Here is a 288,358-nt window from a genome sequence, read left to right on the forward strand (position 1 = left end):
TTCCATATGTGATACCTATTTGCTTCGCCAGTGCTTGTTGGTTGATATATTGTGCAGCACTAGTGGAAGTAATATTACAGGATGTTTCAGTGCTATATTACAGTGCCCCTTAAGTATATTGTAGGCATCTAAATCTTCCCTTCAAAATAACCAAGTGTTTGCTCACCTGCAGAGCATGTTCTTTTGTGAGCATTAGTATATCTTCACTCACTGCGGGTGTTTGGATTTAAAAAAGTGTCAAAATCCAAGATCTTAAATCAAAAGCACGGTTAGCTATAAAAAAAGGTTTGTGTAAGAAATAGGTTTATTATTTCAGGTGGACAACTACTCACATCAAGGAACAATCACATTCCTTGTCAGGGTGAACCCTCAAAGTCACCAATCTTTATCTGATTACAGCACCCAGGTAGCTATGGCATCGAGCAGACAGGCTTAACTTAGGCAATATGTATTTATGTAGTACCAAAATAGTAATAAGATCAAAATACAAAAGAAAAAATATCCAAACCTGAATTAGAAAAATAGAGTAAAATGTAATAAATAAAATGATACCAAAATGTCAAACATCTAATACGGGAATTAAAGATATGACATTTTAAAGTAACTTTAGCACCAAAACTGACATATGGCCATTCGCTGATGGCCCTTATTTCGTCAGACAAGGTTGACCACAGCAGAAACGGAGTAATCACCTCTGTCACCAAACTTAAGGTCTGCCTGCATCAAAATCAGGCGGGTGGACCATTCTGTTCACAGGGAGGGAACTTTGTCGACATTGCAATAGAGTTCCCCCTTTGCCAACATATATATCAAATCCAAATCCACAGCAGGAGTATACTTCAAGATCCCCCAGGACCCCGGGGAAGCCACTTAGAGACTCACGGGGAGTCCGGCAGAGGCTAACAGCAGGGTCCAGTCCAACGTTCAGTTCACACAGGTCAGCTGGGCAGTCAGCAGAAAAACACCTCTTGTAGTTTGTATTCTTATAGTTTTAACTGAAGGTCAGCTTATGACCACTAGAGTTCACCTCCTTGTCTTAGCTACCAGAGTGAGCACGCCATGCCCTTCAGGGCTCCCCTCAGGTCAAGACAGCAGGCTCTGTCTTGTTCTAATTCTTCCACAGATGCAGTAGTGTTCTGAGGTTCTCCATTGAATTGGATTTTTAAAAAGTATAAAATAGCTATTTAATTATTTCTTAGGCGGTCCCATTCTCGAGATGCAACATTAGTATCTCAATCTGCAGTCTCTGTTTCTACATAGGACAGCCAGGTTTGCTCAGACAAAAAACTAAGTTCAGAAACCATACTTTCTCTCTCAATAGTTTTCTGCTACCTCAGTGCCTAGGTGGTTTTCACAACCAATATTAACTGTTTGTTACCATAAAACCTTTTGCAATACAATTTTGCTTCCTCTTAGCAGTAATCCATTTGCAGATACTATTATCTCTCATTGTATTCGTTTAAATGTTAGCATTCTGTCATTTTTACACCTTTTTGTATTTCGTTGCAGGGTTAACAAGCTTCAACTTAATGGTTTGAATTGTTTTTATTACCTTTTACATTGTTATGGCCTCTTTGTGGTTTTCACAACCAATATTACCTGTTTGTTACCACAAAACGTTTTGTAATACATTTTTGCTTTCTCTTAGCAGTAATCCATTTGCAAATACTATTAGCTCTCATTGTATTTGTTTAAATGTTAGAATTCTATCATTTTTTACACAGTTTTGCATTTTGCTACAAGGTTTACAAGCTTCCACTTGATGCTTTGAATTGTTTTGATTACCTTTTACATTGATGTGGCCTCTTTAGTGTTTTTTTTGTATCTTCTTTTTGCTAACTTTTCTGGCTCTGAGTTTCTTTTGATCAAGTTGATATTTTCCTCTGCCAACAAATTGCTGTGCTCAACGTTCAGTAATTGATGACATGAGATGTAATTGGCTTTTTTCCTTTGCTTGCCAGGTCTATGCACTAAAATCATAATTCATAAACTTGAATCCTCATCCTTCAACCCTTGATGACATTTTTCTCTTTTAGATTGCCATATATATATAACAACTTTTCCCTGCACCTCAGGATGGCCACATTGCTGTGGAAATTAGGAAAAGGACTAAAGGCATTGTTGTTTGAATGAACAGAGCACCACAAACCAGCTAGGGACTGCAGCGCCTTGAGACCCTCACGGGTGATTTGACATGCTTCATAAATCCTAATTAATTATTAAATCAAAACCAGTGATTAATAATCCTAACAGCTGCAAAGGTTTTTCTAAATAAAATCAAATGATGATACTCACAAGTACACAAAACAGTTAGACTTTCTGCAGATATTTTTTTTTATGTCTGCTAAACTCTGACTTTTATATGAAACTATTTATTGTGGCAAATCTTTGCCAGGCTTATGTTGTGCAAGTATTGCTCCTACACCAACCAGTCTGACATCTATAGTCAGCTCTGTGCACAACTGCGTGTCAAAATGGGCCAGGTTTACAGCAGAAGATACTTCTTCCCTTTTCACTTAATCTACTCATCACAATTTTGGGGCTATTTGAATATGTAAACCTTCTCAGTTAATTTAGGCGATCACACACAGATTGTTGCAAATTGAGGTACATAACAACTGAAAAGAGAATACTTATGATAACTCTTGTGGAATCCTTGCTTTGTGAATATCTTAAAACTTCCAAGGGTCTAGCTTCATGCCTTCACCCGAAAACACGTCAAAAATATATTAGTTCTTTTTTGTTAAGTTCACATTTTTCGGCATTCAAAGTCAATCCTTCTTCCAGGACTTTTATGCATACTTTTAATGATGCTTTGTCAAGCTCTGCATATGTCTTTCTGAATACCAAGATGTCATCACTGTAGTTCAGGCAATTCTTCAAAGGCCTTATGTGGAGAGGTGTGGTGTAGCTGCCAGGGCAGCTGACTTCGGAGCACAGGGAGCACAGTTTGATCCCCGGCGGCAGCTCAGCACCATGTGACTCTGGGCAATAGCTCACTTAATTTCCATGAGGGCCCCCAGCCCCTTGCGACCCGCAAGGGTGAGTAGTTTGTGCTTTACAAATACGTAGTTACATTTTTTTTTTTATCACTTTCATGATAATTTCACGGAATTCTTTAGTTTCCCAAGAAATTCCAAATTGAGCCCTTTACATTTTAATAGTCATGGATATGAGAAGTTTGTGATATAGTACAACAGTTTATCCAAATCAAGCTGTTGGTATTCCTTGCACAAATCTAATTTTATGAAAACTAAAGCGCTATTCAAGAAACTTATCATGTGTGTCAAGAGGGCTCCAGGATGTTCCTGTTGCTTGATGGCAGTATTCGGTATGCACATAGCTACACAAATACAAATCATGTCAGTTCCTATATGAGACATGCCCATAATTGGGGAGACCCAAGGAGTTAGTCCTGAAACTGGTTCTATGATATCTTGCTCCAAGAAAACGTTTGATTTCTTCATTAATCTTTTGTTGACAATGTCCTGCCACTGTTCTATGATTTTGTGCTGTAGGTTTCACTGCTTCAATTATATGAGGAGTTATTTGGGAATAATTTAATTTTCTAAAATCTTAAAATACCTGAATGGCTGCATTGTTTGATGATAATCATTGATTCTATATATCATGGTAACACCCTTAGAGGTCCTGTACCTTAACACACACACACTGCCATTGCAGGATGTGTGTTTTAGTACAGGGAAAAGTGAAGAGTCGACATGGCACACATACTTGTGTGCCATGCCTGCAACCCACTATCTATGGTATAGGTAAGACACTCCTCTAGCTGGGTGCACTGCACCACTGGTGAGGGTTCATTTGCATGAGCACTGTACCCCCTACAGTGTCTAGGTCCATTATTAGACATGGTATGTGCAGTAAAGCCAAAAAAGAGTATATGGTCTTGGAGTTTGTCACTACGAACCCCACAGCACCATAATGGCTTTACTGAATTCTGGGAAGTTGGGTATCAAACTTCTCAGCTCTCAGCATAATAAACCCACACTGATGTCAGTGTGGGATTTATTATCCATTGTACTCAGAGGGCATCTTAGAAATGCTCCCTGAAAAACAATCAGCCTCTGGTGGGTTCCCTGACTGGTAAATACCAGTTTGCCACAATGTACATGTTTCTGGACCCCTGGGGTAGGAGCCTTCGCTCCCTGAGCCCAGAAACAAAGCCTTTCCTGGTTGGAGGTGGTCACACCTCCCTTAGGCCAGGAAGAGCCATCTGTGCCAGGGGAGGTTCAAAGGCCTAGCGGCCTTTGTAACATGACCCCCAGCCTCTCCTGCTATCAGGAGCAGGCCCCTTCCTGTCTCCCCTCCATTTCGGCAGGAAGACAGACAGGAAAAATTAGAACAGCCCAGAAGGTGTGCCCACTTCTGTCAACCCCACCCATCAGGTGGGGTAGGGGAGGTGAAGTCCACTCTTCAATGCCTGCCATCTTGCAGATGGCAGGTACTCGCCAATCAGGGTTAGGGATTGTGCCCACTCCCAAACGTGGGGTGAACACACCAAGGGTGTAGTCACCCAAAGGCCAGTAGCTCATTGGATACTGACCTCAAGACCACTAAAACACCCCCTAAATACAGTATTTAGGGGCAGCCCTGAACCAAGAGGACAGATTCCTGCAAACTCCGAAGAAGGACGAAAGAAGATGCCCTGCAGAGGAGACTGTGCAGAAGAACAGACTTGGCCCCAGCCTTACCAGCTCGTCTGCAGTTTCCAAAGATCCTGCACCAAAAGTCACCTTGTCCTTGAGCCAGCGACCTCCAGAACCCCTGGGAAGACTGATTGCCTTCAACAAAGACTGGATCTCCTGTGAACAGCAGCTCTGTTAAAAAGAATCTCACAAGACAGACTCTAAGTCTGCTGAGGACGAAGAAACCCAATGCCTGAAACCACTACTGCATCCGACGCCTTTGGCCCGAGTCTGAGTGGCCCACTGGTCCCAGCGAGGTCCACATAGCACTCCAGAATCCAAGTACACTGTGGGTTGAGCCCTCCAGCACTACCGACATTGCCTGCAGCCTCTACACGGAGAGCCCCCCCAACTGTGAGTGGCCCAGTAAGGTGAAATCTGAACTCAAAAGACATTCCTGCATCCAGGCACCCTGCGTCCTGAAGAAGAAGACCTGAGGTGCACCCACGTCTCTCAGCCGTCCAGCTTACCTGCCCAGCTGTTAGTTCCTCCCAGAAGACTTTCTGGACAGAACCTGCAGCCAAAATCCCAAACCGACAAATCCCATTAAAAACAACAGGTCACCCAACACCAAAACAGCACTCTGCTCCCGGCTGCCCCTGCGCCGCTGTGGGTGCTCCTTGTGTGCTAAATCGGATCCCCCTTTGCCCTAAGGGGCCTCCGGTTGGACCACCAACTGGAGGCCCCTTATTCCCCATTGAAAAACATTAGGTCTCAGCACTCTGCACCAGGCCGCCCTAATGCCGCTGAGGGTGGTTTGAGAGTGTATCCTGGACCCTGAGGGAACCCAGGTTCTAACCCAAGAAATCCAACCCCCAAACATAAGTACTTACCCTTAACTCGATAACATTGTTTTCTCCCATAGGACTGCATTGACTGCTTTCTTGTGAGAATTGCTTTGTGTGGAGTTGGTGTGTATGAAACCTTAAGAAACTTAATATGTACAAAAATGTATTCACTTACCTTTCTTCTAAGAAATGTCCCAGTGTGATATCTAGGCATATCACGATGAGTAGAAAACGTAACTTAAAAAGTAATCTGAAAAGTAACTTGAAAAGTAACTGAAAAGTCATTCCAATTGTTTTACATACAAATTACTTACCTGTAACCAATCCAATTGCATTCAACTGCATTCAAACTGTATTTAACTGCATTATTCTTGCAAAGTACAATTACACTTACCTGTCCCGGGCCTGGCTTGGTTCTAGAAAATGAAATGCAACTAAATAATATTTTTTTATACAAACAAATTGATCTGAGTTCAGTCTTTGAGTGTGTGACATCATTTCTTGGCTGAGTGTGTACATTAAATGCTTAACACTACCCTCTAATAAAGCCTTACTGCTCGCCCACACTACCACAAATAGTAAGGTATTATCTACTTTTACCTCTGCCTACCTTTGGTGTTCCACTGGACTCGGTGCACACTATACATTACTTTGGTATAGTATATACAGAGCCAGCTTCCTTCACTAGGATCAAGGCATAATTTAAGGATGACTGCAATGGAGAGCGGGTCGATTACACCAACCAGGTTTGAGTATTCAGAAATTTAACCTTGGGACTTTTTTCTGCAAATCACAGTACTTCGGTGGAGCAAGGTAGCAGACCTTATCCGGGATGGGCTGCATGACATTGGATAGGAGTTGGATGAGGTCCCACTGAAATGATTGGTTTAGGTGGGAAAAGCTCAGAGTGGGCAAATTTTAAATTCTATGTCAGGACTGGAGGCAAGGATTATGCCTTCTATTCCTCACTTTATTACACAGCAGCCAATAGTAAAACAATAGACTACATTTCCCATGAAACCCTGGGGAAACTGTAGTCAAACAAAAGAACCAATCGGCACTGTCCACAGTCCACCAATAGGGGTCCTCCAGCACCCAGATAGTCTGCCCTCACTGGTCCTTCCCCCTCTTTCTTCGCTGCTCAGCAGCCGAGCTAAGTGTTTTCTCTACTTATGCATTCCTTTGTGGTATAACGATGTGCTGTACTACAGATGATCAGAACGTTATGGAGCTATGTGCCTATGAATGATGTTATGGAATTTGTGGGTTTTATACGAGTGTCTGCGTTTACCTGACTGAAATTTATTGACGACATTTCGGCTCGTGTGGAGCCTGTTTCGGTGTGAGCTGTGCGGGTGGTCTCCGCGCGGACTTCGGTGTTTGTTATATATTTGCGGGCGGGTGTCGCCCGCTTCTTGAGACTCGCGGGAGCCGATCTCCTACGCGGCCTGTCTAGTATCCCTGGTTCCTCCGCCCGTCAGGGGGCGCGGTGGACGTTGCTGCGGCACGCACATTTTAAACCCCGAAGGGTCTGTGTGACGCGCCGTAGAGGGAATCTGGCCTGAGGCGTGACGCGAGCGCGAAGTCTCTATCGATTATCTCGAGACTTCCGCTCGTTGTATGTTTCTTACGCTCCATCCAGGGACTACATCGGTGGAGTCTGTATCTTCAATTTCAATTATACGCCCAGTTGGGTCTGTAAGGCAGTGCGTGTTTCACGCTTTGGCACCTGCCCAGGCCAGTATTGTCCACGTTACTTTTGTATCTTGTATTGCCAGACTTGGTGCTAGGGGCCCCCACCCCCACCTTTGTTAATTGCGAGTTTCCTCGCCCATCTGCTGGCTGACTCCCAGCCTTATTTTGTGGTGGGATTTCTTGGCGTCTGAAACCCAGACCTTTTTGTATACGTGCCTCCTGACCATCATCATGGAATTTGAATATGATGATGATTCCCATGGAGGGGATGATGCCCTGACCGACCTCCAGTGGGATGAGGAGTTCTATGAGGCGGTGGACACCTCAATTTACCGCGCTGTGGGGGAAGCTATGGCACCCTTAGAGGACCGCCTTACCCAGCGCATTGATCAGGCGCTAGTGCGCTTTGCGAATCTTCCGGGGGTCCCCCCCCCTGCAAACCCTCCTCCTGCGCCCTTGGGGGTTTCCCCCCCCCAGCTAAATGTTCACGCGACGCAGGTATGGACCCTTCCGCCTTTGACAGACTTAAGCAGGCTTTCCTGGCATCACAACCACTTCTGCCTCAGGGGCCATCCCCACCGGTTCCCCAACCCTCTGGTTCGACTGATCCTGGGCTAGGTCCTTCCAGCCCTCATGACCCCTCTTCCGTCCCGACCATCTCGGATATGTTTGATCCTGATGACATCGTTCATCCTCGTTCCTCTGACTGGGCTCCAGCTGACAAGGTAGCTGAGTACGTGGCTATGCGTATTCGAAGACCCCTTGAGAGGGAGGCTCGTAGTTGTTTAAGGGCGGAGTGCCCTCGCCCCTCCTTGGAGGGTAAAGTAGCATTGACCCCTGAAATTGACTCCCGCATGGCGACTTTCTTACAAAAGTTCATGCACGATCCCAAAAAGGGGATCGATAGGTCCTGGCGGTCCTGTCAGGACAAACTCCTAGATATCCTGGGCCCGTTAACTAAGATCCTTGATATGGCAGAGGAGGCGAAAACATCTGGTTCCCTCATTTCCCCGGAATCCTTGTCGGGCTGGGCCCAGAGGGCCATTGTGTTCCTGGGCAACGCAAATTGTGCGATTTCAACTGAACGACGGCGCTCTCTTCTGATTAAGGTGGACCCCAAGCTGGGGGACCTTGCGGATACTGAAGCCGGTGCAGTGGCCCAGGGAGGCTTGTTTGGAGAGCCCTTCGTGAAGGAATTGGGGAAGTTTGTCAACACGTTTACTTCCTTGGATAGGGCCCAGTCGACTCTTCGGAAAGTCTTCCCTCGGGTTTTCCGGGGGGCCGGTCGAGGCAGGGGCCGCTCATCCGGCCGTGGTTCCAAAAACCAGCCACGTGGGCAAGGCCCCGCTAAAGGACAGTACCAGGATCAAAGCCGCTTCGGCAATTTCTACCCCACGAGAGGCAAACGTGGCAAAGGCTGAGGCTACCGAGGAGCTGCTACCTCTTCCAACGGTGAGTTTACTCCCTTCTTCCCTTCTAAAAATAGGGGGGCGGCTGGGGAATTTTTTCCAGGCGTGGCTTTCTGTCACAAGAGATCCTTGGGTTCTCCAGACCATTCAAGGTTTTCGAATAGAGTTTCAGGGGACTCCTACCCAACGCACCAGGCCGCGTCCACTCTTGTTCTCCCTCCACGATTCCGCTCTGGTAGACGAGGAAGTTTCCTCTCTTCTATCCAAGGGGGCGATCGTTCCCGCCGTCCTTCACCCGCGGGGTTTCTTAAGCAATATTTTTCTTGTCGACAAAACAGACGGCGGCAAGCGTCCAGTGATCAATCTGAGCAGTTTCAACGAGTGGTTGGTATACCGCCACTTCAAGATGGAGGGTATCCATCTTCTTCGCGACATGCTGCGCCCTAACGATTGGATGGTCCGCCTCGACTTGAAGGACGCCTATCTGGTGATCCCGATTTTTCCCCCCCATCGCCGTTTCCTGCAGTTCCTTTGGCGCAATCAGGTTTTCGAGTTCACCTCCCTCCCGTTCGGCCTCTCGTTGGCCCCTTGGTGCTTCACAAAGGTGCTGCACCCTGTGGTGGAGTGGTTGAGGGCTCGAGGTATCCGAATGATTGTCTACCTCGAGGACATCCTAATCATGGACGTCTGCCCGCGTCACCTTCTTCATCATCTTCAGGTAGCGGTAGATCTCTTGCAAGGGCTGGCGTTTGTCATCAACGAGACAAAGTCCACGCTTTCTCCTTCACAGTCTCTGACGTTTCTCGGGTTCGTGATCGACTCAAGGTCTTCTTCTCTCAGCCTTCCCGCTCGGAAAATTACGAAGATCCGTCACGAGCTGCGTCGTACCCTGGCCAGAGCTCAGGTGTCCCTTCGGGACCTGGCCCGTGTGGTGGGCTTGCTTTCCGCCTCTATTCAGGCGATCTTCCCGGGGCCCCTGCATTACCGCACGCTCCAACACCTCAAGGCGTCTTTCCTACGCAGAGGGCTCCCTTACTCACACAAGGTTGTCCTGTCGGGGGAAGCCAGGGACGAGATTCATTGGTGGCTGCAACACATGGAGGCTTGGAACGGTCGTGCCATTTTTGGTTCCGCTCCAGATTTAGTTATCGAGTCCGACGCCAGCATGCAGGGCTGGGGTGCCAGGTGCAGCGAGTTTTCCACAGGAGGTTTGTGGTCTCAAGAAGAACGCAGTTTACACATCAACTGCTTGGAGCTCCTTGCGGGCTCCTTCGCCGTTCGTTGTTGGACCAGGGATCGCATTCAGTCTTCTGTCCTTCTCAAGATGGACAATATCTCAGCGGTCCGCTATATCAACCATTTGGGAGGCACCAGATCCAAAGCTCTCTCCGACTTGGCGGCCAGCTTTTGGCAGTTCTGCCTAGAGCATCATGTCGCGGTGACAGCGGAGTATCTCCCGGGTCGGGAGAATTTGGTGGCGGACTTTCAATCACGGAATTTCAAGGATTCCAGTCTTTGGAAGCTAGACGCCGGAGTGTTTCACCGATTAAACGAACTTTGGGGCCCGCTGTCGATCGACCTGTTTGCCTCGAGGCTCGACCATCAGTTACCTCGTTACTTCAGTTGGCGGCCGGACCCTCTGGAGGTGTCCACGGACGCTTTTCTCCAGGATTGGAGCCTGGAAATTGGGTATGCGTTTCCCCCATTTGCCATGTTGGCTCGGGTAACGGCTCAGGTCCGGCGCCAGGGAGCAGACCTGCTAGTCCTCTCTCCTTTGTGGAGATCTCAAGTTTGGTTTCCAGTTCTTCTGGAACTTTCCTGGGATTCTCCAATCCTACTCCCCCTGTTACCTCATCTTCTTCTCAGTCCCGACGGGGTCCCTCATCCTCTGGTTCTGCAGAACTCGTTACGACTTGTCGCGTGGAGGATTACCGGCGACGCTGGGAAGTCCCGGGCCTTTCGGCAGCAGCTGGGGACCTCATGGCCAAGGCATGGGCTAACAGTACCGTCAAGCGTTATAAATCCGCATGGAGCCGATGGTCCCATTGGTGTCTGCGAAGGGGTTGCAATCCCATGGACACGGATTTAGTTCAAATCCTGAATTTTTTAGCTCAGCTAGCGTCCGAAGGCCTTGCTTACCGATCAGTTAACACCTTTCGTTCTGCTATCTCGGCTGGTCATGTGCCTGTGAACAATTCTCCGGTTGGCGAGCATCCCCTAGTCTGTAGACTCCTCCGGGGCATTCGCCTTTCGTTACCTCCGGAACCCCGTTACTCTGCTTTATGGGACGTCAACCAGGTCCTCAATTTGTTCCTTTCCTGGCAGCCCAACAGGTTTCTGTCCAGGAAGGAGCTGTCAGCCAAATTGGCTATGTTGCTCTGTCTCGTATCTTGCAGACGGGTTTCTGATGTGAGAGCATTGGATATCTCGGCTAGGATGTTCACTCCTTCGGGGGTGACCTTCACTCTCTCAAGGAGGACAAAGTGTCACACAAGGGTGATTTCCTACCCGGAATTCCCTGATTGCCCCAAGCTGTGCGTGGTCCGTTGCTTGAAAGCTTATGAGGAAATGACCGAAGAGTTTCGCCCTCCGGGGGAGCGCCAACTCCTTATTGCTCTCCGCAGACCTTTTCAGGCGGTTTCTTCCCCCACCATTGCCAGATGGGTTCGGTGGGTTATGCAGGAAGCAGGAATCAACCTTAGGGAGTTTGGCGCCCACTCGGTTAGAGGGGCTATGGCTTCCAAAGCATTCGGTTTGGGTGCCCGTTTGGAGGATATCCTCAATGCAGCGGACTGGTCTTCGGACTCAACCTTTAAGAGGTTTTACTTCAAGCATGTGCTAGATATGGCTCACCTCGTGGTGAGCAGGCTTTGAACTAGCATAATCCTCGCCTCCAGACCTGACATAGAATGAAAAATTTCCTAGCTAACGTAACGGAAAGTTTCAATTCTATTAAGGACTCGGAGGCGAGGATTATCCCGCCCTAGGGATCATCTCAGGATTCCTGCCCCGTATTTCAGTAAGTAACACATTTTGGGGTTTAAGAATGCTTTATTGTCTGCTTTGTTCTTTGCAGTATCATGTTGATATTCTGCCGACATCCGTTTCTCTTCTTCGATTGATGGTTCCTTTTGCCTCCGTATGGTCTGACTCCAGCAAACAGGATGGCTGAGGGGTTCGACTGGAGGACTTCGCGCTCAGAAAGAGGAGGAAGGACCAGTGAGGACAGACTATCTGGGTGCTGGAGGACCCCTATTGGTGGACTGTGGACAGTGCCGATTGGTTCTTTTGTTTGACTACAGTTTCCCCAGGGTTTCATGGGAAATGTAGTCTATTGTTTTACTATTGGCTGCTGTGTAATAAAGTGAGGAATGGAAGGCATAATCCTCGCCTCCGAGTCCTTAATAGAATTGAAACTTTCCGTTACGTTAGCTAGGAAATTTTTCATTCATACCCAGGGAAGTCCTGTCATCAGGCTGATATTTGTTATGCCTTCACATGGTCAAGTTTTCTTTGTTCGGGTTTAGACACATTTTTGGAGCTCACATTCTTCCCACAAATCAAGGCTACAAGCTGTAGGTGAAGAAGGCTCCACAAGGCTGGATAACGTCTCTGCAAGGTTCCCCTCAAACAGATTTGTTACTGTAGAAAAGCTCCAAACAGGAGAAATCTGAATCTTCAGCCCATCTGCTACTCTCCTTGGTCAGATCGACTTCACAGACTTGTTCCAGTCCTCCGAGGGTCTTTGGAGCAAAACCTTCTTAATTCCCAGGTTTTTTTAGAATGTTAGAACGGGTACACTTTGACACAGTCAGGGGCATCAGGATCTTAGGAACAGCACTTTGGAGTCAAGACTCTCTCCAGCAGAAGCTACCAGCAGGCTCCAGGGCAGGTCCAGTTGGAACTGATTTGCTGGGCTCTTCCGAAATAGGGCTTCTTGCAGCTTGCTGTTTTTCTGTAACTTAAGCCAACTGACCCTTGGAGTCCATTTCTTTGTCTTGTATACAAGTGAAAACAGGTCTCCAGGTTTCCTCACAGGTCTCAAACAGCAGGTGCAGTCTTCTTCCGTTCTTTTACTGGTCATGAGAATCCTGAAGATCCTCAGTGGTGCCACATTTATGCCTGGCACTAACCTGTGAGTGGGTGTGACTCCTCGCCCTCCCTAACCAATAAGGAAAAGGTTTATAAAGGTAACACAACTCACTTTTGTAGCAGTTTCTGTATGTCTTACTAAAAAAAAATTCCACTGTGCCCCTCTCTGCCTAGATCCAAGCTGGTAAAAACTAACCCTGGGCGTAGTTCGCGTAGTAGCGCTACACGTAGCTACGCAAATTGTACTTCGCACTACGCGAGATACGTGTAGCACTACGCAAACTGTGTAGTGCGCTGTTCGCGATGATTGCACAGTGCCGGATGCTTGTCCGCACTGTGTAATCATTGAAAACGGCATCTTTCACAGTGCGAGCTGTCGTTTTCTGCCGCTCGAGTAGATTTTTACTCGAGCATCAGAGTTCTCAACGCGGACTGGTAGTTTCTCATCGCGAGCAGTTGCGAGCATATGCGACCAACGCAATGAGAAACCTGACCTCCCTGCATTGACAATCTCGCCGGGAGGTTTATTTTCCATACTCGCGATCGGCAACTTGATGTTGCTGATCGCGAACGAGGAAAAAGTCTCGCCGGATGTCATTTTGCTCACTCGCGGTCACCAACTTGACGTTGAGGACCGCGAGCGAGCAAAAAATGCCAACTACGCTACGCTACGCGTTTTTGCACTGTACTACGTGCAACTTGCGTAGCGCGAAGTAGCACAAACAACACAAACTACGCGAGTGTAGCGTAGTCGTCCGCCCAGGGTTAGTAAAAACCCATCTCCCCTTGTCGGGTATTCATGGCTGCCACCGAGCTGTGGCCAGGAAAATTAGCAACCCCCCGCTGATGTTAACAGGGCCTGGCAGGTGTCAGCTAAACTTTTCACCTGACAAGGGATGCCTCTTTGAAGATAATTATGTTCTTGGACACTGCCCAAATGACCAGCCTGATAGAGGCTCCACATCCACCAAGCATTTGTCCTGTGTTCTGGGAGCAGTATTCAGACCTTATTCAGATGAATTGGGCTTTTAATAGATATATATCTATATATATATATTACAAAGTGTCCATGATGGAATTTCTAGTTGTTTCCCAATCAGAGATCACATTATTAAATATAATTCTGCATCCCAGTGTTTTCCAATGGAACAGCCAGCCTTGCTACAGTGAAAAAAGGTTTGGATCTTTTCCACTATAAGGGCATGTGCAACATTAAATGTGTGTATGTTCTAGTTTAAAATACCGCCCTGCCATTATGGGCAGTAATGCGTACCTAGAGGTGAATTGTTGACATGTAAAATTAGGGTTTAAGCCTGTCTGAAGGGTTTATTTTGACAGTTCAACTTGAGGTTTTTTACAGGTCCTCAGTCAGGCCACAATGATAGACACGTTTCCACTGCCAATGTAGTGGAGGGCTATATAAGTGCGACAATCGACTATTGACATTTAACTTACAGGCCATGGGTATACTTTGTACTATACAAAATACTACTATGGGTAAATTACATAAGGAGAATAACCCATTTTGTCAGGTTTTCAGTGTCCGAAAACGACCCAAAGCCTGGTTAGCTGAGTCCCAGTGCCCAGAGTCAAAAGCATCAGTCTACAGAAAATAGAATGACCATAGAAAAAGAGGCATTGCCTACAATCACTCAGTAGATAAGGAGAAGGAATTGCACTCTTCAGCACATGCATATCCTCTTGTGATGTCACATTGCCTTATGTTATTATTTCCTCAAAGTCTCTTAGATTTCCCACAGTATTACATGCTCCCCATTGGAATATATTTAAATCAAATGGTTTGAGTGTTTTTTTTGTCGAGTTTGTTATATTCAATCTAGCAATAGAAAAGATAGGCGAGGCGTAGATGGAGATTTATACTCGTAGGTTTGTGAATTATTTTGTGGTATCTAAGTAGTACTACTGTTGTACTGCTTTACATACCACAAAAATGCAGTTTGTGATGCAGCCTGACCCACTATCCAATACAAAATGTTGCCTTCCATCATATATAAATGTTCTGTGAGTTTCTCTCAGGGAATGTTTTTTCAATATTTATTTACTACTTCTAGATTATCTATTTGTCTGACATTTTGCTTATTTCACTTGCAATCCCTTTAATACATCACAGCATTCCTAGATTTGATGTAACTTCCTTTAGTTTTAAAAGGAAAATCGAGTATATTTCCTTACTAACAACATTTTTGTCCTTGAGCTGGATATACTCTTGGATTCAGAAATGTCTATTCATTTATAACCTGTCTTAGTCTTAAGTCTATTTTCGTCTTAAACTTGCAATGATGCCTACGGACTTTTCTAGTCTATTATTGACATCTGTCACATTTGCTCTACAATTTTGTTTCGTCCTGACTCCATACCTATTGCATGTTCTTCTTTCTAAGTTGTGTTTTTGATGGCTGGAAACTTTCGGTTAGATTGATTGGCTCTTTTAGTAAATTAAGTCTAAATCAGTTGAATAACATCCATCTGTAACCCGCAGCCTTATGGCCTCTTCATTATTAATTTTTTTTAAATCAGAGTAGATAATGCGTTTAACAGAATCATCCTTTGTTTCAGCTTCCCTTTAGCATGTAATGTTAAATACACATCTTCCATTGTCAATTTTCTGTGGGGGGTCAAACCCTTCCTTTAGATTTTTTGCTATTTCTCCATATGTTTCTCTTCGTTCAGCAGCCTATGTTATTACAATTACAATTTATTTTACATAATCTCCCCCAAAATTAAAACAAAAATCTCATGCTTGTTCGTCGGTATGCCTTTTATATATCGCTTACAAATAGTGCTGAAGCCTGCACATCCACTTATCCCACCATGGTCCCAAAGTTTGTGCATCCCACATATCAAATAGCGGTGGGCTTCTAAATATAGCACGTGCTATGCTTTCCTCATCACTTCTCTACCGGGAGCATGCATGGTGCAATGTCTTCACAAGACTCTGGTGTGCGTGTCATTTCAGTGTTTATGATTTCTCCTGACATTCTGTAACTTTTTTGAATATTGTTAATTCTTTCCTTTTAACAGAATAACTTATGTGAGCTCTTTTTAGGTCGAGGACCGTCCGGTCTGCCGAAGGCAGAACCGGACGTCGGAGATTTAATGTTTCCTAGAGTGGCTCTGTAGCCCGCCTCTCTTTTTGCTTCTCCTCCACATGCTCAGATAACACTCCATGTGCTGTTTTAAAAACACAAAGGACTAATCTGGTTTACTGGCTTAAACCTGCTCGTTTCAGTCCCCCATTGTTACAACACATATTTTTCTATGAAAGTCGCACACTGAATACTTCTATCAGTTAGGGGTTCTGAACAGGTTCTTTCACTTCCTTCTTGCCTCGCTCTCTCTCAATCTCTAACTCACTCATGTTCACTCTACCTTTCCCTTATCTTTCTGTCTCATCACTTTCTTTATCTCTTTCTTGCACATTATGTCACTCTTTCTCTCAAAATCTCACTGTTTTCCTCCTTTTTAGGTCGAGGACCGTCCGGTCTGCCGAAGGCAGAACCGGAAGTCGGAGATTTAATGTTTCCTAGAGTGGCTATTTAGCCCGCCTCTCTTTTTGCTTCTCCTCTATTGGCTGGCTTCCTAAACGGAGGCCAGCCATTGGAGGAGAGAGCCGTCCCTCCAAATAGGCTCCGTCTTTTTCAGATTCGGGGGCGTGTTCCGTGCTCTTCTTTCCACTTTTTAGCCACGCCCTTTTTAGGCGTGTTTTTCTCTCCTCCAGCCAATGGCAAGAGGAGAGAAAAAGTAACACGCCCCCGAATCCGAAAAAGCCACTGCGTTTCTCCGAGGCATTTCTGCTTCGCCTCGGAGAAAGGCGGTGGTGTCTCCTACCAGCTCCATCTGACCACATCCAGGCTTACTCAGGCCCCGGGGGCTGCAGAAATCAGCTTAATTGGCTTCGGAGTTTGGATCGGCTTAGTGTGCTGGTGAGTAGCTGGTTTTCATGGCTCCTTCCCAGCACTTTCCTTGCCGTGGCAGAGGAGCTGTTGTCGATTACGTCTGGCTGGCCACACCCCCCCCCCTCACGTTGTTTTGAACAGAATTTGCATTCTGAATGGCGCCGGGGGCCGAATCGCACACCATTGCCACTGTGCCACATTGTGATGTAAAAAAGTTGAATGTGGCATGTAGCCGTGAGTTTCCGCCTGCCCCCTGGTGCTCCTAACGCTGAGAATCATTATCGGTAGGTAGCTGCAGACAGCCTGCAAATGTTTACTTTTAATTTCTCTCAGCGTTGCGGGCCATTTTGTTTTCTCTGTAAGCACTATCTCCGAGAGGCATTTCAGGAAGGCTCAACCAAATCCAGGCAGCCATGCCTCCCTGCCTGCTGAGCGTGTGCGCCCCCGCCCAGCTCAGGGCTGAGCTTCCACTCTAGCTGCCGCTGCCGCCACCTCCAGCACTTTTCAGTGTTATTGTGGGAGAGTCATGCAAGGCCGACTTGACTGTGGGCGCAGTGGAGCCGCGCGCTCACAGTGCGTGAGGGGGTGGGAACTTGCTCCGGAACCCCAGCCTCTTCTGTCCTTCCCTACTGGCGCGGATGAGCCACCCCACCCTCAGAACTCAGCTTCACGGAACATGCAAACCCGCCAGTGATGACGAATCCGTGCCACCCACCCCGAGGGCACGCACAGCTGCCAGCATGTTTTAAGGTGCGAGGTACACTTTTTTACGTTAACTGGTTTCTAACGCATAATCTTGTAAATAGTTTGTTTTGTAAAATTCAAAGCAGAGTTTTGTTTAATAACTTCTTTAGGACCTTCTTGATCCACACACTTTTTGTTTGTGTTTTTCAACGTATCGTTTGCTACCAAAGTTTAGTGACCATGTTAGTTTAAGTTAGCACCCTACTTAGTGATGCTTATTTGATTCAACTTGCATCCGGCTCCCTTCACTCCATTTATCCCACTGTCACTGGTAACCTGGACCCCTATCCTGCACAAGACTCCAGTGACTCCAGCAGGTTCAGCCCTGCAGCTGCCTCCCCTCCACCCTCCATCAGGCTCATCTCCTTTGGAGCCAAACCCTATTACCTCTCTGGCCCCTTAAGCAGCTCCACCAGTACATCATTTGACTTCTCTGGCACCACAACTGACGTCGCTATAGGTAGGTAATAGGTATCACATATGCAAAAAAAAAACTAATGCCAATAGAAATGACAATGCCATTTATTTAGGGATACGAAAATCATAAAAAAATAATGAGCAATACCAATAGCTCTACCTAGAATGTTGCCGAGACCATTGCATTATAAATGCTTGTTTACTGTATGTGTCTCTGTTTTTTTTACTTTGATGCACTAATGCGAGTGCATTTGCTGCTTGTTTCCTGCATTTGCTTTATGTGCTGGCACGACACTTACTTTTTTCAGTTATTACTTGTGCTGCTACATCATGTAGTTTCGAAAATGTATGTAATCAGTAAGTGCTTGCTTGCTTGTTCTGCTGCTGCCTTTCTTCTTGCGAGTACTTCTTTTGCTCATACGCGCTTGGCCACAGAAGGCAGTGAGATGCATGCACTTGTTTATTTCTGACACACTCACGTCTGTTGTGGCTATTTCATTCTATTGTTTCTCACCTACATAGGGTCGCAGGTTTTCTAATGTATTTATTTATTTATTTGCTTATTTATTTATTTATTTTTATTACTCATGCTTCTCTTGCTTTTGTCATCTGCCTTATCTCCAAGAACACCACAGATCATCGTGGGCTCTGTCCCTGTGGCCCAAGCATTTACCATTTGAGAAGGCAGAAAGGTATTTTCTGATTGTTTAACTGCTTGTTTGGCCCGTAGGTCACCAATGTCGAGTAGTGGACACAGAAAGGTTTATTTAAGTGATACCTCATATAGAGCATTAAACAGGAACAGTGCAGCTTCTTCCAGGTATCTCTATAGCTGCACTGTTAGTAAATTAAAACACTCTGAACTGTGACTGTATGGAATTATGCCACCAATATACTTATATTTAAAGAGCCATGGAGAATACCATATATAAGTAAGACTTTGTGACAGCCATTCATGGGTTTATAACATTTTTTAGCATTGAAATGCCATTTAAATGGGGAACAGGCTAAATGAGCCAAAACAATCATGCCACATTTTATCTTATCATGTGTAGCGCGGCACAGCCTGTAGGATTGAGGCCCTGCGCAGCGCTTGAAAGAATATACACCACTACGTAGTTCAGTGGCGGTGGGAAGACCCCGAGTGGTCTCCTGTTGTTTATTTATCTCCTCGGGACGAGCCCGCCCTGAGGAGTGCATGCAAGAGCAACAATGCATGGTAGAGCCAGGACGGCTCACTACATCCCTCCTTTTCTTTAGTGCTGGTGCATCATGGTCTGCATGCTCATGGGGATGTGCAGACAAGTCCTTGAACTTCTGGCTTGGCACAGGGTTTGGCCGGATACCATACTTCTGTCTCCGGGAGTTGGAACGCTGAACACTCGGTGATGGCACATTCACGAGGCCCTGGCTGGACCTCTCAGAGATGGGGACAGTCACACCATCTCCAGCTCCACTGGATTCCTGCTGGGAAGCTGTTGGGCATGGTGGATTGACATCGGTGTGACTCGCTATCCCGCCTAACTCATTGAACTCTTCAAAGTTGGTATTTGACCCATGCACTTTCTTATAACAGGCAACGTTCCGGGAAACCACCTGTTGTCCTCTTTGCGCGGATATCATTGTTCCTTGAATGTTGACCACAGTCCCCACTTCTGATTCGTATGGCGTCCGGAACTTCTAGCCAGGGTGTCTGTCTTTGACCACCACACGATCTCCTACTTCCAACTGTGGCGCTTTAGCTCCTCTGGCCACACTTGCCTTTTGATTTTTCTCTGTTCTCCTGGCTTGTATGGCCATGCTGTCCCTCTCCGGAGACTTCCACGCCGGATCTGTTGGGATTCTGTCCCACGGGCTCTCTTGAAGAGCAGGTGAGGCGGTGCGCAGCGGGTAGTGCTGTGAGGGGTCTGTAGGTAAGCATCCAAGCATCCAAGAACTGTTTTAGTGCGGAGTCGGCATCTTTCTCTTGATCCACTTCGATGCGCAGGGTCCGGGTGAGGGTCCTCAGGAAACGTTCTTCCTCTCCGTTTGCCTGTGGCCACAGTGAAGTGATCCTCCGGTGTCAAATTGCCTTCTTCTCAAGGTACTCCTGGAACTCCCGGCCTTGAAATGGGGGCCTGTTGTTGGACCAGACTTCTTCTGGTAGGCCTAGAAGTGCAAATATTTTGTCCAGGGTCTTTTTCACGTGCGTGAACGATGTAGATGCAATCACTTCTACTATTGGGAACTTTGAAAATGAGTCCACTAACAACAGCGTGTTGCGGCCATCCAGGAAACTTCCAACATCGATGCTAATTTTGGACCAGGGTATTTCACTTGGCTCTTCGGTGATAACTGTTGAAGGTGCTGGGTAACTGCCGGTGATTGTGCATGAGTGACAATGCCTTATCTTGTCCTCCACCATAGTATCCATGCCTGGGAACCATACCTTGTTTCGCAGGCATGCTTTGGTTTTCGCCATCCCCTGATGCCCGACATGTGCTATCCTTACGATTCTCTCTTGCAGCACTTTTGGGATGACAATGACATGGCCTCTCAGCACAACACCATGTTCTCGTTCACTCAGCTCGCTGCGGATCATCCATAATTGCTGTCGGGCATGGCTGTCTTCACCGATGAGCGCCTGTGCACCACCCAGGAAGCGTGCCCACCCGTTGTTCATCGGTGTGCTTTTGCTAGAGTATCATCGTTGGCAGTTGCCAGCCCAATTTCTTCCAGTTTCACTGCTCTAGGACATGCTTCATGGGTGACAATTTTGATGAAGGCTTCCGAGTATGCTTCATCTGGGGGTGGGTATTGGGTGTCCGTTGCCTCTGGATGTCTGGAGAGATAGTCTGCCGGGTTGTGTGCTCCTGGGCGGAATATGACCTTAAAGTTGTATGCTTGCAGCTGTACTGCCCACCTTTCAAGCCACTCTTGATGTCCCTGCAAATAGTGGAAGCAATGGCTTGTGGTCCGTTACCACGTGGAACTCTTCTCCGTAGAGGTACAGATGAAAATGCTGGCAATCCCACTTGATTGCAATTGCCTCTCTTTCTATTTGGGCATACCTTTTTCCAGTGTACGATAAGGCCTGACTGGCGTGGGCAACCGGCGCCCATGTCTCTCGGTTGTGTTCCTGGAGGAGGACCACCCCCAGGCCAACAAGGCTGGCATCTACGTCCAATTCTGTATGCCGCCCCGGGTGAAAGTACACCATTACTGTTTTTTCCATTAGTGCCGACTTGATGGTGTTGAATGCAGTGTTTGCCACCGCGGTCCCCTCCCAAGGGTTGTTACTACGCATGAGGGCGTGAAGTGGTTCGGACATGGAGGCCAGATTTGGTATGAATCTGCCACAGTAGGTGGCCATTTCATGGAAGCTGCGGACTTGCGTAGATGTTTTCGGGCTACTGGCTGAACGTATGTCCATCACTTTCTTGGGATCCACCCTCTGCCTTTCCTGTGTGAAGATGTATCCGAAAAAGACTATGGTCTCCTGGTAGAAGGAGCACTTTACCTTGTGGTGAGTTAGGCCACAGTCTTCTGGATATTGAAGGGTGGCTCGGAGGTGAGTGTGGTGGTCCTCCAGGGTATTCAAGAACAGTAGGATGTCGTCACTTAGATTGATAATGCCCTGCAGGCCAGACAAGGCTTCTTTGATAGCGTTTTGGAAAACCTCCGCAGCTGATGACACCCGAAGCTCAGTCTCTTATATCTCCGGAGGCCCACGTAGGTCGAGAACATGGTAATATGTCTACTCTCCGGCTCTAGTTCGAGATGGTGGTACCCAGCGTTCAAGTCTACTTTTGAAAACCACATGGCATCATTTAGATCCACCACTATGTCATCCATGGTGGGCGTGAGATGATGTTCTCTCTTGACCGCTTGATTCGGACGTCTCATGTCTACGCATCGTCGGATGGCTCCCGGCTGTTTTGGTTTCGGTGCAACGAATGGCGGAGATACCCAATGGAGTCGGGTCAGATACCTTCTCTATGACATCGAGGTTCTCCAGCTTCTTTAGCTCCACTTCCACCTGAGGGCGGAGATGGAACAGCACTCTTCTGTGTCTCAGGGCATTCGTCTGACCGTGGTGTAGATGGGGAGTTTGAACTGCTTCCCTCTCGAACAGTTTCGGGAACTCTTGCAGGATGGCTTCGGCGTGAGAGTCATGCACTTGATTGGCAAAGAAAACCAGGCCCAGGTCTTCCGCTGTGTGGCAGCGGAGGGTCCCTTTATTCCCCTCCCTGATGTGAAAATGGGTCGTCGTGGTGTGTTTGTCACTAGTGACTATTGCCTTGATCACCCCTCAGAGGCGGAGTGGATGAGTCCCTCCATACGTGTATATCCTGGCTTTCGTAGGGGCGAGCGGGGGTCATGGAGACAAGCGCTCATATTGATCTGAATCCATAACATTTATGGAGGCACCCGTGTTGATAAAAGCCTGGACAGTGGACCCTTCTACTTTGATGGAGCACATCGGTGGAGGTCTTCTGTGCTTTTCCGACCGGCTGACAAACGATATGACGAACAAATCATCGTCCTCGTCTTCCAGGGCAAAGCTGCGCCCCTGTGGCGGGCCATCCTCTTGTGCTTGTGGGTCCCTGAGTGACAGCTGTTGCAATTGTTGCATTGCTCCCTGAGGTCTGGTATAGGCCTGCCGAGACCTGCTGCTCCTACACACCTTGGCAAATAGTTTAGGCTTTCCACATCAGGAGCAGGTCTTCCCCTTTGCTCCGCACACTCCTGCTGGTGGGTGTTCTGTGCCACAGTTGCTGAACATTCCACTCGGTGGTGGTCGCGAAGTGGTGCGGAAGGTGTTCAGGCGCCATTGGATGGCTTCAACCCTCTCTTCCTTGACTGGTGTGAATCTGGGAGCATGGGATGTGGTGGCGCTTCTGTTCAGGGCAGCCTCCATTTTGTCTGCCCGAGCATCTGGGAGCTTGTGAGATCTGGCTAAGACGAGAATTTCGTCCAAGGATATTCTGGGTTGTCAGAGGATCGATTTCCGCAGGAGTACCGAGCGGCATCCCGGGATCACTTGAGCGTGTATCTCTTCTCTCTGATCGGCGAAGGTACATGTGCTCACCAGCATTCACACCCATTCGTAAAACATATCCACTGATTCAGTGTCCGACTGCTTCAGCTGTCGTAGTTTGAATCGCTAAAAATCGGGGTTGAGCTGGTGATTGAATTGCCTATTGAGCGCGGCGACAGCTGCTTCGTAGTCATCATCGTCCCCAGTGTCGGGAAGCGTTTCATAAAGGTCATAGATCTCAGCACCGCCATAGTATATGAGCAGCGACCTTTTCACTGTCCCATTTGTTTCCCGCGCACCTTTAAAGTAGTGGTTCAGCCGGCCTGTCCATGCCTTCCAGCGTGGGGCCGCCTTGGAGTCAGCGGTTTCGCTGAAGGGTGGCAGTGGGGAGATGGCCGCGTGGATGTGCACTTGAGGTGGGGCATTGACACCCCTCCGTGGTTCTCCCGCGTCAGCCTGCGGGCCTGCTGCACCTGCTTGAAGTGGTGCACTCATGGTTGCACGGGCACCGTGATTCTATTGCACGTGGTTGCGATTCCAATGTCATTGTTCCCCTTATGAACTGGGCAGGCAGGTCACACTCACTGTGCTTTGAGTTTAGGATCCGAGAGCCCTTAGCTCAGTGTCCGATGTGGCTCAGTGTACGGGCAAATGCCTGATGAGGCTTGGGATGTGATTTGCTAATGGGGCCTTTCCCTGGAACTGCTGGCACTCTGAGGGTCCTGGTAGTGAGAAGAGGCAGTTCTATTCCCCGTGACTGGTGACCCACTCGTTCACACGGCCAGGCTCTGTAGCAGCAGCAAGCAGATAACTATAGCGCGCTCAACTCGTGGCATCAAAGAGCACGTTCGTGCGTGCCATGGAGTGCAGAGAGGACTTCGGGTGTCACAGCCAAGCAGGGCGTGGTCACGCGGCAGCTCGATCCTCCTCGCTGTTCACAGCTTCCAGGAGACAGCAGCGATGGCAGCCTCGCCTCTTCTCTGCGCCAGCGTGAGGGCATGCGGGAACAGCATTGGGGTCAAGGAAAGGAAGCCCCAGAGCTCTGATGACAGGCTCGTTAGGGGCGTCGCTGCCTAATCGGGTGTCAGAGTGGCATGGGACAGTGCCGTCTGCACAGCAGGTGCGTCCTGGAGGCACCAGAGTTCGACCGGCCTCGTCGCCAATGTAGCGCGATGCAGCCTGTAGGATTGAGGCCCTGCGCAGTGCTTGAAAGAATACACATAGTTCAGTGGCGGCGGGAAGACCCCCAGTGGTCTCCCGTTGTTTATTTATCTCCTCAGGACGAGCCCACCCCAAGGAGTGCATGCAAGAGAAACAATGTATGGTAGAGCCCGGACGGCTCCCTACACCATGTAAGGAACAGGTGCGTTAAATTTCAACACATTTTAACAAGTTCAATTATAAAATGTTTGTTCAAACCCGCAATGGTTTAGCCGCTGGCCTGCATCTCGCTCTAAAACTTGTTCCAGCACCACTGACTGGAGCCAACCTATTTTGTGTAATTGGTCTGATTTTCCTTTACTCGTTTTGCAATCTATTGGTTTGCCCTGTTTGAAATTGGTCCCTGCCAGTGTCAGGTCCCATACAAGAAATATACATCAAATCGAAACATTTTGTGAGAGGAGTGAGAATTGAAATGCACAGAACAAGCGTGTGTTAATTGGTTTTCCACGAGGCACTGAGTTTAAGATGCTGACATTGTCTCCAAATACTGTTTGAGAAAGATTATTAGCATATTACACAAATGGAAGGTCCAAAATTTGCATGAACTGAATTATTTCGTTGAACTCTGTTGCAGATGGAGTTACCAGTACATTATTTTGGCAGTGACTTCATTTTACTTGTCACTCTGCCAGTAAAATGTTACAGTGATTGAATGGCTTTAATAATTGTAATATTGAAACTGGAAAACGCACATATTTGTAATGCAAAACACATTCTGCGTGCTCCCCTGCTGCAGTCTATTTCGAATTAATATAATATGAACAGAGGAGGCTGGATGTGGTTACTATTAAATGGTTCCTATATTTTTCTATCAGATTGGCCAGCTTTCTGTTGTAACTGAAGTTGTCTCCTCTTTAAGAGTATGCCGTCATCCACCTCCCACATGAGACAGGCACCGATGGTGAATTGTGAAATAAAAATAAATCGTAAAAGGGGATATATAGGAATGCCCGACTCAATCTTTACCGCCGTAAACAGTCCTCTGTGACTTTGCATTCAAGAGTTTCTTAACTTGCCAGTTTCATTACAGAAAGTGACCAATCGTATGCAGTTCAGTTTCCACGTTAAATCAAGCTTTCAAGCCTGTATTAAAGGAACAAAAGAAAGGTGAAGTAAATTTACGACGTGTGTGCATTTATATTTATTTGGGCATACACCGCAAACCAGACTTAATTGGGCAGCACAGCGCCAAACAAAGGTGGAAATAAAAGAAACACAAGTTCACAGAAGTGAAACATAAAATAGAGAACAAAATATAAAACTTTAGTATAGTAAAATGAAATGGAATTTGAAAATACATTTTATATGCGCTAATTCAAACTAAATACAAAAAAATAAAAGAATATCAGCATCTCTAAAAGTTAGGTTCACTACAGCTTTTTCCTTAAAAAATGATCTCATTAGGCGGCCGAATTTAAAAGTAGCATGATAAAAAATATGTGCAAGAGTAGAATAAAAGTAATTTAACTGTGGTATATTCAAAGTCCACAGAAAAGGATTTCTATTAATTCCATTAAGTTGTGGGACAATGCCACTGCTTATATTGCCATGTTGTCGTCATTAAATTAAAGTTGACAACCATCCTAAAACAGTAATGAGATTTTATCATACAGCAATTCTCACATACACAAGACCAATGCCCTCATTATGGGTTCATCGCATTTTGGTGTCAAGATTCTTGAGGGACGAAATTACCTTTTTTTGGCTGGTATTCTCATAACAAAATGCACTGATCATAATTTTCCTCCCCAGAATGGGCCTTAATAAAACATAACTGGTGGTACTGGTGGACATTACAGCGAATGCCTTTGCAACCCATACTTTAACACACAATTACTTTACCACGCAAGTCTTTGCCAAGCATTTGCCTTTACTATATATATATATGATTATGACACTGCAATTTGCTGTGATGGAGTGTTATACTTACAGTATATATTGCATTGATGCTTTCTCTTTCTCCTTCTTTCCCTTTTCTTCTTCTCTGTTCAAGCTATTTGAACTATATGGCTGAGTTAAGCCTGTACATGAGTATATCAGAATGAGCTGTACATAGTTGGCGAGCTCGCTGCAATAACATTTGAAGATGGCAACTTGGCCCCCTAGGGCATAAGCCTGAAGATGAAATTAAATTAAATGAAACTTAATTAAGTTTAATTATCCCAAGCACAGAGAATACGATGTTCTGCATTAGCAAACAATATATGTTTGGTATTGTTTTGTACACTCCAATATGGCTGCCAACAATGCATGTAATTGTTAGTCCTTTTTAGGTCTCGCCTACGCAGTGCGCATGCGCTGCATAGGCAAAAAGACCTTTTGGAATGGCTTCGGCATTTCAGCTAAAAACGTGCACGCTTTCCATCGCCTTCAATGGCAACGCGTGCACGTCTGGAGATTCACTTGGGGAGCGAGCGGCGCCATATGGTAGCAATTATCGCTCCTGGCGCCGCTCGCTCCCGCAAGTGAAATGCTTTCACTTTTGCCGACAAAAGTGCCGCCCCCAAAAACGTGTGCCAGCCCTTATAGTTAATACACACTAAAATAGCTGCCAGGCGTGCTATCACAAGCAGCGCATATCCGTCGACACCCGCTGCACACCAGCTCCAACCAAACCATTTTGTCACCTTTTTACCATCTTTCTCTACCTCCCTTTGGTGCTTTTCTCTCCCTTGCTCTGAATTAAAGTTGATTGCGGGGGAAACAAAGTGCTGCCCCCAAAAGCGAGTGCCAGCCCTTATCGCTAATACACACTAAAATAGCTGCCAGGCGTGCCCTCACAAGCAGCGCATATCCGTTGACACCCGCTGCACACCAGCTCCAATCAAACCCTGCCTGTATGCATTCTTGATAGTTCTAGAGAAAATACATCTGCTCCAGGGATTTTCTGCGAGAAGGAAAGCACCAAACTGATATGTACAGAACCTATAACATAACCATCAACTCTAATGGCAATCTTCCCCCCGCAATTTCTAATACAAATGGTGTGTTTTTTACACTACCGATGTGATCGTCTGAGTGCCAAAAGCAACCAAGTGAGCTATGTTTATCCTTAATTCCACCACTGAGTATGTTTCCAATTAGCACACTTTATTCTTTACAGTCAAGTATGATTTTTCACCTGGTATTTCATCGGCAGGATGAAGCCTGCTGCAGCATGACATGCAGTGCGTGTGGCAAAGACCCCTGCAGGTGGCTCCAAAGCGCCTCCTTTACAGCTGCCAACATCCCAGATTCTTGGCTCCCTTCCAGCAACTGCGCAAGGATAATTACAGGCAATGCTTGTCGGATTAATGTCACCGGAATAATGTTATACATTTTAGGCAAAGGGAGTTTGAGGGATTTGACAAAAATTAAATAAGCGAGGCACCCAGGTTCCTAAATTACATCTTAGCCGCTAGACCATAGCCACCCTCAATAGCATTAACCTTAAACTAGTCAAATTCAGAAACTATCTTGGATACAGTGACTTGTCTCCCCAATTACAGTATTATTTTTTCCCCTGACCAGGGCCACTGGAATTATGTGGCAGGGGCGCACCAAGTTATGTGGCAATAAAAGCCAAATTATTTGGCATTACGCAGCACATTTTTTGATAGTATTACTTCATTATTTTTTAATTCTGTGAAAAAAGCCACGGCTGCATAATTATAGCGGCCCTGCTCATGACCTAAAGTGAGGGTGTTCTCTTCCAGACTAAAACAATCTTATGGAGCAATTCAGCCCGCACTGTAAATTGCAGAAGCAAAAACTCCCCCGTGCAAATTTCTATGCCATCCACCAAATTTAGGGATGTTCGCCAGGACCGTGGACATCTCTTAACATTGTAAGGAAACACTGTCACAGCAGTGCCTGTCAACATTGTAAAAGTTTGACGGACGCCGCTATCAGGCATGACGGGTGTCCCTTAAACTTTTACAAAGTTTTACATTATTCAAAAACAAACTCCCAAAGCAGGAGTTTGTTTTGAATAATGTAAAACTAATCGCTCCCACCGCATGGGAGTTTTCATTTTTATTTTTCACTGCCCTGTTCCACCAGGATTTGCCTGGCACTGACGGGCGGAAAGTAAAAGAAGTCATCGGAATGCCCGCTCCAGTCTGCACGTGATATAATAAGCGTGATGTATCAATAGCTTCAAAAAGGCTTTGGGACACCCATTGTGATCCGCAATACCTACACCTGATTGTGGCACTCACAGCTGTGACCTCACACATTCCAACCCATATGATCATTCCCTGTTGAGCTGGAGAACATGGACACACACTCACACATTCATCAAGGGAATGATAGGGCACTACGGAGCTCCTGTAAGAGGCCAAACTCTTTTGTCCAACCTGTGTGCGGTATCTTACATTCCTTTTTCTTCTGTCACATTCTCCTCCTTCCTCCTGAGGTAATTGCTTCTAGAATTGTTTACTACAGTGCTGATTTATTCCCCAGAGCTTTTAGCTGTCAACTGCTGTTTTCTTTGGATGTTGTTGGGTCGCATAATAAAGCACTCCACTCGCTTCTCATGACTGTTTGCAGCACCTTATTTACACTGGTGATGACAGCATGCAAAGGCCCAGCACGTCAGCAGAACCTGAACGCTGTTAGAAGGATGAAAAAAAACCAGGAGCACATTTGTGAAGAAGCAACCTGTTCATCGAAGGCCATGTGGTGATTATGAACAACAGCGACAACCGCAGTCCGCTCAGAGGGATCGCTTGCGTGTGGTCATCACTGGGGCATTTTGAATTTGGAGAAATTCTACTTAGAGGATCATTTGAGAAAGTGGTCACTGAGCATGCTATAAATCAGCATAGGAAGGTCAGGCACTTCTTTACTGCTATGTGGTGGGGTACCACCTTTCCAAGTAAAACAATGATTGGCGATATGACACCTCACTACCGTTCTCCATTCTGTTTTATAATATAATAATGTAGTATCCTCGGAGCATGAGAAATAGCCACAAATCGGTAAACTCTGCAAACATTTGCGGGTTTTATATTCGAACCATTGTCACAATGAAAATTGAGCTTTAGAGTACTCGCCCTAACTGCAAATGCCTTGCATTAATGGCTGACTCACTCTCACTGACTATCGCACTCTCACTGACACTCTCACAGACTCTCACTCTCTCACACTCTCACTGACACTCTCACAGACTCTCACTCTCTTACACTATCACTGACACTGACACTCTCACTGACAATGACACTCTCACTCCCACTCTCTCACTTACACTGACTCACTCACACTGACTCACTCACTCACTCACTCACACTCACTCTCTCACTCTCACTGACTGACTCTCCCACTCACTCACTCACTCATGCTCTCTCACTGACAGACTCTCACTCACAGACTCTCACTCACACTGACTCTCTCACTCTCACTGACAGACTCTCCCACTCTCACTTTCTCACTGACTGACTCTCCCACTCTCTCTCTCTCTTCACTCACACTCTCTCACTGACAGACTCTCACTGACAGACTCTCATTCACAGACTCTCACTCACAGACTGACTCACTCACTCTCACTCACAGACTCTCACTGACTCAGTCTCACTGACAAACTCTCACTGACTGACTCTTCCACTCTCTCTCACTGACTGACTGACTCACTCACCCTCACTGACAGACTCTCACTGATAGGCTCTCATTTACAGACTCTCCCACTCTCTCTCACTCACTGACTCTCCCACTCTCTCACACTCACTCACTGACTTACTCATTCACTCTCACTCACTGACTGACTCACTTTCACTCACTGACTGACTCACACTCACTGACTCACTCTCACTGACAGACTCTCACTGACTTGCCCCCTCTCTCACTGACTGACTCTCCCACTTTCTCTCACTGACTGACAGACTGACTCACTCAGTCTCACTGACTCACTGACTCACTCTCACTGACTCACTATCACTGACTCACTATCACTGACTCACTCTCACTGACTCACTATCACTGACAGACTCTGAAGTACTGGGTATTTTAGACCCAGCGGTGCAGGGGCACACACCCTATGACTTCTGGGTTCACCCTGTTCCGGGCCTACAGAAACACAGAGTCTTCTGGGTGAAGTCAAAGATTCGTTTATTGGCTGCAGACCAATGACAGGTATCCTAGAAGTACAACAGCGTGTATGTTCTCAGGAGACTGCTGAAAATCATAGGAACGGACTTCTCCTTAAGTACAAAATATCATGCTCCAGGCACACATTCCTTGGTTTACGATATGGCCATTATAAGTATACATTACAAACGAAAAAGCAGAGTCATGATGACCATCCCACATTCCAGTTCGGCCAGCCCACAATGATTTACACAGTAAGACTCAGATCCCACGTTTGATGTAAAGAGACCCCCCAATAAACATGAGCATCTCCTGTTTTGGGAAACAAGTCATAAAGCAGGAACAAGCAGGTGTGGAAGAGATTAGCCGGGGGATTGTATAGAATGAAAGGGTTTTATGACGGGTCAAGCCCTGATGCTAATCACAGGTGGACGGAGGAAGGGGAGCTCGTGAGACTGGTTTGACCCGGGGCAGCAGGGCCAGCTGCCCAGGTCACAGAGAAGTCAGAGGGAAAGCCCATGTACTGTGAGGCCCGTATTAACTCCATCATAGCCTATGTGAGGGCAATGACAAGATGGCCACTGCTTCCAAAATGGAACCCGCGTAATGGAGCAGAATAACGTGTACACAGTGCATTCACAGCTAGAACGATATATAAAGCACTCGTACGTGCCGCATTTACCATTTGCGGTTCGCTAATACGAAGGTAGACAGGGGTAGGGCCCTGTCCCCTACGCGGTCCCGAATATTAAAGTACGACAGACCCTCCTTTTGCCCTTACATAGGCAATCACTATACTCATCTTAATCCGAGTCTAGGTCAATGTTCACGAAGTCATGGAGATGTTGCTGTAGCATCATCCTATTACTTAGTTCGTCCCTCGATACAGGTTTCCTTACACATAAGGTAGTACAGAGACCACATATCGCAGGAGCACACTGTATGCACAGACAGAACAGGAAAAGAATGGCTAAGATCATTCCAATGACCATTAGAACTTTCCAACCCCAGGCAGATATCAATTCCCAGAACCACCCCACCAGTGACCAATCTCCCTTATCCACGTGTATGGCTTCAGATATTTTATGGAGTTTGGAGATGGCTTGATACACTGTTGGAGCATTATCTGGTATGAAAATGCAGCAACTGGATTGGATGACCTTGCATACCCCACCGCGGTCTGCAAGAATAACGTCTAGAACCATGCGGTTCTGCAAAGTCATAAGGCGATCCGCTTGGAGCTCAGCTGTCAGATTACTAAGGGCACCAGCCGTTACATTGACAGTGGATTCAACCACACGCGTCAGCTGTCTCAGGTTCCTACTATTGACCATAGGTCGCCAAAACGGCAGGAAACCCAAGAAGAAGTCTCCCGCTTCCTGACCGGCAGTATCCTCCTTACTAATCACACCTCTCACAACTCTGGTCTTGTGATAGTCAGAGGCAGCAGTAAATGTCGGCGGTAGCAAGTTCGCAATATAACATGTGCCCGAGAAATCAGGGGGCAGCCATGTATATGCTCGGTCATGACAGATGAAATATGTGCCCTTAGCAGCCAAAAACGCAGGGGAAAACTGTGACGGGAAGGTGTACGTTTCAGTACAGTCACTTCTTCCCAGTTGAGCTCTAGGATTCTGACCATTACCCTGTAAGCAGAACCGACCCATGTGGGGTACGACCCAGATTGGAGATGAGATTTTTCGCTGTCTTTCACCCAGACTAATACTATACCCCGTCGCGTTCCATCCTACATAAGGTCTCAACTCTTCTTTGGGAATGGATGAGTATGCATCGATATCCCTACTCATATCGGCAACTCCTTTCATCAAAGCCTTATTATTGGTGATAGGTCTGATGGAACGCGGTTGGCGAGGGGAGTATGTATCTAGAGCATAGAGAAACATGGTTTGGAATGCCCATGACGATCCATTGTAACTGTACGGTAGCACCAGGTAGGGAATACCCTTGTTAATGGTATGTGGCATTAACCCACACACCCAGCAATTGGTCGTATTCATTACCAGTTGGTGCTGGTGCAAGAGCTGGATAAACGAGTTATTTACGAACTCTGATCGTCTGGTCTGTTCGTGCTCAGGCAAAGGGTGAAAAGAGTGAGAGGAGGTAGTAGAAAGAGATATAGGCTGTTGAGTGGGTGCAATGGGCTTTTGAGCGGAGAAAAACACAAATCCTACAATAAACATTATTATGCTACACAGTGTAAAAAGGCACAAAAAGACAAAACATTTACTTTTCACAATTCTACACATCCTTGCGTTAGAGTTCATTTCCTCAATCGGTCTCTCCATCTTAAAAAACTCCATCCTCTACTCGGGCCGCTCGCGGTGGATGAGTTTCTTCTGCTAAGGAGTACGCCTGTCAGTCCAGGGAAACGCCTTAGACCAACCAGAACCGTCGACCTAGCGTCTTCGGCCTGTACCCCAAAGTCTTGGCACCGCGACCCTGCGGCAGAACCCGGATGGTGGTTCGAAAAACAAAAATCAAGAAAGTCCTTCAGATGGGAGAGCAAAAATGTCAAAAGGAAAATAGTGAGGAAATCTTTATTTGTCCATGGGCCTAGGTCTCAAATTATAGCGGAGACGGCCAGGTGCTGTTTGGTCTCGGAACAAAAGTTCAGGCTCAGTGGTGTCCAGTCGACTTGATGGTGGCACAGCTTCTTGCAGAATATTGTCACTCTCTTGGTCTGAAACTGTGCCTTTTAGGCGTGCGTCACTGAATGGTACAAAGCGAGGTACAATGTCTGTCTCTGAGTCGGCGATACCCTCCTTGACCCACTGGTCATATGGCAGAGGCAAGGGGACTACCTTGCAGTGGGTACCATGAATCCAGTGCTTCTTCCCTTTCACTCGCACTGCTGATCTTGTCGAAAGAAGAACAAGATGAGGGCCGATCCAGCGAGGCTCGTCGTTGCTCTTGCGCTGGAAATTTCGGACCAGCACCCACGTACCAGGGTTGATAGGGTGTCCAGGAGGTTCAGAAGCTTGGGGAAGAGTATCATGTACCTGTTGGTGCAAAACACGCAGTTTAACAGTCAAATCATACAGGTAATCGAGCAGTACTGGATGCTCTATTTCGCTAAATTTCGCCGGTCTTGGCACGCCCCATACATTAGCCGGGCGGCCAAAGACGACCTCATAAGGACTAAGTCCCACTCGTGAGTGTATGGTCATTCTGGTGGACAGGAGTGCTAGAGGTAGAGCGTCAGGCCATTTAAGACCGGTGCTCGCTTGAATTTTGGCCAGCTTGAGCTTTAAGGCTCCATTGTAGCGTTCTACTAATCCAGCTGATTGGGGGTGATTTGCAGCGTGGAACTTCTGCTTTATCCCTAGCCCTTCACATACATTCTTCATCACTTTACCTACAAACTCACTTCCGTTATCACACCACACCATTCTTGGCATCCCAAACCTAGGAAAAAATTCCTTCACAAGGGCTTTGGCTGTGGATAGGGCAGTGTTATCTTTCAGAGGATAAGCCTCAATCCATTTTGAGAAAGCACAAACAACCACCAATACATATTTCAGGTTGTTGCATCTTTCCATGTGCATAAAGTCCAGCTGCAAAACTTCAAATGGACATGATGGGGGTGCAAAGTGACCAGCCGGAGTTGGGGTTCCCCTACCAGGGTTGTACTTCAAGCATACTATGCAATTCTTGACCACATTCTCTGCACACTTGGAAATCCCAGCATTCTGCCATACTGGAGCCAACAACTTGCATATACCTTTCGTACTGATATGTGCCATTCCATGTGCCATAGTAACCACTGGAAGCACATATGCATCAGGCAACAACCATCGCCTATGTTCTGTCAGATCAATCCAACAACCATTCTCATCCAACTTACCCATACTTTCTCTCCACTTGCTTAACTCTTCCTCTGTGGCTTCAGCTTGAAGCGACTTCACACTCTCTATTGTGTTCTCACACATTCCCACATCATTAACCCATCTTGCGGGACCTGCAACATACATTCTAGTCTTCACATTCTGTGCTGTTTCTCTCGCGGTCTCATCAGCAAACGCATTCCCACGTCCAACATCATCTGTGACTTTCCTGTGCGCACTGCATTTCATGATCGCAACTTGCAACGGTAGGGTCAGTGACTCAAGGAGATCATTCACCAACTTGCCATTCTGAATTTTAGCTCCATGCGACGTCAGGAACCCACGCTCCTTCCACAAACGCCCAAAATTATGAGCCACGCCAAAGGCGTACTGGCTATCTGTGTATATGTTCACTCTCATTCCTTCAGACAACACACATGCTCTCGTGAGGGCGATTAATTCTGCTGCTTGGGCCGAATTATGTGGCACTCGTGCAGTTTCCACGACCGTGTGCAAAGTCGTGATAGCATAGGCAGCAGTCGTGTCACCATTAGGGAGCTTAAAACATGAACCATCTACCCATAAAGTGCCATCACACTCAGTCAGGGGAGTATCCTTTAAATCTACTCTCCCTTTCGTCTCTTCTTCTGTTCTGAACAGACAGTCATGTTGCTCAATCTCATCTGAGTCTGCTGGAATTGGCAACAATGTAGCGGGATTCAGCGTATTGCATCTTTTTATGTGTATGTGATTAGCTAACAGTGTAAGTTCATAACCTGATAGCCGCGCACTAGTCAAGTGTTGTGTCTTGGTCCTATTTAATAATGTGTCTACAGCATGTGGAACCATAACAATCAATGTGTTGTCCATTACCAAACCAGCAGATTGTCGGATAGACATCGCTGCAGCAGCTGTCGCTCTCAGACAGCTTGGCAATGCCCTCGCTACAGGGTCCAAGGTTGATGAAAAATATGCGCATGGGCGCGGTCTGTCGCCAAAAGGCTGTGTTAACACTGACAACGCACATCCATCTTTCTCGTGAACATACAATGTAAAAGGCTTACTGTAGTCGGGAGTACCCAACACAGGTGCTGAACATAATGCATTACGCAATTCCATAAAACTTTTCTGGCACTCTTCAGACCATGGGATAGGATTCGGCGTGTCTTTGCATGTTAAGGCTAACAAAGGTTTTGCCAATAAGGAAAAACTAGGGATCCAATGCCTACAGTATGAAGTGATGCCCAAGAAAGCACGCACTTCTCTCTGTGTCTTTGGCACACTCAACTGTGCAATGGCTTGAATTCTTTCTGGGGTCAGTTTCCTTCCCTCCTTCGATAAGAGATGACCTAAATAGGTCACTTCTTGTCGACAATATTGCAGCTTAGAGAGAGACACTTTGTGATGGAAAGCGGATAAATGGCGCAACAGTGATAATGTGGCTTCTTTACAGATCTTTTCAGTATCCGCAGCGATTAGTAAATCGTCCACGTACTGAATCAGGATAGCGCCACTAGGTAAAACAAGTGCATCAAGCTGCGCTTTCAAAGCTTGACTGTATATTGATGGACTCTCACAGTAGCCCTGGGGAGCGCGTTTGAAGCGGAAGCTTCGGCCTCCCAGACTAAAACCAAAAATATCTCTGCTCTCTTCTGCAATTGGGATACTAAAGAAAGCATTCTTTAAATCGATCACTGAAAGCCATGCAGCAGAGGCTGGAATCATCGTTAACAAGGCAGTTATATCAGGGACAACCGGAAACTGTGGCACAACAATCTTATTAACTTCTCTAAGATCAATCACAAATCTGTAAACAGGTGGCTGTGAAGGGTCCGTTCGTTTTAAGACAGGTAAAATCGGACTATTGCAAACGTTGCCTCTTGTCTCCTCAATCACACCCTTATTAATCAAGTCGCTGACGATGTCTAACAATGCTTTCTGTCCTTCATTAGAGATCTTGTACTGGGGAATACGTGGCAGTCTGACATTAGCCTTTAAAGTCACCACATATGGCGGTATCTCCAAGAGGCCCACATCATTGGGACCAGTAGCCCAAAGGGCTACCGGAAGGGATGACAATTCAGGTGGCATCGTGTTTTTAGACAAATACATTGGGGAAACCACTTTCTTGCCTAATGTAAGTTGTACTCCTGAAGGAGAACAATACAGTGTAGCGTGCAATCTTTTCAACAAATCTAATCCCAGCAAATTCTCACCACAACCCGTTGTCAGGATCAGGGGTGCTTTCAGTTCACAAGGTCCAACAGAAAGTGACATGGGACTAGAAATCGGATTCCTTACTGGGGCGCCAGAAAAACCTACTGAAACATTTATATCGCCAGACAAAGGTGCGCCAGGGAGTTTTGAATGCATGATTGAACTCTTTGCAGCACCAGTGTCTAGCAGAAAAGGCTCCGTTACATTTGCTGTAGTCACCTCAACATACGGTCCACTCTGATCCACTGGCACTGAAACAACTCCCTCTCTCTGTCTATGGCTGTCCTAGTAATCATTACTTTCTGCATCACCGTCCTCTGCATAATAATCATTATTATAATACTGGGCCGTATTACTAGTCGCGTTAGCTTGCTGATCAAAGCTATTGATGGTACTTTGAGGCGGCAGAGGACGCGCGTTCTGGGGAGCACTTCCACGCCCTCTGCCTCTAGGAGCTTGCTGACCACCCCTACCTCTTGCGCCATACGCATTACCGTTCCGCTGCATTAATTTAGGGCAACTGTATTTATAATGACCTTCCTCTTTACAATATGAACATTGGTTGGGACCTACAGGGACACGTGGTTGATAATACCCATTCAGTTGCTGATTGTTCTGAAACTGTTGGGGTTGGTGATAGACACCTTGGGGTTGCCTATAATTATTCTGACCTCCACGTGGTGGGTAAGCCTGCTGTAAAAGGACCTTCGTCTTTAGTTCCTTCATTTTCTTTTCTGTTCTATCTTTCTCGTCCTTATCTCTATTTTCATAATACTGTGCAGTAGCCAGTATTTGCGCTGAAGAAGAAACAGCCCAAGAACTTTCTGAATCTTTCAACTTTTTACACAGGTCAGGAAGTAAATTCTGCACAAACTTTTCCACAAACAGCCGTTGGCCACCCTCAGTACTCATATCTTGCCCACTGTGATCAATAAACGTTTCTTCAAACCTAGTAAAGAAGTCTGACACTGTCTCGTCTTTCTTCTGCTTGCATGCGGATAACTTGTCCCAATTTACGCGCATCGCAGGCATTATTGTCTTCATATACGTGATGATTCTACCAGGCAATTCAGCTACTAAAGGTTCGGGTTTCGCACCACCAGTTTGTCTAGCATCAGCAGCAACAATGTTAGTCCATGTATCCCCTAGTTCTGCATTGTGATCTACATTACGAATTGATCCCCATAGAGGCTGTGGAACAACATTGCCAAACAACATGTCTATATCGGCCAGATTCATAATGCATGACCCTGCCGTCTGTGACAACTCTTTATAATAACCTGCTGGGTTCTTACGGGGATCAGGTAAGGACTGCTTAAGCGCTAAAACCTCAGAGCGCTTCCATGGAACATGCACCCAAACACGCTGGAAATGCGCTGCCACAGCGGGGTTACCACCGACAGCTGCAACCGCTTCCTTCCATACCGGGGGAACTTCTCTCATAGGGTATTGTCGCGCTTTTGCCTTTTTCCCCACAAGGACCTCTTGTTCAAACAATGACTGTTGGCAATCGTCATTCCTAAAGGACAATACAACCGCAACTGCTTTATCTACTTCGCGGTCCACAATTATACCAGTTCCAAAATCGAACCTCACTCTACACAATTCCTGCGGGTTCGGATTTTTACCACTATCCTCCAATTCTTCACAGAGAATTTCGCACATTTTCTCGAACACATATCTCTGTTTCGGGGCATCCCATTGATGGAAAGTGTTAACAACTGATTCCACATTATACAGTGAAGGAAAAACGATCCATCTACGCGCCATGTGATCTATTACCTTCTTCTCATCGGGGTTAGGCAATTGGCTGCGCAACTGCTTACGCTGTACACCAGGAGTTGCACCAGATGACTCAAAGAGAGGAGACATTAATGTAGTAACCACATTAGCTAAGCGCTGTCGCGCTGAAGGAGAAGTTGAGGCGAGAACAGGGGGAAAAACAGAGGGAAGAAAAGAGGATGTAGAGACAGGTACTGGAGTGGTGGAAGGAAGAGTGTTAGGGGAGGCAGTTATTGGATTAGGCAAAGTCGCAGGAAGTGCGGGGGCAGTTGGAAACACAACTGGCAGCCCTTGAGAGGGCTGCGCTATAGGAATAAGAGCCGGCTGCAAAGCAGCTCGCGGTTGTGGCAAAGCTTGCAGTATATGTACTGGAGGCGGCATATTTACAAGCTGGGGAGGCGCCGTGGCATTTTGAGCATACGGGGGTGGCGAACTCAACAAATGTGACATCAGGGGATCTTTCTCCTTTTCTTCGGACTCATCCTGCTTAGAATGTGGCAAAGCCGGGTAACATTTGTCAATTCCTAACTTGCGCTGCCTGTGCAATTGCTCATTCATCTGCTCCTCTTCGTTGTCTTTAAGTTGTACAGCTGCTTGCATTACTGTCATACCTTTCTCCCTCTTATTCTTTTTCGCTAGCTTAATTTCCTTTTGTTTGGCTTCCTTTCGCCATAAGCGGAAAGAGTCAAACATCGCCGGCCGGGCTTTCTTCTTAAACAATTTAATTTCCAAATTATCTAAAATATCGGTATCAAAACTACCATTTTGGGGCCATTTTAAAACACCATCTTTCCTGGTGTAGTGGATCCACACTTCGTTATATGCAATGGGGCCTACGCCATGTTTCACATAGAGCTCATAAGTTGGAGTTCCAACCGGAGGAACCGGACATGATTCCTCTAGCTGGAAATCTTTTCCACAACCCAAACAGAATAATCTACCAAATAGTCCAGAACCAGGCATCTTCGCTCACTAGTCTAGATCCAAACGTCAAAGGATTATCGAATACGATATTCTCGTGAATACACGAGTCCTCTGGTTTTGGCGTTTGCAAACTCCAAAGTACCAATTCAAATGATCCCGAAGGATACCAAAACAAATGGGAGACGCTCCACTTATACTTAACTGAATATTGCTGATCGATGGCGTCACCAGAAGACTCTCTCGATTGTTTCGCTCTCTCAAAACTCGTCAAGGGTCCAAAACAGGTCGATTAATCAGGGCAGCAGTCCTTCATAGCCGTCGGGACGCGGAGAACCTCGCAGAAAAGACTTTCGGACCACGTCGACATGCAGGGGTCGATGAAGTGGCGGCCTTTCTCCGGAATTTCCACACGAAGCTCCTCACGAACCTCTGGCTTGGACTGGTACCGCTGAAATCGCCCCACGTTGGGCGCCAAACTGAAGTACTGGGTATTTTAGACCCAGCGGTGCAGGGGCACACACCCTATGACTTCTGGGTTCACCCTGTTCCGGACCTACAGAAACACAGAGTCTTCTGGGTGAAGTCAAAGATTCGTTTATTGGCTGCAGACCAATGACAGGTATCCTAGAAGTACAACAGCGTGTATGTTCTCAGGAGACTGCTGAAAATCATAGGAACGGACTTCTCCTTAAGTACAAAATATCATGCTCCAGGCACACATTCCTTGGTTTACGATATGGCCATTATAAGTATACATTACAAACGAAAAAGCAGAGTCATGATGACCATCCCACATTCCAGTTCGGCCAGCCCACAATGATTTACACAGTAAGACTCAGATCCCACGTTTGATGTAAAGAGACCCCCCAATAAACATGAGCATCTCCTGTTTTGGGAAACAAGTCATAAAGCAGGAACAAGCAGGTGTGGAAGAGATTAGCCGGGGGATTGTATAGAATGAAAGGGTTTTATGACGGGTCAAGCCCTGATGCTAATCACAGGTGGACGGAGGAAGGGGAGCTCGTGAGACTGGTTTGACCCGGGGCAGCAGGGCCAGCTGCCCAGGTCACAGAGAAGTCAGAGGGAAAGCCCATGTACTGTGAGGCCCGTATTAACTCCATCATAGCCTATGTGAGGGCAATGACAAGATGGCCACTGCTTCCAAAATGGAACCCGCGTAATGGAGCAGAATAACGTGTACACAGTGCATTCACAGCTAGAACGATATATAAAGCACTCGTACGTGCCGCATTTACCATTTGCGGTTCGCTAATACGAAGGTAGACAGGGGTAGGGCCCTGTCCCCTACGCGGTCCCGAATATTAAAGTACGACAACTCTCACTGACAGACTCTCACTGACACTCTCTCACTCTCTCACTGACTGACTCTCCCACTCTATTACTGACTGACTGACTGACTCACTCTCACTGAATGACTGACTCACTCTCTCTGACAGACTCTCACTGAGTGACTCACTCACAGATTCTCTCACTGACTCTCCCACTGACTGACTCTCTCTCTCACTCACTCTCACTAACTGACTAACTGACTGACTGACTGACCTTCACCCTCCTGTTATTTATGCCCCCCCCCCATAACAAACAAAAAAAACACAACAAGCAACCATTGGGGCAGGCAGATACAAGTTGCCAGCATTGAAAGGACAAAAAAAAATCAAGAGATTATTTTTAATACTTTTTTAATATGGTCGTTCAGTTGTACATAATGCATTTCTGGTCATATCTAAGGTAACAAAAATGCTCATGACACTTCTTTATTATAACTTTTCAGCATACTGCAGACTTCTGTACAGCACAGCTTAAAGACATAGGTAAAGTCAATATCTCTGGCTAAACACTTATAAGTTCCCAAAGGCGAGACCTATTGGCTATGCCAATGCTTGTTTTGTATTAAAGTGCTTGTTGAAATAGGAAGTGCTCCAGTGCACTGTAGTACTAGAGGCACTCTTATGGTCTGACACCCTGTGATGACCTTTGGCTACCATTTTAATTGACTTTGGTGTGTATTTGTTTTTTATCCTAGCTTGAATGTACGACGTCCTGCATATGCCTTGTTTCTATTCTCGTATTTTTGAAGTGAAAGCTGTCACAGTAGAACAGCCGTGCCAAGAACAGAACGTGTGGGATGTGCATTCGAAAACATGAGAGAGAGAGAGGTGTGGAATTTACTTTTTGGTCTCAAAGTGCAGTGTTATGAACAGTGGAGTGATCACCAGATGACGAAAACCAACATTGTTGCTGAAATCCTTTGGCTGAACAAACCAGACGAACCTACCAAGCCAGAGATCATTAACTGATGTTATGAACATGAAGAAAAATGTTTAAAAATTTCAAAGAGAAAGAGTGTTGACTTACTTTTCGCACAGGAGGATATTTTCATACAATCTAAAAAGTTACCCAAAATGCTGTTCAGTTTGAAAAAGAACAAAAATATATATATATATTGTGAAATTGAAATCGAAGAAGATGCTTTTCCGTTTGACGATTTTGATGGTGCCTTTATTTTTAAGCACAAAATATATTAGTTTGGCTGCTTCAATACTAGAAGTTCAAGAATTAACCATTTGTGACATTAGGATCTTTAAGAGTGCATATGCTTGACTATATTTGTGCATTCATTTTGTGTATTCATCATACATTTATTCTTGATGCTGAGTATTTAGATATGCATGAGCTATTTTAAATGCATTTATATTTGTACTCTCAGTTAAGCACATGTGTATATAATGTCACTGTTTTAACATGTGCTTCATTTATATTTGTGCTTTCAGTTCAGCACATGCGTTTATAATGTCACTGTTCTGATGTGTGCTTCTATTATATTTGTGCTTTCAGTTAAGAAGTTCAGTTTTTTTTATATATGTATGCTATGATAGTCAAAGGTCATGGGGTGGAATGTAGTGCTGGAGGTGCTCTTATGGTCTGATTCTCTGTGATGACCTTTGACTACCAACATTTTAATTGACTTTGGTTTGGTTTTACCCTAGCCTGAATGTACGATGTCCTGCATATGCCTTGTTTCTCTTCTCATAGATTTGAAGTGGGAGCTGTCACAGTAGAACAGCCTTGCCAAGAACAGAATGTGTGGGATGTGCATTTGAAAGCATGAGAGAGAGAGAGGTGTGGAATGTACTTTTTGGTCTCGAAGTGCAGTGTTATGAGCAGTAGTGCACAAATGTGCACTGTGTTGTACATTGAGAAATGAAGCATGTGATGCTATAAGTAGTGGTGCACAAATCTGCATTCTGTTGTACATTGAGAAGAATTATGAAGTTCTTACTATTGGCTTTGACATGGCCTCATGTCATCCTGAATTCTGACTGTGCATTGCTTGAGCTTTTCTGCGCGCACAGACAGGCTTGCAAGTTGTTTAGGTTAATCACGTTCAAGGATTATTTTGTGAGAGATTGTTTAATGTACCCTGGAAGGCTTTCGTAAGCTTCGTCAAGATAAAAGCTGGAACATGTGAGAATGTAGAGGGAACGTGGGAACTCCTTACTGCTGTGGAATGCTTGCCAGGAAGCTGGCCAGTTCCAGTAAGTTTCCTTGGCGCAGAGGGGAAGACACTTGAAACTTCTAGTGTGTATTTTGAGATTATAAAGCTGAGGGTTGTTGACTTAGAAACCGGTATTTTGGAACGCGAATGGGGACGGACATATCTACTTCGGAATAGCAGAACCCTGGTTGCTGAGGTTCCTATCCCCGGCTGTAAATCCCGCGGTCTGGAGTGGGCTAAGATGCATATGCAGTGTTTGCACCAGGAGAAGTGTTGAGTTTTGATTATTGCCATTGTGATGTGTGGCCAGTAGCTTTGATCATTTGAGGTGTTTTCTTTGTGATGTGTGAGTGAGTCAAGGTGCACATACAAAGTAATCATTTGATGTATTTAGTGTATATACCTTTCTGCAGGACTTCCAGTACCATTTGCTGCTTGTTTATTTATCAGCATTATTCATGCATTTAACTGTTGCATTTACCAAGTGGGCTATTATTGCTTGCATATAAATATATATCTCTATATACATTTGAATGCTATTCATTTGACATCTAGGAAAGCCTTTCTGTTAGAGAGCACTGCATAGATAAAACACCAAGCTTTATTTTAAAAAGAGAGTCTTTGCATTTTGTGAAATAAAACCCTTTTTTGAGGTGTTGTGTTTTATGTTTTGCTTTGCCATCTATGAGCCACTGTGTGGAAGTGGAATTTGTAGAATTCTGTCTTATCTGAAAGGCGGAGCAGTACATGCGCAGGCATCGTGATAAAGGCTTTGGAAGACGAAGCGCGTCTGATGATATACACGTTTTCTCTCTGTCTCGCTGAATAAACTACCGTAACACTACTTGGAGTGCTATTTGCCATTCTGTTACTGGAATGTTTGCAGACGTTTTTTGGATATATATATACAATTATTTTCCCTCAGCATTGCCCCTCGAAATACCCCCCCACCCGACCCCTCAGCCCCACCACTGGTACCTGCATGGACCACGGCTGATATATATACACATACATACATACATTATCTACTGGCGGTCGCCAGTAGATAGGTATAGTTAGGACCGAGTTCCCATAGGAAATCTGAAAATTCTATTTTGAATAACTTTGGCGCCGGTTGCCGAATCATCGCGCAATTTTCAAAACTAATGGGGCGCTCCGCTCAGCTCCTACCCTGAAAGTCTCGGGGTGATTCATCAAGCGGGGGCTGAGAAAAAAGGGGGATCCCTAAACGCGTTTTCCCCATGCATTTTCCCATAGGACCTTTAGTCGAAGGTACAGCCCGAACGGCTGAACAGAATTACTTGAAATTTGGCAAAGAGGTAGTCCTCAGGTCAGGCATGTGCCTTTTCCATATATGGTGTCAATCTGTTCAATAGTTCCTGAGAAAATTGCAGTTAGTACATAAATATCTATATGCGCGCACCGTGTGCGCACCAAATGTGCGCGAGCGTAATTCTGATTGGTGGTTAGATGTCAGTCAACATTCGAATTGATCGAAATCAGGAAGTGTCGGACGCCATTTTGTGTGTCTCAGTGAAAAAGAAAGGTGGAGAACGTGAAAAGGGGGTAGGGTAGAGAGTTCCTGACCCCTAGCCTTTGTCAGGGGGTCCCTGAAGGACCCTGAAGGGTGAAAAAAACATATATATTTTTTTAAATCGCGGGGTTCGCGCACGGTGAAAAACCCTTAAAAAAAAAAACATTTTAAACTGTTTATAAGTTTATAGAAGATATTAACTATGCTGTTCAACTTTATCCAAATTTTAAAAAAAAGAGCTGAGCCATTCCATATTACAGGATACAGTCAATCTATAACTATATACATAGGTAGTTTATTGTAAAATAAATATATAAAAAATATAATAATACATACATAAATTAGCATTTAAAAAACCTTACAAATTCACTAAAAAACCATAGGTTTCACACAAGTTATAGTTAGAAATTAGCATTTAAAAAACCTTGCAAATTCACTTAAAAAACCATAGGTTTCACACACGTTATAGTTAGGAATTAGCATTTAAAAAACCTTGCAAATTCACTGAAAAAACCATAGGTTTCACACATGTTTTAGTTAGCTGGACATTTCACTCGTAAAAAACCATTGAAATTCCCCCCTTATAGTTAGTTCAGCTAACTGTAACTCGCGCGACCGCAATCCACTGCTGATGACGTCACATATTACATCACTCATGACATGGTCAGTGACATCACTCATGACATCACTGATGACATCTCAAATGACATCACTGATGACATCACTGATGACATCATCCAATGAAAATGTGTCTTTCTGAAAAATAAATATTTTTTATATATGTATATCTAAAGGTTAATGGAAGAATAAATGGGTAAATAAGTGTCTAAATGGATGTTTTTTTTTTGTAAAATTAATTGTATAACTGACTTATTAACAGTATCTTAGTGAATACAGTAATGTAATATGTGACGTCATCAGCAGTGGATTGCGGTCGCGCGAGTTATAGTTAGCTGAACTAACTATAACGGGGGAATTTCAATGGTTTTTTACGAGTGAAATGTCCAGTTAACTATAACATGTGTGAAACCTATGGTTTTTTCAGTGAATATATACATATATATGTATATGTATATATGAATACATATATAGTCACTGGAAAAAACAGAGATTGTTAGAGGGGCGTTATAGTCAGGCTGACATTTCACTCAGAGAAATTCAGGAGTTATAGTTTGCTGAGCTAACTATAACACGCAGCCCACAATTCAGTGCTTATGACTTCACATAATACATCACTCATGACATGGTCAGTGACATCACTGATGACATCTCAAATAGCACCACATATGACATCATTGCATTACTGTGAGTGTTTCTAAAACGTTTAGGAGTGTTAAATATATATACACCAAGGTGTATTGATGAATCAGTGGGTGTATGAGTGCCTCTATGGATGATTGATTTAGTGGCTGTGTGACTGATTGTGTAAGTGAGTGATTATAAATGTCTCAGTGAATGTATGGGTGAGTGACTAATCTGTATGAATGTCTGTATCAGTCTGTCGGTTGGTGTGTAAGTGACTGTATGGGTTGGTGAGTAGGTACATGAGTGGCTGTATGGGTTATTGATTGGTTCTCTGAGTAGCTGTATGGGTATATGAGTGCCTGTGTGGATGGGTGAGGGAGAGTGTGACTGCCTGCATGGATGAGTGAGCTGGTGAGTCAGTAGCGGTTTGGGTTAGTGAGTAAGTCTGTGAAAGGCTGTATTGATGAGTGAGTGTGCGTATGGCTGTTTTGATGAGTGAACGAGATGTGTCAGTGTTATATGGGTGAGTAACTGCATATGTGAAAGGCAGTATAGGTGAGTGTTTGAGTATATAAGTGAATGTATGTGGGAGTGAGTGATTGTGACAGTGACTGTATAGGTGAGTAAGTATGTGTTAGTGAGTTGGTTTGTGTACAACTGCATAGGTGAGTAAGTGGCTGTGTGATTGACTCTATGGATGAGTGAGTAGGTGTGTGAGTAGCTCTATAGGTGACTGAGAGTGTGTGAGTAGCTGTATGGGTGATGAGTGGATATATCAGAGACTGGATTAGTGAGTGAGTTGGTGTATGAGTGGCTGTATGGGTGACTGAGTGAATGTGTGTGTAGACCTATGAATCAGAGAGTGGGTGTGTAAGTACTGGTATGGGTGTGTCAATGGTTTTGAAAATGGTAGTGTGGAAGTTGGAGTCGCCTGGACTACCCACTTCATCGCCTCCCACTCCATCGCCCTGGAGGACTGGGTCCCAATTTGTTTAGAAATAGCTAGAATGAATGAATGAATCAGCATTTCTAAAACATGTGGTTACCCGAAAGCATCCCAGCACTGATAGCAGTGCAGTCAGAAACTCCAAGCAGTGTTTAGGGAAACAAAAAGGTTTTCATTTGTTTTCGAAAGATTAAGTAATTTGGCTCAAGACGGATCTGGAGGGGAAGGCAGTTCCATAGTTTGACAACATTATATGAGAAAAGACGCCCTCCACTATGTGATCTTCTGATTTTAGGAACTGCAGCTAGATGTTTATTATCCTACTGCAAGGCCCTGTTTGGACAGTAGGTCAGGATGATGGAACGAATGATGGGCGATTGCTTGCCTGACAGTGCCTTGTGTGCAATGCACAGTGCGTTATGGGAAGCCAATGAAGAGTGGCAAGGGCAGGCTTTGCGGATAGGCAATTGGAGATGATCAGGAGCAAGCGTGCATCACAATTTTGCACAATCTGTAGTTTTTGGTGGTGAAGCATGAGGCTCCTAGATAAAGGGCATTGGCACAATGAAGCCTGCAAAGGATCAATGCTTGAACCATCAGTCTTCTAGCAGGAAAAGGTAACAGAGGGAGGATTTTTTGTATCATTCTCAGAATCCCATAATAGCTGGCTGCAACCTTCCGTGCTTGCTCCTTGAAATCAAGATTGCGGTCAAGCCAGACACCCAAGCTCTTAATCTGTTCTTTGGGGGGGGGGGAGGGGGGGAACAGGACCAAGACAGCTGGGCCAGAACGGTCCTACGTTCAAAGTAGCAGATTTCCCAAGGAGCATCAGCTCCATCTTCGCCCCATTGAGTGTCAAGTATTAGCATTCCATCCAGATTGATACCTTTTCCAGACACAAAGCTAGACCAGGCCCAGTATTGTCCCGCTGATTAAAAGAGACAACCAGCTGAGTGTCATCAGCGTAGGTAACAATCTGGACTCCCAAAAGGTTGCACTACTTCTGCCAGGGAACTCATACAAACATTAAATAGAGCGGGGCTCAGGGAGGATCCATGAGGAACTCCACATCTAAGGGGCATCAATTCAGAGGTGATTTCATCATCTAGAGAGCTCTTCTTCCAGCTTATTAACAAAGGGTGGGTCAGTGAGTCCCTCAGTCTGAAGCCTCCATGTCGGAATCGCAGACCTAGGTCTCCCAGTGCCCAGGGATAGCAGCATGGGATTCGAGATGGGTCTCAGAAGGTACATTATTTCTTCTACCCTGGACCACAGTGTCGCGGATATAAATAATTGGTCCAGTCTGCTAAACGTGTTTGTCGCAACAGGGGTATGACAGGAGAAGACTCTACTGTCTGGGCGTCTCATTCTCCACACATCCACCTGTCCCAGCTTCCTCATGACGTCCACCAGAGCCTCAGTCGTAACTGGTTTAGTATTAGCCGGGGGGGGGGGGAGTCCCGGTCCAGTGTCCCATCTACCACTCAGTTGACATCTCCCATCATAATTACTTTCCCACCCAAGTAGGGGGATACTGCAGTCATCACCTAATAAAAAAAACTGTGGGCATCTGAATTTATTCATTAATAAAGCATACCTCCTATCCATCAAGTCTGCCATAAAAGATCACATATCATCCCTCAGGATCAAGCACATGGTGCAGGTGTTGGGAAAGGGGTCACTGGGGCCACCCAAATAGAAACCCCCGGACAAAACCAGAATATGAAGTGGCATATAGCTGTCCCCTCCATCTATGTCTAATATATGGCAGCATGTCGCCCCATAGGTGTGTTTCCTGTAGGCCCACTATAACTATTCTATATCTTCATAAATAGGAGCACACCCTTCTGCGCTTTTCAAGCATTGCCATTCCACATATGTTCCAGGTAAGTAGTTTCATCATGGAGGAATCCATAGTATCTTGTGGTTGGCATTGCTCTCAGATTCCCACCCCACCTCCTCGTGCCTAGACTGGGTGCACAGCGAAAAGTTACAACCCTGACATAGAACCCCTGAACCTTTCTTGAAACATTGAATAATAAACAAAACAGATTGGCTCCGCCTTGCCCCCCACACCCAGTGGGCAGCAAAACGGATCCATCCCTCCCAACATCATAGGGAGCGAATAATCCCATCTCCCGCCCTAAACCACCCCCATTTCTTCGACAGTATAACTATCCACTGCAACAATAGCCATAGTTGTATTTCGCATATTATAACCTCCATAAATGTACAGTGGCCATGTCCCATTAAATAGGTGCAACTTAATTGGCTAGAAACTCAATGGAGTGCGAGGGCATGGCATCTGGCTCCCCAGACCGGTCCCAGCCTTTACTAAAGGGCGTGTTCCTTCTCAGACACTAAATATACAGGAACTGTTAATCCCCACGATATAAAAGAAAAAATAAACATTTATATCCTCTCATGCCCACTTATCTGGTTGTTCTGAACAATGAGCCTGCTTCTCCTTCACAGCTCGTAAGTTCAGGACATTTTAGTGTCAGGGACAACATCCGATGAGGTCAAGTCAGAGTCCGATAATCCCTCCACCACCTGTAAAGTGCCATCCTCATACACTCTGACCCTTCCAGAACTGCCTGTGTCTTTTTGTTGTTTCTCCCCAGAAAGTCGGCGTTGTCTCAATGCAGTATCCATTGACTCCATGAGTGTCTTCGGATTAGACTGCGAATTCCGCTGGACGTCCTGGTTCCCCATAGTGTCCATACATTCCACAGAGCCCTGCCTTTGTGTTCAATCCGAAATTTGGCCGGAAAGAGGAGACTGTATTTCATCCCGGCTTCTCTCATTCACCTCTTCACTGCCATGAAAGTGTGCCGCTGGTCCTGCATCCGTTGTGTGTAATCTGGGAAAACTGCAAAAGGGGGGCCCACAAATTGCATGACAGCCTTTGCAAGGATGGATTGCAGGATCACGTCTCAGTCCCGATATTTAAAGAACCGGGCTATGATGGCCCTCAGTGGGGCCCTGGGTCACGGGGGAGGGACCAGCACCCTGTGTGCCCATTCAATGTTAAAGAACCTGGACGTTCTTCCTGGTGCCAGAACTTTCGTGATCCACTTCTCCAAAAACAACTCAGCTGAGGGGCCCTATGCACGCTCCGGAAAACCTACAAGCCTAGGGTTATTTTTCCTTGAGCGTCCCTCCAGGTCTTCAATGCGCTCATCAACTTTAATTGTCTTGCTCTGAAGCTCCATGACCATCTCCCATAGGGATTTGACCTCCTTCTGGAGTGTGTCCACATGCTGTTTCGTCATGGTGACCCTATCAGAAACCTTGCACAGGTCACATCGAAGGAGATTGACATCAATTGACACTGCCTCAATCCTGGTCACCATTTCGTCCCTCATAGTTTGAATGGCCGCCAGGATATAATTCAATGAAGGGACCTACTGATCCTCCCCCCGGCGCCACCTCCATTGCATCTTCTCCTCATCAGTCCTGCTGGTCAGGGCCATGAGGTAGGGGCTGCGCATAATTTATTATTTTATTGGATTGAGTTTGGTTGCCTTTGTCTTTAACCATGGTGGGCCCCTTCTTCTCCGGGGCCTTGGGGCCCCAACCAGCATGAACAGAGCTCAGGCCTGTAATCGGCTCCGTCCTTTGCATGTCTCTACCCAGGTGTAGCTTCAGGCTCATTGTCTCATTGTCCCTTGAGGCCCGCTCATCCGGCTGCCACCCACATGATCTCTCACCTGAAAACAAGCTCTAACGGAGCCAGTCAAGGTAAACATACTGTTAGTGCGAGGCTAGTCCATCGCCTCCCCTGGGCAGCCAGAAACCAGCAGCTCCCACAAAACCAGAAGGAGGGGTAGGGGGCGCCTCACCGGTCCCCTAAGCGTCAACAGTATTCACCTCTCTGGCACCTAGTTATTATCGAGCTCCTGGGGCCCACTTAGTCCACTGCTCTTGCGGCCCAGTGAGGTGAACCCCCTCTTCCTCGGTCTCCCTCACACTAGGTTATCCCCTTCCAGGTGTGTGGGACAGAAGTCCTATTCCCCAACAGAGTCCAACTGGCCTTGGTCCATCCCGCAGTACCTTACATAAGTGGGGGGACCGCCAGCCCCGTCCAGGCCGCAGCTCATCAATTGCCTCCTGCCGGCTCCACGTGTTACGGGTACTGCCTCATCAGTGACTCACCTCCTGCAGTCAATGACGGGTCCCATCAAATTCAGCATCGCAATCTGCCCAGCTCCACTTGACCTGGGGCACTGCATGGGCCACCGCCATCCTCCCCTCTGCGGTTTCATCTCCCAATCCTACGGAACAAACATTTCAGCCCTGGCAGCCCGCATTGCAGCTTTTCACTGACTGTGCCGGAGTCACTGCTGAGGGATTAGGCCACCAATAACCAGACCTCGATGCATGCCACAGTAGCGTCCATGGTGCCCCAAGATGGCTGCTTATTCCCAGGGACTCTAGGCTCCCAGAGCCCGATCCGCCAGATTACTGGGACCCAGAAGTTGCTTCCTGTGCCAGACGATGTTCCTGGCCGGGCCGGTGTTATTAGTAGGGTCGGTGCTAGTGAAGCACCGCAGGATTCTGTCAAATGCCTTCACGCTGATTACAAGCACCACAAAGCACATCCTATGCGCCCATCTTGTGGCCACGCCCCTATCTTTTATGCTTTGTATAAACCAGGAGCTCTTTGCGACTACCGACATCATCAAGGTGACGTTGGTAGACACAAATACAATTTTCTTTTTGTAATGGTGGCTTTATTCTAAATTGATCACAGAAAGAAAACTTAAAACAGTAGTTTGCTAAATATTTAGAGTTAAAATTTATTTGAAAAATGTCTTTAACCGCATTTTTCAGTATGTGAAATACATTTACTGAAGACAGAACCTCCACAGAAATGCAACAATGTTCTGCGAACTTGCAAAATTGATAAAAAGAAAACCAGTTATTAATGTATTTTCTGATAAACACATATGAAATCAAAAAATGAGTGGTGTACAATGTAAATATAAAACACAATATCCAATTATAGAAAGAAAGTAAAAAAATCTTAGAGGTTCACTTACAAAAATGGATATTACAATTAAGAAATAGAATTTTAAAAAAAAACTTCAAAACTGAAAAAACCAAAGGTTATTGGGGTGTTACAGTTAACAATCCGCATTAAAAAACCTTAGACATTCACTGAAAAAGCAAAAGGCTACAGGAAAGTAATAGTTATGAAATAGAATTTTTTAAAAAACCTTAGAAATGCACTACACATTATAGTGTGCCTGATATTTCACTTGTACAAAACCAGAGAAATTCAGCAGTTATATTTAGCTGAGCTAACTATGACTCATACACCCGCAATGCATTGCTTTTTACCCCCAGGGAGCTGCTGACATACAGCTCCCTGGGGGTAAAAAGCAAAGTGCTCCACTTTGAGCAAGTGAGAGCAAAATGCTCTCACTTGTTCAAAGTAGAGCTCTTGTTTGCTCTGGGATGGCAAGAGCAGTGCTCCCACCATCCCATAGCAAACTGCAATGTCCCACGGGTGGGCCCCCTGGGACATTGATGTTGCTGGCTCTGGGGGTGGCTGTCCCCAGGGCCATTTGCGGCTTCACAAGGAGGGCAGTGCGGCGCCCCACCAACAGTATTGAATCCACCGGGAGGTGGTGGTTCCAGGGACTCCCACACATCTTTTCAATGAAGCCCCGGGGAGGTGGCAGTCACCAGACCCCCCACACACTATTTTGTAGTATAGCCCCGGGGAGGTGGTGGTTCCCGGGCCTGCATGACGGGGCAAGAGTCCACGCATTTTTGAAAAAATAAAGCCGCAGGATGGTGGCTGTCTCCAGGGCTGTGGGGGGCCTGCGTGGCCCCCGCAATTAATGAACATAGCCCCAGGGAGGTGGCGATCCCCGCATATATTTAGCACACTTCCCCCGGGACCTGGCTCACCAGGGAGCCTAATTAAACATGCTTCATTTAAAAAAAAAATGTTCGTCCGGTTTCTTGAATCCAAAGCAAATTCCGCCAATGTACTTGAACAAATGCTTTTTTTGGCCCTCGGAGTTGGCAGGCTTAGGGGTTCAGGGAGTTTCTACTCTGCCCCCTTTTCTTAATTTTTAACATTTTTAACCTTTTTTCTTGTGAATCGGTTCAACCGAGTCACAAGATGGCTGCCAACACTTCCTGGTTGGATCTGTTGGCAGCCAATCAGATCGCTTGCTCGAGATCGGGAGGGTTTGTGGATCCTCCGCTGCCATATTTGTATATCTGAGAAATGTTTACATTTCTCAGGAACTACTGAACGGATTTACACCATCTAACAAAAACAGTGCTTTCTGAACCAAGAGCTACATTTTTGACATATTTGCTGAAATTCCGCTCAGCAGTTCAGGCTGTAGCCACGTCTAAAGTTTTTTATAGAAATTAACATGGAGAAAAAGCATTTTGGTACACACCCTTTTACTCAGTCTCTGCTTGACAAATCACCCCGAAACTGTCAATACAAGAGCTGAAGTGAGCGGGCCATTAGTTTTGAAATTTTGATGAATATTTGTCAAACGGCGCCAAAGAAATTGGCAAAAGACAAAAGCTTTCAGAATAGAAACAAGCTCCTCACTATAACTACCTACTGGCGACCGGCATATACATATATACATATTAGGCCTGGGCTAAATTTCCGTTCCGCTCGCGGAGAGTGCGAAAATGTCAAAATTTCCGCATTCCGCAGTTTAGCGATAATTTGGTTCTTGCTCGCGCTGTAAAATAATACATTCTCACGCACGCGATCGCCTTACCTGAATCCCCGCATTCGCTGACAAGTTTTCCCGATCTGGTAGCGTTCTCCACGAGATGTTGGATTGTTGGTAGCCATTTGCGCTGTCTCGCGACAGTTCGCGCCCGCAGTAACGTCATGCGTCTCGCGATCACGTCTTTCTTCTCGCGATCATGCACCGTGAGAAGAGTGAAAACAAGATGCCCGCGCCCGCAAGCAACCGCATGGGTAAGTTGGCAAGCCGCGAACACGCAGAAAATACCGCGAACGGGCGGGAAAAAAACTTCTGCATCTTCGCGATATGTTTGCGGAGATTTGTAACATTTTCGCGATAATTTGCGAAAGTCGCTTTCGCAAATTCCGCCCACCCCTAATACATATGCATTACCTCCTGGAAGTCACCTGTAGGTATTTATGGTTAGAACCTAGTTTCTATAAAAAAAGGGATGTTCAGTTGCCTATATCTTTGGCGCAGGTTGCTGAATCTTCATGAAATGTGCCTCTTACTTCAGTTGATGTTTGAAAAGCTAGCTTTTGGTCCACTGATCATGCTTGTGGTGTAAATCCATTCAGTAGTTGTTAAAATATTAAGGGAAATCCAGATTTGTACATATTGGGATAGTGATCCTATGCGGATCCAGCAGTCTCGGTTTAGAAATCTGATTATCTGCCAAAACTTGGACCAGGAAGTTTTGGCAGCTATCCTGGGACTCGTCTTGATCGGTGTCCCACAAAAAAGTAAAAAAGAAAGAAAGGGGGGCCGGGTAGCATTACCCTGACCCCCCACAAGTTGTGGAGGAGTCCCGCGGGGTTAAAACATTTTTATGATCAATTTTGCCACAAAATTGTGAGTGAATTTGTACATCTTTGTAAGGAAGCCCCCAGGTGGGCCAAAACCAGGCTGCATGCAAGCATTATAAACATAAAGGAGGTGGGCGCGTCGGACCACCCTCCAAGTCATTATAAAAGTCCCAGGGAGCGCCAACTCCCCGTGGCACTTCTTTTTAATTATGCAGGAGGTGCTCGCACCCCTGGGATCACAACGTCCCCGCAGCTTTTTAAAATTAGGAGCTGGGGGGGGTTGCGCAGACTCCCTGAGCCCTGCAGACCACCACCTCCTCAGGGATTTTTTAAATTATGATGGGGGGCTGCCTGGACACCCCGAGCCCGAGGGACCACCTCCGCCCCATGGCTATTTTTAGGTTTCACCAGCACAGTGGAGAGATCCATTGTTTTTAATATAAACTTAAAAGGGACTTTCATCCCGCCTCCTCTCTTTCCTGGCTTCTCATTTACCAATGCTTATTCCTCATTTGCTTCTCTTATCACTTTCCTGTAGTCAAAATACTGTTAACATGTGCTCTGGTAGAACTCTTTTTTCATAAAGTTTTGCCTCCTATTGCTTTTTACTCTTGCAGCATATTTATATAACATTTATCACCCAGAGAGATTAAGTAATTTGCATAGAATTGCAAGATGTTGCGCTGCCAAGACTCAAACCGGGATCCCCGGCTCTCGAGTCAGCAGCTGTGGCCACTGCTTCACATCCTCTTCACTCCTGTGTTATTTGTCAGGGAGCTTTTTTGTTCTCTGGACGATGATTGATAAAAACAGCTATTTATTTATCACATAGGCGAAACCGATGCATTACCACTGCTTGTTTAATTATGATGCAGAGATGCTCAAACCATCTAGAACCCCGGGGGCCACCACCTCCCAGGTGCAAATAGAAGAAAGGAGGGTGTCAATGAGGGACACCCTCCTGGAGCCAATAATGGGCCCTGTGACATAGCAGTTTGTGGTGACTTGACGGGAGCTTTGACCGCTCCTACCAAGTCAGAATAAACACTCTGCTGTCAGCAAGCGGGAACTGCAAACCGTTCCCACTTGCTGAGACCTAATGTTTTGCTTGTCTCCCTATCCACAGAGATCAGGGCAGGGAAACAGCAGACAATTGCATTGATGCACAGGGAGCTTCATGTTTGGCAGCTCCCTGTGTGGCAAGGCAATACAGGCTCCTGCAGGAGGTGGGTAACTGACAGGGACCGCAGGGGCCTTGAGGCTCCACTTGCAGTCTCCAACGGAGGCACTTGGTGCCCTGGGTGGGACCAGGGTACCCAGAATAAAGAGTCAGGGCCATAGGAGATGGTGTACACGGGGCTGAAATCAGCCTCAGGAGGGGAGGCATGCGGGCCTCCTTCCCGATTTGCATATGGCCGAGACCTGGGGCATAGGGTCACCAGGGCCAAAATGGACCCAGGGTGGAGGGCCACGTGGCCCACCTCCCCTAATAAAATGTAAAACATAAAAGGTCAGGACCGGGCGGTGGGGGTCTCCATGGACAAAATTGACCAGGGAAGAGGGGCCACGTGGCCGTTTTTCCCCATTTCTATATGGCTGATCCCCAGGGATGGGGTCTCTGGGGCCAACATTGGTTCAGGAAGGGGCGGTACCCTCCACTTATAAAAATATTTGGTTTAAAAGACGGCCTCTTGGGGAAGTTGCCGGAGGCCTTGTCCCCATTCTCAACCACACTGCAAATAGGCCTCCTGGCTTATACCTTGTTGGGTGATGAAGTCCCCTTGGCTGGTTAGGTCCCTTGAGGGCCAACAACTACTCCTGTTACCTCCAGTAAGTTCCACACAGAGGGTTACTGATAGGTCATCTGAGACTTCACCCCCTTTCACCACCACTCTGCAAACGTGCCTCCTGGTACACTACTGGTTGGATGATGAAGTCCCAGAGGATGTTGGGGGGTGAAGAGGCCCTCCTGTTACCAGCAGTAAGTCCCACACCGCTAGATTCCTGGGAGTTGGTCAGAGGACGTGTCTCTTTTCTCCACCACTCTGAAAATGTTCCTAGTATTAAAAAAATTGAAATTCACTTAAAAAATAAAAGGTTACAGGTACCTTATAGTTAGGAAATAATTTTCTTTTAAAAATGCAGAAATTCACTGAAAAAAACAAAGGTATAAGGGATGTTATAGCTAGAAAATAGAACTTTAGAACCATAGAAATTCACTGAAAAAAACAAAGATTGCAGAGATATTATAGTTATGCTCACATTTCACTCTTACAAAACCACAGAAATTCAGCAGTCCTAGTTAACTGAGCTAACTACAACTTAGGCCCCGCAATGCATGCTTATGACCTCACTTATTACATCACTCATGGCATGGTCAGTGACATCACTGATGACATCACTGATGACATCTCAAATGACATCACTGATGACATTATACAGTGAGTGTAATTGTGTTTACGAGTTTATGGTTGTTAAACATATATACTAACCTAGTGCATGTCATGGAGGGGTCAGAGCCCATGAAAATTCTCATTAACTGAATAACATTCACTAGTTGATATCAGGCCAATCAATTTTGCAACAGTTTCAAACAACATCTTTGCCAACAGTATAAGAGATGAGTGCTGCTGATTCTTTTAGATTTGTCTTGACTTTTCATACCAGTTCCTATTACTGAGGTTAGTCAATTGCCAAACTGCCTGTTCATTTTTTGCTTTCTTTCTGAGAGATGATAAAGGGCTCCCTCATGAAACCATTCAGCTTTATCTAACACATCTTGTGAGACTTTAGGAGAAGATCAGTTAACTTAATACTAAACTTCAGTCTATACAAAGAACATTGCCACAAGCAGCAAACTGAACCTCTGCATTTACTTGAGTTTTCTCTGCCAAATATTTAGTCCAGATAGCAGAGGCCATAACCTTATAGCTATATATAGGTACAGAAAAATATGAATGAAAAAAAGAACAGGCAGATATTTATTTAAATCCGTGCCTGAACATACTGACACGTTTTCTTTCAGTTCACAAGCATTCCCAGAACCAAGCCTCATAATCCTAAAACTCATAATGCGAAAATGGCATTTCACAAGGAACAGTTAATGTCCCTGATTCCGAATATGATCTGTTTGTCTAGCTCTGCCTTTTGAATGTGAGACTTTGTTACCTCCCCAAGTTGTTGCTGTCATGAAGTGTTTGTGGACAATTTGCTGGCCAGTGCTTTCAGTGGGGACAAACCACATCTTGAATACACACTGCCCATGCCTTGTATGGGATTTAATACTGTGGTTTCACCCCAACTGTGGTAGAGAAATTCACAGAAATAAATGAATTTACACCTACCGGGAATTACTTGTAAATTTCTGGCAGGCATAAATGAGGCATTTTTGGCCATAAAGTTATCTTGACGGTCAAAAATATTCCTATGGATAGGGCCTATAGAGAGAACAAAGTAACTATAGAGCCAAATGTTCGTTTTTGTCCAGAGTTTGGAGACCCTACCTCTGACCAACTGAGAAGAGAGAGGAAAAGGAATTGAGAAGGGCAAAAAGACACAGAGAGTATCACCTCCTTTGGTTGTGCAGTGCCAGAAGACATTTTCCTGGCTGGTTCTTTCAGCAGTGCATATATTGAACTGAAGTATCAGCTTCACTTTGTTTTGTACATTTCTTTATTGAAATTTTCATTTTACAAGAAAAACAACTGTAATAAAAAACAAAGTACTCCAACATACATACTATACTGAGCAAACCCCCCAAAAAGGGCATAAAATAACTTTGATAAGAATGAAAGAAAAATATTAAAAAATATTAGTCCAATAAGGAACAACAGAGCCATCTCACTTCACAAATACAGTTTAAACAATGCCTACGATCACCTATCCCCACATATAACATACACTCAACAAACAAAGGAATTAAGCCACCAACCTCAAACATTTGATCCCAGATCAGATCATAGATGAAAGCACTGCATTTGACATCACAGTTGAGAGGATAAAAGAAGTATACAACACATGAGAGGAAGAGAGTTAAAATTCACATAGGCTAAAAAATGGACCCAAAATCTCTTCGATTTGATCTTGAATCATAGAAATTTGGCATTTATACAGAGCTAACTAGTAAAGTTCTGCTAGTTCTGTATGCCAGCGCTGTAATATGCAGATCCTAGCCATGGTAAGGGCCGTCGACATCCATCTTCGGCAATGAGATGTCGCACTTTGTGAAGCAATAAAAATATAGAAAAAAAGCCAGCTTGTCCCACTCTTTGAAAGGATTAAAACTAGTTGAGCATAGGGTCTCTCATACATAGCATCAATATATATCCAATACTGGGCATGACCAGATGAGCCTTATATAATTTGAAAGGAGACCTGTACTAGTTATGGAGGATTTTGAAATAGGCATACTTTAAGCATACTTCTGTGAGCGAGCTATCATGATACTCTACGATTTCTTTCCAGTCACCCTCCGAGTACTCTACATCCAGCTGATCCTGCCAATATGATTTAGCTGCAAAGCAAGTATCATGTGAGTAGAGATTGCCAATGAGTATTTGGTACATATTTGAGACCCTACCCTTGGAAAATCCCCACAACTTGAGGTAATTCAGAATCCGTGAAGCTGAGAGATGAATCAGATCCCACCGAGCTTACCACTAAAGCAATGCCGTACTTGTAAATACCTCGAGAGCTGTGACTGGGGAAGCAAAAATGTTGACTTTATTATCTCAAAGGAACTAAACTTATCTCCATCAAGAAACTCTCCAATTGTTTTAATTACCCGCTTCTCCCAAAAAGCCCATTTTATCAGCTTTCGGTCCACAGTGATTCCCTCATTGTGTCAAAGTGGCTCATCTTTAGGAACTCTTCTATCAACTCTCAAGACTCGTGTGAATCTTTCCATGTGGACCACATAGCCCTTAAGGTGGGAAGGCAGAGCGGAGCTGTCAAAGCACGAGTATTGTACAAAGTGCCTAAACCCACAGAAGCCTGTACAATGTTCCGCTCCCACAATACCCAATGAGGCTGATCAGCTACAGGAACCAATAGATGTGCCAGTTGTGATAATTGTTGAGCCAGATAGTAAAGCCACATGTCAGGAAACTGGGAACCACCTGACCTGGTATCCGCATGTAACTTTCATGATTTAGGGCGTGGTTTCTTGCCTGCCCAGAAAAACCTCTTTATATTCTGATCTATGTTATGAAGGTTATGCGCATTAATCATCAACGGCAGCATGCCGAAAAACGTAGTTAAATCTGGGAGTCGTCACCATCTTTATCATCTGTACTCTACCCCAAACAGAGAACTGCAGGGAAAACCATCTTGAGAAGTCCTGTTCTATTCAATTCATCAATGGTTGGAAATTATCAGCCACCATGTTATTCAACCCCTTATTTATCAGCTAGCCCAGGTACTTCAAACCTGAGCTCTTCCACAAGAAGCCAAAAACATCTTGCAGAGTTCTGCAATCTTTATATGAGAGTGGCAATGCTTCACACTTAGACCAATTTATCTTATATCCAAAAAAGACCAAAAAAGCCTTGATTAAAGACATGAGTTGGAGAACAGAAGAGTCTGGTTCACTGAGTGTTAATTAGATATCAGCTGCATATAACTTATTTATTTGTATTTATTGATTGTGTTTTATATAGCTTGAACATGACCATCATAGTATTAGAGCATTGTACAACAAGAGAGCTGGAGAGCAATGTGGTACATCAAAACAACTGTCACATACGATGATCTGTACAAAGAATTCTTGGAGCAAGGTATAAAACAATATGATACAATATAAAATAAGGAACGCTGTATGTAGGATTTACAGCGCAAGATAGAGAGCGATAATGTCTGAGTGAGATAAGTGCTCTCATTGAGGGTGATACGAAGTTCATGTTTGTAGAGCACATCCAGCGAAAGTGCATCCATGTGTGTTTCTTTTTTTTAATCCGGCTGATTCTAGAATTAGGGATTTAGCACTTCTCTAATCCCTTCCGCCTCCTAATTGCTTGATCTTATGCACCATGTATTGAGTACCAGAGTTGTGAAGAGCTTTGTGTGTTATGTAAGTCATCTTCAATTGGATCCTAGCTTCAAATGGGAGCCAGGTGAGAGTTCTGAGTGATGGGGAGATGTGGTCAAACCAATGTGTGCCTGCTAACAGTCTTGCTGTTACATTTATTGTTGCTTTCATTGTGGCTAGGCTGGCTTTCGATAGACATATGAGTGTGGCATTCTTATATTCCAGCCTTGAGAGCAATAGCAATTAAACTGCATTTTGAGGTCACCTAGTGATATGAAGGGTTTTAGTTTTCTTAGCAGGTGCAGATGTAGGTTAGCGCTTTTGGTTGCAGCTTGTATCTGAGCTTGCGTGTTTAAATTAGAGTGTAGTGTTATGCCTCATGATTTTACCAAGTCGCAAATGATTGGGGTGCAGTTTAGTGATTTGAGGTTAAGAGATCAGAGTTGCGGTTGAGTGGATTAACAAGATTTTGCAATCACCAACAGGCGTTTCCATTACCCGCATAACGGGGAGACTCACAAATAGCTGCTACCAAAGGTTCGATTGCTAAAAGGAACAGCAATGGTGACAGCGGACAACCTTGTGCAGTGCCCTGTGTGACATGAAAGGGAGTGGACAGATGGCCTCCACAGTCAATCTGTGCCGAAGTGGCAGAATATAGCCATTGGAGTTTGGACAGAAAGTGTGTCCCTATCCCTGCCCTGATTAAAGTATGGAAAAGATACCCCCACTCAACATGATTGAAAAGCTTTTCTGTATTCCAAGAGAGCAACAGCTTATCATCTAAGTAATTTCTTACCTTACATATCACATTGGACAGAAAACGCATATGATTACGTAAAGAACATCCCCGTACACATTCAACCTGGGAGTTATGAATCAAACTGGAGAGGACTTTCTTGAGCCAGATTGCATGGACCTTTGTAAGAATATTCATGTTCACATTGATGAGCGAAATGGTATGGTAGCTTGTGCTTGTAGTAGGATTCTTATCAGGCTTCAAATAAGGCCGATGAGCACTCTGCTAAACTCCGGTCTACTGACTGCACCGTCCTCTAGCTCCTTAACAGGCCTATAAAAAAGCAAAATCATCAAATCTCTGTTGATCTTATAAAAATCAATCAGGAAAGCAACGTCACCCAGGTTTTTGTTGTTGGGCATGCTCTTAATAGCCTCTGAAATCTCCTCCCCCATGGTCTCCCCCTCAAGGAGATACCTACGATTCTCAGACAAGGAGGGAAGATGAAGATTCCTCAGGAAATCCAACCAAGAGCTGGTATTTTATCAACAGGAGCTTTTGAGCTATAAAGTGCTGAGAAGAAATGTGCAAATGTTTCTGTAATCTCTACCAGGTGTTTGAGCAATCCTTGATTACTGGAATGGCAGAATGTGCCTCACACTGGCAGAACTGTGCTGCAAGAAGCCTACCTACCTGTGCTGCAAGAAGCCTACCTGCCTTTTCACCTTGCTTATAATGGCTTCATTTCTGGTGAAGCAGAGCATATTCTGCATGCATTGGAAGATGTGTTTAAAGATTATATTTTGCCCGCTTAAACTGACACAAGGAAGCCACTGTAGGATACCATAAATAAATCTTGGATTAGATCTCGTACCATCCTTTTATGTGTTTGCGTATTATGTGTTTCCCACTTTCGGATCACTGAATCACGCATCAGCATACCTCTGAAGGTGGTCTTCCCTGTTGCCCATAACATCTGTGCAGAAATTGTAGAGGATACATTATCGAATAAGAATTGATGTAAATGACCAAGACATTTATGTTTGCACTCCGGAGTATGACATTATGAGAGATTTAGCCTCGAATACTAGAAACACTTGCCATAGATCCAATTCCAGCGGTGTCAGGGCATGATCAAGGTTTCCTCCTAGATCAATAGTATAAACAGTCAGGTAGACCTGTGAGGCATGAGACATTAAAAAGAAGTCTACCCGGGAGCAAGTCCCATGAACACAGGAAATAAATGTATAATCCCAATCTCTTGGGTGTGTTAAAAGCCATGGATCTTTCAATCCATGAACACTCAGGACATCATGCAAGATTGCTCTATTGATTGCATTAGCCCTGTCCACCAGGGAGAGCCAAAAGGACTTCAAGCGCTATATTCAAGTCCACTCCAATTATTGTCTTGGTGTGACCAGACTCAGTCAACAGTCTGAGTAATGCTTAGGAAAAAGATGCTTGACCATGGTAAGGGGCGTACACTTCCCCCACAGTCAGATCTGATCCATGGTTTGAAATGTTCTAAACATTTAAAAGTCTAACAGATCTATTCACATCTTCAGAACAGTGACTGGTACAGATTTGTTGAACAGGCTGGCAACTCCACATCTTTTTGAAGATGTCCTAGTATCAGAAAGGGTGGTGGGCAATAAAGTACTACTAACAAAATGACCCACCCAATCCCTCCTGAATTTGCTTGATGCTAGAGCTAAAAGATGCATCTCCTGCAATAAGGCAATGTTTGAGGATTTTGACGCAATGTAATATAGTACCTTCTTCTTAATGTTGAGTATGAGGCCATTAACATTAAGGGATGGTACGCACAATCTTTTGAGCTGTGATAGCAATGACATGAATAAAGGAAAGAATAAAACTATTCACAGGGTGGAGGATATCGACAAGTATTACATTTAGAGAGAGCACAGCAATGACTAGTATAGGCCTTATTAAATTATATGCAATTGTGTCTGAAACAGTAGATGTGCAAAGTTGCAAGGCACCAAATATAAGTTAATATTCTTTAATAAATGCAAGAATGTAAAAGTACATAAATTAGGAAGGCAAAGAAAAAGAAGTGAACAAGGCTAAAAAAAAAATCTTTAAACAGGAAAGTGAACCTCCCAACTCACAGTCACCTCAACACCCCCCAACAAAACATATCTTATTACATAACAGGACCGCTCCAGAAGCCAAAGCTAATTGCTCCTGTGCACATCAAGGACATAAATAACAGTCATCATCGACAAGTGGATAAGAAGAATGAGGCAAGAAGACACACCATCAATTCATACAGCTCTGGAAGAGTAATATGCAAACACAACTAGCTCCCCTTTGTTCACAAAAAGGGTGCACATCCATCTATCAAAACTCACATAGTATCATACAAACAACACATAATAGGTTCTCCAAGACAGTAACCGAAGTGCAACATTAAATCTAAAGGTCAAAAAACAGTCATATCAGCATATTTAATGGGAGAGCAAGACTTGTCACGTCCCCTTGCAGCAGCGTGAGATCCTTCTTTAGGGCTCTCCTTTCCTCTGACACTCTGGAACATCATCACTTTAACCCTCTCACTGGGCCAATACAAAGCTCAAACCTGACTGCAATGCACTGTCACTGTCAGGTCATGACACATCCATGTCTACTCAAGGTAGATGTGACAAAACAACTTATCAAAAAATAATTAAGATCATATGGATCTTCGAAGTCTTTATGCATGCAATCATTGCTAAGAAGCATAGTGTCTGCTTCTAAAAGGCCGTAGTGAATACCAAGTTTCCTTAAGGTCTAGAATGGCAAGAATTTCTTTAGACGTACGACAGTGTCATGTAAGAAATTAGTAGCAACATAGGTATTGAAATCAAGTGGGCAACAGGAATATGATTCTTTTTAGATAGACCAAATAGCAATTAAACATTAACAAAAAACTGTGTGCCATATTAACCTCTCAGTGCACATGAATCTGAGCATATGGCATGTTCCTCATTATTGCGCAACCCAATAGGAATCTTTGTATTCAATTCTCCAATGTAGCATGACTCCAGTTGCCTGAGTGTTGTTATACGATCATCAACACACATAAAAAGAACCTGTGGTCTTTTCATCAAAGGACAAAAAAGAACTAGTAGTCTTAAAGCAATGATTGTTTTAAGGATGAGAACCCTCATCCACCCTAGCGTGGCATGCTTAGCATAATGTGAGGTACAAATCCACCGCAGGGGAGGAGCTCTTGAGAATGGTTATCTTATGTGTGCAGTGTGTGAAAATCAAAACGTGAAAAGAGCTAAAACTACCTCTTGGTCTAACACCCTGTCTCTATTTTCTGTCCCCAGGGAAGAGGATTACAAATCAAGGTGAAACTTTTGCAACCCTAATGTTAGTGATGTATCAATATATGTGATGAGTCAACATGTTCCTGTCAATATTTTACCCGAACTGGGTGACCTAGTCTTTCATCAGGACCATAATTGCTACTCAATCTGCAAACTTCTATATAGAAAAATAATTAAAATAGTATATTACAACCATTGGTCCCTGTGATTGGAAAGGATCTGTCGTGATTGGCACCCCAAATAGTGGGATTAACATCCTCTGTGTTATCAATCCTGCATCCCTCCAAGTCCTCGACCTTTGTTTATAATATTCCGCCTGTGAACTGTAGGTTCAAAGCATTGAAATGTAATTGTGTTATGTACTCTAAAGCCTTTCACTATAATGAAATGGCTGTCAATAAATCCGACCCATAACACTAGATGTTGCAACTAAATATAATTTCTCCCTGCCGAGGCCACCTGCTTCTCCCACCAGACTACCACTAGATTGGCATAGCTGGTGGTGAACCAGGTGCCCATGATCGCACCTCTCTTTCATCGTACAGCTGTCCCCTAAAGAGAAAAACATTTCCATTGAGGCAATGTGTCAACATATGTTGGTTATACTTGAGTGATCTCCCATTTAGGAAGTAATAGCATGCATTAGTTCCTTACTGGTGTTCAAATTAATAATGTCTAACATAATCTCACATAATCATTAAGAAATTCTGTTCAAACCTGATGCCATGTATTATTTTTAGGAAACCTTTGGAATCTCTTATGTATGTGTTTAAGCCCATCACAAAAGGAAATAGGTAATTGTCTATGTAAATAGATACATTTTACAATAGACTAATTTCAGAGAGGAAGGCATGCGTGGTAAAGGCCTTCGTTGTAATATCATACCTCCATGACAATATATCTAGCATACTACAAATTCTAAAATTGCCTGATTCCAAATCCATTGGCTATTTTGTACAACTATGAATCTGCTGAATGTGCCACATAAAGTACCATTTGCTTAGGAATTAAGATATTTTACCCAAATTGATGTTTTGAACTAAAACAGATTATAGTTACTAAAATGTTTTTTAGTGGACACGAAATATCACCGGACACTTTACAATTATTATTAGGCAATATCTTGTTCACTGCTGCATCCATGGTGGCAGGTTAGCAGAGCATTCATTCATATCTCTAATATTGTGATAAATAGTGACAATGTTTGATCCAAATAGGTTTGCAGGGTTGTCACATAGTGATTGAAAGGCTGAAAATTAAGACTATTGGTGGTTTGTACTGATAAATTCAAAGGGCAGATTAGAAGGTCGAGGGCCATCTGAATCCGACAGGATGAGGGTCAAAGGCATATGAAGAAAACCTACACAGTACAAGCACAACAAAGGTTTGTTTAAAATTAAGAATCATTACGGAATGCAAAACATTTAACTAGTCAGATATTAAATAATTCATAATAAGCAAGAGTGTTGCAGAAGGACAACCTCTAAAAATATTGGAAGTATACAAAAAATGGCAATGAGATGTAGGAATGCTCAATAAGAATAGGGAAAAAGCTCTGACACACAGCCCAAAAGATGCACTTTTAATATTTTCTGAAGAGTAGAAAATCATGCCCTTCTGACTGTAACATGGACTTAACTAATAAAGTTATATGAAACAAACCAATCAGCATAGCAGAAAATATGTTCCATAAAACAGGTTACTATAAAGACCACCCAAATTCTTGATAATAAATTGTCCTCTTTACTAACCCTGGGCGTAGTTTGCGTAGTAGCACTACGCGTAGCTACGCGAAGTGCACTTCACACTACGCATGCTACGCGTAGCTACGCGATCTGCGTAGTGCGGTAGGGAAATGCTGTTCGCACTGATTGCACAGTGACGGATGCTTGTCCTCACTGTGCAATCATTGCAAATGGCATCTTGCACAGTGCAAGTGGTTGTTTTCTGCCGCTCGAGTAGATTTGTACTCGAGCGGCAGCATTCTCAACGCGGACTGGTAGTTTCTCCTCGCGACCGGTCGCGAGCATACGTGACCACTTGCAATGAGAAACCTGACCTCCCCACGTTGAGAATCTCGCCGGGAGGTTTATTTTCCACGCTCGCGATCGGCAACTTGATGTTGCCGATCACTAACGAGGAAAAAGTCTCACCGGGATGTTGATTCTGCTCGCTCGCGGTCGCCAACTTGACGTTGAGGACCGCGAGCAAGCAAAAAATGTCCGTTACATGTTTTTGCACTGTGCTACGTTCAATTCACGTAGTGCGTAGTAGCGCAAACTACGCACGCTCTGAGAGCGTAGCGTAGTACTACGCCCAGGGTTACTCTTTACCCTACATACAAAGAGAAATGTCATTGTGTGATTTAGTGATACATCATTACAACAGTTATAACTGCATGCAGCATGAACCTTCAATTTGACACAAAGAAAGACATCTCTGGCAGGCTTCCTCCATGCACATAATTTTTTACAGCGGAAAAAACACAGCAGTACAGAACATATCACATTTTTCTATATTTTAAGAAAAAGGATAACACAGAATGAGAGAGAAATCATGCACGCAGCACAACTTTTAAAAGCCACATTTTCTAGTTGGCAGTGCAGCCAGACCAGAAGCCCAGTAAATTAGTTTTGTTGTCTACTTGCGAAAATCCAAACACAGGAAATGAAGATGAATCTTATTAATAAATCTGCTTTATCATACTCCATTGAACAGGGAGAGCAAACCGCTGTACTTATCTTGAAAGCATTCTATGATGGATGTAGCTGGGAAGCCCTACGTTTATCTCAGCTGCTAAGAGCAGTGATTTAGAATTCTATCTGACGTCATCTAGTTGAACCGCTCTCTGTGACAGCATGACAATCTAACATCAAATTCCATTTAAGACATGCATTGGCATGGCTACAGAGGAGTAAGGTAAGTTTGAAATGGTGTGTCACATCTTTGGCGGATCTATACAGGACTTTTAGAAAAGTGAATTGAATAAATGTGGTATTTGTAATGCGGCCGATGTAATTGTTTTCATTAACTCTGGCAAGAATAACAGTGTGCATTGTTGGGATGATAAAATGTATTAAATCTTTGGTAGTGGACTCACTAAGGGGCAGACTTACCTAGAATTCGCGCAAAGCAGTGCAGCAAGGCACTACTAAGACATGGCACTCTTCAGCTCTCTCCCTGTGCTGGCGCACTTGAGGCAGCCTCATTCCAACGCAGGCACCCTTGCACCAGGGTACCTGAATTATGGGCGGGTCTAATTTACTCAGAGGTATATTTTTCTTTCTATGCACATGCAACACACATATAATGAGGAACGAACAAGGAGAAATAAACATATTTCTCTTCGATACAACTCACTGGGAAAGGTGCAACATTTTGACACATTCCCAGGTTAACTACTTTTATTAAATCTGGGAATGTGCCAAAATCCATAAGTGGATGCATGGGAACAACCATCCTCCATCCATGGAGTGCCTTTCCAATGCAAGGTTAGCAAGGCAGCACTAAGCGCTGCGTTGCATTAATTTATATTTACTAAACCACACAAAGACATGCAAAGTGGCTTTACGTGGCTTAATAAATGGCAAATAGGATTTTGTGTCTGGGCCGCACCTCAAAAGTAGCACAACTGAGACAAAACCCTAGTAAATTGGCCCCTTAGTGTGAAAAATGTAGTCAGTAGGATTACAAATACGCCATGAAGACTGTTTTTATATGGTTTACTTTGAGAATTAGAAGAATTAATCCCAGCCTTGTGGCATAATCCAGATAAGGCCTGTAGGGAGGTTTCAGGCAAGACATTAACGGAGCGCTATAGGTCACGTTGCAGCAGTAAATGGCTGCACGACTCTCGAAATGGCACCATGGTAAAATCATTTTTAGAAGTTAAATCTGTATTTGCCTTTGAAGATTTTTTGAATGTTATCCACCCTGTTGTGGCCAGGAAGCTGTATATACAATGGAGGCTTGGCTCACTCCCAATAGGGTGTCTCACAAGCAAATGGTCATCTTCTAGGGACACCCAATGCCCAGGCTGTGGAGCTGAAAAAGAGAATGAATGCCATATTTTATTCTTTTGCCCTGCTTATAGTAGAGCTCGGAAGTTCTGGATTGTACCAATCTGCAAAAATCTGGGCTTCCAGAAATGCTCAGCTGCATTAAAAAAATTTAAATCAGACACTGTAGGATATATTGTGTTTGCCCTATCGAAGTTTCTGCTCGCTATGTGGTCTAAAATAAGTTTTTTAATAGCAAATAGCGGCTAGCGTCTAGAGTTTTATACTGGATTTTGAACCTGTATGTATTGTTTTAATGTCCTATTATCTTATTGTAATGATGGTTTTAATTGTATCTTTTATGGCTGGAATATTGCCGAAATAAAGATCAAATGAGAATGAGAAGAATTATCACATATTAATACTGTATTTTAACATGTTTTAGTGGTCTAACCAGTGAGATCTGTTCAGTTTTAGTATAGGTTTATGAACATTGTCACACAGATATCTAAGATATCTAACCTGAAGCACAACACAGCAGATTCTTTGTTTATACAATGTGAACAACAAATATGTGCAAGCAACTTGTCAGCACTGAACCTTTTAAAGTAAAGTATGCAAAACAAGTTTTTGGAATTGTATAACTTTACTGACGGCCTACACACCCTTATTGCTCTAAATGTATTGTTACACATGAAATGCCGTTATCTGATGCTGTGCATTGCTGAGACCAGGGAAATTTCTCTTGTAATTAAGTGTGAGGAAGTTGAAAACATCGCTGTGCCAAAGTAAACGCTTCACTCATGGAGATAACATTTATAAGTTGTTTTGAAGCCCCTTATGCCCAACACTGGAAGACCTTTCCAAGATGGTGGACTAGTCAGTATGTCTAATTCTCTTCATTCTTCGTGTCTCTGGATGGTGTGCATGACATTGCCAATTGAACACATGTTTAGGGTAAAGTATGTGCTATGTATGTGCCCTGGTTTAGTGTCGGACTCAGTAAGAATGTAATCGTGCTGGACATTTTCATTGTTTCCCCATTTATTTCTGCTTCCAATTATAGTTTTCAGAGAGCTCGCACCCTGAGAATCACTGTAGCTGCTTTCAAAGCCAAGATCTTTTCCCAAAATCACAAAAAACTCACATTCTTTATTTACAGTCAAAATTGTTCAATAACTGTAAGCACATCGGAAAGAAATCAAGCAGAATTGTTAATAATTAATGTCAGAGTGCAAAGATAAATGATAAATCAGAATGCAGAGGTATAGATTACCTGAAAAAGCTGAGACCAAACTAATAGTGTCAGATTAAATACAGCCAGGATGAGTTTTGCAAATAGGTGTTCAAACTAAAAACTTAGAGACAGATTACGATGTCATTCGGCAAGGCTCTGAACTGCATTTGGTACGTCCGAATCCGTGTTGGAAGTCTTGTTTCTGTCCAACTCGGAAACATTTCCGACCGACCGATTAGGATGGTTGGAAACCGTCGGACTGTCCGACTTGGTCCAGACTCATGTCCGAATGGCAAGTCAGTCGGAGCCAACTCGTACATCTCTACGGACCACGATTACGACCGAACGATTACGATGTCGGATTCCGACAGCCTTTCCGTATTGGTCTGTCTGGCAAGGATCGGCTGTCAGAATCTGAATTTGGGGGCCCATAGCAGGCCCCCCTTCACAGAGAGGCCTCCGGTTGGGGCCCCTCGGCGTACCCAAGGGACTCTCCATTCCAGCCATGCACAGTGTGGCAGGCACCATGGGGTGCCCGCCACAGGGTGCAAGGTTCTCCGCAACCTTTCCTTTCTTCAATGGTGTTCGGAAACATCATAATCGATCCGTCAGACTCCTCGAACCCAAGTCGGTCGGAAACCATTCCGAAACCGAGTAGGTCAGAATGTTTTTCGACCAACATCGTAGTGAGGCCGGAATTGGGAATTAGGCAAAAATGAAATCAATGCACAAATAAAATAGTTACAGATATGCAATGCACCATGCCACACTGTCTACAGACATAGTGAAATAGGTTGAAGGCAGGCACAAATGAGTCATATTAAATTAAAGCAGCATAAAGTTCACAAAGTCTTTCCAGAAGGCAAGATGTTTTTCTGTGTTTTCATTTGACTTATGGAGGGATGCAGTTAAGTTCCAAGAAAGTACAGACAAATGTGTTGCTTTGAATTTGAGGAATATTAACAAGAAAGAGAAGGTCCAGCCTGAGTGGCAAACAAGTATGCTCTTAGAAAATTAGACCAGATGTGCACACGGCCTTTCTGATATGAAACCTCATCATGTGAAATCTTTCACCATGTTCCCACTGCTATCAGACTAGTGACAGCTATCCATCAAGGGGTTTGACCTGTTTATTACTGTTTTATGGTGCTCACCTAAGGCTTTATCACATTTGTATTCTTTGGTAGAATGCTCGTCCTATAGAGTCACAAATCATGCCATGGAATTCTACCTGAACGTGTCCGACCATCAAAATCACCAACACTTCTTGCTCCACCTTCAGGCCATGGCAGAGATACACATGCCTTCATTTGAGAAACCTAGATATGCAACGTATTTACATGTAGATAGTGTGCTGCCTCTCGCAAATCACACTGAGACAGCCACTAGATGAATGTAGGGCTTTACGAAAATATATGTACAGTGTTTCATTTTATATTGGTCCAGAAACAGCCTCCCTGTTTTATCAGAGTCGGTGCAGTGCCCTTAGAACCTTGTCATTGTATTTTATACTGCTCTTTCTTTCAATCTTAATCTGGCTGCATAGAAGGGCTTATTAGTGTGTAAACAAATTGTCATCAATTGACAAGATCCAGTTTATAACCAAACCCAGCAGGTGTCACCATGGATTTGTCTTAGAGAGGAATTGAAGGCTTTTATTTACTTTTCATAGTGTGCTATTTGTTTGATGTAATATTTGTGCAACTACCTTGCAGTGTAGTAGACTGAGTTTTTGCGGACCGATACCAACTTTCCACTTTGTTTTAGGCTTCGTAGAAAGTCCAATCTTACAATATAACCCTGTTCTTTGTTATGGTATTTGTTAGACCTGGCACCTTGGCGTGGGTCTCCCTTCCATTTTTGCTGTGCCTCATGTGTTTTTGCTGGTGTTAGATGCTTTGGGCACTGTGCCACTTCTGTCCAGTGCCACAGTGTAAGTGCTCCCTATTGTAAATTAATGTATGAATTAGTGATTCCATGATTGGTTGGTATGGTTTACCTGTCAGAACCTAGTACAGTGCACCAGGAGGGCCCAGGGCTGGTAATCCAAATACTGCTGGTGGGCTTGCAGCACTGGTTGTGCCACCCACAGAAGCAACATGTAAAAGTGTGTCTAAGGCATGCCATTGCAGAGTTTGCGTGCAGTCTGGTACTGTCATGCTGACTGGGCAAATGCACCCACTTGCCAGTCCCTAAACCTTCCCTTTTCTTCATGTCAGACACCCCTATGGTAGGCCCAAGGGCAGGGTGCATTGTAAGTATAAGGTAGGACATGCCCTGGTGTGTGTGGCATGTTCTAATAGTGAATTACAGCCATTTTCGTTTTTCACTATTGCAAGTCTACCTGTTCTCCATAGGCCATAATGGGCAGTTTGATTATTACATCTTATGATCCTAACTGATCTCAGGGAACATGGTAGAAATTCGAATTTAGTATACCTGAACTAAGAATGATAAAATACATCTTTTAGTGAAGTTGGTTTTAATATTCTGCGTTTGAAAATACCACTTTTAGAAAGTAGGTATTTTCTTGTGTAACCATCCAAACCTGCCTCTGCTAGGCTGTGTATTCCTTGTCTGGAGTTTGAGTGACAGGGGCTGGGGGATCCCAGGAGACAGGGTGAGTCAGCACAGGGCTGAATAGAAAGATCTGCATCTAGATGGGTGGGAGGAGTTGCACCTGGGTCCTAAATAGGGCTGTGCCTTCCCTCCACAATGCTGGCTCCACCTCCTGTGGTGCGTCTGATGTCTCTGCACTGCACTCTGAAAGGAAAGAAGGAGTCATGTAAACAAAGTGCTCCAGGACTGACCAGAACTGGTTTGGACTAGGCAAAGGCCTCTCTGCCTTCAGAGAACAAAGAGAAACTTGGTATAAATATTGGGACCCAAACCCAAGAACCTTAGATCACTTTAGGAAACAAGAAGAAACCTTTGCTGAGGAGTGGAACCAGATGAAACTGAGGAGAGACTATCCTTAAGCTGAAGTGCTGCTTGGGGGATTGGCCTGCAGTGGTTGCCTGACTGCCAAAGAAAGGAGAAAGGACTTTGTGTGCATTTTCATTCAACTTGTGAAGGATCTCCAAGGGCTTGGAAAAGAGCTTGCCTCCTGCTGAAGTCTCAGGGACAACAGACCTCACCCACCAGCTCCCCAAGAGTTCTCTGGAAGTGCCTGCAGTTGTGCTGGACTTTTTGAGGACTTGCGTGTCGCAAGGGGCTGGAAGCGCGACTCAAGAACAAGAAGCGTGTCGCCGAACTGCCGCTGCCGCTTCACAACACGAAGCGCCTCGCTGGAGAAGATGATCGACGTAGCAGCAGACGCCACCGCATCTCCGGGAAGTGTGTCGCAAAAGAATTGTTGGGTCAACGCCGAAGCGCCTCGCATCGCCAGGAGAAGAGGATCGACGTCGCCGCAGACGCCGCCGCATCACTGGTAAGTGTGTTGCAGGACCTGTCACGGCTCATCGCAGGAGACGAGGATCGACGTCGCCGCAGACGCCGCCGCATCTCCGAGAAGCGTGTCGCAGGGTCTGTCACGGCTCATTGCCAGAGAAGAGGATCGACATCACCGCATATGCCACCGCATCACCGGGAAGAGTGTCGCAGGGCCTCTTGCGGCTCGCATCGTTGTGGAAGCAACTCACATCGCCAGGGGAGAGGATCGACGTTGCAGCAGACGCCGCCGCATGACTGGGAAGCATGTCGCAGGGCCTGTCACGGCTCGCATCGTGAAGAAATATCTCGCATCACCGGAGAAGAGGATCGACGTCGTATCAGGCGCCGCCACATCACCGGGAAGCGTGTCACATCAAGAAGAAAGCACCATCTTTGTTTATTTGCACCGGATCTTCAACGCATCACCGTCTTTGCAACACTTTTGTTGCCCTGCGTGTTGCATCTAAGGTACATTGAACTCTGAGTGTCGCTTTTACCATCTTAAGAGAACTAAGCTAAATTCTACCATTTTAAAGTAACAGTATTGTGGATTTTTGTTGTTTATGGTCTTGTGTTAAACCTATATAAAGAATACTTATTTTTTATATAAAACTTGTGTGGTGTCCATCTGTAGTGTTGTCTCTTGATTACTGTATGTGTTCACAAATGCTTTACACACGGCTTCTGAAATTAGCCGGTCTGCTCGTGACAAGCTACCAAGGGGGAGAGGAGGGGTTATTTTAGGAGTGTGCCCCCTTACCCTGACTAGACGCAAGGGTCCCTATTTATCACAGGTACCTACCTATGCCAACTAGAGACCCCAAAATCTATCAGTATTACATTGATGTTTTTGATCTTAAGCAGGGATGAACTGTGGGTATTCTCTCTGAATGGTTTGTTGAAGTCTAGGAGGGAGGGAAGCTGAGTAGCTTCATTGTTGCAGTATTTGAGACAAGGTTGAGCAACAAACCTGTGCTCCAGTTGAGCTTCAGGACCATTTCTCCATGAAATGAAATATTTGTGGTTAGAGGTAAAGATTGGGAACACACTCTTTTACAAAGACAGTTGAAATGATGGTTAACTCAACCTTTGTGAATTTCTCTTTTATATAAGTGATTTGATCTTTGGTATACTCTGCTACCAAAGAGATAGAACTGCAAAATGAAGCTGACATGGAGCAAACTAACAGTTGGAGTAATGATTTTACAAGGTATTTGAATTTGAAAGATATAGCAAATTTAATGGGCTATGAAAAATAAGCATCAGGCAAATTCAAAAGATGCATTTAATCCATAAGAGCAAATCCTTTTGGATTTCTACTGTCCATTTTTAGAACTTGAAGATTGCTTCAGAAATGTATAAAAGGTGTTGTATCCAGTGACTCAATTGCCTATATTTAGATGTAAAGGATGTGCAATAGAATGTGATAAACAATTACCAGTCTGCATTTTCAAACATAACATAGAAAGAATTACTTCCCAGCAGTTAGTAAGCAGCAGCAGTAAGAGTTTTGGTGCTGCATGAATATGATGGCATTTGAGTTTTCTTCTGAAGGTCGACATCTTGCCTTTGTTGTGGCAGGTGATTCGGAGTGTGTTCCATATGTCAACGTCCTTCTCATGATGCAATTAGATTGTAGGGAACTGATAAATATTTTTACCTGAGGAATGCGAAGTCATCCTTCAATGTAAGATTTTAGATAGTTCTTGTAGGCCTGCCATGGTACCATTTCTTTAGTAGGCAGATGTTTAAATTGATACCAGCGCTAACTAGGAAAAAGAGCATATACGGCATGTCATGTGTGGAACAGATGGTTCCTCTTAGTAGCTGTGGTGGGGTATGGCTATAAGGTTGTGAGCATCTAAATGACTAGAGACAGTAATGGTTTGTGCTGCCAATGTAAATGATTTCAACAAGAATGGTATTTTAGTCAAGAATACCTGAACATAGGTTTGCCGAACCGAGGTGTACCATTGCCTGACCAATAATGAGTATAAGTGTTTGAGTGAAAGAGAGGTGATGGTAAATTCCGTATTTATGTTTTCATTTCATGTTTGTGCACTGAAAAATATTATCCAATGGATGGTGTATAATATTTGGTTTGGAATTAATTTATGATTTTTACCAAGAAAAGATTGAGAAGTAGCTAGAGTTTGACTAGCTGCAACACAAATGACGTTCTCTTGTGTTAATTATTCACTGCCACTGTTTTTGCAGGACTTCAGCCAAATCCCAACTTGAAGAGTTCAGCATTCAAGAATGTTCTGATGATGAGGTGGTACTGTTCTACACACCAGTGTTTGGCTCACACTACGTACTGCTCTGCATCCTTGTTTATGTCATCTGATGACACATTACTCGGTCAGGTGTCGGGTGAAAAAAACTTAGGGGTTGATTACAAGTACGGTTGTCTTGAGACCGCCGTACCCATGGTGGTGATCCAACTGCCACTATCTAGGCAGTCTAGGATCCTGACGGTGCTGCAGAGGTGAAAAGGGAAGGAAAAGGCTTTAAACAGGGCCTCTGGGTGGTTTTGCTGAGGGAGGGGAAGTGCATGGGGGCATATGTTGTAACCCCCTCTTCATGCACTGCCATGCGTGCAGTGTCTGTGCAATGCACGACATGGTGCATGGCACACACTACACATATATGTAGAAGGCACTGCACCACAGCAGCATCTGCTGCATGCCTTCTCAATGGCTGAGCCATGCCACCGTGGTGGGACTACCAACTATGGACCACCGGCGATCCAATCAGAGTACGGCAGTCTGAACACCACAGACTTTGCTGTGTTCTCCCGACCGCTGCATCGGCATTCTGGCGGATGGACCACCAATGTCGCAAACAGGTCCTTAGATTTCAGGTAGTTTTGGCTTTGCTTTCCCCACAGTGTGGGAATCAATCAAAGAATTATAATTTTGATAGTGTATAGTAGAAGTTCTGCCGTTACAAACAATGCTTGTATAACTACATTTCTTTAATGATCGCAACTAATAATGATGCTGCAAGTGTAAGGCCATTGATGATTTGTTCATGGAAAATCAATGGCCTGCATAGGACAAATATTACCATACTTTCAAAAACAACCAATCTGCCATTTAATTCTATTGGAATTGTCTGCTGCATACAACATCATACACTACCATATTCTTTTTTTTTTTTTTTTTTTTTTTTTTTTGAAACCGTTTATTGCAGTTCGTAAAAGTTACAGGTATGGGCCTACAACCATCCGGCCGGCCGCTAGAATGACAAAAACATATTGCACACTTACAGTAAAAGTCTCTAGGCAGTGCAGAGCAGTGAAACAGGAGTAATCAATGGTGCAGGCCACACAGCTCCAAGCCCACAGTACGGTTCCCTTTTCTTGAAACAAAATAACACCAAAAAACCACACCCGCAAGGCAACCCGTGATCCAAAATAACAGCACGTGCTCCATAAGTGGGGGATCCAAACCAGCAGCAGAACTCTGGAGAGGGGAATGGGAATAGATCAGGGACTGGGGGACCGCGCGCCCGCGGCTGAGGGAGGGGGGCCGTCTACGGAGACGGAGCAGGCGAGGCAGCCGGTAGCAGTGGTGGCTCACAAATACCCCCGCGGTAGCCGTTCCAGGGGCCCCAGAGTTTCACCCACGCCCCAGTCTTACCTCTCGCCACATACACCACCTTTTCACGAAACATACACCAATCCATATGCTCTTTCCAGGCCGACACCGCAGGGGGCCTCTGGGATCCCCACAATTGAGCAATGTCGCGCTTGGCTATCATGTATCCCAGAGTCACCCACCGCGTCTGCGGGACCGAATAGTCATTCGGTTCCCATACATTCAGCAAGCATCTCCTCGCTTCAGGCAGCAGCGCAACACGCGTCACCACACGCAGGACCTCAAGCACACCACGCCAGAATCGCTCCACCTTCGGGCACTCCCACAGTATATGCATGAAAGTCGCCAACGCACCACAGCCACGCTTACACATTCCGTCACCAGCGAAACCCATACGCAGAAGCCTTGGCCCCGTCACGTAAACCCGGTGAAGGATCTTGAGCTGGACGAAACGAAGGCGAGCCGGGATGGCCACCTCTTTCGGAGAGGCCATCGCGGAAATCCAATCCTCATCGTCCAGCTCCAGCCCGTCGGCAACCCAAGCCTCGCGGAGATTAGTCAGCAGGCACGATCTATCGTTGATCAGTTTTTTGTATATGAGGGAGATCGTACTGTCCGGGACATGGCCATCTAGGACTCTGTCCTCCAGGGGGGAAGATTCCGGAATGGATGCGACATCCGGGAAGACGGAGCCCAGCGCATGCCGGACCTGTAGGTACCGAAAGTACTCACTGCCCTGCAGCTGGAACTCCGCCTGCAGCGTCTCAAAAGTTTTGAATCCCCCCCTCGTCCAGAGATCTCCCACTGTGCTGATTCCGATCGTGTCCCACTTCTCGAAGCCCTTCGATGTCCACAGGGAGCCCAACCTCTCAGACGCATATAGCGGTGACGCCCGGGTCAAACGGTCCTTCCACCCCATAGCTGCATTAGCCGCGTGCCAGACACGCACCATGACACGCGTCGGCCCCGTCAGACGGGAGTCGGGCGCGCCAGAGTAGAGCGCTCGATTGTAATCGCCACCGGGCAGGAGCATCTTATCCATCTCAAATGCCGGGTTCAAGGCGGGCCCGTAAAGGCCATGATTAATTGCAGCTAGTTGGGAGGCCCAGTAATACCGTTTAATGTCAGGGAGGGCGACCCCCCCATCGTACCACGGGAGCGTCAATTTAGCCAGAGCAATGCGCGGCCTCCCGTCCCAGAACAGGCGCCGCTGGAGGCCCTCCACCTCACGGAAATAGCGTGCCGGGACCAAGTCCATAGTATTCTGGAGGGCGTAGAGGAAGCGTGGCAGGGACATCATTTTAAACAAGGCCGCTCGGCCGAGCGGCGAGAGCGGCAGACGCCGCCAGCGCACCACGTCCTCCCTCAAACGCCGGAGGGGGGGTAACAAATTCCGCTCATAGCGGGCCTCCGGGTCAAGAGTGATATAGATACCCAGGTACCGAAAACCTTGGGAGGCAATCCGGATCGGACAGTCCCGTGGTAAGGCCGGCGCCTCCCCGGAAAGCACATATACACAGGATTTCGCCCAGTTGATGACCAGGCCTGAGTTGCGACCGAATGAACGCAAAACATCAACCAGTACGATCAGTGATTTACGCGGGGAGGCGAGATACAGAAGGATATCGTCAGCATAGAGGGACACACGGTCCTCATGCTCGGGAGTCCAGCGGAGACCACGGATAGAAGGGTGCCACCGCAGCCACTCCGCCAGGGGCTCCAGGGCCAGAGCAAACAGGAGAGGCGACAGGGGGCAGCCCTGTCGCGTACCCCTCCCCAGCGCGAATGGGGCCGAGACTCGCCCATTCACTACCACCTGCGCCAATGGGCCCGAATATAGCAATTTGACCCAGCTAATGAAACCCGGGCCAAACCCGAATTTTGCCAGCATCGCCCAGATGTATGGCCATTCAAGCGTATCAAACGCCATGGTGGCGTCCAAGGACGCCAAGATGGCCGGCTCCCGCACAAATGGGACACGCGCGAGCACCCCGTGCAAGCGCCGCAGGTTGAGCGCCGTGTTACGGTGCGGTATAAAGCCAGATTGGTCTTGGTGGACCAAATCGCCCATCACGCCAACCAACCTGTTGGCCAACACCTTGGCGAGGATTTTGGGCTCCGCGTTCAAAAGCGAAATCGGCCTATAGGATGTGACCCGTTCACGGGGCCTCCCCTCCTTGTGGATCACCACAATTGTGGCTAGACGCTGGTCCGGCGGGAGGGAACCCCGCGAGTGGGCCGCCAGGAACATCGCGCGCAGGTGGGGCGCCAACACATCCGGGCGTAGCTTGTAGAGCTCGATGGGAATACCATTGGGGCCCATGGCCTTGCCGGATGCAACCGAGCGAATAGCCAAGGCAATTTCGTCCGAGGTGGGAGGGGCGTCCAGCGAATCCCTGTCCTCCACCGTTAGGGAGGGCAGTGCGATGTCCCGAAGCAGGGCATGGGAGTCTGCCTCCGAGCAGGGGGAAACCGGGGAGTAGACTTCGCGGAAATAATCCGCGAAGCAGGAGACAATGGCTTCCGGCTCAGTGACACACGCACCATCAACACTCTCAATCAAAGGCACCACACGGCTCGCTCTCTCCCTCTTATCCAACCACGCAATCAATTTGCCAGCCTTATCACCCACATCATACAATCGCCCCTGCTGCTCTCTACTGAGGCCCCTGGCCGCCTCCGTGACGAGGGCCCGATAGGCCGCCTGCTTTAGGTGTAGAACATGCAACTTGTCGTCTGTTACCCCGCTTCCCAGGGCACCCTCCAGTTCTGCAATCTCGGCCTCTACCCGGGTCACCTCCTCCCGCTCGCGCCGCCGGGCATGGGAGATAAAGGAGAGGGCCTCCCCTCTAAGGACTACCTTGAAAGCCTCCCACAGGGAGATGGCCGAGGAGACCGACCCCACATTCTCATCGAAATATCGCTGTAGGGATTTAATCAAATCGGCACGAATGGTGGGGTCGCGCAAATACCATGCATTGATTGGGGCCACCCTGCCATCCCCCCTCGGGAAGACATCGAGATGCAACAACAATGGGGAGTGGTCTGAGATACCCCGCGCCAGATGGCGCACCTCCCCCACCCTCCCTGCGTGGGCCGCCGGGACAAGGATGTAATCAAGCCGCGAGAGGCTACCATGGGCACCCGAGTGGAAGGTGTACTGTCGCAATGCAGGATGCTTTAATCGCCAGCAATCCACCAGGCCCAGCGTGTCCAGAAGGCCGGGCAGCCACGCCTGTGCCCGGGGGAGGTCCCTAGGGGGATGGCGATCCATAGACCCAGAGGCTACCGCATTAAAATCCCCTCCAACCACCAGCAGGCCACTCGGAAGGTCCAGAAGGAGGCGCCCCAGGTCCGCAAATGTGGTGGCTTGTAACCCAGGCGGGACGTACACTGATATAAAGATAAACACTCTACCCTCCATTCTTCCCACCAGAACCGTGTAGCGTCCCCTCTCATCATGGCGCACCTCATCAATCTCCAACGGGAGCGAGTTCTTGATCATAATACCCACCCCCCGCGAGCCCGAGGTGAAGCCAGAATGGGCCGCCAAACGATATCCCCGCCGGTTCATTGCATGAAAGGAGTTACCTATAAGGTGCGTCTCCTGCAGGAAGACAACATCTGGTGAAATACGTTTTAAGTACTGCAGGACCACACCACGCTTAATCCTATCCCCCAGGCCGTTAACATTCCATGACAACACAGCCAAATCCCTACCCCCCATCATACGTCGAGACAATCGGTCGTCCCCCATGGAGCATCCTAAAGACAACAACATAGTAGCGGGTTTGCCCTGCGGTGCTAACAAACAACACACCCCCCCCACCCCCCGGTCCCAACAAAACTCCCCCCTCCCTGCACCCCTGCATGAGCCCAGACAGCCCCCCCAAAGTGCAGTGTGCCTGTCGCCCCATAGCTAAAATACTAACTAGTCCCCCAGAGGAGGAGGGAAGCCCCCAACAGACCCCGCACGACCTCCATAGGAGGGGAAAATACGCAATCAATAAATGGTGAAGGAACAACGTCCAGAGCAAGGCCTATGCAGTCACCCCTCAATTCTACTCCGGCGGGCCCTCCTCGCCAGCCGCGCCCCCCCCGCCCCCCCGGCCCCGATCTCCAGGCAGAGTGTCCAGCCAGTCCCCAGCCGCCTCGGGCCGGTCGAAGAAGTGCGTGCGACCATCCACCTCTACCCTCAGCTTAGCTGGAAAGAGCATTGAGTACTTGAGGTTCAGGTCCCTCAGGCGACGTTTAACACCAAGAAAGCTCTGCCGCTGCTTCTGGACCGCCGGGGTAAAGTCTGGGTAGAAATGTACCTCCATGTTGTCAAGCTTGACCGGTCCCTGTTGTCTGGAGGTCTGGAGGATAGCATCTCTGTCCCGGAAATTAAAAATCCGGGCAATGAGAGGCCGCGGCAAGGCACCAGTCTTAGGTCTGCCCCCGGGGACCCGGTGAGCACGCTCCACCGCAAAAAACTTACTCAGCCCCCGGGGCTGGAGATGGGTCAGGATCAACTCTTCCACGAAAAGATCCGCCGCCTCCGCCTCTCGTCCCTCCGGCACCCCCACAATACGGACATTATTCCTCCGGGCCCGACCCTCGGAGTCCTCCAGTCGCCGGTCCATCAGGGCGCTCGCCTGGCCAAGCCGGCGCACCTCCTTCTGGAGGGTCACCACGTCTGTCGTGAGGCTCGTCGTGGTGTGGGCCAGGGAGTCGACTCGGCCGTTTGTTTTGGACAAGTCTGCCCTCACAAGGCTCACATCCACCAGGACCGAGTCTATTTTTTGCGCTAAGGTGTCGAAACGCTGGTCCACCGAGGCCTTCATCTCTGCGATGGCGCCCATGACGTCCCGGAGGGTCAGATCCACCGGATGAGCGGATGCCTCCGTCGGGCCCACCGGGGATGCACGCGATGTCTCCGGAGAACCCTTCTGGAGCGTGTAGCGGTCCATACTGTTGGCCTGGTGCGCCGTGCCACGGCGGGTCGTCTTCACCTTCGCCCGGTCGCCATCTTGTTTGGTGGACATGCTGGCTCTTCCACCGTCGTGCCAAGCACCCCAAACGGGCCGCTATACCAAGTCACGGGTGCCAGGGGGGGGGCAGGGGCGACCACCGAGCCGCGGGTCAACCCACCGCCGGCGGGTCAGCCGGGCTCCTGGACAAGGCCACACCACCACACCCCGCTCCGCAGTCCGACCCCGCTTGAGAGCTAGGAGGGCGCAAAAGCGAAAGTGAAAGTGCGGGGTACGCCAGTCGCCCAGCCCCGTTCGCCGCTGTTGTTCACTTTGTCCCCGGATCGCCCCACTACTCCAATCCGGGGGGCCGGCGAGGAGAAGGCCACAACCTTCGATCGATGCTCCCACCGGCGTCCGGGGTCCGATTCGAGCCCAAAAAACGGGTGGCGCCTCAGCTCCGGTTCCCCAACACAGTCCTCTCAACAAGGACAGGATATCGCCAGGATTAATTCAGGAGGTCGCGGAGGTCCTCGGGAGCCTCGCACCTACGCGGCCATCTTGGTTGCGCGCTAGGCTCCTCCCACTACCATATTCTTGTGCACATCCTTGAAAATGACATGGGAGTAAATGGCTCAGCACTTACCTGAATTAAAACAAATATTCATAATCACACAGAACAGATCATCCTCTGAAGTTGACATTGAATACCCATCGCATTAATTTTTGGGTCCTCCAGTGTCCGTCTTTTTGTCCATGGCCACTCAATAGTTATGTCCGTCCTATGTCAGATATCATTGATAAATGTGGGAGTCTGTTCTAGAGTAATGCTGGCAACACTCAGAACTGGGTTAGACTCTGAGAAAACAGCCTCAACAGATTGTATATCACCACACACATGAGTAAAAAATCTAATTTTAACAGAATTCACCCTGATGACTCAAGGAAGGCTTACAGCCCAGAACAAGCAAAGAACAACGAGTAGTCAGAGGCGGCGCAAGAGAGAATGTGAAATCAGGAGACGGTTCGGAAAGCCCTGTGGGAAGCAGAACAAGGGGACAGAAGAAAACGAAATAATGGATCCAATGACAGTGATCAACCTGAATTTGGCTGAAGTCGAAGTGTTGTCCTTAGGGTTGTCTTTTTGTCGTACAACCTATTTTAACTATACTCAAACTTGAATTGATCTCTTCCACTTCACTAGAAAACTAAAACAACTTAAGAAATGGTTTGCCTTGCGAGTGTCTGAGAGACCTGAAAATATAAGGGAGGTACCTAGCAATATCAACTTTGGTGATTTTGAACTGTCACATTTAATGAATGAAGTGCAGGGTGGTCCAGGGTTCATCAATGAACCATATATCAATTTGATCAATGAGGACATTAAGTTAGACCTGAGTTATGAAAGTGGTTTCAGACCTAAGTCTATCTTCTTGCCACAGATAACAAATGACGCAATTGATGTGTTTGAAAAAGGTATGACGCAAGAACTAAAGAGCTTATAAAAGAAGAAATGATTTGGTAAGAATAATATCATTAAAGAACAGACAGAGGCCATTGAGAATTTAAGAAATTACAATTCTATAGTGGTTAAAAAATCAGATAAAGATGGTAATGTTATGTCTTTCTAGTGAAATGTATCTCAGTTAAGGCAACAGACAATTAAATAATGTTTCCAGATATAAAGAATGAGATGTTCAATAAGGCATACCAGGATCAACTAGGGGACTGGAGAAAGAGAGGTTTTCTTGACTGGGAGGAACATGATTTATTGACCTGCAAATTCCCTAAATTTTTTGCCCAAAATTCATAAGGACAGTTCAAATCCCCCGGGAGACCAATTGCCTCTTCAAGAGGCAGTAGCCTAGAAAACATGTCTAGATACGTAGATTTATTTCTGCAACCGCTTGTACAGAGAGGATACAGGTGACTTCCTGAGATGAATACATGATGCAATTTGGAATGATGAGTATCTTTTCATGTGCTTAGTGAAAAGCCTCTATACCTGTATTCCACATGATTTAAGTCTGAGAGCTTGTCACCATTTTTTATGTAACCTATCATTGTCTTACCTGCTCCATACTGAGATGCTTATCGATACGATGCACACCTGTTTAACTCAGGCTTTTTTCACGTTTGCTGAAAAAATCTATAGGCAAACACTTGGTACCGCAATGGGGACATGCTTTGCCCCCAGTTTTGCAGGGCTGTACATCGGCTGGTGGGAGGAGCAGGTGGTCAGCTAACTGGATCAATTCAAAGAACAATTTATTGTATGGGTACACTACATAGACAATATTTTCTGCATTTAGAAAGGGGACACGAAAGAAGCAAACCATTTTGTAAATGTTCTGATCAACAAAACATTAAACTTAAAATTCACTAACCAAATGGATAGGAGTAAAATTGAATTTTTAGATCTCAAACTCACTGCAAATGGTGATAGGCTTGACAGCTACTTATTTCGCAAAGAATCAGCAGGCAATAGCCTGTTTCATGCACGTAGCTGCCACCCTGAGAACTTGATACGGAGTATCCCCCTTGGTAAACTACTACGAGCAAAACGTAATTGTAGTTCAGCTGAAGGTTTCAGGGCTGAAAAAAGAATAATGATAGAAAGATTTCAGAAAAGAGAATACACTCATACCATGATAGATAAAGCAGTCACTGAGGTTGAGAAGAGACCACATTAGATTCGCTGACATCTAAAAAACCCAATCTTGAAGATTCAGAACAGAAGATTAGATTTATTACAACATTCCATGGCCAATCGAAGCAGGTTAGGAAGGGCCTTAACACATTTTGGCATGTCCTTAAAACTGACAATGATTTGGCTAAACACATCGAGGATTACCCACAAATCACTTTCAGGAACGCAAGATCGCTGAAAGACATAATCTGTCGAACACTTACCACACAAGATCCTAGAGGAACAGGTATCCATGGTTTTTACATCTGTGGGTATTGCAAGGCGTACAAGTTTAGCCGGAATTGCAAAGAGGTTGAATTGTCAGCTGAATGTAAACCATTTAAAATCATCAAACAATTGTCGTGCACCACTGATCATGTGGTATATGCCTTGAAATGTCTGTGCAACAAATATTATATTAGTAGCACGATACACAATGCAAAAAAAAGCCTTCTGGAACATCTTTGTGCCATTAAGAATGGCGACAAGCAATACCCTATAGCACGACATTTTAAAAGGCACCATAATCAAAACAGTAATCTTCTTTTCTTCTGTGTGCTTGACACTATCCAAGAACGGGGGGAGATAGAGTCCAGGAATTAAGACACCTTGAATCTAAGTTCATTATACAATACCACACAATGATCCCCACTCGTCATAACAGGGATGAGGAGCTATTGATACATTTAGGATAAGTCTTCACTGCCAATCAATATAAGAATATGAGAATAATATGCTAATTACCATGGTTTTAATGCAATTAATACTGTCACTGTCAATTGAGTTTGACTTTTAACCTCACTAAGCATTTGTATTATGATTTGGGTTGTAGAAATGTTATATTTTTGGGATGTGACTAATAATCCATGCTATTTTTTTTTTTTAGAGATTTCCTGTGGATATGTAAACAAGTGGAAGGCAATGGAGCTAAATATATCTATACTTCATGAAGGAAGCATTAAGACTAATCAAGAGTAGACATACTGTGCAAACGGTTTTGGACTGGTTATAGATGTTTATCTTCTAAATAGTAAGAGTAATAATAGCGGTGTTGGCCCACTGGGGCGAAATTGCAGTAAGGGGTTGTTCTAAGGAAGGTTGCAGCCACAGTAACTTGGCACTATATATCCCAAGTGACAGCCCACTTGGGCAATTTACTCTTTGTTTTATTTATTTTTTCACATGACCATCATGCAGTGAGTATCGCCCTCATCATTAGTGCCTATCTCCTAGGGTTTCCAGGGAAGGCTGAGTAATTAGAATGCCCACTTGGGCAAAATATGGCAACATAAAATACAATGCCCACTGGGGCAACAATTTGTGGAGATGGGAGACGGTCTGCACATTAGATGTGTTGAATTCAGGCCCATCTCAGAGGTTTACCCCTTCCGCTGCGAACATTATTATTATTTTTCCCATGTATAATGTACTGATGCATGACTTCATATTTGCAGGGTGAATAAAGTTGATGGAAAACTCTATTGACATGCACAGGTTTAGTTAAACACTAGCCATCTTAATCAATGTGCTCATACTGGAATTCACGTGCCCCCACTTGTATATTCATTTGTCAAATTATCAGATGATAATTTAAATGACTATTTTGGTTAAAAAAAGCGATCGCATTTGTGGAATGTGGAAGTCTGTTTTCAGTATCTATGATGTCACATGGTGTGTTATTTATTGAGTTTTTATCTGCAGCAAAGTTAGTGGTGAACAAGGAGCACTAGTTCTGAAACGCGTTGAGTTGTTGTGCTACAAATAAAGCACAATTTTGCAAACGTCTAAGAGTCCACGGTATGTTGTCTTATCAAGGTTGGAAGCAGCAGTTGTTTTTGGATTAGTAGGGGCCTGCGACCCCGCTGCGAGACCGCCATCGAGAAGAGGCTCGGTTAAGAGCGACTGATTTATGTTTGGATATCATATTATTCAAAAGTATCAAACTACATATTAAACATAATAAATCAAATATAAATTACTATTTGCCAGGACATGACTGATTTAAAAAAATTCAAACCAGAACTAAACTAACCTATAAATTAAGCTATAAACAAACTTAACAAATAAAATCACAGAGACAATTAAATTAACAATATAAAAGGCAGACAAATGTTATCAACTTAATACTGCAAACACAAAACAAGCTGCAAGATTAGGAAACTCTGCCAGATTCTCTGACCAGATCCTGAAAAAAGAAATAAATACATCTCGACAACTACTTTGCAAAGTTAGTAAAATGTATATTCAAATAAAAACGTTCTTTTAATTAGCATTTAAATTGTAAATTAACATATAATTAACAAAATATTCTCCAACTTTTATATCTTTACCTGTGCATACTAAAAGAATTAAGTATAACTTCGAGAAAGTTTTAATCTGCTGATAAAAACAAGCACAAACCAACAAAAAACCATAAAGAAGTAATTATGTGTTTATTATTATAAATGTGAAACTAACCCAAAACTGAATAAAATAAAAACCTAACAACCTCAACCACTACAATCAACCAACAAATAAACATTTAAAACTAAACTGATGCTCTATTTTCCTTCCAACAGAAAAGAAAGCTCTTGCTCCACATTACGGCTCCCCCAACTGAAAAGCTGCAAAAAAGTGTGAACCATCTAAGAAGAACATAGATGTACATATAAATAAGAAAAGTAGTTGTATAATTTTATATGTAAGTAGAAGATCGCTGCACACAGGGTCATAATCCTAGGGGTGAAGATCCTGCTGTGAAGGGGGGACCTGGAGATAGGGATCCACGTTGGACTCTGCCTGAAAGAAGAAGGAGGGGGGAGTACACACCCCAAATCCTTCATCACCTCCACTGTGAAGTGGGCGGTCGGACCACCATGGTCCGCTCGTGGAACAGGCAACTTGTAGTATGCACAGTGGTGCTGCTCCCCTGTACTTCCCTATGGCGTCTGCCTTTCACCTATTGTGAACCCAGTTTGCTGGTGGACTCGGAGGTCCAGAGGCAGTCTTCTCAAAGCCGATCTGCCTAACTAATATTATAGCAGTCAGGCAGCTGAGGTCACTGTGCTCGGACCACCACTGCCGATATGATGGCCCACTGGACCGTCAAACTTGTAATAAGGCCCTAAGTCACATAGGCAACACCTACAATGAAGAAAGTAAATCAATGGAAAATGTGAATTGGAAGTGTACTAAATATTATTTTACTGCATGTTATGAGAAGGCCACCACAAAAGAAGATGTTGTAATTAACGTAAGGGGACACAACTACACCCCTTATGTTAGAGAAATAGAAGTAAGGGAGGTATTGCAGGGTATAAGTGAGGCAAGCACTAGTTCCCAGGAGCCCACAACAAAAATCCTAATAGATAAACTCCCTAAAGTCCCTGAACTCATCACGGGCAACTACCACCTACACCTACTTTAAAACATTTAATTTAATGAGCTAAAAAAAAACACCAGCAATACCCCTTCTTCCCCTAGAAGATATCAAGATCTCAAAATACCTGAACACTTAAAAATGACACGAGGAACCCTTCCTGTTTTATGACAACTTAAACAATGATACACAAATCCTACAGCAGACAAGTTACTAAAACTAAGCCATTGTCAAACTTGGATGATGAATGGGACCTTCAAAATGTGTCCCAAGCGATTTACTCAGATACACACCATACATGGTGAATAAATATCCGTTTTACTTATGCTCTAGTACAAATAAACAAAGTAGCACTTACTACGAACTCCTGATCAACATAAGCATCAAACAAATAATTACAATCCACAAAAAGTAATTATAAACTTTGCACAAGCTATGATTAAAACAATTTTAAACGTTTACCCACATACAGCCAGGCAATGCTGCTACTACCATTTCAATCAAAGCATTCACATGACACCTACATAAATCTGCACTATAGGCCTAATTAGGATGGCTGGCGTACACCCTATCGGGGATGGAGACTACCCGACTTAGTGGCAGATTAGGATGGCGGGTGGACCCAGAGGTGCTGGGACCGACCGCCAGTGGTGCGGCGGTCCCGCACCTGCAATTAGGAGGCTACTGCCACGGTGGTGGTGGCGTCCCGCATACATTGCATTGTGGTGGGTGGTGCTGGAAGCAGCACCCTCCACAATGCAAAATATGCATGTCGCGCATTTGCATGCACATCGTAAGCAGGCATCATGCGGTGCCTGCCACCTTGTGCATGCAAATACGGGGGGATACCATAGGTACCCCCCATGTGCACCCCCCCAACACCCTGGGGGACCGCAACTGGCCCCCAAAGAAAAAAACGCATCCCTTTCCATGGCAGAGTCTCCTCCATGGAAAGGCACTTCTCCGCCATTATTGTAATATGGATGGCGGTGCAGGCACCGCCACCATATTCCTGTGCTTTTCTGCCTGGTAGGCAATCGGGCGGATTGCCTACCGGCAGAAAACCGGCGAACGGTCTTCCCATCCGCCGGGGTCCCCCCCGCCATCGTAATGTGGCGGGGGGGAAAGTGATGCGGGCGGTGACTTTTGGCAGGCAGATCGCCGCCGCCATACGGGCGGTGGCGATCTGACCGCTATACTAATCACCCCCATAGTGTCAGGGGTCCCACATGCCATATTGCAAAGTGACCGCAACCATGGCAGTCGCATTGTACATGTTTTCCATTGCGGAGGGTGCTGCTGCCACAATGAAAAAAAGGGTTGTTTTACATATCCCTGTACTACTTAACAAGCACCATGCAATGCCTGTCACTTGGTACAGGGATATGTAGGAGCCCACCAACACCTAAAGGAATGGGCCAGCCTTTCCATGGCGGGTGACCCTCCATGGAAAGCCTCGCGGGGAGGGACCATCCTAATCCCTATGGCGATGCCTGGCAGACACTGCCACCATTGTAGGGATCGCAGTGCCCTCTGATGGTCCGACTGGCTCCTTGAACCCGCCGGATCCATGGTGGTCAGTCTCTCTGACCACCATCCCTCCGCCCGCCAACAAAATGTGGCGCGCGGTAAAGCTTATAGAATGGACCTATGTGTGGAATATGCTACAAATAGTCACCTTGACTTTAAAATTAAAATAAATTGCACTGGCCTATGCCCCTGTCACTGAGGTAGCAAACCACTATAATTTACTAATAGAAAGCCATTACCACCAACAAAACAAACCAAATCGAGCCTCTAATGGATTCTTTCGAAGATACTTGGGTTAGTAGACTACATTGCTCCAGACTCAAACCCAAATTCCAAACGCCATAGTGGAATGTTTTTTACAGCACCTTGGCACAGTAAGCCAAAACAAACAATGAAGTGGAAGGATGGCAAAATGACTCCCAATCAACACTAGGCAAAATCCAACCTATATGCTGAACATTTAAAGAAGCATTACAAAAATAATAAAGCTGCCAACCACTGTGAATGCAGCAATCTGTACCCAAATTGCACCTAAACACAGGAAACAAAAGAATGCGGGACATGCTACAATTTACAATAAAACTCTTCATAAGCAACAAAGGAGTAAATTACTTAGCAGTAGTAGCCAAAAGCATATTATAGAAATGATAATAGAAATTATACAAATAAATGAAGTATGACTTAGGGCCTTATTATGAATTTTGGCGGTCCTACAGAGGCGGAAGTCCTTCACCGTCTGCTGCAGGACCTCCAAACCCGTGGTGTGACTACCAGCCAGATCAGGAGTTAAAGCTGGTCTGGCAAGCAGTGTTGCAGAAGAGCCTGTAATGCAGACTGCTGCAGTCAGACTGCCAACTACACCTTCCTGCACGGTGTGGCATGCACGCTACACCGTGCATGAAGTGGGGGTGCAAATACAGGGGGCACTAAATGTGCCCCACCTAGAATGTGGCCCCCGGCCCAAATCTGGAAGGAGGCCCTATTAGGGCCCATTTAGTTGTCTCACTGCCACTCTTTTCATAGCGGGCTCACCGCCATGGAAGGGGTGGTGGTGAGGCAACTCAAAATATGGTTGGTGGTGATGCTGCAGCACCACCAGCATGTTTCTGCCTCTGACCCCTCGTGAATGCCGTACAATTCTGTATCCTTGACAGTTGCAGTGGCCTAGTTACAGTCTAATCGTCACAGTCGTAATACTATGGGCAGTCCTGCAGTTAGGCAATGGTCAGACGGGCACCATGGGTTTGGCGGTCCTATGGACTGCCAAATTTGTAATCAAGCCCTTACTGTTCTGTAGCTGCAGATCATCCCCTGTATCCACGTAGTCAAAAAGAATAATCCACAAAAAAGAGGAAAAATGATTTCCAAAAAGCAAAAATAAAATCAATCCAGTAGAGATACATACAAGCAATCCAAAGTATCTAGACCCATAAAACAAACCTAAAAACGTCTTTACAAAAAGTAACAGTCCTGAAAACATTAAAAAAATGAAATCAAAGTAAACAAATATGAGTTTATTATAATCTGAAAGAGCTCTCCTTTAAAACAATCCCACAGGACATGTTCATAGAGAAAAACCTGGAAATTAAAACAGAAAACCCTCCCGGAAAAAACATTACATTCCCAAAAGTACACTTACATTACACTCAATCATCAAAAAGCAAGCAACATAACACATTATCAGATGACATATTGAAACAATATTAAAACAGTATATGAAAAACATAAACCAACGCACTAGTGAAAAGCATTATCAATAATCCGATGAAATGCACAAAACACCCACAAGTCTATCTCCCCTAGACTTGAATAGCAAAATAAGTAAAAAATGTTGAATACATATTTTCAAAAATGTAAAAATCTATTAAACATGTAAAAGATGTCAAAAATATTGTAAAGTGTTTTTTAAAAAAAGATAAAGCATGAATTAAATGATAGTTTAAAATAGGCAATTGTATAATATGTACTGTAAAAATTTATGGTAAAATTATTTTAAGAAAATAGATATGAAACAATGTAATAAATGGTAAAAAAATTAACAATAGAAAAAAACCTGGAAAATGTATGCCATACAATACTATTTAAATGTATGATTTACATTGTTTAGTGAATAATAAAAATGTATTAATAATTGTTTTCTTTATCTATATATATATGTTTTAAGTTGGAATGCATAAGTTTAAAAATGTAAAAACATACATTACATAAACTTTGAAAAAATAAATAAAAATGGAAAAATGTGTTACTTATATTTACTCTATGAAAATATGTAGATAATAATGTTATACAAACCTCTACTTCTTAAATTATCTTTCTAAACACCAACAATACTTAGGCACAGATTACGCAGTGGTGGCAGTTGGGAGAACTCTGATAAACCGGTGACATACTGAACACCCCATTACGAAATTACCGACTTGCTGGCGAGGGGACTGCGGCGGTTCCACAGCGGCGGCATGCCGGGGCTCATAGAGAGAGCCTGGAGCAAATGCCACTGCAGTGCAGCGCACTTGCATGTCAGGTGCACTGTGTACCTTGCACCATGTTGTGCATGGCACACATGCACAACAGTGAAAACAGAGGGGGGCGCAACATGTGCCCTCTTGCACAGTCCTCAATGGGCAAAATCACCCTGGGGCCCTGTTTGTGGCCACTTACTTGCTTTTTCGCCAACCTTTTCATTGCGGGGTCTGTGCCATGAAAAGGTCGGTGGAAAGGAGGGTCATTATCAGCACTGTGGTACTGGCATTGACACCTCCTCCATGGCCTGCCAATTTCCCAACCTAGGCCAAAGATCCTGGCAGTGGCTGCAGTCTCGTGTTGGCCCAACCCCCGAGGAGGAAGCTGTCAGACTTCCACCGACGGTACAGCAGTCTTGCGGCCACCGTACTCGTAATCCACCTCTCAGTAAATATCATAAACTACTTCTACTATATAGAAATACAATTAAAATTTTTTATTTCACACTATAATAGTAAATTAAATATTCACACTCCAACATAACCATTTTGAAGAACGTGTTGCAAGCTACAGGGGTGACATTGAATATGACCACTGCGATCTAAACCAATATGAGGAAGGTGATATTTATGATTTCCACTACAATCAAACCAAATTTGGGGAAGGTGCTGGACACTAAAAGGGTGACATTTACCATTTCCACTCCAATTTGAACCAATTCGTGAAAGGTGCTAGACCCTAAAGGAGATGACATTCACTATTCTCACTACATTCTAAACCAATTTGGGGAGGTTGTGGGACACTAAAGGGTGACATTTACCATTCCTACTCCAGTCTAAACAAATTTGGAGAAGGTTTTGGACACTTAAAGGGTGACATTTGCTATTCCCACTCCAATATAAACCAGTTTGGTGAAGGTGTTAGACACTAAAGGAGTGGCATTTACTATTTCCACTACAATGTAAAGCATTTTAAGCATGGTGTTGGACACAAACAAATGTATATACACATTCAATATTCTATACCCACTCATAATTTTAGATGTATAAAATAGAATAAAAAGTACTTAACCCAAATAAAAACCTATATATTCAGAATTAAACATAGGATATGAATAAATGTATTCTTCACTATTGATAATTAATGACTTTCTGTAAATATATATTATTAAACCTAAGCTTTGAAAGTTACTCTAAAACAAATAATCAAAAATTGGAAACCACATTTAATAAGAAAATTCAACTACATTTTATATTATAAATTAAAAATATGTTTTATTACATTTAAATTCACTTATTTTAACATATATATTCCCAGCAAGAAAATGTATTTCAATAATAAAAATAGTATAAATGTCATAATTAAACTGTTGTTTAATAATTCATAAATAAATAATGCTAAAAGCTATCGATATATACCAAAATCGTAATTAATATATCAAGAGTAATACATATTTATTCTATTGCCATAATTTAACTATACTATTTTTTAATAAATGCAAAAAGCTTTCTCAACAATTGATTGATGACTCCATTATTATTTTCAACATTATAAAATCCATAAAAAATTGACATTTTCAAAATAATTAAAATTAAAATAAATATTACATTTCAAAGGTTTAATATAACTACATTTTCAAAAACAATATACATTATTAAATTTAAATTTGATTATTAAACAATTAATTTAATATATTTTATCAATACATTCAAAATAATTTGGAAATATTATTTAGGCAAATTAATAATGCAACAAAATGTATGTATGTATTTTTATAATATTAATTAGCATACCACAAACATATTTAACATTAAATTAAAATATTAACTTTTTTAAAATCTCCCCACTCAATGAGGACATTTTTGGCAAATGTTGCTGAATTGTTCTTCCTGTGCTTTACCATTTGGTTAACCCCTTGAGTGCCCATGACGAGATGGTCTCGTCATGGGCCGCGGTTGCGCTGTGCCCATGACGAGACTATCTCGTCATGAGCCCCGCCCGCTAATGAAACGCTCGGCACAGGGCATGGAAAGGGCGGGGCACTCAAGGGGTTAATGATTGAGTGAGGGGTGCATCAGCTATTGTTCATTGTTAATGGTGAGGAAGTTTCTTTAGTCATTCCCTGATTACTTCTTCATGAAGGCTGATGGTTGCCTGGAGCAGTGATCTAACATTTTATTATGCCATTGTTTAGGATACTCCTGTTTGGAGCAAGCCTCCTTTACAACATGTGGGAGCCATGTGGGCAATACAGACAGAAAAGAACATTTGAAAAAGAACTACTCAAACTGGTGCCAGAACGTTAGACAGTAAATCCATTAGAACAAAGTGGGATGTTTGGGTTCCACATTTACACTGATGAGGGTAAATGTGGAACCCAAACATCCCCACTTTGTTCTCGTTGCAAGTTATTTCGGACGAAAGAAAAGGCTTCTCCACAGAGTACTTGAAGAGCTGCTGTGTAAATGCCCTGGTCTTTGTATCACAGCTAGGTTCCTAGAAGGAAGGGAAAATCACATAAAGTTTGCTCAACTTACTGAAGAAGCTGAGGTTCTGCCTAGAACCTTGAAGGCTCCCTGCCTGCAAAAAGGGGAAGGACAGTGCCTAGCCCTGCTGGAGGAGAGACTGTCAGGGACGAGAAGCACTGATGTGTTCCCGGTGTGAGGATCTGACCTGTGCCTTGAAGATTCTTTTGCCCCCATGCTATTCCTGTCATGCATCAAATACAGTATTGTGTTGTCTGGCATGCAAACAGGGTGTCCATATGACTGGTGCTACTACTGCCCACAGGTGCTCCTTGTGAGGGAACTGTTATTGCTGCTGAAGCAGATGACCTGTTTTCTGCCAAGAGGTCACAACTGTTAATACAAGCACCCATCTGAAACAAGCCTGGAGATCGTTCCTGCTGAAAATGAGCTCCTCCCTGATCCTGACCCAGAATTCTCATTTGTCAAAGGAGAACACCCACTGAGTGAGCCTGCTGAACGGCTCAACTCCCAGCGTTCCAAGTTCAAATTGAGGCTACCACTGCTATACAAAGTCAAAATAGCCAACATTGAAGGTGCTGCGCCAATGAGTGCAATCACAGATACCACACAAGCCGCATCTCCTTGAGCAGGTCAAGCATGACCTAAATGTGAAAGACTGAACTGATTGCACAGAGGTAAAGCTGGTGTGAGAACACTAAGGTGCCGATTCGGATCCTGGAAAAATTTCCCCCGTCCGAATTGAATCTGGACTTTTTTCCGTCCGAATCGTACAAGAAGCGTACAAACTGCCAAGTACGATTCGCATGGGAAAAACTCCATACGAATCACATCCGGAAAACTTCCCCACACATCCTCGGGTCGGAAATTGTGTCCGACACATCCACGGACGATTTACCGTACTAATCGGAAAAATAAAGTCCGACCGCGCAAGTACGATCACACCCGTCCTTTCGATTTCACAACTGTATGGAAAAAACACCGTACGGACTGAACTCCCATAGCAACCATGGAGACATGTGCCCACATACGCGCCGAACACCCCACCACAGACCCCGTATGTACGCGCAAAACGCCCCCCGGCCGCGGATGTACGCGCCGAACCCCCACAGTGTATGCATGGAGCGTACCCCCACCCATGTATGCATGGAGCGTACCAACTCCCCACCCGTGTATGTACGGACCATACCCCCACCCCACCAGTGTATGTACGGACCGTACCCCCACCCGTGTATGAATGGAGCGTACCTCCACCCCACCAGTGTATGTACGGACCATACCCCCACCTGTGTATACATGGAGCGTACCAACTCCCCACCCGTGTATGTACGGACCGTACCCCCACCCCACCAGTGTATGTACGGACCGTACCCCCACCCCACCAGTGTATGTACGGACCGTACCCCCACCCCACCCGTGTATGTACGGACCGTACCCCCACCCGTGTATGTACGGACCGTACCCCCACCCGTGTATGCATGGAGCGTACCAACTCCCCACCCGTGTATGTACGGACCGTACCCCCACCCCACCAGTGTATGTATGGACCGTACCCCCACCCCACCAGTGTATGTACGGACCGTACCCCCACCCGTGCATGTACAGACCGTACCCCCACCTGTGTATGTACGGACCGTACCCCCACCCGTGTATGCATGGAGCGTACCAACTCCCCACCCATGTATGTACGGACCGTACCCCCACCCGTGTATGCATGGAGCGTACCAACTCCCCACCCGTGTATGTACGGACTGTACCCCCACCCCACCAGTGTATGTACGGACCGTACCCCCACCCCACCAGTGTATGTACAGACCGTACCCCCACCCCACCAATGTATGTACGGACCGTACCCCCACCCATGTATGTACGGACCGTACCCCCACCCGTGTATGCATGGAGCATACCAACTCCCCACCCGTGTATGTACGGACCGTACCCCCACCCCACCAGTGTATGTACGGACCATACCCCCACCCGTGTATGTACGGACCGTACCCCCACCCGTGTATGTACGGACCATACCCCCACCCCACCCGTGTATGTACGGACTGTACCCCCACCCTTGTATACATGGAGCATACCAACTCCCCACCCATGTATGTACGGACCCTACACCCAGCCCCCCTTGTATGTACCGTGCAAAACACCACCACCGATGGACGGTGCGGACCAACACCCTGCCTGTGTACGTACGCACCCTACCCCAGGCCCACACACCACCACCCTCACCCAACATCGGGCATGTACGAGTCGTACTAAGCCATAGCAAAGGACAGCACTGTACAACAACATGGCCCATGTACGCACCGTACAGAGGCTAAAAACACTCCTACTGAACCAGAACTAACCAAAAAAACACAAGGACAGTCAATCCGAGGCACACAACACCACAAAACATATCCAACAAGGCCAAATACATCCTATACACTAACCTGCAACTGACAAACAGAGAAACAGAGGCCCAAACCACTACCACTCCTTATAACCCACCCACCCAAAGTTCAAAAACAGCCACACCCACAAATGGACCAATAAAAAGGCACAACACACACAAACCATGATCCTTTGCAACAGATCCACTGCTGCCAGACCCCAGAGACAATGCACTGCACCATACCTCAACCATCAACACACCTTACACTTGCACTCCTTCACACAACCACCATCACAAACACACCCTCATCACATTCACACACACACACCTGCACACCCACAACCATCCACACCCACACCCATCCACACCACCACCCCCACAACCATCCACACCCACACCCCACACCATGCCCACCAACAAGAATCCAAAGTTCACATAGGACGAGCTGGAGTCCCTTGTCGACGAAATCATCAGTCGACCCACAGCTCTTCGGAACATTGGTCAGACGGACCAGCATATCAGAAAAAACTGCCATGTGCGAGAGGATAGTCAATTCTGTGAATGCTGTTGGGGCCACCAGAAGGACCAGGCATGAGTGCCAAGCCAGGTGGTACGATCTGCGGAGGACGGTCCACCGCAAAATGACGGACAAGCACAACCAGGCCAACATCACTGGAGGAGGGCCGGCCCGCAGACCGGTACACTACCATCCCTGGGAGGAGAAGGTGATGGCCACGCTGCCGCCGTTGGGAGTAGATGGACTAGAAGGAGTCCGAGAGCCTGGTGAGTACACAAACAACTCAACTCACATGGGGGGAACGCCATATACAACCCAAATACCAATCATGCACGCAACCCCCCCAAAGCCAGCACCAGACACAACCACACTCCAAAAACACACACATGCCACTAGCGCCTCCATGCCCCATGCCCCAAACAAGGCCATGCCAAGTCACAGGCCACACAAAACACCAACACAAGACAGGATGTCCCCGATGCCGGGAGGGTGGGCCTCAAAACCAACATAGAGCAAGTCTGAAGCACACAACAATGCCCTCAGCCCATATGGCTAAGGGCACAGCCATACAAACAGTGTGTCCCCACACAGTACTGTTCTGCCTACTAATGGTGGCCGCGTTGCAGGACGACATGGGTATGAAGGCACAATTTGCACATAACAGCAGCCAATGAAGACGCAGCACACTGAAAGAGTGTCAGCACACACCGCCACAGCAGCAGCGCAGACTCAGACACTCCGCCAAATGGGTGCCCGCAGAGAAGAAACAAACCCACATGAACAAGCCAATGGCCTTTGCAAGACCTGCAAACTGTGTGTGCCCAGGAAGCTGGGCTGAGGTGACAGAGGGTGACACACAGAGGGAGGGAGAGGGGCAGAGAGAGAGGGACAGAGACAGAGGTGGACACAGGGAGACAGACAGAGGGAGGGAGGAGGCTGACAGAGGGAGGGAGAAGGGGAGACGGACAGAGGGAGGAGGCTGACAGAGGGAGGGAGAAAGGGAGACGGACAGAGGGAGGAGGCTGATAGAGGGAGGGAGAAAGGGAGATAGAGGGAGACGGACAGAGGGAGGAGGCTGATAGAGGGAGGGAGAAAGGGAGACAGAGGGAGACGGACAGTGGGAGGAGGCTGACAGAGGGAGGGAGAAAGGGAGACGGACAGAGGGAGGAGGCTGATAGAGGGAGGGAGAAAGGGAGATAGAGGGAGACGGACAGAGGGAGGAGGCTGATAGAGGGAGGGAGAAAGGGAGATAGAGGGAGATGGACAGAGGGAGGAGGCTGATAGAGGGAGGGAGAAAGGGAGACAGAGGGAGACCAAATCACCCTTGGGTGGTGTGGCCATGTCCGCTCGTCAGCAGGTGGACTGTGTGCATGTAGACAAGGTTTGGCAGTACCTTAACCCCCCCTTCAACCTTTGATAAACACTAGGCCATGTTTCAATCTGTGCACGAGTACATCCGTGCTGCAGGCACAAACAGAACCTTACACCCAGTATACCTACCCACTGTGTTCGTCAGAACCCTGTCACAAATTGTTAAGTTACCTACCTGCATTCTCAAATAGCATGGAATAAACACCATTTGGCCACGTACAGTGCAACACGTAAGGAGGCTCTGCATGGCTTGCTACGCCCGCTCACTACACTGCTGACTGCGTTCACAAAATATGCATCAACTAAGATTGTGTCACACATAGGTAAAGTGTCGAAAGCTGTGGCCAAGGGACATACCCATGCACAAGTGCACAGTGTGAGGAATGCTAGCCAAATCCAACCACCCAGAGGAACTGTGCCAAATCAAAAAAGAACGAAACATGGATGTCGCATGTAACACAATTAACACTGTCTCTCTCACACACAGGTCAACGTCATCAATCTCCCCCCAACACTGGGGGGGAAGACTCACAGGACCAGGCTCTGCGTGAAGAGGACCCCACCGGCAGCGACGACTCTCACCACTCCATGGATGACCCAGACCAACCTGGCCCCTCTGGTGTCCAACCACCTGCAGCACCTGCGTCAGGTACAACTGTGCCAACCACCACCCCCATTCCTGCCACATCACAGGAGACACCCAGGAGCCCTGCCCGCACACAACAACGCAGCCAGTCTGTCCAGGAGGGACAAGGTTCTCCAGGCACCCAGGAGGAGGCAGGCGACACCGCAAATGCCATCCCTCAGGGGTCCCGGAGACCCGATGTGCCCACAACGGCAGGCCAGGCACAAGTGGGCAGGGGTGGTGGGAGTGGAGGACGGTGGAGGCGCGAACCTGACCAGTTGGCTCAGGACCCGGCTATGGCACACGTCAGAACCATCCTGGACGCATACCGGCGTGACTCCAGAGGCATCCCCAGGTAGTGGGGACCCTCAATGAGATGAAGGCCCTGCAGGTTGAGCATCATGCCAGGATGGAGGCAAGACTTGCAGAGCTCTTGGCGGTGCACAGGGACATGAGCCAATCCCTCCATCAGATCGCCCAAAGCCTGGCAAACCCTCCCTGTGCCAACAGGCGTAGAGCAGCACCAGAGACAGAGAGGGAGGAGGAGGAGGATACATCTGATGGAGCGTCCCTTGCATCGTCAAGGCAGGCGTCTGAGGGTCCCCGCAGGAAGGTGGGTCGTCCACGCAAAAGACCGTGAGAGTCAGCGGAACATCACCATCTCCCAGGTCACCTGGCCTGGCACCTGACCCTCTGGCCCAACAGCAGCACAGCAGCAAAGGACATTCTCTGCCACATGGCCGTGCTGGTCACTGTCTGACCAATGTTGACAAAGACTGTGGCACAGACTCTGATGACTGTCAATGGCAAGGACACCAACTCCCCCTGTGAACTTTGGACTCTACACTCCCGCCAAGCACCTCTTGTCACCCCCCCAAACACGTACCCCAGCACTAATAAAATTCATCACAATCACAAGATGATGCCGTCATTTAGCATTATTCCACTACATGTCCGTGTTGTTAAGTCAAACCATGCCTGATTACTGAATTAACTGCAAACATCCATACCCTGGGGTCTGAGTGTGGCAAAGTACACACATGGGTCACAACGTACCATCCAAGACGGACATGGAGCACCACACTCACCTGTGATGGGCCCAACCAGCTGAGGGGGTGCCCGCACAACTGTGCCCACAGACCTATTTAGAAGAGCAACAGTCATGCGCAGAGGTCAGGGATCATGTGGAGTGTCCTGGGGTGGGAGTCCCAGGTATGTGTAGACACGTGGCAGAACCATGTCCTGCATGCTTGAGTCAGGTGGATGTGGAGAATGGTGGGCCAGCCAAGGTTGGATGCATGTAGATGGCACAATTGGGTGTTGGATCACAGTGCCACAAGGTTGTGTTGTGGGTGTGGGCTGCATCCTGAGTGTGTGCGTGGATTGAGAAGGTCATCCTGCAGCTGGCAGTGATCCACTCCCCCCATCTCTGTTGGACGTTGATGTGGCCTGGTTGCTGGATGTAGTAGCAGAGCTGTGCAGATGCACCCTGGATGTGGACAAGTATCATGGGATTTCAAACGCACATGTCCGTAGAGTGCAGGGTAGGAGTAGACACGGATTTCATAGTTGACCTGGGGGATGGTCTCCCTCTTGCCTTGAGGTGGATGGAACTGGGGATCTTGTGCATAATGCAGAGTGTGCTGCCGCATGAGGCACAGATGCTGCTGATCAGCATAGCACATGTCAGCAAGCAATCCATGATGAACACCAGCTCGTGTGCGTGGACACTGGGTGCCCTTGCAGCAGGGCCTGCAGCAGCATGCGCCATGTCAAGGAAACAATGCCACAAGTAGCACACAAAGACAAGGATCTCAGGAAGGAACCATGCAAAAGGTGTATGTCAAGGAAGGAATGTCTGGTTCAACATGGCCCACACACACACAATGGATTCACATGCGGCACAGTGGCCGTCGTGGAGACTGACATGCCACAAAACCTACACAGCCATGGACATCATGCACAATACAGAATCTAATCCCTGACAAACAGCTTGCATCTTGCTACTCTACACATAGACTCATATGCACCATCTCTGAGAACAATGCCAGACATGCCGCATGCACAGTGGCAACAGACCACCATTGACAGAGATGAGGCACCTTGGAGGCAGAGGGACACCTTTATTACTCATGTGTGTCGGAATGCTAATGCAACTCTGTCAACACATACACATGTGGATGAACACGTGGGACCAACACTGGCACCCCCCTTATCACCACAGATGCTGGAAATCCATGGCACTGGCACACAAGTGATGGATTACAGCTAAACACCCCCTGCTGCTCACGGAGAGCCTGCTATACACCATTCAGCCCCTAATGGGGAATTCACACACCATGTCAACCCGGGGCAACCCGTATTTTTCCGAGGCCAGTGTTACACACATTGATGGCTCCATCACAATCCCATTACAGATGACTGTCACCAAGTCTGACCATCAATTCAGGTGAATTCTGCTCCAGGTCATGTGCCCCATGGTGAATCTACATGTATGTGAAGTATCCAAACATGAACAGGAGCAGTGCACACACATTCAAAACAAATACCACTCCCAAAAAGCCGTGCTGCATCCCTTACCCGAAGGAGATTTTCGAACTTGTCCGTGCATGTCACGCTGATTCAGCACATGTTGCTGTGTTCATGAGGAATAGCAGGAGCACAACAATGCCACCAGCAGACAGCATGCACTAGTACCTGTGGATGGGAGACACACCAGAAGTCAGCCAAAAGAAGCACATCCGCATGCATGTGCATGTACTCGACACGTATTAGGTTGTCAACATGCGAGGTGTCAATGATGACTCTGGAACAAAATTATTCTATTGCACCATCACTCGAGTGACACATCCAAACACCTCAGACTCACTTGGAAGATATGCAGATGGACACACACATTGCAACACATGCCACACACAGCCAAATGCGTGCACACTCAGACACTGGAACCCACTAAGCAAAGTAGTCGCGTATGAGCCGACTCCGCATGTCCTCTACCGCCTCCTCCTTCTCCACATCACTTGCCTCGTGCCCAAGCCCTTCATCCTCCACGGGTGGATGGTCCTGCTCATCTGGATCCAGGATGAGTGGCACAGCTTTCTCCACTGCCATGTTGTGCAGCATGCAGCACACAAGGAATATCTTGCAGACCTTCACCGGTGCATATGGGAGTGCGCCACCAGTCTTGTGGAGGCAACGGAATCGGCTCTTCAGGAGGCCAAACGTCCTCTCTATCACTCGCCTGGTCCGCCCATGGGCGTTGTTGTAGCGGTGATCGGCAGCCGTGCTGGGGTTGCGGAGAGGCGTGATCAGCCATGGCATGTTGGGATAGCCAGCGTCCCCTACATGGAAACATCATGGACAAGAGTGGGTCAGGAGAAGCAGTAAGACAGGAAGATGATGTTGAATACAGGACTGGCAGAGTATACCCACCAACAATACATGCCCGTTCGTTGCGCAGCTGCAGCATCATTTCAGGCACCCTGCTACGCCTCATGATGTACGCATCGTGTGCTGATCCTGGGAAACGAGCACAGACATGTGAAATCACCATGTTGGCAAGACACACCGCAAGGGCATTAATGGAGTGGTAATGCTTGCGGTAACGGAAGGCTACCTCCTGTGCCTGTGGTGGTACCAAAGCCACATGTGTTCCATCTATGGACCCAATGACATGGGGCATCCCTCCCAGGGCATAGAACTCACGCTTGACAGCTGTCAACTGCTCATATAAGTTGGCAATTTTATGAACTCATCAAGGTGCTCCAACATGGCCTCTAAAAAATCATGCAGAACACGGCTTAACATGGTTTGGGACATCCCACCAACATGGGCAATGGTATGTTGAAAGGTACCCGTGGCCAAGAAATGTAGGGTTGCCATCACCTTCATCTTGGGTGTCAGTGCACCAGGATACCTGTGTAGCGGTTGGAGGTGTGCTGCCAGCCGTGTCGTCAAGTCCACAATCAAATGTTTGGGGAAGCGGTAGTGGCGTATACAGTCATTTTCCCGCATGTCAGCCAAGTCCGGAATCGCTCGAGGGAGAGGCGGAGCCCTGCAGTGAATTTGAAGGGACAACAAAGAGTGAGTACAGTACACCACCAATGTCAATGTACTGAGCACATGGTCAACAGGCAATACACATATGCTACATACAGAGTCAGGTCTGTGCAATATGCCCTGGACATGTATGCCAGCCATGTGACACTCCTACCAAGAGACAGCTCAAAACGTTTATTCTCAACCTCATCATGCCATGCCATGAAACTAGCTGTGGGCCAGTGTAAGTGAGCAGGCAGACACATTATAGAGTTACAGACAACCAAATATGTGCAGAGGAAGGATGTTCATTGTTCAGACAGGTTGCGGAACACTAGAGGCACAGGTCACATGCAATAGAAAAAGGACAGACCCATGAAGGATTACATTTCAAGAATGATCACACATACATTGAGAGTATGCAGATATGTCCTTGTTTTGAAACTCATGTCGATGCATACATACACACCTTACGTCGGATTCCACATGTGGCCTGGTATGCGTAACACTGTGCCATGGCCATCTACACACAGACACATGTTGGTTGCAGCAACTGCAGATGCATTTGACCAAACACCTACAGCAAGCCAATGGGAACACACGACACATACATGACATAGTCACATCGTGCAACGCGGGTAGTCACATGTCAGGTGTGAAAACCCCTGTAGCTGGCATCAGGGGACAGTTGCGTGTGTTGTTAACTGTGCCATGGCAGTGACGCTTTTCACAAGTGTTCTGTACTACATGCACACATGTCAAAGGAGTGAAGGGGATGTCGGGCACATAGTCCACCATCACACATGACATCTGTACACATCTCATCATACATCTATTGCCTTCACAACTCAGGAGTAATGTGCCACATTACAGCCTGATACACCTGTGCGCCACACATGTAGTACTGCACAGACAATGGCTTGATGTCTAGCCTTGGACAAGTATGTCAGCTCTATTCCTTTCTGTGTGCTGCCTGTCACCACTGTCAGGTGTGAAATGCACCGTACATGCGCTCTGAGGGCGTGTGTACGTTCCCCATCACTATGGGAGTGCTGCCGTAGGCCTACCCATAGTGATACGGAGCGTACACGCGTGTGTACGGGGCGTATCACTATGGGTACGCATACGCGAGCAAACCCATAGTGAAACGGGCCGTACACGCGTGTGTACGGGGCATATCACTATGCGTACGCATATGCGAGCAAACCCATAGTGAAACGGCCCGTACATGCGTGTGTACGGGGCGTATCACTATGGGTATGCATACGCGAGCAAACCCATAGTGAAACGGGCTGTACACGCGTGTGTACGGGGCGTATCACTATGCGTACCCATACGCGAGCAAACCCATAGTGAAACGGCCCGTACACGCGTGTGTACGGGGCGTATCACTATGCGTACGCATACGCGAGCAAACCCATAGTGAAACGGCCCGTACACGCGTGTGTACGGGGCGTGTCACTATGGGTACGCATACGCAAGCAAACCCATAGTGAAACGGCTCGTACACGCGCGTGTACGGCCCGTTTCACTATGGGTTTGCTCGCGTATGCGTACGCATAGTGATACGCCCCGTACACACGTGTGTACGGGCCGTTTCTATGCATTTGGGGTGCCCTAGGGCCCTGGAACTCACCGTACCTGTGTGTGAATGTCCAAATTACATAGGGGACACATGAGGGACAAGTATAAAGCCCTACATGCATGCTGGTTGTCATGGAGACCGAGTTTAAAGTTTGAATTTTTTTCATCAGGTGGCCAGCTAAAGTCGGTTTGGAAGAATCTACTTTGTTGCAAAGTGGTTGTTGAGTTGACATCATGCTCAGTAAAAAAAAAAGCAAAGCCACTGACTGTGGTAGGTTTAAAGGGATTGGAGGAAACATAGGATGCAAATGTGAGTGACCAATCACTCTGTACTCCTGTGAATGAAACAGGGCAGCAAGGCAGATATAAGGCAGCCAGGTCCCATGAGAGAGCACTTGCCTGCACGTCCTTTGATTCAACAACACTGCTGCTGCTCGTGAATCCTCTGGCACCATGTCCAGGTCTGTGGAGAGGGCCCAGCCTTTCTCCCACGAGGAGAACCAAGCCCTGCTGGATGTGATCCTCCCACAGTACACCATGCTGTATGGTCGACCAGGGGTTCAGGTGAGTGCTGAGTCCACTAGCAAAGACTGTGCCCCTTTTTTGTGACTGTGACTTCTGCCATTGTGTCCAGGTGTAACACACATGCAATGTACTGTAGGGTGGGTCCCGGGTGGGGGAATGCCTAATGTCTCCCAGCCAGAGCATGCTGTGGTGCATGTCTGCTCTCCTCACTTGCATTGTGTGTACTGTGACAATCACTGCATGTGGCATTACACATTCTGCCTGTCTAATCCTCCTGGGAATGTTGTTACTACAGTCCTTATGTGAATCTGTGGTCCCCCCAGTGTGACAGGTGGCAGTACCCACAGATGTGTGTTTGTTTAGTGTACCTGTGCTGAGAGTGTACCAATGATGTGTTTGTCCCCTGGACATTGGTGTGTGTGTGTTAGTCCCCTGTCATGTGGGTGAGTGCATATGTGGAGTGTAGCACCCCAGCTGCATGAGGGATGGATATACCCTGCCCATCTGATGTGAGCAGGCAACAGTGCTGTGTGTCTGTGGTGATGGGCCAGCCCCACACCTGTGACACCCCCCAGTCTAGTGGCACATGTGCAGAGTGAGGTGTGTAGCTGCAGTTGGCAATGGCAGGTGATTGTCCTGTGGCTGTGTGTGTCTGTGTACTCTGCTGAGGGCGCCTCAGTGGCCTGTGGCATGTGACTGCTTTGAGGTGCTGCACATAATCCTGGTGTCGCTTGTGATGCACAGTGTGAGCCTGGATGATTGATTGTGTCGTATCCCTCATGCCACCTGTGTACTCTACAATGCCACCTAGTGCATTTTGCCTTCCACAGAGGAAAATGTCCCTATGACACAGGTGTAATGAGTTTGATGCATTCTATGCCCTGTTAAAACCAGCCAAATTGTTCTAATGTGTGTCTCTGTGACATGTTGCAGGTGTATTGATGTTGTCTCACTTTTTCATCCTCACAGGTAGGCGCCTGTGCCAAGGAGCAGATCTGGAAGGACGCCGTCAGTGCCGTGAGGAAGACGGATGGTCGGAAGCGGCGCCTAGCCCAGGTGAGGAAACGCTGGCAGGATATCCGGTGCTGGACGCGGAGGATCGCACGGGTCCTGCTGGGGGACTCACCTGTGAGCCAAAAGAACCATGGGCGCCGCCGTCTGACCCACATCCACAAGCGTGTGCTGGCGGTCGTCTTCCCCGACTTGGACAGGCGCTTACTGGAGAAGCAGCAGCAGGAAGGGGGTAGGTACATGTGTGTTTGTTGTGTGTGACCAGCTTTTGGAAGTGCGCAGTTGCATGGATACACTGCCAGGGTTTACATGTGCAGTGCATATCCTGTTCCCCAAAGTGTAGCGGTGCTGTCCTTCCTCCCTTCCCCTCCTTGCCATGTGTACCCTGGTCTGTGTGTAGTCACACTTGCACAAGGTTATCTAGGCTGCCAGTTTATCGATGTGCCCAATGCTTGCAGCTTCATGTGTGGGGGTGGTGTGTAACAGGTTTTGGGACCTTGCCTGTGCCCTGTCCAGTTCAGTACTTGTGGGGTCCATGTCAGTTGTCACTGATGCTGAGTCCAGACATAGGAGTGTGTCTCTAAAGTGTATTGCTTTACAGCATGCATGTCCTATTTTGTGGCCTATGACATGATGTGCATGAGTGTGAGATATGCAGAGTGCAGGGATGGTGGCTTGTGTTGCAGTCATTACCATTCAGGACCATGGAGTAGTGTGGCCACTACTGTCCCCTGGGGCATCTATTCCTAGGTATCATGTGTGTAATCCAAAAGTGTCGACAATCTCTGTGTCTACAGCAGAGTTTGTGCTCTGTGCCATTGTACCCTGGCACCATTTGTATTTACGTAAACTCTGCTACATGTGTCCACTGTACAGGCTGACCAAATGTCCCTTGTTCATACTCACGGGGGCCAGTGCCTGTGTGTCTTGGTAAAATGATCTGATGATGGCCATTTGTAGATGATGTATTTGTACCAGCGCACCAGGGGTATTTTGTGTCCAATCAGGATTTCTTGCAGGCCATGTGTTTTCATTCCAGACTAAGAGATGTAAGTGCTTCCTGTGTCTCAATAAATTGTCTCATGTAGGGGGTGGTTGGTGCGGGCAAGGCCTACATGTCTAAACCTGAAGTCTCCTTGCTAGGTCTGGCCAGTGTGTGATGTTTGTCTGGACATACACTCAAGGTGCAGTGAACCATTCATGTTGGGCATGTTTTTAAGTATGACCTTTGCAGCATGTGCCTACAGTTAATAGACATGGTTCCTGCTCATCCCTTTTTACGCCAACGCTGTGTGCTGCAGATGCTGTGCTGGATTGTCCCCAGTGCCTGGCTCCTCTGTCCAAATCCATTTCATGTTATTTGCTTTTGTGTCATGCTCTCCATAGTTGGTCAGTGGCATGGTGGGTGAACCAACTGTGTGTCGCAGGGCCTACAAATGTACCTTGTATTGTAGATGTTACTCATGTTGCTTTTCAGGCTATGCACCGTGACCTATGTGGATTTGACTCATGTGACATATCTATACAGGTGTCTGATTATTTCCTGTCTCTTCACCTTGCCCACAGCATCGTCGGGGGACACCGAGGGAGACACTGGCACGGACCGTGAGGAGGGAGCGAGCATCAGTGCCATCAGTGCAGAGTTGTCTGGCACATCGAGTGGCACGGAGGCCGACGGGAGTGCAGCGGAGGACCTGTCCAGTCAAACCACCACCGACTATGACGCAGACGGGTCCGAGGCTGAGCACTCCGAGGGGGCGGAGGCTGGTCCCACAGCTGACACCAGCACTCCATCACTACCCGCCCCCTCCATTCCGATCACCGGCCTCCCACTTGCTCGTGTCCCTTCCAGCCGTGCTCGGTCACCACGTGTCTCCTTCTTGCCAGGCACCGCACCCCCTGCCCCTGTCTCCACTGCTGCCACCAATTCCGAGTCTGTGGACATCCTGCGGCAGTTGCGGGTTGGTCAGACTGTGACGCTTAATGTCCTCCATGGCCACAGCCGAGTGCTCAACCAGATGGAGGCATACTTGGAGGGCATTTCAGCCGCGCAGTCTGACCAACGCAACTTGCTGAGGTCCATAGACTCGACACTGACTGCAGCAGTGGGTCTCCTGCAGCGCTACGTCCCACCCCCTACCCCTGCCCCATCCACACTTCCCACTCCCATGCCTGTCCCATGTACACCCAGACGTCAGCATGCACGCACCCCACCAGACACAGGCACCACACCAGCAGGGCAGGGCAAGCGCACACCTCCTGGCACGCACACACAGGGTGAGGAAGGCACACCCACTGGGTCGGGGGGCAAACGTAAGTCACGCAGCCAGAGTAGGAGTCCGCATTCCGCAAAATCCACTCCCTCCAAATCCACTCCCCTCAGCTCTCAGTCTCCGGGCAACGAATCCAGCAAAGATTCCTTCATGGCCGCTCTGTCCCTGAGCCCAACAGTGACACCACCCCGCAAGCGGGCAAAGGAGTCCCCGGTCAGGGTAGTTGAGTGCCCCCCCTGTCCACACCCTCCCCCAGTGGCGCTGCGACCCATTCCTCCGCCCCCCCCCTCCTTGGGGCCTGTGGTTCCTTCGGGTGCAGGGGAGATGCTGGGGGACCTTGCTGACGTGTGCAGCGCCATCCTCACCACCTCCTTTGGTGCTGCCCCACCCCCTGTGGTGGAGTCCTCCGTCCCTGCACCCACAACGCCTGCCCTTGCCCCTCCTGTCCCTGCGGTGCCTGGTCCTTCCCCCCCACATGATGCCCCCCCCCTGTGGAAGACAGGGTGGTCTGAACTGTGCAGGCAAGCTAGGGGACACGCGTCCCACTGTGTCCCCCATCCAGCTGTGACTTATGGACTGCCCTATGGGCTTTGTAAATATTGAACTTTATCCAAACAAACATTTTTTGATCATGCTGAATAAAGCCATTTCTTTTTCCTTAGAACACTACTGCTTTTCTGGTATTGCTGTTGGTGTGGCTGCTACATGATTTTGGGTGGTGATCATGTGTTGGGTGTGTGGGAAATGTAGTAGTGTGCTGGTCATAGGGGGAACCCTGGTACCTGTGTGCCATCATAAGGTGTTAGCTAAGTTTCTCTGTTCATGTAAGCAGTTACTGCATGGTGAAATTGTCCCAAGGTGTGTTCCTTCCTCTGTGTACCCTGACATCTTCCCTGCAGGGTGTTTCCAATATGTTGTGCTGAGCTGTGTCTACATTAGCTGGGTGTGTGACTGACCCCTTCAACTTTGGCCATGCATGCAGAGCGATGTCTCCACCTGCATCATTCGTGGCATCCTTGGTGATCACTGTACTTGTGTATGTAGTCTGTTGACATGACTTCATGTGGGCATGTTCCCTTTTAGGCAGTATGCATGTGTGTACTCCCAGCCTCGCACACATGTGTTACATGTACTGCAGGGTCTTTGTGCACCTGACTGACAATTGTGGCCATTGGATCTGTGGGTACTCCACCCTTTTTCTTTCCATGGGCACTGCTGGGGGGACTCTGCACACACCCCTCCTCTGTCTGGGCACTGCTGGGAGTGATAGGCACCCACCCACCCTGTGTCTGGGCACTGCTGGGGGGACTCTGCACCCACCCCTCCTATGTCTGGGCACTGCTGGGAGGACTCTGCACACACCCCTCCTGCTTCTGGACACTGCTGGGGGGACTCTGCACCCACCCCTGCTGTGTCTGGGCACTGCTGGGAGGACTCTGCACCCACCCCTCCTGTGTCTGGGCACTGCTGGGAGGACTCTGCACCCACCCCTCCTGTGTCTGGGCACTGCTGGGAGTGATAGGCACCCACCCACCCTGTGTCTGGGCACTGCTGGGGGGACTCTGCAGACACCCCTCCTGCGTCTGGGCACTGCTGGGAGTGATAGGCACCCACCCCTCCTGTGTCTGGGCACTGCTGGGGGGACTCTGCACCCACCCCTCCTGTGTCTGGGCACTGCTGGGGGGACTCTGCACACACCCCTCCTGCATCTGGGCACTGCAGGGGGGACTCTGCACCCACCACTCCTGTGTCTGGGCACTGCTGGGAGGACTCTGCACCCACCCCTCCTATGTCTGGGCACTGCTGGGAGGACTCTGCACACACCCCTCCTGCGTCTGGGCACTGCTGGGGGGACTCTGCACCCACCCCTCCTGTGTCTGGGCACTGCTGGGAGGACTCTGCACCCACCCCTCCTATGTCTGGGCACTGCTGGGGGGACTCTGCACCCACCCCTCCTGTGTCTGGGCACTGCTGGGAGGACTCTGCACCCACCCCTCCAGTGTCTGGGCACTGCTGGGAGTGATAGGCACCCACCCACCCTGTGTCTGGGCACTGCTGGGGGGACTCTGCTCCCACCCCTCCTGCGTCTGGGCACTGCTGGGAGTGATAGGCACCCACCCCTCCTGTGTCTGGGCACTGCTGGGGGGACTCTGCACCCACCCCTCCTGTGTATGGGCACTGCTGGGGGACTCTGCACACACCCCTCCTGCGTCTGGGCACTGCTGGGGGGACTCTGCACCCACCACTCCTGTGTCTGGGCACTGCTGGGAGGACTCTGCACCCACCCCTCCTATGTCTGGGCACTGTTGGGAGGACTCTGCACACACCCCTCCTGCGTCTGGGCACTGCTGGGGGGACTCTGCACCCACCCCTCCTGTGTCTGGGCACTGCTGGGAGGACTCTGCACCCACCCCTCCTATGTCTGGGCACTGCTGGGGGGACTCTGCACCCACCCCTCCTGTGTCTGGGCACTGCTGGGAGGACTCTGCACCCACCCCTCCTGTGTCTGGGCACTGCTGGGAGTGATAGGCACCCACCCACCCTGTGTCTGGGCACTGCTGGGGGGACTCTGCACCCACCCCTCCTGTGTCTGGGCACTGCTGGGGGACTCTGCACACACCCCTCCTGCGTCTGGGCACTGCTGGGGGGACTCTTGACCCACCCCTCCTGTGTCTGGGCACTGCTGGGAGTGATAGGCAACCACCCCTCCTGTGTCTGGGCACTGCTGGGAGGACACTGCACACACCCCTCCTGCGTCTGGGCACTGCTGGGAGGACTCTGCACCCACCCCTCCTGTGTCTGGGCACTGCTGGGAGTGATACGCACCCACCCCTCCTGTGTCTGGGCACTGCTGGGAGGACTCTGCACACACCCCTCCTGCGTCTGGGCACTGCTGGGGGGACTCTGCACCCACCCCTCCTGTGTCTGGGCACTGCTGGGAGGACTCTGCACCCACCCCTCCTGTGTCTGGGCACTGCTGGGAGTGATAGGCACCCACCCACCCTGTGTCTGGGCACTGCTGGGGGGACTCTGCACCCACCCCTCCTGCATCTGGGCACTGCTGGGAGTGAAAGGCACCCACCCCTCCTGTGTCTGGGCACTGCTGGGGGGACTCTGCACCCACCCCTCCTGTGTCTGGGCACTGCTGGGGGGACTCTGCACACACCCCTCCTGTGTCTAGGCACTGCTGGGGGGACTCTGCACACACCCCTCCTGCGTCTGGGCACTGCTGGGAGTGATAGGCACCCACCCCTCCTGTGTCTGGGCACTGCTGGGGGGACTCTGCACACACCCCTCCTGCATCTGGGCACTGCAGGGGGGACTCTGCACCTTCCACTCCTGTGTCTGGGCACTGCTGGGAGGACTCTGCACCCACCCCTCCTATGACTGGGCACTGCTGGGAGGACTCTGCACACACCCCTCCAGTGTCTGGGCACTGCTGGGAGAGATAGGCACCCACTCACCCTGTGTCTGGGCACTGCTGGGGGGACTCTGCTCCTACCCCTCCTGCGTCTGGGCACTGCTGGGAGTGATAGGCACCCACCCCTCCTGTGTCTGGGCACTGCTGGGGGGACTCTGCACCCACCCCTCCTGTGTCTGGGCACTGCTGGGGGACTCTGCACACACCCCTCCTGCGTCTGGGCACTGCTGGGGGGACTCTGCACCCACCACTCCTGTGTCTGGGCACTGCTGGGAGGACTCTGCACCCACCCCTCCTATGTCTGGGCACTGTTGGGAGGACTCTGCACACACCCCTCCTGCGTTTTGGCACTGCTGGGGGGACTCTGCACCCACCCCTCCTGTGTCTGGGCACTGCTGGGAGGACTCTGCACCCACCCCTCCTATGTCTGGGCACTGCTGGGGGGACTCTGCACCCACCCCTCCTGTGTCTGGGCACTGCTGGGAGGACTCTGCACCCACCCCTCCTGTGTCTGGGCACTGCTGGGAGTGATAGGCACCCACCCACCCTGTGTCTGGGCACTGCTGGGGGGACTCTGCACCCACCCCTCCTGTGTCTGGGCACTGCTGGGGGACTCTGCACACACCCCTCCTGCGTCTGGGCACTGCTGGGGGGACTCTTGACCCACCCCTCCTGTGTCTGGGCACTGCTGGGAGTGATAGGCAACCACCCCTCCTGTGTCTGGGCACTGCTGGGAGGACTCTGCACACACCCCTCCTGCGTCTGGGCACTGCTGGGAGGACTCTGCACCCACCCCTCCTGTGTCTGGGCACTGCTGGGAGTGATACGCACCCACCCCTCCTGTGTCTGGGCACTGCTGGGAGGACTCTGCACACACCCCTCCTGCATCTGGGCACTGCTGGGGGGACTCTGCACCCACCCCTCCTGTGTCTGGGCACTGCTGGGAGGACTCTGCACCCACCCCTCCTGTGTCTGGGCACTGCTGGGAGTGATAGGCACCCACCCACCCTGTGTCTGGGCACTGCTGGGGGGACTCTGCACCCACCCCTCCTGCATCTGGGCACTGCTGGGAGTGATAGGCACCCACCCCTCCTGTGTCTGGGCACTGCTGGGGGGACTCTGCACCCACCCCTCCTGTGTCTGGGCACTGCTGGGGGGACTCTGCACACACCCCTCCTGTGTCTGGGCACTGCTGGGGGGACTCTGCACCCACCACTCCTGTGTCTGGGTACTGCTGGGAGGACTCTGCACCCACCCCTCCTATGTCTGGGCACTGCTGGGAGGACTCTGCACACACCCCTCCTACGTCTGGGCACTGCTGGGGGGACTCTGCACCCACCCCTCCTGTGTCTGGGCACTGCTGGGAGGACTCTGCACACACCCCTCCTGCGTCTGGGCACTGCTGGGGGACTCTGCACCCACCCCTCCTGTGTCTGGGCACTGCTGGGAGGACTCTGCACACACCCCTCCTATGTCTGGGCACTGCTGGGGGGACTCTGCACCCACCCCTCCTGTGTCTGGGCACTGCTGGGAGGACTCTGCACCCACCCCTCCTGTGTCTGGGCACTTCTGGGAGGACTCTGCACCCACCCCTCCTGTGTCTAGGCACTGCTGGGAGTGATAGGCACCCACCCACCCTGTGTCTGGGCACTGCTCGGGGGACTCTGCACCCACCCCTCCTGCATCTGGGCACTGCTGGGAGTGATAGGCACCCACCCCTCCTGTGTGTGGGCACTGCTGGGGGGACTCTGCACCCACCCCTCCTGTGTCTGGGCACTGCTGGGGGGACTCTGCACACACCCCTCCTGCGTCTGGGCACTGCTGGGGGGACTCTGCACCCACCCCTCCTGTGTCTGGCCATGTACGCTCCATACGTACGCAGGTGTGGGTACGGGCCATACATACACTGTTGGGGTGGGGGTACGGTCCATACATACACTGTTGGGGTGGGGGTACGCGCCATACTTACACTGTTGGGGTGGGGGTACGCTCATACGTACGCGGGTGTGGGTACGGTCCGTACATACACTGTTGGGGTGGGGGTACGCTCCATACATACACTGTTGGGGTGGGGGTACGCTCCATACTTACACTGTTGGGGTGGGGGTACGCTCCATACATACGCGGGTGTGGGTACGGTCCGTACATACACTGTTGGGGTGGGGGTACGCTCCATACATACACTGTTGGGGTGGGGGTACGCTCCATACTTACACTGTTGGGGTGGGGGTATGCTCCATACGTACGCGGGTGTGGGTACGGTCCGTACATGCACTGTTGGGGTGGGGGTACGCTCCATACATACACTGTTGGGGTGGGGGAACGCTCCATACTTACACTGTTGGGGTGGGGGTACGCTCCATACGTACGCGGGTGTGGGTACGGTCCATACATACACTGTTGGGGTGGGGGTACGCTCCATACATACACTGTTGGGGTGGGGGTACGCTCCATACTTACACTGTTGGGGTGGGGGTACGCTCCATACGTACGCGGGTGTTGGTACGGTCCGTACATACACTGGTGGGGTGGGGGTACGCTCCATACATACACTGTTGGGGTGGGGGTACACTCCATATATACACTGTTGGGGTGGAGGTACGCTCCATACGTACGCGGGTGTGGGTACGGTCCGTACATACACGGGTGGGGGTACACTCCGAACATACGCGGGTCTGGGTACGCTCCATGCATACACGGGTGTGGGTACGGTCCTTACATACACTGTTGGGGTGGGGGTATGCTCCATACGTACGCGGATGTGGGTACGGTCCATACATCCACAGGTGGGGTGTTGGTACACGCCGTACATACACGGGTGGGGGTACGGCCCATACCCAGGCATTTGGAACGTGGGTACGGGCCGTACCGCCATTATTGGGGTGACGTAGGGGTGGGCGTGGTACGACTTGTACCCACGCTCTTAAGGCGTGGGTACGGTACGTACCGGACTTGTTGTGTTGCCGGTTCGCGTCTACATCCACTTCTGTTGCTGGACACGCCCCCACCCCCTCGAAGTGACCAGGCCCTGAAGGTCAGGTATGTCCAGGGCATGTATGAATTGTGACTTGGGTGGGGGTTTTGTGTCCTGCCCCCCCTTTGCCCCTGGGTGTTGTTCTGACCTTCTGCGGTGTCTGCGTCGGTTCCTGTAGAGCAGGTGGACTGCTATGAGGGCTGGGATGACACGTAGGTTCAGGTCCATGGCTGTCCGTCGCGTACAGGTGCTCCTTGTGCACGTCGTCCTGATTTCCCGGCAGTTTTTGGCAGCCGGAAAATATAATCCGTGCGGGGTGACGTTGGTGCGGATCGTACTTCCTGGTTCGTGAAACGCAGCCTGAAGGCGTCCCAACGTCACGTCGGAGCATTCCCGGATCACATTCGTATGTTTTTTTTCGTCGGTCGGTGTTTTGTACGATTCGTACGGAAATGGTGCTTCCATACGAATCGTACTTGCATTTTTGTAATGTTTTTTCACCGGGTACGAGTCGGACGGAGAAAATGCTCCGTCCGACAGTTCGTTCCCGGCTTCTCCAGGATCGGAATCGATCCCTATCTAGTGTGAGCCCCATCTCTTTGTTTATATCACCGGTGACATTAAAAGAGCTTCCTAGCACATGGATAGAGCATCATAGTAGGTGTAATGCATTACTATGAATGGTAGGTGAGATTCCACCTGAGTCCATGTTGAAAGGTATAGTATTTCATTTAGTTGTTAAGTTAAATTAAATTATTTCCTTTGACTAAGATCAGCACTGGGCTGGACAGTACGTTATTGAGTCTAGTATTTGACTGTTGATTTCTGAGATCCTACTCCCAACACTGCATGAGTAGAAAATGTTTAATGGTTGTACTTGGCCCCGGTTTCAGAGTCATAGTAGGCCAAACCCCAGAATGCCAGAGACAAATACCCCCAAATACCATGGTTGTAGCCCATTAGTTCTGCCTGCCTTGTAGTCACCAACATGGAGTCTGATACAGGGTATAAAAATAACCAGAGCATCATCAAGGGCCAGATTTTGAGTTTCAAGGAAGTGTTGCTCTGTCACAAATGTGACTTATATCTCTTCCGCCTTATTAAAAATGCATTATGTCCCAGGGCACATGCGATAAGGTGGACTGGATATCGCTCACATTTGTGATGAAGTACCCATCAGCCAAACTTAAAAGCAGGGTACTATCTGTAGCCTGTTCAATTAAACTGTGTATTTTGCAAACTCGCTGAATAGATCACTGTAGATACTTGTGAACTAGTTTCCCTTAGGAATCCAAAATAATAAAGCAGGGCTTTCTGAACTTCTTCTGAAATCAGCAGAATATTGTATGGTGAGGTGGAAACTTTAGAACCTGTCTCTTTGAAGCAAATGACACGCAAAACCCCGAATTGCAACTCTATATGGTTATTGGATAAGTTAGGCAATCTCACATATAGTTTAAAGAAATTACCCACTAGAGCCCATTCACATAAAATAAACACAGAAAGTAAACAGAGATTCTAAAATATTTTCCGCTACATTTTTTATTACAAAATGATCACAATTCACTATAATGCAATATGTCTCGCACATGTGCGAGTTAGAGTTATTGGCATTGTAAATGACAATCTGGCGAATGCATCAAGCAAAAATCAACTCGCAAAAATACCGAATCGCTAAAATCACCCGTTAGCGAGTGGCAAACAACGAATCCCAATGCATCAACACCTATAGCGAAAAAATAACAAATCGCAAAATAAATCCCCGTTAAAATAAAGAATCGCAAAAAACCTCCCAGTTAAAATAAAGAATCGCAAAATAAAGAATCGGAAATACCGAAATTACTAATAGCGCCTGGCATTAGCTAATCGCAAATAAAGAATCGCTAATGAATGCATCAAAAGTCGCAAATACCGAAAATCCCAAACATCGCTATTTTGCATGAGCAGATTAAGGGGAATCAGAACCAGGAGGTAAAGTTGCAGAACAAATAAAAAATCCTGAAAAACTCCCAAGTGTTCCACAGATGCAATCAATCAGTAAGCCATAGAAATTGGGCCTGGAGACCCTGTTTCCTTTCACAAAATGGCAGCCCTCCACGTGCTTGCAAGGAGGATGAGAATAAATGCAGCAGCACAGCGCAGGAGAAGGATCCAGGAGAGAGTATTCAGAGTGCGCATCACATTGCTTGGCCAAAATGAGGATGAGGTATACGACAAGTACCGTCTCAATCGTGCAATGATAATGCGCCTAATTGCTGACCTGGAACCACTACTACAGCACCAGACACGTCGGACCAATGCCATTCCTGTGCACGTCCAGGTCCTATGCAGCCTGCACCTACTGGCGTCTGGAAGTTTCCAGAGGGTCATAGCGGTAGCGGGAGGTGTATCACAAAGCGCACTATCACGCTTCTTCCGTAAATTTATTGATGCCATGCTGACAATGATACATACCCACATCAGCTTCCCCACAACTCCCCAGCAGATGGACCACACCAAACAGGAATTCTACCAGGTGGCCCAATTCCCCCATGTCATAGGATGCATTGACTGCACGCATGTCCCCATCTGTCCACCCTCAGCCAATGAGTACATCTTCCATAACAGGAAGTCCTATCACTCCATCAACGTGCAGGTTGTGTGCGATGCCAAGCACATCATCACAGACATAGTGGCACAATTTCCAGGGAGCACACATGACTCCTATATATTCAGACACAGTGGCATCCACAGGCGTCTGCTCAATGGAGAATTCGGAGAGGGACTCCTGCTTGGTACGTACACATACCTATTCATAACATCTGCATCACACATGTATCATCATGACTGACGCTAAGCCTTTGCTTCCATCCTGTAGGTGACAGTGCATACGCCCTGCAGGAATATATCCTCACCCCCTACATCAACACCACAGGAGCAACGCTACAACGCGGCCCACATAAGCACCAGAAATGTGATTGAGAGGACATTCGGGATCCTGAAGAGTCGCTTCCGGATCTTACATAAGACTGGTGGTGCCTTGCAATATAAACCAGACACCTGCTGCAGGATTGTAGCAGTATGTGCCATGCTGCACAACATTGCAACCAGAAGGGGGATACCCATAGAGGTGGACAGGAATGACAACTACCGGGATGACCAACCACCCGCACAACACCGAGAGTCACACGCTCCAAACACAGTTGAAGGTCAAAGGAGGCGGACATACATCACATTTCAGAGACAGGTAAAATGAGCCATGACGATATCATTAGTAGTGCTACTGTTTAATTCACAGGAGCACTGATGTATGTAATGTTACACAGAAATGCTAATTAGAGTTCCCCCACACATTGTGGGCAAAAACATGACCGTTGGATTCACGGGAGTGCAAAAGCAAAATTAAAGTGGGCCATGGTTACCCCACCATGGTCAGGGATGCAGGACAGAATGTCTAGTGCCGCTTCCCACGAACGCCCAGCCTCCTATCGCGTGTCTCCTCCACCTCACCATGCTGTGTCTCTGTGGCTGTGGAGCAGCGCGAACTGCGCCTCTTGGTGCAGGTCTCCATCACTGAGACGCTGCTTACACTGGATGCAGCCTCACTGCCATCCTCCCCTCCCAAGTTGCTGCCACTGAATGTCCCTGACTGCAAGTGTTCCACTGCAGTGGTCAGCTGGCCTAAAGCCTTCGCCACGTCACAACAGTAATGTCCGAGGTCCACCTGCAGTGACACGGAGCGGCGGGACAACACAGCAGTGCTGTTGCAGAGCTTTGTGATGGCCCTGGTCGATGCTGTGGAACGGAGCAAGTTCTGCCTATGCCTCCGGCGCTCGCTGTGTTGTCCTACTCGGATGGCACGGGTGAGCTCCTGGAGGCTTTCACTAATGTCCTTATTGACCTCTGCCACAACTGTGGTCATGTGCCGTACTGCGTCAGTAAGAGTGCACATATGTTTGAGAGACGTGAAATGTTGAGGTTCATTGTCCCCATGTGTCTCCCCTGCAGGCGCTGAACACGCAGCATCTGAGCCTCGACTCCACCATAAATGTTCCTTGCCTGGTCGGCTCCCTCGGCAGTACTGCGCATGGACCTGCGCCGCTGCATGACTCTGCCACGTGCTGGTGGTGGTGCTGGCGTTGTGACACCTGTAGGACTTGGCCCAGTTGTAGGTGCAGGACTCGGGCATGCATCCATCACCTGCAGGGAGGGGACTTGTGCCCTGCGTCTTGGTGGTTTTGTCGCAGGTGTTGGTGGTGGTGGTGGTATTGTTGCTGGTGGAGGTGGGGATTGACCCTGCTGCGGAGTGTCGCCATCGGAATCAGCCGGTGTTTCGGAGATGATGAGGCGCTCACTATCATCCGAATCCCCAGGAGATGCATCTGTGTATGAAACAGTGCATGGTTAGTTATTTTTGTGACTACATCTGTTTGTCATTCTGCATTTATGTCCTACAATGAATTACATTATTTGACTCTATGTTGGTCCTGTACTGCTGATCTAATTTTTTTTGCATTTGTGACTATGCATGCACACTTTGAAGACATGACTACGACTCCCAAGATGCAATACTGATGTGAGGGCATATGTGTTATGCACTTCTGCCTGCACACTGTGATTGACCTGGGGGGATGGGGACGGGTATACGATACGCAGCGCATGGGCACAGGCATGCATCTTACCTTTTTCAGTGGTGGCTGCGCCGGAGGTGTCCATCTGCGTTACTCCGACAACCGCCTCTGGCTCAATGGTCCCCTCAACGAGCTCCTCCAGGGCAGTGTTTGCAGGTACTGTGGATGGCCCCCCTCCTGTGCCAGCTGCCTCCTTGACCCTTTCTGCATTCTTTCCTTGGCCCTCTTCCTGAGGTCATGCCACCTCTTCTTGAGGTCGTCGATGCTGCAGTGCGTCACTCCCACAGCATTCACCCTCTCCCTGATGCAAAGCCAAATTTTCCTCTTCTCAGCTTCGGGCACCTTGAGTGACAGCTTGCCAAACAGCTTGTCATGCTTGCTGCTCACCCCCTCAATCAAGTGCTCCAGTTCCCTGTCAGAGAACTTTCTCTTCCTCTTCCTGGGCGTGTCTGCAGTGCCTGGTGCATCCTTGTCCATCCTGGATGAGGGTAGGGTGGATGGTTTCAGAGAGAGGATTCTCTTGCCTCAGCCTGTGTGCTCTGCCTCCTCCTGTGAGCTCCTCAGGCCAGTGAATGAGGGTGGGGCTGCTTGACTTCCTGGTTGTGATGTCATCAGCCCGCTCCTGGAGCGTCCCGTTTTTTGCGAATTCGCTAATACCGAACTCGCTAATACCGATTTCGGTAATAACGAACTCGCTAATTGCTAATCGGTATTTTCAGTACTCGCTATTGTGTAATCGGTAATTATTAGCGATTTTTAAGGAATCGCTGAAAATTACCGAATCTGTTCATGCATTCCGAAATGCAATTCCTTATTACTGATTCTTTATTTCTCGCTAATAAGGATTCGCTTTTCGGGATTTTGATGCATGTGCACCAATGTCTTTTACCTACATGTTTTGATTTCAAGTACAGTGGCCTTTTGGACCGTATAAGAGTTTGGCGATGCAGTATATTATCCTGGGTGCCGTGTTGTCAGGGATTGAATAGCTATACAATTACTGTACTGGAGGTCATGCAGTCTGATTCAGGAATACATTTAAAATTTGGGCAAAACTGTTAACGTGAAATAGGCAAGTAGACAGTGAATGGAAATGAAGTAGACCGTCCTACAACTTTGACTAATTAGGAACAAAACATTTGTGCAAAAAACCTGAAAAAAAGGTTCATGCTGCCTATTTTCGAACATTAGAGCCTCTCTCTACCACTAATTGTAAATGCATTTCTATGGCGTTTACTACCCCTGAGGAGGAGTCAAAGTGATTTTTCGGTGAGTAGCAAGCTACTCTGGAACCCAAAGAGGATTAACTGAAGCCAGCGTTTTCCACACTATAACACTGCTGAAATGGTTGGGTCAAGTGGCATTAACAAGTGATCCTGCATAGACATTTTAGCAACACAAGGATACTCATCTGCCTCTACTGTATTGTCTATATTTCCCATTTTGACAGACTAGAGTTGACTAACATACCAACAGACACGAATCAGGAAGGAGACTCCTTAGTTTTATAGCTAAAAATGGCTTTATTTTAGGTGTCTCATCTGAAATTGCATAGCACTGAAGGAGTATGCAGTTCCTGTAGCGTGGGGAGAGACGAGAAGAGAAGGAGGCTAGGTTGGTAAACACCCTTGCTCAGGAGTGGAGTGTGGGTGTCTCCCAAATTGGGAAGTGGGTCCCTCACACACACATTTGGGTGTCATGCTTCATCATAGGGCTTGCTCCTTGTCAGGCCAGCGCTGTAATGCCTGACCAGAACTGTTGGACTTGGGGGTCACTAGTTGGCACATGTATGCACTTGTCAGGGTAAAGGGGTACACTCCCAAAATAACCCCTGCTCCCCCCCTTTGGTAGCTTGGCACGAGCAGACAGGCTTATCTCAGAGGCAGTGTGTAAAGCATTTGTGAACACATATAGTAATCAAGTGACAACACTACAGATGAACACCACACAGGTTTTATATAAAAAATAAGTATTCTTTATATAGATTTACCACAAGACCATAAACGACAAAAATCCACAATACTGTTACTTTAAGATGGTAGAATTTAGTTTAGTTCTCTTTAGTTCTTAAATGCGACACTTTACGTCAATGTACCTGTAGATGCGACATGCAGGGCAATGAAAGTGTTGCAACAATGTTGATGCGATGAAAGTTTGGTGCAAAGAAATAAAGACGTGAAGATCTTCTAGATGCAGCATGCTTCTCCGATGTTGCGAGAAGACACGATTCGATGCGTCAGCTGCAGCGGCGACACCCCTTTACGCGATGCAACAACAGCGGCTTTGGCGGCGACACTCTTCTCCGACATTGCGAGCCGCTTCCACTCGATGCGACAACTGCAGCGGCGACACCCTTTACGCGATGCGACGACAACAGCTCCGATGGCGGCACACTTCTCCGTGGATGCGAGGAGCTTTCCTTGATGCGGTGCAATGCGTCAGCTACAGCGACATCATCCTAGATGCGATGGCAGTGGCTGCGACGGCGACATGTTTCTTCCTCAATGCGAGACCCTTCTCTTGATGCGGTGTAATGCGTCAGCTATAATGGCTGCGATGGCGACACGCTTCTTTGGCGTTGCGAGACACTACTTCAAAGATGCGAGACGCTTCCGCTCGATGCGACAACTGCAGCGGCGACACCCTTTACGCGATGTGACGACAACAGCTCCGACGGCAGCACTCTCTCCTTCTTGAGTCGCGCTTCCAGCTCCTTGCAACACGCAGTCCCTTAGAAGGCCCCAAAACAGCAGCAGGCATTTCCAAAGAACTCTGGGGAGCTGGTGGTTGAAGTCTGTTATTCCTGAGACTTCAGCAGGAGGAAAGCTCTTTTCCAAGCCCTTGGAGATCCTTCACAAGTTGAGCAAAAGTACACACACAGTTCCTTTTTCCTCCTTTTGGCAGTAAGGCAGCCACTGCAGGCCAATCCCCCAGTTTCAGGGTTGGTTTCTCCTCAGCTTCTTCTTGGTTCCTCTCCTCAGAAGAGTTTTCTTCTTGTTTCCCAAAGTGACCTAAATTCTTGGGATCAGGGTCCCAATACTTATACCCCAAAATCCTTTGTCCTCTGAGGGCAGAGAGGCCTTTGCCTTGTTCAACCCGGTTCTGGTCAGTCCTGGAGCACTTTGTTTACCTGACTCCTTCTTTCCTTTCAGAATGCAGGGCAGAGACATCAGACGCACCACAGGGGGTGGAGCCAGCATTGTGGAGGGAAGGCACAGCCCTATTCAGATCCCAGGTGCAGCTCCTCCCTCCCATCTAGATGCAGATCTCTCTATTCACCACTGGGCCACCTCACCCTGTCTCCTGGAATTCCCCAGCCCTGTCACTCAAACTCCAGACAAGGGATACACAGCCTAGCAGAGGCAGGTTTGAATGGTTAGACAAGAAAATACCTACTTTCTAACAGTGGTATTTCCAAACACAGAGGGGCCGATTCCAATCCTGTAAAAAGGCATACGAATCGTCGTACGGAGCGTTTTCTCCGTACGACTCATACCCGGTAAACTGTCCCTACAACCTAGGAAGTACGATACGTACAGAAAGCCTATTTCCGTACGAATCGTACAAAAGACCGTATTGGTAAAAAAAAACTACGATTCTGATCCGGAACAGCCTGTACACGACGTCCGGACGTTTTCAGGAAGCGGTTTCCTGCCCAGCAAGTACGATTCGTCCCTACGTCACTCCGTACGGCTCTTTTTTTACGGGAGTCAAACACAGCTGGAAAAGCAGAGTCCGACGCAAACCGCTACACAACGAGCCCCGGTACGCAACGTACATGCCATGAACCCCGTCGTACGTGTCATCCCGGTCCTCTTGGCCTACGACCTGGTGCACCGCACCCGACGTACATGCCGCAGAAGGTGAGAACAACACCCAGGGGCCAGGGTGGGGGTGAGGGGCAGGAAACAAACCCCATACTCAAAGCCAAACCTATAATATGGAGGCCATACATTACCACCAGGGTCTGGTCACTTGGGGGGGCGTGTCCAGCAACCCCTGCGTACCGCAACAACGGAAGTGGACGTGTACGGTGCGTTGCACACGTACCCCCACGGCACCATTAGAACAGTGATACGGACCGTATACACGCAATGATTGCGTGGGTACGGTACCTACCACACGTACCCCTACGGCACCATTAGAACAGTGATACGGATCGTACACACGCAATGAATGCGTGGGTACGGTGCGTACCACACGTACCCCTACGGCACAGTAGAACAGTGATACGGACCGTACCCACACAATGAATGCGTGGGTACGGTGCGTACCACACGTACCCCTACGGCACAGTAGAACAGTGATACAGACCGTACACACGCAATGAATGCGTGGGTACGGTGCGTACCACATGTACCCCTACGGCACAGTAGCACTGTGATACGGACCGCAAACACGCAATGAATGCGTGGGTACGTGCGTGTCACACATACCCACTACGGCACCAGTACATTTGGGATATGAGGCGTACACACGCCAGGAATGTGGGCTTAGAGGACTGGCCTAGCATGTTACCTTCATATTGGTGTATGTGTAGGTCCAGGCCAGCAGGAGAGTACTGCTCCAAGGGGGTGTGTGGGTGGGTGCAGAGAACTCCCAGCAGTGTCCAGACATATGAGGGGTGGGTGCATATGACTCCCAGCAGTGTCCAGACATATGAGGGGTGGCTGCATATGACTACCAGCAGTGGACAGAGATGTGGGGTTGGGTGCAGAGGACTCCCAGCAGTGTCCAGACATATGAGGGGTGGGTGCATATGACTCCCAGCTGTGGCCAGACATATGAGGGGTGGGTGCATATGACTCCCAGCAGTGTCCAGACATATGAGGGGTGGCTGCATATGACTACCAGCAGTGGACAGAGATGTGGGGTTGGGTGCAGAGGACTCCCAGCAGTGTCCAGACATATGAGGGGTGTGTGCACATGACTACCAGCAGTGTCCAGACATATGAGGGGTGGGTGCATATGACTCCCAGCAGTGTCCAGACATATGAGGGGTGGCTGCATATGACTACCAGCAGTGGACAGAGATATTGGGGTGGGTGCATATGACTACCAGCAGTGGCCTGCAATATGAGGGGTGGGTGCAGAGGACTCCCAGCAGTGTCCAGACCTATGAGGGGTGGGTGCATATGACTCCCAGTAGTGGCCTGCAATATGAGGGGTGGGTGCATATGACTCCCAGCAGTGTCCAGACATATGAGGGGTGGGTGCATATGACTGCCAGCAGTTGCCTGCAATATGAGGGGTGGGTGCAGAGGACTCCCAGCAGTGGACAGAGATATGGGAGTGGGTGCAGAGGACTCCCAGCAGTGTCCTGCAATTTGAGGGGTGGGTGCATATGTCTCCCAGCAGTGTCCAGACATATGAGGGGTGTGTGCATATGACTACCAGCAGTGTCCAGACATATGAGGGGTGGGTGTATATGACTCCCAGCAGTGTCCAGACATATGAGGGGTGGCTGCATATGACTACCAGCAGTGGACAGAGATATGGGGGTGGGTGCATATGACTACCAGCAGTGGCCTGCAATATGAGGGGTGGGTGCATATGACTCCCAGCAGTGGCCTGTAATATGAGGGGTGGGTGCAGAGGACTCCCAGCAGTGTCCAGACATATGAGGGGTGGGTGCATATGACTCCCAGCAGTGGCCTGCAATATGAGGGGTGGGTGCAGAGGACTCCCAGCAGTGGACAGAGATATGGGGGTGGGTGCAGAAGACTCCCAGCAGTGTCCTGCAATATGAGGGGTGGTTGCAGAGGACTCCCAGCAGTGGACAGAGATAATGGGGGTGTACATCATTATCAGATGACCACACCTACATTGTGGTATGGACGCATCCCTAACTTTGGACTATGATTTTAGTGCTATTACAACACATCACTGACAGCAGTGTCCCACTCCCAGGAGGATGGATGTCTTTCACACACTGCATGACACACCACATGTGGGTGTGAGGACATATAACACATGCATACCCACCCATCGGCAGATGCAGCACAATACACACCCTGATTTCATGCCAACAGACTGTATAGTCATGTAACTGCATACAAAACTAAGATAGCCAAAGGGAACACACACTGTCACGCACATCCCAGGAGTGATAGGAATGTTCAGGTGCTGGTCCAACCACCAAGATGTTGTCTCTCATGGAAGCAATAGGGTTCCATTCCACTAGATACAATGCCCACAATTGTGAGTCCGGTGCCCAAATACCCTGCATAACAAATACCATTTTTGTGGTAGGCTGTGATTACACACATGCATAGAGCTGAAAAGGGCCAATTTGTCCCTGAAGGCATTCCTACATACCCAAAACACAAGTACAGTGACTAGCAAGGATGGCACAGACGATTCAGCAGGAGACATCGGTGAGCAGGCATGGCCATTGTTGAAGGTATCCCTCACCAACAACGGAAATGTTGACACAGGTCAGCACAACAATTGTGCAACTGTTTGCAGGGAAGATGTCAGGTGCCACAGAGGAAGGAACACTCCTTGGGACAATGTCTCCAAACAAAATGAACACACACTACCAATGATTCTTTGCAGAGACATTGTGATGGCACACAGATACCATGGTCCACCTCATCAATCAATCAATCAATCAATCAATCAGAGCATTTGTATAGCGCGCTACTCACCCGGAGGGTCTCAAGGCGCTTGGGGGAGAGGGGTCCGCTACTGCTTGAACAGCCAGGTCTTGAGTTGCTTCCTGAAGGAGAGGTGGTCTTGGGCCAGGCGGAGGTGGATGGGGAGGGAGTTTCACGTCTTGGCCGCCAGGTAGGAGAAGGATCTTCCTCCCGTTGTGGCTCTTCGGATGCGGGGGACAGCGGCGAGGGCGTAGCTGGTTGATCGTAGCTGGCGGGTGGGAGTGTAGAAGGTCAGGCGGTCGTTGAGGTATCTTGGGCCTTGGTTGTGGAGAGCTTTGTGTGCGTGGGTGAGGAGTCGGAACGTGATTCTCTTGCTGACGTGGCTGTGTTGGGGAATGTCCAGGATCATACAAAAACATTTCTCAGAACCCTAAAACATTACTAGAACACCAACTCCAGGAGCCTCATCACCAACATCAAGTACCTGAAATGCAATAGTGTTGGAAGTAAAAGAAAAGGCTTTATCCAGCACCAACATTTTTTTTATTAAAAATAGACTTTGTACAAAGGCCAATGGGCAGTCCATTTCTCAAGTCCAAGGGTGGACGTAGGGGACCGCGTCCACCCCTACCTTGCCTGCACAAAGGAACCTCAAGGTTTGTCGACCGGGGGGGCATCATCTGTGGCAGTACCAGGCACCGCAGGGACAGGAGGGGGAAGGGTAGGTGTTGCGGGTTCAGGGGGGGATGTCTCCACCACAGGGGGTGGGGCAGCGCCGAAGGTGGAGGTGAGCTCGGGGCTGCACACCGCTGCCAGTGCCTCCATCCGAACCCCAGCACCTGAAGATTCCCCAGGGTCAACACAGGGTGTGGTGGGTGAGGGATGGGGTGCAGTGCTCTTGGGGGAGGGGGTGGACATGGTGGGGGACTCAACTCCGGTGCCCGGGGACTTCCTCGCCCGCTTGTGGGGTGGTGGCTCAGTGGGGGCGAGGTCCAGCCCACCGATATAGATCTCCTTGGGTGAGAGTTTGGCAGGGGAGCTAAGGGGAGTGGTCTTGAAGGAACAGGGTTGTGAGGACTGCGGACTGCAACTGTGGCTGCGTGTATGTCGTCTGCCCCCAGACCCTGTGGGTGTGCCTGCATCCCCCTGAGTGTGCGTGCCAGGAGGTGTGCGCTGTGCCTTACTTGGGGGTTTGCTGGATGTGTCTGGTGGGGTGGGTGCCCGTGACTGTCTGGGTGTGTGTTTGGCAGGCATGGGAGAGGGCAGTGTGGATGGGTCTGGGGTAGAGGGGGGACAGAGCGCTGCAGGAGAGAAACTGCTGCCGCCAGGGAAGAGTCCATGGACCGCAGAAACTGCGTTGGTCAGACATCGTTTCTGACATGCCCTCCATGAACGACACCATCTGTGTGAGCAGTTGAGTGTGTCCATGGAGGACATTCAGCACCGATGCCTGCCCAATCTGCAACTGCCGCAGTATGTCCACAGACTCTTCACTGAGGGCAGCAGGGGTGACAGGGGCAGGCGGTGCGGTGCCTGGGCCGAAGGAGACATGGTGGGCCTCTGCACAGACAGCAGGGATGGGAGCAACTGGGAGGGCGGAGATGGTAATGGAGGAGGCGGGGACAGATGTGGGGATGCTGCCAGTTGGTGTTGCAGCCTCCGCCTCCTCAAGGAGGCCAGCCTCGGACCTGTCAGCGTCGTAGCTGCTCTCGCCTCCAGACAGGTCCTCCGACTGACTCCCCTCGCCCTCCGTGCCACTGGGTCCTTCTGAATCCACAGCATTGATGGCACTGTCGCTGGGTCCCTCCTCCAAGTCCATGCAGGTGTCTCCCTCGGTTGATGATGATGCTGTGGGCAAGGAGAACAAACCAAAATGCATCAGTCACCTGTATACATCTGACACATGAGCACAAGAACAATTGGTCACAGTGCATATCAGGCAATGCATCATGAGTAACAGCTAGATAACTCCACACATATGTAAGCCCTGTACTGCCCAGTTGGTAGACCAACTATGCCACTTAGACACCAGGAAAAAAAGAACACAAAAGGCATCTACTTGAATGAGAAATACACTGAGAAGCTAGTGTCTGTGAACCGGTGAGCACAGCAATACAATGAAGTCATGCCACCTCTTATTTACCCTGAAAGAAACAGTAGTGGTGCACCCAACGTAAACTGACACACCTCAATACTCAAGGTGTCACCACACTCAGAGACCTGTAAGTACTTTGGAACACAAAACGAAAAAATGTTGCTACCTTGGGACTCACAATACTTTACACAATCTACATGTTTTGAATGTGCCAATTCGCCATTTCGTGAAAAGAACACTCATGTGCCTGCATGAAATATGTTGCACAAGGCAGTGCACACAAAAGTACATTTACACTGTCATTGAAGAAGCTGGCACCTTTTCTAAGAAGCCACTGTTAGAAATAAATGGTGTTGCAGAAAGTACATATACATGGGCCCACGGAGGTCTTGATGTCTTGAGACCCGTCAGTTTGTATCACCAACAACAAAGGAGTCTCACAATATCAAGAGCACTGTGGGAACATGCATATTGAGAATCTGCAACACCCTTTAATTCTAACAGTGGCTTCTTAGAAAATGTGCCAGTGTGTTCCATGAAAGTGGAAATGTCGTTTGGTGTGCACTTCCTTGGGAGACTTTTTCATGCAGGCACATCAGTGTTCTTAACACAAATCATCAAATTTCCACATTTAAAACATGAAGAACTGTTGACAAGTGCTGTGAGTGCCAAGGTACCATTTTTTTAGAGTAACAACTTGAATTATGTCAGTTGTCACATGGCCATCCGTCACCTGATTACACAGTTGGCTACACATATGACCTACTGCCTGTCATCTTGAGTGGCACACATGTCCACCCCCAGGACAATGCATAAGCTAATGGGCCTACAATTGGGTTAAAAAAAAGCTTAGCTGTACTGTGGGGACACCCTCATGGCAAGCCAGAATGTACACACAGATGTCAGCACACAAAGTCCAAACTGCATTGCATCTGAACCACACAGAGGTGCCAAAAATGTATGAGCAGGATTCATGTTTCTAAAAAACTGACACAGGCTGCAAAGCACGAACATTAAGCACTGGCCAGCATCACAGGGGCACTGCACGGTGATTCTTTGTACAGCCAAGTCTCACACACAAGGGTTGCACATGTATGCCTCTCCCACACACCCCACCCCATACCTGAGTCAATGTGATTGATACAGATCAAGAAGTGACACCTCTTATTCAGGGTTACAATAACTGTGCTGGAAAAATTGCTTCATTTACACAACATCACCTCGTGGGGCTGGCAACACATATTTGTGACAAACAACCATCAACAAATTGTTTTGAATAGCCACACAGGCACTGCCCAGTGTGATTATGCACAAGCAAAATGGTGTATCCCTGTCCAGTGGACACATGTAGCACACATTTGCAAAATACTAACTAGGCCAGGGAACAAAGCCACAGAGGCAGACCTATGCTGAACCCACAGAGAATGTGCACAGTGTTGGATGACACACATGATTAGGAGGCCAGTGTGTCTCAGGGGACTGTAGTGGGCACACTGCTCCGTGGTCCTGGAATGAGCTGACTGTACCATGTTCAACCGTCATGGCCCTATGCATATCTCCCACTCATGCACACCATGTCTGAGGCCACAACATTGGTCATGCATGCTGCAAGTGTGTTCAGTTGAAAGCTCACACTCCTATGTTGAGAATCATCATCAGTGACAACAAATATGGACCCCCAACATAGTGAACAGGTCATGGCACAGGCAAGGTACCAACACAAGTCACAGACCACCCTCCCACATGATGCAGAAAGCAATGTGCACTTAGATTTACTGGCACCCTAGATGACCATGTGCAAATGTGATTACACACAGACCAGGGGACACATGTCAAGGAGGGGAAGGGATGAAAAAGAGCACCAGGTGACATTGGGGAACAGAAAATGCACTGCACATATAAACTCTGGGAGTGTATCCAGGCTACAGAGCACTTCCAAAAGCTGGCAACACATAACACGACAAACAGCCATGTACCTACCCCCTCCTTGCTGCAGTCTGTCCTGTAACTGCCTATCGAGCTCAGGGAAGACCACCGCCAGGACATGTCTCATGTGGGGGTCAGGCGTCGGCGGCCACAGTGGGGGCGAGGACTGTCGAGCCCCAGCTGGACCCGGGCGATCCGCCGGGTCCAGCACCGGATGTCCTGCCACCTCTTGCGGACCTGTGGCAGCTGCCGACTATGCTCCCCCTCAGATCTCACGGCCCTGACGATGTTGTTCCAGATCACCCCCTTCTCGTAGGCAGTTACCTGTCAGGATGACAAAGTGACACAACATCAATACACCTGCACCATGTCCCAGAGACACACATTTGAACATCTTTGAAATGTTGAACAGGGCATAGGATGCAGACAGGAATTACATCATACACAATAAGAAATTGGCCAGTGTATAAGCCCCAATGCACTACATGGCATTGAAAGTCAACAGGTTGGCATGAGGGGTGCAACGCACTCACTGATCATGCCACACACTGTGCAGCACATGCAACAGCAGGCTGATGGCCAGCACGTGCCAAGCAGTCACATGTCCCACTCCACTAACGCACCATCAGCATACTAGACAGACACACCCAAGCACAGATCACTCGCCTGTCATTGACAACAGCGGATACAACCCTCACTCTGCACATGTGCCACTTGCCAGTGGGGTGTCACAGGTGTAATGCTAGCTCTGCAAGTCAGACACACAGCACGGCTTACTTGTCACATCAGATGGGTTGATCTGTTGCCTCCTCCATGCAGCTGTGGTGCAACAATTCACATAGACACTCACCCACATGACAAGGAACTTTCACACACATCAATGTCCATGAGGTCGTACACATCATTTGGACACTCTCACCACAGGTATACTCAACTGATACACATCTGTGGGTACAGCCACCTGGAACACCGGGGGGACCACTGAATCACCTCAGGACAATAGGAAAAAAAGCCACCAAGGATTTACCAGGCTGAAAGTGTCATGCACTATGCAGTGAAAGTCACAGTAAGCACAATGCAAGTGAGGAGTGCACACAGGAACTACATCATGCTCTGCATGAGAGACATCAGCATGTCCCCCCCCCGGACCCACTCTAAACAACATTCCATGTCTGTCCCACCTGGACACAATATTGACAGTCACACAACAGGTGCATAGGCACTCACCTGCTCCCCTGGTCTCCCATACAGCTTGGTGTACTGTGGGAGGAGGCAGTCCAGCAAGGCCTCATTCTCCTCCAGGGTGAATGGCTGGGCCCTCTCCACAGTACGTGACATTTTTCCAGAGGAAGCAGAGACAGCAGCAGTGTGGTCGACTGGAAAGTTGTGCAGGCAAGTGCCCTCTCATGGGTTATGGCTGCCTTATATCTGTCTTGCTGAGGGGCATTCATTTAGAGGAGCACATAGTGATTGGTCAGACTCATTCGCATCCTACGCTTACTCCAATCCCTTTAAACATACACGAATGACAGCATTCGCATCGTTCAAATTTTGAGCATCATGTCAAGTCAACAACCACTTTGCAACATTGTAGTTTGTGGCCAACTGACTGTTCCAGGACACCTGATTGACACTTTTCAACTGAAAACTCTGTCTCCATGACAACCAGCATGCATTTAGGGTCTAATACTTGTCCCTTATGTGTCCCCTATGTAATTTTGAAATCCACACACAGGTAAGGTGCGTTTCACACGTACCCCTACGGCACCAGTTGTACAGTGCGTTTGACACGTACGGGTACGCACTAGTAGTAAAGTGCATTTGACACGTACGGGTACGCACTAGTTCGCACGTATGGGTACGCACTACTAGTAAAGTGTGTTTGACACGTACGGGTACGCACTAGTCCACACGTACGGGTACGCACTAGTAGCACAGTGCATTTGACACGTACGGGTACGCACTAGTTCACACGTACGGGTACGCACTAGTAGTAAAGTGCGTTTGACACGTATGGGTATGTACTAGTTCACATTTACAGGTACGCACTAGTAGTACAGTGCGTTTGACACGTACGGGTACGCACTAGTTCACACGTACGGGTACGCACTAGTAGTAAAGTGCGTTTGACATGCACTAGTAGTACAGTGCATTTGACACATACGGGTACGCACTAGTTCACACGTACGGGTACGCACTAGTAGTACATTGCGTTTGACACGTACGAGTACGCACTAGTAGTATAGTGCGTTTGACACGTATGGGTAAGCACTAGTTCACACGTATAGGTACGCACTAGTAGTACAGTGCGTTTGACACGTATGGGTATGCACTAGTTCACATGTATGGGTACGCACTAGTTGTACAGTGCGTTTGACACGTACGGTTACGCACTAGTAGTACAGTGCGTTTGACACGTACTGGTACGCATTAGTTCACACATACGGGTATGCACTAGTAGTACAGTGCGTTTGACACGTACGGGTATGCACTAGTTCACACGTACGGGTACGCACTAGTAGTACAGTGCGTTTGACACGTATGGGTAAGCACTAGTAGTACAGTGCGTTTGACACGTACGGGTACGCACTAGTTCACACGTACGGGTGCGCACTAGTAGTACAGTGTGTTTGACACGTACGGGTACGCACTAGTTCACACGTACGGATACGCACTAGTAGTAAAGTGCGTTTCACACGTACGTGTACGCACTAGTTCACACGTAGAGGTACGCATTTCACACGCTTACAATGGTAATACAGGCGCACACATGCCAGGAATGGAGGGCTACGAGTCGCACAAGGATGTCCATCAAGTACTTGTCATTGCATACTGTCATGTGCAGGCCCTAGGTGTGGCAGCCAGTGATATTGCACAGGTCATCTCATCTAGTTGCACAATTGATGTGTGATGACCTGTGGAAACATGTCATGTGTGATGGGGCACTATGTGGCACACATCACCTTGACACTTGCCACATGTGTGTCTGTAGTCCAACTGTGTCATGCACAGCAACAGTGGGATGGCACAGTCATCAACACCCGCACCTGTCTCCTGATGCTAGGGACAGGGAAACTCTATCAACTGACATGTCATGATCAGCGTGCCCCTTTGTGACTATGTCAGGTGTGTGTCATGTGTTCCCATTAGCTTGATGTCAGTGTTCCGTCAACTGCATCTGCTGTTGGTGCATCCAACATGGGTCTGTGTGGAGATGGGCATGGAACACATCTACGCACACCATGCCACATGTGGATTCCAACGGCTGTAGGGTCTGTGTGCATCGGACATCATATTTTCCCAGTCATACATGTCTGCGTTGTCTCAATGGCTGTGTCTTTCTCTTGTCACGTGTACCCCTTCATTGCAATGTGTTTGATATGTAAGTTTGACATTCCATGTGACCTGTGCATGTGCCTTGCAGTCAGCTATGTGGATGAGATGACATCCTTCCAATGCAGCTATGTGGTTGTGTGTCACTCCGTTGATATCTGTGGCTCTTCACTCAGACTGGCCACCAACTAATTTCAGGGCATGTCATGTAGACTTGACAATCAACAGGTGTATCTGGCTTTTTGTAGAAGTGCCAGCAAGCTGGCATATGTGTCCTGTATATATTGCACACACCCGACTCCATAGTTACCTGATGTGTATTAGCAGTGTAGCATGTGCTATGTTAATTGGCATTGATATTGGCAGATTCTCAATCTTCATTCTTACAAACAATGTCTTGCAGGGCACAGCCTGTCCCAAGAACAATGCCAGACTTGGGTAACATGAGTGAACGTGCCTGCATCCGCCGTTACAGATTCACTCGCCAGTTGATTGAGGACTTGACAGACAAGCTGGCACCACACCTGCAACTGCGACACAGGTATCCTACTGCACTGACCCCCAAGATGAAGGTGATGGCAGCCCTACATTTTTTTGCCACAGGTACGTTTCAATTCACCATAGCTGATGTTGGTGGGATGTCACAGACAATGTTTAGCCGTGTCCTGCGTGATGTTTTAGCAGCCATGTTGGAGCACCTTGATGAATTCATCCAATTTCCTACTCCTGAGGAGTTGACAGATGTCAAGGGTGATTTCTAGGCCCTGGGAGGGATGCCCCATGTAATGGGGTCCATTGAGGGTACACATGTGGCTTTGGTACCACCACAGGCACAGGAACAAACCTATCGCAATAGAAATCTTTACCACTCAATAAATGCCCTTGTGGTGTGTCTTGCTAGCATGCTGATTTGCCATGTCTGTGCACGTTTTCCAGGATCAGCACACGATGCCTACATCATGAGGCGTAGCAGGGTGCCACAAATTATGCTGCGGCTGCACAACGAACGAGCATGTCTTCTTGGTGGGTATATTCTGTTTGTCCTGTGTGTTGCGGTATCTTTGGCTCTTACGGCATCTCCTGACCCACTTATTTACATGATGTTTCCATGTAGGGGACTCTGGCTATCCCAACATGCCATGGCTGCTGACACCTCTCCGCAACCCAAGAACAGCTGCAGATCACCGGTACAACAATGCACACAGGCAGACCAGGCAAGTGATTGAGAGGACGTTTGGACTCCTGAAGAGCCAATTCCGGTGCCTGGACAAGACAGGCGGGTCCCTCCCTTATGCCCCGGAGAAGGTCTGCTGAATCTTCCTCGTGTGCTGCATGCTGCACAACTTGGCAGTTGAGAAGGCAGTGCCACTCATCCTGGATCCGGATGAGGAGGAACATCCACCCGTGGAGGATCAAGGGCTTGCTCACGAGGCTAGTGATGAGGAGGAGGAGGAGGAGGAGGATGATATCCGGAGTCAGCTCATACGCAACTTCTTCTCATAATGGTGAGTCACTGGGTATGAGTGTGCAAGCTTGTAGCATTGAGTGGCATGTGTTGCAATGTGTGTGTCTAGCTGACTGAATGCAAAGTGACTTTGATGTGTGTTCTGATGTGTCACTCTAGTGATGATGTCATGCCACACAGTTTTGCGGAGAGACTTCCTTTGAAATTTACATTTGTCCAACATTGTTCTTGTTTTGTAAATGTCCATGTGTGCGGCGAGAATTGTTTTAGGTGACTTCTTGTGTGTCTGTCATTCCCAGGTTTTTGCGCCTGTTGTCTGCTTGTGTCATTGTTGTCCTCCTGCTATTCCCCATGAGGATTGCAACGTGTACCGAATCAGTGTTACATGCATGGACATGTGGAAATGTCATTTTGGGTAAGGATTGCAGCAAGGCTTTTTGGTGGTGGTATGGGTTGGGAATGTGTGGGCCTGCTTCTGTGCATGTTGTGGTAACATGCATACATGTCTTCTCACCATGGAGCATATAACATGTAGCATCACTCCCATGACATGATAGTCACCCTTCTTGACAGTCATCTGTAGTGGAGTGTGGCGTCTGATGAAGGCATCAATGTGTGTAAACCTTGCCTCTGAAACATTGCGGATGCTACGGGTGGACATAGTGTGGGACATCACAACAACAGGCTCTATGGGGAATTGCAGCCTCTCCGTGTGCAGCAGGATGTGTTTGGCTCATCCCCTTAACTTGTGTGCCAGTTCATTGGGATTGATATCATCCGTGTCGTGAAGAGGGGTCAAGCGTATGTCCCACATGTTCTGTCAACTGACCTGTGAGTCTGTTCACATGGATGCATTTCCCTTTGTGTGTGTATGTGGAATAAATGTTTTCAGCACAATCCAAAGTGCCTCATCTCTGTCACTGCAGCTCTCTTGCCAGTTTGCATGCATCATCTATGGCATACTTGTCAAATATTGAGCATATGTGTATGTGTACTTCGGCAACATGCATGCAGTTCTTCATGGCTAATAATATCTATTGTACATGAAGTCCCTGGTTGTGTCTGTATTTGTGCAGGTTGCTCCCCACAACGGGACGTGAACACATGCTGATGGTGTGTCTCCTGTGCACAGCTCCGCATTTTGTTGCATGACCCTGTGGCCGTCATTTTTGGTGATTGTTCATACATTTTCTCGTAGTGACCCATGAGTAACCTGACAATCCTTCCTTTACATACACCTGTTGCACTGTGCCTTTCTGACCTCCTTGTCTTTGTGTGCTACTTTTTACCTAGTTTCTCACCCCTTCCGCCTGCTGCTGCCTCACCTGTGGCACCGCCCCACCGAGTGCCCTGATTCTGCAACCCACATGCCTCCAAAATGCTCCTCCCTTCCCCCCTCCACCCATTATTAATGCAGCCAGCAGCTTGTCTGTGCCACTGTTGCCCCAACGCCGTGCCAAAGGCAGGACCGTCTGCGCCTGCAACGTGCACAGTGCACGAGCCTCTGGTCTTTGCATGACCCACGTCACACAACAGGCTCATGCTGCAGCCAACCTCCAAGCAATGTCCTCCAGACAATCATCCGCCTGCTATCAGGCAACCTCTAAGCGCACACACGACACCTTCGCATGCTGAGTGTGCAACTCCAACTGCCTACACAGCGCTGCCCCGCCTAGCAGACCCTGTCAGAACAACCAGGTCATGTGCCTCCTACTCCACACTCGCTCCGTCCACCAGCACGCCATTGGACTCTGTTACCTCCTCAACACAACAGCCCCACACATCACCTTCATGACGGTAACCTGGACATAAGCATCCTGAGAACACGACTTCTTCATTGCCATCTCAGATGGATACAAGATCACCCACAGGGACGGCATCAACAATCCCGGAGGATGAATTGCAATTTATTCACAAGTACACCCTCAGAGTCACAAATTCGGGTTTGCAGCAACTCCCTGGCAACCCTCAGAGTAACACTCATCTACAGATCTCCGGGCCTACATCCACAATTGTGCTAATCCATCAACACGTAAATCTGCACGCATGCCCTCACCTACACGGGCTACATGTGGCTGGGGGCCAGTAACTTCTGGCTGGAGGAGAACCACACCACCATCCATCATTGGTCCATCAACATTGTAATCGACGTCTCCGACAAGCAACACACTGCCCCACACCCCGCTAACGATCCCCCAAAGATGCTTGATGTAAGTCACCACAGACAAGCTGTGTTGGACACTCAAAACAACACCACCGCAACACCCTGAAACCTCACGCACTGGATCAGCAACTGATCCAACAATCTTTCCACATTGACGGATTTTCCTGTGAAGCACAACAGTTAAAGCACCTGGGACAAGGCAGACCTACTGGACTCCTACAGACCTAGCCGGACTCTTGTGCAAACCTTGCAACACAAAGAACCATCATTTACCTTACAGGCCTGGAAAAGACCACACACAGACATCACCATATCATCAGCAAGGACAAGTGGAGATCCTTCAGATAGTGCCTAGACACCAAAACACACGACATCAAGGAGCTCATCAGCATTGTGAGTGAACTGACAGCATATCTCCATCCAAGACACCCCACCCTTGCAAGGCAGATCACATCCCTTGCAACTTTGTACCACTGCTAGCTCATGGCCATACACAACAGCCTTAGCACACAGAGGCAGACAGCACTATTATCCGCAGGACAAACCCCCCTCAGGTTCTGGACTCCCGTCAGCAGCAAGTACACCACCTGGTTCATGTGCACCATCCACTCTGGCTCTCCATCAGGCCCCTTCCCACACAACATCTCAACCACATCATTCCCCATCCTTGAAGCCCTCGTCCAGCGCATCATGAATGTCTCCTTTGAGTGAGCCACATTCCATGGGTGCTGGAGGCATTCAGAGACCCAGGCCCTTCTTAAACAACGGACAGCAGTACCGCAGAATCTCCTGGTACATCACCCTGCTTCCCTACCCAGCAAATGTCATCAGGAAGACACTCAACAAGCAACTGACAAATTTCCTCCATGCAACCAGCTCCAGGCAACCGGCACCAGACCATATTCCACAGTAATCACACCACTGCAACCGTCATCATTGCCACCACCAACGGCAACTTTGCCCTGCTCAACAATGGTGAGCCCACCCCGCTTGACCTCTCAACGGCATTGTACACCATGTGCTAACACACTGTCAGCTCACACATCTCCAACACCGGTATCCAGAGGAGGGCCCAGGATTAAATCAGAAAGTAGCTCACCAGCAAGGCACAGGGAGTCTACCTCCACCCTGCAACATGTAGCACACTGGGGTCATGTGGCACATGCCCCAGGGCTCTTCTCTCAGCGTGATGATCTTCAATGTCTCCATGACCCCCCTCTCCACCATCACATGCGCACACAACCTCATCATCATCTCGTATGCCATTGACACCCAGCTGCTCCTCAAACTCACCAAAGAGCCAGCCATTGCCAGATCCAAACTTCAAGAAGGCATGAGATCCGTTGACGAATGGCTGAACATCAGCCACCTGAGGTTGGACTTGGACAGGACTGAGGTCATCATCTGAGGATTGTCCCCTTACGGCTGGGTCAACTCCTTGTGTCCCACTGGTCTGGGCACCACACCAGCACCCACGCACGCAAGCTGGTGTTCATCATGGACCCGTCGCTCACAATTACCATGCAACTCACCACCATCTGTACCTCATGCTGTAACACCCTCCGCATGCTGCAAATGATCGACAGATAGATCCACTACAAGGCAAGACAGACCGTCACCCAGGTCCACAACACCAACCGGCTCAACTACAGCACCGGCCTCTACGTAGAACAACAGCAAAACTGCAGGAGAACTTGTCCACATCCAGGGTGCATCCGCACACCTCATCTTCAACATCCCCAGCCCCAGCCACATCACCGTCCACCTGAGATAGCTACAATGGCTCACTGTCTGCTGCAGGATCACCTTCAGACTCCTCAACCATACTCAGGAGGCAGTCCACAACCCCAGACCCAAAACAAACCTTGGACGTCTGTCATCCAACACCCCGTTGGCCCAACTCCATGCAGCCCACCTGGCCACCATTCATCACATCCACATAAAAACTGCATGCAGGAGATAGTTCTCCCACCTCGCAAAACAGACCTGGGACTCCCTCCCCGGGCACCTCCACATGACCCATGACCTCTACACCTTCATGATGCTCTTCCAAATTGGTCTGTCTGAGCAGTATTGCAAGCCACCGCCTCAGCAGCTTGAGGCCATCACGGGTGAGGATTGGGCTCCGTGTCTGTATTTGGTGATACATTGAGACACATGTGTGTCCTCGACCGGACTCAGATCCAAGTGTATGGATGGCTGGAGTTAGTTCCACACTCAGGCATACTTTGACATATCCCCACACATATGTTGTGGACTCATGCTAAATGACTGCAACATGAAGTTTCACGTGTTAATTATTTAATTATAGCTCTGTTGCATGATTTGTGCACTGAAAAATGTGCAATGCAGGGACCATAGAATCCAAAGTTCACAGGGGGAGATGGGATCCTTGCCATTTGAAGTCATCAGAGTCCAGACCACAGTGTTTGGCATCATTAGTCAGACTGTGACCAGCAGGTCCATGTGGCAGATGATGTCAGTCAATGAGGTGATGCTGTCACACATGAAGGCCAGGTGCCAGGCCAGGTGACCTGGGAGATGTGGATGTGCCGCTGCCTCTCACGGTCTTTTCCGTGGACGACCCACCTTCCTCGGGGGACCCTCAGATGCAGGCCTTGACGATGCTTGGGACGCTCCGTCGGACAAATCCTCCTCCTCCTCCCTCCCTGTGGCTGGTGGTGGTCTTTGCCTGGTGGCACAGGGAGGGTTGCCCATGTTGTCGGCGATCCGATGGAGTGAATGGCTTATGTCCCTTTGCACCGCCAGGTGCACAACCAGTCTTGCCTTCATCCGTCCTTGGTGTTCTTGTTGACTGGCGTGTTGCTCGGCCTGCTGGTTCTTGATCTCTGTGAGGGTCACCACTACCTGGCTGAACTCCCTGGTGTCATGCCGGTATGCATCCATGATGTTGTGTATGTGTGACATACCAGTCCCTTCAGCTGGCTGGTCAGGTTCTCGCCTCCGCCTGCCTCCACTCCCACCACCCCTGCCCACACGAGCCTGGCCTGCCGTTGTGGGCACATTGGGTCTACGGGACCCCTGAGGGATGGCAGTGGCGGTGTTGTCTCCCTCCTCCTTGGTGCCCGGCACTCCTTGTCCCTCCTGGTCAGACTGGCTCAGTTGTTTACTGTGGGCAGGGCTCCTTGGTGTCTCCTGGGATGTGGCAGAAATGGGGGTGGTGGTTGGCACAGATGGTCCTGAACCAGGTTCTGCAGGGGCTTGGACACCAGAGGGTCCAGGTCGTCGGGTTCATCCGCGGAGTGTTGAGAGGCGTTGATGCCGGTGGGATCAGGTTCCTTCCGGGCCAGGGACTGTGAATCTTCACCCCCATTGTTGGGGGTAGATTCATCACATTGCCCTGTTTGTGAGAGACAGACAATGTTAATGCTGTTTCATGCATGTTTCATACACATTCAAGTTGGCACTGTTCCTCCAGGTAGTTGTATGTGCCTAGCATTCTCCTCAATGTTCACTTGTGGATGGGTATGTTGCGGGGGACAGATTGATATGTTCTCCTGAGTCTTTGACATATAGATTTTTGGCTTGGATGCTTCTTCGGCTATGTATTGGTGTTGTTGTGTTACATGTCTATTGTGACAGTGGGTAAATCCATTGCCTGTCCCGGGGGTGTCTGCTTGTGTAAGGGGTGTGTGTGTGAGACAGGGCCTGCTGGTGGGTGTAGTGTGATTTGGCACTGGGGCTCCCAGGTGATGTAGCTGTCCCCCCATGGAGCATGCTGCCATGACAGTGAGTGTGAGTTCCTGTCCTAGATATCTGACCTTGTTGTCTTGGTGTTTGTGTTTGCACTGGTCACAGTAGGGCCTTGTGCTGCCTACACCCGGGCCGAGTGTGAGCTATCTTGTCAGTACTTTCCCAATCCCTGTGCATTGCGCATGGTGCATGGGTATGTACCTGGGCCATATGGGATGAGGGCAATTGTGTCTGATTTGGAGTTCAACAATGTGTTTTGTGCCACCCACCTTCCCAGCATACCGGCCATCCATTCTTGGTTTGCTGCTTCCTGTAGCATGGGACATAGCATGGCCTTGCTTTCTCAATGGGGCATACACATGTTAGTGGCATTAGCGTTATTTTTGACTGTGGTTCTGGCCAGTGAGGGCTTGGGTGTAGTTGCGTGCATTTGGTGTAGTTGGGGTGTGGATGCCATTACCCCCATGTTACCTACGTTGTTTGTGTACTCACCAGGCTCTGGAACTCCTTGCAGTCCATGTACTCCCACCGGAGGAAGCAGGGCAATCACCTTCTCCTCCCAGGGATGGAAATGTACTGGTCTGCGGGGCCCACCACCTCCAGTGATGTTGCTCTGGGCGTAGTCATCATTCATTTTGCGCTTTACCACCCTCCGCAGATCGTACCACCTGGCTTGGCATTCATTCCTGGTCCTTCTGATGGGTGCAACAGCATTCACCCTATCGACGATCCTCTGCCACTGGCGTGATTTTTCAGCTATGCTGGTCTGTCTAACCAATGTTCCAAACAGCTGTGGCTCGACTCTGATGACTTCATTGACAAGGATCTCCAGCTCCTCCCTTGTGAACTTTGGATTCTTGTCTGTGGGCATGGTGTGGGGTGAGGGTGTGGATGATTGTGGGTGTGTGGGTCTGAATGTGACGGTGTGGGTCTAAATGTGAAGAGGGGGTATGTGTGAAGGAGGTTGTGTGACGGTGTATATGTTAAGGTGGATGGGTGCAGTTGTTGGTGTGTGCTCTCTAGCTGCAGTGAGTCTGTTGTAAAGGCTCATGGTTTGTGTGTGTGGGCCCTTTTTATTTGTCCATTTGTGGGTGGGCCTCAGTTTGAATTTTTGGTGGGTGTCTTATAAGGGGTGGTTGTGAGTTCTCCTCCTCCATTCCACCATCTCTCGCTAAAAGCATGCCCACTTGGGACCTCTCCAAGTGGAGCTTCAGGCGGTTGACATGCAGGACCCTTAAGGAGTTCATGGGAGACCGCAAGTCCACCAAGTAGGTAACCGGACTGTTGTGCTCCACAACCTCAAATGATCCGGTCCACTTATCCTGGAGCGCACAGGGCTCCACTGGGGCCATGACCCACACTTTCTGGCCAGGCTGAAGCTCTACCAGAGTGGCATTCTGGTTGTACCACCGCTTTATCTCCTCCTGGCTGGCTTCCAGATTCGCCTCAGCGAGTTGCCTGAAACGCCGAGTTTGGTTCCTAAAGGTCAGCATGTAGCTATATACATCCTGGGGAGGTTTCCTGGGAGATTGCTCCCGGCCTTCTTTAACCAAACTCAGAGGTCCTCTCACTGGGCGTCCATAGAGAAGCTCAAAGGGACTGAACCCTAGAGATTTCTGTGGCACCTCGTGGTATTCGAAAAGCAGGCATGGTAGGAGGACATCCCACTTACGCCTCATAGGTTCCTCAAGACCCATAATCATGCCTTTTAGGGTTCAGTTGAATCTTTCAACCAACCCATTTCCTTGTGGGTGGTAAGGGGTGGTAAACTTATAGGTTATACCACACTCCTGCCATAGGGACTTCATATACTTGGAAATGGTGGCACAACCAGTGCTGCAAGCCCACCAGCAGCATTTGGGTTTACAAGCCCTGAGCACTCCTGGTGCACTGTACTAGGGTCTGACAGGTAAACCAAACCAACCAATCATGGAATCACCAATTCATACATTAATTTACAATAGGGAGCACTTGCACTGTGGCACTGGACAGCAGTGGCACAGTGCCCTGAGCATCTAACACCAGCAAAAGCACATGAGGCAACAGCAAAAATTGAAGGGAGACCAACGCCAAGGTGCCAGGTCTAACAAGAACCCTATGAGGGACTCTTTTTCAGGTATCTTTTTCCCAAGCCATATAGGTGAACTGCGTATGAGGGGTCTAGTGGTGTAGATGTGAGGTGATCTGAGGAGAAATAAAATGAGGTAAGGTGGTGCTGCAAAATGTATTTTAATCTGCGAGCCCATTCGTCTCAATTAAAACCAGAGAAGGGACCGCCAATTATAATGGTCAGAGGGACCTATGTGTGTGTAGTCATGGTCAACATGTTTCTTGCCTTATGTGTATAAATCACGTGGCAATTCTTCAGGAACTAGCTTGATGCACTATCTACACGGGTGGTTGGTTATGGAAAATGAACCAATCACTCTGTTGACCTTTCAATGAGGTACCTTAATAATTCAAATCATGGGACCAACCTAATGAGATTCAAAATAGAGAAAGAAACATCGGTACATGAATAAAGTATGTATATACTTAGGCGTATAAGCAGCACTACCCAGGATTATGACGATGTGGCATCACAACTTACTCACAACCTAATACAAAGGGATTACCCAGTACATAGCATAAACACTGCCAGGAAGGAGGGCCGGAAACCATACTACGGAGGCCTTACTCGAGAAAATACCCCAAACTGAGGAGGACATACTGACTTGTGTGATGACATTCACTCAACATACAAACAGGATTAAACAAATCATTAGGAAAAACTGGGGCATCCTACAGACAGGGAACCTGGCACTGGCCCCTCCCAGATGTGCATTCAAACTTAAAAACAACCTGAAGGACCTGTTGGTCTGCACCCATCCACGCCCTGGCCCAGGCCACAATAACCAACCACCTCGGGGGGTGGGGGGGGGCGGAGCTTGCCAGGAGGCACTCCAGTTTGCGAAGAATTGACTCCGCTCCCTGCATTCGCCTGGTAGACAGAGCGGGCGGCCCCTGACCTGTGGGGTACTGCACAGGCCTTAAGCCCCGGCCTGTTGTAACATCCTGTGCCCGCTGGAGGTGGGGCTGCTCTGCGACGAGAGGCTCCCTGGTGAAGGTTGCTAAAACGAGGCTGTGGCGGTGACTCCTGGCGGCTCGTGACCGGACTCAGCACGCGGTGACTGCCTTGCGCTGCACTAACCTCCAGAGTTGTGGGGCCGGGTGCTGTAATTGATTGAAGACACGCCGAGACCTGCGGGCGCTTCACAGCCGAAGACCTGTGACTATTGGTGCTTCGACGCGCATGAAGTAGCAGTAAGCGGAGGATGACCTGTTGAGCCCCAAGGCCTGTAGTACTGTGCATTTAGATGTCCTGGCGTCTGAATTGAAAGTGGCTGGGCGCAGTGGTGGGTGTGGAGTGAGGCCCGCCATCTTGAGTGATCTGAACTGCGGTCTGCTCGCCAGCTTACTGATACTGGACTGCCCCCAGATGGCGCATGGGGGCTGGAGCTAGCCCTAATCGGCCCTTGGAACTTGGTGAGACAGTACAAAGGTGGCCGCTGCCGCTGGGAGACGGCTGATTCTGTGTGTCCCCACTGCCCTGGGTATTTAGGCCAGCGCTACCGGTACTGTGTGCACCCCTTCCCCCTGGTGGTATTGGAGTCAACGTAGCCCAGTGCCGGCCTGTATCTGTGGTGGTGTGGGGGAACATTCACTGCCTGCATGCCAGCGAGGTAGGGAGCGCATTTTATCATCGGAACCTGCTGCGGTGCTGCCCTTGAGTAGTACATTGAAAGTCGCCGTTAGACTGAGTGGCCTGGCCCTGACTCGGTGCTGCTGTCTCGTTCGTCTGGACGGACTTTGCTGCCAGCATGCTCGTGTGTCCCGGACTTCAGGGACCTTCATAGGCAGGCGAAGATGGAAAGAGTTGATAAAACGCAGCCAAAATTGTCGTTTGATCAGCGGAAACCCAGGGGGCGAGAGGCGTCTGCTGATGAAGGAGAAAATGGACAGGAACTGCCATGGGAGCATCCAAATGGCGACATCAGATCCATGCTCACATCGATGGAGAAAGGCCTACAGAATTCACTATCAGTCTTGGGCACAAAGATGGACTCTCTCTCCTACCGCATGGATAGAATGTCCGAGAGACTTGACAAACATGCGGAGCGCATTGATATGGCTGAGCGGCGTATCACAGAGGTGGAGGAGTCACAGACTTTGCTGGACTCAGACCACAAACAACTGGGTAAGGTGCTGCAGGCGCTACAGGACAAGCCGAAAGACCTAGAAGCGAGGTTCCGAAGGAGCAACCTGAGAGTTACGGGCCTGCCGGAGTCGATGCCGACTGGCAATACGCTCCTTGGTAGTGCAATCTTCTTACCTATGTTTGTAGTTGAGAGGGCACATCGCTCCCTAGGCCCGCGCCCGCCAATAATTGCAAAACTACTAAACTATCGCGACAGAGATGCGGCGCTGAGAGTGGCCAGGGAGAAGCAGACCTTACATTATGAAGGCTCTAAACTCTCACTGTTTCCCGACTTTACGCTGAGGGTCCAAGAGGCGCGATGCCAGTTTGCACCGCTCAAGAAGCAGCTACAAGAATACAACATGGATTACGCCATGCTGTACCCAGCACGTCTTCATGTTAGTCGCCAAGGCCAATCACAAATCTTCACTGACCCCAAGGCTTTACAGAAAGCCCAGAAGGACTGAGCTAAAGAACAGCTTCACAGCCTGGGCAGGGGTGCCTTGGCTGGAGCGGCAGGTGGTCCTTTAGATGAACAAGACTGAACTCATGCCCGACCGCATTACAGATCACGTTATTATATTGGGGGTGGAATAGTATAAGCTATTGTAAAATGTAAGAATTCACTGTGCACGTGGGACACTGGTTGATTCATTTGGTCTTTGCTGAACTGTGTGACTCATCTTGCTGTTGTTCCTCGACCTCCCTCCAGTTCAACATCCCGGGAAATGGCACTGTTAGGATATTTTCAGAACTTATACTTCGCAATAACATAACAATGGGGGTCGGAAACCCTCTCCCTTTCTCGCAAATGACAGAATATTAGTTGGATGGTGTGTGGGGTGGTTGGCTTACTGAGCCTTGAAGTTTGGCTGAACTGGGTTGGCAACCTCTGCCCATGCGTGAAGCACACACCAGGGGTATTGTTTTTTCTGGGTGGGTGGTGAGGGTGGGGGATTTCTTTTGTTCGTAGTTGTGCTGCTCCTCCGCTAATTGGTTAATTGAAAATGTGGCGAATGGGTTGGTTGTTGGGATTCTGCTGTGGCACAGTTGGGGTGGCCCTAGCATGGGTGGGGGGCGGGTGGGTTTGCATAATTAGTTGGACATTCATTTTTGTTGGACACTACACTTCACACAACAAGATGCTACTAGTTATGTTCCAAGATGAGCAACCCGGATAGGGTGACGTCAGCAGCTTATAGGAAAGCAAGCCATGATCCCGCAAGTAGGACAACACGACGCAACCTGCGCACACTCACATGGAATGTGAGAGGTCTCAATGACCACAGAAAGTTGTGTAAGGTTTTGGCCTATCTGACGAGACATGAGATAGAAATTGCGTTGCTGCAGGAGACACACCTTCCCCTTAACAGCCCCATGCTCACCCGTAGGGGATTGCAAGGCTGCCTACATGCGGCAGGTTTCACCACACATGCTCGTGGTGTCCTCACGTGGGTTAATCCAAAGACCTCCTACACGCTAGACCCTCTAATCACTGACAGCGATGGGCGGTACGTCATATCAAGGATTCGGGGTGAGGGGCTAGACTTGCTTATTACTAACATATATGGCCCTAATTATGACAACCCAAACTTCTACACTGCTCTGTTTGAGAAAGCAATCTCCTGCGGTGTGGAGCACCAGCTTTGGGGGAGAGATCTAAACTTGGTCTTGCACCCGGGTCGGGATAGATTGGATGGGCCGGAGCGCCAAGTCACTGCTGCCGCCTGAGTGGTGTCTGCTGCCTTGGTGCAACTTGGCTTGTGTGATGTCTGGAGGCAGAGATTCCCAGACAGAGGGGGTTATACCCATTACTCAGCTTTTCACGACCTCCACACATGCATAGACTACTGGTTTGTCTCCGGGCAGCTGTATGAGAATATCGTGTCCTGCGAGGTGCTTCCTCGTACACTCTCTGACCATTCCCCGAATGTGGGTGCCACGGAAGTCGGTCCCCCCCTTCACTTGGAGGTTTTCTCCATACTCCCTTCTGGATGCGGTTTTTATAAAGGAGCTTGCAGAAGCTATTGAAACTTACTTTGCCATCAATGTCGGCACCGTTGATAGCTTGCAAGTGGTGTGGGAAGCATTTAAAGTTTACATTCGTGGAGTAATTATGTCCAAGCACTCTGGTGTCCTCCGTGCAATACGCCACTGGCTTAATGCTCTGGAAACGAGCATGGCTAGCCTGGAGGCGTGCCTCCGAGTTGATGTGGATGATAACCTCCTAAATGACTTTAAGACCCAACTAGAGGAATTCATGAATCTGCCGATGCGGAAATTAAGCACCTAGGCAAATATGCTACAGCCCGTACCTACGGAGAAAGTGAGCGTCCGGACACAGTGCTAGCCCGGCTATTGAAGAAACGCCGGGAATAAACAGTAATTGCGGAAATTAAATCAGCTGATGGTGCTATACTTACTGCCGAACCCGACATAGCAGAATGTTTCAAAGAATATTACTCGCAGCTCTGCTTGGCGCGGGGGGGTACGGACGAGGATATCTTAGACTATCTAGCTCACATTAAGCTCCCCTGGCTCACAAACACGCACCGTGAATTCTTGATGCGCCCTCTTGAGAGGGAGGAATTTACACTGTCCTTATCCAGCATGAAGCCTGCCAGCGCGCCGGGCACTGATGTGTTAACCGTAGCCTTTTACAAGGCCTACCTAGACCTTCTGTTACCACACTTAGCTACTCTCTTCGATGACATGTGTGTATCGGGCACCATGCTACAATCGCTGAGAGAGGCGATCATTGTCGTTATCCTGAATCCAGGCAAGCCCCCCGAGGAGTGTGCATCTTATAGACCACTCTCTCTACTCAACGTTGACACGAAAATATTTGCAAAGATCCTGGCGAACAGGCTGGTCCCGACCCTAGTAGCCCCGGAGCAAGCAGGGTTTGTTCCGGGCCGAAACCATACCTATAATCTCCGCACTGTGTTCGGGGCGATGCAGCACACTAAACCTGATATCTTAGCAGTTGCGGTCTTTCTCGACATGGAAAAAGCCTTCGACTCGGTCGAATGGCCGTTTATGTGTCAGGTACTGCGGAGGCTGGGACTGGGCGAAGTCTTCCTACAGCTTATAGGATTGCTATACAGTTTGCCCACCGCTAGGGTCAAAATCGGTAACCTGGTGACAGGACCTTTCTGCATTTCTAGGGGCACGCATCAGGGCTGCCCGCTGTCGCCCATACTGTACGCATTGGTGGCCGAGCTGTTGGCTTGTGCTCTGTGAGAATACCATAGATACAAAGGTATTAGGTTTCCTGGCTATGAACTCGTGGTCTCCACATACATGGATGACACGCTCCTCTATATTTGAGATCCTGTGTGCAACCTCTCACCAATACTACGTGAAGTGGTGCGCTTCGGGAGGCTGTCGGCGCTTCAAGTGAACTGGCCAAAGTCTATTATATTCCATCTTACACCAGCTACTGCACGGTTCGAACCGGATTACCCGCTGCAGTGGACGTCGGACTCGGTCCGATACCTAGGTATCCAGGTTCATACGGACTCTGATGTAGTAGTCAGGGAAAACTATGGCGTAGCTTTCAGTAGGCTGGAGTAGGAGGTGGAAAGCTGGATCTGCCTACCGCTCTCACTGTTGGGCAGAGTCTCCATAATGAAAATGGTGGTTCTGCCCCGCTTACTCTTTCTTTTTGCCAATATTCCATTGGTACTTCCGAGTACATTTTTTAAGAGACTTACAACACTAATGGTCAGGCTGGCGTGGGCCGGCAAACAACCCAGGGTCAGGTGGCACATACTCACGCTCCCGTACCACATGGGCGGGCTGGGTGCGCCTGACTTTGATTTGTACTATAGGGCCGCACAGTGTGCACATGCTCACTGGATTCATGGCTCGAAGGACATCCCCCATTTATTCATCGAAAGAGTGGTGGCCTCCCCTAACCCGCTACTGTCGTTGCTTTTTTCCCCTCCTGACCGTAGGACAGGAATACTGGATGCAATCAACACAACTGTACATGCGTGGCACCACTTACTACAGCTACAAGCAGGGGCCATTCTGTATTCACCACTTTCCCCTCTAGAATCGTGCCGTTGGCTCCCCCATGTAGGGATGGAGGTGTTGTGAGGCCCCTTGGCTCTTTGGGGATCCAGACTATAGGCCACTTGTTCAGAGATGGTGTAGCGAAACGCTGGGAGGACTTGAACTCGGAGATGCCGCACCCACACTGCTTACTAAATTCCAATTTTACAGAACAAGGCATGCCTTACTACAGATCCTAGAGGGTGACTTGGCTGAGCCGCCAGAGCTGACTGCCCTGATGACCGTCATAAAAAATGATGATCCGTCACGTATAGTGTCCAAAATCTACAAACAGACCATTTCTTATTGGGAGAACTTCTATACTAAGGCTCGTCTGGCCTGGCAAAGTGACCTAGACCAAGTTATTGATGACAAAATGTGGTCATATTGCTGCAACAGCACAAAGCGCATTTCCCTTAACGACAGACACAGATTGATTCACTTTAAATACCTCAACAGGGTGTACTACACTCGAGAACGGCTGTGCAGATATGGCCTCAGAGCAGACTCGAATTGTGGGCACTGCAGTGAACAGATGGCTGATTTTCTACACTTAGCATGGTTTTGCCCGGGTATTGCCAGATTTTGGGTGAAAGTGTCCAGTGAGCTGGCGGCAGTGATCGGACAAGAGCTTGTGCCGGAGCCGACGCTGGCCCTACTGGGCTATTCTAAACTGGTGCCCAGGGGGGGTGAGGCATCGAGTCGATATGGGCCTATTGCTGGTCAAACGCAGAATGGCTATTTGCTGATCAAAGGGACCGCTTCCCACCACAGTGCAGTGGGTCAGCGACATGTTATACTGTAGTACCAAAAACAGAAAATTATGGCAAACTCCTCCCTCCACGCAATAGGCCTAATACTTTTTGGGCGTTGTATAAAACATATAGAGCAACACAGGAATAGAGTGCAGCACCCGCAGGGGAGACAAGCCATGATCAACTGGAGGCCAGTCACGGGGATTAGGTCTGAGGGGTTGGGATATGGTTATCAGAAGGGGAGAGGGGAACTATGCACTGCCACACTGGGCAAAGCACCTTCCAGCTCACAGCGGGGTCTCCATATCACTGTAGTCTGCACCATATATTCATAGGGATTCAGGGGGAGGTGTTGACCGACAGCGCATGATTTGGGAATGTCACTGTTTGCTAACTATTCTGGAATGTATTGATATGTCTCTATCTGAACGAATTGTAAATGATTACGTCTTGTGGAAGAAGTGATGTCCTTTGTATATTGTACTTTCCTTAATAAAGCTTTATAATAAAAAAAAAATCATCTCTATGGAGTTTACCTCCGGGTACAGGTCACTCAGTGTGCAGCTTGTGCTCTGTGTGCCCCCTTACTAAGAGAACCAAAGAACTACAGCTATCACCCAATTTTAGATGAGTCCATAGGTCTCACACCAATTGCAACACCAGCAATAGTATGTACACCATTACCTGCCCTTGCAAACAGCGGTACATTGGCATGACAACCAGGGCAGTGAAGGTCAGGATTGTGGAACACTGCAGCAACATGCGCTGTAACAGACTAACCACCAAACTTTGCCAACACTTCAAAGAGACGGGACATGCACCTGATAGCTTAAGGTGGACAGTAATTAAGGTCGACTCCAACCTTAGCAAACAAGGTCTCTTTAGAAGAGAACAATGCTGGATTTTCAGACTATCCTGCGATAGTGATGTGCTCAATGAGGATATTCCGTAGGGGGAGGTAAATAATTAAAGCCTCCTCCACCCACTGTCTGCCGTCCGGATTCCCACTGCATGCTGCTGATGTCACTAACTTCAGATACTAGCCTTCAACAGTGAGGACCCCTTGAACATAATCATCCTCGGCATAACAACCAAGCTTGGTTTCATACAGTTCCATACACCATGGCCCTGTGGACCCTCCGGCACCTCTCACATATGATGAGTATCATGACATCCCATTGGGATCCATCACATGTAGAGATTTCTATGCCAAGGTCCAGCAATATTGCTGGGACTTCACCCACTTGTAGTCACTCCAATAAATGACCTGTGTGTCCCGCTATGAATGTCAGACTCCGGCCTATATACCGACAATGTCGGTAAATTGGGTACTTCTCTTAGCCTTTATAACATTGCACGTAGTGTTATCCACATAATGTTCCACGAGGGCTGGAACTCTCCAGCGCTTACTCACGCACGTGTGACCGTCCCAATACGGTACACGCCTTTTGGGTGCTATGTGCATTCCACGTTCCAAAGTTTCAAACTATAGCTTTAAGCTTCAACCCCCTCCAATGATGGCTGCCGTATGTTCATTCACTTGTAGATGGCATATACATTCCACGTTCTAAGATGGCCACCACTATTTTGAACGATAGCTTTTAGCTTTAACTCCCTTTAAAGATGACCGCCGAATGTCCCTCGACTTTTAGAATGCGCTAGTGCATACATGTGCTTACGCGACCCATCCACTTCCGCGTCGTTTTCCTCGATGGCCGAGACCGGGCTACTTAAACCTACCAGCTTTATACACCTAGATTCCTCCCAACGAGGCAGAGCGAGGGGTAGGTTCCCGCCACCTGTTTTCCAGGAAAACTGTAAGTAAGGGGTCCCCTCTTCCCCTATGGCATCAGAGACCTTTACCACCTTGGCAGAATGCTCATCCTTGGGCAACCTTTTATTTTTTCATGTACCCATCGTGTTTTTATCTTTCCCCCTTTCCCTCCTCAAACCAGCATGACGTTAACTTTTGTAACGATCGTTGCTCTGCCTCACAGTTGATGACACGTGACTTGAACCTGAATTGGGTGAGTTCTATTGCGCCATTTCCTACGGTGGTTGGTTACCACCAATGACAATGGCATGTTTTGTGTATGTCACGTGTGCCACAAGTCTGCTTATTATGTTTGTCTGGCTATGCACCTCTTGTGTTGCACTAACCTCTTGTGCATGTGTTTGTGGCATGTTTTTAATTTCGTTTTGGAGGCATCATCACTGTATGTGCATACTTTATTCATGTACCGTTGTTTCTTTCTCTATTTTGAATCTTATTAGGTTGGTACCATGATTTGAATTATTAAGGTGCCTCATTGAAAGGTCAACAGAGTGATTGGTTCATTTTCCATAACCAACCACCTGTGTGGATAGTGCATCAAGATAGGTCCTGAAGAATTGCTGCTTGATTTATGTTATGTTATGTTATGTTATGTTATGCACTTTTGTATTGCGCACAGCTGCCCCAGCCAAGGGGCGTCCTGGCGCATGGCAGGCAAAGTGCAACAGATAGCAGAAACACAACACAGATAAAAGATCTAATTAAAAAAGAAACGTTTTCAGAGCTTTGCGAAAGGCCAAGAGGTCAGTCAGTAGCCGCAAGTCCACTGGGAGGGAATTCCAGAGTTCAGCCGCCCTCACCCTAAAAGAGCGACCACCAGCCCGACACAGCCTGTATCGGGGGACCACCGCGAGCGCTTGGCTTCCCGATCTCAAAGCGCGGGAAGGAACATACCACGACAGGAGGTCAGCAAGAATAGGCGGACCTACTCCCCTCAAGATCTTGAACGCCAAGCACAGCACCTTGAACTGGATGCGTGATTTAATGGGGAGCCAATGCAAGGATCTCAAAACACCTGAAACAGTGCTCCTTCGGGGTAAGCCTACAATGGCTCTAGCCGCGGCATTCTGCACTCGTTGAAGGCGGGTAGTCTCCGCCATATTGGTCCCTACCAAAAGCGAGCTGGCATAGTCCAGGCGGGATAATACCGTGGCCTGGACTATCAGCTGCCTGGTACCACGGTCAAAGAACTTAAGAATGGGCCTCAGTGACCGCAAGATGCCAAAACAGCCGGCCGCGATTTTCTTCGAGTGTCCCTCGTAACTGAGAGCGGGATCCATCCACACTCCCAGATTCCTAAGTTCAGTGACCGGGAGAGGGACCGGCCCCAGTTCAATGGGCCACCACTTGTCCCCCCACAGTTCCGCCTTCCGGCCAACGATCATGATCTCGGTTTTCTTCGCGTTGAGCTGGAGACAGTTGTTCTTCATCCAGCTTGCCACCGCCCTAAGTCCACTCTGAAACCTGGGGGCATACCGATCCGCATCCCCGCTGATAGTCACCGCTAGCTGAGTATCGTCAGCATACGAGACCATAGTCATGTCCCATTGCTTGACGATCTCAGCCAGCGGTCTCACATACAGATTGAAAAGCGTGGGACTCAGCGAGGAGCCTTGCGAGACCCCCTGTCTCAGAGGAAGGAATTGGGACTGGTACGGTGGCAACGCAACGCTAAAGAAACGATCGTTCAGGAAAGAGCGAAACCACTGGAGGGCAGAGCCACCCAGCCCGACCTCCTCCAGGCGATGCAACAGGATAGGATGGGACACGGTGTCGAACGCGGCGCTCAGATCTAATAAAACGAGCGCCGCTGTCTGCCCCGCATCCATCACTGTGCGAAGGTGTTCAGCCATGGAGAGAAGGGCAGACTCCGTGCTGTGACCAGCACGGAAGCCATTTTGGGTGGGATCCAAGATGTTAAACTGGGTGAGGTGGGCTGAGAGAACTTTGTTGACATGGGCCTCCATTACTTTGGAAGGCCAGGGAAGCAAAGAGATAGGCCGATAGTTTTCAGGCTTGTCTGGGTCCAGTGAGGGCTTCTTTAGGATGGGGGAGACCATCGCCCGCTTCCAGCTAAGGGGGACCGTGCCCGACTCCAATGAGATGTTGATCAGGGAGTGTACCACGGTCCGACCCACGAACGACTCATCTCTAAAGAGAGCCGAACTGAGAGGGTCGGCGGGGGACCCAGATTTCACCCAGATTTCACCTGCTTTGCCAAGATGTTAAACCCTTCCAATGTCAACAGGGGAAGCGAGTGCAGAGCTGTGACTCCACAGATGGAAATCGGAGACTCAACTGGGGGTCCTGTGGATGGAAAGGTCGTATAGATGTTTTGGACCTTTTCCTGAAAGAACACCGCAAGAGCCTCACAATGGGCAGTAGAGCCCGTCGTCGGAGCATCGGGGCGTTTAGCTAGAAGATCCTTCAACAATTTGAAAATAGTTTTCGAGGGGTTAGAGCTGTTGCCGACTTCGGCAGTATAATACAATGCCCGAGCACGGCACACAGCCCGATGGTATACTTTGACGGAGGCGAGATAGATAGCTTTTTTCCCCAAATCGTACGCCTTCCGCCAAGCCCTCTCTGCGCGCCTGCAACTGCCCTTGAGCACACGTAGGGCGCCATCGTACCATGGGCTAGATTCTCTGGCACTGGTCTTACAGGCGGTGAGTGGAATGAGCGCATCTAGCGCTTTGGAGATCCACGCGCAGAACCCATCGTAACCTTTATACACATAAGGCGAGAAACATTTTGACCATGACTACACACACGTAGGCACCTCCGACCATTATAATCGGCAATCCCTTCTCTGGTTTTAATTGAGACGAGTGGGCTTGCAGATTAAAATACATTTTGTAGCACCACCTCGTCTTATTTTATTTCTCCTCACATCACCTTACATCTATACCACTAGGCCCCTCAACCGCACTTCACCTATACGGCTTGGGAAAAAGATCTCCAAAAAAGAGCCCCTCACAGGATGCTCATCAGCCATTGCAGCGCCAGCCAAACGAGGAGCAAGCCCTATGATGAAGCATGACACACAAATGGGTGTGTGGGGGCCCCATTTCCAAAATTGGGAGACACCCACACTCCACTCCTGAGCAAGGGTGTTGACCAACCTAGCCTCCTTCTCTTCTCTTCTCTCCCTACCCTACAGGAACTGCATACTCCTTCGGTGCTACGTTGTATTGATTGGAGCCTGAATGCTGGACCTATATGCTCCCCTTTTCCCTCATTTGTATTCAGTCATCCCTCACTTTCCTGTTCTGAACTACAAGGACTGGACAAAAAAACATAAAAGTCCACATCACCTTAAAAGTGGCAATAGACAAAAGCCCCATATCCCCTAAGACTCCATAAGCACACCATACAAAACATACTGTCAGTAACATCTTCCTTTAAACTAGGATCAGCCAAAGAGTGAAGGCCCACATCCTTCAAGTTAAATCGCAATAAAAAGTAAAACACAAGTTTACATCATATAACACAAAGGAACGGGTCTCCGCTTGCCTCTTACACTATGTAACACGGTTGGATTCTACTCAACCTTCAAAAAAAAGTTTGTCCAAATCCTAGAAAACTGTAAATGCAGTCACTTCACAAGTGGGCTTGAGACGTAGGGCAACAATGTGAATGTGCCCTGGGTTCCAGCCAGTACAGACAACGGGGAGGGGGGACAAGACCTGGTGAAGAATCCACGACAATAGAGAGGAGCGCTTTCAACACAAGAGCCCCAGGCCCATCCATGAATAACTCATCCAGGCCACGGGAGGGGTCTGCAAAGGACCCCCAGCTCCTTCTGGTGTCCACTCGAGGAAGAGAGGTCAACACCAACCGTTGAAAACCCACACATTATGAAGGAGGGGATGGGGAGAACCCCAGACATGGAAACAGACTTTGACTGAAATACCGCTGCCTCTGTGTGTTCAAGGGAGGAAAGCTGTGAAATCTGTGCCAGCTAATTGAGCATGTTGTCAGCCCCCCTGATGGTAATTTAGATAATTGTGTGGGTACTTGCTAAACTGCATTTAGCAAAGCAGTTCGAGCAGTGGAGGGGCACTACTTAGGTTTAATTGGTGCTTCACACAAGCTGCAGGAACTGATGTATCACAGTTCACCTGAATTAGAATGCAGCAAAGGAGAGTGATCATGCTGTCATAAAGTGTGGGCAGGCTAAAAGACCCTTTTGAATTTTTTTTAAAAAACACAATAGATCGTTGCCATAGCGACCGCGCATGTGCGCTGCCTGCAGGCTCCACCTAAAAATTATCCTTATTCTAATATGAACAACTTACAGAAAATAATACATCCGTGTCACATATTCAACCTCGCCACATATTCATCCCTATGGAGCCCATTTGCCACACCGATTGACAACCCCTGCAATTTGTTCACACAGAGTAGTAGTAGAAGGTTTCTCCATTCCACCTATGTATGTCAATAAAGAATGGGTTCTGAATTACATCAACACTGTATATTAGTGGTTCTCTGTCATCTTTGCTAGCTTTATGTGGATTATACATTCTTCAATCCATTCAAAAGAATTTTACTGCATTCAAGGTGCCTGAGTCACACAGGCAAACTTACCCTTTCTGTAGCTTTACCATCTTTTTGCTATTCACAAACTCAGAGTTAATAGTAAGTGTATGGCTGCAGAGACTCCAAAGTTGGGGAGGAGAACTCTTCACATAAAAAAATAGGCCTGTCCTATTTTTTTTGTGCAGAGCTCTTTGCCCTGAATGCAGAGTCTCTGCAGTCATAAACTTAAAAATAATTTGGAGTTTGTGAATAGAAAAATAATAGTAAACTTACACAAAAGAGTTAGTTTACATTTGTGAATCAGGCTCAAGGGGCCCGATTCACAGAACTAACTTAAGACAAAATCCTAAACTTACTACCATTTTGGTATTCACAGAAGGCACTTACTCATTTTGGTATTCACAGAAGGCACTTACTCATTTCGGTATTCACAGAAGTTAGGAGTCCTAACTTTAGGACTCCTATTTATTTATTTATTTATATAGCGCTAGAATCGACTCCAATGGAGTATCTCTGCGCTTTGGGTCGGGTTTTCAGCTAATCAATACAAAACAAGGGAGGGCTGGCCTAAATGTAATTTTTAAACAAAAGAGTTTTAAGTTGTTTCCTAAATTTCAAATGTTCGGGACATAGGGCCATATGTAGGAAGCTAAATACCGGTCGGTAACGGCCGAAATTCGGTAAAAAACCCGTTACCGACCGGTATTTAGATAGTTGAGATGTAGGGGGCATTTGTCAGGATTCGGTATTTACCGAATCGGTAAAATTACCGAATCGGTAAAAATACCGAATGGTAAATTTACCGATTCGGTAAAATTACCAAATCCTGAATGTAGGGAGCACTCTCAAGAGTGAAAATTACTATTTAAAATTCGGTATTTACCACCAATAATTGGTTGGTGTTAAATACCGAATACATTGCAAAAAGCAATATTTTGCTGACATTAGAGTGCAATGTGCCAGACATACATGCCCTTAGGGCATGTATGTGCGCCACATGTGCACACAAGCTAGAATCAGGGGTGCAACAGGGTGTCAATGTGACACCCTGCCACCCTTGTATTTTCTCCCCCCATTACCGAATCGGTATTTACCGAATCGGTAATGGTGACTGGCTTCCCATTGATACCTATGGGCCTTCCAGCCCATAGGAATCAATGGGAAGTATGCCCCATTACCGAATCGGTAAATACCGATTAGGTAATTACCGAATTTCTCCGAATCGGTAATATTTACCGAATTATTACCTACATACAATTTACCACTTCTTAAATACCGAATCGGTAACATTCAGTATTTATGAAGTGGTAAATTGAATGCTACCTACATAAGGCCCATAGTCTTAGAGTTAGCGGGAGACTGTTCCACAATGTAGGTCCCACCACTGATAATGCTTTGCCACCGTGTCTAGCCTTCTTGGCACGAGGCACTACCAACAAATGACCATTACTGGATCTAAGGGTCCTGGTAGGGGTATATGGAATAAATTTATTTTCCAGGTATAGGGGACCTTGCCCATTTATGCTTTTGTGAATCAGGCAGCATATTTTAAACTTAGTCCGTTGACGGATTGACAGCCAATGCAACTTTTCTAAAAGAGGCTTTGAAGCTGTTCTTGGTGGGGCATTAAAGACCAGTCGAGCCGCTGTGTTTTGAATAACCTGTAATTTGGCCAACACTCCCTCATTTACTGAGAGGAGCAGGCCATTACAATAATCCAGCCGACTCAAAACAAGAGCCTGCACCAAGGTCCTTCTGAAGGAGTCCGGCAACAAAGGGAAAACCCTACGCAGCAGGCCAATAGTATAAAAACATACGCCTGCAATGTAATGAGTATGCTGTTTTAATACTAAATCCTGATCAAGACGTACCCCAAGATTTTTGACGACCTGCTTAGGTTCAGGAACCATGCCCAGATCAGAGGGCCACCAATCAGGGGACCACAGTACCTTGGCTTCTCCAAACAACATAATCTCTGTTTTACTGACATTGCATTGTAGGTAGTTGGAGGACATCCATTGTCCTACAGCCTTCATGCCTGCCGAGAAAGAGTTCTTTGTTTCCGTCGTAAGGGTTTTGAAGGGAAAGAGGAGCTGCATGTAATCAGCATAGGACACGGGAATGAAACCAAATTTACGCATCACTCTTGCCAGGGGTGCCACATAGATGTTAAAAAGTGTAGGGCTCAGACAGGAGCCCTGTGGCACCCCTTTCGTAATTTCTACTTCCCTAGAACGGTACGTACCCATGGTGACAGTCTGGGTACGACCAGTAAGAAAACTCCTCAACCAGGCAAGGGCTTTGTTCTTAACTCCTACGTTCGACAACCGGTCAACAAGAATGTTATGTGACACGGTGTCGAACGCTGCTGACAAGTCAAGCAAAACTAAGATTACCGAATAGCCTTTATCTTGAAGCATATGTAGGTCGTCTACCACAGACAAAAGAGTAGACTCCGTGCTGTGTTTTGGCCTAAACCCATATTGTGAATAGTCAAGGCCACCCACATCTTCAACGAAGCCGGATAGAAGTCTATTGACATATTTTTCTGTCAATTTCACCAGAAAAGGGAGCAGTGAAATAGGTCTTAAATTGGCTAGTTCAGTCCAAGGGATGGTGGTATTTTTCCTGATGGGCCTTACCAGCGCACGCTTCCATTCCTAGGGGACAGAACCCGAATCAAGAGATAAATTAACAAGCCTTTGAATTATGGGACATAGTTGTTCAGAGAGAATAGGCATAAGTCTGGCGGGTATAATATCATCCGGACTACCACTTTTAATCTGTGTCATCAATGCTAATAAATCCGAAGAGGGAATGGAGAGAAAAGTGTCTAAAAAATGTACATTGAGCATATGTTCAGTATCTCTAAAAACATGGCTAGAGTCAACAGTAGTATTGGCATTATTAGAGTTGACTATTTTCTCATAGATCCTGTCTATTTTATTAGAAAAAAAAGACGATATTTGGTCACAAAGCTGTTGAGACGCTAATTCAGAGCTTTCACAGGCAGCCGGTTTGACAAAAGACTGTAAAACCTGATAGAGAACCCTCGAGGAATTCTCTGCAGCAGCAATTTGAGATGCTATATGGGTGTTTCGTGCCCCACGAATAGCTTTATGATAAATAGACAGAGAAGCCCAATATTGCTTCCTATCGTTCTCCTGATGGGAGGTTCTCCATTTTTTCTCCAACTTCCTAGAGGCCTGTTTTAAAGTTCTAAGATCATCAGAAAACCAGATCTCTTGTTTGTTGGCAGGCCGAGGTTTAAATTGTTTCAATGGAGCAATAGTGTCTATCGTCCGCCTAGTTGCTAGATCATATTTCCTTAAGGCACAATCTATTTTCTCTGAAGCAATGTAGGAGGGTTCAATAAAGTTATCTTTAAAAGTCACTTCATTGACTTTATGCCAAGGACGTTGTTTACAGGGAAGACAAATTGGCCCATGACCAATATATTTATGCTGAGAAGTATAGAATTCAATAATAAAATGATCAGTCCAACTAATTTGAATAGGGGGTAGACATGAGACGATAGGGTGATTGGCTAATATTAGGTCTAAAGTATGTCCTGCCTGGTGTGTGGGCCCTGAATTAAATTGTGTTAACCCAAGTAGGGAAAGGTCATGTAATACAGACTGTGCTTCTTTGCAATTTTTTAATTCACTGTGTATATTAAAATCTCCTAATAAGAGAAAATCTCTGTCATTGCTGATAAATGGAGCAAGGGTCTCAAGTAAAATGTTAGAGAAGTTCGTACATGGGCCCGGGGGGCGATATACTAGGGCACCCATCTGTGTGTTTTTAGGGGAAGAGGAGGTTTTGAAAATTAGTAATTCAATATCCGGTGTAGTTAGCTCAGCTACCATAGTACAAACAATATCTTGTTTGTAAACAATAGCAATCCCTCCTCCCGTTTTCGAGGGACGGTCTAGTCTAATTAATTTAAAACCCGTGGGAATTGCTAGTGCAATCGCTGGAGTTGAGTAAGGTTTCAACCACGTTTCCGTAAGGAAACATAGATCCGGATTGCTAGTGGAAATTAGGTCCCATACCTCAGAAGTATGTTTAGGTAGAGACCTTATTACATAATATATTTTTCCTTCCTGTAGTGATTTTAGTGGTGTTCTTACTAATATTTACAGCGGGAAAATGAGCGGTCATACGCTCATGAGAATGAGCCTCCTGACTAACAGTAGTGAACTGGGCTTGACAATGGCGGCAGGAAAACGGACCTTCTACTTCCACATTACCTCCTAGTCCACATGTCCGCGTAGGACTCACACACAGTTGTCGTAACATCACACTTGAATAGGTAATCCTCGTTGTAGGGGACGTTGGTGGATTGATCGTGTGTGGTCCCATTGCCCCTTGCCCCGTCCTGTCGCGGACGGGCGCAGACGGGCTGGTCTTAGGATAGTCTTTGGCGCCGTTGAAGGCGCCCCTCTGCGTGCAACTGCTGCGCGCTAGGGCCGACTGCTGGCTAAATAGTCCTTCGTTAGTGCTACTAGAGCGCTAACCGCTCGACTGCCTCAGTGTTGGTAGGCGTGTCTGGCTCTCACCTGCCCCGCCCTCCGCTCTACGGTAAACAATACCGAGTCGGACCGGGGCGGGCAGGCAGAAATACCGAGCACAGACCAAGCTTAAGCCCCGAGTGTCCCCGCAAATCAGAGGACCAATTCGAAGGCGAGTAAGTTAAAACTTTAAAACACAAGTTAAAACTTTAAAACACTAAGTTAAAAGAACATAGAGTTACAACATTAAAATGTGTTTTTAAAAAACAGTGATTTAGCATGCAAAATGCCTAAAGTGCAGGGTATAAACAACGATATTTAAAGGTCACAAACAATTCTCTTTTAAAGGATCTACAGCTCTCTCACATATTCAGTAATGACAGATGAAGCCAAACGCCAAGCGGACTGGGAAGACACTGCCACCGTCTTCCTCTACCGCCTAAATGCCTTCTGTGAATACCAAAAGTCTTAAAGCTACGATTTTTCTCAGTTTAGGAGTAGTAAAGTTAGGACTCCTAACTTTAGTACTCCTAAATGCCTTCTGCGAATACCGAAAGTCTTAAAATTAGGATTTTTCTCAGTTTGGGAGTAGTAAAGTTAGGACTCCTAACTTTAGGACTCCTAAATGCCTTCTGCGAATACCAAAAGTCTTAAAGTTAGGATTTTTCTCAGTTTAGGAGTAGTAAAGTTAGGACTCCTAACTTTAGGACTCCTAAACTGAGAAAATCCTAACTTTAAGACTTTCGGTATTCACAGAAGGCATTTAGGAGTCCTAAAGTTAGGACTACTAACTTCTGTGAATACCAAACTGAGTAAGTGCCTTCTGTGAATACCAGAATGGTAGTAAGTTTAGGATTTTGTGTTAAGTTAGTTCTGTGAATCGGGCCCAAGGAGTTTACAGTCTGGTATATGAAAATTTACACCTGTGAATTTAGCTCTTATCTTGTCTTCATCACACAGAAACAAAAATTCCCACCTTGACCATTGGTGTGAAAAAGCCATCACCATACCATATGAATGTGAGGATTGTAAGCAAATCTTATCCTTATCTCCTTATCAGGGTGTCAAAGTATGACTCTCATATTGTTAGGCATTTCACTTGATCAGAGTGGTAATTTGAGTCAATATACATTGATTGACATAAACTAATAATTTCTATGATTTATTACAAGTGCTAAATTTCTAATCAGCCTTACACTAAATTCAATGGATAGACAATTGCCTTTGTTACTATCATTTCTCATTTCCTTATTTAGGGGCATATTAGCAAGGACTGGCGATATAATTATCGCCGCTTTAGCGTCCGTTTTTGGGCGAAAAGCGGCGATAATTATATCGCAATATCATCAAGGACACGCTAGCGCGTGTTTCCTTGATGTAGAGCCCGTTTTTTCACAGGCTCGCCTCGCTAATGAGATGCAAAGAAGGCGTGGCTGTGAAAACAACACATGTTAATATCGTGAAGGCAGCTTCGCGATATTAACAAGGAGGTGCAGCGATAAAAAAAATCGCGGTACCTCAGCCTTAACTCAGGAATTTAACGTCTGTTAAATTCCTGACTAAAGCATACTATTCATGAGATATGGATTATGCTGATAGGACCACAGGGTCGTATCAGCAATGTTATCGCTGTTTTCAATGGAACATCGTTGGAAAACCAGCGATGTTCCATTGAAAACACCACTATCGCTGAAATATTATCGCCATAGCGCTATGCGTTGTAAATATAGCGTTTTCATGGTGATAATATTCAGCGATAGCCGGCGATAATATTTCTATCGATATGTACGGCCAGTGATAATTATCGCTGGCCGTTGATAATATGCCCCTTAATTCTTTCCAGGTTGAGCAATCTATTATTTTGTTTCATTTTATATACAAATCCTGCTATACAGACGAGTTGTCCTCTCGCTGCTCCTAATTTGGAAAGGTTTCATTCTACAAAATGAAGCTGCCAGATATATAATTTCTATATTCTGTTGATGCACTACTGCCTATTTGCCAAATATGTATTGTTTCATCAAAGCAACAAGTCCTCATCAGTTAATATAAAGACTTCTTCAGAAGGCATCTCACATCACAAAGACTATCTCTACGGTAACTCCTATCACATTTTTTAGATCTCGCCTTCAAACAGCGCATGCGCTGACACTGCGAGGCCTATTGTTTACAGTAAGGGGCTGGAGCCTGTCCATTGCTTAGCAATCATTGGTTTCATTGTCACTCTTATTTGTTGCCTCACAATTGACCATCACTTGCCTGTGTAACTTCCTGTTCTTTTATTATGAACATCGACCTAGTACTGATTGATTTAGCTTGATTATTGTCTTTCCGCGGTCCGGCCACTGCTTGCTCTGATTCAGGTACTTTTTTCTTTATTCCTCCTGTCCATGTTGCTTTTCTTTATTCATCTCAACTGTGCTGCTTCTTCCCATCTCAACCTCGTTGCTTCTTCCCTTCCCATTCCCTTCCACCCCAACCCTCCTGATGTCCATGTTGTTTCTTACCTCCCACCCCCCTGATGTCTGTGTTGCCTCCCAACACTCCGGAAGAAAAAAAGAGGAATGTGGCGGCCAAGTTATAGTGCTATTTTTTTTACTGTCCTGTTGCTGTTACCTCCCATCTTCCTCCCATTGCCCATGTTGCCCACTCCTACCCTACCTCCCGTTGTACGTGTTGCCCACCTCGACCGTCATAAGAAAAAAATTTGCTATGATGTGGCTAACTCTAGCCGCGTCATAGCACTTTTTTTCTAACTTTACTTTTAGTCATGTTGCACAGCCACGCTGCTGTAGAAAATAACTAATAGACATTGGCAAATCCAATCGCTTTGGCATGGAAGAGACGTATTAGCTTTGCCAATGTTTGTTTAACTAGTCTTCGATAACCTTGTGAATGTGATGGGTGCCAACACACTAATCTGTCCCACCATCTTAGAATGAAAAATGGCTAATAAATATTTGTGAAGTTGTCTATGGTGACTTCTTCCTGTGAATCTGCACAATGATGTTTGGATCACCTCCAGCCACCTCCAACTCAGAATGCTGTAATAGCACTGAGTTTTGGAGTGGCCAGATGAGGTAACAAAAGGGGTTTTGGGGTAAGAACAGTGGGGAAGAAGATCTGAAAAGGAACTGGAATAATTATTTACGATGCGACATGGCATGTTTGTCTCTGAAATGCAAAACTCCACACTGAGATTGAATGCTTTATAAATAAATATGCTTGTGTGGCAGCAGAGATGATAAAAACAACTCACCTCACATTCACAGTCGCACTCGCCTCAGGCACGCTAGGCAAGTATAAACAGAAATACAGTTTAATTACTGCTATGTGCTTTCGGTGATTCTGTTGCCTTATGTCACTATAAAAAGCCCTAGTTCAGTTTTAATTGTTGACAATGTGAATTCCAGCATGAGCGCAGGCCGTTGCTTGACACAGTGCTTAACACCCTTTTTAGGGATCATATCGTAGTGAAAAAGAATGACTAAGAAAAGTAGTCTTGTTCACCAAAACAAGGTTTCTGTGAAATGTGCTACCAAAGTATTGGTGCACCAATAACAAATATTTGAGGCTTACCGTGCAAGGCTTGACCAACCTTGTCAAGGCTCTAAGAGCGACTGATAAACAATCACTGGGACCGCTTCTGGTTCGGGAGCGGAAGCCTGCAATAGTAGAGACAGACTCTTGAGGGAGCCGTGAGAGCTGTGAGAGGCTGCTCAACAAAGAATTCAGGACTTCACAGGAGGCCAGGTAGTTCTGAGGTAGCTATTGTAAATGGGAGATCCAGCCTTCTCTGATGATGGCAGAATAGTGAACTTCTCCCACAGGGTGGAGCCACTCATATGTGTACAGCCACACCCAAGATATCAGCTATCTGGGGCATCAGGGAAATGTAATCCTCACACATAAATTGAGCTGTAAAGAAAACATGCACAAATGAAAACACACAGGGCCATACACAATGCTCACAAGTCATGATTGCAGCCTAGCCACCAGCATGCATACCCATGAAACATATGACCCTTACCACAGGGGAGACTACTAAAGTGATGTGCCGTACAGCAAGGGGAAAACAACCTACAAACTGGATTGGTTGGGGTGGGTCCTAGAGTGTGCACCGTCACAATACTGACATAAGTAAAACGCATTTTTAACTGATAATTTTCTTTTGTACTTTCATTCCTGAGTCCCTGTGTTCACTAGACACTTTTAATGAAATTAATATCTTCTGAAGAGTATTGTTTCTTACTTATTCGCATAATGTATTCCCAGTTATAAGAAAGAAGTACCTTGCGGTCTATTACGATGGCGGGCGGACTTTCGTAATGGAAGAAGGGACCGCCCGCCATATGTGTGGTGGTCCTGCGATTGGTATTAGGATGCGCCCGCAACATCGACGGGCGCATGTCGCATTTTCTACATTGCGGCGGGCGGTGCTGTCAGCAGCACCCGCCGCAATGCAAAAATGGCATGTTGTGCATTTGCATGAACAACGTGACAGGCACCGCGGTGCCTGCCATGTTGTGCATGTAAATGCAGGGGGGTACCATAGGTGCCCCCATGTACACTCCCCACCCCCCTGAACACCCTGGGGGCCCGCAACGGGCCCCCAAAGAAGAAACCGCATGCCTTTCCATGGTGGAGTCTCCGCCATGGAAAGGCAATTCACCGCCATGATACTACCGCCACCATATTGCTGGGCTTTTCCGCCCGGTAGGCAAGCAGGCGGATTGCCTACCAGTGGAAATCTGGTGGACGGTCTTCCCCTCCGCCGGGGTCCCCCCACCATCGTAATGTGGCGGGGGAAAGTTATGCGGGCGGTGACTTTTGGCATGCGGATCGCCACCGCCATACGGGCGGTGGCGATCTGCCTGCTATAATAATAGACCCCCTTGTCTTTATTAGCATCCTATTTCTCTCACTCACAATGCCAACTATTGGGGGTTTCTCATTTTGTTTTGTTATCAATAAACATAGAATTGATCACTTTATAAGTGAGTTAATACACCTAAGTTCCTCCAACATATTTGTATATAAAATAGCTTTTTGTTCATATGTGAGCCTCAATTGGTAAAAGGTAATCTCACCTGTTGTGATACAAAGACTAAATTGCTCCATAATTTCACAATATCTATCAATCTGTTTTTATAAAACATTGTAAAAGACTAATTTTTCATAGTCTAGTCACAGTTATGATTATTTGCATTACTCTTTCTCCTAGCAATATGAATACTTTAAATCCTCATAGTAGACCTCATTTGTTTCCGTGGCATTTTTCAGCCAATGTTTTCTGCATATGCACAGGCAGGTAAAAAGTAGGCAATCTTTTAAGCCTACAGGTTTGTTATATGTCTTGAATTATGTTTTACATGTTTGAGATAAACAATATCCCTTGTATCTGTTAAATAGCATGTACTGTAAGACAATTAAAATTGTCCAGATCGCTAATCCAGCACTCTGAAACTCAGCTCAGAGATGGCTTGGAGGTGTCCAAAGGCCAATTCCATTGACAGGCCTGAAGAACACTCCGATAGAGAGCAGTTGTGGGAGCAAGATTGGGAAGAGGGAAATGGAATAAAAGGAAGAATCAACTAGAAATGGTTACTTGCTAAACAATCCTGGCTCCCTGACTAGCTCTGAACATTAGTTTACCTGAAAGAGTGTTTTATATGCTTCCTGAATGAAATCAGAAAATAGGAGCCGATAAAAAAAAAGTTGAAAAGATTTGCACAAAGGTTTGACGTTCTTGGTTGTGCGTCTGTTTTCCAGTCGTCGGAGTGTCGTGGTAAAGATCGGAAGTATGGTGGTGCTGTGGTCAGGAAAGAACAAACTAATTTACTTTAAACAAGTTAGGAAATGTATTGTAAGGAAAGCGGTAGTTAGATGTTAAGTAAAACAGTATTAGAGGGACGGTTGTCATTTTAGTAAAAAAGGTTTAAAAAAAGACATTTTGAAAAAGACTTAGGGAGTCATTCTGATGGCGGTCAGACTGCAACCGCCAACTCGCTGGTTGCGGTCCAACCGACATCTGTTGCTGCGGTCCAACTGATGCATTACAATACATGTGGTCTGATGCAGCAGGCAGAGGGACAGTCTAACGCTTTCAGAGGGTCAGTAATCACTACATTAGGGGTGGTGCCTGCTCAGGCACCACCGTAGGGATTAAAATGTTCCTTCCCACCTGCCCTTTCATGGTGGTTCACCTGCCATGAAAAGGCAGGTGGAAAGTGACTTTGGGTCCCCTAGGAGGGCCCTCTTCTCCTCTGGCCCTCCGCTATGGGGTCTCGGGAGGCAAACATCCCTGCACCTTGTGGCAGGCACCGCATGGTGTCCGCCACACGGTGCAGAGATGTTTTTAAAGTGTACATTTTCTATTGCAACTTGTACTGCAGCCTGCAGCACAAGTCACGATGGAAAATATAAACTTTGCGACCACCAGGAAGGCGCTCGTATTGTAATAAGGGCAGCGGGACCACCGGCTCCTTCTAGGGCGGTCCCGCTTCCACTACAGGTCCGGTTGGATGAGATTTCGACCAGCATCATAATGATGACCTTAATTTTATTTTTTAAACCAAAAAGAAAAAATAAAAAGCTATTTTTCTATCAGGATTTTTTATTTATTATTCAATTTTTAAAGAAGCATAAGAAGAAAACATAAAAAGGAGTATGTTGTTGTTTTATTTCTAAAATAACGTTTACGGAAGTTTGGAAATTGGTATTAAATTGTGTTTTAATTTTTTTTTTTTTTTAAGAATGATACACACAGAGAAAGACTATAAGATAAATGGATTTTCGAATCATAAATGGAATTCTGTTACTTCTGGGGTTCTGACTGATAGATGACAGATGGTGATCAAACAGATGGTGGTCCAACCAAAACACAGTGTCATCTGCACTAATCAAATGGGAAGCCTTCAAGGTTAATGTACGTGGCACTGCATGAGTCAATTCTGTTGGCATATGTAGGGAACTTAATGAGGAATTAGGTACAGTAGGCAATGCCATACACATGCTTGACAATAGCTTGGGAGTAAACCCCAACACCCATCAATGACTACTGGAGTGCTGTAACACTATCCTGGAGGGACTAAAATGCCACGACTACAAAAATTAGTAGCTCAATCCCATAATTAGGAGAGTAAATCTGGGGGACTGCTGGCTTGGCTCATTCATCCTCAACTAAGGGGCAGATTATGATCTTGTTAGGAAGGCCTCTACACGGGTTCCGGAACAAGCAAATCCAATTCTGGGCCTACGTTTCCGACCGAATCTTCCCCCGTTCGAATGACCAAATACGATGCGAAGATCTGGTCCACATCGACCAAATCATTTCTGAACCCGTTCCTGTCAGTCCGACTCATTCGCAGCTAAATTGTGCCACACAATATAGCCGAATTCCGAACGAGTGAGTACGATGCATGATTCGGACAGCTGTATTGACTCAGTCTCAGCGAGACTAAACAGCTGTCGAAATTGGACTTTGGGGGGCCCTAGCAGGCCCCCTTCACCCGAGGCCCTCCGAATTGGTCTCGAGGGGTTGCGCATTGGTCCCCCGATCCAAGCATGCACAGTGTGGTGGGCACCATGGGGAGCCCGACACAGGGTATATGCTTTTCCCCAGCCACCCCTTTTTGCTATGGGAGCCTGTTTACCCATTCAGTATACAGGCTCCCTTGGAGTTCAATTGGAGCCCGAGCGAACAGAGTCCGTCACCATACAGGTGCATCGGAATCAGTCTCTCGCACTCGCGGAGCGCAATTCGCTATGAAAGCCCTCCAGATCCGAGTCGTATGAAGGGATTTTCTAGCGCGATCGTAATTGGCCCCCAAGAGGTTTACCCATTACACACATATCATCAACAACAGGAGCTCACATCTATAGCCAGGGAGTCAGTAATCAGACAAAATATCGAAACAAAAATATCGTGCTACCAAAATATTGTGTCCAAAATATTGTGATATAATAATATCGCCTGCAAGAACAGAGTTGTCAAGAATATCAGTCTAAGGTAAGTAATATCGATTTTGAGAATATCAAAGTCATTAATATTGTGTACAAAAATATAGTTAATAATATAATTTTTACATTATTGTTATGCATTTTAGTACATAATTTAAATGCATATGTTGTAAATGTTTTGCATAATTATTGCTTTTGTTTTAACAAAGTTGTTAAATATTTAGTAGTTATTCAATTAACCCCTTGCATGCCCGCCCCTTTCCCCGCCCAGTGCCGCGCTTTGCATTAGCGGGCGGAGTTCATGACGAGCTGGACTCGTCATGGGCACAGCGCCACCGCAGCCCATGACGAGTCCAGCTCGTCATGGGCACTGAAGGGGTTAAATATCTGTGCTTTTTAGTACCGATGTTGATTGTGTGTTTATAGGGGTACAAAGTGGGTAGTAATTTGATTATAATTAATAAATAATTCAATTTTGATTAATATTAATTATTTAATTGATAATTAATTATAGTAATTGTTTAATTATTTTCTATTGTTACATTTCGATGCTGGTTGTGAGTTTATAGGGGTATAGGATGGGAACAATTTAAATTATACTTAACCTTTGTTTTAATTAATATTAATTATTTAATTGATAATAATTATGTTAATTGCGCAATTAATTGTATTTCAGTTACATTTTAGGTGTGGGTTGTGGGTTTTGTAGGGGTATAGGGTGGGAAGAAAATGAATTTTAATGAATTAATATTATTTTTTAACTGGTATTAATTATTTATTGACAATTAATTATGTTATTTGTGTAAATAATGGGTGGGACCTAACTAAATTAGCATTATTTAATAAATAATTTTGTGTTCATAATTAATTTTCAAATAATATTCATTCTTTAAATCAAAAATAATTATGTAAATTGTTTAAGATATTACATTTGTTGTGTGTTGTGTTCTTAATTTTGTATGTTTAAAGAGTGTGCAGTAAATCAATTATACTAAACAATAAATAAAGTTATTTTATATTAATTATAGAAATGATAAATAATTATGTAATATATGTAAAGATATTATTTTTTATATTATATATTAGGAGTCAGTTGTTGAATTTTTAAGAGTAAATGGTCGGAAGTTAATTATATGTTAAGAATTCATGATTACTTAACTACTAATAATGACTGTTTAATTAAGATTTAATTAAAAAAATGATGGAAATAATATTTTTTTTATTTATATATTTGGTGTTTGTTGATTTATTTGAATGAATAAAGGGTGAGGTGGTAATTACCTACAGCTATTTTAGGATTACAGAGTTATTATTAATATTAAGCCTTGGTGGAGTTCCCGGAGTGCTCTTGGTCATGCCTGTTCGCTTTTATTTTCAGCGCCGAGTGTTTTTTCTGCGCTGGAAAAGCAACATGAATGGCACCATGCACAGCACAAGAGGACGCTGCTATTTTTCTGCCACTCAAGTAGATTTTTTACTGAAGCTGCCATTCCCGTATTGAGAAATCCGACTGCCCACATTGAGAAATCTCAGCAAGAGGGGGATTTTTCTTGCTCGTGCTTGCCAACTTGACGTTGGGGAGAATGAGCGAAGGAAAATCTCGCCGGGAGGTGGATTCTCCTCGCTTGGGCTCGGCAATTTGATGTTGCGAGGAAAAAAGTCCGCTCCACGTGCATGATCCGTGGAACGCAGAGAGTGGAAAAATCTGCAAACACTGCAAACGGAACAGAGTTCATCACCCGGGCTTAATTAATATTTTAACTAATATTTAATTATTTAACATGTGTACATAATATTATTTTAATAAAGACATTTTTATATGTTTTGTGTATTTTGTTGAAGTGTAGGGTGGAATGTTACATAAGTAATAACAAATTTCAAAATAAGTAATTATTTTGCTTTAATTATGTTATTTATTATTGCATGTGTTAAATTTGTGGTGTTATTTAAATGTAAATAATATTGTATTTATTAGTTGTTAATATATTTAATTTATTTATTTAAAAAATATATATATTTATTTTTTAATATATATTTTTTTAATTGTTTACGATGTTTTGAATATATTTTATTATGTTGAAGGGAATTAGTTTGCTTCTAATGTTGCACTGACTGGAGTGGGAATAGTAAATTATACCCCTCCGCAATCCAACACTTTCCCTACTGTTGCAGTGACTGGAGTGGGAATAGTACATTTTATCCCCCCCACAATCCAACACTTTCCCTATTCTTGCATTGTCCTTAGTGGGAATAGTGAATTTTAACCCCTCCGCAACCCAACACTTTCCCTATTGTTACAGTTACTGGGGTGAGAATAGTAAGTTTTACCCCTCTACAAGCTAACACTTTCCCTACTCTTCCAGTGACTGGAGTGGAAATAGTAAATTTTACTTCTCACCAATCTAATACTTTCTCTACTTTTGCACTGACATGAGGGGGAATAGTCAATTTTACCACTCTGCAATTCAACACTTTCCCTACTGTTGCAGTGACTGCAGTGGGAATAGTAAATGCACCCATCCGCTATCCAATACGCTCCCTACTGTTAAACTAACTGGAGTGGGAATAGTATATTTTACCCTTCAGCGATCTAACACGTTCCCTACTGTTGCACTGACTGTGGTGGAAATAGTAAAATGTACCTCGCCGCAATTTAAGAATTACCCTACTGTTACACTGAATGGAGAGGGAATAGTAAATTTTACCCCTGTATAATGAAACAGTTTTCCACCAGTTGCATTGTGTGAAGTGGGAGTAGTACATATTATTTATTTTACTTGCATTACATGAACTACAATCAGAGGGAGGGCCCGGACTCACTGATGTTATCAATACACTGAGACATTGTGATGTCATCATTGACGAGGCAGCTACCACTAATTTCAAACCACATTCCATCTTTTTCCCCGATATGCCTCGCGACAATATAGACACTTTTTATGACACTGTCACGAAGGGTCTCATCAAGTTTAGATACCACAACTGGATTAAGAATAACCTGCAACACAACCTCGCCCTAACACAGAAACAAATTATCAAAATAACATCATTATACACCCAGCAGACAAGGGCAGCAATATTGTACTTTTGTGCAGAGAGCTGTATGTCACTGAAGCCCACAAGCAACTTAATGATTCCAGATTTTACACCAAAATCAACAAAGAATGCTAAAGTAACAGCATTCTAGAAATCTGGAGGAAACTTACGGAATGGAAGGACAGTGGTATTCTGGAATTGGATGAATTTAATTTCATCAAAAGCACTATCCGAAATTTCCCATACTGTATCTCCTTCCTAAAATCCACAAAGATCCTAACAACCCTCCTGGAAGACCTTTTGTGTCATCCAAGGGAAGCGCACTGGAGAATGTATCCAAATATGTTGATCATTTTCTCAAGGAATATGTCACTGCTTTACCCTCACATGTGAGAGACCCCCAAATATTTTCTGGCCAAATTTGAAGGCATTATCTGTGAAGAGGGATTTCCTCTCATCATCCTTGACGTTAATTCCCTTTACACCATCATTGACCACTACTTGGTGATTAGAGCCTGTCATCACTTCCTCAAAAACAGACACATAGGGTATCTTGAACATACCAACAAGTTATTGAAAATGATACATTTTGGTGCCAATTCCGATCCGGTAAAAAAATTCCCCGTCCGACTCGTATCCGGATTTTTTTCCGTCCGAATCGTCAAAGTAGCGTACAAACTGCCAAGTACGATTCGAACGGAAAAAAGTCCATACGAATCGCATTGGGAAGATTTCCCCACACGTCCTCGGGTCGGGAAAAGTCACCGACACGTCCCCGGGCGAAAAACCCACCGTGCGGAAAAATAAAGTCCGACTGCGCAAGTACGATCCCTCCCGTCCTCCCCATTTCACAACCGTACGCAAAAAACACCGTCCGAACCGAACTCCCATAGCAACCATGGAGACATGTGCCCGCATACGCGCCTAACACCCCACCACCCCCCCCGCCCGCGTATGTACGCACCGAACCCCCACCCCAGCAGTGCATGTACGCACCGAACCACCACCCGTGTATGTACGCACCGAACCACCACCCGTGTATGTACGCACCTAACACCCCCCCCAGCCGTGTATGTACGCACCCAACCACCACCCGTGTATGTACGCCCCCGAACCCCCACCCGTGTATGTACGCACCAAACCCCCCCCAGCCGTGTATGTACGCACCAAACCCCCACCCGTGTATGTACGCCCCCGAACCCCCCCCCAGCTGTGTATGTACGCACCGAACCACCACCCGTGTATGTACGCCCCCGAACCCCCACCCGTGTATGTACGCACCAAACCCCCCCCAGCCGTGTATGTACGCACCAAACCCCCACCCGTGTATGTACGCACCGAACCACCACCCGTGTATGTACGCACCTAACACCCCCCCCAGCCGTGTATGTACGCACCAAACCCCCACCCGTGTATGTACGCACCGAACCACCACCCGTGTATGTACGCCCCCGAACCCCCACCCGTGTATGTACGCACCAAACCCACCCCAGCCGTGTATGTACGCACCAAACCCCCACCCGTGTATGTACGCACCGAACCACCACCCGTGTATGTACGCACCTAACACCCCCCCCAGCCGTGTATGTACGCACCCAACCACCACCCGTGTATGTACGCCCCCGAACCCCCCCCCAGCCGTGTATGTACGCACCGAACCACCACCCGTGTATGTACGCCCCCGAACCCCCACCCGTGTATGTACGCACCAAACCCCCCCCAGCCGTGTATGTACGCACCAAACCCCCACCCGTGTATGTACGCACCGAACCACCACCCGTGTATGTATGCACCTAACACCCCCCCAGCCGTGTATGTACGCACCAAACCCCCACCCGTGTATGTACGCACCGAACCACCACCCGTGTATGTACGCCCCCGAACCCCCACCCGTGTATGTACGCACCAAACCCCCCCTAGCCGTGTATGTACGCACCAAACCCCCACCCGTGTATGTACGCACCGAACCACCACCCGTGTATGTACGCACCTAACACCCCCCCCAGCCGTGTATGTACGCACCCAACCACCACCCGTGTATGTACGCACCAAACCCCCCCAGCCGTGTATGTACGCACCAAACCCCCACCCGTGTATGTACGCCCCCGAACCCCCCCCCAGCCGTGTATGTACGCACCGAACCACCACCCGTGTATGTACGCCCCCGAACCCCCACCCGTGTATGTACGCACCAAACCCCCCCCAGCCGTGTATGTACGCACCAAACCCCCCCCAGCTGTGTATGTACGCACCGAACCCCCACCCGAGTATGTACGCAACGAACCACCACCCGTGTATGTACGCACCAAACCCCCCCCACCCGAGTATGTACGCACCGAACCACCACCCGTGTATGTACGCCCCCGAACCCCCACCCGTGTATGTACGCACCAAACCCCCCCCCAGCCGTGTATGTACGCACCAAACCCCCCCCCCAGCCGTGTATGTACGCACCGAACCACCACCCGTGTATGTACGCACCGAACCACCACCCGTGTATGTACGCACCTAACACCCCCCCCAGCCGTGTATGTACGCACCCAACCACCACCCGTGTATGTACGCCCCCGAACCCCCACCCGTGTATGTACGCACCAAACCCCCCCCAGCCGTGTATGTACGCACCAAACCCCCACCCGTGTATGTACGCCCCCGAACCCCCCCCCAGCCGTGTATGTACGCACCGAACCACCACCCGTGTATGTACGCCCCCGAACCCCCACCCGTGTATGTACGCACCAAACCCCCCCAGCCGTGTATGTACGCACCAAACCCCCCCCAGCCGTGTATGTACGCACCAAACACCCACCCGTGTATGTACGCCCCCGAACCCCCCCCAGCCGTGTATGTACGCACCGAACCACCACCCGTGTATGTACGCACCAAACCCCCCCCAGCCGTGTATGTACGCACCAAACCCCCCCCCAGCCGTGTATGTACGCACCGAACCCCCACCCGTGTATGTACGCCCCCGAACCCCCCCCCAGCCGTGTATGTACGCACCGAACCCCCAGCCGTGTATGTACGCACCGAACCCCCACCCCACCAGGGAATGTACGGACCGCACCCCCACCAGTGCATGTACGGACCGTACTGACGCCAAAAAAACACGTACTGAACCAGGACAAACCATATTTACACAAGGAGAGTCAAGTAGAGTTTCCCCACACCACCAAACATGCCCAACAACCCCACAAACATCACATACACCCACCTGCAACTGCCAAACTGCCAAACAGAGGCCCAAAACTCAATCACTCCTCATAACACACCCACACAAATTTCAAACACAGCCACACCCACAAATGGACCAATAAAAATGGACCACACACACAAACCATGAGCCTTTGCAACAGACCCACTGCTGCCAGAGCCCACAGACGACCCACACCACCATACTTGAACCTCACACTTGCATACCTTCACACAACCACCTACACAAACACCCCCTCATCACATTCACACACACACCTCCACTACCACACCCACACACCCACAACCATCCACACCCACACCCCCACAACCATCCACACCCACACCCCCACAACCATCCACACCCACACCCCACGCCATGTCCACCACCAAGAATCCAAAGTTCACAAAGGAGGAGCTGGAGATCCTTGTCGACGAAATCCTCAGAGTCGAGCCACAGCTCTTTGGGACATTGGTCAGACAGACCAGCATATCCGAAAAAACGGCCATGTGGCAGAGGATCGTCGATTCTGTGAATGCTGTTGGGACCACCAGAAGGACCAGGCACGAGTGCCAATCCAGGTGGTACGATCTGCGGAGGACGGTCAAGAGGAAGATGACTGACAATCACAACCAGGGGAACATCACTGGAGGAGGGCCGCCCCCCAGACCGGTACAATACCATCCCTGGGAGGAGAAGGTGATGTCCACGCTGGCGGTGGAGGGACTACACGGACTGCCAGGACTCCCAGACCCTGGTGAGTACACAAACAACTCACCTCACATGGGGGGGATGCCATACACAATCAATCATGCATGCCACCCCCCCCAAGCCACCACCGGACACAACAACACTCCACAAACACACACATGCCACTAGCGCCACCATGCCCCATGCATCAATCAGGGCCATGCCAAGTCACAGGCCACACAAAACACCAACACAACACAGGATGTGGTCGATGCTGGGAGTGGGGGCATCAAAACTAACATTGAGCAACTCACAAGCACACAACAATGCCCTCAGCCCATATGGCCCAGGGCACAGCCATACAAACTGTGTGTACCCACACAGTACTGTCTTGCCTGCAAATGGTGGCTGCCATGCAGGATGACATGGGTCCGAAGGCACAATTTGCACATAACAGCAGACAATGAAGATGCATCGCTCTGATAGAGTCTCAGCACACACCGCCACAGCAGCAGCCTACACTCAGACACACTGCCCAATGGGTGCCCGGAGAACAGGGACTAACTCACATGAACAAGCCAATGGCCATTCAAAGACCGGCTAACTGTGTGTGCCCAGGAAGCTGGCCTGAGGTGACAGAGAGTGACAAAGAGAGGGAGGGAGAGGGGGAATGAGAGGGAAGGAGACAGAGGGGGACACAGGGAGACAGACAGAGGGAGGGAGTAGGGTGACAGAGGGAGACCGACAGAGGGAGGGAGGAGGGTGACAGAGGGAGGGAGGAAGGGAGACACAGGGAGACTAAATCACCCTTGGGTGGTGTGGCCATGTCCACTCGTCAGCCGGTGGACTGTGTGCATGCAGACCAGGTCTGGCAGTGCCTCAACCCCCCCTTCCGTAGATGAAGACCGGTCCATGTGTCAATCTGTGCACGAGTCCATCCGTGCTGCAGGCACAGACCTAACCACACACCCAGTATACCCAGCCACAGTGTCGGTAAGAACCCTGTCACAAATGCTTCAGTCCCCTACCTGCAACATCAAATTGCCTTGGCAAAACACCATTTGGCCACGTACAGTGCAACACGTAAGGCGCCTCTGCATGGCTCGCTACGCCCGCACACCACACTGCTGACTGTGTACCCAAATAGATGCATCAACTAAGATTGTGTCTCACACATGCGTAAAGCCCTGACAGCTGTGGCCAAGGGACATAGCCATGCACAAGTGCACTGTGAGAGGAATGCAGGACAGATCCAACTACCCAGAGGAAGAGTGCCAAATCAGAAATGCATGCAACATGGATGCCACATGTGACACTGTTAACATTGTCTCTCTCACACACAGGTCAACGTCGACGAACACCCCCCAACACTGGGGGGGAAGTCTCACAGGACCAGGCTCCGCGGGATGAGGACCCCACCGCCAGCGATGACTCTCACCACTCCGTGGATGACCCAGACCAACCTGGCCCCTCTGGTGTCCAACCACCTGCAGCACCTGCGTCAGGTACAACTGTGCCAACCACCACCCCCATTCCTGCCACATCCCAGGAGACGTCCAGGAGCCCTGCCCGCACACGACCACCCAGCCAGTCTGCCCAGGAGGGACACGGTCCTCCGGGCACCCAGGAGGAGGCAGGCGGCAACGCAGATGCCATCCCTCAGGGGTCCCGGAGACCCGATGCACCCACAACGGCAGGCCAGGTGCACGTGGGCAGGGGTGGCGGGAGTGGAGGACGGCGGAGGCGCGAACCTGACCAGGCAGCTCAGGACCCGGTAGTGTCCCAGGTCAGCAACATCCTGGATACATACCGGCGTGACACCAGGGGCATGGACCAGATTGCGTCCACCCTCAATGACATCAAGGGGACCCTCCAGGAGATGAAGACCCTGCAGTCCCAGCAACATGCCTGTCAACTGCAACACCAAGGAAGGATGGAGGATAGACAGGCTGAGCTCGTGGCGGTGCAAACCCAAATGACCGGTGTACTCCGTCGGATTGCCGACAACATGGGCAACCCTCCCTGTGGCACCAGGCGAAGGCCATTACCAGACACAGGGAGGGATCAGGAGGAGGAGGATTCATCCGACGGAGCGTCACAGACATCGTCACGGACTGCTTCCGAGGGTCCCCGCAGGAAGGTGGGCCGTCCACGAAAAAGACTGTGAGAGTCAGCAGAACATCACCATCTCCCAGGTCACCTGGCCTGGCACCTGGCCCTCTGGCCCAATAGCAGCACATGACATTCTCTGCCACATGGACTTGCTGGTCACTGTCTGACCTATGTTGACAAAGACTGTGGCATGGACTCTGACATTTTGCTACGGCAAGGATACCAACTCCCCCAGTGAACTTTGGATTCTACACTCCCGCTGTGCACCTCTTGTCATCCCCACAAACCCGTACCCCACCACAAATAAATTAATCACACTTACAAGATGATGCCGTGATTCTACATTATTACAATACATGTGTGTGTCGTACAGTCAAAGCATGCCTGATCTCAGAATTAACTCCAACCATCCAAACCGTGGGGTCGCAGTCTTGCCCAGGACACACATGGGTCCCAATGTCTCATCTGATACAGACATGGAGTACCATACTCACCTGTGCTGGGCACAACCAGCTGAGTGGTTCCCGCACAACTGTGGCTACAGACACATTCAGGGGAGCAACAGTCATGCGCAGAGGTCAGGGATCATGTGGAGTGACCTGGCTTGCCGCTCCCAGGTATGTCTAGACATGTGTCCCTACAATGTGCAGCATGCTTGCGTCAGGCGGATGTTGAGAATGGTGGCTAGGCCAAGGTTGGATGCATGGAGATGCCAGAATGCAGTTTAGGATCACAGTGCCACATGGTTGTGTTGGGGTTGTGGGCTGCATCATGAGTGTGGGCGTGGATCGAGAAGGTCATCCTGCAGCTGGCTGTGAAACATTCCCCCCATCCCGTTTGGACGTTGGTGTGGCCTGGTTGCCCGACGCAGTAGCAGAGCTGTGCAGATGCACTCCGGATATGGACAAGTACCATGGGAGTCGTAAGGCACATGTCCGTAGACTGCAGGGTAGGATTCGACACGGATGTTGTAGTTGCCCTGGGGGATGGTCTCTCTTGCCTTGAGGTGGATGGAACTGTGCATCTTGTGCATAATACAGTTCCCACTCCCTGACAAACCCCTAGCATCTTGTCACTCTACACATAGACACATATGCACCACCTATGAAAAATATGCCAGACATGCCGCACGCACAGTGGCAACAGGCCACCATTGACAGGGAAGAGGCACCTTGGAGACAGAGGGACAAATTTATTAGTCATGTGTGTTGGAATGACAATGATACTCTGTCAACACATACACAGGTCATGTGGATGAACATGTGGGAGCAACACTGGCACCCCCCATTGCAACACAGATGCTGGTATCCCATTGACCTGGCACACAAGTGACGGATAACAGCTAAACACCCCCTGCTGCCACGGAGAGGCCGCTATACACCATTGAGGCCCTGATGGGGCAATCACACACCATGTCAACCCGGTGCAACCTGTATGTTTCCGAGGTCAGTGTTACACACAATGATGGCCTCATCACAATCCCCAATCCCCTGCCACATGACAGTCACCAAGTCTGACCATGGCTCCAGGTGAAGCCTGCCCCATGTCATGTTCCCCATGTAGGATCACCATGTATGCAAATGGAACACACATGAACCGGAGAAGTGCACACAGACTACAAACAATTCACACACCCAAAACGACGTGAGGCATCCCTTACCCTAAGGAGATTTAAACACTTGCCCGTGCATGTGACGCTGAATCAGCACATGTTGCTGTGTTCATGAGGAGTAGCAGGAGCACAACAATGCCACCAGCAGACAGCATGCACATGGACCTGTGGAACAGAGACACACAAGGATTCAGCACAAAGGAGCACATCCGCAAGCATGTACTCAACACGTATCATGTTGTTAACATGACAGGTGACAATGATGACCCTCAGACAACATCCTTCCATTGCGCCATCACTTGAGTGACACTTCAATACACACCACTGACTCACTTGGCAGACATGCAGATGGACACACACATTGCAACACATGCCACACACGGCCCAATGCGTGCACACTCAGACACTGGAACTCACCACTAAGCAAAGAAGTTGCGTATGAGCCGACTCCGCATGTCCTCCACAGCCTCATCCTCCTCCACATCACTTGCCCCGTCACCAAGGCCTTCATCCTCCACGGGTGGATGGTCCTGGTCATCTTGATCCAGTATGAGTGGAACAGCTTCCTCCACTGCCATGTTGTGCAGCATGCAGCAGACGATGATGATCTTGCACACCTTCACCGGGGCATATGGGAGTGCTCCGCCGGTCTTGTGGAGGCACCGGAATCGGCTCTTCAGAAGTCCAAACGTCCTCTCAATGACTCTCCTGGTCCGCCCATGTGCGTTGTTGTAGCGGTGCTCGGCAGCCGTGCTGGGGTTGCGGACAGGCGTCATCAGCCATGGCATGTTGGGATAGCCAGCGTCCCCTACAAGGAAACATCATGGACAGAAGTGTGTCAGCACAGGCAGTGAGATTGGAAGATGACGCCAAACACTGAACTGCCAGAGTCTACCCACCAACAATACATGCTCGCTCGTTCCGCAGATGCAGCATCATTTCAGGCAGCCTGCTACGCCTCATGATGAAGGCATCGTGTGCTGATCCTGGAAAGCGAACACAGACATGTGAAATCACCATGTTGGACAGACACACCACAAGGACATTAATGGAGTGATAATGTTTGCGATTCCTATACACCACCTCCTGTGCCTGTGGTGGTACCAACGCAACATGTGTCCCATCTATGGACCCAATGACATGGGGCATCCCTCCCAGGGCATAGAACTCACGCTTGACATCTGTCAACTGCTCACGAATAGGGAATTTAATGTACTCATCCAGGTGAACCAACATGGCCTCTAAGAAATCATGCAGAACACGGCTGAACATCGTCTGGGACATGCCCCCGACATCAGCAATGGTATGTTGGAACGTACCCGTGGCAAGGAAATGTAGGGATGCCATCACCTTCAACTTGGGTGTCAGTGCACTGGGATACCTGTGGCGCGGGAGGAGTTGTGCTTCCAGCCGGCCAGTCAACTCATCAATCAACCGTTGGCTGAATCTGTAGCGGCGTATACAGTCCCGTTCATGCAGGGCAGCAATGTCTGGCATACGTCGAGGGAGAGGCGGAGCCCTGCAGTGAAATGGAAGGAACACCTAAGAGTGAGCACTGTACAACAACATCGTCAATGCACTGAGCACATGTTACACAGCCAATATACATATGCCACGTTGTGAGTCAGGTCTGTGCCACATTTCCTGGACACGTACGCCAGTCAGGTGACACTCCTACCAAGGGACAGCCACTAACGGAGGGGGGCAAGATCACGATGACATGGCATGAGACTAGCTGTGGGCCAGTGTAAGTGAACATGCACACGCATCACAGGATTCACAGACATCCACACATGTGCAGAAGTAGTATGCGTATGGTACAGACAGGTAGTTGGATGCGATATGCACTGGTCACATGTCATAGGAATAGGACAGGCCACACACATTGCCTTTGAGGAGTACATGTCGAGACAGAACATACATAGGGAGCATGTGGATATGTACTTGTGTTGATACTCCGTGTAGTTGGATACATACACACCTCATGGCAAATCACATATGTGGGCTGGTGTGCGGAACAGTGTGCCATGCCCATCGACACACAGACACATGTTGGCAGCAGCAACTGCTGATGCATTGAACCACACACCTACAGCAAAATCATGGAAAGACATGCCACACACATGACATGGTTGCAGCGTGCAACGCAGCCATACACGTGTCATGTGTAATATTCCGTGTACCTGGCATCAGGGGACAGGTGCGGGTCTCCGTGACTGGGACATGCAAGTGACTCATGGCTCCACTAGTGTGTACGACATGCACACATGTCAAAGGAGTGCAGGGGATGTGTGGTACAATGCGCACCATCACACACGACATGTGCACACAGCTCATCGTACATGTGCTTTGCCCACACCTCAGGGGTAAAGTGCCACATCACATCCTGACACACCTGTGTCACACACATGTGGTATTGCACAGACAATGCATTGGTGTCCACCCTTGGCAATACCTGTCCGCTCCATTCCTGTTTGTGTGCCGCCTGTCACCACTGACAGTTGTGAAACGCACCGTACATACGCTCGGAGTGCGTGTATAGGGTCCCTGGGCCAATATTGCCGCAGGCGTATGCGTACGCCACAGTAGTACGGACCGTACAAGCGCTTGTGCGGTCCGGATCACAATATGGGCGCTGGCGTATGCGTACGCCACAGTAGTACGGACCGTACAAGCGCTTGTACGGTCCGGATCACAATATGGGCGCTGGCGTATGCGTACGCCACAGTAGTACGGACCGTACAAGCGCTTGTACGGTCCGGATCACAATATGGGCGCTGGCGTATGCGTACGCCACAGTAGTACGGACCGTACAAGCGCTTGTACGGTCCGGATCACAATATGGGCGCTGGCGTATGCGTACGCCACAGTAGTACGGACCGTACAAGCGCTTGTACGGTCCGGATCACAATATGGGCGCTGGCGTATGCGTACGCCACAGTAGTACGGACCGTACAAGCGCTTGTACGGTCCGTACTACTGTGGCGTACGCATACGCCAGCGCCCATATTGTGATCCGGACCGTACAAGCGCTTGTACGGTCGGTATCACTGCTTGTGGGGTGCCCTAGGGCGTGGAACGCACCGTACCTGTGTGTAAATGTATGAAAACACATAGGGGACACATGAGGGACAAGTATAAGGGCCTAAATGCCTGATGGTTGCCATGGAGACTGAGTTAAATTTTTGAATTTGAGCACCAGGTGCACAGCAGAAGTCAGTTTGAAAGAATCTACATTGTTGCAATGTGGATGTTGACTTGACATCATTATCAAAAATGAAACCATGCAAAGCCACACACTGGGGTAGGTTTGAAGGGATTGGATGAAACGTAGGATGCTAATGTGACTGACCAATCAATCTGTACTCCTATACATGAACAGGCCAGCCAGGCATATATAAGGCAGCCAGGTCCCATGAGAGAGCACTTGCCTGCACATCCATTCATCCATGACCACTGCTGCTGATAGTGATTCCTCTGGCACCATGTCCAGGACTGTGGAGAGGTCACAGCCATTCACCCAGGAGGAGAACCTTGCCCTGATAGATGTGATCCTCCCACAGTTCCAGAGCCTGTATGGTCGACCAGGGGTTCAGGTGAGTGCAGACTCCACTAGCTTAGACTGTGCCCCTTTTGTGTGACAGTGACTTCTGGCATTGTGTCCATGTGTGACAGACATGCACTGTTGTTTGGAGTGGGTCCCAGGGTGTGGAAGGCCTCATGTCACCCATGCAGAGCATGCTGTGTTTCCTGTGTGCACTCCTCACTTGCATAGTGCCTACTGTGACAATGAATGCAAGGTGCATGCCACATTCTGCCTGCATACTCCTCCTGGGGATGTTGTTTCCACAGTCCTGATGTGATCCTGTGTTCCCCCCAGTGTGACAGGTGTCAGTACCCATGGATGTGTGTTTGTTCAGTGTACCTGTGCTGTGAGTGTCCAAAGGCCGTGTTCGTCCCCTGCACATTGGTGTGTGTGTTAGTCCCCTGTCATGTGGGTGAGTGCATATGGGGAGTGTTGCACACAAGCAGCATGAGGGATGGATGTGGCCTGGCCATCCGATGTGAGCAGGGAGCAGTGCTGTGTGCATGCCGTGCTGAGCCAGCCCCACACCTGTGACACCCCCGTCTACTGGCACATGGGCAGAGTGAGGTGTGTACCCGCAGTTGGCAATGCCATGTGATTGTCCTGTACCTGTGTGTGTCTGTGTACTCTGCTGAGGTAGCATCAGTGTGCTGGGGCAGGTGACTGCTGTGAGGTGCTGTACATAATCCTGGTGTAGCCTGTGAGGCACAGTGTGATCCCTGGTCAGTGAGTGTGTGGTACCCCTCATGCCACCCGTGTGCTTACACTGGCACGTAGTGCATTTGGCCTTCCACAGTGGATAATGTCCCTATGACAAAGGTGCAATTAGTTGCATGCATACCATGGCCTGTTCATAATGAGGATTGTTCTATATGTGTGTCTCTGTGTTTTTGCTCATGTGGATTAATGTATTCTCTCTTTTGCATCCTCACAGGTAGGCGCCATTGCCAAGGGGGAGATCTGGAGGGAAGCCGTCAGTGCCGTGAGGGGTACAGAGGGTCGGAGGCGGAGCCTGTCTCAGGTGAGGAAACGCTGGCAGGACATCCGGTGCTGGACGAGGAGGATTGCACGGCTCCTGCTGGGGGACTCACCTGAGAGCCGTAAGAACCGTGGGCGCCGTCGTCTGACCCACATCCAGAAGCGTGTGCTGGCGGTGGTCTTCCCCGATATGGACAGGCGCCTACAGGAGAGGCAGCAGCAGGAAGGGGGTAGGTACATGTGTGTCAGTTGTGTGTCCCCAGCCAATGTAAGTGTGCAGTTGCATGGATACACTGCCAGGGTTTGATTGTGCAGTGCGTCAACTTCTCCACAAAGTAGCACAGTGCTGTTCTCACTCCCTCCCTTCCCCTCCTTGCAATGTGTTCCCTGGTCTGTCTGTAGCCACTCTTGCACAAGGTTATTTAGGCAGGCAGTTCATGCAGGTGCCCTATGCTATCAGCATCATGTGTGGGGGTGATGTGCCACAGGTATGGGGACCTTGCGTGTGCCATGGCCAATTTCAGTCATTGTGGTGTCCATGTCACTTGGCACTGATTGTGAATCACGACATAGGGGTGTGTCTCCAAAATGTACAGCCTTCCAGCATGCATGTCCAATTGTGTGCCCTCTGACATGATGTGCCTGAGTGGGAGGCCTGCTAAGTGCAGGGACGGTTGCTTAATTTGCAGTCATGTCCATCCTGGACCATGGAGGAGTGTGGGCACTACTGTGCCCTGGGGCACCTCTTCCTAGGTATCATGTGCGTCATCCAACAATATGGCCATTCACTGTGTCTTCACCATGGGTTGGGTAGGGTGGCATTGTACCCTGGGCTCAACTGTTAGGACCTACAGGTTGCTACATGTGTCCACTGTACAGGGGGACCCATTTTGCTTGTGCATACTCACAGTGGGCATTACCTGTGTGTGTTGTTGAGACAATCTGATGATGTTTGCCTGTCAATGATGTGTGGACATGGCCACCAGGGGCTGTGTGTGTACAGTCATGAATTAGTGGAGGCCATGTGTTTCCATCCCAGAGTAAGAGGTGTACATACTTTCTCCGTCTCAATGAGATTGTCTCAGGTGTGGGTGGTTTGTGCGTACAAGGCCTACATGTCAGAAGCTTCATCCTCCTTGCTGGGTTTAGCCTGTGTGTGATGTTTGACTGGACATACGCTCAAGGTGCAGTGACCCTGTCATGTGTGGCCTGGTTTCATGTATTGCCTTTGCAGCATGCGGCAAGAGTAAATGGATATGATTCATGCTCATCCCTTTTTGACGACGCAGTGTGGTGCAGGTGCTGTGCACATTTGTCCCCAGAGGCTGACTCCTCTCTAAAATTTCAGGTGCAGTGATTTGCTGTTGTGTCATGATCTCCATTGTGTCTCAGTGGCATGGTGGGTCGAATAACTGTGTGTTCCATGGCCTACATGTGTACATTGTTTTTTAGGTGTTACTCCTGTTGCTTTTCAGGCTATGCAATGTGACCTATGTATATTTGACTCATGTGACATAAGTGTACAGGTGTCTGATTTTCTCCTGTCTCTTCACCTTGCCCACAGCATCGCCGGGGGACACGGAAGGAGACACTAGCACGGACCGGGAGGAGGGATTGAGCACCAGTGCCAGCAGTGCTGTCCTGTCTGGCACATGGAGTGGCACGGAGGCCGAAGGGAGTGAGGCAGAGGACCTGTTGACTGCCAACACAGACTATGACGCAGACGGGTCCGAGGCTGAGCTCCCAGAGGTGGCGGAGTCTGCCCCCCCAGCTGATGGCAGCCCTCCACATCCCCCCGCCACCTCAGGTTCCATCACCGGCCTCCCACATGCTCGTGGCCCTTCCCTCCGTGCTCGGTCCCCACATGTCTCCTTCCTGCCAGGCACCGCACCCCCTGCCCCTGTCACCACTGCTGCGGTGAGTGCGGAGTCTGTGGACATCCTGAGGCAGTTGCAGGTTGGTCAGACTGCGATGCTAAATGTCCTCCATGCCCACACCCAGGTGCTGACCCAGATGGAGGCATACATGGAGGGCATGTCGGCTGCGCAGTCTGACCAACGGCAGTTGCTGAGGTCCATAGACTCCACACTGACTGCAGCACTGGATCTCCTGCAGCGCTGCGTAACACCCCCTACCCCTGCCCCATCCACAATTCCCACTCCCGTGCCTGTCCCACGCACATCCAGACGTCAGCGTGCACGCACCCCAACAGACACAGGCACCACACCACCAGGGAAGTCGAAGCGCACACCTCCTGTCACGCACACACAGGGTGAGGAAGGCACACCCACTGGGTCGGGGGGGAAACGTAGAACACGCAGCCACAGTGGGAGTCCGCATTCCACACAACCCACTCCCTCCAAATCCACTCCCCTTAGCTCTCCTGGCCAACAGTCAGTGACAGCATCATCCACTGCGAGTGTGCCCCCCAGCCCCAGGATGACACCACCCCGCAAGCGGTGGAGGCGGGACCCGGCCAGGGGAGTTGAGTCCCCCACCCTGTCCACACCCTCCCCCAGTGGCGCTGCGACCCATCCCTTTGCCCCCCCCCCTCCTTGGGGCCTGTGGTTGGATTGGGTGCGGGGGAGTCGCTGGGGGAACTTGCCGACGTGTGCAGCGCCATTCTGTCCTCCACCTTTGGCGCTGGCACCCCCCTGTGGCAGAATCATCCCTCCCTGCACCCACAACACCTACCCTTTCCCCTCCTGTCCCTGCGGTGCCTGTTTCCACCCTCCCCCCTGATGCCCCCTCTTCTGTGGATGAAATGGACTTGTGAACTGTGCAGGCAAGCTAGGGGACACACGTCCCGATGTGTACCCCCCCCCCGGACATTGCTGCTGGGCTGGCCCATGGCCCTTGTACATAGTGGACATTTTCTCAGATATATTTTCCTGCTGAATAAAGCCTTTTCTTTTGGTTTTGCACACTGATGCTTTCCTGGACTTGCTGTTGGTGCTGGTGCTCCCTGCGTTGGGGTGGTGATGATGTGTTAGGGGTCTGTGAAATGTTGGAGTGTGCTGCTCATGGGGTGTACCCTGCCATCTGCGTGCCATCACAAAGGTCTCTGCCAATGGTATTTGGTCATGTTTGCTCTCACTGTATGGTGACATTGTCCCAAGGTGTGTTCCATCCTCTGTGGAGCAGGCCATTTTCCCTGCAGGGTGTCTCCCAAATGCTGTGCTGTGCTGTGTCTACATTTCCTGGATGTGTGAGGGTTGCCGTTCAATATAGCCATGCTGGCTCAGCGATGGCTCCGCCTGCATCTGGGGTATCACCCTTGTAGGTCACTGAACTTGTTGATGGGGTATATTGTCCTATGTCTGGGCACTGCTGGGAGTGATAGGTACACACCCCTCCTGTGTCTGGGCACTGCTGGGAGTGATAGGCACACACCCCTCCTGTCTCAGGGCACTGCTGGGAGTGATAGGCACCCACCCCTCCTGTGTCTGGGCACTGCTGGGAGGACTCTGCACCCACCCCTCCTGTGTCTGGGCACTGCTGGGAGTGATAGGCACACACCCCTCCTGTCTCAGGGCACTGCTGGGAGGACTCTGCACCCACCCCTCCTGTGTCTGGGCACTGCTGGGAGGACCCTGCACCCACCCCTCCTGTGTCTGGGCACTGCTGGGGGTGTTTGGCACACCCCATTCTTATAGCAGGTTCGGTGCGTACATACACGGGTGGGGGTTCGGTGCGTACATACACGGGTGGGGGTTCGGGGCGTACATACACGGGTGGGGGTTCGGTGCGTACATACACGGGTGAGGTTTCGGTGCGTACATACACGGGTGGCCGGGTGGCGCTTGGGTGCGTACATACACGGGTGGGGGTTCGGGGCGTACATACACGGGTGGGGGTTCGGGGCGTACATACCAGGGTGGGGTGGGGGTTCGGTGCGTACATACACGGTTGAGGTTTCGGTGCGTACATACACGGGTGGCGCTTGGGTGCGTACATACACGGGTGGGGGTTCGGGGCGTACATACACGGGTGGGGGTTCGGGGCGTACATACACGGGTGGGGGTTCGGTGCGTACATACACGGGTGAGGTTTCGGTGCGTACATACACGGGTGAGGTTTCGGTGCGTACATACACGGGTGGCCGGGTGGCGCTTGGGTGCGTACATACACGGGTGGGGGTTCGGGGCGTACATACACGGGTGGGGGTTCGGGGCGTACATACCAGGGTGGGGTGGGGGTTCGGTGCGTACATACACGGTTGAGGTTTCGGTGCGTACATACACGGGTGGCGCTTGGGTGCGTACATACACGGGTGGGGGTTCGGGGCGTACATACACGGGTGGGGGTTCGGGGCGTACATACACGGGTGGGGGTTCGGTGCGTACATACACGGGTGGGGGTTCGGGGCGTACATACATGGGTGGGGGTTCGGTGCGTACATACACGGGTGGGGGTTCGGTGCGTACATACACGGGTGGGGGTTCGGGGCGTACATACACGGGTGGGGGTTCGGGGCGTACATACACGGGTGGGGGTTCAGGGCGTATATACACGGGTGGGGGTTCGGTGCGTACATACACGGGTGAGGTTTCGGTGCGTACATACACGGGTGGCCGGGTGGCGCTTGGGTGCGTACATACACGGGTGGGGGTTCGGGGCGTACATACACGGGTGGGGGTTCGGGGCGTACATACCAGGGTGGGGTGGGGGTTCGGTGCGTACATACACGGTTGAGGTTTCGGTGCGTACATACACGGGTGGCGCTTGGGTGCGTACATACACGGGTGGGGGTTCGGGGCGTACATACACGGGTGGGGGTTCGGTGCGTACATACACGGGTGGGGGTTCGGGGCGTACATACACGGGTGGGGGTTCGGGGCGTACATACACGGGTGGGGGTTCAGGGCGTATATACACGGGTGGGGTGGGGGTTCGGTGCGTACATACACGGGTGAGGTTTCGGTGCGTACATACACGGGTGGCGCTTGGGTGCGTACATACACGGGTGGGGGTTCGGGGCGTACATACCAGGGTGGGGTGGGGGTTCGGTGCGTACATACACGGTTGAGGTTTCGGTGCGTACATACACGGGTGGCGCTTGGGTGCGTACATACACGGGTGGGGGTTCGGGGCGTACATACACGGGTGGGGGTTCGGGGCGTACATACACGGGTGGGGGTTCGGTGCGTACATACACGGGTGGGGGTTCGGGGCATACATACACGGGTGGGGGTTCGGGGCGTACATACACGGGTGGGGGTTCGGGGCGTATATACACGGGTGGGGTGGGGGTTCGGTGCGTACATACACGGGTGAGGTTTCGGTGCGTACATACACGGGTGGCGCTTGGGTGCGTACATACACGGGTGGGGGTTCGGGGCGTGCATACACGGGTGGGGGTTCGGTGCGTACATACACGGGTGGGGGTTCGGTGCGTACATACACGGGTGGGGGTTCGGGGCGTACATACACGGGTGGGGGTTCGGGGCGTACATACACGGGTGGGGGTTCAGGGCGTATATACACGGGTGGGGGTTCGGGGCGTACATACACGGGTGGGGGTTCAGGGCGTATATACACGGGTGGTGCTTGGGTGCGTACATACACGGGTGCGTGGGGGTACGGGCCGTACTTCCACGGGTGGGGGTACGGTCCGTACATACCCCTGCCCACGCTCTGCGTGCCTGGGTACGGGCCGTACCCATGCCTTTGGTGGGTGGGTACGGTGCGTCCCCCCATTGTTGCGGTGCCGTGGGGTCCGCACCGTACACAGGCCTTGGGGGCGTGGCTACGGGTCGTACCACGCGTACCCCTACATGACCCCAGCAATGCTGGTACGAGCTGTACGAAGGCCTTTCTGACGTGGGTACGGGCCGTACCGCCATTGTTGGAGTGACGTAGGGGGACGCGTGGTACGTTCCGTACCCACGCTCTTGCGGCCTGGGTAGGGTACGTACCGGTTCGCGTGACCATCCACTTCCGTTGTGGCGGACGCTTGCGTTGCTGGCCTCGCCCCCACACCCTGGCAGTGTCCAGGCCCTGATGGTCAGGTATGTCCAGGCCATGTCTGATTTGGTACCATGTGTTGGTGTTGTGTGTCCTGCCCCTGCCCCCCCCTTTGCCCCTGGTTGTTGTGCTGACCTTCTGCGGCGTCTGCGTCGGTTCCTGTACGCCAGGTGGACTGCTAGGAGGGCAGGGATGGCACGTAGGTTCGGGTCCATGTCTGTTCGTCGCGTCCAGCTGCTCCTTGCGTGTGTCGTCCTGATTTCCCGGCAGTTTTTGGCAGCCGGTAAATATTTACCGTGCGGGATGACGTCGGTTCGAATCGTACTTCCTGGTTCGTGAAACGTAGGCTGGATGCGTACCGACGTCACGTCGGCGCCTTTCAGGATTGGAATTGTGTTTTGTTTCTGTTCGGTCGGTGTTTTGTTCGATTCGTACGGAAATGGTGTTTCCGTATGAATCGTACTTGCATTTTCGGATGGATTTCACACCGGGTACGAGTCGGACGGAGAAAAGGCTCCGTCCGACGGTTCGTACCCGGTTTTTACCGGATCGGAATTGGCACCTTTGTCTACACAATAACATCTTTATGTCTGATGGCACCATCTACAGTTACTCGGTACTCCATTGGGGACATGTTTGCCCCCAATTTTGCAAATCTTTTCCTGGAGGCATGGGAGGAAGAAATCTGACTAGTTTCCAGTGACCCCTCGGATGATGTACATGTGGCCTTGTGGCTATGCTACATTGATGACCTGTTCATAATCTGGAGGGGTAGTGAGGACAGTGCCATCGCATTCATAAACAAACTTAATCTGAACAACAACAATATCAATCTCTCCCATAATGTTGACAATACCATCCACACCAAATCTTTTCGCAAATCTACGGCAGGGAACAGCCTTCTCCATGCTCTCAGCAGGAGGAGGGTGGGCACACACTGCCTCACATTCCAGCCTTCAATTTGCCCCGATGTATCATGCAGTGCATGATAACACATACTTCAGTGACAGGCTTTAGTTTTTCACCCTTGTTGGTGCAGCCATTGTTGTGTATCTCTAGACATTTGTTTCAGGACAGTTGTCCTTCTTCAGTAGAGAGGCAACAAATTCTTTTTGGGGGTGTTGTAAATGCTGCCCAAAGTCTTCTCAGGTCTCTGTACCACTTGCTGGGCACAGGTGCATCAACCAGAGCTCGTCAGCTCAATAGCTGAAGGGAACCTTTTCAAACAGGAGGAGGGTGGGCGCACACTACCTTACATCCCAGCATTCAGTTTGCTCCGATGCATCATAGTAAATGCAGTGCATGATAACACTAACTTCTGTGACAGGCTTTAGTTTTTCACCCTTGTAAGTGTATCCAGTGCTCTGTATCTCTAGACACGTGTTTCTGGATAGTTGTCCTTCTTCAGGAGATCGACACATTCTTTCTAGGGGTGCTGGAAATGCTGCCCAAAGTCTTTCCATGTCTCTGTACCACTCGCTGGGCGCAGCTCTCAGCAGCCCCCGGACAATCTTAAATGGAGTATCCATACAGGGAAGTGAGTAGATCTCAAACCTGACTGAACACACCACTGATGACTGTGAAGCCAGTTCCAATGACCCCAGGATCATACTCACCATTAATGCCAACTCACAAGGGATACACAAAATCCCCATAAAAAACTGAGACATACTTACCAGTTATCCCGTCATTGGACATACCTTTCATGAAAGACATAGGGTCCCTTATAGAAAGGGACGCAGTCTGAGGGACATCTTAGTACATGGACATCACCCTCACTCACCAATCTAACGAGCATAGCCTGCAAGGCTTTTTTTAATGTGGCCACTGCAAAGCCTATTGCAACAGCTACATGAAAAAGTAATAGACAACACCGAAGAACAATGCCAAACGAAAAAACACACAATTCCTCACTTGGAGCTCCACCTTTGTGATGTATGTTCTTGAATGCCCCTGCAATCTGAGATATATTGTAACACATGCAAGCCATCAACAACAAAGATACACACTATCCAATAGCTAGACATTTCCAGGACTAGCACCTGTCCAACTGTTCCCTTCTTAGATAATTTGCAATTGAACAGGTACATACAGATCCCAGATGTGGCAAAAGAGTACTGAAGTTACGCAAGAGGGAATCAAGATACATACTGGACCTAAGGACCAAAAGCCTTTGCATAGCTTTGATGAAGTACTTGAAATGCACCTCCACGAGAAGTGATATATCATTGTCACAAGTAAATTTGTTGCCCATATGAATGTCTCCATTTCTTCATATGTTCATGCAATTCTATCCTGCTCTCCATGTTATTCTCAGTCTTTCTTCATTCTGGAATTCCTGTATCTCTTTGAGTTACCAACTCGACAGTGTAATATGTTTAATCCATGATTTTAATTTATTATATTTGTATTTTATTCCAGGAGGAAAGGAAGGGACCCACCATTGGTTGGGGAAATCTGCACGGGTTTCCTACCCTTTTCTTCAAGAACTCAACCAACAGGAAATGCACGCCTATGAAATAAGAAGTCTTCAACTTCTTTTCTTATAACTAAAACTGTATGGTTTCCTTTTTGCATTGTAAGTTGTCACCTTTTGTCTGTCATTAGGTGATATCTGTAGCACACACCTTTTCTTCCTGACTGTATCCATTTGTAAAATCATTGTTATCCATGCCTTCTCATTGCACACCTCATTTGAGCCAATTCCCTCCAATTTTGGGGACATTTTCCACTATGGATGCCATTCCTCTGCCATTCCCAGGCCACTTGGCTTATACTCCATGATGTGTCTAGCGTGTAGCTTTCCTAAGTAACCAAGCGTGGTCCGCTAGGGGAGTCAACTCATAACTTTATCCAAATCCGGAGGTTGCCACACAAGTTCCTTTCAGACTCCCCGCTGGTAGAATTCCACCATGGAGTCTGTTCACTGCCTTTCTCACTGGAGTAACACCAGGTCAGCTACTATGCTGTATTCTTTTAACTTCACTGTCAGCTCGTCAAATCAACTAACATTAGCAGTGTCCAGCTCATGCTTTGGAACACTTGTCCCCATGAGGGATTATTTCTTCCTTTTCCTATTTGTTTCCTTTTTCCTTTTCATGTATGGACCTCAGTAGATTTCCTGCCAACCTTATTTCTTCGATCCTCATAAATGCAGCTTTTCTTTTATAATTTAGTTGTCTTTTTGAGCGACCATTGCTCTCTGTTGGTTGGCATGATATATACTCTAACATGCATAGCTTAGAAGTCAAGATGCATTTGCCAGTATTACATTATGCGTATGACATGTTTTATGATGGCCGCCATAATATGCATGATTTTTCATGACTTGTGTTGACAGTCCATTATCTGTGCTTATAAGGCTATGTAATGAGGTTTTCACATCATAATCTTTGTGTGACCAAGACTGTTCGCAGTCTAAATGCATTACAGGATTCAATAAACCGAGCACTGCATTGTGATCCTCCTGAGTGTGCACTTTCTTGGACATTTGTGCTACACTTTGGACCGGCATGCTCCACCGGCACAGAGCACCACCTTTCTACGGGCCCTGGGTTTCAGAATGGGCGTTCTGGAGATTGGATATATATAAATATATATTTGTGTTTAACTTTTTTATTAAGAATAATTGTTAGATTTGTGTAAATAAACATTTAGGGCCTGATTTCAATGTCGGGTGGAATTCCTTCTGCCAGCCACTGACTCGGTCCTGGGACCGACTGTTAGACCCGGCCCTCGTAACATAGCCAGAACTGACCCCTGCACCTCACACCAGCCCCCGAGCCCACGGCCTAGCCGATCCTTCCCACCAGAACACACACACCCGACCCGGACTTCCCCGTCCGTGGCCTCCCTCCTTTCGGCCACACCGGGCCCGCGTGCCCACTTCATGCACCAAGATGGCCGCCCGGCCCCAGCGCGACCCTGGCCTAGAGGCGCCACTCCGGCTGGAGGACATCGCGCTCCCCTTGGGGTGAGAAAGGGAGGAGCAGTTTCCATCACACCTCTGCGCTTCCCTGGGAAGGTGGGTTTCGATCGACCCGCCGGCCTCCCCGAGGGCTGGCTCCATGCCTGCTGGGTGTCTGGGACTCCTCCCGACCCGGCCCTGAAAGGATCAAAGGACAATGGCAGGAAACCCCAACAAGCGACCCCCAGGTGACAAGACCTCTGCCTGCACAGACTCCGGACATCAAAGAGGAGTCGCCCTATAACAAGGGGTGCTCTGGGACTGTCCGGCAGATTCGCCTTGGAAAACCCCTGAGCCCTGCTGAGTAACTCGCGGCTCCCTGAAGATCGTAAGACCCCCGAACTTGTGCTTGAGCCCTGCTGAGTGACTCGCGGCTCCCTGAAGATCGTAAGACCTCCGAACTGGTGCTTGAGCCCTGCTGAGTGACTCGCGGCTCCCTGAAGATCGTAAGACCTCCGAACTTGTACCTGAGCCCTGCTGAGTGACTCGCGGCTCCCACAGATTCTCTTGGTCCCGCCGGACTCCACGACGACAAGCGTATCCCCCAGCTCGAGGATTGTGAGCTGCGCGCCGGGTACGCTCCTGCATCTGATCCATATCCCCAAAAGACTGTCCCGCTACCTCCTACCCCCTGTTAGACGGACCGGGAGGGTCGGCCGAGGACAAGGGAAGAGGTCTCCGGGGAGAGCCGTCTCCAGCGATCGTACAGATGAATAACTTCCCCCCCCCCCACAGATATACACCACACAAGGATAAGATTTAGCGTTCTTTATAGGTGATTTCTTAAGATACGATGAAATGGTACAAGGAGGTCTGGACTCAGGGGTCCCCTCGATTCGAGTCTCTTGGTTTGGGGAAAGGGGGTAGCGGGACAGTCTGGTTACCAGTCTGGTAGCTGAGATGGTATGGTGGATAGCTCACAATCCTCGAGCTCGGTGTTCTAGCTTGGACGGGCCGCGGCAGCGCCAGCAGGTCCCGGTGAAGATGGTCGTTACACGGTCCGCGGCAGCGCCAGCAGGTTCCGGTGAAGATGGTCGTTACACGGTCCGCGGCAGCGCCATCAGGTCCCGATGAAGGTGGTCGTTACAACGGTCCGCGGCAGCGCCAGCAGGACCCGACGAGGATGGATGTTGCAGAAGGCCGCGGCAGCGCCAGCAGGCAGGACGATAGTTCACAAGGCAGGGCTACGGCAGCGCCAGTAGTCCGTCAAGGCTGAGTTCTCTCGGTGTCTCTCGACTCCAGGATACAACTGCCTTCCTGCTCTGGAGCTGCCCTAGTTATAGGTCTGGCGCCCTTTGATGTCCGGACCCTCGCACTTGGAGGTCGGGGGGTCCGGGATGAGGGAGTCCAGACACCCAGCAGGGGGTGGAGCCAGCGCCTGGGGGAGCTGGAGGGTGATCGGCACCTGGCGGGGGAGAGCCCTCGACGCTTCTTTCTCCCATTGACCTGCCAAGTGGTCCGTTCACCTCCTGGGTGGATGGTGGTGCCGGGATGTCGGGCCGGCCAGGCCCAGGGTTAGGGTCGGGCTGAGGCCACGCGGCCTCGTGGCGCAGTGTCCAAGATGGCGGCTGATCCGGCCGGGGGAGCCGGTAGTGGTTCGGCCCCATGATACATGGATGTCCGGGGGCAGGAGTTCCGTTGGGAGACGGGGTGCGGGTTGCCCTTGGGAGTAACACCTGGGAGTCCGGGGTTTGGGCCCTGTCGTGCGGGGAGGGAGCAAGCCCTTCATGTGGCCTGTCCAACATGCGTCCCCCCCAGCTGAAGGCGGGGAGAGTCACCCATCCTCTTGGGGACTCTCCTCATCGAGGCGGAAAAAGCGTGACAGGCCATCTGCGTTGGCGTGGTCTTGGCCCGGTCGATGTTCCACAGTGAAGTCCATTCCCTGCAGGGAGATGGACCAGCGCAATAGTTTTGGGTTTTCCCCCCGCATCTGCATTAGCCACTGCAGGGGTCGATGATCGGTTTGCACCCGGAAGTGGGTACCGAAGAGATAGGGCCGGAGATTTTTGAGGGCCCACACCACTGCGAAGGCCTCCCTCTCGATTGTGCTCCAGCGCTGTTCTCGGGCCAGGAGGCATCTGCTGATGAAGGCCACCGGCTGGTCAAGACCCTCGGGGTTCAGCTGGGAAAGAACCGCCCCGATGCCGTGGTCGGAGGCGTCCGTTTGTACAATGAATTCCCGACTGTAATCGGGGGCCTGGAGCACAGGGGCGGTGCACAGGGCGGCCTTCAGCTTCTCGAAGGCCGCTTGACAGTCGGGGGTCCAGTTAATCTTCTTCGGGTGGTTTTTGGACGTGAGACCCGTGAGGGGCCCCACAATGCTGCCATAGTCCCTCACGAACCGCCGGTAGTAGCCGGTGAGTCCCAAGAAGGCTCGGACCTCGGTCTACGTGACGGGGGGTTGCCAGGACTGGATGGCAGCAATTTTGAGTTGCAGAGGGGCCACGAGACCGCTTCCCACCTGGTGTCCGAGGTAGGTCACGGACCCTTGGCCAATTTGGCACTTGCCGACCTTAATCGTGAGGCCGGCCCGCTGGAGGGCCTGCAGGACCTCTTGGAGGTGGTGGAGGTGGTCGGAGCAGTGGCGGCTGTACACGGCGATATCATCCAGGTAGGCGGCGCTGAACTCTTCGAGCCCCGCCAAGACCTGGTTCACTAGACGTTGAAAAGTAGCTGGGGCATTCTTCATGCCGAAGGGCATGACCTTGAAGTGGTGGTGGCCATCGGGGGTAGAAAAGGCGGACCGTTCTTGGGCCCGGGGTGTGAGACCGATCTGCCAGTAGCCTGCTGTCAGGTCGAAGATGCTGAGGTAGCGGGCGGCCCCCAGGCGGTCGATCAATTCATCCGCTCGGGGGATAGGATGAGCGTCGGTCCGGGTGACAGCGTTCAAGCCCCGATAGTCGACGCAGAATCGGAGTTCAGGAGTGGTTCCGGGGGCAGCGGCTTTGGGGACCAGCACGACCGGGCTGGCCCAGGGGCTGTCCGAGGGCTCGATGACCCCGAGCATGAGCATCTTGGATACTTCCTCTTGGATGCAGGCCCGCACCCGATCTGGCACGCGGTAGGCCCGGTGTCGGATAGGGGGACTGTCCCCGGTGTCCACGTCGTGCAAGCACCAAGGGGTGATCCCTGGGGTGAGGGAAAACAGTGTAGCAAACTGCAGCAGGAGGTCCCGGCAGCCCTGGCGTTGCTCTGGGGTGAGGGTATCGGAGAGCCGGACCCCGTCCACGGAACCGTCGTTCTCCTGGGTCTTCAGGAGATCAGGGAGGGGCTCGGAGTCTTCTTCCGCCCCACTGTCTGTAGCCATCAGGAGGCTGAGTTCCGAGCGCACAAAGTGGGGTTTGAGTCTGTTGGTGTGGAGGACCCGGAGGGGGTTCCGGGGGGACTCCATGTCCATGAGGTAGGTGACGGGGCTCTTGCGTTCGACCACTTTGAAGGGCCCTGTCCACTTATCTTGCAAGGCACATGGTTCGGTGGGGGACATCACCCACACTTGTTGACCAGGTTCGAATTCGACGGAGGAGGCATTCTGATCGTACCATTTTTTCATGTCCTCCTGACTGGCCTCGAGGTTCGCTTTTGCCATTTCCCTGAAGCGCCGGGTCTGATTGCGTAGTGCCAGGAGGTACTTGAAGACGTCTGGAGGGGTCTTTAGGGGGGCCATCTCCCAACCTTCTTTGACTAGGCTGAGGGGCCCTCGCACAGGGTGCCCGTACAGGAGTTCGAAAGGGCTAAAGCCGAGGGACTTCTGGGGAACTTCTCGATAGGCGAAGAGGAGGCACGGGAGTAGTACATCCCACTGGCGACGGAGGGGCTCCTCCAATCCCCCAATCATTCCCTTGAGTGTGCGGTTGAATCGCTCAACTAGTCCGTTCCCTTGAGGGTGATAGGGGGTCGTGAACCGGTAGGTGACCCCGCACTGTTGCCAGAGGGACTTCATATATTTCGAGATAAAGTTTGTGCCTCGGTTGCTGACGACTTCTCGGGGGAAGCCCACCCGGGAGAAGATCCCCATTAGGGCCCGGCCGACCACCGGAGCTGTTACAGTTCGCAGGGGCACAGCCTCGGGGTAGCGGGTGGCGTGGTCCACCAGTACCAGGATGAACCGATGTCCTTGTGCTGTGCGGGGGTCCAGGGGCCCCACAATGTCTATTCCTACCCTCTCGAACGGGGTGGTGACCACTGGGAAGGGTTGCAGAGGGGCTTTGAGCTTACGGCCGCTCTTCCCGCTGGCCTGGCACGTGGGGCAGGACTGGCAGTGGTTGAGGACGTCGTTCCGCATCTTCGGCCAGAAAAAGTGGGTCACCAGGCGACTGTAGGTTTTGTCCTGGCCCAGGTGTCCAGCCAGGGGAACATCGTGGGCCAAAGTTAGTAGGAAGTCTCTGAAACGGAGGGGCACCACCAGCACTCGACTGGCCCCTAACTCCGCGATTCTTTGTTCACTGTATAGCAGGTCGTTATCCCAATAGACCCAATGGGTTCCGGAGGAGTCCCCTGCGCTCTGGGCGCTGGCTTGCTGGCGGAGTCCCTCGAGGGAGGGGCAGGTCTTCTGTTCCTGGCGGAACTGTTCCTGGGTGGGCCCTCCTTCTTGACGCCACTGAGCCAGGCCGGGAAGGTCCTGGGGCTGGGCGACCCCTTCGGGCGTTGGCTCTGGAGGGTCGGTATAGTCGTTGTCCTCTACTGGAGTGACCGGGGGAGGAGGTGCTGGCCATTCTGGTTCTTCTGGTCGGGGGACGGCACGGGCGGCCATGGACCGGGTGGTTATGCAGGCCCAGTCCGGGAGGCCCAGCATCCCCAGGTGCTCTCTTCTTTCGACGGCGGCCCACGGGGAACTCTCAAGGTCATTCCCCAGGAGACAGTCCACGGGGGCATCGTCCCGGACCGTCACCTTCAACATGCCGGAGACCCCTCCCCATTCGAAGGGGACGCAGGCCATCCGACACAGACTTTCGGAATTGTCGGCTGAGCGGACGGGGCAGAGAATGTTCGGCAGGATCTGCTCTGGTTTCACCAGGTGACAGCGGACGGCCGTCACACTGGCCCCTGTGTCACGTAGGGCTTCGGCCCGGCGCCCATTAATGTTCACCCACTGGCCATATTTCCGGGTGTTGGCGGGTAGGGGAGCCCGCGGGACCATGTCTTTTCCCCCTAGGCACGCTAGAACCATGGCGGCCGGTTCCCACTCTTGTTGTGCCTGCTCATATTCTTCCTGTTCCTCTGAGATTTGTTCTCCCCCCAGGGCGGCGGCAGCTACCTGGCGGGGCTTTGGCGTTTGGTTCTGCGGGCAGCTCGGGTCATTGGCGTAGTGGCCGACTCGCTGACATCGGTGACACGTGACGTTGGCTCAGAACCCCGGGCGCATCGGGGGGTTGCCCCGGCCGGCCGGGGGCGGGGTGCTGGCCGCGGGAGTGGCCGGGATGGTGTCTCTCCCACGCCCCTGGCCTCCTCCTCCTCCTCGGGGACGGTGCTGACCTTGGTTGTATCGGTTTTGCTCGTGTGGCCCTCTCCGGCCCACTCGGGTGCTTTCCCACCGGTCAGCTTCGGCGGCGAGTTGCCGTGGGTCAGTCAATTTACTGTCGAGGAGGTGCTGCCTGAGCTCGACGAAGCAGTTGTTAGACAGGTGCTCCCACACCATAAGATTAAAGAGTTGCTCGTAGGTCGTTACGTGGCTTCCCTTGATCCAACCCTCGAAGGCTCGGCTGAAATAGTTGACGTATTCCACCCAAGTTGTACCCGGGATCCGGGTGCAGTCTCGGAACCTCTGGCGGTACATTTCGGGTGTGAGCCCATATCGGGTGAGGAGGGCAGCCTTCATGTGGTCATAGGATGACATCTGATGATCTGGGAGCTGCAGTAGGGCATCGCGGCCTTCGTTGACGAACCTCCCCCATAGGCCGGCTCCCCAGTCACTCCGATCGATCCGGTGGGAGGTCATGGCGATCTAGTAGGCTTTGAACCACTGTTGTATGTCGTCCTCTCGGACATACTCTCGGACAACATCCTTGGGGATGTGGACTTTCTTCTCGGTTGCTCCCGGGGTGTGCGGTCGCTCAGGCACCCCCGGTTCTTTATTCTGTTTCCGAAGTTCTATTTCCGCCAGTTTGCGCTCGTGTTCGAATGTTAGTCTTTTTTCTTCGAGCTCTCTCTGCCTCTGTTTTTCTTCCCGTTCTAACTTTAGTTTACCGTCCATCTTGAGTCGTGCCATTTCCAACTCATGTAATCTGGTTCTTTCTCTTTCTTGGATCTCTTCCTGCGAGAGGCCCGTTCCTCGCTCCTCGGGAGCTGTGGCGTTCCCCTCTGGTGCTACACCGTTTTGGTCGGGGGATCCGGTGACCCCGGTTTCCGCCCACGACTCAAGGGCGTGCTTCAAATCGTCTTTGGTACTCAGGCCGGTGGTAGTAATGCCTAGTTCCATGCAGAATTGTTTAAGTTCGCGATGGCTATACTCTTCCAATTTATCCATCTGGAATTTCTCGGTGGAACCGCTCTCTTTGGTTGACATCGTGGTTTTGTTGTGGGGTGAGCTACTCTCTGTACGATTACGCGTTGATTCGGATCGCGCCGCTGGCCACCAATGTTAGACGGACCGGGAGGGTCGGCCGAGGACAAGGGGAGAGGTTTCCGGGGAGAGCCGTCTCCAGCGATCGTACAGATGAATAACTTCCCCCCCCCACAGATATACACCACACAAGGATAAGATTTAGCGTTCTTTATAGGTGATTTCTTAAGATACGATGAAATGGTACAAGGAGGTCTGGACTCAGGGGTCCCCTCGATTCGAGTCTCTTGGTTTGGGGAAAGGGGGTAGCGGGACAGTCTGGTTACCAGTCTGGTAGCTGAGATGGTATGGTGGATAGCTCACAATCCTCGAGCTCGGTGTTCTAGCTTGTACGGGCCGCGGCAGCGCCAGCAGGTCCCGGTGAAGATGGTCGTTACACGGTCCGCGGCAGCGCCAGCAGGTCCCGGTGAAGATGGTCGTTACACGGTCCGCGGCAGCGCCAGCAGGTCCCAATGAAGGTGGTCGTTACAACGGTCCGCGGCAGCGCCAGCAGGACCCGACGAGGATGGATGTTGCAGAAGGCCGCGGCAGCGCCAGCAGGCAGGACGATAGTTCACAAGGCAGGGCTACGGCAGCGCCAGTAGTCCGTCAAGGCTGAGTTCTCTCGGTGTCTCTCGACTCCAGGATACAACTGCCTTCCTGCTCTGGAGCTGCCCTAGTTATAGGTCTGGCGCCCTTTGATGTCCGGACCCTCGCACTTGGAGGTCGGGGGGTCCGGGATGAGGGAGTCCAGACACCCAGCAGGGGGTGGAGCCAGCGCCTGGGGGAGCTGGAGGGTGATCGGCACCTGGCGGGGGAGAGCCCTCGACGCTTCTTTCTCCCATTGACCTGCCAAGTGGTCCGTTCACCTCCTGGGTGGATGGTGGTGCCGGGATGTCGGGGCCGGCCAGGCCCAGGGTTAGGGTCGGGCTGAGGCCACGCGGCCTCGTGGCGCAGTGTCCAAGATGGCGGCTGATCCGGCCGGGGGAGCCGGTAGTGGTTCGGCCCCATGATACATGGATGTCCGGGGGCAGGAGTTCCGTTGGGAGACGGGGTGCGGGTTGCCCTTGGGGGTAACACCTGGGAGTCCGGGGTTTGGGCCCTGTCGTGCGGGGAGGGAGCAAGCCCTTCATGTGGCCTGTCCAACACCCCCCCTCCAAGACTTTGTGAGCCCGCGCTCCACTTGTATATATTTGCCTTGCTGGTCATAAAGATCCTACAACTCCGATCTGATAAAGATTTAGTCTTAAGAACTCTTGGTGTGGTGTCTCTTTGTCGTGTAGTGCCGAGTTTACGATCCTGGATACGAGATTTCTCCCCTGAGGAGTCTCCCGCCAGTGCCCGGCTACGATACTTCGAGGGTGGGTCTCAGGACAGTCAGGGCCCCTTCCGGGCCCCTCTGAGGTCGCCTTCTAACATTGGTGGCAGCGGTGGGATTCGGGCCCATAATCTAGAGATCGTACCGTGAACGGCTGACGCACTACCGACAAAGATGGCAGAAGAAAATGCCGTGGTTCTCACAGAAAACGACACCAGTACCGTGTTCCAGGTGGAACAGCTGGAAGAGTACACACACAAAGAACTGAAGCAATTCTGTAAGGAACTCAAAATCGCTACCACTGGTCTCAACACCAAAGAAGATATGCAAAAGGCACTGAAAGCTTGGGTGGATTCTGGAGCCTCCCGCCCAGAAGGAGCGGGGGAGCCCCACGACGAAGCTGGACCCTCCCAAGGAGAACGCAGCAGCAACCAGGTGCGAGGCTTCGTACCAGACGGGGGCCTATCCCCGGAGGAACTCGCAGACAGAGAAAGAAGTCGCCATCACGAACTCGAATTAGCCAAACTCAAAATTGAGGGCGAGTTGAAATTAGCCGAGAAAAAGCTAGTGGTGGAACAGCTGCGAGTGCAGGGAGAACTAGAAGAGAATAAACTCCAACGGGAACACGAAGGAAGGAGACTTCAACTGGAACATGAACGCAGCTTGAAGGAAATGGAGCTGAAAGCAAAAAGCGAAGAAGCGCGGCCCCCGGGGAACCGAGAGACGGCCTCCCCGGCGGAGCAGAAGGTCCACATCCCCAAGGATGTGGTCAAAGAATATTACAAAAACGATGACATTCAACAGTGGTTCCGGGCCTACGAGGTCGCCATGACCTCCCATCGGGTCCCGCAGAAGGATTGGGGGGCCGGGTTGTGGGGACGATTCCTGAGCGAAGGGAGAGACACCCTGCTCGACCTACCAACCCCCATGCAGACCTCCTATGACCACATGAAAGCGGCCCTCCTCACAAGGTACGGCCTCACTCCGGAGATGTACCGCCAGCGGTTCCGGGACTGCAGGAAGATCCCGGGTACCACCTGGGTGGAGTATGTGAATTTCTTCAGCCGCGCCTTCGATGGGTGGATCAAGGGCAGCAAGGTAACCACCCTGGAAGAACTAACAGACCTTATGTTGTGGGAACACCTGGGTGCGAACTGCTTTGTGGAACTGCGCCAGCATCTGCTCGACAGCAAGCTCACGGATCCGAGAAAGCTGGCCGTCGAGGCGGATCGTTGGACCAACACCCGGGTCTCCCGGGGCCCTGTAGGAGAGTACCCCCGAGCCAGTCAGGGACCACCCCGCCAGAGAGGGGGGGAAACCAGGGAGGGCAGAGGGAGTCCCAGTCTAGTCCCCCGAAGTCCCAACCTCCGCCTTTCCCGGCACCCCCACCAGCTGTATCCGCCCCCCCCCCCTGAGACGGGGGCACCGGGTGACCATCACTTGTTTCCGTTGTCAGAAGCCCGGGCATTACGCCAACGACCCTGAATGCCCCATGGCCCCACACACCACCCAGGCAGCACCCCACGCTAGACAGATAGCCAATGTAGCACTGGGGGAGGAGGTTGAGGAGACCGAAGAGTGGGAACCCGCAGCCATGGCCCTAGTATCCTTAGGAGATAGAGAGATGGACCCTGGAAGCCTCCTGCCCTCCAACACGAAGAAATATGGGCAGCTCATCACGATCAATGGCCACCAAGTAGAAGCCCTCCGTGACACCGGGGCCAGCATCACCGGTGTCCTCAGTCATTTAGTCCACGAAAACCAGGTCCTCCCCAACGTCTTTTGCCCGGTCATTTCCGCCGACAACACGGAAAGCCTATGTAAGGTAGCCCTGGTGCCTTTTGAGTGGGGAGGGGTGGTCGGTAAACTGAAAGTCGCAGTGAGAACCTCCCAGCCAGTCGACTGTCTCCTGGGAAACGACCTGGAAAGTTCCCCCTGGAAACAAGTCGAGCGCAAGACCCACCTAGGGATGATGGGCCTCCCTGAGTGGGTGTGCACCACCACTCGATCCATGGCGGCCCGACTGACCCCCCTGAGGGAAGTCGACGACGCCCCGACCACTGAAGATAGGATGGTCCCCGCCGAGGGTCCCCACATCCCCCCACCAGAAGGGTCGGTCGCCAGTGACGAACCCCCACCTTCCGACTCCGCCCAGGTCACCGAGTTAGGCGATCTGCCCGAATTGGCCCAGTGGCGCCACGAGGGGGGCCCCTCCCGAGAGGAGTTCTGCCGAGAGCAGGCTACCTGTCCTTCCCTGGTCAGGCCCCGGCAACAGGCAGAGGCCCAGGCCGCAGGCGACCAGACTGGGACGCACCCGGTGTATTGGGAGAATGACCTTTTGTACAGCGAGCAGAAGTCGGTGGAGCTAGGGTCCGGCCGAGTGCTGGTGGTACCCCTATGCTTCCGAAACCTCCTCCTGGGCTTGGCCCACGACGTTCCCTTCGCAGGCCACTTGGGCCAGGACAAAACCTACAGTCGCCTCGTGAAAATGAAAGCCGATGTAGAAACCCACTGCAAGTCCTGTCCCACGTGCCAGGCCAGTGGGAAGAGCGGAGGAAAGCGCAAGGCTCCCCTCCAACCCTTCCCTGTCGTCAGTACCCCTTTTGAGCGGGTCGGGATCGACATCGTGGGGGCTCTGGACCCCCCAACTTCCCAAGGGCACCGTTTTATCCTCGTCCTGGTGGATCATGCCACCCGATACCCTGAAGCCATCCCCCTGCGCACCGTCACAGCCCCCGTGGTGGGCCGGGCGTTGATGGGAATCTTCTCCCGCATGGGTTTTCCCCGCGAGGTCGTGAGCGATCGCGGTACCAACTTTATCTCCCGATACATGAAGTCCTTATGGCAACAATGCGGGGTGTCCTATAAATTCACCACCCCGTACCACCCCCAAGGAAACGACCTGGTAGAGTGGTTTAACCGGACTCTGAAGGGGATGATCGCGGGCTTGGAAGAGCCCCTCCGGCGTAAGTGGGACGTCCTGCTCCCCTGCCTCCCATTCGCCTACCGAGAAGTTCCCCAGAAATCCTTGGGGTTCAGCCCCTTTGAGTTACTCTACGGACACCCCGTCAGGGGGCCCCTCAGCCTGGTCAAGGAAGGGTGGGAGGGGGTGCCCCGAGGCCCCCCCCGAGATGTGTTCCGTTACGTCCTGACCCTCCGAAACCAGACTAGGAGATTCCGAGAGATGGCCGAGGCCAACCTGGAGGCGAGCCAGGAGGAGATGAAGCGCTGGTACGACCAGAACGCCACTCTGGTTGAGTTTCAGCCGGGCCAGCAGGTTTGGGTCATGGCCCCCGTGAAACCCTGTGCCCTCCAGGATAAATGGACCAGGCCCTTCAAAGTGGTTGAGCGGAAGAGCCAGGTCACGTACTTGGTGGACGTCCAGTCACCCTGGGACCCCCTCCGGGTCCTCCACGTGAACCGCCTCAAGCCCCACTTTGTGCGGACGGAGCTGAGCCTCCTACTGGCCACTGATGACGGGTCCGAGGAGGAGTCGGATCCTCTCCCTGATCTCCTGTGCACCAAAGAGAAGGACGGCTCCGTAGAGGGAGTGAACCTCTCCCCATCCCTCACTCCCCTGCAACGTGAGGATTGCCGCCAGCTCCTAGGGCAGTTCTCCGTCCTCTTCTCCCTGGTCCCCAAAGTCACCGACTGGTGTGTCCATGACGTGGATACCGGGGACAGCCCACCGGTGAGACACCGAGCCTACCGAGTCCCTGATCGGGTCCAGTCCTGTATTCAAGCCGAGGTCTCGAAAATGTTGACCCTAGGAGTGAACGAACCCTCAGACAGCCCCTGGGCTAGCCCCGTGGTCCTGGTCCCAAAAGTAGCTGCCCCCGGTGTCGCCCCAGAACTCCGCTTCTGCGTGGACTACCGGGGACTCAATGAAGTCACCCGAGCCGATGCCCACCCCATTCCCCGAGCCGACGAGCTCATTGACCGGCTCGGGGCTGCTCGGTTCCTCAGCACCTTCGATCTCACCTGCGGCTACTGGCAAATTGCGCTCACAGAAGGAGCCAAGGAGCGGTCCGCCTTCTCCACCCCGGATGGGCACTATCGCTTTCGCGTGATGCCCTTCGGGATGAAAAATGCCCCGGCCACCTTCCAGCGACTGGTAAATAGAGTCCTGGCCGGGCTGGAAAAATTCAGTGCTGCACATCTCGACGATATCGCGGTTTTTTAGCTCTGAGTGGAGTGAGCACCTCCAGCACCTCCGGAGGGTGCTGACCGCCCTGCACCAGGCAGGCCTCACCGTGAAAGCCAGCAAGTGCCAGATTGGGCAAGGTCCGGTAACCTACCTGGGGCACCAGGTCGGAAGCGGGCAGGTCGCCCCTCTACAGCCCAAAATCGACGCCATCCTAGCCTGGGAACCCCCCACTACCCAAACGGAGGTCTGAGCCTTTCTGGGCCTCACAGGCTACTACCGGAGATTCATCCGGGATTACAGCAGCCTGGTCGGTCCCCTCACGGGACTCACGTCCAAGAAACAGCCCAGAAAAGTGCAGTGGTCCCCTGCCTGCCAAGAGGCGTTCGATGCCCTGAAAGCGGCCATGTGCACTGCCCCCGTCCTCCAGGCCCCTGACTACTCCAAGGAGTTTGTGGTACAAACTGATGCCTCCGAGCATGGCATCGGGGCAGTCCTCTCCCAGGTGAATGACCAAGGCCTAGACCAGCCCGTAGCCTTCCTCAGCCGAAGGCTGTTGCCCAGGGAACAAAGATGGAGCACCATCGAGCGCGAGGCATTCGCCGTAGTCTGGGCCCTCAAGAAGTTACGCCCTTACCTGTTTGGCACCCATTTCAAGGTCCAAACCAACCATCGCCCCTTACGATGGCTCATGCAGATGCGAGGAGAAAACCCCAAGCTACAGCGGTGGTCAATCTCCCTCCAGGGGATGGATTTCACCGTGGAACATCGCCCTGGTACGGACCACGCCAACGCCGATGGCCTCTCCCAGTTCTTCCGCCTCAGCGAAGAGAACCCCCAAGAGGATGGGTAGTTCTCTCCGGCTTTCAGCTGGGGGGAACGCGTGTTAGACCCGGCCCTCGTAACATAGCCAGACCTGACCCCTGCACCTCACACCAGCCCCCGAGCCCATGGCCTAGCCGATCCTTCCCACCAGAACACACACACCCGACCCGGACTTCCCCGTCCGTGGCCTCCCTCCTTTCGGCCACACCGGGCCCGCGTGCCCACTTCATGCACCAAGATGGCCGCCCGGCCCCAGCGCGACCCTGGGCTAGAGGCGCCACTCCGGCTGGAGGACATCGCACTCCCCTTGGGGTGAGAAAGGGAGGAGCAGTTTCCATCACACCTCTGCGCTTCCCTGGGAAGGTGGGTTTCGATCGACCCGCCGGCCTCCCCGAGGGCTGGCTCCACGCCTGCTGGGTGTCTGGGACTCCTCCCGACCCGGCCCTGAAAGGATCAAAGGACAATGGCAGGAAACCCCAACAAGCGACCCCCAGGTGACAAGACCCCTGCCTGCACAGACTCCGGACATCAAAGAGGAGTCGCCCTATAACAAGGGGTGCTCTGGGACTGTCCGGCAGATTCGCCTTGGAAAATCCCTGAGCCCTGCTGAGTGACTCGCGGCTCCCTGAAGATCGTAAGACCCCCGAACTTGTGCTTGAGCCCTGCTGAGTGACTCGCGGCTCCCTGAAGATCGTAAGACCTCCGAACTGGTGCTTGAGCCCTGCTGAGTGACTCGCAGCTCCCTGAAGATCGTAAGACCTCCGAACTTGTACCCGAGCCCTGCTGAGTGACTCGCGGCTCCCACAGATTCTCTTGGTCCCGCCGGACTCCACGACGACAAGCGTATCCCCCAGCTCGAGGATTGTGAGCTGCGCGCCGGGTACACTCCTGCATCTGATCCATATCCCCAAAAGACTGTCCCGCTACCTCCTACGCCCCCTCCAAGACTTTGTGAGCCCGTGCTCCACTTGTATATATTTGCCTTGCTGGTCATAAAGATCCTACAACTCCGATCTGATAAAGATTTAGTCTTAAGAACTCTCGGTGTGGTGTCTCTTTGTCGTGTAGTGCCGAGTGTACGATCCTGGATACGAGATTTCTCCCCTGAGGAGTCTCCCGCCAGTGCCCGGCTACGATACTTCGAGGGTGGGTCTCAGGACAGTCAGGGCCCCTTCCGGGCCCCTCTGAGGTCGCCTTCTAACACCGACCGACACCCGGTCGGTGGTCCTGACCGCCTCATTATGATGCAACCGAACACTGTTCTGTAGCATTCCTATATTTCACTATGGGAGCATGCATTCCAGCCGTAAACCAGCCATAATGCATGCTCGCATAGTGAAATGGGAGGTGCGGTTCATCCCTGCCTCCCGTGGCAGGCACCTCATGGTGCCTGCCACAAGGTGCAGGGATCAACAGGGGGGTCTATAGGTGCCCTCCCGGCTTCCATCAATCAGCCGCTGACTCACCTGACTTCTACAAAGTGGCCATAACCTGAGAAATTCACCATGTTCCACTGCCCAGCCATTAATTGTGTCTCTGACAGGTTCTAACCAATTTATCAATCTAGTTTATCTGTCATCTATATTATTAGTCAGTATTGTCCAATCTCTTTCCTGTTGGATTTGGAACACACTTTTATTCCATAGACCATCCGCTGCCGTGTCCAATCTACAGTAACATTTCTATGTCTCTAAGAAGGAGGGAATAGGCAATGCATATTTTATGAAGCCATTCAAAATGTTTCACACTGGCTGTGAAAGGATCAGGCGCATCCTTATTCATCTGAGCTGACTCACAGGGGCTTTAGCATGGCTGTCCCCCCCAAAAACTATTTTTATGCAGCTATGTCAGTGTTCAATAGTATTTCATCAGAACATGTATTCTCACTCTTTCCTTTTAGTGCCCGCGTGTGTGATCGCGTATGTATCATCCATTCACTGTTATCTATCTTAACCTGAAGTTTATTAATGGGGTTTTGTATTTCCTCTCTTTCTGTGTTCACCTTGAGGTTCTGTAGCGATTCGAACCTGTGAATTCGGTATCATAGTACTGACACGATTTTGGTACCAATGAACCGCAAACGATCCATTGTATACGTGACAGTGTTTTCGCTGCGCAACTAGCACGAATTCACTAGAAACTAGGGCATTCTCTCTGAAAGTCACGGCATCCATTTTAGTTACGGCATCCATCTTGTTTCTTGCCCTCACATAGTCAATGAACGGACGATGACCCCGGCAGAGTCACCTTGTTAAGGACACGTAAGCTCGAGCCCCGAGAAAGGCTGACGCTACATGACTAGGCAGAATCAAGCTGCCTCCCTTGCCTGAGGCCAGTCCTGCTATACTGGTTCTCGTGTCCGTTGTCCTGACTGAAAGGCCGAAGACGATTGCCCTGCCCGTTTATGATCCATAAACACCTCTTATCCTACATTTCAATCCTTTGCACCTGGCTCTGCTCCTTTCTTTCTGGGCTTTTACAATGGGGAGGATACGATTTTTATGATGGGGAGGATCAAGTAGAGAATGAAAAACTGTCAAGAGGACCTGATTGAATACCGAAAACCCACAACTAATCATTGTTTGATATTTATTTATTGTCTGTTTGGGATACCGGGTTAGGCATGAGAAATATTCGTGTAATGTTGCCCCAAGACATTTTTCTTGTATTTAAGAAGCAACCCACTTAATGCAATTTGAGCAGCCTCGTAGATTCTGCCTCTGTGTGGTTCCTATGATTTCTGTGTCCCTGCAGTAAATAAACCTTGGTCTTTGACGCCGCCATCGAGAAGCCTGTGTCTCTGTTATTTGTGCACCGAGACAGGAGGAACTCAGGGGTCTTCGGGTGTTGTTTCCCTGACACCTCTGGACTCTTAAAAGTCCAGAACCTCAATTTGGCGCCCACGTGGGGCGACGTCATCCGGTACCGGTCCAAAGCCTGAAAAGTTCGAGAAGTTTCGTGTGAAGATTCCGGAGGGAGGTACCCCGCTTCATCGATCCCTGCATGTCGTAAAAGTGGCCCGACGATCTCTTCCACAAGGGTTCCCGTTCCCAGACGGCTACAGAGGACCGCTGCCTTGACTGTCGCCCTGTCTTGGACCCGAGGTGCAGACCTTAGTACGGCGAGACGTAGACGGGTTCTCCTTGGTGACGTCTTCCACATTTCAGTTAAGTATTAAGTGGGTTGTGCTCAGTTTGGTTATTTGGATACGTTTGTTTTGGATTTGTAGATTATCATTGGTTGCTTTTGGTAAGATAATCTTTGTATTTGGTATAGGTTTATTTTGGTAGGCCTAAGTTCTCTGCGCATTTTTGGTTGAAATTTGTCCTTGTAGTCATGACTAAGGGTAACAATTGTTTTTTGTCCTGGTTACGTTGCAACGGGGATTCACGGTTGGAGGACTCGTGTTTGGTTCCTCCGATTGGGACTCCTACATATGAGCTCTATTGTAAACATGGTGTGGGTCCTATTACGTATAATGAAGTATGGGTCCGTTATACCAAGAAAGATGGTGTCCTTAGTTGGCCACCGCATTGTAGTTTCGAAACAGAAATTCTAGATAATGTAGAAACGAAGTTGTTTAAGAGAAAAGCCCGGCCGGCAATGTTTGATTCTTTTCGCGTATGGCGCAAAGAAGCCAAACAGAGAGAAATTAGGAAAACGAAGAAAGAACAGAAAGAGAAAGGGTTGACCTTGATGGAGTCTGCTAGACAGCTGCATGTCAACGAGACCGAGAAAGCAATAGAGATAGAAAATAGAAAACACAATTTGGCAATTGATAAATGTTACCCTGTATTGCCATCTTGTCCTGCTAAACCGATAGAGGACCCTGAAAAGGACCCTCTGTTATCTTATCTGTTGAGTTCACCTCCACCGTATGCACAGGGTATTACAGCACCACAGTTACTACCTGTTGTACAGCCAGCTGCTGGTCAGCATGGAATAGGTGCTCCACTTCCTTTGAATCCAGCTCCTGTCTTTCCTGTGATCAATGATCCTACGGCACCTCCTCTTCCTGGGTCGCCTATTCCGCCTTTGCCTATCGTTTCGCAAACTGCTTTACCTACTACTCCTACCCTTACTACTTCATCTGCTTCAGCTGCCCTGTCCCCAAGCCCTGTCATTCTGACTCCGCTTTCCGTTCGTCGGAAGATAACCGACTCTGTAACTAATATCTTAACTCCTCTCTACAGGTCTTTAATTGGGACCCCCGTTTCTGACTCTATACAGAGACGTAGCCAGCTTCCTGGTCCAGAGGAACGAGACACGTTAGATTCGACAGCTCTTAGGTGGATGTCGAAAGCTGCAAAGTATGATGCACGAAGAGTGTTAGACATATTTATGCAATGGAATGAACCGACTCAACGTTATGTTTTTGACGTGATGTGTTCTCTTGTGCGTGAAGAATGGGAAGATGATGAATTAGATTCCGTCCCCTCGGATTTAATAAATATTCAGCAGAAATTCGCCGCAGGAATGGTGATAGGTTCAGAAGTAGGGAGAGCGATAGAATTGATTTTAGCCTATCGGGATGAGTCCCCTTTTAGGGCGACAAGAGACCCTGATGGTACACTGATAACTAGGAAAAGACGAGGTCAATGTCCGATGAAGGAAGTTCCACCGATATGGCGTGATGCAGTTCAACCTGATGCGGCTCTGGGTATTTTGGCTGCACCGGCACAATTCCAGAGAGTGTGGATACACATTCCTTGGAAACGGGCTGAAGTATTAGCAGTAAAACAAGCATTACCAGACCCTCGTAAGAATCCTGCTGGTTATTACAAAGAATTAACGCAGACAGTCCAAGCGTGTATCATGAATTTGGCAGACATTGAAATGCTATTTGGTAATGTAGTACCACAGCCTATATGGGCTAAGATTCGACAAGAGAACCACCCAGTCGCCTTAGGAGGTGATTGGGCAGCTATCGTAGCGGCAGACGCACAGCAGGTTGGCGGAGCTAAACCCGAACCTCTGATTGCTGACTTACAAGGCAGAATAATTAACCTGATGAAAACGCTGATGCCAGCGTTATGAGTAAATTGGGATAAACTATCAGCATGCAAGCAAAAAAAGGACGAAAGCGTCTCTGACTTCTTCACTAGATTGGAAGAGACTTTCGTAGACCACAGTGGGCAAGATATGAGTACCGAGGGAGGTCAGAGATTGTTTGTTGACAAGTTCGTGTTTAATTTACTACCTGAGCTTAGTAACAAGTTAAAGGATTCTGAAAGTGCATGGGCAGTGTCGACGACAGCACAGATACTTGCAACTGCACAGTATTATGAGAATAGAGAGAAAGAAGAAAAGGAAAAGTCAGAAAAGAAAACGAAAGATTTAAAAACTAAAGTCCTTTTGCAACAGGCATATCCGCCTCGTTCAAATCAGTCAGATTCACAGCAGCGACCCCAGTTTCAACAGCAGCCACAATTCCAGCAAGGGACGGCCCAGAGATTTAATTATAGTTTACCCCGACAACAGTTAGCATGGAATCAGTGCGCCTATTGTAAAAAGGAGGGTCATTATAAGAATGAGTGTCCAGTACTACACCCACAAACTAGTGGTGTCCCAGCACAGAGAGGTCATGTTGGGTTTATGCAAGCTCCTAGAGGTAGAGGACGTGGTACAATGACACCACAGGCTGATCGCCAATCGAATTATTTCGACCAGCGAAATGTACAACCTACGCAGCCAGGTAGATCTCCGCAGTACCATGTTGAAGATTACTACGATCATAATGAAGAGATTCATAGAAGCGACCAATAGGACAGCCACAGGCAGAGAGAGGGAGTAGTATCGGTTCCAGTTGATCAGAGTGGACCTTATGTCGCAGTAGCTACCTCAGGCGTGGTCGAACCGTTTCTGTTGGATACTGGTGCGGCAAAAAGCTCAATCATGCATGCGAAACTCCCTGGCGCACCTTTGTCCGGCTTAACGAACACTTCAGTAGGTTTCTCAGGCGCCCCTGTTCACAATCCTGTGTCCAATCCTTTATCTATCTCTGTTGGGCCATGCAAGTTAGAAGCACCCCTTATCCTAACTACTGGTTGTAATGAGAATCTCCTTGGTTTAGACCTGTTGAAACGCCTGCATGCGACACTGTACTGTTCTCCTTCGGGAGTACAGCTCACATTAGGAAAAAGAGTAATCTCTCCAATGTACATGTCGATGGACAAGCTCCCACCGGAGTTACGTTCTCTCCCTGATACTCTTTGGGCAACTGGTCCAAACGATGTAGGCCTCTTGGAAATTCCCCCTTACGTGGTAAGTCTGAAAGCTAATGTTAAATTTCCACGAATCCCACAGTATCGGATTTCAAATGAAGGTGAACAAGCACTCTTGCTGATTGTGAAAGACTTGATACAGAAAGACGTGATTGAGGAAACTAGAGGAAACGTCTGCAATAGTCCTGTCCTGCCGATTTTGAAACGCACTGACCCTTCCAAACCTCCAATCTACAGATTTGTGATTGACCTCAGAGAGGTAAATAAAATTGTGGTACCAGATATCACCGCATTGTTGACGTTGATTCCTGCATCGGCATCATGGTTTACGGTGATCGACTTGAAAAATGCATTTTTCAGCATTCCGATAGCGGAAGAAAGTAGAGACATTTTTGGTTTCTCCTTAGGAGGACGCAGTTTCAGATTCAAACGCGCTCCACAAGGTTATTGTGAAAGCCCTTCAATTTATAGCCAAGCATTAAAAAGTCAATTAGACGCTCTTGTACTTCCTCATGGTGTTGCTCTGATCCAATACGTAGACGATCTTCTATTAGCCGCTGACGACAAGGAAACTTGCAAAGCAGCTACAATTTCTTTATTGCATCACTTGTCAGACTTACATCACAAGGTGTCACCTTCAAAACTGCAATATTGTTGCCAAGAAGTGACCTACTTAGGTCATCTTTTGTCAAAGGAGGGAAGAAGGTTGACCCCAGAGAGAATCAAAGCAATTTCGCAGATGACTGTACCAAGCACACAAAGAGAAGTGCGTGCGTTTTTGGGTATTACGTCATACTGTAGGCAATGGATCCCAAATTTTTCTCTCATGGAGGTGTTCCGAGCCCTTTGCCATGGTCTGACGAATGTCAACAGAGCTTCTCCGACTTACGTGATGCGCTGTGTTCAGCTCCTGTGTTGGGTACTCCTGACTACAGTAAGCCGTTTACTCTATATGTCCACGAAAGAGAAGGTTGTGCATTGAGCGTATTAACGCAACAATTTGGCGACAAGCAGCGGCCCTGTGCATATTTTTCATCCACGTTAGATCCGGTAGCCAGAGCATTGCCAAGTTGTTTGAGGGCCACGGCAGCAGCCGCAGTGTCTATTCGACAGTCTGCCGGATTAGTCAAGAACAACATGCTAGTAGTCATGGTTCCACATGCTGTGGATACACTCATGAATCGAACGAAAACTCAGCACCTCACCAGTGCTAGATTATCAGGCTACGAGCTGACACTGTTGGCTAGTCACATTCAGATCAAGCGATGCAACATATTGAATCCAGCAACACTGTTGCCGACTACTCAGGAGTCGAGTGATTCAGAGCCCCATGATTGTTGTTTCAGAACTGAAGAAGAGACAAAAGGTAGAATTGATTTAAAGGATACTCCGTTATCAGACCCAGACGGCACGTTATATGTCGATGGGTCCTGCTTTAAACTCCAGAATGGTGATGTGACGGCCGCGTATGCAGTTACGACTTTGAGTACGATTGTTGAGGCTGCAAGAGTGAGTCAGAATTCTGCCCAAGCAGCAGAATTAATTGCATTGACAAGAGCGTGTGTTTTAGCTGAGGGAAAGAGAGTGAATGTGTTTACTGATAGCCAGTACGCCTTTGGCGTCACACACAATTTTGGGCGTCTCTGGAAAGAAAGAGGTTTTCTCACGTCCCATGGAACTAAGATCCAACATGGACAGCTAGTCAGCGATCTATTGGAATCCCTGACCCTACCGAATGAAGTTGCGATTGTGAAGTGCAGTGCTCATCGAAAGATTACGGATGATGTTGGCCGAGGGAATGCATTTGCCGATGAGGTTGCCAAAGAGACGGCCAAGAACATGACGAGCCGAATGTATGTTGCAACGTCTGCAAGATGGATTGCTGAATCAGGAATGTGTGAGAATACGATTGACAGTGTGAAAGCAATCCAAAATGAGGCAACTGAAAATGAGAAGAATGAATGGAAGGAGAAAACGGGTAAAATGGATCCAAGTGTGGATGTTGGATTGATCTGTCTGAACAGCAACGTTGGATGTTACCCAATGCGTATGTACTTGCAGTAGTCACGATGGCACATGGAGCGGCGCACATCAGTTCGAAAGGGATCTGTAAAATGTTAGCTCCAATATGGAAGAACGATGGAATTACTAAGTGTGCGGAAAGAGTGGTGAAAAACTGCATGGTATGCCTGATGCATAATCCTGGCAAAGGAACCCCAACCCCAACTGGTCATTTTGCTCCCCCTTCTTGTCCCTTTGAAGTGATTCAATTAGACTATATCCACATGGACAGATGTAACAATCTTAAGTATGTCCTAGTAGTAGTATGTGCCTTTTCAAGATGGATTGAGGCATACCCACTAAAGGATAACACTGCCATGTCCACTGCCAAAATCCTCCTCAAAGAGTACTTCCCTAGGTATGGTATGCCACGGATTGTTTGGTCAGACAACGGAAGTGAGTTTGTAGGGAAAGTTATGAAGAGTGTGTGTGCAGGTCTAGGAATTGTACAAAAATTCCACAGTGCGAATCATCCACAGTCAGCAGGTTTGGTGGAAGGATACAATGGCACCCTGAAACTGAAGCTTGCGAAAATTCAAGCTTCCACTGACCTCTCTTGGCCAGACGCACTGCCTCTAGCTTTACTGTCCACCAGAGCAACTGTACACTCTCGAGTAGGGCTTAGCCCATATGAGATTGTGTTCGGTCGTCCTGCTAATGTTTGGGGAGTCCCTAGGCCAAAAGAATTTAAACAGATCGAATACCCAATGTTGATTGATTACCTTTATGACTTGACTGCTAAACTAAGCCTTATTCATCAACAGGTATTCGAATCCTTGCCTAAACTGCCGGAGAGTCCAGGTCATACGTTGAAACCCGGCGACCAGGTTGTGGTGGGGAACTTTGAACGCACCCGAAACCTTCAGCCAAGATTCGTGGGCCCGTTTCAGGTCCTCCTCGTAACCAGAACTGCAGTACGGCTAGCTGGAAGGAAGAATTGGGTGCACGCCAGCCACACAAAGCGTGTCCCTCTTCCACTCCCCTATGACAACTGGGTTAGACGAGGAATTGGTGTGTCCGAAACAGAACCTGTTCCTAGGCACATCCCTTTCAGTGATGCAGAGTACCTAACGGACCATCCACGAACCGAAACACAGAACTTTGGCACCTCAGCAGAAACCGCTCCTTTGAATCCTGAACCAAGTATTGCACAAAGTGAACACTTGTCCCCTGTGGAATCGAACATTTCTGCACCTGTGGACCAGCTATTTCAAGACCAAACAAGACCCGGAAAGTACAGATATAATCTACGTTCTCATGTTATGAACTAATGACATTGCATTATTGCCCTTCTGTTTAAAGACTATAAAACTGTTTTGATCATACTGCATTCCAGTCAATCAGGAAGTTTGCTAGAATTTTTATTTTTTATTTCTGTTTCTTTCACCTTGCCATCTGGGTTACCGTAGGGTCGTAACGTGTGCCTTGTTTTAATTTACAGGGAATCAGACATTAGGTCGGTTTCTTCTGTTTGTCTTGGGAACTCCCAGGATAAACAGAGGTAAGTTTCTAACAGGTACAAACCATCCGTTGCGAACGGTTGTAGAAGATGGAGCTTCCTGAATTACGACGGGTTAAAGTCATAAATGTGCACAAGACAAAATTATATGACATATTGTATAGTAAATGTTTCCTAATGCAATGTGCCCTAACACTTCTGATTGTTTTTATAACTCTAGTAGGCGGAATTATTTTTGGTATTCAATTGATCTTTGCACCTGTTACGTCCACAGTATCTCCCCATATTTCTGTTTCCCCAACTATTGGTACTATTCACTCTTTCCACCCTTTTCCTGCTCACGAGCAAGCTCGACGCTCTGAGTTCATAAATAACACTTTTCATTCAGCTCTTGCACCAACATCAATTAGTGGTTAACACAACAAACTGCTGGGTATGTGGCCTGATACCACATACCATGGACAAGGGAATCCCTTATTTGGTTCTGCCTTTCAGTTATAATGGATCATTCTGGGCATTTCAGACCATGTTCGCCTATGCTCTAGAGACCTACCCTCCACGACCTCCGCGTTCCACCCGGTATAACTCTGCTAATAGAGCCTTGGTGAAAGGAATCACTGATATGGTGAGAGATGTCACTAATACTCCGTACATTCCCAAGGATGAGTTGCGAGTCTACATGGGGTGGAACATTACAGAATATGGCATCACTCTGGGTGAGAACAAACGTAAGAGCTCAACTCCGATCTGGGTCGTACCCCACCAAGGTCAGGTCTGTTTGCAAGGGAATGGGAGGAATCCGAAGGCTCGACTGGGGAAGAGTGACTGCATTGAAACAGACGTGTTCCCGTCACAATCTTCCCCTGCATTCTTAGCCGCTAAGGGTACCTATTTTGTTTGTCAAGACAGAGCATATACATGGCTGCCCGCTGACTTCTCAGGCTCATGTTATATCACTCAACTGTTACCTCCGACATACACTGCTGCACCGGATTATCACAAAACGAGAGTTGTGAGAGGTGTATTCAGTAAAGAGGATACTGCTAGCCAAGAAGCAGGAGACTTTTTCAAAGGTTTCCTCCCGTTCTGGGGGCCTATGGTCAACAGTAGAAACCTGCGTCAACTAACACGAGTAGTTGAATCCACCATTATTGAAACTACAGGTGCCCTTAGTAACCTGACAGCTGAGCTTCAAGCGGATCGCCTCATGACGTTACAGAACCGTATGGTCCTTGACGTATTACTTACAGATCGAGGTGGGGTATGCAAAATGATCCAATCAAGTTGCTGTGTTTTTATCCCAGATAATGCGTCAACAGTATACAAGGCCATCTCTAAGTTACACAAAATCTCCGACTCCATTCACGTAGAGGAAGGTGACTGGTCACTAATGGGATGGTTCTGGAACCTGTTATCTGCATGGGGGTGGAAGGTTCTAATGGTCATTGGTGTTACGTTAGTATTTTTATTCTCGTGCTGTCTCATTATTCAGTGCGGCCCTGCCTTATGTAGCGTTTGTGTTTCATCATGCGTAAGGAGACCACCTGTTTTCAGAGATACGCCACGGGATAGAGTAATGCTACAACAACATATCAGTGACCTGATGAATATAGAACTGGACTCTGACATAGAGTGAGTTGTTGCCTATGTAAGGGCAAAAGGACGGTCTGAGGTTCTGTAGCGATTCGAACCTGTGAATTCGGTATCATAGTACTGACACGATTTTGGTACCAATGAACCGCAAACGATCCATTGTATACGTGACAGTGTTTTCGCTGCGCAACTAGCACGAATTCACTAGAAACTAGGGCATTCTCTCTGAAAGTCACGGCATCCATTTTAGTTACGGCATCCATCTTGTTTCTTGCCCTCACATAGTCAATGAACGGACGATGACCCCGGCAGAGTCACCTTGTTAAGGACACGTAAGCTCGAGCCCCGAGAAAGGCTGACGCTACATGACTAGGCAGAATCAAGCTGCCTCCCTTGCCTGAGGCCAGTCCTGCTATACTGGTTCTCGTGTCCGTTGTCCTGACTGAAAGGCCGAAGACGATTGCCCTGCCCGTTTATGATCCATAAACACCTCTTATCCTACATTTCAATCCTTTGCACCTGGCTCTGCTCCTTTCTTTCTGGGCTTTTACAATGGGGAGGTTACGATTTTTATGATGGGGAGGATCAAGTAGAGAATGAAAAACTGTCGAGAGGACCTGATTGAATACCGAAAACCCACAACTAATCATTGTTTGATATTTATTTATTGTCTGTTTGGGATACCGGGTTAGGCATGAGAAATATTCGTGTAATGTTGCCCCAAGACATTTTTCTTGTATTTAAGAAGCAACCCACTTAATGCAATTTGAACAGCCTCGTAGATTCTGCCTCTGTGTGGTTCCTATGATTTCTGTGTCCCTGCAGTAAATAAACCTTGGTCTTTGACGCCGCCATCGAGAAGCCCGTGTCTCTGTTATTTGTGCACCGAGACAGGAGGAACTCAGGGGTCTTCGGGTGTTGTTTCCCTGACACCTCTGGACTCTTAAAAGTCCAGAACCTCAACCTCCTCATGGAACTCGTCTGACTCCCTCCTCAGATGAGCTAACTACTTGCGTTCCTCCTCATTGTTTTCTCTTCTGCACTCAGCCCCAAATTCCTCACTCAGGCCAAAAGTTGAACTTGGAGCTGAGTTTTCTAAAGCACATGGCATGTCTCCTCCAAATGATAGGTGTCCATTCAGGACCGGGGTTCTCAAACCACTTTCTCTGGGGGTAGTTGGCATGTCAAATCCCCTTACCAGGATTTATGAAAATAAGGGACTCATGGTAAGCCTTGTTTTAGAGTGAGGACCTGCTCGTTTGTGTTATTTTTGTCACACTGTATGTAAACAGCTGAAAGGGGTTGTAAATTGAAGTTGTTTGAGGAGGGGATGAAAAATGAGGTGCAGGTGGGAGAGTCCTTGTGGAATGGATGCTTTGACCCTGGTTTGGGTAACCACTCCTGCCACTACCTCTTCCTTCAAGACAGGAATTGAATTCACTACTCACATTTAATCTGTTTTTTCCTTTCTTCCTGAACTAACAACAAAATGTCCTCCTCATTCAATACACTCCCAGCTATTTGTTTACCATTTGCTCCTTCTTCTAGCTTGATATAAAGGCCTTGAAGCTTGGCTATACTGAACAGTGTATTCAATTTATTTATGTCAATATACACTTGGTGGTGCGTCCAAATACACAGCAGAGCAGCAGCCCTTCTGGAATTAGTGGCATTTGGTATGGCTGTAATTCTGTCTACTTCAGCTGATGAAAACCACCACAGTGTTTACACAGTGACAGAAAATACTGCTTTGTTTGCACACAGTTACTTGATTTGAAGAAACTTTGACTATATGTTGTGGGCCATTCTGTTGTATCTTACCAGACGTAGCCGAGTTGCATTTTAAGTATTTTTTTATTAAGTTCAGGTTAAGGGTTGATAATCATGCACATCAGTCCATCAGCCTGGTGATCCTTATACTCCAGCCCCACCAGTAGCAGCCTGCTTGCTGCTCAGCCTATCTTCCAACTGTCACTACTCATCCACACAGGCACCAAAACATTCCAAGCATCACAGTCACACCAACAGTCCTCTCTCAACACTCACACTAGCTGAACAGCTAGGAGATAGGTCACCTGGGATACATATAATGAAATAAGCAAGATATAACATATCCCCCTCCTTTTAAATGAAAAATAAAAGAACAAATCAACATGGAACAAACTATACACAAGAATGTACAAAAGCAGAAAGTAGTTCAAAACTCAAGGGTGCAAATCAAAATACAACATCACAAGAGAGTCTGAACACTTAAGTAACCTCAAAGGAAGGGTAATTAAATTGACAAGCAATAAAAATGAATTGACAAGCAATATAACCAATCCTCCTTAATTAAACAATTTAGAATAATATGTAACACGTAGCAAAGAGTGAAATGCACCCCGAGACTACGATCCCAACTACAAGGGAATAAAAAGTGTCAAAAGAATTCCTGACGTAAGGAACATGATTTACACTCTGCAAATGTGACTAAGAAACCCATTGTGACACCCCTCAAGTAAGGGATTTTGACAAGAACGGTGTAAATGGGACTAAACCCCATACCCTAACCCTGGCTTAAGGGTGGGAAACCAATGTATATGTGTAGCACCTGGTGACTTATAACACCGTATAGACAAGACGTGTAGCGCATGGCGACTTACACACCATACAGGCAAGACGTGTAGTGCATGGCAACTTACACACCGAACAGACAAGATGTGTAGTGCATTGCGACTTACGCACCGTTAACAGAACCCACAAGTACAGAAGTGTAACTAAGAAACAAAAAGGTGGGAAGCACCCACCAGGAGACAAGAACCTCCCTCGTGTAAGGGAGCGTGTAGTGCAAAAATGGAACCAAACTCCATTCTTAACCCTCATGTAAGGGAGTGTGAACACCACCCACTAAAAGACTAGGACCTCCCTTATCTAAGGGTACCTAAGCTAACCAAAATATATTGGAAAAACACAGCCCATAAAGCCAACCCATGTAGGATATGTGAGATACAAAAAAAACGGGGAACAACCTTTACAACGCAACTTTTACAATGCACTACCATTACAACTAAACTGTTACAACGCGAGTGCATTGACAACGCAGGACATTACAACGCAAGTCTTTACATCGACTTGCACTAGATGGCGTGCTAACATTAAAAATAGTGTAGTTTACTATCCCAACACCTTCCCCACTGTTACGTGTACTGGAGTTGGAATAGTAAATTACACTTTTTTAATGTTAGCACGCCATCTAGTGCAAGTCGATGTAAAGACTTGCGTTGTAATGTCCTGCGTTGTAAAACTTTTGTTGTAACAGCATGCGTTGTAACAGCATGCGTTGTAACGTCATACATCCAAAAAAAACATGTAGCACCATAAATGATGTAGACAGTAAAAACATACTACCAAATTGGCATTTTGAACATAGAGCCATAAAGATGCAGCTGTAACCCCAAATACACAAAGTGTGGCCTTACAACATGTTTGACCTAAACACTAGACCCACTTAATACTCTAATACTTTGCCCTGTGTGTCCATAATAGACCCGTAAAAGACATATTAACACTGCAAAATAAAGACAAGTTAAGAAATGGATGACTGATGGTGTCTACAAAAGTAACCAAAACAATTGCTTGTGAGCGTAATCCGACTGTAGTGGAAATATGAGAGAATGTCCAGACAATTAAAAGGCACCAACTGCAGCTTCTGTTGAAGCAAGAAGCTCATTTAGACAACACTGGAACAGTTTTACCGGCGATCCAAAGGTGAAAGTCATACATACCTACAGCTGATTCTTTATGAAACTCTCCAATGCTGTGCCGGAACAACATGAACGGTGGGCTACATCACAGAATAAATATGCTGCAAAATGCTCCTGAAAAAAAAAACTAAGCTGGAAGTCAGAAGTTTTACCATATGTCGTAAATTGCTGCAATCTGACCAAATCAAATCCACCTAAGTTGACAGACCAGTCTTGGACTCATGCACCACACCATGTTGAACGAATAACCAGTACACCACTCTCCCAAAGTTACTTGCTGCTGCTAGCAAAACACATAGAATGTGTGCTCTTCACCCGGCTTCAACGTGAAAAGCCGGGACACAGAGAAGACAACAGAAGATGGCGGCACGTAGTCATGCCAGCGCCTGGAGGTTCAAGGCGTGTTGGTGCTTGAAAATGTCCCAAAGCAGCTTAGGGAGCTGTGTAGCAACATAGGCGTGGATGATGAAGAAGAGTATCCTCGTGAAGGTATGAGCGGGCACGCTGTAAATGACACGCGCCTTTTTTTCAAACCCCATCACTGCTGGTAACTGCCATTAGTCCAGGGGGCTGCCAGTGACAAAACAAAGTTCAACAGCATTTCAAATAGGTATAACTACAATTTTCTCACTGCCGAAGCCTTGCACCTGCCGCCGGCACCGCAACCAAGTTCCAAATAAAATACTGTGCATCCCCAAACAGTGGAAACTCGCCGAAAAGACAGCGCTGTCAAAGTCAATTTCAAACCATGAAGATACAGTGTGCAGCAATATCCCAAACCAGTGCACAAGCATTGATAGGAAAAGAACATACCAATGGTTTCCATTAAAGAAGACACTTGTAAATTTCACCTCCCTTATTAAGCAAGCAAAACTTTCTTTGTAAGCCTTTGGAGATCGAGGTGGCTAGAATACTCAGGAAAGTATTAGAAAGAAGGTTGTCCACTGTTTAAAACGTGTATGCTTGTAAACACCTCAAAATCAGTTGATCCATCCAGATGTAGATGGTAACCAAGTTTTACATGTGGAAGTAGTGAGGCTCACACCACTTACCCACTTGTATCAATGTCATCATTAGCAGACCAATGAAGCATGTCCAGGCTGGGGCTGCCTGCTGACAAGGAGACTCTAGTCTGGCATGCTTGGATCTTAATTTTAGATGCTTTATTCTTAGTTTCTGTAGGTTTCTTTGGTTTCTCCATATCCATACCATTGACAGCTTGTGTAACTCCAGTAATATACTTGAGACCTGGTCCAGGTCATCGCCAAAATACCAGAAGTAGCAGAGTAGCATTTCAAGTATTTCTTTATTAAGCTCAGGTTGCAGGCTGGTAATCATGTACAACAGTCCATCAGCCTGGGGATCCTTATACTCCAGCCCCACCAGGAGCAGCCTGCCTGCTTCTCAGCCCATCTTCCAAATGTCAACACTCATCCACACAGGCACTCAAACATTCCAAGCATCACAGTCACACCAACATTCCGCTCTCAACACTCACACTGCCTGAGCAGCTAGGAGATAGGTAAACTGGGATACATATAATTGAATAAGCCAAAAATAACACAATCCTTCCATAGTTCTAGTTCCTTTGTATTATGTTTTGTGCACTCACTCTTCACCACTGCTATTGCAGAGAAGTCCCTAGATTCTGTCTTAGGAGACTGTGTTTTTTAGCATTTTCCTGGCCTTTCTCCTTTGAAAGGAGAGCTCTCTTTTTAGAAGTTGAATGCCACTGTTACAAACAATCACTTATACAGTGTGAATCCCATGATGGGTCATCCCGTAATTCTATAGTCTCTGTCCAGTATTTAACACCATCTATCACAAGAGAACCAAATCTAGGCCAACTCCCTACATTTCTTTCAAAGTCCAGACTAGTGCACAAAAAGGTGTTACATATTCTAGTCAATTCATCTCTTATACAGCCTCAGCTGCAAGGCAATGTGGCGGTTATTTAAGACCTTAATCTCTTTCCACATAAGGGGGCTCACCACCTTCCCATTTCCTTTAAAATTTATGTTGCCCATTGTTCCCTTCACTCACAATTTACAACCTGAAAAATAAAAGTTGTATCCTGCAAAAAAGGCTGTTAGGCAGTGGAGAGAGAGAGAGAGAGAAAGAAAGAAAGAAAGAAAGAAAGAAAGAAAGAAAGAAAGAAAGAAAGAAAGAAAGAAAGAAAGAAAGAAAGAAAGAAAGAAAGAAAGAAAAGTCATCAGCTGTGGACAACTCAGATACAAAACATAAAACAGTTTGTTTATCTCCAAAGCAGTAATACAGTACTTAGCATACAATTCAAAGAGACATTGCAAGGAAAACATAGTTGCACATTACCATCAGTCAACATGTAATTCAAATACAGTTATTGAACAACAGCTGATTATTTCTGTGCACATTTATAATTATGAAATTGTATTTTGAAATATTGTGATAATGAATTGTTCTTATGTGTGTACTTTTATTGATTTTATGAAATTCGAGTAAAGGTCTTTTGAATTGAATTGAATTGAATTGAATTGTGTGCACATTTCAAAATCATTTCCCTGTGTTCGAGTGCCACCTGATAATCAAATGTTTCCCCTGCTACACTCGTGGAGAAATTACCCCTGGGGTCCTCTTAAAAACTCCCCTCTGGCACAGGCACTTCAGCGTGGTTTGCAATCCCCTGATGGGATCAGCCAGTATCAATTAACTTGTTGCTATGAAGACAACTCGCAGTTAGCTCCTCAGTCCCCTGTTTATTACCAGAGAGGTATAATCTATGTGGTGGAGGGCCACAGAGGCAACAATCAACCCAAACCGGTGTGATAATCCATGCATCTGAGTCACGGTCACCATTTGTCAGAGTACAACTTTTCCAACCCTCCTTGGGGTGATGCAAAGAAAACACAGACACCAAAGCTCTGAAACAGATTACATGTGTTTGCTGGTACCAATGCTTATTGACCGGCCAAGGCAGAAGGCAGACACACATCCTAGTGGTATGCCTTCGAAACTGGCTTCTTCTGCCCTGAGTCATTCTTGTGAGTCCTTCATGTACCTTAAAAAAATGCAGCAAACAGCAGAACTCAAAGGGGATACAGCCCAAACAGCCAAAATTGCCACATATGTGCAAATCAAAAAGAACACTGTGACAAATATACATATCTGCAGAGTAGGGATTATTGAACAAAAAACAGGTGGACTGTTTGTAGACTAAAGGAAGCTATGATGTTGCTTGTGGATTGTCCTGCCAAACTAAACTTAATGTGTGAGACAGTAGCTAAAGTTAACATGACTTGGAGAGGTTTTTTTGCACAGCTGATGGAGGTGTCAGAGAGGTCAGAGGGGGAGCCTTGGTGCAGGGCTGGAATAGTTTTGTGTAGAAGGGGCTGGTGTGCCAAGGAGCACCTGAGCTGCACCCTCGGAGCGGCTTGTTACAAGGAGAAGTGATATAGTTCAGTAGGTTGGAGATACAACGTGTGGGATCTGGAACTAAGTATTATAACTATGTGGAGCATACATATGGATATATATATATTTTTCCAACACCCTCCAATTTTTTACTATATTTGGCAGCGTGTGGTTGGGAGTCTCCCGGGTCCTACTAAGTCTCTAAGAAGGGGAGTTTCAGGCCCCCCTACCCTTCGAATTGGCCCCAGGAGATTGGGTCCCCAGGCCTTTTTAATGTTTGTGGGGGCGGGGGGGTCACGCGTAATATGTGACTAAAACTATATTTGTAGTTAAGGTTGTTTTTTATGATTTTATAGTAACCTTCTGTATGTGAATTTTCCACCTTGGTAGGGGCAGAAATTGTAAAGTATTTTAAGCCATCTTTTAAAACTTTACCTTGTAGAATAAGTAAGTAAGCTGTTTCTGTTTTTCAAAGTTAAAACCCATGTTATCCTATGTAGATGCATGTTAAAGACATGGGTGGTAATGTATGCATGGTAAAGGCATACATGGCAAAGGCATGTGTTGTAATGTCATACATTCTGCTGCTAACATTCACAGCCAGAAAGCGTCACATCACTGCAAAGCAAAGAAAAAAGCACAACATAAGACAAAAGAAAAAAATAAATGTTAACACTTTGGTATAGGATATCCAACTTCCGAGACTTAGTGGCTGTTGCCACCACTTCAGTTTATCGCCTTTAAACACAATGATTTACTTGCTGTGCTGTTCACTGGGCAGACATTCTTAGCTTTCTATAAAAGATCAACAATTCTGTGTTACTGCGTACTCCTCAAGGGGTATAGAAATGATTGACAAGTTTATATTCTATTATTTATACTGTGCATTAAGCTTTATAAATAATTCACAATATAAGTCATCATTTACACATATGTATGTTTTGACTTTAAAATCATCATTTCGTATTGCTTTTGGTGCGCAACAGTTCTAAAATAGACTGGGGCAGATTTACAAGCCCCTTGCGCCACTTTTGCGTCACTTTTCCCATGTTAAAAGTGACGCAAAAGTGGCGCAAGGGGCTTGTAAATAAGCCCCACAGTGCTTTAGCCTTTTTTGCTACAAACCCTGCCTCCTATCTTTATCCATGAACAAATGGAAACATATTTCTTGGGAATGATTGGTGTGTTTTTAACATACTGGATTATCAAATCAAATGTGTTTTGCTTTCCTCTTTGTAAACTGGTTTTCAATTTCTTGAGAGAGCAGCAGTTGCATGAGGCACTCTTTCCCATTTCACAAAACATCCAGTGGCAACTAAATATGTCTTCTTACAGTTTTGCAGACTATTTTGTTGAAAACATTTAGAGCTCGCATTTCTCAACAAGCAGTATAAAGTAGCTTGGTAAACAGCTTGTATGTGCTTAAGTTTTAGAATTCCTAGACAAAGTGTTATCCTTTTAGGTGAAAACAAGACTGTTACCTGTATGAGGTATGTAGACCTGGTGTAGAAATGATGCTGACGCGCATACACTCCCGTGCTGGCCCCCGAGCAAAGTGCAGGCGATGCCCTTCATACATTCTCTCAACAGTGACATCATTCCGTCATGCTTTGCTTTGTTTGGACTCGTTGCATGCTAAACATGTCAGTATGTATGGCTTCACATTAAGCAGTGACTACTAAAACATCAGGCATTTTCATCAATCAAATCACGAGTGAAAGGAAGTAAAATATACATCACTGGAGGGTGAACTCTAAAGCTTGTTTAGAATTATTGAGTTTTTCGTGCTCTGGCCCATTACAGGTAGCACTGGAATGAGTGGAAAGCTGCTTTAACTCGCAGGATAAGACCTTATTCCTTTCAATGTCCGTCCCTTGGGTGCAGAAATAAAGGCTTTGTTTGACACGATTTGAGTCTAATCGGGAAAAATGTGGCTTTCACATGTGCAAGGTAGCGAAGGGAATGCTTTTTGTGCTGCCAAAAGGCTGGTAATTTTATTGGCGCTTAGGGTTTTTCTGAAAAAACAGAACTGGGAAAGGCAGGATCGTGTTACCTGTATTAACACTTTGAGTACATTCGACTAACTGTAGAATGCAAATGCTATTAGATAAGAAAGTGTAGTGGAGAAGAAAGGTCCCCTTCCACTTAACCCAAGACTTGTGCTGCATTCTGTAGCATTAAAATAATGGTTCTATGGAATTGAACTAGTGTTTTCAGCTCATATTATAAAATGTAGCTCTTGTAGCTGAAATGGCAGGTGGTCAGGGGCGAACGTCTCACTGGTCAATTCATGGAGTCTGGTAGATGAGCAAAGAACAATTAGTTGCGTATTTACAACCGCCTTTCACAACTAGTGCTTCACTTTTAATATGGAAAAAAGGACATACCGGCAGTGAAAGGGGCTTATAAATGAGATATAAAAGAAACTGAAATATAAAAAATACACCTCCTCACGGCTGCCGTCTCTCTTCCGCCCAAGCTTCGCTTCCTGATGAGTCCCGAAATCAGAGAGCACATAGGTTCCCCTAAGCCAATCACAACGCTGCAATGCAGCGGTGTGATTGGTCTGAGCACTGTGGTTCAGCGCTCAGATGGGGACTGGGAGCCTGTGCATGTTCTCCACCCAGACTATGTATTACAGACTGGTGGAGAACATGCTAAGTGTGCATGACTGTTTGGCCGGCCCAAGATGGCCGGTAAAACAGTCATGCGCCCCTATTGTGCACAAGCCACTCCTCCCCGTGACACCAGCCCCTCCCCACCCTAACCCAGCCCTGTAGCTATGAAAAATAAAATGATACTATTTTTATTTTTCCTTTATCTTGCTCTAAGAGCAGTGGGACAATGCTCCTGTGCCTTAGCGAATGAGCCGCCCCTGTTTAGGCATCAATTGATAACCCCAAACCTCTACGTGGTTATGCGTTTTGCTCTGCTGCTTGAGGACTACATGATCCAATGCTTAATTTGTGCTGGTGATTGGTGCAGCACCCGCACCTATATTTGGGAACCAAGACTTATTTTTCATCAGCAGATTTGTACCCTAAACAAAAGTGAAAAATGGGTAAAAAAGGGTGAGCAAATGAGGAAGAGAAAGATATGAAAACAGTGTCAAAGGAAGAAAGCAGGGAATAAAAAGAGCCTGGAAGAGTTATTTAAAGAGGCAGGAAATGTCGAGTGGTTGTGGAAAGCCCCATGATGTGCAATGCATAGTAGTCAGCATTAGTATTCTGTAACCCCGGTATTTGCAGCAGACTTTAAGAAACATTTTGGAATCCAACACTCTTGGGGGCATATCATCAACGAGGCGATAAAAAATGATCACCGCTTTTGCGGCCGTTTTCGGACGAAAAGCGGCGATAATTTTATCGCCTAATCAGCAATGTCACGCTATCGCGTGAAACCTTGCATTAGCGCCTGTATTATGAACGCCCAGTTAAGTGGGCGTTCCTGGCCTGACATAACTGGAGAAATGTCGCTAAGCGCCATTTCTCCAATTATCAATGGGCACGCTAACCTGCAGAGCGACAAGCAAAGTAGCGATAACCTCTGTTATCGCTACTTTCCTTACGCCTGCATCAGGACTGATTTAGCCATGATATCCTATGTAAGGTGGATATCATGGCTAAGTATGGCTTGCCCTATCATCAAGCTATCGCCAGACTTCGTGAGATTATTGCTGGATTTCCAGCGATAATCTCACATTTGGCAGTTAGCGCTTGGAATTTTATCGCTTTTGAGATAAGGGTTGCTAATAGCACGCAATCTCAGCGATAAAATTCCACGCTACCCGGTGAAAATTATCCTAGCGCTAAGTGCGCTTAGCGTTAATTATCGCCGGTCTTTGATGATATGCCCCTTGGGCACTTACTGGACCAAAATGTAATGGGTGACCTTAATTGTCCTAGAAAAAGAATGCATTGCTCTATAACGTAGGAGTTTATGTACAAGTACTCCTATATTTACTTGCATACATCATCTTGCTGGTTCCTTTATTTATTCCTGTTTTCGTTGTTCCCATCCCTCTGACCTCTTTCCGTTCTTCCACATCTCTTCCTTTCTCGCCTTTTGTACTTTCCTTCACGCTCTGCTCGCTCCCATAGTCACTTTTCCCACCGTTTGCTGTCTCCTATATTTACATTTTGCTGGCTTCATTTTTTACTCCGGCATTCTTCATTTCATCACGTTGACCTCCCAATGTTTCTTCCCAATATTTCCCTCTGTCCTCACTTCCCTCCTGCTTTCCCATCACCTCGTTTATCCTCTCTTACCTTCCTTGTACCTGCCACTCTCATAGCTGCTCCTTGCTGCCTTCCTCTCAGACCTTCTCCCCCTTCATTATTATTCCTTCCAGCAACTTCTTTCATCCTTTTCCCAATTTCCCTCTAGTCTCGTGCAACTGCTGCATGTCTGTTCAAGTTTATAGTAAGATGATTGTTTTGTTTTGTTACTATGTAAGGCACATCCATACCTATTTTGCCCATATGCTATATAACACTGTAAATGAAAAACGTCTTTCATTTATGGGAATTTTGTGAAGAATCCCAATCTTATTGAGTGGTAATGCGGTTAAGTCTGTCTCTTAGGATTGCTGAAGGTGTGATACAGAGAGCTCTGTAGTGGATGTTGGCTGAATGTCTATAGAGCGGACAGGAGCACACCCGACTCATTCTACCAGCCATGCATAGAACATAATTAAAATGGTAAAATGAGTAATAGAGATAAATTAGCCCACAAGGGTGTCCTAACAATGCATTTGTGTGCAGTTATCACCATGGACAGAAGGCACCTTTCTCTTCGGACTCAGCCAGTCTCCCTCGTCTATTCATGACATCTAGCATCAAGCACAGCTCTACTGGGACATGCAATGGAGAATGGATAGGTTGATTTTACTTTGTTGCTGCAGTAGGTGAGTTTTCTGAGAAACAGTACATGCCAAGGCTCTGAAAATGCTCAGGGTGAGCCAGACTCAAGTAGCTGCATGCCCCTAGTATAATCCCAAGGAGGGAATTAGAGGCACATTTAGTGAATGGATTACATAACCTTCCATACTTCATGACGGAGTACCAACTTTTAAGTGTTCTTGAGGTGTGTATATTTGAACCATTAAGGGAATGGAAAGAAGTGGAGAAACGTTCGTGAAGAACACGTCTGAGAGTCAAATTTGTATCAGAACAAAAAGTGAGCCTGAAAAAAGATTCTCCAGATCGAGGAAACTGAAAGCAATGCAATAGGACAGAGTAAGAGATTGAAGAGAGGGGATGTAAGACCAATAATTTATCGCAAGAAAATGTAAATAGCACATACATGAAAATTATTAATTAAAACACCAGACATGTAAACATTTTATATTTAAACTGAGAAGTAGGTAATGGTAATGAATAGGAGGCCAAGGCAGCAGTTCAAAATGTCACTGTAGAGAACTGGAGGGAGAGCGAGGAGAAATAACCAGTCTTCGATGGTTTAATGTCCTCTAAAAGGAATCCCAAATGCGCGTTGGCTTATGGAACATGGGTCACAAGTACAGATCATTGGAGGGTGGGGGTCATTTTTGTGTGTGTTTCCTCTGCGTTGAAGGCTTTAGCCACTCTGATAAGTACAGAACTTCCACCAAGGGCATTACATCAATTACAGATAATTATGATTTACAGAATGGATCGAATTACACGCTGCTCAAAAGGAGTGAAGTATGATAAATAATTATCTGAAACACGGAAGGCTGTGAGTGCCCTGAAATTGATTTGTTGTTTGAAAATCTTTGTAGGTCTAGCCATAATGAAGGCAGCCAGTACAGTGTATACTCATGTGTTCACAAATTAATTTATTTCTAGTTTTATATAAATTGTTGAAGCAGATGTGACAATATATTTTGGGTTTACCCGTGAACATAGTATGGTGAACATGGTAGTGTCCCCAGATCAGCACAGCTGAACATTAGATGGACGATTGACCACACGCATACTGTTTGTGGTGCCTATATCACAGTAGAGATGCCTCATAGATGTTTTACAGCACTGTTTTGTATATCGACACTTATTTATTGGGCGTATTGTAGTCATATTTGAGGGGGGAAATAAACGTGTATATGAGTGGGAAAGGTAGAGGAAAATAGCAAACCTGACCATGCTTTTGTCTGAGCCCTCACTAAGACATTGAGCACAGACATCTGCTGCACCCTCAGGTCAAAGTTGATGTTATGGAAAATCATTCTGCCTGAAGAATATGTCGAAGAAGAACCAGATGGAGACAAAGATTCAAGTACCCTGCGAGGTGCAGATACTTATTCTGCTCTTCTAAGACTCCAGAAGATTGGGTGAAAGTGAACTTACTAACTTAGCCTTGAAGAACTACTCCATGTGGACTCCATGCAGGGGCGTGTCCAGCTCTTCCACAGCTGCCACCTCCTCTTACGGTTACCATGGATCAGCTTTTCTTTTCCTCCTCGTCTTCTGCTCAGATGCTTCTCTCGTTTTCAGTAGCCAGGTTACTGTCTCAAACTTCAGCTTGTTTAGTGACTGTCGATGACTTCACCCTGAAAAATCCCTGAAACATGCTGCTGAAAATAAAAACAAAATAAGTCGTTATCCAGCCGGACACCACTCAAATTTCCAGAGAAACGGTCAAGGTCGTCTGGGCTCAGGTTCATAACAGATGGATGTGAATGACGCCAAGGGGAAGTACAACAGTCATTCTTGAACTTTTAAGTGAGGAACAATAATATGTTAATAATGGTATGTAGAGCATCTGTAATAAGTTTACTCACATATACAAAGCAAACTTTTAAAATTAGGTTTGAATAATTTACCTTTTGCTGTCAATTTTATTTGCTTCATCTGGTTTTGTGCTATGATCTGTCCGCTTAGGCATGTTTTCTTAATGGGAGCTGATGAACCTTTCTGTATGTCTACCATGTGTTATTTTGCTTTTAATTTCAGCTTTTCCATGGAATTCTTTTCCAACCATTCCCATATGAGACTTTGTAGGCAAGCAAGTGTCCAGATGGAACATCAATTTTCATCCAACTGTTGTTGGGACATACTGTCGACAGCCGTAAATCATTTTAATATTCACATTACATTGTGATGCAGGTCTGTCAATATTACGACATTTGGACTGCTCTGTGTACTAATATCTGTGAACAAACACACCTGGATAAAAAAAAAAAACTCGGACCCTCTCGCTAAGACTAATAAGAACTTCAAAATATACTGCGTAGGACTATTGTGTAGAGCTCAAACAAGATAACAAGGGTGTACAAACTTTTTATCAAGCAAACCAAGTCTCACATATATCATGGTTCTTCAGCTAAGTATATTTTTCACAATTTTTCGTGCAATCAGTCTGCATCAGATACTGCCTGCAGCTGCCTGTGCTTGGAAGAGCCACAAAACAAGTCAAAGAAAGGTACTAGCCTGTCGAAGCGAATGCATTGAAGTCCTATGTTTTACTGTGTGAAGTCTGCTTTAGTCATCGCACACTATTTATACTATTCAGAGGTAGAAAACGATGTGCAATGTGCACTAGTTATACTATTCAGAGGTAGAAAACGCTGTGCAATGCACACTATCTCTACTATTCAGAGGTAGAAAACACTGTACAATGCGCACTATTTATACTATTCAGAGGTAGAAAACGCTGGGCAATGCACACTATCTCCACTATTCAATGATAGAAAACGCTGTGCAATTCGCACTATTTATACTATTCAGAGGTAGAAAACGTTGTGCAATGCGCACTAGTTATACTATTCAGAGGTAGAAAACGCTGTGCAATGCGCACTATTTATACTATTCAGAGGTAGAAAACGTTGTGCAATGCGCACTAGTTATACTATTCAGAGGTAGAAAACGCTGTGCAATGCACACTATCTCTACTATTCAGAGGTAGATAACGCTGTGCAATGCGCACTATTTATACTATTCAGAGGTAGAAAACGATGTGCAATGCACACTATTTATACTATTCAGAGGTAGAAAACGCTGTGCAATGCGCACTATTTATACTATTCAGAGGTAGAAAATGCTGTGCAATGCGCACTATCTCTACTATTCAGAGGTAGAAAACGCTGTGCAATGCACACTATTTATACTATTCAGAGGTAGAAAACGCTGCGCAATGCGCACTATTTATACTATTCAGAGGTAGAAAATGCTGTGCAATGCACACTATCTCTACTATTCAGAGGTAGAAAACGCTCTGCAATGCGCACTATTTATACTATTCAGAGGTAGAAAACGCCGTGCAATGCACACTATCTATACTATTCAGAGGTAGAAAACGCTGTACAATGCACACTATCTATACTCTTCAGAGGTAGAAAACGTGAAACGCTGTGCAATGCACACTATCTATACCTATTCAGAGGTAGGAAACACTGTGCAATTCACACTATCTATATCTATTCAGAGGTAGGAAACGCTGTGCAATGCACACTATCTATACCTATTCAGAGGTAGGAAACGCTGTGCAATGCACACTATCTATACTATTCAGAGGTAGGAAACGCTGTGCAATGCACACTATCTATACCTATTCAGAGGTAGGAAACACTGTGCAATGCACACTATTTATAAAGTTTCACATCCTCGGATTTAAACTGTACGTCCCCATGTGTGCAAGCTGTATATATCTTTTCTTTTATTACAGGTAAAATACATTTAAATCGATGCACAATTGTTTTGATTGTTTTGTACACATGAGCTGCAGTGTTGCACTTTTTTGCAGGACTGTACAGCAATCCTGTACCGAAATACTGTACAGTACGGTCTGTACATAGCAGCCGGGCCCTCTTTCGACGAGAGTACAAGAGTGCTAAGTAACACCTTGGATGCCTGCAATCCTGTGCATGGAAGATGTTTAAGTGCTTTCTCGTCTTCTTCATGCCACATGGTAACAGTCAAAGAGAGCTGTCTACAGTTACAAGTAAAATACCAAAGGACATATGTCTGAGCTTCACTATTATATTTGTGTTTCCAGTCGTTCAATGTACTTATCTGCTTGTCAATTGCATCCAAGGAGCAAGCTCAACCTCTACTTTGCATCGTTACCGTAGTATAAGGAACTCATGCATTCATAGTCAAGATGTAAAGTGAGGCACGTTCTAATTTTCCATCATGTAGGATGCGTTTCTGCTGAGAATGATCATTGCAGCTCTAATACGAGTGTACCATAAACCTATCAGAAACCATTTCCAGAAGCATGGCTTTATGTTCAGTCACTATCTCACAGTACAGACTGGTAGAAAAATGTGGATGCCAGGCAAGCAAGTGCAGTTACATGAAGGATGATGTTACAATGCAAATGAAGGGGAAACATCCATTACAACGCAGTCATTACAACGCACTACCTTTACAACGCAGCTGCCTTTACATCGCATGCCATTACAATGCATGTCACTACAACGCATGCCATTACAACACATACCATTACAACCATGCCATTACAACGCATTATACATGGTAATAGTAATTTTTCCCCCTACACTATCCAACACTTTCCCTACTGTTGCACTCACTGGAGTGGGAATAGTAATTTTAACCCCTACACTATCCAAAACTTACCCTACTGTTGCACTCACTGGAGTGGGAATAGTAATGTTTACCCCTACACTATCCAACACTTACCCTACTGTTGCCCTAAAAGTATTATGCGTTATAATGGTATGCATTGTAATGGTATGCGTTGTAATGGAATGTGCTTTAATGGTAGTTTTAAAAAATGTGTTGTAATGGCATGCATTGTAAAATCATGGGATGAAATGGTAGTTGCGATGTAAAAACTGTGTTGTAAAAGCATGCATTGTAATTGTTTGCGTTGTAACGTCATATATTCCAAATGAAGTCCATATGTTGCCATGAAGTAGGTGATAAGTAGATGATTTATTAAGCTTAGTTGCAGTATGATAAGTAGGATAATAAGGTCAGGCCCACCAGGAGCAGCATCCTTGCTGCTCACCCCACACACTGCAACTGTCTCTCTCTCAACCCCACCAGGCACCCCAGCATTCCATTACCTCATTAAGCATTCCAACATTCCACACGCAACACATTCATACTGACTGAGCAGCAGGGAACAGGTAGCTAAGGAAAAGGATGCATTATGGGAATTCAAGTCACAACAGGTGACTTTTAGAATCTCACTGTTTGCAGATGTCTAGGGGGTGCACAGGATATGAAAGAAAAAATGCCCCCTCTCCAATGCGAATCTGCAAGTTTTGTACCTTCCCAGCTCAGGGGTGTAGCTTTCTGTGGTGCAACAGTTGCAGTAGCACCAGGGGCCAGAGGTCTGAGGGACCCACTGCAACCTGAATGTCACTGTATTTTATAATTCAAACAGAGGCCAGGGAGCCTATTTCCTTCCTACCACTAGGACCCATGACACACTGGCTACGCTACAGTCCCAGATACTATGCTGGGCACACCATTGCCGCAGGGTGCACCCATGACAGAAGCAGCAACAATTGAGTTTTTGTAGTTCATGGCACTATTGAAAGCTTAGAATCAAGTATTCATTTATTGACTTAGGACCACCACACAAAGAGTTCTGGAGACACAAAGGAGCTTATATATTAGAGGGTTTTGGCACGTCTGTACCACGCAATGAGGTACATGCGTGACGCAAACCTCTAAGTCAGATTTTTGAAGCCACGCAAAGTCACTTTGCGTGGCTCCGAGTGGGTACAAAAATGTTGAGTAACAAAATTCACCACAAATCGCTGCATTGTGTTACTCTGTCCTTGGAATTTGTTCCATGGGTGTTGGGTGGGAATGGGCATGGGTGTTCCCACACAACTCCCATGTATTTTTGCCCTACACTGATGGGCGGAGGAATTTGGTGGTGTTTTTTTTTAAGCAGTGGATGGTATGTTTGGCAGCTGAAACTTCTAATCAGGGTGACTTTCAATTTTGCTCACAGCTCATCACACGGGTTCACAAGCCTCGTCTTTCAAAACGATGCCCGTGATTCAAGACAGGGCTGTACTGAAAATCAAGATACTATCCCCACCACAGAAGAACGTGATTTTATTTACGATTGCATATATAGTGCAAGCCATGCGGAGGGAAGAGGTTCGAACCAGTTGATCATATATCAGTATTGCAGCAGTGGCAGTTGTATCGAGGCACAAAGATGGCCCATTGCAACCTAGTTAAGGATTTTTTATTACTACCTAATAAGTGTATCTGGGCTCTTTTACGTACTTACATTAGATCTCCTGACAGACGTGCAACCCCAATAGAGTGAATTTTTAACCTACGGTGGTGATTTTAAAAGGACAATTTTGTGTTTGCAGTCCGAAAAATCTGTATGCATGATTGTATTAATTGTTGGACATGGCTCTTACTGAGTTCAGGTGCTAGATGAAATTCACTGCATCCTGGAACATTGCAGTAGTGATGTATGTTATTAATGTGTGATATTGTTCAGACTGTGGCTTTGCTGATGAGCTATGCTGTACAGAAAAATAGAAAACTAAACATAAACATTTAATGTCCAAAACACTACAGGGAACAGTATGCTTCTCATAGCTTGGGACACTGCAGTATTTTATACTAGACTGTATGTAATGTACTGCAAATGCAGAACAACATGTTTTGCATGAATTGCACTGTTACACCTCCATATTACTTTTCAGCAAGTTTTGGGGCCTGGAGCTCTAATATACGGGGTGGGGTAAGGGACGTGAATGTTGAATGTGGGGAAGGACATTTTGGCCCTCAACCAAGCTATTCCCCGGGGGAATGAGGGTAAAGTGCAAATATCAACCTATGCCCCATTACACAATTTGATCATGTATATTTTCTTCAGATGTATTTACTCGTGCAAAACAAACTGTTGTAATTCAGCAGTTATAGTTGCCTGAGGTAACTATAACTTACATTCCCACAATGCACTGCTTATGACCTCACATATTACATCACTCATGACATGGTCAGTGACATCACTGATGACATCACTGATGACATCTAAAATGACATAGCAGATGACAACACTGATGACATAATCTACTGATTGTGAGTGTTTTCTAACCGTTTATGAGTGTTAAACATATATACTAAGTTACTACAAATGTTAAATTACTATACCTTGTTGACTGCTAGTGAGTGATACTATTTCTAACATATATTATGTGAGTACCTGTGTGACTGTGTGTATCCATGTTTGACTGTCTGAGTGCCTGTATAGGTGTGTGAGTGGCTGTGTGGTTGAATACGTGGGTGTATGTGTACCTCTATGGGTAAATAGGTGGGCGTGTGAGTAACTGTATGGGAGTCGGAGTGGCTCTGTGACTGGCTGTATTGGTGAGTGAGTGAGTGAGTGTGTGAGTGTCTGTATGGGTCTGTGAGTGGATATGTAAGTGACTGTATCTGGGACTAAGTGGCTGTGTGAGTGGATGTATGAGTGAGTGACTGTGTGTGTAAGTGGCAGTATTGGTATCTGAGTGGCTGTTTGAGAGGGTGTTTGATTTACTGATTGGTTGTCTGAGTGGCTGTATTGGAGAGTGGGTGTCTATGTCAATGGTTGTATGGGTGAGTGAGTGGCTCTGTTGAGAGGCTGTATGGATTAGCGACTGAGTGTGTGAGTGGTTGTATGGGTGAATAATTGGGTGTGTGAGTAGCTAAATGGGTGAATGAGTGGCTGTGTGAGTGACTTTATGGGTGAGTGAGTGGCAGTGTGAGTAGATTTATGGGAAATGAGTAACTGTGAATGGCTGTATGGGTGAGTGAGTGGGTGTGAGTGGCTCAATGGATCAATAAGTGGGTATGTGAGTGGTTGCATGGGTGTTTGAGTGGGTGTATGAGTTGTGTTGGTATGTGAGTTGATGGGTTCTATGGATGATGTCATCAGCGATGTCATGAAAGATGTCATTTGAGATGTGAAATCTGAGCCTAACTATAACGTCCCTGTAACCTTTGGGTTTATTCAGTGAATTTCTAAGGTTTTTTTAAAATTCTATTTCCTCATTATTGTTCCTGTAACCTTTGTTTTTTTTATGAATTTCAAAGGCTTTTAGAATTGTATTTCCTAACTGTAACCTCTTATCTTTCAGAGTGGATGTGTGAGTGGCTGTAGAGGTCAGTGAGTGGGTTTCTGAGTGGCTGTATGGGTCTGTGACTGGGTGTGTGAGTGGTTCTGTGGGTGTCTGAATGAGTATGTGAGCAGCTGTGTGGGTGTGTGAGTTGATTTGTGAGTGGCTTTATAGATTTGTGAGTGAGTGTTTGAGTGGCTGTATGGATCTTTGAGTGGGTGTGTGAGTAGCTGTGTGGGTGTGTGAATTTGTTTGTGAATGGCTTTATGGGTATGTCAGTTGGTGTGTGAGTAGCTGCATGGGTTTGTACAGTGGGTGGATAAAGCAGGCAGGGTCTCTGATGAGCTCTCAGAAATCCCGCTGTGTGGGCTAACTGATGGAAACAGGATGGGTTCTTGGCCCCAATGAACATCAGCAGCTAAGGGATTACATCCTCCAAATAGAAGTGCACCAGGAGGCATGTTTGCAGAGTGCTGGACAAAGGGGGAGGGGTGTCCGATGACCTCGCAACAATGTCATTGTGTGGGAATTACTGGTGGTAACAGGAGGGGTTCTTGGCCCCCGAAGACCCTCAGAATCCAAGGGGACTTTATTCCCCAACCAGTAGTGCGTGTTTGCAGAGTGGTGGAGAAAGTGGGCTGGCCCCAGCCAGCTCTCACCAATCCCACTGTGTGGGACTTACTGGAGATAGCAGGAGGGGTCTTGGCACACAAGGATCCTCAGCATCCAAAGGTATGTCATCTCCAAAACAGAAGTGCACCAGGATTTAATTTCTTTTAGGGAGGGGGGCTGCTTGGCTCCCTTGACTCACCTTTTTTTGTCCTTGAGAACCCCACCCCCCAGGGCCTATTTTCAATGGGTGAGGGGGTGGGTGCCCTCTTCCCCAGTCAGTTTCCCCCTTGGCTCAGTCCTTTCTTTAAAAAAAAAAAGAAATTATAGAGAGGGAGCAGAGCGGCGGGGTCTGGCCTTTTTATTATTATTTTTTTAAAGCAGGGGGGCACATTGCCCTCCTTCCAAGCTGATTTTGGCCCAGGGGTCCCCATCTCCCTGGGCCTGCCCCGTTTTTTTTTTCATAAAGAAAATGGAGAAAGTCGCTCGTCCCTGCTCCCTGGTGTGATTTCGGCCCAGAGCACCCAATCCTCTGGGGCCTGGCCCTTTTTGTTTTCTTAATTTTTCTTAAAAGGAGAGTGGGCCCACACAGCCACCATCTTGGGCCAATTTTGGCCCCAGGGACCCCATCCACTGGGAATTTCCTCTATACTGTGTGCCTTGGTTTTTGTTGGGGACAGCAGGGGAAGCCAGAAGGCCCTCATGGTCCCTGCTGGCTCCCTGCGTCCTGCAAGAGTTGGCATTGATTTCACAGACAGGGAGATGCTGGAAAGGCAGCTCCCTGTCTGTGAAACCAATCCTGCTCCGCTTTCAATAAACAAGAGCATTTTTAATGCTTGCACTTGTTGAAAGCGGAACAGTGTTTGGTCTGGCTTGACGGGAGAAGTAAAGGTCCCGCCAAGCCACAGGAAACAAGATATGTCTCGGAGTGGCACCCTAAGACATAGAGGAGCCGTCTCTGCGGTATGGCTGTCCCCACGGCCATTAATCACTCTTAGAGTGGGGGCCCCCCTCCACCATTGAATTTGGCCAGGGATACATGGTCCCCAGGTTTGGGGGGTCCCCTTCATTGTTTACATTTTGTCCTGGGGTTGGCGGTCCCTGGGGCATGCGGGGGGCGGTGTGCTCTCGCATTGCTTTACAATATTTACCCCCAGGGGTTGGCGGTCCCTGGGGCTGCGGTGGAGGCCGTAGAGCCTCCCCCACATTATTTTTAATATAAATCTTCACCCCAGGGAAGTGGAGGCCCCTGGGGCTGGGAGGAGGCCATAGGGCCTCCCCTGCATTATTTAAATCTGTGCCCCGAGAAGGTGGCGGACCCCGGGGCTTTCAATAGCCTGGGTAGGGGGGGGCCAGTGTTGCCCTCTCCTATGTTTCCACATGCCCCTGGGACCTGGCCCACCCAGGCGCTTATTGATGAAAAAGCGCAAGAGCCCACACCTAATTGTTCCTACACAACTCCTACCAATGTTTTTAAAAAAAAAACTTTTTGTGCCCTGAGATGTCCTTGTGGGACTCCCCCAAGAGGCCTAGGGGGTCAGGTTGTTTCTATCCTGCCCTCTTATTTTTTGGAATTTTTTTTCTGTGCCCCAGCTTGAAACTGACTCGCAAGATGGCTGCCAACACTTCCTGATTTGAAGTGTTGGCAGCCAGATATCAGTATGAGATCGGGAGGGGTAGCGGATCTACTGCGTCCCTACATATATAACTTTAATTTTTTTAAATAACTCGAAACTACGAAATGGATTTACATCATTTAACAAAAAGTTCACCCGAAACATTTAACATAGCAGCTGAACTGAGTGGCAAATTACTTTTGAAAATTTCATGAGGAACCATCAAACAATAGCAGAGTGATTGGCAAATGAAAAAACGCTCCTCCCATGGAAACTAGTTCCTAACTATACCTACTGCCAGTAGGTAATAAGGGTGTAATTTACAAAGAATTAAAGCAGCGCGGTGCCGCAAGCCATTTGGCTGTGCCACACTGTGTTAATTTTGAGGCACAGGTATGCATCATATCTGCAACGATATAACGGATCCCTTTTCTCTCCCTTGTGTTCGTGCACAATTTTCTGCCATGCACAGATGCAGGTACCCTTGCACCATGGTGCAAGGATGCATACGTCACGGGGATAATTGTTTATGTGCAAGAAGGTGTACCACAGGAACAATCTGAAATGGCGTTTTTCAACTTCTATGTGTGCTGCATTAGCACACATAGAAGTTGAAAGACGTAATTTTTCAATTGATTGTTTATGTGCAGGAAGGTCTCCCTTCCTGCACATAAACAATCACAAGATGTGATTTCCTCATTCTATGTGTGCTGCAGAATGCAGCATGCATAGAAAGAGGAAAAAAATGAGGAGAAATTAATACTTTTTTGCTCGTTGCACAGTAGCATTCAGATGCATTTCCAGGTTTACAATTTCTCGTAAATCTGGAAATGTGCCAGATTTCATGGGTGTTGCAGGGGAACACCCACAGCAACACCCATGGAATGCCCCTTTCACTCGAAGTTCTGCGTGCAAAGTGGCCATATTTACAAGGACAGGAAAATCCAAACAAGGTGGCTTTTCGTGTTCTTATAAATATGGGGAAGCAAAATGTCCGCCAGTGTGTCACAAAAAGTGACACACTGGTGGCCCAAGCCCCTAAATATTTATATATAAATATAAATGAAGGCTTTATACTTACCTGCAAAATACATTTTTGGTGTACATCCATAAATGATAAAGGCATATGCATGGTCAAAGTTTGCATGGTATATACATTATTAAGGAAGGATTGTAGAGGCATGCATGGTAATGGGATGTGTGGTACCTTCATACATCCGTTTTAGAATGAGATAGCAAAGTCACTATACTACTGTTTAGCAATGGTATAGCACAGAGGGGGATATGTACAAGAATTGCTGCAAACTAACGCTAATGTTAGTTAGCAGCAATTCTTTTACCACCTTGTACCACTGAAAACTATTGCCATGTTACCGACATATTTACAATACGTCGCTACATGGCGATAGTTTCTCACCGCGGCAGGAATTGTTGACGTTAAGACCAGCGTTACGGCGACAAAAATCTTGCCGCTAACCTGAAAAAATTGCCAGCCGGCCAGGTAGCAGGCAGAAAATGCAAGCTAATCAATGTGATGCCACTTTTTTCACGTTTCACAGGGAAAATAAACTACAAAAAGCCTGCACAGTGGTACATGTGTGCCAGCATCAGTGGAGGCCTGCTAACTTTAGCCCCAGAGCATTCTGGTTCACGGGGCTGCATCATATTGTTGTCAATGAGATGCAGCCTTGTGTAGCCAATTTGTATGAGCGTGGTGTTGAGGCAAGGAGGCCAATGCAACACTCTGCCACCTTTCCTGTCAATATACCCCTTTGCTTGTTCATGGCATGCAGCCCTGTGTTCCCAAAATGACAAAGAATGTAGTGAGTCTTTATACCATAAACACATGCATCGCCACTACATAGTAAATATGCACCCTTGTGTCTAAAAGTTGCATATTACACAATGTCCAGATTTAGCATACTGGAGGGCTAATGTGATGTTTAACTATGATCAGAAGGGCTATGCATCCAAACATACAGTTTAAGGACTCTGCATATCAGGAATGTGTTCCATAAAAACTATCTACATGTCTCATCTGTGTGCCATGCTCACAGAACTGTACAGTCCCTGTATGGTTCTGTGAGCATGGCACACAAGGTGCATGTCAAGTGAAGTATGACACTGAGCAAGAATAACAATGTAGCACCAATGCATGTCAACTTGCTACATGTCACCTTCACCCTATACGTCAAAATGCACTCATCCAAATCAAAGTATGCACATGTACCATACAGATAACAGTATTTTACAGTAATCACAGCCCTGGTGTGAGATGGTCATTACACATTGACGTGCATGGAAACCAGTCCATAGGGAAAGTCAACAGTGGCAGTGAACAAATGCATTCACAGTCATGTCTGTAAACATCCTTACACAAAGAAAGGCATCCAATCACCCTGAGCAGAAAAGCATGTATCATCCATGTGCCCATCAGAGGGACATATTTCCAAGCACACATCCCCATGCCAATGTCACTTGATGTGACGTTGGGGTGGTGATTGGGGATTAGCACCACTAAAAAGCCTGTGTAAATCCACAGCCATGTAATCTAGGCCCACTTACACACTTCACCTGGTGTGAAAGGTGAGGGTAATGGCTGTTGGTTTGGCTGTCCACCCTGGAACACCCATATAAAGACACGCTGCCCTATACTCACAAGGGTGAAGCCAATAGGAGGCCAGTAAGCAATGTATGCAAGAAAATCCATGACCCCTAACATGAAAAAAAAGAGCAAATCCTCAATTGCCAACACTTCTGTTGTTAACATGTGTACTGCATTGTGCAGCACACATAGAAACAGCAATTTGTCAATCACTGCTAAGGTGCTTGAAGGGGTCCCTCCTTGCACATAAACATTCTTGCCCTGAGCCCAGACACACTGTGCTCCAGCCAATCCTCCATCACGCACACAAGGTGCACATGACACATCAGAGAAGGAAGATGTGGATGAATCAACAATCTTGTGAAGAAGTCAGCGGTAGCATTTATCTCTGTCAAATGGACTGTTTCTGCTTGGAACTGTGCCTACAATCATGCCCCGGAACATCGGCTTCCACTGTCCCCTGAATTACTCTGCTACACTCACCTTGGACTCTGATATGGATTGCCAATTTTTGCGTAGTTCTCAATGACACTGCAATCAGCCTGCTGACGGAACTCTGACTTTTCCTCAACATGCCTCTGCACATGTCCCCCCAGGACTCTATCTGGCCCCCCACTGGGCATTCACACAATGGGGTGTTGTTGCTCAAAGAACTGGGCCTGTGTGCTACCTTAGTTACTGCATATGTAAATGAAAATAATTCAGTCACTAAGATGTGTGTTGCCTGTGACCATTTATGTTTAAATATGCCAACAATGCATGTTAAATTTTTAAAGCAACAAGGGTCTCATACAGAAAGGATAGGTATAGTATCACAATTTTTACAATCGAAAACTGGAATTATCCATGTACTCAATTAGAAAGATAAATGCAATTTATTATCAATAAAATAGAAACACATAATATGCAAGGGGATAAGTGAGCAAACCGTAAAGAGGTAAAAGGGAAATCAGCCAATTTCCTTACCAAATGCAAGTGACTTAAAAAGTGACTTTTCAGTGTGTGCAAAAAAAGAAAGTATAGAAAGTCACAATCAGTTTAACATCTCATGCTGAAAAGTAGAATGCACAATATAATTTACAGTTAGAGACGTGAGTCGACGACGTTTCGATCCCCATGAAAGTGGTGGGATCTCTTCAGGACTAAACGATGAAACGAATGCCTGGGAAGTTTGCTAGGCGCAGGTACGGGAGGGGACGACCAGCGGCCTGGGCGGCGGCGGTGCGGTCGTGGATCCTGAGACCAGCAATGGTCAATAATTCATGAGTCCGGCAGAGACGATGCAAAGTTGCCCGCAATCAAGGAGCGGGGAGGGGAAAGTATGGGTCCGGGGGTTGCGTAGATGGCGCATCTGGTCGGGTAAAGAAAAGGAGGAGCAGCGTCCTCATAGAATGAAGGCCGGCATCTAGGATATGCGAAGCATATGGAGCACACACTGAAAAGTCACTTTTTAAGTCACTTGCCTGTGGTAAGGAAATATGCTGATTTCCCTCTTACCTCTTCAATGTTTGCTCACTTATCCCTTGCATTTTACGTGTTTCTATTTTATTGATTATAAATTGCATTTATCTTTCTAATTGAGTACATTGATAATTCCAGTTTTTGATTGTAAAAATTGTGATACTATACCTATCCTATATGTATGGGATCCTTGTTGCTTTAAAAATATATCTACCCTTGGTCCCGTCTGACCCTTAGGGTTTCCTTGTTTTTCTCTCTGTAACAATGCATGTTAAGGCTCTCCATTACTACTAATCAAGGAACATTTGGCAAAGGGAACATGCTTACTCTGCATCCATGATAGGCATTATGAGGGCCTGACATGTGTGACTCAACCAAAGCTCTGATCTGCAAGACAACATCGTCTCAGTAACACAAAAATAATCCATGCCCATGATGTTGATCGTGACTTGGAACAATACTCACGTCAGTGTTTATCCACATGAAGTGTCTCAAAAAAATATGTTAAAAATATATACTTAGAAGAACTACCCATAGTCAATGTGGAGGACAATGTTTGAATAGATGTGTGCTGTGGCATGACACATGTAAAGACAGTTCCCTCACCATGTCACATATTTGAAATAATTCCATCTAGCAGAAAGAAGAGGAATGGTGTAGGAAAGCATAGCTCAAAAATTGTTACTGGTTCAAATACGTGCGCATGTTTGCTGTAGCGCACATCACAACATCCCTTGCCCAAAACGTGCCAATTTGTTCACATTGTTGCCCACAATGTACAAGGCTGTGTAGAAACATGTAAAGAGGAGTGAGGATGACTTGGAAATAATGTTAAGCATACACCCCCGCACTTCCATATGGAAAGTGAAGCTCTTGTGGGGAGCTGTGTAATCTCAAAAAAAAATCCTGCTAGATAGAGATATCTGACTTTTGTCTAGTGCCAGTTTTGACGCCATAAAGGGCATGCTGGAAAGAACAGTTCTGTATTATGTGTATAGCTAAGTGGATTAGTAAAGCCACGCAGTATAAACACTTTGAAACAGAAGAAATGTATTTTTGCAGAGGGGCTATGGAGAGATGAGGGGCACGTTTGCAAGGATGGTAGTGTGGGAGTCAAAGGAGGTTATAGTGTGCAGTTGTAAAGCATACGTTCACCAGTAGGCATCTTGGCGCAAAATGATGGTCGCACTGGCTCCCACCAGCGCTAAAAGGCTGCGATGATGGGTATGTGGCAAGGCAAAGTAATACTGTGTCTTTTTTCTCTCTTTCTTAGTCTTTTTGGAGAGCGTACGGATTTTGCAAAGGTAAGGTGACTTTGTCATTATTGACTGTTAAACACTTCACTCACGCACACACCCACCTACACTTTAAAACCAACAACCTATCTGCCTTCTACGTAGGACAGTGTTTTAAAAGGATAATTTTAGGCACTAGCAGGATGGCATTGCATTGGATGAATGCTGCCCAGGCCCTAAATCTGGTTCTGGAGTCCAGCTCTGAGGCAGGATCAGAGACTGAGACAGCAGATACTGAGACAGCATCTGAGGGAGAGGACAATGTAGCCAAATCTGGGAGTGATTTTTCAGTCGGCGCAGGTCCATCCGATGACTCATCGTCCAGCGATTCTGAAGGAGACGATGTCAGTCGTGCTTTCTTGGCAGCATCCCAATTTAGTTCAGCCCCAAATTCCGCCTTTCACTGGTGACGCTGGATGTAAAATAGATACGGCAAATTTTTTGCCAATTGACTACTTCCATCTCTTTTTTGGTGTTGACTTCCTAGATGAAATTGTGCAGCAAACAAATTTGCGTGCCAAGCAATTTCTGAGGGAGCAAGGAGACACTCTTGGGCCTCATTCTAGGGCACGCAAGTGGACTCCCACTTCTCTAGGGGAGTTGAAGATATTTTTGGGCCTCACGCTTAAAATGGGGGTAGTGCATAAACCAACCTTGCTATCTTACTGGTCTACTCGCATGGTTTGGTTAACCCCAATCTTCGCACCATACATGAGCAGAGATCGTTTTTTGCTATTGCAGCGCATGCTGCATTTCAATGATAATTCTGCTGCATTGCCCCGGAACCATCCAGACCATGACAGATTGTTCAAAATTCGGCTTGTCATGGAACATTTGTCTGCCAGGTTTCCAGAGGTTTATACTCCTGGAAAGAATATAGCCATTGATGAGTCCTTGATCTTGTATAAAGGACGGCTGCTGTTTAGGCAGTACATTCCGAGCAAACGTGCTCTCTATGGCATCAAGCTGTACATGCTGTGTGAGAGCTCGACTGGCTATGTGTACAGCTTGAGAGTGTATACAGGGAAGGACACAACTCTTAACCCTGTAGGTTGCCCTCCCATGCTAGGGGTCACAGGAAAGATTTATGTGGACAATTTCTATACAGGAGTAGAGCTGTTCAGTGAGCTCTACAAAGCTGGCACCCTGGCTTGTGGTACAATTTGCTGTCGTCGCAAAGGATTCCCGCAGGAGCTTGTTTGCAAGAAGCTCCAGAAATCCCAGAGCACTGCGTTGTGTTCCAACAAACTGCTCGCAGTCAAGTTCTCAGATAAGCGTGACGTGTACGTGCTCACTACAATTCATGCTGAGAGCAAGTCCCCTGTCAAGGTTTGGGGTCAGATGGCCGAAGTCCACAAACCCACCTGTATACTTGATTACAACAAGTACATGGGCAGAGTGGACAAGAACGACAAGGTTCTTCAGCCATACAATGCGAGTCATAAAACTCACACTTGGTATAAGAAACTGTTTATGCACCTGATGTAGATGGCAACATACAATGCGTATGTTGTTTATCGTGAGACCACCACAGGAAGACTCATGTCTTTCCTTGACTTTCAGTTGTCTGCGATTGAAAGTGTTCATTAGGACGTGGCATGGCTGCAGTAGCGACACTTTGATGATAAAATTCCTGCAACACCCAAAAAGGAGAGACCATGTTGTCGTTGTAAAGTGTGCTCGATGCAGGGAAAGAGGCAGGAGACTCGTGTTTACTGTCCCCAGTGCGCAAGTAGGCCTGCCTTCTGTTTTCCTACTTGCTTTATGTTGTATCACACTAAAGCAAAATACTGGGAAATTGACTGAGGTGGAGCTGCCAATAGGTAAAACTTTCAATTGGTGTGAATGGATACCTACTGTCTGTGGGCCACTCCTTCACTACGCAAGCAGCTGCCGAATATTTCTTCCTCTAGTTCATGAAATCATGGACTTCTCAACACCTTTATCTGGTAGTTGTTCTGTTCGCCAATTGACAAGTGCATTATAGTCCCCACACTGCACATACTGGTGGACAGAACATATGCCACGTTGTCATGGAGTACCTGTGTTTCACATTCAACCGTTCTTCTTAGTTTATGTTGTTCTCTTTAGGAAGCTTTTGAAAACTTTCAGCATGTTTGCCTTAGTTTCAAAGGTAGATATGCTTGCTCAGCTCGAGAAATGTTTTTGCGGCATTCTCGGGCACCCCCCAACTTGCATCCACAAACTGGAAGGAGTTGGATGGAGCATTGTGAGAACATTGTTAGCACGTGACAGAAATGTTCACTCAAGCTTCAAGCAGCTAGAGATGGAGGGCATTAGTATGGGGTCTCTTAGCAATTGGACAGGATTAGTCAGGACTCTGAGCATAGACAAACGAATGGGTTAGAACAGCTTACGGTAGATGCGCTTTCCGAGGAATATTGCGAAGGCAGATAGTAAAGGTAGTATAGATACACGTCCTGACTTCATCTTCGTCCATAGATTCAAATCCATTGCTGTCACACTCACACTGAATTGACTGTAGTACTTATGGGTCAATGCTGCTTGTCATGTTCATTCTCCGTTAGAAGTTAGCAGATGGTCAGTTTGCTGCATGATAAGTGCATTACAGTTACTGCACATAACGGTGGATTGGAAATATGCTACGTTGTCACGGACTACCCGTGTTTCACATTCATCTGTTCTTCATAGTTTATGACGTTATCTTTTAAAAGGTTCCAGCATGTTTGCCTTAGTTTCAAGGGTAAAGATGCTCGCTCAGTTTGAGAAATGGCCTATAAGGATACTCGGACATCCCCCAACTTGCATCCACAAACTGGAAGGAATTGGATTTAGCAAAGCCTCATGTGGCAGTCTTGGAAGCCAGTAGTAAAGGCTCACTCGGCATGCGTTCGGTAACGTTCAGGAAGAAGGAGGGGGAGACTTGACAGGTGGTAAAATGTAGTCAAACTCATTATGTCTTGTGGCATATGAATGTGATGGGCCCTTGCATGGCTGCGGTATGTTTGTGTGAGTGGAAGTGATTTGGTTGTTTGGGCCCGTGGCTGGCGGTATGGAAGTCTTGTGTGTGGTGTCTGAATGGCGTGTGAATGGACCATAAAGCGGTTGGTGTCGTGACGTGGTTTTATGGCTCACCTTCAGAAGGCTTGGTTTCAATAGTTTTATACTTTGATAAGTATTTGTGCTTTGAAGCCAGCGTTTCCGGAGGTGCTAAAACCAACCAGTGTAAGTGATGGATTAGCTTTATCAAATTAGTGTTAGATATATAATTGTGGCGGTTTCATGGCCTTTTGTAATATTTTTTTTGGTTGTCAAAATGGGTAGCAGGGGACTTTCTGGCCTAGCTCAGTCATCACCTAGGCAAACCTTCACATTTTTGAGTAGTAGAGAAAGGGGGAAGTACAAGAGTAAATGGCTTGTGTGGCTCTCACTGCTTTTTTTTACCCAACATGCCCTGCTAGCCTCACATTTATTTGAAAAAACTCTTTTCCAACACATTTTTGTCAAGCAAAGTTGTGGGATCCTTGGGCTGACACGAATTTCCTACCACCTAGCGTTCCCCCAGGTCTGCCGATAAAAATGGTGCCTCACTCGTGTGGGAGGCCTAAGTACCTGCGACAGGCTAGGGCCCAAAACGTATTGAGGCGACCTAAAAATTGCCTATCACAAAACAACCTGGTTTTGCAAGGGGATTCACCTCTGTTTTTGGACCCGTGCTCAGCGGCCAGCCAGGGAAACCTATCAAACCCACATATTTATGAAAACTAGACATCCGGGGGGGGGTTCCAAGGAGGTATGGCTTGCGTGGATCCCCCAACGTTTTCTTACCCGGAATCCCTTGCAAACCTCAAATTTTGCTGAAAAAATCACTTTTTCCTTACATTTTGGTGTGGGAAAGTTGTGGCATCACCGGGCTGTCACAAATTTCCTACCACCCAGAGTTCCCCCAGGTCTCCCGATAAAAATGGTGCCTCACTCGTGTGGGAGGCCCAAGTACCCGCGACAGGCTAGGGCCCAAAACGTATTGAGGCGACATCAAAATTGTCTATCACAAAACAACCTGGTTTTGCAAGGAGGGTCACCTCGGTTTTATGGCCCCGTGCTCGCGGCCAGGTAAGGAAACCTATCAAACCCATATATTTGGAAAACTAGGCACCTGGGGGTTTCCAAGAAGGTATGGCTTGCGTGGATCCCCCAACGTTTTCTTAACCAGAATCCCTTGAAAACCTCACATTTTGCTGAAAAAAACACTGTTACCTTACTTTTTGGTGTGGGAAAATTGTGGCATCACCGGGCTGACACGAATTTCCTACCGCCCAGCGTTCCCCCAGGTCTCCCAATAAAAATGGTGCCTCTCTCGTGTGGGAGGCCCAAGTACCCGCAACAGGCTAGGGCCCAAAACGTATTGAGGCGACATCAAAATTGCCTATCACAAAACAACCTGGTTTTGCAAGGGGGGTCACATCGTTTTTTGCCCCTGTACTCGGCTGCCAGCTAAGGAAACCTATCAAACCCACATATTTCTGAAAACTAGACACCCGGGGGGGTCCAAAGAGGTATGGCTTGCGTGGATCCCCAATGTTTTCTAAAAATGGTCAGTTTTCACTGCGAAAATGTGGAGTGTCCAAGTTGTGTTTTGGGATGTTTCCTGTCGCGGGTACTTGGGCCTCCCACTCAAGTAAGGTACCATTTTTATCAGAAGACTTTAGGGAACGCGGGGTGGGTGGAATTTTGTGGATCCACGCAGATTGCAGAACTTTTCACCACAGAAATGTGAGGACAATGTGATTTTTTGACAATTTTTTAGGTGTACAATGGATTCTGGATAACAGAACCTGGTGAGAGCCAGCCAAGTCACCCATCCTGGATTCCCCTGGGTGTCTAGTTTTTAAAAATGTATAGGTTTGCTAGGTTTCCCTAGATGCCGGCAGAGCTAGGGTTCAAAATCTACAGCTTGGCACTTTGCAAAAAAAGGGTCTGTTTTGACTGCGAAAATGTGGTGTTTCGACGTTGTGTTTTGGGCTGTTTCCTGTTGCGTGTACTTGGGCCTCCCACACAATTAAGGTACCATTTTTCTCTGAAGACTTTGGGGAATGCAGGGGTGGGTGGAATTTTGTGGATTCACGCAGATTCCAGAACTTTCCAGCACGGAAATCTGAAGAAAATGTGTTTTTTAGACAATGTTCTGGGTTTGCAATGGATTCTGGGTAACAGAACCTGGTGAGAGCCAGCCAAGTCACCCCATCCTGGATTCCCCTGGGTGTCTAGTTTTCAAAAATGTATAGGTTTGCTAAGTTTCCCTAGGTGCCGGCAGAGCTAGGGTTCAAAATCTACAGCTAGGCACTTTGCAAAAAAAGGGTCCGTTTTCACTGCGAAAATGTGGTGTGCCCACGTTGCTTTTTGGGCTGTTTCGTGTCACGGGTACTTGGGCCTCCTACACAAGTAAGGTACAATTTTTCTTGGAAGACTTTGGGGGATGCAGGGTGGGTGCAATTTTGTGGATCCGTGCAGATTCCAGAACTTTACAGCACAGAAATGTGAAGAAAATGTCCTTTTTTGAAAAATGTTTAGGTTTCCAATGGATTATGGGTAACAGAACATGGGGAGAGCCAGCCAAGTCACCTCATCCTGGATTCCCCTGGGTGTCTAGTTTTCAAACATGTATAGGTTTGCTAGATTTCCCTAGGTGCCGGCAGAGCTAGGGTTCATAATCTACAGCTAGGCACTTTGCCAAAAAAGGGTCAGATTTCACTGTGAAAATGTGGTGTGTCCACGTTGCGTTTTGGACCATTTCCTGTTGCGGGTACTTTGGCCTCCCACACAAGTGCGGTACCATTTTACCCGGAAGACTTTGGGGAACGCGGGGTGGGTGGAATTTTGTGGATACACGCAGATTCCAGAACTTTCCACCACAGAAATGTGAAGAAAATGTGTTTTTTTGTATAATTTTTTAGCTTTGCAATGGATTCTGGCTAACAGAACCTGGTGAGAGCCAGCCAAGTGACCCCATCCTGGATTCCTCTGTGTGTCTAGTTTTCAAAAATGTATAGGTTTGCTAGGTTTCCCTAGGTTCTGCTAGAGCTAGGGATGAAAATCTACAGCTAAGCACTTTGCACAAAAAGAGTCAGTTTTCACTGCGAAAATGTGGTATGTCCACGTTGCGTTTTGGGCCGCTTCCTGTCACGGGTGCTTGGGCCTCCCACACAAGTGTGGGACCATTTTTCTTGGAAGACTTTGGGGAACCTGGGGTGGGTGGAAATTTGTGGATACACACAGATTCCAGAACTTTCCACCACAGAAATGAGAAGAAATTGTGTTTTCAATTGATTCTGGGTAACAGAACCTGGTGAGAGCCAGCCAAATCACCCCATCCTGGATTCCCCTGGGTGTCTAGGTTTCAGAAATGTATAGGTTTGCTAGGTTTCCCTAGGTTCCGGCAGAGCTAGGGTTCAAAATCTACAGCTAAGCACTTTTCAAAAAAAGAGTCAGATTTCACTGCAACAATGTGGTGTGTCCACGTTGCGTTTTAGGCCGTTTCCTGTCGCGGGTACTTGGGCCTCCCACACAAGTGAGGTACCATTTTTCATCAGCTAAATCTGAGGATTGCAGGGGATTCTGGGTAAGAACACGTTGGGGGATCCACGCAAGTCATACCTCCCTGGAATCCCCCAGGTGTCTATCTTTCAGAAATGTGTGGGTTTGGTAAGTTTCCCTAGCTGGCCGCCAAGCACGGGGCCAAAAACCCAGGTGACCCCCCATGTAAAACCAGGTTGTTGTGTGACAGGCAATTTTAATGTCGCCTCAATACATTTTGGGCCCTTGCCTGTCATGGGTCCTTGACCCACCCACGCGAGTGAGGTACCATTTCTATTGGGATACTTGGAGAAAGGCGGAGGTAGGACATTTGTTGTTTCTTTCTGCAGCATGAAAATTTTGGCACAATAATGCAAGGAAAATGTGACCGACATTTTGAGGTTTGCAGGTAATTGTGGATAAGATAATTTGTTGGGATCCACAAGAGAGACATCACCATGTACTCCCATGAGTGTTTAGTTTACAACAATATCTACAGTTGGTGGGTTATTGTTAGATGGAATGTACACCTTGGCAGAGAGACTAAAAAGACAAAGATTACTGCACAGCCATCTATTCCTCAAGCACACAGACATACTGGTTGGATTTGGCACGAGGGTGAGTGATGGTTCAGTATATACAGTTGTATTAACCAGAGATTTCACAAAAAAGAAATGCACTGTTAATAATTGAAAGGACGAGAAGCTGAACCATTGACTCACAGCTCGTGAGCTGTAAAACCACGACAAGGCACCAACCGCTTTACAGGCCATTCATACAAATATGTGTGACACATACAAACCCATTCACACCGCCAGCCGCATGCCCAGCACATTACAACACTCACACCAGCAGATAGCGCCATTCAAGGGCCCATCACTGTCACACGCCCATATTCCTGACACAGCAACCACAGCAGCTCACGTATTGCATTTAGCTAGCAGTGTGTGTAGTGACCAGCAGCAAGTCACTACTCACACCCCCCCAGCCAAGAGCCCGTCTACGCACACTACCAGCCAAGCGCCAGTCCAAGTACACACCGCCAGCCGAGCACCAGTCCACACATACCGCCAGCCAAGCACCAATCCATGTACACCGCCAGCCAAGCGCAAATCCACGCATGCCACCAGCCAAGTGCGAGTCCACTCACCGCCAGCCAAGCACCAGTCTACGCACACCACCAGCTAAGTGCCTATCCATGCACACCGCCAGCCAAGCACCAGTCCACACACATCGCCAGCCAAGCGCCAGTCCACCCACACCACAGCTAAGTGCCTGTCCATGCACACCGCCAGCAAAGCACCAGTCCACACACATCGCCAGCCAAGCGCCAGTCCACCCACACCATCATAAATTTATTTTTAAACAAGAAAGAAAACACAAACCAATTACAACTAGATACAAAACTATAACTACAAAAACAGCAATAACTAAAGACATCATTCTATTGCCAAACGTGAAGCTGAACAACTATATAAAACCATACAGACCAGGCAGCACACTATTAGACTCACGGTTGCTCTCAAAAACTCTTTTGAGTGTGATACAATCTGAAACATGTGGGCACACACAGCCCAGGATTAGAAGGACAATCGGCACAGTGCATACGACTCTCCTTCCGCACACCGCTTCACAAGCAGACTCTACATCTTTTACTGGGATTGTTTTTTTTGGGCGTGGGAGAAATTAAATCAAGAAAATGGCGATCTTTCAATCTACCCACATCCTCCACCACTCCAACTCTAGGAACACTTGCCTGTTCCACATCAACAAGGCTGCCTATCACAGACCCCTGAAACTGAACAAAAGTCATCTTTGACGCAGGAGAACAGTCCTTGTACACAACAAAAGCATTGAAAGTTGCAAAATTGAAGAGATGGATGGCCAACTTCTTATACCAAATGTAAGCCTTACGAATAGCAGTGTAACGTTCCAACCTCTAATCTACTCTATCGACACCGCCCATGTGCTTATTGTAGTCTACAATGCACATAGATTTGCGCACTTCAGCAGCCTGACCCCAAACAGTCACAGGTGAAGTACTCTCATCATGAATGGTAGTCAGCATGTACACATCCCTCCTGTCCACAAATTTCACAGCTAGCAGTTTGTCACTATGCAAGGCACTGCACTGTCCCCCTCTGAAGCTTTTTGCAAACAATCTCTTTTGGGTAACCTTTACGGTTAGAGCAGATTGTGCCAAAAGCAAAAGTGTCCAATTTGAGCAATTTTTTAAAGAATTGCACAGCAGTGTAGAAGTTATCAAGGTACAAATGATGGCCTCTGTTAAACAGTCCTCTAGCAAGATCCCACACAATTTTCTCAGAGACTCCAAAAGTGGACGGACAACCAGGGGGGTCAATAGTGGAATCCCTACCAATGTACACCCTGAAATGTAGACATATCCTGTCCTACTCTCAGACATCATATACATCTTAATTCCATAACGTGCCCTCTTGCTAGGAATGGACTGCCTAAAAACCAAAAGGCCCTTGAACAGGACCAAAGACTCATCGAGAGATATTTCTCTGCCTGGAGTATAGATCTCTGAAAATTGATCTACAAAGTGATCAAGAACAGGCGGAATCTTAAAAAGACGGTCACAGTCAGGGTTATCTCGTGGCAACCCCAAAGCATTATCAACAAAATGCAGCATCCGAAGCAAATGTAAATACCAATCACGACTCATAATTGCAGGAAATATGGCCGTTGCCATCAAGGGACTGGTAGCCCATCAAAAAAGTCAAACCCAAAAACATCTTAATCTCATCCAGATTTGTGGGAGTCCACCGGGTAGCTCTAGAGTGGGCCTAAGTCTGGCACTGTTGTCCCTCAAAAACTGTTCAGCATACAAATTATTCTGCTCAACAATCTCACCCAAAAATACATCATCCATGAACAACTGAAAAAATTGTATAGGCAAATTTCACAATCTACCCTACACCCTGCATCACCACTAAAAGCAGGTAGCACCAGCTGCACCATGTTTGGATTACCCCAGAGTCCAGCACTTCCAGTAGGAAGCCTAGAAACTTCAGGCTGCAATCCAGATGCCTCTTGCACCATCGGCACATCAGTGTTCTCCTCTAAAACAGGCACTTCATCCGCACTGAGAGTAGCTTCATCCGCACTGAGAGTAGCTTCATCATCTGATGATTCCATGTGAAGAGAAAACTCACTGCCTGAATCTTCCCCTCCCTCCTCTCCCTCAAACGCTCTGTCAGTCTCATAATCCTGCTCAGAGGAAGATTCAAGAAGCATACCAACCACCTGCTGCACAGTCATTCTACGGCTAGCCATAATGCTTACTAATAAAGGTAACTTGTCAAACAAGTCAACAACAACAAACCCTTTGTACAAAAATAAATAGACAAAATGTAGCTTTATCACAAAGACCTATATACTCCAACACAGTACCACTCACTTGCCAGAAGCAGCTAGACTCACCACCACCTACTCTGCACAGGCACAGTAAGGATCAAGAATATCCCACTAAAAAGAAAAAGAAAAGAAAATTACACATAAGACAATGTAAAACACATCGCAAAGCATTTCATGCTCAAACCACTATCTAAATATGCTGCCATTATGACACCACTAACAAAAACATTTATTCATGCATGACAATAATACTCATTTGGAGTAAATACAGCAAAACATTTTTTCTTACCAAAAAAATGCAACTACGCAAAACTGCAGAACAACCACTGCCGAAACCGCAAACAGGAATCAAAAGTTTACACTAGAATAAAAAGGAGAAAAAAACATTAAAATCACATATGCAAATAATTCACCAGTCCACACACAATCCACCAGCCAAGCTAAGGGGTAGGTGGGCCTAAGAGTATAAATAAAATATTCACCCCCGTAAAAGGGAGCAACCCTTGCCCTTGAGGCCACTCCCCAATACAAAAATTTAAAAACCCCTGTTGTTTAGTGGCTTCTGCCCCCAAGGGGGGGCAGATGGGCCTAAAAAACATACTGCTATTCTGCCACCCAAAGAGGACAGAAATGGCCACAATCATCCTCCCAGAAAGGAGAGCGACCCTTGACCAAGGGCCGCTCCCCAACATTAAAAAAAAAATAACCCTGGTGGCAGAGTGGCCAATACAAAAAAAGAAATCAGCAAATCAGCCCCTCAGGGGGGCAGAAACTGACAAATTAATGTTCCCCAAAGGGGAGCGACCCTTTCCCAAGGGGCCACTCCCAACAAATAAATCCCTGGTGGCCTAGTGGCCATACAAAAAAAATGCCAATCTGCCCCCCAGGGGTGCAGAAATGGCCAAATTAATGCTCCCCAAAGGGGAGCCACCCTTGCCCAAGGGGTCACTCCCCACAAGCAAATCCCTGGTCCTCTAGTGGGCACAAGCATGGCAAGACACAGCCCCCAAAGGAGAATGACCCTTGCCCAAGGGGTCACTCTCCCCCCCAAAAAATCCCTGGTGGCCTAGTTTGCCCTATAAAAAAAAAGGCGAGATCTGCCCCCCCATGAGGGCAGAAAGACAAAAACATGGCCCCCAAAAGGGAGTGACCCTTGCCCAAGGGGCCACTCCCCACAAAATACTCCCTGGTGGTCCAGTAGGCTGCTTTTAAAAAAAAATGCAAAATCTGCCCCCCCCCAGGGGTGCAGACAAAGCCAATATTCATACCCCATAAGGGGAGCGACCCTTGCCTAAGGGGCCACTCCCCTCAAACAGCAAAACATTCTGGCCCTTTAAAAAAAAAAATCTCTGGGTCTAGTGGCCATTCCTCCTGCACGATTGCACGATCGTGCAGCAGGAATGCACAAAAGAGGCATCGGGGGAAAGGAAAACCCTTTCCTTACCCCCGATGCCTCTTTTGATTGAATTCCCCCTCCCCCGAGGAGAAACTCACCTCCTCTCTTCCCAACGGGCTGGAAGCAAATGGCTTCCACCGTGTTGGGAATCCTCCAATGAAGTCATCACGCCTCGCGCTCTGACGTCATTGATGATGTGGAGGGGGGGCTTGGGGAGGTCGGTGGGGGCATGTAGATGGGCAGCCCACGGGGGAAGCGCCAGCGCTTCCCCCGTGGGTGGGTGCCAGGACGTCCGGGAGCCGTCCGACGCACACGCCACCTGTGACGTCGGAGGGCTCCCGGCCGTCTGACACATGGAAAGGGTTAAAGGATGCTGCCTCTCTATATCGCAAATAAACTGGCTGTCCTTTTTGGTTTCTGCTGAATAAGCGCTTGTGATCTGCAGAAATTTTAGGACGTAAGTGGAAGGCATGTAGATTATCGCTTAGAAACTGTAATGTGAGACACCAGTGATATTTTCCTAATGATTGGATGACGTGTGTTGACATTTCCGGTCTTCACGGATTTTCAAACAGTGAACGTTGCCAAGATGGTATTACAGTAGCAATTTCTGAAGTTCAGCAGAAAACCTTCAAATAGACGGCAGTGTGAGATAAAAATAACTCAACGTGAGAAGAAGTTGCGGAAAATTAGCAACAAAAGTTGGAAGCTGTCAAAATGTGGCTTTCAAATAAAATCGTGCATTTGTAATGTGTGGTAGACCAATGTTTAAACAGTAGTTTCTAAATGCACAATGAAATAGAGTTCAGAAAATGGCAAAGAAAGCACAAATGTTTTTAATGAACTGAATCTTGGCACTTACCAGTCCAATAACAGCTGCAATACCGAGAATTTTAAGGAACATTGCAAGCAAAACTCCAGTAAATTAAGTTTAAGGTTTTATTCCACTGCAGTTACTAGCCAGTTTGTAGCATGGTCTACGTAAAAATAACAACACAGGCATTGATGGACGCGTATTCAGACCATAAAGAGCTGATGCCTGAAACCCCCATAAACTAGGCAGTTTACAGACATACTGAAAAGAACCGCAAGTTGAGATGTTAAGACAAACAAGCAATAGCAAAGCCAATACATCTGGCTTGGAAGCCATCATTTTGGCTTTGCCAATGCTTGTTTTCTTATGGTTTTTGTAAAACCTTTTTTGGGGGGAAGCAGACGAGCCCTAGAAAATATTTTTAAAAAATAGGCTGAAAACAAAAGCAAAAAATTGTCTCAAAAAGCATGTATTCCCATGATAGTCCATGACACAGAAGTGGAACATTTGAGTGTTGAAGTGTTCTTTGTGACATAGCAGAATGGTCTCATTCAAAGTGAAGTAAGCAATGGCTGGAATGTGCTGACCCATTTTCCCATGTCATATGCTGTGAAGGGTAGACAAAATATGTGATTGACAAAACGCAGGCGAATGGATAACGAGAGTTGGCTGAAACCTCCCTCTAAGTAAATATAAACTGTATACATATAATTGTAGCCAAATAAAAAGGTCTTGGCTAAATCTGGACCTAATAATAAGGATGACCAGAGAGGACGGAGAGGAGAAATTTATCCTGCAGTGAAATTCTATGATTTTCAAAATGTGGAAACTATCACTAGACACATTATTTACCTGCCATTTCAATCAATGTCTATTGTACAATATATCACTTCCCAAATTGATCATAAAAACTTTTTTACCTTCTCTGCAAAAATAGGTAGACACATTTCAAAGGGTGTTTCGCATTCTTCCGCTTTCGACTTGCTTTCAAATGTCGTTTTATTGTTGAAATCTGAAACACATATGAGAATCTATTTTGTGCAAATGTACTCTCAACAGTAAAACGCTGTGCTTCCCCTCACAAACATCAACCTTTTGATCAATGAATCCCTGTTAGACCTGGCATCTTTGGCGTGGTTACCCCTGACTTTTTGCCTCTACCTCCTGTATTTTTGATGCTATGCTGGATTTCGTTTTTGCTGGTTTAGATGCTTTGGGCACTTTGCCACTGCTGATCAGTGTCAAAGTGCAAGTGCTCCCTTGGTAAATTATTGTGTTGATTGGTTATCCATGATTGGGATATTTGTTTCACCTGTTAGCCCCTAGTAAAGTGCACTGAGTGTGCCAGGGCTGGTGATTCAAATGCTACTAGTGGGCTGCAGCACTGATTGTGCCACCCACAGGAGTAGCGCTAAAATGATGTCTTAGGCCTGCTTGCAGTGCCTATGTGCAGTCCAGGACTGCCATGTCGACCTGGCCAGTGCACCCACTGACCAGGCCTTATCCTTCCCTTTCTGTACATGTCAGGCATCCCTATGGTGGCCCTAGGTACCCCCCTGGGCTGGGTGCAGTGTATCTGAAAGGTAGGGCATGTACTGAGGTGTGTAACATGCCCTGGTAGTGAATCACAGCCATTTTCGTTTTTCACTGCTGAGAGGCTATCTTGCCCATAGGATAGAATGGGGAAGGCTGTTTACATGCCTATCTTCCCATAAGGGCAAGATAGAAAATCCAAGTTTGGTATCTCTGTGTTCAGAATTTAATCATACATCTTTTTAGCAAGATGGTTTTTAAATTCACTGTGTGAGAATAGCACTTTTTAGAAAGTAGCTATTCTCCTGTTTAACCTTCCTGTGTGCCTGTGTGCTGGTTGGCTGACTGGTGTCAGGTGATGTGCTAGGTGGCTCCAGGAGCCTGGATGAGTCAGCAGCAGGGTGAATAGGGAGATCTGCTTTAGATGGGTGGGAGGAGTAGTCCCTGGGTCTGAATAGGGCTGCCCCTGACAAACACAAAGCTGGCTCCACCCCCTGCTGGCCAGGCTGAGGACTCTGCCTCTGCTGGCACAAAGAAGGCTCCACCTCCTGCTGAGCGTCTAACGACCCTGCCCCTCACTCTGAAAGGAACCAGGTGCTCCAGAGCAGAGCACACCCAGGAACCGGTTTGAGCAGGGGAATCCCCCCACTGAAACACAAGAGACAAAGACTTGGAGGGGTATAAGAAGAGGACCCCAGACACCTAAAACTTTAGATCACTCTGGAACTAAGAAGAAACCTCTGCCAAGGAGAAAGCTGGAAGAAACTGAAGAGGAGAAGACTGCCTGCTTGCTGTTTTGCTTTGCTGCCAAGGAGAGGGGAAGGACTTTGCTGTGTCCCCTTCTTTTGATTCTGATCTCCAAGGGCCTGAGAAGAGCTGGCTCCCTGTTAAGAAGTCCCAGGAACAAAAGGACTTCACCACCATCTCCCCTGGAACTCTGCTGAGAGAGTTCTGACCTGCCTTGGAGTGCTTGCCCAGTCTTGGGGCTTCAGGAGGTCGTTTTGCTGTGTTGAGGGAGCTGGGAAGCAGAAGCGTGAACAAGAGTGACTGGTACCCAGCGCTTCATCCGATTGCGTGTCGCAAGACGAGAGTGCGTGGAAAATTTCATCGCGGCACCATCGCAACACGCAGGGTCTCCGCATCGCCGAGTGCGTCGAGCATCGTCCCGAAGCGTGAAGCTTCCTGCCATTGCGAGGGTTGTCGCAGAACCAGTTTGCGGGCCGCACCACTGCCGGTGCGTGAAAAGTCTCCAATCGCTGCGTGCGTCGACGCAGAGTCCCGTTCCGTGGCGCATCGAGAGTTGCGGCGCCGGAAGGCAACGCTGCGCCACGCATCGCACCACATCGAAGAGTGTCGCATCGAACCTGTGCGTGAAGCTTCCCCCTAAGAAACCTACGCAACGAAAGCCAAAGGTATCGCATCCTCCCCCTACAGATCGGAGCCGGCGCATCCACCTCTGCTGCGTGAAGCAGGGCTGCTGCAAAGCCTCCCCAGGATCTCAGGAGCATCGCATCGCCTTTGCCATCTTCCTTGTTATAGCTTTTGGGAACCTTATCGCAACTACAGGTACTGTTGGGCACGAAAGTGTTGCATTTTGTGCATTGAGAGTCGCATTGTGCAGGACACTGACTTTGACATCCTGGAGTACTTTCTGCAAACTCTTGAACTATCTTTAAAGTAACCTTTTGACTTATATGTTGGTTTGTCTGTAATATTTGGTCTTGTGAAGTTTTAAGTAAAGACACATTATTTTTCTAAAACTGGTGTGGAGTAAATCTGTGGTGTTTTCACTGTGTTACTGTGAGTGTTGGTACAAATACTTTACACATTGCCTTTGATAGCCTAGACTGCTCAGGCCAAGCTACCTAGAGGGTGAGCAGGGGTTATCTTAACAGTGTATCCCCCTTTCCCTGACTAGAAGCAAGGTTCCCTACTTGGACAGTGGTACCTACCCTGCCAACTAGAGACCCCCAGATCTAACATTGGTGGTCAGCGGTGGGATTGAACTTGTATTTGTACTTGACCCACAGTAATTGGTGTACATCACTAGTTTAAGTGCAGACCAATAGACAACCACATACTATATTTTTTTGATTCTATTTTTGAGTAACTCTTCAAGAGCATCATGTCTCAGGTGGCAACAAGCGAGAAGGCAGAATTGGAGTTTTCCATTGCGGATTTATATTCATACAAAGTTGAAGATCTCAAGCAATTCTGCAAAGACCGTGGTTGCTCTTTTAAAAGCGGAGCTAGAAAAGATGTGCTACAAAGAGTCCTGAAGGCCTGGTGGGAGGCCCAAGAGGAAAGTGATGCAAATGAAGAGGATGGTTTTGTTCCCCAAGATCTGCCTGTGAGCAGACCAGTCTCAAGGGCTAGCAGCTCCCATTCCAGTAGGGGGCTCACTCCAGAGGAGCTGGAGGAGAATCAAAGGGTGAGAAACCATGAATTGGAAATTATGAAAATGAAGATGAAGCAATCAGAAGTAGACAAGGCGGCGGAGGAGAGCAAGAATGCCCGTGCCTTGGAGGAGAAGAAATTGCTTCTGGCTCATGAAGTGAGCATGAGAGAACTGGACATCAAGGCCAAGCAGGTGGAGTCCGGTTCAAATGGTGGCAGCGCACAGCCAGTGCAGGGGGGTAAAGTATATATCCCCAAAGATTTAGTACAGAATTACAATAGGAGTGAAGATATCTATGCCTGGTTTACATCGTATGAGATAGCATTAAGAATGAATGGTGTGCCCGAACAGCATTGGGGGGCGGGCCTGTGGAAACATTTTGAGGCTTCTGGGAGGAGTGCTCTAGAGCCCTTAGAATTAGCAGGTGCCATGACCTATCCCAATATGAAGGAGGCCCTATGTCTCAGGTATGGACTTACTCCAGAGCAGTATAGACTGCAGTTTAGAAATTCCAAGAAGAAAGAGTCTGAGACTTGGATGGAGTGTGTGAATCTGTACTCGCGGGCACTGGAAGGTTGGATGAAGGGCAGCAAGGTAACTGATTATAAGGGGTTGTTACATTTAATTAGTTGGGAGCACTTGAGTAGTCTATGTGTTCCAGAGCTGCGCCAGCATCTTTTAGATAGCAAGTTGACGGACCCCATTGAGCTTGCTAAGGAGGCGGACCGCTGGACCAGTACCAGGGTCCACAGAGGAATTGTGGGTACCGTTGCCAAAGGTGGGCAGGGTCCCCAGCAGAAGAGTGGGGGGGACAAGGGTAACCAAAAGGAGTTCTCACAAGGGCCCCAAAATAGTTCCCAGGGTAACCAGTCCCAGCCCCCCAAGTCCAAACCCAAACCAACCTGGCCCCCTAAGGGCAGGTCGGATAACAAGGGTCCCATTAAGTGTTATCACTGTCAGGAATTGGGTCACAAGTCTCCTGTGTGTCCCCAGAAATCCCAGGCACCCACTGGTGCTCCAACACCGGGTATAGCTAGTGTAGCTTTTGGGGGGGATTTAATTTCTAGTGATTTGGAGGGTTTAGCAGTTATGTCCCTTGTCTCTTTAGGAGACACAGAGATGGTCCAGGAAACCCCTGTCCCTGATAACACTAAGAAGTACAGGCAGTGGGTGACCATCAATGGGAGGAGGGTGGAGGCTCTCAGGGACACTGGAGCCAGTGTGACTACGGTCAGGTGTCAGTGGGTCCCTGAGGAGCTGATCATTCCAGACGTACTTCACCCAGTAGTGTCAGCTGACAACTCTGTGCGCCTTTGCAAGGTAGCACATGTTCCCTTTGAGTGGGGGGGGGGTCTCAGGTCCTCTCAAAGTTGTTGTGAGTCCATCCATGCCAGTTGACTGTCTGCTAGGTAATGACCTGGAGAGTTCCCCGTGGAAGGAGGTGGAACGCCAGGCTCATTTGGAGATGTTGGGTTTGCCTGAGTGGGTCTGTGTGACCACCCGGTCCATGGCAGCCAGACAGGGTTGTGAAGCCGACCTGGAGCCTGAAACAGTGGCCCAGGTCCCTGCCAGAAAGAGGAAGGGCAGGGGGCGTGGTGCGTCCACCCCCGCTGTTCCCACGGTCCAGGAAGGAGCAGAACCTACGGGGGATGCCCTGGAGCCTACAGGGGAACAGGTCGCTGAGCTGGGAGACATACCTGAGCTGACCCATTGGCAGCAAGAGGGTGGTCCCTCCAGAGAGGAGTTCTGCCGTGCGCAGAAGACATGCCCTACTCTTGAAGGTCTGCGGCACCAGGCTGCAGACCAGGCAGCAGGTGCTGATCCGAAGAACTTTTTTCTCTACTGGGAGAATGACTTGTTGTACAGTGAGCCTAGGTTTGCTGAGCCGAGTGGATCACGTACCCTGGTGGTACCCGCAGGGTTCAGAGACTTCCTACTGGGTCTGGCTCACGACGTGCCGCTTGCAGGACATCTCGGGCAGGACAAGACCCGACAAAGGCTTGCCACCCACTTTTACTGGCCCGGGATGAAGACGGACGTCGCTTCCTTTTGTAAATCATGCCAGACTTGCCAGGCAAGTGGCAAGGCTGGAGGAAAATGCAAAGGCCCTCTCCAGCCTTTTCCGGTAGTGAGCACCCCTTTCGAGCGGGTGGGAATAGATATTGTGGGGCCACTGGACCCCAGGACCGCCTTAGGCAACAGGTTCATCCTGGTCCTGGTGGATCATGCCACCCGGTACCCGGAGGCTATCCCTCTCAGGACAACCACAGCCCCAGTGGTGGGCCGTGCGTTGATGGGGATCTTTTCCCGTGTGGGTTTCCCCAAAGAGGTGGTATCTGACCGGGGTACCAACTTCATCTCCAGGTATATGAAGTCTCTGTGGGAGGAGTGTGGGGTAACTTATAAGTTCACCACTCCTTACCACCCTCAAGGAAATGGGTTGGTTGAAAGGTTCAACCGGACCCTGAAAGGCATGATCATGGGGCTGACAGAGCCCATGAGACGGAAGTGGGACGTCTTTTTGCCATGCCTATTATTTGCCTACAGGGAGGTACCACAAAAGTCTCTAGGGTTCAGTCCCTTTGAGCTTTTGTACGGGCACCCTGTTAGAGGACCTCTCCGTCTGGTGAAGGAGGGTTGGGAGAAATCCCCGGGGAAAACCCCTCAGGATGTGTTCAGCTATGTGCTGGCCATCCGCAACCAGACACAGCGCTTCCGGGCCCTCGCTCAGGCGAACCTGGAAGCCAGCCAGGATGAGATGAAGAGGTGGTATGACCAGCATACCACTCTGATGGAATTTCAACCTGGGCAGATGGTGTGGGTGATGGCGCCAGTGGAGCCTTGCGCGCTCCAGGACAAGTGGACTGGGCCATATGAGGTGGTGGAGCGCAAGAGTGAGGTGACCTACCTGGTCAACTTGCGATCTCCCAGGAACCCCATGAGGGTCCTACACGTGAACCGCCTCAAACCCCATTTTGAGAGGTCTGAAATAACAATGCTACTGGCTACAGATGCAGGGATGGAGGAGGATAGCGATCCTCTTCCTGACCTCCTGGCAGCTAAGGAGCAAGATGGGTCAGTGGATGGAGTGGTCCTCTCGCCCACCCTGACCCCAGAACAGCAGAGGGACTGTCGCCATGTGTTGGGTCAGTTTGCATCTCTGTTCTCCCTGACCCCCGGTATCACCAACTGGTGTGTCCATGACGTGGACACGGGAGATAGCATGCCTGTGAAACAGAAGTTTTACCGGGTGGCTGACAAGGTCAGGGCCAGCATCAAGAAGGAGGTTTCTAAGATGTTGGAGCTAGGGGTGATTGAGCCCTCCAGCAGCCCCTGGGCTAGCCCAGTGGTACTTGTACCGAAAGCTGCTGCGCCAGGTGCCACTCCAGAACTTAGGTTTTGTGTGGACTACCGTGGGCTCAATGCTGTCACGAAGACTGATGCACACCCCATCCCCAGAGCTGATGAGCTCGTGGATCGGTTGGGAGCTGCCAACTACCTCAGCACGTTTGACTTAACTTCTGGGTACTGGCAGATTGCCTTAACTGATGGGGCCAAGGAGAGGTCTGCGTTTTCAACGCTAGAGGGGCACTTCCAGTTCCGTGTCATGCCCTTTGGGTTGAAGAACGCCCCTGCCACATTCCAGAGACTGGTCAACCAGGTACTGTCCGGGCTGGAGCAATTCAGCGCCGCATATCTGGATGACATCGCTGTGTTCAGCTCCACTTGGGAAGAAAACTTGCAACACCTCTGCGCAGTGTTGAAGGCTCTGCATAGTGCAGGCCTCACTATCAAGGCCAGTAAGTGCCAGATAGGGCAGGGTTCGGTGGTGTATTTGGGACACCAGGTAGGAAGCGGCCAGGTGGCGCCCCTACAAGCCAAGATAGATACCATCCGGGCTTGGGAACCCCCCAAAACCCAGACAGCGGTGAGAGCCTTCTTAGGACTCACCGGGTACTATCGCCGTTTTGTCAAGGGGTATGGCACCATTGTGGCTCCCTTGACAGAACTAACTTCCAAGAAGTTACCGAAGAAAGTGATTTGGACCAGTGCCTGCCAAGAAGCTTTTGATGCCCTGAAGGAGGCCATGTGTACAGCACCTGTACTCAAGGCGCCTGACTTCTCCAAGGAGTTCATAGTGCAGACAGACGCTTCTGAGCATGGAGTGGGAGCGGTGCTCTCACAACTAAATGATGAGGACTTGGACCAACCTGTAGCTTTCATTAGTAGGAGGCTACTTCCCAGGGAACAGAGGTGGAGTGCGATTGAAAGGGAAGCTTTTGCTGTGGTCTGGGCGCTGAAGAAGCTGAGGCCCTACTTGTTTGGGACTCACTTCCGGGTTCAGACGGACCACAGGCCCCTCAGATGGTTGATGCAGATGAGGGGTGAGAATCCTAAGCTGTTGAGGTGGTCCATTTCCCTACAGGGGATGGACTTTACGGTGGAACACCGCCCCGGTACAGAACACGCCAACGCTGATGGTCTGTCCAGGTTTTTCCGCCTTAGCGATGAGAACTCCCAAGAGGGTGGGTAGTTCTCCCCACTTTCAGCTGGAGGGGACACGTGTTAGACCTGGCATCTTTGGCGTGGTTACCCCTGACTTTTTGCCTCTACCTCCTGTATTTTTGATGCTATGCTGGATTTCGTTTTTGCTGGTTTAGATGCTTTGGGCACTTTGCCACTGCTGATCAGTGTCAAAGTGCAAGTGCTCCCTTGGTAAATTATTGTGTTGATTGGTTATCCATGATTGGGATATTTGTTTCACCTGTTAGCCCCTAGTAAAGTGCACTGAGTGTGCCAGGGCTGGTGATTCAAATGCTACTAGTGGGCTGCAGCACTGATTGTGCCACCCACAGGAGTAGCGCTAAAATGATGTCTTAGGCCTGCTTGCAGTGCCTATGTGCAGTCCAGGACTGCCATGTCGACCTGGCCAGTGCACCCACTGACCAGGCCTTATCCTTCCCTTTCTGTACATGTCAGGCATCCCTATGGTGGCCCTAGGTACCCCCCTGGGCTGGGTGCAGTGTATCTGAAAGGTAGGGCATGTACTGAGGTGTGTAACATGCCCTGGTAGTGAATCACAGCCATTTTCGTTTTTCACTGCTGAGAGGCTATTTTGCCCATAGGATAGAATGGGGAAGGCTGTTTACATGCCTATCTTCCCATAAGGGCAAGATAGAAAATCCAAGTTTGGTATCTCTGTGTTCAGAATTTAATCATACATCTTTTTAGCAAGATGGTTTTTAAATTCACTGTGTGAGAATAGCACTTTTTAGAAAGTAGCTATTCTCCTGTTTAACCTTCCTGTGTGCCTGTGTGCTGGTTGGCTGACTGGTGTCAGGTGATGTGCTAGGTGGCTCCAGGAGCCTGGATGAGTCAGCAGCAGGGTGAATAGGGAGATCTGCTTTAGATGGGTGGGAGGAGTAGTCCCTGGGTCTGAATAGGGCTGCCCCTGACAAACACAAAGCTGGCTCCACCCCCTGCTGGCCAGGCTGAGGACTCTGCTTCTGCTGGCACAAAGAAGGCTCCACCTCCTGCTGAGCGTCTAACGACCCTGCCCCTCACTCTGAAAGGAACCAGGTGCTCCAGAGCAGAGCACACCCAGGAACCGGTTTGAGCAGGGGAATCCCCCCACTGAAACACAAGAGACAAAGACTTGGAGGGGTATAAGAAGAGGACCCCAGACACCTAAAACTTTAGATCACTCTGGAACTAAGAAGAAACCTCTGCCAAGGAGAAAGCTGGAAGAAACTGAAGAGGAGAAGACTGCCTGCTTGCTGTTTTGCTTTGCTGCCAAGGAGAGGGGAAGGACTTTGCTGTCTCCCCTTCTTTTGATTCTGATCTCCAAGGGCCTGAGAAGAGCTGGCTCCCTGTTAAGAAGTCCCAGGAACAAAAGGACTTCACCACCAGCTCCCCTGGAACTCTGCTGAGAGAGTTCTGACCTGCCTTGGAGTGCTTGCCCAGTCTTGGGGCTTCAGGAGGTCGTTTTGCTGTGTTGAGGGAGCTGGGAAGCAGAAGCGTGAACAAGAGTGACTGGTACCCAGCGCATCATCCGATTGCGTGTCGCAAGACGAGAGTGCGTGGAAAATTTCATCGCGGCACCATCGCAACACGCAGGGTCTCCGCATCGCCGAGTGCGTCGAGCATCGTCCCGAAGCGTGAAGCTTCCTGCCATTGCGAGGGTTGTCGCAGAACCAGTTTGCGGGCCGCACCACTGCCGGTGCGTGAAAAGTCTCCAATCGCTGCGTGCGTCGACGCAGAGTCCCGTTCCGTGGCGCATCGAGAGTTGCGGCGCGGGAAGGCAACGCTGCGCCACGCATCGCACCACATCGAAGAGTGTCGCATCGAACCTGTGCGTGAAGCTTCCCCCTAAGAAACCTACGCAACGAAAGCCAAAGGTATCGCATCCTCCCCCTACAGATCGGAGCCGGCGCATCCACCTCTGCTGCGTGAAGCAGGGCTGCTGCAAAGCCTCCCCAGGATCTCAGGAGCATCGCATCGCCTTTGCCATCTTCCTTGTTATAGCTTTTGGGAACCTTATCGCAACTACAGGTACTGTTGGGCACGAAAGTGTCGCATTTTGTGCATTGAGAGTCGCATTGTGCAGGACACTGACTTTGACATCCTGGAGTACTTTCTGCAAACTCTTGAACTATCTTTAAAGTAACCTTTTGACTTATATGTTGGTTTGTCTGTAATATTTGGTCTTGTGAAGTTTTTAGTAAAGACACATTATTTTTCTAAAACTGGTGTGGAGTAAATCTGTGGTGTTTTCACTGTGTTACTGTGAGTGTTGGTACAAATACTTTACACATTGCCTTTGATAGCCTAGACTGCTCAGGCCAAGCTACCTAGAGGGTGAGCAGGGGTTATCTTAACAGTGTATCCCCCTTTCCCTGACTAGAAGCAAGGTTCCCTACTTGGACAGTGGTACTTACCCTGCCAACTAGAGACCCCCAGATCTAACAATCCCCTACATAGATGTAAGGCACCTATTTCACACTGTTTCATTTCAATAAGTGTAATAAGTACTGTGCCACAGCAGCAGTCATATGCCCACTGCCTTTTGGTTGGTAGCCTAAGTTCTCTCTTCAGCTACATCAGTTTGGTATCATCAGCGGGTCCATATTTTCATTCAAGAAAGTCTCAGTCATTCTTTCCAAATGCTAACCGCTGTTTGCAACCACCATCTATCTAATCAGTCGCAGAACCAAGGTGCCTCTGTCATTATCCAAACATTCCAGTCTATCTTCCAGGGAAGATGTCATTGCTACAAAGCTATGAAAACTGTTTTCCTTCTCACATAGCTGTCTTTGATGGGTATTAACAACCAATATATCAAAAGGGGACTCCTGAAAAGCTAATATAGGTACAGAGCAAGGGGACAAGGGCCAAAATTAACACAAAAGGTTTTCTCTACTTGTTTTTCTTCAGTATGTGCTATGCATCATATATTCAAAGTGTGACACTCTGACTGGACCATAGGCAAAACAATTAAGACATAATAGAAGATATATTCATTCTTAAATTGATTGTTTTAATTTTCATGTTTTTTTAAACAAAACGAACAGTTTCTTTGAAAAATGTGCTAACTATATATAAATAACTATACAGTAAAATCATAAAAATTGACTACACAAATAGACTAATCCCGACATATTTGATCCCATTAGACAACCATTCAAACACAGCACTCACTCAGCTCCAGACTCAGCTACCTACTCATATTATAGTCACACGGCACCACAGATCCATTCGTCACAATTATACTAAAGAAAGGCTAAATATGCATTGGGGCCCCTCCCAGTATCTGCTCAGTTTTCAAAAAGATAGTTTGCAAATGCTGAAATTAATACACAATTATAAGAATTTCATCATGATTTCAGAAAAACATCGTTCGTAGAGTTCAAAACATCATTCGTAGAGTTAAAAAAAGGGGGGGGCCTCATTTGAAGCGCCTATAATGCATAGCACATACTGAAGAAAACAGGTAGAGAAAACCTTTTGTGTTAATTTTGATGGGTATTAAAACTTCATCTTCATTGGTCCTTTTTTCCAAAGCTAGAATTGAGAACTCAAACCCTTTGATATTTTAAGAGAAGCAACCAAGCGGAACTAAGAGTGGTGTACCTTCTTGTGTAACCTGTCTAGGAGCATGTCTTCCAAAGATTCGCCATTGTTAACATCTCCATAAAACAAACTCTCATTGCCCTGGGACCGTAATTGAAATAACTAAAAGGAAAGGAAACTCTCTTGGCACCTTCACAGATTTTGGTATTTGCTTAAAGGGGCTAGTTTTCTGTAGTAAAGTCATCAAAAAAAAGGTCTGTAAATCAGTCTGTAGATGTCATAAATATCTCGAAGATCTGGCTCTCAAGTGGCAGTCACGTGTAACACAAACCCCCCCTCCCCCCCAAAAAAATATATATATTTATATATATATATATATATATTCACTGAAAAAACCATAGGTTTCAGGGGTGTTATAGTTCGCTGGACTTTTCACTTGTACAAAACCATTGAAATTCCCCCGTTATAGTTAGTTCAGCATACTATAACTCGCGCCCCCGCAATGCACTGCTGATGGCGTCACATATTATATCACTCATGACATGGTCAGTGACATCACTCATGACATCACTGATGACATCTCAAATAACATCACTGATGACATCATCCAGTGAATGTCTGTTTTTCTGAAAATTAAATATGTTTTATATATGTATATCTCAAGGTCGATGGAAGAATAAATGGGTATATAAGTGTCTAAATGGATGATTTGTTTTTGAAAAATTGATTGTGTAACTGACTGATTAAGTGTATCATAGTGAATACATGGCTTAGTGAGTAATTTTTAAATATGTAAATATCTGTATCAGGCTCTCACTTTGTGTATAAGTGGCTGCATGGGTTGGTGAGTAGCTACATGGGTGTCTATAGAGGTTATTAGTTGGTTTTTTGAGTATCAGTCAGTGTCTGCATGGTTCGGTGGGGGGTATTACGTAGTGCATAGGTGCATGAATGAGTGACTCACTGTTTGTATGTGTTGAAGACAGCATGTGTGCAGGACTGTATGGGTGGGTGAGTGTGTGTATGGGTGTGTTAGTGAGTGAATGACTGTCTCAATAGTGTCTTTATGAGTAACTACATATGTTTTAAACTAGTATATGTGACTATTGGTGTATATAAGTGAGTATATGTGAGAGTGAGAGATTGAAAGAGTTCCTGTATGAATAAGTATGTGTTTCTATAAGTGATTGTTTAAAAGACTAAGTATGTGTAAGTTTCCGTAGAAGTAAGTGTGGTGGTGTGTGTATAACTGTATATGCAAGTAAATGTATGTTTGATTCTTTATTAGCATGAGTGACTATGTGTGTGAGTAACTATGGATGAGTGGCATTGTGTAACAGGATGTATAGGTGTATGAGTACATATGATGAGTGAGTACATGTATGAGTGACTGTATAGGACTGTTGGTGAATGAGTGGATGTGTATGTGGATCTTTGAATTACTGAAGAGGTTGTTGTAACTGGTATTGGTATGTCCATTGTTTTGAAAATTTTAGTCTCTATTTTTGAATGTGTGTATCAAAGGTTATATTAGGGTGAGAGGAGGTCTGCCACTCTATCACAAGGATGATGTCATCAGTTATGTCATCAGTGATATCATTTGAGATGTCATCAGTGATGTCATGAGTGATGTCACTGACCATGTCATGAGTGATGTAATATGTGACGTCATCAGCAGTGCATTGCGGGCGCGCGAGTTATAGTTAGCTGAACTAACTATAACGGGGGAATTTCAATGGTTTTGTACAAGTGAAAAGTCCAGCTAACTATAACACCCCTGAAACCTATGGTTTTTTCAGTGAATTTCTGAGGTTTTTTAAGTGCTAATTCCTAACTATAACGTGCCTGAAACCTATGGTTTTTTCTGTGAATTTCAAAGGTTTTTTAAATACTAATTTCTAACTATGCCTACAGAGATAGGACATGTGAAGAAAGAAGAAAAAATGCACAGAAAGAAAAAAAAGAAGTGCAGAAAGAAGCAACAGAAGTCCTCAAAGACGAAGAAAAGTGCAGGAAGAAGGATAACGTGTAGAACAAAAAGAAGAGCAGAAAGAATCCTTGTTGCAAAATCATCCTGTACCCTCAACTTTTTCAGACGGATACTGGTGGTAACTGAGTCTGACTAACCAGTCCTAGAGCCAGTGCTATGTTAAAAGACACTTAGAATACAGTGAAAACACCTACATACACTAGGGAACATTATACGTTGGGGCCCCCCTGTGATTAGCATGACCTCCTCTGTAAGCCCCTAGTATATAATAGGGCAGGGGGATTAAAACTACCTCTTAAAACAGGCCACAGGGCGTTTTTGCACACGTTAACTCAGGCCCCGTCCCCTCCCTTCACCACTGTGTAAACACGCCCTGTGTCCGTTTTTAGTTGGGAGATTAAGTTCATTTGAATCCTGAGGGTCCCTAGGGTCCAACTAGCCCACTAGGTACCTCCAGTAAGTGCCACAGAGCTGCGTTGCAGAGAGGTGTAAAAAGTGGCACAGCCTGGACCACCTCTCTGCAATGCAGCTCAGTGGCGCTTACTGGAAGCACTTGGTGGGCTAGTTAGCCCCCAGGGGCCCTCAGTATTGAAGGGAAATTATATCCCCAATTTACAATGTGCCATAGTGCGTGTTTGCACACGTCACCTCAGGCCCCGTCCCCTCCCTTCACCACTGTGTAAACGTGCCCTGTGGCTGTTCTAAGTTGAGAGATTAAGTCCCCTTGAATCCTAAGGGTCCCTAGGGTCAAACTAGACCACTAGGTACCTCCAGTAAGCGCCACAGAGCTGCGTTGCAGAGAGGTGTAAAAAGGGGCTTGGCCTCAGAACACCTGTCTGCAGCGCAGCTCCCTGGTGCATACTGGAGATGCCTGTTGGGCTAGTTGGCCCTCAGGGACCCTCAGTATTGAAGAGGAGTTAATTCCCCAACTTACAACTCGCCAGGGGGCGCGTTTGCAGAGTGCAAGGAGGGGGCGTGGCCTCCGGCACGATGCCAGTCTTTTATTTATTTTAATTTTTTAAGAAGGGGGGCTGTGTGGTTCCCCTTCTTATTCTAATTTATTGGCCCTGATGACCCCATCCCCCAGGGCCTGTCTCCTAATAATATTTTTTTGACCCCAATCCCCTGGGCCGGCCACTGTTTTTTATTATTTTTAAAAAATATATATTTATAGACACACCTAGGACATGCTGGACAAACCGTACGTACCTATCACCATGACGATTTGAGTGATATTCATTAAAAGGCGACTATGCATACAATGAATCCACGTGGAATGTATTTACACCACTAGTGAAGCTCTGACATGTCTGATGCCCTACCGTGCCTAATCCCGGTAGACACCCTTGTCGTTTATTTATACAAACATGGGTAGCTATTGACGGGCACATTTAATACACATGCACACCAAGCCATTCAAAGGGGATTCGACAAAAATTCGACCAAAACTATGTAAGAAACCCCCCTCACGGTTAATAAAACACACATCCACTGCCGGATGTGTAATACTTTTTATTTTACTCTCTGGAAAGGGGACGAACATGACTTGAGAGTCACAGCGCGCTCCTGGCAGAGCCCAATGCTGTGTTACACCCACCATTGCCTGCCGAGTGCCACACACCTCTGTGTTGTATTCCACCAGCTAGTGCATATGCTATGACACTCTCTAGCCCATGTGCACTGTAACACCACCCCGTGAATATGTCATGCCACACTTGTCTTCGCACGGGTTATATTGCCCCATCTAACGTGCCTTCCTCGATGCCTATGTTATAACGCACAGTGCTATGCCATACATATTACAATCTGGGATCCATATCTTTGTCACAGTGCATATGCAACGTTACACTCCCCAGCACATATTTTATATTACAACTTTAGAGACTAGTTAGGTTACACAACACTGCCCTGTGCATATTACACGCCAAGGCGCACATCGCATAGCACGCGCTAGTGCCTGTGCTATCTCGCGCTCTCCAATGAATCTGTCATTGCGCACAATGTATTGCATATTATATTTCACGCCCGGTTCATCTTATATCACACTTTTTGGTGCATAGTTTATACCATACACTATATCTAGTTTTCATTTTCAATCGTGCTCTCAGGACTATGTTCTATATTAGGGGTGGGCGGAATTTGCGGAATTAACTTCCGCAAATTATCGCGAGAATGCATAAAATCTCCGCAAACACGCCGGAAATATCGCGAAGACGCGGAAGTTTTTTTGCCGCCTGTTCGCGGTATTTTTTGCGTGTTCGCGGGTCGCCAACTTACCCATGCGGTTGCTCACGGGCGCGGCCATCTTGTTTTCACTTGTCCCGCCCTCTGGCGTTGTTTACTTCCTGTTCCGGGTCGCGCAATGCATGTTCGCGGTCGATATTTCCTGTTCGCGATCGCTTTTACTTGATCGCGTTGCTTTTTGCTTGCTCAGGGAGAAAATATCGCGCGAACTTGCGCACGTGGTCGCAATGGGCGCGGCCATCTTGTTTTCCACTCTATTGCATGGTTCTGGGGCCTGATTTTCAATCCTCCCTAAATCTTTTCAATCCTTTGTTTATAGCCACTTTTTTTGGATCTTTATTACTTATTATTTCTCTAACTATTTTCCTGCCTCTATATTTTTGTTTTTTGTCTACTTTTTTTTTGTTTTTTAGCTACTTTTTCTCTTTGTATTGCCCGCTATTTATTTCCTTTACTCCTTTATTTATTTTACCTTTTCTTTCCCGCCCCGTCCCCATAACCATGTCCAAGGGCAGGGCTGTTCGCCGGCGCAGCCAGAGCCGCGACCGCCTTCCTTGCGGAAGGCGGCGCCCACAAGGGGTGCATGCACGGGCCTTATTTGGGGAGGCGGAGTTGGCTGCACTAATTTTCTTTGTGCAGCGCCACCTCCCCTCAACCCTGGCAGCAGGTGGCAGGCCTGGGTCCGGGTACGGCCTCCGGGAGCGTCGGCAGCGGTGGGGGAAGGTGCGCCGGGCAGTGTCGCGCATCTCTGGGGTCCGGCGCACCCAGGCACAGCTGACGCACCGGTGGTCCGACATCCTGGACCGTGAGCAGGACCTGCTGGACCTGCTAGGAGTGGAGGTCCCGGGGCTTGGTGAGTACCTATTTAATTATTACAACTTTGTGTCTGTTCTTCTGCTCTATGTTATATATTGCGAATATCTTTTCTTCCTTTCAACCAGCTAGAATGTTGCTGCTTGCAATACATTCCAGGTTAATAACGTTTAAAAGTCTTCTGTGATTATGACACAGGTGCTCTTCTGCGCTACTACTAATCTTACTTGTTTGCAGCTTTGCGTTTGCGCTTGCTTAGAGTGATTCTTTACGAGTTTATTTTAGAGAAATTAAGTTACGTAATGCTACAGTGACTCACGTCCACTCCTTACTTTGTCCTGTCACTAATAGATAGGGGCGGATTGATACATAGGTTTAGGTACTTTGTATGAGCTTCTAATTGGTTAGTGGTATGCGTGATGCCCCCCCTCACTCAGTTACGTGACGTGCTGCTAGTACGGCAGTCTTTAGAACCTTTCTAGTTTGTTCAATGAGTGGAGGTAGGCTTTGCAGTTACTTAGCAGTAGCAGATCAGCATCAATCAAACCAAAATTTGGTGTATACAAAAAATGTAGTCATGTTCATGTGTCCTCCATGATTGGATCATACACATTGTTGAGGAATACAGTGGAAATGCATACTTAATGTACAATTGGCATGCCTGGAATAGGTGGGCTAGGTTGGGTGGTACGTTGTACTAATACTTAGGCTTACTTGTAACTTAGTTTTCTGGAATCAGAATGGAAGAATGGATTACTGTTGATAAATAGTAACTTAAGTAGTCGAACTGCGAATCCCCCGATATTACATGTTGACCAGATGAGATCGGTCAATGTAGTTATTGCAATTGTTTACATAAGTGTTTTTTGACCGTTGTTGAAAAATATTGTATTTGTTTGACACCATCCATCAATGTTTGTCTCTTTCTTATATCTTTCCTGTTCATCAGCACCCAGGGGCAGACGGGCAGGGACTGGGCAGTCGGCGGGACAGGAACACCACCAGGAGGACACCGCTGAGGGCTCCTCTGCTGGCCCCAGTAAGTCTTCTTGTTTTTAATAATATTTCTTATTCCATAACTTTTACTGCCCCATTTCTCCCGAACTATAGTGTGTTTCCAAATCCTATTTTTTTACCACCAATTATCCTTCGATCTGTACGGTTTCAAAAAGCTTATCCCTGCCTCCGCTATGATGACTGAGTACTACTACATACTATCAGTCTGTCTGTCTGTACTGTAGTAGCTAGTCTTGCCCAGTTGGCCAGCGCCACTCTTTGTGAAAGGTTGTAATATAAAACTCATATTCACCAGTAGCTCGTACAATCCGTTGGGTCGTTGTCTTGTACTACTTTTTACTCTTATTGATGTTGAGGCTTTGAAAATTCACAGCAACAACAGCCCTACCAGATTTCTTAATATTTTGATATGATACCCTATAGGACATACCACTGTTGTAGGGATCTTGCACATACATTTGCACCAGAAAATAGGATGTTGGTGATGGTAGGTTGGACCTTCCTTGCACACCTCAATCAGAAATTCCGCACCCACCACAATTCCACTGCTTGACTATAGTACTGTCTTGTCATACCTATTAGGTCTCGGAACCCTCCCCCCAAGATAACCAACAAGTAGACAACCCAGAACATAACACACCCAACCTCTGTCGTGGAAGCAATTCACATGCACACCCTTACTTTAATTTGCTCACTCGTGTAAGTTAGTCCACTCCACACCAAATACCACGAAGTCTATGTAAGTTTAAAATGTTTATTTCAATTTGAGAAGGTCTGTACACTGTTTTCTTAGCAGCACCAACCGGCAAATCAATAACATTAAAACAATATACATTGTTACACTTATACAGTTGGGAATTAAATCATGATAACTGAAGTGGTGGAAGGCAGCACCACCATCCCATAGCAATTTAGTTTATATACATTTATAAATGAAGATGTGAGTGAAGGGACCCCTCACCTCAGAAGAACCTAGTACTGGTAGTTGGTGCATCGTTCAGAAGCTCTGGTTCGTAGAAGGGAATCTTGCGTCTGTAATGCGAAAAAAGAAATGGTGTGCGTTAGTATATTGCAACTTGCAAGCATTTCTCAGCCGTGCCAAAAAGTGTAGCATCTATGGATAAGCAATATGGACTAACAGTAACAGTAGTACACCAGTTCTTCCTAAAAAAGTGGCTTGTTAATGTTTGTTGACCGCTTGTACGCAGCGCGTAGACTAGACAGTAGCAGTGTGAGGCAGGTCATGTGGGCTCAAAGGTGTCTTAAGAAGCTGCAAGGTAAAGGTAACATCACATGTGCATGGCTAGGGCTAATCAAGCAAATGCTACAATGATCATATAACTTAGTGTCTACTCTACTACTACCTGATTTGTACTAGTGATGTATGTTAGTATTAACTCATTTTTCAACCTTGCTACTGATCAATAGGGGGGAGGTGTATATGTCGCCTAATAAATGTGTAATGTTTTCTAGGCGCACTACCGACCACCATTGCTGGGGCCAGCGAAGGCGACGCCGAGGGCGAGGATGCGGCAGTTGCAGATAGCAACGGAGGGGGAGTGGCAGCACCAGTGGCAGGCGGTGGTAAGTTAGATTCATAATCTTTAACTATTGTTGAACTTGACAGCACACTCACTGCAAAGGTGTACTGTATGTATATGTATACTGTACAGTTGTGAATTAGGGCCCCATTAGGATGGTGGGCGTATTGCCCCCGCCGGGCTGGCTGGAATTCACTGCCGTCACCGCAGGGGCAAACCTCCCGCCATCCCTGTAGAAAATATTCAGACATGTCCAGGCGGAAAAGGGTTCAATATGGCGGTGGTGTCTCTCTCACCACACCGGCAGCCATATAATCTGCATTTTGGAATGCCTTTGCGTGGCGGCATTGCCGTCCGCCACGGAAAGGCATGCACACATTGCAGAGTATGCTTGGGGGCCCCCATGGAGGGTACCTACCGATGCTATGGTACCCCCCGACTTTCAAAGCAAAACGTGACAGGCTCCGTGCGAGGCCCGTCATGTTGTGCTTGGAAAAGCAGCACAACATTTTAGCATTGCTTTCAGCAAAGCCAACCAGAATTTAAATTTAAAAAAACAGGGTGCGCCCGCCACTGTGCCGGGCGCATCATCCTAATTAATTGTCCCCACGGGACCCCCACCCTTTTTAGCAGTCGGATGGCGGGCGGACAAAGTCCGCCCGCTATCCGATGTCGTAAGTAAGTATGAGTTCTTGGGGACGTTTGAAGAGTGAACTAGAAGACTAGAATTCCCTTTAATTGGTATAGGACTAGGAGCCGGAGTATTGAGTAACCAATGTCCTCATCTATCTGATTTCAACTCCGCTTTGAAAGTTTTATGGAGAAGAGCACCTGGTGCACTGTTCAACTAAAAAGTGTAAGACAGGTGGAAGGAAGAAGGACAGGCGACATTTAAAATGTTATGTACTACTGTGCTTTATTTTATAGTGCTACTCTACCATGCCACTATGTGTATAAATAATTACCTTGTCCTACTGTTTTATTAAGACTATATTTTACAATTGTCTTGTTTTTTTCTTTTTGATACACAGCAACTCTGAAACTCAACCGTAAGGAGTTGGCCGCCAAGGCACGGCGCCGGAAGCTGGAGGCAATCCAGCAGGAATACCGGCGGCTGGTGGTCCTAGCCGAGGAGGAGGAGGAGGCTGCTGCAGCTATTGAAGGCTCCTCCAGTGCCCCGGGCCCCAGCCACCGCCCTCCAGCGGTACGGCGCCACCGCCGGACGGCTGCCCGCCGCCACCGTGTCATCTCCGGTGCCCCCCCCACTGTGGCTGCAACTGCCGCGGCCTTAGACGCCGCGTCGCCCATTTAGAGGACCAGATGCGTGTCCTCCTCCAGTCCCGCCCCACCAGTTAGTCCCTGTCACTGCCCCTTTTTTAATTCCTGTTCGTTCTTCACTCGTTTGGGTGTTCTCTACTTCTATGGACAGTCGTTGGGGTTAGGGAGGTGGGTGGGTCAGCTTTTGTGGGTTTAGTTTATTTGTTAGGGTCAATTAAATATATTTTTCTATGTTACATGCAATGTTGTTAATGTTTTGTAGGTGGGGTAACTGTTTTACATCACACTGTTTCTTTGCTGGTGCATGGCCGCCCATAGCGTGTGTTTGATTTCAATAATTTGCTGACTGTATAAGACACAAACAGATAGATGCGACACACCTCACTCATTGACTGGTCCTACTATGCATTCTTTGGAGTGGTGTTTGAAACTGAAATCATTGACAACATGTCCATTATTGATTCTGCCTCCCCCAAACTTCTCTCTTACCGGTGCTTGATGTTTATGTCCAACTGTGGCACAGCACTGGCTGCATGGTGAAGATGGTTTCCTTTTTCATACATGCCATGATTGGGGTGGTGGTGGTAGTTTAGTAGTAGTAGTATACACTGGCAGGGTGGCAGCATTTCCCAAAAAAGAAAAGGAGATAGTCAATGGCCTTTGAGAGACTGTTAGAGGAGTAGTTGAATGAAGTACATCACAGAATTTACCGAGCAACAATTATATGCTGAAATATTTGACAAAAAAACTGAATGCTGGTTATTATGAGGATAGCCTACTAGACAGAGTTACAAACTATAGTTTTGTCGACTTGACTATGCCTACAGTCTAACAGTTAGTGCTGTATATGAGGAATGACAACAAACAAATCCAATCAATGCCGGCAATTCATGCTGAGGTATATGTTCCTTTGTTAAATAAAATAACCTCTGAAATATCCTACTCATGGGTGGGCAAGCAGAAGAAGATCATCGCTCTGCATTGAAATTGAAGTAGTGTTGCTTTCACCACATCCGCCCCAGCAAGTGTGTGATTAAGTATTGGTGTACATTTAATTTAGTTACACCTCGACAATAAGTCACACAGCCCGGGGGAAGAGGGTTAGGGTCCGTTGATTGGATGGGAAGGGGGATTTTGGGAAAGGTTTGACATAGAAAAACAGTATGCATACATAGACAAACAAACGACAATCATTGAAGACTACCATACCATATCCATTCCATATGTTAAGGTAGAAAAAGGAAATGCATGCATGATGAGACCCGGATTACATACACTTCTATTTCTTGTTCTGTTCCGGCCTTAATACTTTAACAGATAGCAAATAGAAATTTTAAATATTGGTAGTGAAGAATCGTAAACACAGAGCAAACGTAATGATGATTGATAATAACAACTCCAAGAACACACTGTTGTAAAGAATGTATACAAGATATTAATCAAATTATTTAAAAGAAGTGAAAGTGGATACTATTACTGTCTTATCCTGGTCAAAAATGTGGACTGGTTTTTTGCATCTCGGCATTCCTCTTGCTCCTCTCGTCCATCAATCTTGGGTGTGTCGCCTCACCACTCGCCACTGCCCGGCTGGAATAAAAAGGTGATTGATTGGTAAGGTAATTAATATGCATTGTAATGTTTTACAAAGTTTTGGACAAGGCCCGGCCTGTAATTTTAGATTGAAAACCAAAGGGGATATTCAGAAAGAAAGTGAAAACAAATGCACAAGTGATGGTGTAGTGCAACAAGAACACTTTCCGAGGTGGCATGTATGCATATGCATCATCTCTACTGTAGTCTGTTTCCAGCATAGACCTTCAACAGTAACAGGAGAGATCAGGCCCACAGTGCTTACCATTAGCACATCCTACGTTAACACTTTAGAGTCCTTTTTTTTTCTCTCAAAGAGTTGGACAAACGCAAAGCACATTATCCATTCCAGACATAGCATTTTACAGTTAAAGTTAGTAAAATCAATGCACTGCAGTCATCCCACCGCTACACTCTATTCAACTTCTACACAGACATTTGGGTGTGCTGTGGTTGTTGTTCACGTGTTTACCTTTAGGCTTTTCCGTTTTATGCCACTCATGAAACATCCTCCTGACTTCATCATCAGCTTTGATACTTCTACTGACTGAAGATCGGCCTGCAGTACAAGTGTAATTTTTATAACACAACAAGAGTAGAAATATAAATATTACTGACTTGAGTCATTCTTTATTGTGTACAGAAAGATAGATTACCACTAGTACACTTTGACATCACTTTGTGCACAACAAACAACGCAAACACAAAGACCAATAGCTCAGAGTCAGGTGTCCAATGCATGCCATTAATTATCATCATTTATTACCTGTTCCTTCTCATCTTAAGTTAACGGGTCGTCTCTTTCGCCATCATCATGATGGACGGTGCTGTTAAGTCACAGTCATTTGCATTGCGCAGATTGAGTGAGTCCCCTTCCTGTATTGAATTAAAAGCAATGTATCACCAAGATGCAGGAGAAGTACACATTTCTTGTTTGCCAGAAGGGGAAAATTAGTAATTACTAGTGTGTTCTGTAGAAAGTTGATTAGTGGCAGTGCACAATTACATCAATTCATGCGCAACACACACCACAAAATCTACATCATTCAGTCTGCCATTCTGCGGCCAATGCATGGCATCAATCATTACCTGTTGCATCTCATCTCGTTAACGCTGCAGGCCGTCTCTTTCGCCATCATCATGATGGACGGAGCTGTTAAGTCACAGTCATTTGCATTGCGCAGATTGAGTGAGTCCCCTCCCTGTATTGAATTAAAAGCAATGTATCACCAAGATGCAGGAGAAGTACACATTTCTTGTTTGCCAGAAGGGGAAAATTAGTGTGTTCTGTAGAATGTTGATTAGTGGCAGTGCACAATTACATCAATTCATTCATGCGCAACACACACAACAAAATCTACATCATTCAGTCTGCTATTCTGCGGCCAATGCATGGCATCAATCATTACCTGTTGCATCTTATTTTCAGTTAATGGCCAGTCTCTCTCGGCTCTGAAGGAGGATAGCTATAGAAGTCATCAGATTCATGGTCCACTTGTTTTGGAAGGACGAGGAAAGTTTGAATTTGTTGTTACCATCATCCAATCATCATTCATGAGGGAAATGGAATTGACCAGGAGATGCAGTATGATCGAGCGGAGGAGCTGTATTCTGAGGACTGTAGTGTCAAATGGCAGACACCTGAAACTTGTATCTTAAATTAGAAGATTAGAAGACGGTGATAATGCATTGGTTGCGATTCACAAGTTTATAACCGGAACAACAGACACAAACAAAGGGGGAAAAAAGGGAGGAAGACAGTAAGTGCGAGCCTAATTGTCAGGGAAGTATAGCTCGTCCTCAAACTCTGGGGGATCTTCCAGTAGTAGGTAATCATCTGACACAATACTTCCGTCACCTGAGCCGCTGTCCTCATCTTCCTCTGTTGATTCATGCATTGTGTAATTCGGTGGTATGAAGTGCTGATTCATTTTGATCATTGTTAACCTCTCCACGTTTTTGGGAGATAGACTGGTCCTTCTCAAGGTTACAATGGAACCAGCAGCACTGAAAACACGTTCGGAAGAGACACTTGCGACAGGGCAAGCCAGATAGCTTATCGCCAGCCTGCTGAGCTGTGGCCATTCAGACCTTTTCCTATACCAATACTGCACTGGGTTTTGATCAACGTACACCTCTGTTGGGTCGTCCAGATAGGCCTGGACCATCTGCTCAATGTTCAGGGTTGCTGCTGGTAAGCTTTTGTGCTGTTTTTTCTGTGCATCAGCACTGTGCTTACGGCCCATCTTTACATACCAATCTGATAATGATTGTACTCGGCCGAATGATCCAGTTATTGTTTTTGTAGTCGATGGTGATGGTGAGTGTTGCGATTGTGAGCCAACCGCACTGCCCTCAGCCGACGAAGTTGCACTTGATTCTGCATGGCCTGCTTCAGTATCAGTACTTGTTGTGGGTTGATGTGGCGGGCTTTTAATTAGCAGCCCTTCGTTTTCAAACTTGATGGCTGCTTCAGCTATACAACTTTTGTAGCGGGCAACATCAGTGTCGGAAAAAGAAAGGAATAGTCCTAATTTTGCATGTGGATCCAGAATTGTGGCACAAATGTAATGTTCTTGTGACAAAATTTTATTTTGTATCCTTACATTTTCTGATAAGCGCCTGGATAAGCTCTCCACCAAGTCATGGGCTTGCCTTCTGTCCTCTACACCTTTGTAGGATTCAGACACATTATTCAGCTCATGCTCTAGCATTTGCAACAATGGGATAGCTTGGCCCATTGTACAGTCCTCCTTGCTGACTTCACGTGTGAAGACCTCAAAAGGAGACAGCATCTCAGTCAGGCATTGAATTAGGGTCCATTGCTCCCTCTGAAGGGTCATGCCTTTAACACTAGCATCACTGCTTCTGTACCAGACATATTCATTGAGTGACCTCTGCTGTTCGTACAGACGATCAAGCATGTAATACGTTGTGTTCCAACGTGTTGCCACCTCCTGGATGAGTGCCTTGACTGGCATCCTACGCTCACGTTGGAGGATCCTCAGCTGCTTCCGAGCTTTAAAAGAATGGCTGAAATGAGTGCATATTCTTCGGCAGATGGACAGTAAATTGCTTACTATGGGTTCTTTTTTCAGAAAGTCTTGCACTATAATGTTTATGCAGTGTGCCAAACACGGAACCCTGAAATAGGAACCAAGTTCCATGGCCTTAAGTACATTACTGCCATTGTCTGTGGCAACAAAACCAATACCAAGCCCTCTGGGCCGCAGCCATTCCAAAACCTTGGTGCGAAACTCTTCTAAAATGTTTTCAGCCGTATGAGATTTCTCCATGGCGAACATGGCTACAGTTGCATGTTTCCGAGTACCTTCAAAAATCGCAGCTGTGTCAACAACACCTCGTGCAGATAGTTGATCTTTAACCCCCACAAAAGAGATCCAGTGTGCAGTGATGCACATGTAATCTGTGGCTTGGCAACTGGTCCACATGTCTGTTGTCAGGTGGATATTGTGCACAGCACTCTGCTGCAAACCGTGACCAACCAATTCCAGCACATCATGATGTAGTGCCGGAACAGCAATTCTTGCGAAATAGGACCGGCTGGGAACTTTCCATTTCGGGCAGATGGCAGACACAAATTCAAGGAAACCCACCCCTTCCACAAATGAAAAAGGAAGAAGGTCCAGCGCTAACATTTTAGCCAGCTTCGCATTGTACAATCGTGCCGTTGGGTGGTTGCGTTGGAACTGCCCCTCCAACCTAAACATGCTGTCAATGGTAGGCTGGCTTACTTTCCTTAGTGGTGCCATTAACCCACTAAGGCTCAACGACACAGATTGTCTCATTGAGGTACTCGCCGGTCGCCTTGGTGTCTCACCCACACTCTGAGTATGGCTCTTACTGCGGTGCCACTCTGATGTTACTGAGGAGGATGTGGGCGTTACCACTGCAGTGCCTGCACTACTGGATACAGGGCTAGAAATGCCTCCCTGTTCTTCACCTGCCACCACAATAATATCGCTCCCTGATTCCTGACCAACTTCAAAGGGTTTAGTTTTCCTACTTTCTTTTAAATTACGTAGGTGATCCTCCCACACAATAGTGTGGTGTATTCTGAGATGACTTGCTTGTCCTCCGGTACCATAGTTTGTACCAAGCTTACCACGCCGAACACCTTGCCGACAAATTGCGCATATAGCAACGTTCTCCTCCTTGGCGCTAACAGAAAAGAAGTCCCAAACTGGGGAGGCGAACTTTCTGGCACTGCTGGATGTGCCACTTTCAACACCAGATGAACTTGAGGGGGTGCTTGAAAATATGTGACCCTGTCCACCTACACTGTGACTTTTACTACCACTTCCTACTGAGATGGTTGAGCTGGATGTAGGTCCCTGCCGGGCCTTGGAAAATATGGCAGCTCGAGGTAGTGGTGGTGTAACCTGTGTTGGTGAGATCCGTGCTACATCCCGCTCAGTAGCAGCCTTTCTGGATAGGGTGAGAATGTCGGTCTCCAATCCCTTTGGGGCGGGAGTAATGTGCGTGATGACTGGCTCGTCTTCATCAGCATCATCACCCCCCTCTTCTACATCTACCTCCATAACTCTAAGTTTTTCTGGGACCTTCCTTTTCAGAAGCAATGTCTTGTGGCGTACTTCACTCTCAGACCGAGCTGGTGGGACCCAAGTGTCATCACGATCATCAGAAGCGGGGCTTGAAGAAGAAGATGATGGACTAAGCCTCCTTTTCCTTGCTGGTGGTCTGGAAGACAATAGATGTTCTGAAACAGTGGTTTGACTTCGCTCCGCTTTGTCTGCAGGAAGCTCGATTTCCTGAAATGCCCCTACGTCAGGAGCAACAACTACTATGGTGGGCTGTTGCGGCGGCTGCTGCTGTTCTGGTTGCGGCGGCTGCTGCTGTTCTGGTTGCGGCGGCTGCTGCTGTTCTGGTTGCGGCGGCTGCTGCTGTTCTGGTTGTGGCGGCTGCTGCTGTTCTGGTTGCGGAGGCTGCTGCTGTTCTGGTTGCGGCGGCTGCTGCTGTTCTGGTTGCGGCGGCTGCTGCTGTTCTGGTTGCGGCGGCTGCTGCTGTTCTGGTTGCGGTGGCTGCTGCTGTTCTGGTTGCGGCGGCTTGACACTGATATGCTGAGTTTGCGCCTGCGTTGAACTTGATTGTGTACTACTTTGCGGTAATGACATTTCTTCAACATCGCTGCCCGTTAGTAGACTGGCTACCTCTGCGACAGTAAAGCCCTTGGGCCTAGGTTGGTGGGGTTGCTGGACCGCTGTGCTGGTCCCAGCTTGGTTCCCGGACAACGCTTTGGTGCCAAAAAAAACCTTGGCCGGCACACCACCAGTCGTGGTTAATGGCACTTCCTTTTTCTGTTCCTTCTTCTGACCAGCAACTTTCTTGGTACTGGACCTGGTACCTTTCTTTGGGGCCATCTTATTCCGATGTCAGGCAGGAGGCAGATGCACAACAAGTTCTGGTCACACGTGGGCGTGATGCGCAGCAGGACTTCTGGCTGGCTGGCAGTACAACGGGTAGCCAGGTGATGCCGATGACACCTCCTACTCTGTCTTTTGTGCACCTAAAAGCAAAGAAGACAGGAGAAGAACATCAGTGAAATGTTGCATTTGTTTTTGTGGTTCAGTTACTTAGTACTGTACTAGTGCAAACAAAAGATAGTCTAGCCATTTATGACTTTTTTTTAACTAGAGCTATGTTATACTACTAGTACTGTGTACAGCCACACACTACACTCTCAGGAAGGTGATGTCTAAAAATTCAACAGATCACATAGAAAACACTTGATCAATAAAGCTGTGGCTACCTGCTCTGATCCTAGTGGATGAAAAAGCAGGCCTGTTGGCAGACAAGGCCAGGCAAGCTTGCAGGCCTAGGCCTCAAAATGGCCACCAGCCACATGGCCAGGCCCAACAACATCAGCAAGGCCAGCCCAAAAAACACACTTCCCCAACTCAATCCAATGCCATCCATGCCCTAAATGATGTCTAAATTCACCAGAGCAAACAGAAAACAGTAGATTACTAAAGCTGTGGCTACCTGCTCTGGTAGCAGTGGATGAACGCAGGCCTGTTGGCAGACAAGGCCAGGCAAGCTTGCAGGCCTAGGCCTCAAAATGGCCACCAGCCACATGGCAAGGCCCAACAACATCAGCAAGGCCAGCCCAAAAAACACACTTCCCCAACTCAATCCAATGCCATCCATGCCCTAAATGATGTCTAAATTCACCAGAGCGAACAGAAAACAGTAGATTACTAAAGCTGTGGCTACCTGCTCTGGTAGCAGTGGATGAAAGCAGGCCTGTTGGCAGACAAGGCCAGGCAAGCTTGCAGGCCTAGGCCTCAAAATGGCCACCAGCCACATGGCCAGGCCCAACAACATCAGCAAGGCCAGCCCAAAAAACACACTTCCCCAACTCAATCCAATGCCATCCATGCCCTAAATGATGTCTAAATTCAACAGAGCAAACAGAAAACAGTAGATTACTAAAGCTGTGGCTACCTGCTCTGGTAGCAGTGGATGAAAGCAGGCCTGTTGGCAGACAAGGCCAGGCAAGCTTGCAGGCCTAGGCCTCAAAATGGCCACCAGCCACATGGCCAGGCCCAACAACATCAGCAAGGCCACCCCAAAAAACACACTTCCCCAACTCAATCCAATGCCATCCATGCCCTAAATGATGTCTAAATTCAACAGAGCACACAGAAAACAGTAGATTACTAAAGCTGTGGCTACCTGCTCTGGTAGCAGTGGATGAAAGCAGGCCTGTTGGCAGACAAGGCCAGGCAAGCTTGCAGGCCTAGGCCTCAAAATGGCCACCAGCCACATGGCCAGGCCCAACAACATCAGCAAGGCCACCCCAAAAAACACACTTCCCCAACTCAATCCAATGCCATCCATGCCCTAAATGATGTCTAAATTCAACAGAGCAAACAGAAAACAGTAGATTACTAAAGCTGTGGCTACCTGCTCTGGTAGCAGTGGATGAAAGCAGGCCTGTTGGCAGACAAGGCCAGGCAAGCTTGCAGGCCTAGGCCTCAAAATGGCCACCAGCCACATGGCCAGGCTCAACAACATCAGCAAGGCCAGCCCAAAAAACACACTTCCCCAACTCAATCCAATGCCATCCATGCCCTAAATGATGTCTAAATTCAACAGAGCAAACAGAAAACAGTAGATTACTAAAGCTGTGGCTACCTGCTCTGGTAGCAGTGGATGAAAGCAGGCCTGTTGGCAGACAAGGCCAGGCAAGCTTGCAGGCCTAGGCCTCAAAATGGCCACCAGCCACATGGCCAGGCCCAACAACATCAGCAAGGCCACCCCAAAAAACACACTTCCCCAACTCAATCCAATGCCATCCATGCCCTAAATGATGTCTAAATTCAACAGAGCACACAGAAAACAGTAGATTACTAAAGCTGTGGCTACCTGCTCTGGTAGCAGTGGATGAAAGCAGGCCTGTTGGCAGACAAGGCCAGGCAAGCTTGCAGGCCTAGGCCTCAAAATGGCCACCAGCCACATGGCCAGGCCCAACAACATCAGCAAGGCCACCCCAAAAAACACACTTCCCCAACTCAATCCAATGCCATCCATGCCCTAAATGATGTCTAAATTCAACAGAGCACACAGAAAACAGTAGATTACTAAAGCTGTGGCTACCTGCTCTGGTAGCAGTGGATGAAAGCAGGCCTGTTGGCAGACAAGGCCAGGCAAGCTTGCAGGCCTAGGCCTCAAAATGGCCACCAGCCACATGGCCATGCCCAACAACATCAGCAAGGCCACCCCAAAAAACACACTTCCCCAACTCAATCCAATGCCATCCATGCCCTAAATGATGTCTAAATTCAACAGAGCACACAGAAAACAGTAGATTACTAAAGCTGTGGCTACCTGCTCTGGTAGCAGTGGATGAAAGCAGGCCTGTTGGCAAACAAGGCCAGGCAAGCTTGCAGGCCTAGGCCTCAAAATGGCCACCAGCCACATGGCCAGGCCCAACAACATCAGCAAGGCCACCCCAAAAAACACACTTCCCCAACTCAATCCAATGCCATCCATGCCCTAAATGATGTCTAAATTCAACAGAGCAAACAGAAAACAGTAGATTACTAAAGCTGTGGCTACCTGCTCTGGTAGCAGTGGATGAAAGCAGGCCTATTGGCAGACAAGGCCAGGCAAGCTTGCAGGCCTAGGCCTCAAAATGGCCACCAGCCACATGGCCAGGCCCAACAACATCAGCAAGGCCAGCCCAAAAAACACACTTCCCCAACTCAATCCAATGCCATCCATGCCCTAAATGATGTCTAAATTCAACAGAGCAAACAGAAAACAATAGATTACTAAAGCTGTGGCTACCTGCTCTGGTAGCAGTGGATGAAAGCAGGCCTGTTGGCAGACAAGGCCAGGCAAGCTTGCAGGCCTAGGCCTCAAAATGGCCACCAGCCACATGGCCAGGCCCAACAACATCAGCAAGGCCACCCCAAAAAACACACTTCCCCAACTCAATCCAATGCCATCCATGCCCTAAATGATGTCTAAATTCAACAGAGCACACAGAAAACAGTAGATTACTAAAGCTGTGGCTACCTGCTCTGGTAGCAGTGGATGAAAGCAGGCCTGTTGGCAGACAAGGCCAGGCAAGCTTGCAGGCCTAGGCCTCAAAATGGCCACCAGCCACATGGCCAGGCCCAACAACATCAGCAAGGCCA

This window comes from Triturus cristatus, chromosome 8 (assembly GCF_964204655.1).
Source record: "Triturus cristatus chromosome 8, aTriCri1.1, whole genome shotgun sequence".
In the NCBI taxonomy this organism is placed as follows: Eukaryota; Metazoa; Chordata; class Amphibia; order Caudata; family Salamandridae; genus Triturus; species Triturus cristatus.